The sequence below is a fragment of the Schistocerca cancellata genome, chromosome 3 (assembly GCF_023864275.1).
Source record: "Schistocerca cancellata isolate TAMUIC-IGC-003103 chromosome 3, iqSchCanc2.1, whole genome shotgun sequence".
Lineage (NCBI taxonomy): Eukaryota > Metazoa > Arthropoda > Insecta > Orthoptera > Acrididae > Schistocerca > Schistocerca cancellata.
The window spans coordinates 385,415,865-385,704,222 of record NC_064628.1 but is presented as its reverse complement, the minus strand read 5'-3'; the positions used below and the strand labels follow the sequence as shown (position 1 = coordinate 385,704,222).

At 43.1% G+C, this 288,358-nt stretch overlaps 2 protein-coding genes and 1 pseudogene across 2 annotated transcripts in view; 1 reads left to right on the top strand and 2 right to left on the bottom strand.

The window, feature by feature from the left end:
- Window positions 1-122,108, bottom strand: part of LOC126175093 (proton-coupled amino acid transporter-like protein CG1139) — a 153,966-nt gene extending 31,858 nt beyond the window's left edge. Inside the window, exons 1-6 of the mRNA XM_049921634.1 lie at window positions 121,995-122,108; window positions 94,559-94,698; window positions 64,700-64,786; window positions 19,103-19,253; window positions 15,558-15,679; window positions 7,897-7,981 (exon numbers count right to left, since the gene is read on the bottom strand). Coding sequence (XP_049777591.1) covers window positions 7,897-7,981; window positions 15,558-15,679; window positions 19,103-19,253; window positions 64,700-64,786; window positions 94,559-94,692 — 579 coding nt within the window. The 5' untranslated portion in view covers window positions 94,693-94,698; window positions 121,995-122,108. The remainder of the gene's footprint in view (window positions 1-7,896; window positions 7,982-15,557; window positions 15,680-19,102; window positions 19,254-64,699; window positions 64,787-94,558; window positions 94,699-121,994) is intronic.
- A 9,585-nt stretch (window positions 122,109-131,693) lies between these two features.
- On the top strand, window positions 131,694-131,810 carry LOC126177738 (5S ribosomal RNA; annotated as a pseudogene).
- Window positions 131,811-160,565: 28,755 nt separating this feature from the next.
- Window positions 160,566-281,471, bottom strand: LOC126175092 (proton-coupled amino acid transporter-like protein CG1139). The gene is made up of 10 exons (XM_049921633.1): window positions 281,379-281,471; window positions 229,472-229,614; window positions 223,845-223,937; window positions 215,649-215,799; window positions 209,712-209,833; window positions 193,876-193,960; window positions 186,545-186,832; window positions 174,721-174,899; window positions 171,367-171,536; window positions 160,566-161,910 (listed from the first exon to the last, which is right to left on the bottom strand). Exons 2-10 carry the CDS (start codon window positions 229,606-229,608, stop codon window positions 161,657-161,659), a joined length of 1,479 nt encoding a protein of 492 aa, XP_049777590.1. The 5' UTR covers window positions 229,609-229,614; window positions 281,379-281,471; the 3' UTR covers window positions 160,566-161,656.
- Between the last annotated feature and the right edge of the window lie 6,887 nt (window positions 281,472-288,358).

Sequence of the window (288,358 nt, the reverse complement as noted above, 5' to 3'; positions counted from 1 at the left end):
CGGAGGGGTGAAGTGGGCAGCAGTAGTCATCGTGGGGTTCCGGACCACTGCGGTGGGGACAGAGCCTATCCATCGTTTCTAGGTACCCGGTTAACATACAATACAATACAATGGGGTTAGAAACATGAAATTTAGTCAATTTGTACTGCAAAGGGTAATAAGTTATTACAAGTAAATTGAGAAACACCAAACAATCAGAAACTGTTTTGTAATAATTAATGTACAAAAAAGTTAAATTTTACTAGTGAAAGAATAAAAAATTTTTTCTTCTAAACCATGAGAGGTATTATGTTAATTTTACTTGTAAACTGAGGCATATATGTTATATACATACAGTAAAAATTTCATTATCACTTATAGTTTCTTAAAAAGTGTACCTATTCAAACGGTAAAATAGCATTCGCAGAATAGTGATAAAAATTGCCTTCCATCTCCCCTTAAAGACGCTTTCCAAACAAGCCACATATAAACTAAATAGTTAGACGAACGCTAAACCTAAGAAACAGCATACAACGGCAGTAGCCACTCAAACAGGCAGAGGGCAGACCCATTGGGCAGCATGACAAAATTAACAATTAATCAAAATTAAAAATGAATGGGAAGTAGTATGGATTTAACAAACTCAGCTGGCCAGTTGTCTTATCGAAATAGATCTCTTTTTACCGACATATTACGAAATAAACTGATCCACCAGAACACCATGACCATCCCCCTAATAGCGGGTATGGCCACCTGTGGCGCAGATAACAATGGTTATGCATCATGGCATGGAACCAATGAGGTCTTGCTAGGTCATCGGAGGCAGTTGGCACCACATCTGCAAACACACACAAGTCACCTAATTCCTGTAAATTCTGGGAGGGAGGCGACGAGCTCCGACATCATGATCAATCATATCATCCCAGATGTGTCCGATCGGATCCAGATCTGGTGAGTTGGGGAACCAGCACATCAATTGGAACTCGCCACTAAGATCCTCGAACCCCTCCATCACACTCCTGGCCTTGTAAAATGGCACATTATCTTACTGAAAAATGCCGCTGCCCTCGGGAAACACAATAGTCATGAAGGGGTGTACGTGCTCTGCAACCAGAGTATGATACTCCTTGGTCGTCATGATGCCTCGCACGAGTTCCACTGGACCCATGGATTCCCATGTGAATGTTCCCCAGAGCATAGTGGAGCAGCCACCAACTTGTGCCCATCCCGCAGTGAAGGTGTCAAGGAGCTGTTCCCTTAAAGACGACGGATTCGCGCCCTCCCATTGACGTGATGAAGAAGGAATCGGGATTCATTGGATCATGCAGCGCTATGACACTGCACTAATGTCCGGTGCCGATGGTCACATGCCGCTTTCAGTCGTAATTGACCATGTCATGGTGTTAACATTGCGCCATGAACTGCTCGTCGGCTGTGGAGGCCCATCATTAAGAGCGTTCGCTGCACTGTGTGTTCTGACACACTTGTACTGTGCCAAGCATTAGAGTATGGTGTTAGTTCCGCCACAGTTCGTCTCCTGCCCTGTTTTACCAGCCTGCCCAGCCTAAGACAACCAACATCTGTAGCAGGGAGGGGGCGGGGGGGACCAACCTCACGACGTCTGGGCGTGGTTTAATCTTAGTTCCGCCAAGTGTTGAAGACACAGCTAGTGCAGTTTCCGAAATGCTCATGCCGAGTGTCTGATCCATCACAATCTGCCCTCGATGAAACACAGACAAAAAGCGCGCCTTCCCCATTCTTCGCATGGACACTGCGCTTGCTGATACTACATGCACCGTGTATGTGTCTGACTAACAGTCATTCCTGGCCAATAGACGCACCTATCGCCTTGACGGGTTTATATCGATAACAGGTAGACGGTCATAATGTCCTGGCTGATCAGTGTATCATTGGTGAGTGTAGATCCCTGACAACAAAGCATTAAGCACGTATAGCACTGAAGCGCCAAAGAAACTGGTGTAGGCATGCGTATTCAAATTCAGAGATATGTAAGCAGGCAGAATAAAGCTCTGCGGTCTGCAACACCTATGTAAGACAACTAGTGTCTGGCGCAGTTGATAAATAGGTTACTGCTGCCACAATGGCAGGTTATTAAGACTGAAGTGAGTTTGAACGTGGTGTTATAGTCGGTACACGAGCCATGGGACTGAGAATCTCGGAGATAGCCATGAAGTGGGAATTTTCCAGTACGATCGTTTCACGACTGTACCGTGAATATCAGGAATCCGCTAAAACATCAAATCTCCGACATCGCTGCGGCCGGAAAAAGATCCTTCAAGAACGGGACCAACGACCAGTGAAGATAATCGTGCAACGTGATAGAAGTGCTACCCTTCTGCAAATTTCAGCTGATATCAACGGTCGGCCATCAAAAAGTGTCAGCGTGCCTACCATTCAACGAAACATCATCGGTACGGCTTTCGGGGCCAAAGACCCACTCGTGTACCCTTGATGACTGCACGACACAAAGCTTCACGCCTCGCTTGGCCCATCAACACCGACATTGAACTGTTGATGACTGGACACATGTTGCCTGGTCAGTCGAGTCTCGTTTCAAATTGTATTGAGCGGATGGACGTGTACGGGTATGTAGACAATCTTATGAGTCCATGTACCCTGCATTCCAGCAGAGGACTGTTCAAACCGGCGGAGGCTCTGTAATGGTGTGCGGCGTGTGCAGCTGGAATGATATGGCACCCCTGATACGACTAGATACGACTCTGACAGGTGACACGTACTTATGCACCCTGTCTGAATACTTGCATCGATTCATGTCCATTGTGAATTCCAGAATTACTACAGAGTGGCTCCAGGAACACTCTTCTGAGATTAAACACTTCCGCTGGCCACCAGACTGCCCATATATCAACATTATAGAGCACATGTGGAATGCCTTGCAACGTGGTGTTCAGAAGAGATCTCCGCCCCCTCGTACTCACACGGAATTATGGGCAGCCCTGCAGGATTCAGGGTGCCAGTTCGCTGGAGCACTAATTCAGACATTCGAGTCCATGCCACGTCGTGTTGCGACACTTGGCGTTTTCGCGATGGCTCTACACGATGTTTGGAAGGTGTACCAATTTCTTCGGCTCTTTAGTGTAGAATCCACCACTACTCAGTTTTAGAAGCAATACGTAAAATAAATTTAACAATCACTGAACGTTCTACCAATACATATTCAATAAACACTATTTTCACAAAACCTGGTAGTCAAGGAAGGCAGAATTTGGTTACGATTGTTGACGGGGCCGTAATCTGTTATAATTGGTTCGTTTTTGCAATTACACACATTTATTTTAAAACGATAATTCCAGACTCAGCAATAAATAAAGATATCACACGTTATTAATGAAAGAATAAACAACTGTGTAATCAATAGTGCTTTCAGTGAGTTATAATTTACCAAATGAACATAAAATACGGACACAGCAAATAATGTTTAAAAAACAAGCCAATGTGATTCCAATTAGAATCTTGAGGGAAGTAACCACAGTCACAGCTGAAGGCCTTTAACGCCAAGAACGGCAATTACAAAAAAAAATTTAACAAACATACTGCATAACAGCAATGCAATAGCTAAGGTTAATTTAAAAAGACGGGCAACTGATCACCAAACAGGTGAGATAAAACGATGGTAAACTTGGTAGCATAATCATTTAAACCTGCTGTAACGCCAAGAATGGCAATTATACAAAAAAATCTAGAAACATACATAAAACAGCAAACACAATAATAAAACACAAGGGCCAGTCACAGACGGTGGACCAGGAATCGACCTCTGACTAGGTCCCGCAAAAAAACACTTTCGCGTGCGATAAGATAGGCAGCCAAGAGTTGCATTCACTTCGCAAGATGGCAGTCTAACGAGTGACTAATGATAATCTTGCTGAGGCTAGCTGACGTCCCATAAACCAAATGCAAAGATGTAAAAATACTCCAAAGTCGGAACAAGCAGCCTGGACTCTGTCCACAGAATACTGTGCTTAGGGCGCTCAGAACCAGAAAGGAATCACTACCAACAGAGTAGAAGAATCGCCAACCAACCTACAATCAAGAAAGCTGTCAAAGCTAAACGCCTGACTGGACAGCAGCAGCAAGGCGAGGAAACGTACACTGCCGTTACATACACTAACCCCCAGGACAGGTAACTGGGGCGTTAGAGACCACGAGGCAGGAAAAATACCGCTGGTTGAACTTAACAAATAGTAACAAACTGAATGCAATAAATAGTAATTAGAAGTCCAGGAAAGCTAATCATATCCGCCTTCGCCAAGCACTCCACTCTCTGCTCTTCACCTTGGCAACACTACGAGCAGCAACACGAACCCAAGTCACTGGAGAATTGCAAGATCTCACAATGATGGAAGTTTCTTTACTTGAATCCAAATGCATTCAAAGTCTGCAGGATCCGGTTTGCGACGAGGTCGTGCACCCTAGTGAACACAGCACTTCCATCCGGCAGTCCATGCATGCCGCCAGCGGTCCCGGCGTGCTCTGGCACTGCGCGTACCTGTCTCCTCCTGAGTCACCAAAAGAATTGCACGCAGACACGACCCGGAAGAACAACGGCCTCGCCCCAAAGATAGGGCTACAGTTACTACATATCGATAACCGCCGCTGCTGCCACTAGCGGACAGGCAACGCTTGCGAAACCAACTGGCGCCAGTCAACACGAGAAGAAGGCAAACAACCGCAGCCATGTCAGCTTAACGATAAGGTCTGGCCTCCAACAGAGGACGGAAACCTACAACAGCACCAATGCGAGCCGAAGCATGGCTGACGCAATACACTAGATAACATGTGAAGCAAGCAACGTATAGGTAATCTAAATGGTAGGTGCCTAACAAAATACAAAATATCCCCAAAAACACTGGCAAACATGAGACAAAAGAACAGCGCAAGTAATCTGCAAACAATATGACAGGAAGCGCGTTGTATGCACATCGCAAGCCAGCCACTCTTTTCAGTAACGTAGTGAATGAATCAGAAATAGCCACAGTCGATACCAAAACACCAAAGAAGACCTTTGTGTCACAACACCCGACCAGAGTAATGACGTAAATATCAAATAGACGTGGGAAACAGGATGCTGCAACAGACCACAAATGTTAGGCGACAGCCATGTTCAAAGTAGGCGTTGTGACGCCGATAACACAGCCATGGTGAGGCTGCCGCTTTCCAGCAATGTTCGACCAACGTGGAGCGCCCACACTTCCCCAGTCAACACGCACCTCCAACTGCCACTGCTGTGGGCTGGTCCGCCCTACAGCCAGCTGAGAACGGGCTTGTCTCCCGTCCACTGCTATTGACTCGTGCACTCTTGCTGCGAAGAGTCCATTGGTCTCCCAGCAACGGGCCAGACGCATGACTACAGTAGAGACTATCAGTACTAGTCCTAAAGCCATTATTTCTTCTCCTGAGAGACGCTTGCCCACAGTTGTTGTAATTGTTCGTTGATATCCTGGACTGGGACGGAGCTGACGTCTGACTTTCTACTGGCGGTAGATCTTGGAATCCTGCTAGCCCACGATTACCACAACATTACGGAAATAGTTCATAGAGACACGTGCTACGTGTAGAGGAGCATTGTCCAGTTGAAAAATGGCACCACGAAACTGTTGCATGAGAGGTGACACATCACGACACGGGATTTTTGGTACTGCTGTGCCGTCAGCCTTCTGCCAGTTACTACCAGCTGAGACCTGAAGCCATATCGCTGGCTATCCACACTATGACGACAAGAGTAACGCTGCTGTGTCTCTCCAAGACGTTGGAATAATGCGCCGTACTCCCGAGGATGGTCATTCGGGGTATATCTACATGGATACTCTGCAAATCATATTTAAGTGCCTGGCAGAGGGTTCATCGAACCACCTTCACAATTCTCTATTATTCCAATCTCGTATAGCGCGCGGAGAGAACGAACACCTATGTCTTTCCGTACGAACTCTGATTTCCCTTATTTTATCATGGTGATCGTTTCTCCATATGTAGATCGGCGTCAACAAAATATTTCGCATTTGGAGGAGAATGTTGGTAATTGTAATTTCGTGAGAAGATTGTTCCGCGACGAAAAACTCCTTTGTTTTAATAACGTCCTTCCCAAATCCTGTATTGCTTCAGTGACACTCTCTCCCCTATTTCCCGATAATACAAAACGAGCTGCCCTTCTTTTAACTTTTTCGATGGGCTCCGTAAATCCCATATGGTAACGATCCCACACCGCGCAGCAGTATTCTAAAAGAGGACGGACAAGCGTAGTGTAGGAAGCCTCCATAGTAGATCTGTTACATTTTCTAAGTGTCCTATCAATAAAACGCAGTCTTTGGTTAGCCTTCCCCACAACATTTTCTACGTGTTCCTTACAATTTAAGTGTTCGTAATTGTAATACCTAGGTATTTAGTTGAAATTACGGCTTTAGATTAGACTGATTTATGGTGTAACCGAAGTTTAACAGATTCCTTTTAGCACTCACGTGGTTGACCTCACACTTTTCTTTATTTAGGGTCAATTGCCAATTTTAGCACCATACAGATATCTTTTCTAAATCGTTTTGCAATTTATTTTGACCTTCTCATGACTTTAGTAGTCGACAAACGGCGTTATCTGCAAACAATCTAAGACGGCTGCTCCGATTGTCTCCCAAATCGTTTTTGTAGATAAGGAACAGCGAAGGGCCTATAACGCCACCTTGGGGAACGCCAGAAAGTGAAGCGCCGAAACTATCAGCTACAAAATAAATAAAATCATAAGGACGGCTGTAGGCGTTTCATTTTCCACAATACTCCCTTTTGGTTGCAGATGTGGTCGACCAGAACCTTGACTATGTGTATGGCCACCATCACGTTCCCGTGTAGTCAAACACTGAGCCACTGTCGCATCCAAACGCCCCACAAACCCAGATATTTCACGATTTGACCAGCCGACGGAACAGAGTCCCAAAATGAGATCTGTGAGTTGACTTAAAACTTCCTTGAACTTGGGGCGTTTGCCTTTCTCGAGCCAGTGCTGTACTGGCGAAAGAAAAGTTGTGAGGCTGTGTCGTGAGTCGTGCTTGGGCAGTTCAGTGCATAGATCACTTTCCCGCGTAAGACAGGAGTCCCCAGTGCGAATCTCCTTCCGGCACACAGCTTTAAATCTGCCAGAAAGTTTAAAATCTGAACACAATCCGCTGCAGAGTGAAAATTGATTCTGGAAACAATGTCTAAGGTTGTGCCTACATCATGTCTCCACCTTATCACTTTTCAAGTAGTGCAGGAGAACCGCCGTGAAGTTTGGAAACCAGAACTACAAGTACTGTCAAAGGAAAGGCTGTGATGGCAGGTCGCGATTTGTGCTCGGATATCTCAGCTGGTGAAGCATTTTGTCGTAAGAGGAAAAGGTGCCGGATTCGAGACCTTTACTGGCACACGCAGTTTCATTCTGACACAAAGTTTCAAATCTGTGCACAAACCACAGCATAGCGAAAATTAGTTTTGGAAATACCTATACACAATACATATACACTTTTCCCTAAAATCTACGGTGGCTGTCGACTATGATACCTAAATCACCGTAGAGCATTTGAATTGTAGCAGTTGCTTCGTTAAATAGATCAGTTCAAAATATTAGGAAAGGTATTTGGCAAGGTCCGTTAGGTGTCTTTACAGTGTGAAAAGCAGTGCAAATCTCTTACTCGCACTAGAAACTATTGCCGAGGAAGTGGCTCAGTTCGCCTGATAGCCGTGTCCCATCCACGAACGACCCAGGAACATACGGGAAAAATGTACTGGTAGAGTAAATACTCTCCGCCCCTCACCTCTACGGCGGCTCAGAGAGTACAGCCGGCAAACACATCCCATTCCCAAGGCTGGATTTTCTCGCAGGCGATCGAGTGTTGGCAAGCAGATACTCACCTGCTTGAGTGTGGCAGCGATGAAGATGGTGAAGATGGTGATGCCGCTGTAGTACGTGGCCACCAGCCCAGCGTTCACGAACCACCTGCAAAAGCAACGCAGCCGCTCTCACTAACCAACTGCCACTGTGGACTGGCACCCACCGCAAAGCAAATCACAGCGTACTGAATCAGATACTGCACTTACATACGTACTATAGGGTGGGACAAATAATAGTGGCCCGGAGCACAGATTTCCAGGATAGTAAGAAACACAGCAAAGGAAAGAAAATATAATGCTAACATAACTATAGCAGATGTTTGAAGCTACCACCATTCATCTCTTGCCACTTTTACACCCTGGTCAACGAGTCGCTGAAGGCGGATAGATGCTGTACTGCTGGAATTGCTGCAACTTCAGCCTAAACGTTCTGCTGCAGTTCTTGAAGACTACTAGTGTTGTTGCGATACACCTTGGACTTGAGGGCTGCCCACACAAAGTGGCATATCAGGTGACAACTGTGACCACCCAGGGCAGCGACCAGACTGACCTAACAACTCTGTCAGGCTTGAAGATTATGTAAATGTACTCCAAGGTTCGGCCGGCTCTATGGGCAGTTGCTCCATCCTGCTGTAAGTAACTGTAGGTCTTTTCCTCCTCCGTTAATGCTGCCACAAGTGGTTTCAAAATGATGGATATGAAACGCTCCGAACCCCCGGGTCACTTTCATTTCCTCCAATCAGTATATCACGCCTCTTCTTTTTAAGTAGGGGATATACGATGTGTGGCTAAAACATAACCGAACTTCTGTTTTAGCAGACAAAGAGCGTGGGCCTCAAGGTCAATGGGAGTCACTGACATCTCCACTCTCCATTTCCTATTCACCTACCATCGCTGAGTTCAAAATGGTTCAAATGGCTATGAGGACTGAGGTCATCAGTCCGCTAGAACTTAGAACTACTTAAACCTAACTAACCTAAGGACATCACACACATTCATGCCCGAGGCAGGATTCGAACCTGCGACCGCAGGAGCAGCGCGGTTCCGGACTGAAGCGCCTAGAACAGATCGGCTACAGCGCTCAGTCTGGGTATGGCCTTCATTTCTGTCATACCGTGTATCTGCAGCCCGTAGAAATAAAGTTGTTGTGTTGAAGGGGCAACGGATGAATGTGAAATTTTAGTGAAACTCGGAATATCCAGCACACTGGCCCATTCTCTGTTGAAACAAGTCTACTGTGATGAGTTTCTTTCACACTCTCAAACTTTAGAGTGGTTCAAGCGATTCAAAGTGGGACGAGAAGAGATTAAAGTTGATTCACGGGTAGGGAGACCATCAACATCAATAACGGACGAAAACATTGAAAAATGATGGTTTGCTGAATTGGAGGAGGGGACCAAACACCGATGTCATCGGTCCCATTGGATTAGGGAAGGATGGGGAAGGAAGTCGGCCGTGCCCTTTCAAAGAAACCATTCCGGCATTTACCTGAAGCGATTTAGGGAAATCACGGAAAACCTACATCAGGCTAGGCGAAAGCGGGATTGGACTGTCGTCCTCCCAAATGCGAGTCCAGTGTGCTAATCACTGCGCCACCTCGCTCGGTAAACATTGAAAAAGCGGAGTTTCAACTAGAAAAGACTGTAGGCTATATATCCGGGTGGTTGTCGATATTGTGAGAATCGAAGGAGAACCATTTTCACATGAGGAAAGTTTATTCAAAGTTGGTCTGAGCGAACCTGATGCCTGAACAAAACGACTCCAAATGAACAGTTGTGCTGGCACTGTGAAATCCGTCAAACAGTATCTTAAATTTTTTGAGAAAGTAATAAGATGTGATGAATCCTGGTTTACCAATATGATCGGGGAAATAAGTGTCGATCAGTTCACAGGAAAAGCCCCAGTTCAACGAAACGGAAGAAGATTCCAATGTCAAAATCAAAATTCAAATCAATTCGATTGTGTTTTTTGACATATGTGGTAACGGAAACGGCAGGAAATCGAACTATAAATGAGGAGTATCATCTTAATGTCGTATCTAAGTTTCGTGAACGAGTAAGAGGAGAGGGACCAGTGTTATGGAAAAACAAAGGTCTGAGACCGTTCAAGCCGTGAAAAATAAGGCTACAGAGATCGTGAAGATGCTTTCAAAAGACAGCTTCCAACTCTGCTTTTAAAAGGGGAAAATTCGATTGAGCGGTGTTAGGACCATAGAGGGGAGTATTTTGAAAGGGATAGTGCAAATGGAGAAGTGAAAATAAAGACTGATATATTCCTAAATCGTTTACTTTTCAGCCAAACCTCGTGTTATAATTAACAGCGAAAACTGACGTAAGTGAAGGTATTCGACAATACATTGGTGTGCAAAACGTATGATGTGTCACTGTCGAGTTACATAGCTCGACGAAACTTGGACCACACACAAAAAGAACTGCTAGAGAATAACACAGAAGGTAACTACCAGAAACACGCATTAAGACGAACAGGAATGACACTTTTATTCAAAGACAGTAATCGCACTAAAGTCACCACGATTTATGACGATCCTCTGAATATTATATCATCTCAACATCTGCAACTAGCTGTTTGCCTTTAGAAATTTTCAGAGGCACACGCAGTGACACAGAGAGAACATTTAAATAATAATAGTAAAATGTTAAAACTCTAGCTCCCTGTTCTCATATTTCATCTTTGTTGTTACCTTTACTAGGGTTCTGTTCCTTTCCTACTACAAATAAAACCGAGTGCCGTTGATATGTTAAAGAACAGGAACATTAAGAAAGAATAATACCGCCAGTATTGTTTGTTTTGCTTGTTAGAAGTGTGGTTGAAAGTAAACAGTAATGACGCCTCTGTGAGTTAGCTCGTTTATTCCACAGTAGTCAGAGACCACGTTCATTACTACAGTTTCACTGGAGTAACAGTAAACTAAATTTCGTTAATGTAACACTGGAAAACAAAGATTCTAGCTAAAACTATATAAATTTTGCACATTTATATTTCATGCTGTTAATCAGAGTGTTTTGCGTTGCCTTAATTTGTTGGTTATTTATTCATTCAAATAAGTTCCTAATTACTTATGATAGGAAAATTAAGTGAAATTTGTTGTGAAATTGTGGGGCAACGCACTTCTTGCTATAATAAAAAGCTCTCATCCGTAATTTACTTTTCATTCAAAACTAATAATTTTGATTTTCATAACGAAACAGTTAACAACGTTCTCTCACTGTTATTGGTGCCGCATTGTACTTATTACCTGAGAGTAAACCTTCTTTTGGCACATCTTTGCTAAATAAACACGTAATTTTTACTGATCTGCTTACTGACTTTTTAACGACAGGTACTGTTTAGTAGGACTGACTAATGTTTAATTTTACAAATTAGTTCATTTGATGTTGCTGGTTGTTATTCGCATATTGTGGTACCTCTTTCTCCATTTCGTCTTTACCGTGTATGACTGGATTGTTTGTATACTTTATTAAAAAGTTAAGTAAGCAGAGAGGACAGAAAGTTATTAGTAAGAATAACTTATCGCATACTTTTCCCCACTAATGAGTTATTCGCATCGGAAATCATTGCATTAAAATTTTCTGATACAATTAGCTCACGCTGTCACGGTCAATGTAGTCGCATAGCCGTCTCCACAAGGAGAAAGCATACACCATCTCTCATTATACAACACATATGACACTGCATGAAAAGCACACATTACACATATCCACACTCAGTAGATACATTTATAGCGTCGCTCTCATGCACCGTGTGGGTAAAAGCCGTTCTGTGCACAGAGAGAAAACCCTTTCAGATTAGGTGGCTAAGCAGCGCCACGTTATCTCCCTGACAGTAATAACAAACGACTCTTTCTTTTTTTACTGTCAATCTAGATTGTATTGTGTAAGTTTCACCCTCCTACCAGACGCTCTGCTGTCCTTTCTCACGGACGAGGCAAGGAAAGAGAGAAGTCGAAGGAAGGTTTCCGTTACAATAGATACAAATACCAGCAGTATACCAGCGACAGGTTCCAATTTACCGGGAAAAAATTGGTACAGTTTAAGCAGAAACCGAAAAGGTCACGAGGGCGCTAGGGCTACCTACAAGGATAGGGTATTACCGTCGGTAGCTCTAAATGTGACAATCGGTCTAAGGCGCTGCAGTCATGGACTGTGTGGCTTGTTCCGGCGGAGGTTCGAGTCCTCCCTCGGGCATGGATGTGTGTGTTTGTCCTTAGCATAATTTAGGTTAAGTAGCGTGTAAGCTTAGGGACTGATGACCTTAGCAGTTAAGTCCCATAAGATTTCCCACGCATTTTTCTAAATGTGACTACAAAGCCATAGAGCAGACTAAGCATCACATCATACAACAGTGTTCCAAGAGAACATGGAGTGCGACTCTAGATGCTAGAATAAAGCTGTTAACTGGATATCTACTAGCGATATTCACTGAAGCGCTAAAGAAACTGGTATAGGCAAGCGTATTCAAATACAGAGATATGTAAACAGGCAGAATACCGCGCTGCAGTGGGGAACGCATATATAAGACAACATGTGTCCGGCGCAGTTGTTAGCTCTGTTGCTGCTTCTACAGTGGCAGGTTATCAAGATTTAAGTGAGTTTGAACGTGGTGTTATAGTCGGCGCACGAACGATGGGACGCAGCATCTCCGAGGTAACGATGAAGTGGGGACTTTACGGTACGACCATTTCACGGGTGTACCGTGAATATCAGGAATCCGGTAAAACATCAAATTTCCGACATCGCTGCGCCCGGGAAAAGATCCTGCAAGAACGGCAACAACGACGACTGTAGACAATAGTTAAACGTGACAGATGTGCTACCCATCCGCAAATTGGAGCAGATTTCAATGCTTGGCCATCAACAACGTCAGTGAGCGAACCGTTCAACGAAACATCATCGATATGTGCTTTCGGAGCCCTTGATGACTGCACGACACAAAGCTTTACGCCTCGCCTGGGCTCGTCAACAACGACATTGGACTGTTGATTGGAAACATTCTGCCTGGTCGGAGAGCCTCTTTTAAAATTGTATCGAGCAGATGGACGTGTACGGTTATGGAGACAACTTCATCAATCCATGGACGCTGCAAGTCAGCAGGGGACTGTACAAGTTGGTGGAGGCTCTGTAATGGTGTGAGACGTGTGAAGGTGGAGTGATATGGGACCCATACTACGTCTGGATACGACTCCGATGGGGGACAAGTACGCAAACATTCTGTCTGATCAAGTGCATCCATTCATGTTCATTGTGCATTCCGACGGACTTGGGCATTGCAGCAGGACAATGCGACACCCCACACGTCCAGAATTGCTACAGAGTGGCTCAAGGAACACTTTGCTTATTTAAACAATTCCGCTGGCCTCCAAAATCCCCAGACATGAACATTACTCAGCATGTAAATTCCCTCCAGCACTACTTCAGATATTAGTGGAGTCCATGCCACGTCGTGTTGCAGCACCTCTACGTGGTCGCGGCGGTCCTACATGATATAAAGCAGGTGTACCAGTTTCTTTCGCTCTTCAGGGTATATTTGTGCGTGTTGGATGCTGATGTATTTGTAGAATTTGTGACTTGTAACTTTTTTGTGAAATACTGTAAACAGAGGCGCAGAAGTCGCTCGTGGGTTGTCTCACAAACGTTTTTTGTTTGTAATTTGTTAATATATTTTTTTTTATTTTTCAGGACTGTGAGGAACACCATGGAGAAATTGAGTCCTAAACATCGACCGATAGTGATTGAACGTTATTTGGAAAATCAGAGATCCATCATCCTGTCTTAGAGAGCGTAACGCCGGCACTTTAATCTGCGCAACTATCCCCATCAGGCTTCCATTCTCCAACTGGTAGGACGTTTTCGGCGTCATTATTTAGTCTGTGACTGCCTACGAACGAGTAGCCGACGTTCGGTTCGATCTCTTCAAAAATTTCAATGAGTGAGGGTAACGTTAATGACAGCGCTGAAAAGCTCAGCCGAAGATGTGCCGTTCAGCTGGACCCGAACCAAAGGTCACCGCAAATAATTTCTACGACGGAGTAGAAACTGTTCGCGAACAAAGATCAACTGGTGCAGAGAGGTAAACTCGCAGATGCCGAAGGTCGTCTCAGGTATACAGTTATTATCCATGACTTGACGACTGAGCAAAGAAGAGGTCAACAAACCAGCAACCATCGACCAGCCCGAAAACAATATGCGGGCCAGGATTAGTGAGTAACAGATAACAATTCTTCGCAGGTGTATGTACTATGAAGAGCCGCCCTTTATCATTCACAGCCTCACAAAAGACATAATTTTTCAAACGTAGTGTTTTCACATTTTCCAACAGTGTGCTTCGCATCTTTTTTTTTTCTTTTTTTCTTGTTTGGTGCGGCCCACTACGAATTCCTCTCCTGTGCCAACCTTTTCATCTCAGGATAGCACTTGCAACGTACGTCCTCAGGTATTTGGTGGATGTATTCCACTCTGTGTCTTCCTCTACAGTTTTTGCCCTCTACATCTCCCTCTAGTACAATGGAAGCGATTCCCTGATGTCTAAACAGATGCCCTATCACCTTGTCACTTCTTCTTGGCAGTGTCTTCATATATTTCTTTTCTCTCCGATTCTGAGCAGAACCTCCTAATTCTTTACCTCATCAGTCCACTTAATTTTCAACATTTCGCTGTAGCGCCACTTCTCAAATGCTTAGATTATCTTCTGTTCCAGTTTTCCCACAGTCCACGTTTCGTTACCGTACAATGCTGTGCTCCGAAAGTACATTGTCAGAAATTTCTTCCTTAAGTTAAGGTCTATGTTTGATTACTAATAGAATTCTATCACCCAGCAATGCCTTCTTTGCCAGTGCTAGTCTGCTTTTGATGTCCTCTTTGCTTCGTCCGTCATTGGATATTTTGCTGCCTAGGTAGCAGAATTCCTTAACTTCGTCTACTTCGTGACCACCATCAACCATCATGTTAAGTCTCTCACTGTTCTCATTTCTGCTATTTCTCATTACTTTCGTCTTTCTTCAATTTACTCTCAATCCATATTCTATACTCATCAGACTGTACATACCATTTAGTAGATCATGTAATACTTCTACACTTTCACTCAGGATAGCAATGTCATCAGCGAATCGTATCACTGATATCCTTTCACCTTGAATTTTATTTCCACTCCTGAACCTTTCTTTTATTTCCATCATTGCTTCTTGAATGTACAGACTACATCCTCGTCTTACACCCTTCTTAATCCGAGCACTTTGTTCTTGGATGTTCAGCCTTATTATTCCCTCTTTACCCTTGTACACGTTGTATATAACCCGTCTCTCCCTATAGCTTACCCCAATTTTTCTCAGAATTTCGTACATCTTGCACCATTTAACATTGTCGAACGCTTTTTCCAGGTCGACAAATCCTATGAAAGTGTCTTTATTTTTCTTTAATCTTGCTTCCATTATCAACTGCAAAGTGAGAAGTGCCTCTCTGGTGCATTTACCTTTCCTAAAGCCATACCGTGGACAGGAATAATTAAATGCATTTGCGAACAAAAATTTTATACATTGTTCAAATCTATGCACGACTTCTGCACTTGCAGAGCTTAGTTTACTGTGAATAATAATAGGAGTATTTATTCCGTGTCTGAGATCACACTGTGAAAGACAGACCTGGCACAAATCTTCTGGCTAGACTCACCTGGCTACTGGAGCGAGCGGCCGGAGGCGCTCCGGTCCTGAGGTGAAGGCGGCGGCAGCCGTGGAAGGGTAGTCCAGAGAAGGGAGCTTCAGCCGCCGGCACAGCCGCTGTGAGCTCTCCACCTGCACAGCACCAGCCACAGTAGTCAAGCCGAGGCACTCGAAGTAGCGTGGCTGAGGCGCATACACAGTGTGGGTGAAACTAAAACTGGCACGGAAAAAGAAAATATCCGATGCACCTTAAGGTAGGCTACCCACTCGCTTTAGGGTTCTATGATGTAAGCTGGGTTGTCTATCTTAAGGTGCATCGGATATTTTCTTCTTCCGGGGGCAGTTTTATCTTCCCACATTATACATAAGGCATACATTAATAACCGAAAAACTGCAGGGACGGATTCCTGACTGGAAAAAATGGTCCTATGAACGTTAGGCAGACGGTGGATGCTGTGCATGTAATGACAACAAATCATCCTGGAACACAGTTCAAGGCTGCATCGCATCCACGTCACAAGAGATTTTCAAAGTCGTTCCCATGCAATGCAACACACATGGATGATACCAGTTCTGGAAAAGGTTGCTTCGCCGGTAAAGAGGACTGATCACAAAACTCGCATAATTGTGATGGTCTGGAGCAAAAACCAACGACAAAATCTTTCCCATAGAGGGAAATCTGCTGCTGATAACCCTTGCACTCGTTGTAGGTGGTAGGGTTGATAGCCGCTGTCATGCAGGATACACATAACCGTACTTTGGCTTACACCACGTTGGCTGGCCACTTGTCTGGGGCTTCTACAAGTGTTCATCTCAATATCCTGTAGAATCTGGTCCTCCAAATCTGGTACACGCACAGTCTGCCACCTTCCTGCACGTCATTTGTCGGAAAGGATCCATGATCACACAAAACTCCCAAAAATGGCTTGAAGTGTTGCATGATGTGGTTGGTGTCTGTGAGGATACCTTTTTTGGTATAGCTGTGTTGCCTGTCGACCGTTTCCATCTGCTTGGCAGTATACAAACACCATGTCGGCTTGTTTCCGATGTGAATACCGAACCATTCGAGTACTTACAAGCCGGCGCCTGTGACCGAGCGGTTCTAGGCGCTTCAATCCGTAACCGCGCTGCTGCTACAGTCGCAGGTTCGAATCCTGCCTCGGGCATGGATGTGTGTGATGTCCTTAGGTTAGTTGGCTTTAAGTAGTTCTAAGTCTATGGGACTGATGAGCTCAGATGTTCCTTAGTGCTTACAGCCATTTTAACCATTTTTTTACTACTTACAGTACGCTGCGTCCGTCACACAGCCTGCAACACGCCAGGAACTCACGGCACGTATCAGAGGAACTGTCATTCGCCAGTGCCATCTACCGTGGTAACGATGCATTTCCGCACACATATTCGTAGGACCTATTTTCCTCCATTTTCAACCAGGATTTATCTGTTTTATAACGTTCACCCTGTATAGTGATTGGTCAGAAAGCCTCAACCAATTTCTACAAAATAAAGGATTCATCTACAAAATATGCCTGTATGTTTACTTGTCAGTATATACATACATTTTCAGCACACTTCAGCGTAGCCTCCGAGTGTTTTGAAACATTGGACTCATTGAGAACAGCAGATCTGAATACATTATGAAGCATATCTCTCGAAATAGCCGACGCTGCATCTCGGAGTTGAGCTCTTAGATTCTGTACATCTCTTACTCTTGTTTTCTACACGATTATGTTTATGTACGCCACAGAGAAAAAATCCGAGAGTATCAAATAAGATGAACGCGAAGGGTAAAGTCTTGCTCAAACTCCACCTGACCATCTCTCCTGGCGAGTCTTCGATTTAGGAGCCGTTCTTGAGCAGAATTATGGCCTGTTCTAATATCTGTCATCAATGACTTCTTGTTGAAGTGTGGTTGCAAGAACTGCTCCAGCATATCATGGTAAACGTTTCCTGTAACTGTCTCTTCTGAAAAACTGAAAAGTCCATAAACTGTAGTCTTTATGGAACCAAGTCAACAATTACTGTTGGTCTGTGTCTTTCTCATTCAGTGCTATCGTAATTTGTCTTATTACCCAGTATGCGGCAGTTACATTTGTAAACTTTTCCTCGTGTGTGGAACGTGGTCTCGTCAGTAAACAAAATGTTGTTCGCTGTGTACAGTTCCTGTCAAATCGTGACACACAGCTTGGCGAGTTGAGTAATCTTCAGGGTCAAATTTGCAAATCACTTGAATGTGATAGGCTTCTTGCTTTAGCGTAAAGTGGGACACTTCCACAATCGTTGATTTTGTTACGTCAATCTCCTTGTATAAATGACGAATTGATGCATTCGGACTTTTCTCGGTTGCTTCTCTGATCCACTGAACAGTCTCTTGTGGGATAGGAGCACTGTTATTCATAGGACACGTTTACATTTCTTTGCAACTTATTGACAATTAACTGAATTTTGCTCTTGTTCGTGCTTGCTTGTGAAATTTCCGACTGAGTGTCTGCCTCAGTCTGGAAATGCGTGACCGCTACGGTCGCAGGTTCGAATCCTGCGTCGGGTATGGATGTGTGTGATGTCCTTAGGTTAGTTAGGTTTAAGTAGTTCTAAGTTCTAGGTGACTTATGACCACAGATGTTGAGTCCCATAGTGCTCAGAGCCATTTGAACCATTATTTGTCTGCCGCATCTCCGGATAAGATAAACTGGACAATCGAGCACTAACAACACCCACGCGTTCTTGTCCCGAAAGCATTCCTCTTGAAATCCTGAAAAAATAGGCCCACGTTATCACAGAAAGGAATTATAATTATTTGTTCCTGAGCACTATGGGAATTGACATCTGACGTCATCAGTCCCCTAGAACGTAGAACTACTTAAACCTAACTGACTTAAGGACATCACACACGTCCATGCCCGATGCAGGATTCGAACCTGCGACCGTAGCGGTCGCGCGGTTCCAGACTGAAGTGCCTAGAACGGATCGGCCACACCGGGCGGCTATAATTATTTATTATGGAAATAAACAAGGAGGTTAAACAAAAAAGTTATTAATAGAAGAATGAGATGTGGGTGAAAGAGATCTGACAAGTTAGGTAGATGTAAGGAGAGGGACAAGGAAAACAATGGAGATGTGGTGAAAGAGATCTGACAAGTTAGGTAGATGTAGGGAGAGGGACAAAGGAAAACAATGAAGAGCTTAAGAAGAGATGTCAAAATCTCAAATGAGGGACAAATATAATAGCTCCCGGCATTAGAGAACGAGGAAATCATTTTAATACAGCGCTAAAAGAAGAGAGAACTGAGGGTAAGGACATAGAACTGGATTTCCGTGGCAAATATAGACCCTAAACTACAGCAGAAGTTGGAAGATCTGTGCAAGAAACGGAAAATAAAACTGACCCAGAAAAGAAATCCCATGCATCTTAAGATAGGCAAGCCCACTCACAGCATCTGCAAGAGGAGTCGGCCCGTACTTCAGTAATTCTGCTGTTACGTTTACTGCTCGGGGAGATTTTCACTGAGAACCTGTTGCACCACCTCCTCGCGTAGCCTCCTCGCTGCTACTCACCAGAATGTGGACGCAGTGTGTGCAGATGTATCCCACCAGGGCGGTGCCCACGAGCCCCACAGCAAGCCCCGCGCTCCGGAAGGCCATCGGCATCGCCAGGATGCCTGAACCGAGACTGCACTTCAGTAGGTGCATCAGCGCGCCCATGTCCCTAGCAACAAAGGGAATCATTAACATACGTACATCCGAACATTGTGGACACTACTGGCCATTAAAATTGCTACGCCACGAAGATGGCGTGCTACAGACGCGAAATAGAACCGACAGGAAGAAGATGCTATGATATGCAAATGATTAGCTTTTCAGAGCATTCACACAAGTTTGGTGCCGGTGGCGAGACGTACAACGAGCTGACATGAGGAAAGTTTCCAACCGATATCTCTCATACACAAACAGCAGTTGACCGGCGTTGCCTGGTGAAACATTGTTGTGATGCCTCGTGTAAGGACGAGAAATGCGTACCATCACGTTTCCGGCTTTGATAAAGGTCGGATTGTAGCCTATCGCAATTGCGGTTTATCGTATCGCAACATTGCTGCTTGCGTTGGTCGAGGTCCAATGACTGTTAGCAGAATATGGAATCGGTGGGCTCAGGAGGGTAATACGGAACGCCGTGCTGGATCCCAACGACCTCGGATCACTAGCAGTCGAGATGACAGGCATCTTATCCGCATGGCTGTAACCGATCGTGCAGCAACGTCTCGATCCCTGAGTCAACACATGAGGACGTTTGCAAGACAACAACCATCTACACGAACAGTTCGACGACGTTTGCAGCAGCATGGACTATCAGCTCGGAGACCATGGCTGCGGTTACCCTTGACGCTGCATCACACACAGGAGCGCCTGCGATGGTGTACTCAGCGACGAACCTGGGTGCACGAATGGCAAAACGTCATTTTTTCGGATGAATCCAGGTTCTGTTTACAGCATCGTGATGGTCGCATCCGTGTCTGGTGACATCGCTGTGAACGCACATTAGAAGCGTGTATTCATCATCGCCATACTGGCGTATCACCCTGCGTGATGGTATGGGGTACCATTGGTTACACGTCTCGGTCACCTCTTGTTCGCATTGACGGCGCTTTGAACAGTGGACATTACATTTCAGATGTGTTACGACACGTGGCTCTACCCCTCATTTGATCCCTGCGAAACCCTACATTTCAGCAGGATAATGCACGACCGCATGTTCTAGGTCCTGTACAGGCCTTTCTGGATACAGAAAATGTTCGACTGGTGCCCTGGCCAGCACATTCTCCAGATCTCTCACCAATTGCAAACGTCTGGTCAATGGTGGCCGAGCAACTGGCTCGTCACAATACGCCAGTCACTACTCTTGATGAACTGTGGTATAGTGCTGAAGCTGCATGGGCAGCTGTCCCTGTGCACGCCATCCAAGCTCTGTTTGACTCAAAGCCCAGGCGTATCAAGGCCTTCATTACGGCCAGATGTGATTGTTCTGGAGACTGATTTCTCAGGATCTATGCACCAAAATTGCGTAAAAATGTAATTACACGTCGGTTCTAGTATAATATATTTGTCCAATGAATACCCGTTTATCATCTGCATTTTTTCTTGGTGTAGCAATTTTAATGACCAGTAGTGTTGTTTCACAAATACCTCATGAAATATAAAATACACAATTAATCTATAACTTGCCTCTAGCTGTTCAAAGCGCATAAATGTGGCAAATAACTTCCAAAACCTTTACTCTGGATATTTCCCTTTGAAATACGTAGCCGTGGAGACTAACACTTACACAAGTGTGCCACAAACCTACATCCAGTTGACTCATCGTTCCACAATCCAACTTACTGGGTGATTCTTACTAACGTTTTAAACCTCCAAAGCAACGTAAATGACCCTGAGATAGGTAATTTAATATAAGAGACACGATGTGGTAAACGAACGGAAGGACTCCAAATGTTGATGAGAAACACTGAACATGTGACGTCACCAGATGTCGTACTTCGCCGCATGCCCAGTGGTTGATCCTACCGGTCAGACGCACCTGATCGGCCTAACCAAACCCGGTGGTGCTCCGGGCCTACGTGAGCGACCTCAGCGCGTGGGGCTCGGGAATCGATCCTTGCTTCTGGTAGGCTGAATTTTTTTCACTCCGTTGGGCAGTTACGTGATCACGTTGAGATATGATTTATTATTTTATTTACCTGTCTCGCGCTCTCCACAACATTATTGCGAACTACAATACAAGGAACACCCTTTATATAGCGCAAAAGTAAATGGGTATAAGTTTCCGAATAGGTTTGCTATCAGTAAAGACTCTGCGTTTACTGTACTAATTAATGTCTGTAAACAAAAAAAGCAGGTGCTGACAGATGTGAAAATTACCGAACTATCAGTTTAATAAGCCACGGCTGCAAAATACTAAGACGACTTCTTTACAGACGAATGAAAACACTGGTAGAAGCCAACCTCGGGGAAGATCAGTTTGGATTCCGTAGAAATGTTGGAACACGTGAGGCAATACTGACCCTACGACTTATCTTAGAGAATAGATTAAGGAAAGGCAAGCCTACGTTTCTAGCATTTGTAGACTTAGAGAAAGCCTTTGACAATGTTGATTGGAATTCTCTCTTTTATATTCTGAAGGTGGCAGGGGTAAAATACAGGGAGCGAAAGGCTATTTACAATTTGTACAGAAACCAGATGGCAGTTATAACAGTCGAGGGGCATGAAAGGGAAGCAGTGGTCGGGAATGGAGTGAGACAGGTTGTAGCCTATCCCCGATGTTATTCAATCTGTATATTGAGCAAGCAGTAAAAGAAACAAAAGAAAAATTCGGAGTAGGTATTAAAATCCATGGAGAAGAAAATAAAAACTTTGAGGTTCACCGATGACATTGTAATTCTGTAAGAGACAGCAAAGCACCTGGAAGAGCTGTTGAACGGAATGGACAGTGTCTTGAAAGAAGGATATAATATGAACATCAACAAGAGCAAAACGAGGATAATGGAATGTAGTCTAATTAAATCAGGTAGGAAATGAGACGCTTCAAGTAGCAAATGAGTTTTGCTATTTGGGGAGCAAAATAAGTCACGATGGTCGAAGTAGAGAGGATATAAAATGTAGACTGGCAATGGCAAGGAAAGTGTTTCTGAAGAAGAGAAATTTGTTAACATCGAGTATAGACTTAAGTGTCAGGAAGTCTTTTCTGAAACTATTTGTAAGGAGTGTAGCCATATATGGAAGTGAAACGTGGACGATAAATAGTTTAGACAAGAAGAGAATAGAAGCTTTCGAAATGTGGTGCTACAGAAGAATGCTGAAGAGTAGATGGGTAGATCACATAACTAATGAGGAGGTATCGAACAGAATTGTGGAGAAGAGAAATTTGTGGCACAACTTGACTAGAAGAATGGATCGGTTGGTAGGACATATTCTGAAGCATCAAGGGATCACCAACTTAGTATTGGAGGGCAGCGTGTGGGGTAAAAATCGTAGAGGGAGACCAAGAGATGAATACACTAAACAGATTCAGAAGGATGTAGGCTGCAGTAAGTACTGGGAGATGAAGAGGCTTGCACAGGATAGAGTAGCATGGAGAGCTGCATCAAACCAGTCTCAGGACTGAAGACCACACTAACAAACAAAAACCGAAGGGACACTAGAGAAAACATGAAATGGGTACAGCCATTACCTATTTACAGCAAGGACAATAATTTTGTAATTTCTATTTTTAGAACAGATCACATTAACAAAAGGTGTTTGAAACTTGCACCGTTAGCTCGAATGCAAGTAACTTATCTTTCAGTCACCCCTTCACGCCCTACCCCATCCGCTGCCCTTGCTTCGAGGTACGTTAACTGGTGACGTCATACATTCACCAGTTCCCATTCATTTATGGGGTATTTCCCGACATTTGCGACCCGTGCGTCTTCCAATAAATTACCAGTATCAGCGTCATCTACGTCTCGTTGGGGGCTTTTAAACGTTAGTAAGAATGTCCGTGTGTGTGCTTTTAATCGAGATCTACAAGAATACTTGGCAATTCACAGCTAAGTGCACAGAACTACTTTCACACTATTTCTCGATTGTTTCACTACCGAATAGCAAGTGGGAGAAATGGACACCTAAAACTTATTGTTTGACAGCTGATTTCTCTTATTCTAGCACGATGGTCATTTCTCTCTATGTAGGTGGGAGTCAATAAAGTATTTTCGCATCCAAAGAAGAAATTTCGTAAAAAGATCTCGCCGCTTTGAAATACATCTATGTTGTAATAATTGCACCCAAAACTGACCTACCAGATCCGAGACCCTCTCTGCATTATTTTGTGATACTACGAAAGGAGCTGCCCTCTTTAAACTTTTTCAGTGTCGATACCCAGTTTTATCTGGGAAACATGGCACACTTCGCAGCAATCCTCCAGAAAATGAGGCAGTCTTATTAGAAGACCTGTTACTTCTTCTAAGTGCTCTGCCAATAGAACACAGTCTTCTGAGATTCTTCCACACAACGTTATCTTTGTGATGACTCCAATTTATGTTGTTTGTAACTAGAATATCTGTATAATTTAGCATGCAACCTAAATTTAACGGATTTTTTTAGTACTCTTGTGGAAGACATACTTTTTATTGTGCACGAGCAATTACCACTTATCGCTCCATTCAGATATCAAGACTAAATGACTTTGTTACTCGTATCGATGTTCCGACTACTATGTTATGTGGTACACGACAGCATTATCTGCAAACAATCTAAAACAGCTGCTCATATTGTCTCCTAAATCGTTTATCTAGATCATGAACAGCAGATAGTCTGACACACTTCGTTGAGGAACGCCAGAAATCACTTCTGTGGAACGCAATGTTCAAAAATCAAAAGTGTGTGAATTCCTAAGGAACCACACTGCTTAGGTCATCGACCCCTAGACTTACACACTACTTGAACTATCTTATGCTGACAACAACACACACAACCATGCCCGAGGGAGGACTCGAACCTCTAGCGGAAGGGGCCGCGCAGTCCGTGACATGGCGCCTTAAACCGCGCGGCCACTCCGCGCGGCTCGGATGCAATGATTTCCTGTAAATTGTTACGAACTGTTAACATTTTTAAATAAAAATAGATATTGAGCTTACACTTTTATGTCCAGTTGCACCTTTCAGTAACTTTCCTCGGCAAGAGAACCATTTTAACGGGGAAAATCGGGATTGTTCATACATATATTAAGTGACCATCTTTCAGTGTCCAGTTTTGCAGAGCAACCGACAGAATAAAGGACGAGATTAGCTTGACTATAGAAAAAGTATTTACCTTTTTAATGCCGCATGATCGTCTGGGAAAGCTCATTATTGTTTCAGCTGGAAATCTCTCCTCCAGTAGATGACAGCGATGCGAATCCAAGATTAGCGCTTGAGTCTTTTCTGGAACCCCAAGGTCGGAGGGTACAAGCTGGAGAGAAAGATACTAGACATTTAAGAGACGAGGCTATCATTTACCCAGGAACAAGTGCTATCTATTTCTCTTTATTTTTGCATGAGCGTTTTAGAGAGTTTGGGCTGTAAAATATTTTAGGCAAGAGGGGATATCATTAAGTATTGATTATCACGTCAAAAAATAAATTTCCGTTGTTACGTTTTTGCTTTTTTCAGGTACAAATCGCTATTCCTTTTTTTTTCAGAGGAACCCTCTGCCAGGCACTTTATTGTGAATCGCAGAGTAATCACGTTGATGTAGATGTAGACTTCATACGCGCTAGATTAACTGTGTTGAACAACAGGGTGAATACGTCGAAAAATGATACACTTGTGTTCCACTTTTGTTCAATAAACTCTTTTAAGAAAACATCCCTGTCGTACATGATATTTCTTTCGGTTGACATATTTTGTTTCATCTTTACATACTGAATCGCTGGAGTGAGGACGACACTCTTTTCGCGAAACACTATTGAGATAATTTAGATAAACTGTATTTGGCACTGACTATAGTACGATGATTCTACCGCCAGAGTACATTTCATGTTATGGCCACGGAGACGACAAAGAGAAATTACGGCCCATACGGAAACAGTTATTTGCGTGTGAAACGGGAAGGACAATGACTGGTAGTGGTGCAGGTAGCACTCCGCCCCGCACCGTGTGGCGACTTGCGGATTATTTACGTAATTGTACAGCGGATAGGCAAAATAATGTGAACAGTGGTAATAATGGGATGGCTGTGTCTGATGGTAAGGCATCTGTCGCGCTGGACTGTGCGTGTTCAGTACGGACAAGGTATCAGTGCAGGTTGTTTACGAGTAGTGCATCCTTCGTATTTGCATTCAGAGGCCGATGTCGACGTGCAATGATGGACCTAACAGAGTTCCAAAGAGGGCAGATTGTGGGGGCCCGATTAGCTGGAGCATCAGTAACCAAAAGAGCCAACTTATTGAATGTTTCAAGAGCAACTGTTTCAGCAGTAATGGCAACATCGTGTAAACGTAATAGTGGGCGCAAATGAAAACTAAATGGCAGAGATCGTCGTATGCTAACACAACTTTTGTCAAAACTACGGCGGCTTAAGTGACTGCAGAGCTCAATACCCATTTTCATGACCCCGTATCTATCGACACTGTCCGCCGAGAACTTCATAAAGAGAATATTCATGGACGAGCTGCTATACCGAAACCATTAGTGATGACAAACAACGTAAAGAAGCGTAATACGTGCTGATCAATGGAAACACGTCATGTGGTCCGACGAGTCTACGGTTTCGTTATTTCCAACATCGGGCTGGGTTTACGACTGGAAGAAGCCAAAAGAAGCTTACAATACCTTATCGCTTGATTCCAACGGTTAAGGGTGGAGATGAAAGTGTGATGGCGTGGGCAGCCATATCATTGTATTGTGCTGGCCCCAAACATTACTCTCGAAGTCCGTGTTACAGCAAACAATTATGTCAACATCTGAGGTGATTCAAATATTGTTCCCCAACAACGATGCGATATTTCAGGACGATAATGCACCCATCCACACAGCCAGGACAGTACTATCATGGTATGAGGAGCATCCAACTGAACTGGCCAGCACAGTCCCCGGACTTGAACATTATGGAACCCTTGTGGGAGGTATTGGAGCGCAGACTCCGGAGTAGATTTCCGCCTCCATCGTCACTTCAGGAGTTAGAAGAGGTTCTCATTGAAAAGTGGCATAACATTCAATTTGAAACTGTACAATCGTTATATGCCATAATCCCGAGAGGAATCGCATCTGAGTTACGAGCAAACAGGGGTCCAACACCTTATTAATAAACCATTCCCAAGTAAGTACAGGTTTTCACATTATTTTGCCTACCTTCTGTAGATGTATTCTACTGTAAGCGTACCTATCCAGCTTGCGTTATCCGGAGTAATTCATTGATAATTTAATTTTTTGTTCACACGTGAAACGGAGACTCAGCTACAGACTTGAACCTAGCGAGTTCTTGATGCGCCTACCTGACCAACTGGGCTGTCGCTTCGGGACGGAAGCGGTTCTTTCTGGTAAAGTTCGCTGACAGGGTACGCTTTCGGTTCTCTGCTGAAAGTCCTAAAACTTCCCACGTCACTAAGTAATCGAAAGGTAGGCATGAGAAAGGGGTCACTTGGTCGCTTAGTGGCGGTGTCCTGGGTTACCAGGGGACAGTGAACTCGCTCTCTCGAGGTCCTGACCTCTGTACAGGGCACACGCTTTTGGTTTCCAGCTTTCGGGCGAACCAGACGGCGGAAAGGTAACCACCTAGTTCAAACGTGAACCATCTTTCTCTCTCCTTCTTAATTCCGTACTTCGCTACAGCCGTCCTCTGAAGGTATGTAAAAATGTGCGTCAGCGAGAAGCTGCTGACGTCACAGCAGAGAATTTTACGTTTCTCTACAACTCGATCCGTGAATTGAAGAATCTGGCATGATGGATTTTTGCCTTGTAGAGAGGAACGTGGCTAATGAGATACGGTATCGTTTTTACGTTACAGTCAGAGCTCACGAGATGCCATACGTTACGCAATTAAGCTTCGTATTTGGCATTTTTTATTTTTTATTATTTTTCTTATTTTTTTTACAGTATATGGTAAGAATATAACCTGTTACAAAGCATGAGGATCTCATGAAAAAGTGTCGTTTTAGGCACGATTTGTTGTAATAAAATGACAAGAAACTACGTATAAGTTGTTAAAGGCTTCTCGTGTTTCATGCTGTTAGTGCTACAAATTTCATACTGTGAAAGCATACCGTGTCAGTACTATAGTACAATAGCGATCTATCAAAAGCGCATCCTTCTGCGTATAAGTTGGTATAGTTAAGTATTATAGAACGCCTTTTGTAAATGCAGCCGTAACACACCATTTACTATGTAACAGGGATACAGCAGCCTTGCCGAAGCCGCAGCGTGGTTGATAGCGTTGTATCTACAGTACATCTATAGCTACATGGATACTTTCCAAATCACATCTAAGTACCTGTCAGTGGGTGCATCGAACCACCTTCACAATAATTCTCAATTATTCCAATCCCGCACAGCGCGCGGAAATAACGAACACCTATATCATTCGGCGTGAGCTCTGTTTCCCTTATTTTATCATGGTGATAGTTTCTCCTTATGTAGATCGGCGTCAACAAAATATTTTCGCATTCGGAGGAGAAAGTTGGTGTTTTAAATTTCGTGCGAAGATTCTGCCGCAACGAAAAACGCCTTGTTTAATGATGTCCACCTCAAATCTTGTATCATTTCAGTGACGCTCTCTCCCGTATTTCGCGATAATACAAAACGTTCTGCCCTTCTTTGAATTTTCTCGATGTACTCCGTCAATCGCATCTGGTAACGATCTCACACCGCACAACAGTATTCTAAAAGCGGTAGGACAAGTGTTGTCTCTTTAGTAGATCTGTTACATTTTCTAAGTGCCCTGCCAATAAAACGCAATCTTTGGTTAGCCTTCCCCACAACAATTTCTACGTGTTACTTCCAATTGAAGTTGTTCTAAATTGTAATTTCTAGGTATTTAGTTGAATTTCTGGTCCTTATATGTAACTGATTAATCGTGTAACCGAAGTTTAACGGACTTATCACTCATGTGGATGACATCACACGTTTTGTCATTCAGGGTCAGTTGCCAATTTTCGCACCATACAGTTACCTTTTCTAAATCGTTTTCCAGTTCATTTTGATCTTCTGACGACTTTACTAGTCGATAAACGTCAGCGTCATCGCTGCTCAGATTGTCTCGTAAATCGTTTATATAGATGAGGAACAGCAAAGGGCCTATATCATTACCTTGGGGAACGCCAGAAATTCTTCAATTATTACGAACTGTGACTTTCTGTCAGGAAATCACGAATCCAGTCACATATCTGAGACGATATTGGATAAGCACGCAATTTCACTTGTGTGGCACTGTGTTGAAAACTTGCAAGAGAAAGGTAGTACCTTCCCGTCTGGATACTTCCCAACTTCATACACGTATTAAGGGCCATCAAGTCAGCCCATCTTGCCTTTCTAAAACCTGAATTTGCATACACGTAAACTAACATTATTTCACTACCACATTACACCGTCATACGAAGTAGGCAGTTGGATGCCATGCGTTAGTATCTACATGATCGGGAGTAGGACGCATGCATATGATAATCCTGTTACTTTCACACTGCAGACGATCAGGAACTTTCGGACTGTGAGGATGTCCAGCGCTCACAATAGCAGCGAACGATGAGAAGGTAATGGGAACAAACGGTCACAGGGAATTAAGTGTCCCGACCCGCCCGTGGCTGGTGGCTTTCTCTTTTGATGTGAGTCTCAGGGGGGCAGAGCGACGGGAACTTGCTATTTTTATAACGGCTGGGGCATTTTTCTCGCGAATGCGTCATATTTTGGGCGGGAACGCGCCAGCTCGGCGCCACAGCTGTGCTATTATTTGGAACGTTTTGGAGAATCGGTCACTGAGCTGACGAAAGAACGGCGCCACACGCAGCACCCCAGTAGCGGGGGCTGTCATAGGCCGCTCAACTGTTACATCAGCACACATTCGAAGTCACCGTGGGGAATTGGCGGGAAGGAATGGTATTGGCGCCTAGGTTGACGGAACACGGTATTAGGAGTCTAGACGAATTTGTTGTGAGGCATATCTGGCGAAAGCTTAGTTTATCGGCGACGACTGGCCGAGTTTTGCCACAGCGGAAGGGTCGCTCACTCGGTGCGGGGCGGAAGAAAATTTGAGGCAGTTGGTTCCTGGCCGCCGCGGGAATCGATCGCGTTATTTACCGCTCTTACTGCTGAGTTACGACGGTCGCTCAATAGGTAATGCACATTCTTTTTCTCGGAACATGTTAATTTTTAAGAGTCAGAATTTGGTGGCAATATACATCAACACGTCTTGAACTTCCTGGCAGATTAAAACTGTATGCCTGACCGAGACGAACTCGGGACCTTTGCCTTTCGCGGGCAAGTGCTCTACCAACTGAGCTACCCAAGCACGACTCACACCACCACCTCACAGCTTTACTTCTGCCAGTCTGCTTGGGTAGCTCAGTTGGTAAGCAGTTCGGTGCTAGCGGCCGTGCGAAGCGGAGGTCCGATACTTCCGCCTGTGCGGCGCGTACGAGTATTTGTTTACATGTGGACTTAGTCTGCGCGAGGGCTAGGAACAACGATAATGGCGAACAAGTACAGGAAAACTACATTACGATTCAATTTCTGCAAAGACTACGAACGACCAAAGGCTTTAGCAGTGGAACGATTCATTCGAGAGGAAGTCAAGGTACCGCCAAACGATATTGTCGGAATTCACCTGTCCATCATTAGTCCCACGGTGTATGTTAAGATGGTAAATGGCGCGGCGTGTGAGAGAATTCTACACGCGACAAAAGCAGGTCTCCGATTCTGCCGTAGTGACGGGAATGTAGGCACAGTAACTGTAGAACATGCTGGCCTAGGTGTACGGACAATACGTGTTTTTGAGCTGCCATTTGAGCTCCCGGCTGAAGAAGTTATCGAGGCTTTTAAGCCATACGGCACGGTACATGGTCACACGGCAGAACGCTGGACACAATTCGCCACGTACCCCGTTCTTAACGGAGTGCGACAGATTACAATTGATCTTCAGAAGCATGTACCGTCCTATCTGACACTTGGTGGTTGTCGGGCGGTGGTGATTTACGATGGTCAACCACGTACATGTTCTGGCTGTGGCCGGGAGGTACGCCTCAGGTCGAACTGTATGCAACGGCGGATTACGCAACTGCCTTCAGATGTGCGGGAACCGTCGCCGGCGATGACAGTACTACCGATCACCTATGCCAAAGCCCTCACTGCGTCCGCTGATGGCCGAAATGACACAGCCCCGGTGGAAGATCAAGATGGCACTCTCCGAAACCTTGTCGCAGGCGTCGGGATGACAGAGGATGCTGCTCCATTGAGCATACTATCTACGGCGACAACATCAGATGAGACCGAACTCCCACCAAGCATACCGATAGTACACGAAGCAGTTCCAGCCACTACGGATGCTGTTCCGTCTGGAGCGCACTCTGTGACGACAACATCAGTTTCGACCGAACTCCCGCCAAGTACAACGATGGGACTCGAAATACTTCCAGTTCCTACGGATGCTTTTCTATCGGGCAGACGTGATTCCCTACAATCTGCGGACACGGAAGGAAGATCACGCAAACAACGTTCCCCGAAAAGGAGGAAACGGCGGCGTCGCACGACATCTCCTCGGGATGACTCCCGTTGCCCCGATGACGATGTGCCTGTGGACCAAGACGAAACAACAGCCTCTACGAAACAGGATGAGGCAATGGGAACTGTTCGATCAGACCGGCAGCGGTCTGTCACATTGACGGTACCGGGACGTAGTGATGCTGAAGAGGAATCACAACCAATTGGCTCTCCCGAAGCAGATGCTGTGGCAATGGACACGAATATATTACCGCCTGCAAAGATGTCGTATGACGATATTGAGGAGGCGCCGGACGTCATACAGAGGCAGCCGGCACTCACGAAGACGGCCTAATAACTGCTGAAGGTGAAGGGAGAGGGGCGAGAGAACGTCATCTAACTCAGCCCCCAGCGCCGATGCAGGGAGATGTTGTTGCGCCTCGACAGAGTGGGATTCAACGCCATGCGAACCGTATTGCACATTAAATATAAATTACGTGCGCTCACCGGCCAAAATACACCTACTGAAGGAAACAATTTGGGCATCTGATGTGGATATTGCTTTGCTGCAGGAAGTCCACATATCTGCACTCCCATACATCGCAGGCTACCAATCCTATTCGTCACATGGAGATCACAATTGGAGTGGGGTGGCAGTTTACGTGCGAGATGGCTTCCCAGTGGAAAACGCGTGTTATCTTCCGTCGGCCAGGGGAATGGCTTTCACGACGTTTGGTACACGCATCATCAATCTTTATGCACCGTCGGGAAATAATCGGCGGCGGGAAAGGGCGCGATTTTATGCAGAAGACATTTCCCCACTATTCCATAGACGTTATGAATGTGTAATAATTGGTGGAGATTTCAACTGTGTTCTCAGCCAGAAAGACCAACGGCCGCATGCAAACATCAGCCAGGAGTTGCGTATCGTTGTCAACAACCTTGTACTTAATGAAACGTGGGAATTACGACATGGAGATGCACCGGGATACACCTATGTGACAAGTAATTCGGCGAGCAGATAGATCGCATTTATACACTCCTGGAAATTGAAATAAGAACACCGTGAATTCATTGTCCCAGGAAGGGGAAACTTTATTGACACATTCCTGGGGCCAGATACATCACATGATCACACTGACAGAACCACTGGCACATAGACACGGGCAACAGAGCATGCACAATGTCGGCACTAGTACAGTGTATATCCAGCTTTCGCAGCAATGCAGGCTGCTATTCTCCCATGGAGACGATCGTAGAGATGCTGGATGTAGTCCTGTGGAACGGCTTGCCATGCTATTTCCACCTGGCGACTCAGTTGAACCAGCGTTCGTGCTGGACGTGCAGACCGCGTGAGACGACGCTTCATCCAGTCCCAAACATGCTCAATGGGGGACAGATCCGTAGATCTTGCTGGCCAGGGTAGTTGACTTATACCTTCTAGAGCACGTTGGGTGGCACGGGATACATGCGGACGTGCATTGTCCTGTTGGAACAGCAAGTTCCCTTGCCGGTCTAGGAATGGTAGAACGATGGGTTCGATGACGGTTTGGATGTACCGTGCACTATTCAGTGTCCCCTCGACGATCACCAGTGGTGTACGGCCAGTGTAGGAGATCGCTCCCCACACCATGATGCCGGGTGTTGGCCCTGTGTGCCTCGGTCGTATGCAGTCCTGATTGTGGCGCTCACCTGCACGGCGCCAAACACGCATACGACCATCATTGGCACCAAGGCAGAAGCGACTCTCATCGCTGAAGACGACACGTCTCCATTCGTCCCTCCATTCACGCCTGTCGCGACACCACTGGAGGCGGGCTGCACGATGTTGGGGCGTGAGCGGAAGACGGCCTAACGGTGTGCGGGACCGTAGCCCAGCTTCATGGAGACGGTTGCGAATGGTCCTCGCCGATACCCCAGGAGCAACAGTGTCCCTAATTTGCTGGGAAGTGGCGGTGCGGTCCCCTACGGCACTGCGTAGGATCCTACGGTCTTGGCGTGCATTCGTGCGTCGCTGCGGTCCGGTCCCAGGTCGACGGGCACGTGCACCTTCCGCCGACCACTGGCGACAACATCGATGTACTGTGGAGACCTCACGCCCCACGTGTTGAGCAATTCGGCGGTACGTCCACCCGGCCTCCCGCATGCCCACTATACGCCCTCGCTCAAAGTCCGTCAACTGCACATACGGTTCACGTCCACGCTGTCGCGGTATGCTACCAGTGTTAAAGACTGCGATGGAGCTCCGTATGCCACGGCAAACTGGCTCACACTGACGGCGGCGGTGCACAAATGCTGCGCAGCTAGCGCCATTCGACGGCCAACACCGCGGTTCCTGGTGTGTCCGCTGTGCCGTGCGTGTGATCATTGCTTGTACAGCCCTCTCGCAGTGTCCGGAGCAAGTATGGTGCGTCTGACACACCGGTTTCAATGTATTCTTTTTTCCATTTCCAGGAGTGTATCTCACGGGCTCATGCAAATTATGTTCAGGACGCGGAACGCTGGCCATTGGCATTTTCCGATCACAGCGCTTACATCTGTACGGTGCTTCTTCCCCGTAGAGAGGTGTTGAACAGTAACGCCCCGTGGAAATTAAACATTCAACAACTACATGATCCTGAATGCCGTCAACGGCTCCTTGAGATAAGGGCGATGTACGAGCGAAGGATTGGAAGGTATACGACGATGCTTGATTGGTGGCTGACTTGAGCTAAATCGGCGCTTCGCCGTACGTTCATCTCATATAGCAGGGAAATGGCAGAATGGCGCCGCCGTACGACCGACTTTTATTTTGCAGCGCTGCGCGACCTAGATGATGGTCCGCCGGGACAGGACATCTGGATCGAACGAAAAAGGATAATAGCTAAACTAGTGGCTTTAGCTCGGAAACGTCTTCAGGAAACCATGGTGCGCGCCAGATGTCACGATACGATAAGGCACGACATTCCTTCCATGCACCACGTCGTGAATGAACGAAAGCACCGACGACGCGTTTTGATACGGGAAATAATTACCCGCGAAGACCGAAGAGTGACGCGTCAAGCGGACATTGTCTCTGCATTCGTCGACCATTACCAACACATCTATCGGGAAGAAGCAGCCCCTGTCGATGACCTCGACCGTATAGCCACGTACGTCTCCCGTACACCGACGATGGAAGCCGCGGGAACCTTACTGGAAGCCATTAGCTGTGAGGAAGTACACGATGCGATCGCACAAGGTGCGTTGAATCGGTCCCCAGGCATTGATGGGCTTCCTGCTGAATTTTATCGAGAATTTCGCAACGAAATGGCACTGCGATGGACGGAAATGTACAACGAGATGTTAAATTCCGATGCGCCTATTCCACCGGCTTTTATGGAAGGCCTGTTGATGCCAGTAAATAAACCGAAGCCAGGAATTACGGTCACACATTATTGCCCCATCACCCTGCTTAATTCAGACTATAAGATCTTTGCACGGTTGCTAGCGTCCCGATGTCGCCTGTCAATTCGTAGCGTTCTCTCTCCTGAACAGACGACACCGGGTGGATCGGTGAATGTGCAAACAGCTACTGGCGAATGCCGTGATGTGATAGCGCTGGCGGAGGAGTGCCGGTTTAAAGCGGCGATGGTGGCGGTTGATTTTGACACTGCTTTTGGTAAGGTGCGCCACAACTATCTGTACGTTGTAGTGGTGTACTGGAACAAATGTGATTTCCGATCCATTCGCCAGGGGTGCCCTCTTTCGATGCTGCTGTTCGCGATAGCGTTGGAACCTTTAATTGAGAGGCTAACCAATTCTCTTTCTGGGATGGAACTACGGGGCTACACCTTCAAATGTCGTGCCTATGCGGACGACCTCCTGCTGCTCGTTCGTTCTGAGGAAGAGGTGAAGACGGTCCTTGAACTGTTGTTGGACCAGTGTGACGGCGGGTAGTACAGTGAACATGAACAAATCGGCGGCAATGCCGGTCGGAAGGGGCCTTACGCCGGAAGAAATCAGTCCGTCTCCTTGTGTGCAACGATTCCGCTATCTCGGCATAGACTTTACCTCATCTGTAAAACATACTGCGGCAGTTAACTACCGACGTATTTTACAGACAACACGTACCATGGTCCGACAATATCTCCTACGGCGCCTTGATCCTTTGCAACGAGTCGAGTATCTGAACACTTACGTGGTTTCTCAAATGGTGCATATTTCGCAGATCCTGCCCCTACCACTCACGCTCGGACGTCGACTTCAATCAGCACTAGGCTATTTTGTGATGATTGGATCGCCCCTCAAGGTGCGATACGAAACTCTCACGCTCCCTACGGACAAGGGGGGACTCGGACTTACGAATGTTCACTGCCGAGCGACGGCGCTCCTTCTAGCCACGATGTACAAGCAGTGGCGTAGCGGGCGTGATTCCCTTACATTCCGCCAACTGAATCTCCTGGTTCCAGCGTCCCTCACACCTCCGGTGGCGGTGGCAACATTACGCCCCATTTTGCGCATGTATCAAAATTTTTCGTGGAACTTAGTTATATCAAAGACGAGCTTCCGCGCACGAGACCGCCATGCGCGAAGGATTTTTATGTTTGGCTGCTACGACGGATAAGTCGTAATGTCATTAAACTCATACATCCCAGGTTGCATTGGCCGAAGATTTGTTGGAGACATGTGCACCAAAAATTCCTTCCTACCTTCGGTCGGGCACTGTGGTTCTCTGTCGCCTGTGGCAAGTTCAACACCAACCAACGGCTCCATGCAATTGGACTAGTGGACACTCCACTACGCGCGAAATGTCGCCAAGTGGATGACGACCATCACCGCTTAATTTGCATCGCGGTGGAGGACGTCTGGCTCCTAGGAAGACAGATGATGGCTTGCTACCTCCGTGTGACCCCGCAACATATTACACCTGCTTCCTTCTTACATCCGGAGAGTGACTACTTTCCGGCGACTAAAGCACAGTCGATCTGGGTCAAAGGTTGGACGATCGCATACCTCTATGGGGATTCTGCCAAGTCGCGTCTTAACTTTTGGTATTTCTTGCAGCAAGCCCACAGTGAGGTTCATAGGTGGTCACACTATCTGAAAACCTTTGCCAACTATCTTCAGGCAGTCTTCCTCGACCCCCCACGCAGTTGGGATGTGCCGGGTGCAGTCACATTTGACAGCTGACAATGAACCTCACGCTTCTCTCACCACTCAATATGTAATGCACATACTATACCATGAAATGATCTACATATTCCTTTTAACAGAGTTATCTTTATTGAAAATAAATAAATAAATAAATACAAACAACATCCCTGTTCCTTTAAATTTGAGATTTGTTTCCAAATAGAATACCAATAAATAAATGTTAAAAAAAAAGGTTGGTAGAAAAAAGGCAAGTGAGCTAGACGCCCGTCCAGACGACCCTGGTTCGAGACCCGTCTATGCTACTTTTGTTCCCTTAAAAAAATATAAAAAAACTTTGGCAGAGCACTTGCCCGCGAAAGGAAAAGGTCCCGAGTTCGAGTCTCGGTCCGGCACACACTTTTAATCTGCCAGGAAGTTTCCTATCAGCGCGCACTCCGCTTCAGAGTGAAAATCTCATTGTATCAACACGTCTTGTCCCCGTATTATTTTTCTACGTAGTCTCCATCACGTTCTATGGCCGTACGCCAGCGTTGTGGACGAGCATGTATTCCCTGACGGTAAAAGCTCTTGTCCTGTAGGCGTAGCCATATTTTCATTGCATGACTGACACTCTAGACATCTTGAAAGTGTGTTCCTCGTAGAGGGCCTTTAAGTGCCGCAAAGAGATAGAAGTCCGAGGGTGCCAAGTGTGGACTATAGGGTGGATGAGGCAATGATGTCTAACCCAGTTTGGCGGTGTGTTCCCGGTTTCTCAGGCTTGTGTGTGGGCGCGCATTATCGTGTTGGAGCAAGATTTCTGCTGGATTCTTGTCCGATCCAACATGTCGGAATCGTTTCTTGAGTTTATTCATAGTCTTCACGAATGCTTCTAAATTGATAGTTGACCCTCTTGGCATCACATCCACGAGAATGACGTCTTCACAATCCCAGAAGACTGTCACCATGACATTTCCGGCAGAGGGGTTGTCTTGAGTTTCCTTTTTGTGGTGAATGAGGATGATGCCATCCGATGGACTGCCTATTTGTTTCCGGCGCAAAGTGATGCACCCAGCTTTCGTCCCCCGTAAAGATCCGTGACAGAAAGGACTCTCCGTCGGTCTGGAGACGCTCCAACAATTCAGATGAAATGGCTTTTCTTCGAGTCTTGTGGTCCGTTGTGAGCATTCAGGGAGCCCATCGTGAGCACCTCTTTGAATATCCGAGAGTCTCGATTATTGCAGGAGCACTTTCAATGCTGACCGACTACTGTAGAGCCAATTGTCGAGTTGTGATGCGCCGGTCGGCACGAATAATGGCATTCGCACGATTCATCATGTCTGGAGCAGTCGCTCTGACAGTACGTCCCGAGCGTGGTTGATCATGGAGCTCTGTTTGTGCATTTCCTGTGGATCAGTACAGGGTCCGCAATAGCAAACACATGGCTAGTTTCTAACCTTCTGTTTTCTAAAAGATGTTGTATGTTTCTTATTGGTTCAATAGAAGTATTGCCGGCCGTGGTGGCCGAGCGGTTCTAGGCGCTACAGTCTGGAACCGCGCAACCGCTACGGTCGCAGGTTCGAATCCTGCCTGGGGCATGGATGTGTGTGATGTCCTTAGTTTAGTTGGGTTTAAGTAGTTCTAAGTTCTAGGGGACTGATGACCTCAGAAATTAAGTCGCATAGTGCTCAGAACCATTTGAATAGAAGAACTACTTGCAGCAGTCGATGTTATTTACTATAAATAACATACTGCCTGCAATTCTACTTCCATAGGTCAACAACTGTAATATTTCTTCAATAGCACGAAATCTGAACGTGACTGCTGGTCTGGCTCAGAAAATAAACCCATGTGACTCATTGGAAGACATTGCAATAATGTAACTTTGTGTGAAATACGTACACTTCTCTTTCGGTTTTATGGACTGTCTCATGTTTGTATCTTCCTGGTAAATATCTTTTTCATTGAATGGAGAAGCTTCGAAAATGTCTCTTCTTCCATTCTAACGGAATTACGAAACGAATCTCGATCTTGAACCGTATGTGAAGTACCTTAATTCAATACAACATCGAGAATATGAATAGTATGCATTCGCAAAATGACATTAGTCACTGTACTTTAACTACGTCCGGCGTTCAATAAGTAATGCAAAACTTTTTTTTATTTTAGAGCAGGTTCGCTACAAAATCGTATTTTTCAATATGGTTTCCGTACAATGCGAAGGTCTTACGCCACCTTACAGGAAAGGCCTGTATGAACGTACGATACCACTCTGATGTAAGAGTCATTGTCTTGCTGCATCTTCCTATCATCCAGCTGTGCAGCGAGGGGTTTGCTTGTGATCCGTCGATCACATCAAATGAGAGTGTCCACACGTTCCGACACTGCAGGAGTCACAGCTGTGTGTGGCCGGCCGGCACGAGTGTATCAGACAGGTTTGCACGATATTCTCGTTACGATGACAGACGCCTCAGCCAACTACTCACGGTGCTTTTGTTCACTGCCAGGTCTCCGCAGACATTCTGCAAGCGCCTGTGAATATCTACGACGCTCTGCTTTTCCACCAAAAGGAACTCAATGATAGCTCTCTGCTTGGAACGCAGCTCCGTTTCAGACGCCATTTTAAAGGGTATGCGTAGCGCCACCACCGTTCGGAATTTGATGAACTTGTAGCGGCCGAACCGGGAATATATGATAATTTCCCAAACGAAATTCTACATTTTTTCAACCGAAACTCGCCTAGAATATTTTGTGTTGCAATACTTATTGAGTGCTCCTCGCATGTTCAATTTCAAATTCAAATGGGTTAACAAAAAACTTCTACTAGCATTTTCCTCAGATTATTGTACATAGTTGTGTAATGTGTTTCTGCCAGCAATTCGCTGTTCAAGCTGTTGCCGAGTCCACAGTCTTCTTCACGATTTTCTCTGCTCTTCGCCGACTATGGCTAACAACGTTAACACAGCTACATTGACGCGCCAAAGGATCGGGTTCCGGCCTACGTATTCAAACAGAGATATGTAAACAGGTAGAATACCGCGCAGCGGTCGGCAACGCCTATATAAGACAACAAGTGTCTGGCGCAGTAGGTAGATCGGTTACTGCTGCTAGAGTGGCAGGTTGTCACCATTGAAGTGAGTTTGAACGTGGTGTTATAGTCGTGCTACCTTTCCGTGAATTGCTGCAGATTTCAATGCTGGGCCATCAATAAATATCAGCGTGTGAGCCATTACACGAAACGTCATCGATATGAGCTTTCGGAGCCGGCCGCGGTGGCCGTGCGGTTCTAGGCGCTGCAGTCCGGAACCGCGGGACTGCTACGCTCGCAGGTTCGAATCCTGCCTCGGGCATGGATATGTGTGATGTCCTTAGGATAGTTAGGTTTAAGTAGTTCTAAGTTCTATGGGACTGATGACCTCAGAAGTTAAGTCCCATAGTGCTCACAGCCATTTGAACCATTTGAGCTTTCGGAGCCGAAGGCCCACTCGTCTACCCTTTATCACTGCACGACACAATGCTTTACGTGTCGTCTTTTCCCGTCAACACTGACATTGGACTGTTGGTGACTGGAAACATGTTGCCTGGCCGGATGAGTCTCGCTTCTAATCGTATCGATTGGACGGGCGTGTAAGGGTACGGAGACAATCTCATGAAGCCATGCACCTGCATGTCAGCAGGGAACTGTTCAAGCTGGTGGAGGCTCTGTAATGGCGTGGGACGTGTGCTGTTGGAGTGATATGTCTAGATTCGACTCTGACAGGTGACACTTACGTAAGCATCCTGACGGATCACCTGTATCCATTGACGTCCATTGTGCATTCCGACAGACTTGGGAAACTCCGCCAGTCAATGCGACACCCCACATGCCCAGAATTGCTACAGGATGGCTCAGAACACTCTCCTGAGAGTAAACGCTTCCGCTGGCCACCAAACTCCCCAGATATGAACAGTATTGAGCATATCTGAGATGCCTTTCAACGTGCTGTTTATAAAAGATCTCCACCCCCTCGTACTCTTACGGATTTATGAATAGCCCTGCACGATTCATGGTGTCAGTTCCCTCCAGCTCTACTTCAGACATTAGTCGAGCCCATGCCACATCGTGTTGGGGCACTTCTGCGTGCTCGCGGTGGCCGTACGCGATATTAGGCAGGTGTACAAGTCTCTTTGGCTCTTCAGTGTATGTTATGCCCGTCCATTTTTGTGAGGAAATTGTGTCACTTACAACCCAGATGCAACCAAGAACTGCCATTAGAGAGCTCTCAGGTCACAAATCACGATGTGGAGCATGTTGTCTTCCGTGAGATGTAGGCAGGTCGTTTCAGACGCTGCAGCAATAACGACGCACAATACGTCTGTCACGCTTTACGATGAGAAACACGTCCCGTGTGGGGTAGATACGAAATGACGACAAAGTGATTTCGAGGCTGAATGTTTCCTGAACACAAACTTCTACAACCAAGATCGCTGCCAAATGTTTGGAGAAATTGTCAAAATAAACTGTGACAAGATAGAGGACTAATACCATCATGAAATTTTTATCGTCACGGCTGTTTTCGAGGTGATAATTAAAAATTAATGACCCCTTCCTTATACATGTAGAAAAAGTGCGGTATAGATAGCATTGTAAACTGAAAAAAGCGGATGGGAGGGTATATGACCCGCAGACATAGAGGAGGAAACGATGCTGACTGTTGATGAAATGGTTGAGAGACCGTAAAAAAGAGTGGAGAAAAATTAGGGTTAAATACCTCGTCGACAGCTGGGTTATTAACGGTGGAGCACAAGCTCGGAATGTTTCGAGGATGCGAATGGTAATCGGCCATCTCGGCATTGGTGTGACTGATTTGGGGAAATCACGGGAAAGCTACAGCTGGATGCCGGACGCGGCTTTGAACCGTGATCCTCCCGAATACGAGTCCAGTATGGTGGCCACTGCGCCACCTCGCTCGCTCTGTGTGAGACCCTGTCGCCACCCGAGCTCCACCTCCTCTGTGAATCCACACTAGGACACTGGTGGGGTCGAGTCCGCCGCACTTCTGACTTCACTGATAACGGGCGAGATGCAGCTTTAGGTCTCGTCTTCTGCGCAGGTCACGCTTTCCATAGTAGCTGGGTTCTGAGTGGCCAGTACAAAGGGTTTCGAGTTGGGTATAACTGTGGAAGCACTCTGGACAAAACACACATTTCTTTCTTTTTTCCTGTTGCAACTTTCATCTAAATACAAGTGTCACCAATTCTTTGATAGACTACGTCGCCAAAGGGAAAAGTCCTTCCTTCTAAAACGACAGCAGTGTGAGATTCGTTTTCAACAAGCTTTGCACCGGTAACTGACAGCCTACTTCCAACTCTGATGTTCTTTATTCATGTTCTTCTTCTTCGTTTTCGTCATTATCATCATCATCATCATCATCTTTATCTTCCTTCCAAATATTAGGCCTTTTGAAGTGTTACAGGCTCGTCGGGAAGTGCTACTCCCCTCTTTTCGTTGGTCGACCCAGTGATCTTACACCGTTGGGGCGGTACTGTAGCGTCTATTCTGAGATCCTCGCTCAGCTCACTCGTTGAAGATATTTTCTCCAGTTGTTTTGGTGGTTCTGAACATAACGTGTGATGGATTCCGTTCAAAGTTCCTTCAAAACGTCTTCGTTCGTTTTGTGATCCCATCTGGTGTAACCAGATGTTGGTCTAAATAACTTAATTTCGCAAGCTGTTCATCCGCATCTTTTGTTTTTGTTGTGCAAGATTCGCTGCTATAGAACAGCTTAGGTCTTGCTGAGGTCTTATAAAGGCGTAGTTTGGTGTCCTTCTGGACTACGGGAGATATCATCAAATTATTAATGATTCCCGCTGTTTCTTAATACTTGTTGGCTTTTGCAGCTATGTTTCTGCCAGAAAGGATAGTTTATAGTCAAAATACCCGAATGTGTTCACTCTTTCTAGAATTTTATTTTTCAAACAGAACTTATTTTGTACAGGGTATTTTCCACAACAGGGAATGGTTTTGGTTTTTTAGATGTTAATGTTCATGCTGTATTTCTCGCATATAATTGTCAACAGAACGCTGCTAGTCATCCCCGGAAGGTGCTGCAAGAGCTAAATCATCTACGGAAAGTAAAGTATCTAGCTGTGTGCCTCTGTTGGTTTGAATAAAGCCGTCTGGCATTTGTCTCAAGTCTTGGCTGATTTTATTCATATAAATAATAAACAAGAATGGTAAAAGGCTACACGCCTTTCGTACTCCTGCGTGTATTCTGCCCGATTCTGAAAATTTGTCCTCTTTCTTGACAGAGATTAATTTTTGTTTAGTAAATACAGTATTGTACCATATATAAAATAATTATACAGGGAGACAGTAAGGACTTATGGTTTAGGGAACGATAGTCGTGTGAAATATATAATAGTTCAAATGTTAAATCCATTCCTATTGCGCTTTATCACTCTTTGTTCCAATCTCTTCGGTGAAGGTAACTACGCGGATATGCAACCACCTGGTAAGGCAAGGAGAGTGAGATGAGGGCAGCATTGTTAAGAATAGTATTGCACCCGTTCCAGCTTTTCAGTGACGCAGAATCATCCTCATATGTGTCTACGGTCTACTGGAAATCAGTAAGTCACTTTGTGTATCATCCTGAGTCGTCGAAAAGCGTCACCGACGTATACAGGGTGTTACAAAAAGGTACGGCTAAACTTTCAGGAAACATTCCTCACACACAAAGAAAGAAAATATGTTATGTGGACATGTGTCCGGAAACGCTTACTTTCCATGTTAGAGATCATTTTATTACTTCTCTTCAAATCACATTAATCATGGAATGGAAACACACAGCAACAGAACGTACCAGCGTGACTTCAAACACTTTGTTACAGGAGATATTCAAAATGTCCTCCGTTAGCGAGGATACATGCATCCACCCTCCGCCGCATGGAATCCCTGATGCGCTGATGCAGCCCTGGAGAATAGCGTATTGTATCACAGCCGTCCACAATACGAGCACGAAGAATCTTTACATTTGGTACCGGGGTTGCGTAGACAAGAGCTTTCAAATGCCCCCACAAATGAGAGACAAGAGGGTTGAGGTCAGGAGAGCGTGGAGGCCATGGAATTGGTCCGCCTCTACCAATCAATCGGTCACCGAATCTGTTGTTGAGAGGCGTACGAACACTTCGACTGAAATGTGCAGGAGCTCCATCGTGCATGAACCACATGTTGTGTCGTAAAGGCACATGTTCTAGCAGCACAGGAAGAGTATCCCGTATGAAATCTTGATAACGTGCTCCATTGAGCGTAGGTGGAAGAAAATGGGGCCCAATCAAGACATCACCAACAATGCCTGCCCAAACGCTCACAGAAAATCTGTGTTGATGACGTGATTGCACAATTGTGTGCGGATTCTCGTCAGCCCACACATGTTGATTGTGAAAATTTACAATTTGATCACGTTGGAATGAAGCCTCATCCGTAAAGAGAACATTTGCACTGAAATGAGGATTGACACATTGTTGGATGAACCATCCGCAGAAGTGTACCCATGGAGGCCAATCAGCTGCTGATAGTGCCTGCACACGCTGTACATGGTACGGAAACAACTGGTTCTCGCGTAGCACTCTCCATACAGTGACGTCGTCAACGTTACCTTGTACAGCAGCAACTTCTCTGACGCTGACATTAGGGTTATCGTCAACTGCACGAAGAATTGCCTCGTCCATTGCAGGTGTCCTCGTCGTTTTAGGTCTTCTCCAGTCGCGAGTCGTAGGCTGGAATGTTCCGTGCTTCCTAAGACGCCGATCAATTGCTTCCAACGTTTTCCTGTCCGGGACACCTTTGTTCTGGAAATCTGTCTCGATAAAAACGTACCGCGCCATGGCTATTGCCCGGTGCTAATCCATACATCAAATGGGCATCTGCCAACTCCGCATTTGAAAACATTGCACTGACTGCAAACCACGTTCTTGATGAACCCTAACCTGTTGATGCTACGTACTGATGTGTAGAGCAATGAGTCGCATGTCAACACAAGCACCGAAGTCAACATTACCTTCCTTCAATTGGGCCAACTGGCGGTGAATCGAGGAAGTACAGTACATACTGACGAAAATAAAATGAGCTCTAACATGGAAATTAAGCGTTTCCGGACACATGTCCACATAACATCTTTTCTTTATTTGTGTGCGAGGAATGTTTCCTGAAAGTTTATCCGTACCTTTTTGTAACACCCTGTAGATCAAGGTAACACCATGAGAAGATAATTAAAGTTTATGACTAGAATTTAGATTTATTCACCATCAGTGGAGATACGAGATCGTACGACGATAAGTTGTCATCTGATATTAAGTGAATTTATAGCTGCTACTGTCGCCACGTGGAATTACTTCCTGGTGGTGATGTATCGCCATTAGTGAGCTCCTAAAGCAAAAGCATTTTTCCACGTATTGATTTACATCGAGGAACAATTGGCAATCTCTATGCCTAAGTAACTGACGTAGAAAGCTAAACTCGGGCCGAAGAGGCCATGAAGGCCTAGAGGAACCGATCGGCCGCCGTGTCATTCTCAGCCTACAGGCGTCACTGGATGCGAAAAGGGGGGGGGGGGGCATGTGGTCATCACACCGCTCTCCTGGCCATATGTTAGTTTACGAGACCGGACCCGCTGCTTCGCAATGAAGTAGCTCCTTAGTTTTACCTCACAAGGGTGGAATATAGCCCACTTGCCAACAGCGCTCGGCAGACCGAATGGTCACCCATCCTAGTGCTAGCCCAGCCCAACAGCGCTTAACTTCCGTGATCTGGCGGGAACCGGTGTTACCACTGATGTAAGGCCATCATACAATTCCTATTCAACCAATATTGTGGATATTCACCCTAGTTGCCAGATTTAGTCACAACATGTTTCGGGACATCATTATCCCATTTTCAAGTGCTAAAAACAAGGAAACCAGATAAATCAGTCCTTCTTATACCGGCAAACATGTAAGGATTGCAGACGTACTGAGTTAAAACCTACCTTAAAAAGCCTTTTTTGCCGTTAAAAACGAGCTACACTTGTACATTGTCAATTCAAATGGCAGCAGCTTCCAGTTTGAAACTCTACCTCGGGAACGATGCACCGGCTTGTGATGTTTTATGTTGTATAGTTTGTGTTGGCAATGCACGAGTATATCTTGTTTTTAAGTTGTGATGTACCCCTGGTCTAGGGCTAGCGTCTTTGATTCATAATCAAAACGTCCTCGGTCCCGGGTTCGATCCCCGCCACTGCCTAAATTCTGATAAATAATCAGCATTGGCGGCCGAAGACTTCCGGCATAAGAAGTCAGCCTCATTCTGCCAACAGCCTTGTCAAAGAGGGTGGAGGAGCGGGTAGAGGTTCAGAGCACTCTCTTGTCCTAGGGGTGGGAAATTGCCCCTAAAGGCGGAAGAATCAGCAATGATCAACGACATGAAGATGCAGAAGGCAATGGAAACCACTGCATTAAAGACACGTAACGTGTATCCACAGGACATGTGGCCTGTAATTGAAGAAGTGTCATGATGATCTCTCCATTGGCAAAAGATTCCGGAATAGTCCCCCATTCGGATCTCCGGGAGGGGACTGCCAAGGGGGAGGTTACCATGAGAAAAAGATTGAATAATCAACGAAAGGATAACGTTCTACGAGTTGGGGCGTGGAATGTCAGAAGCTTGAACGTGGTAGGGAAACTATAAAATCTGAAAAGGGAAATGCAAAGGCTCAATCTAGATATAGTAGCGGTCAGTGAAGTGAAGTGGAAGGAAGACAAGGATTTCTGGTCAGATGAGTATCGGGTAATATCAACAGCAGCAGAAAATGGTATAACAGGTGTAGGAAGGTAGGGCAGAGGGTGTGTTACTGTGAACAGTTCAGTGACTGGGTTGTTCTAATCAGAATCGACAGCAGGCCAACACCGACAACGATAGTTCAGGTATACATGCCGAGGTCGCAAGCTGAAGATGAACACATAGAGAAAGTGTATGAGGATATTGAAAGGGTAATGCAGTATGTAAAGGGGGACGAAAATCTAATAGTCATGGGCGACTGGAATGCAGTTGTGGGGGAAGGAGTAGAAGAAAAGGTTACAGGAGAATATGGGGTTGGGACAAGGAATGAAAGAGTAGAAAGACTAATTGAGTTCTGTAACAAGTTTCAGCTAGTAATAGCGAATACCCTGTTCAAGAATCACAAGAGGAGGAGGTATACTTGGAAAAGGCCGGGAGATACGGGAAGATATCAATTAGATTACATCATGGTCAGACAGAGATTCCGAAATCAGATACTGGACTGTAAGGCGTACCCAGGAGCAGATATAGGCTCAGATCACAATATAGTAGTGATGAAGAGTAGGCTGAAGTTCAAGACATTAGTCAGGAAGAATCAATACGCAAAGAAGTGGGAGACAGAAGTACTAAGGAATGACGAGATACGTTTGAAGTTCTCTAACGATATAGATACAGCAATAAGGAATAGCGCAGTAGGCAGTACAGTTGAAGAGGAATGGACATCTCTAAAAAGGGCCATCACAGAAGTTGGGAAGGAAAGCATAGGTACAAAGAAGGTAGCTGCGAAGAAACCATGGGTAACAGAAGAAATACTTCAGTTGATTGATGAAAGGAGGAAGTACAAACATGTTTCGGGAAAATCAGGAATACAGAAGTACAAGTCGCTGAGGAATGAAATAAATAGGAAGTGCAGGGAAGCTAAGACGAAATGGCTGCAGGAAAAATGTGAAGACATCGAAAAAGATATGATTGTCGGAAGGACAGACTCAGCATACAGGAAAGTCAAAACAACCTTTGGTGACATTAAAAGCAACGGTGGTAACATTAAGAGTGCAACGGGAATTCCACTGTTAAATGCAGAGGAAAGAGCAGATAGGTGGAAAGAATACATTGAAAGCCTCTATGAGGGTGAGGATTTGTCTGATATGATAGAAGAAGAAACAGGAGTCGATTTAGAAGAGATAGGGGATCCAGTATTAGAATCTGAATTTAAAAGAGCTTTGGAGGACTTACGGTCAAATAAGGCAGAAGGGAAAGATAACATTCCATCAGAATTTCTAAAACCATTGAGGGAAGTGGCAACAAAACGACTATTCACGTTGGTGTGTAGAATATATGAGTCTGGCGATATACCATCTGACTTTCGGAAAAGCATCATCCACACAATTCCGAAGACGGCAAGAGCTGACAAGTGCGAGAATTATCGCACAATCAGCTTAACAGCTCATGCATCGAAGCTGCTTACAAGAATAATATACTGAAGAATGGAAATGAAAATTGAGAATGCGCTAGGTGACGATCAGTTTCGCTTTAGGAAAAGTAAAGGGACGAGAGAGGCAATTCTGACGTTACGGCTAATAATGGAAGCAAGGCTAAAGAAAAATCAAGACACTTTCATAGGACTTGTCGACCTGGAAAAAGCGTTCGACAATATAAAATGGTGCAAGCTGTTCGAGATTCTGAAAAAAGTAGGGGTAAGCTATAGGGAGAGACGAGTCATATACAATATGTACAACAACCAAGAGGGAATAATAAGAGTGGACGATCAAGAACGAAGTGCTCGTATTAAGAAGGGTGTAAGACAAGGCTGTAGCCTTTCGCCCCTACTCTTCAATCTGTACTTCGAGGAAGCAATGATGGAAATAAAAAAAAGGTTCAGGAGTGGAATTAAAATACAAGGTGAAAGGATATCAATGATACGATTCGCTGATGACATTGCTATCCTGAGTGAAAGTGAAGAAGAATTAAATGATCTGCTGAACGGAAAGGACAGTCTAATGAGTACACAGTATGGTTTGAGAGTAAATCGGAGAAAGACGAAGGTAATGAGAAGTAGTAGAAATGAGAACAGCGAGAAACTTAACATCAGGACTGATGGTCACGAAGTCAATGAAGTTAAGGAATTCTGATACCTAGGCAGTAAAATAACCAATGACGGACGGAGCAAAGAGGACATCAAAAGCAGAGTCGCTATGGCAAAAAAGACATTTCTGGCCAAGAGAAGTCTACTAACATCAAATACCGGCCTTAATTTGAGGAAGAAATTTCCGAGGATGTACGTCTGGAGTACAGCATTGTATGGTAGTGAAACATGGACTGTGGGAAAACCGGAACAGAAGAGAATCGAAGCATTTGAGATGTGGTGCTATAGACGAATGTTGAAAATTAGGTGGACTGATAAGGTAAGGAATGAGGAGGTTCTACGCAGAATCGGAGAGGAAAGGAATATGTGGAAAACACTGATAAGGAAAAGGGACAGGATGATAGGACATCTGCGAAGGCATGAGGGAATGACGTCCATGGTACTAGAGGGAGCTGTAGACTTTTTATCGTCAATGTAATTGTTACAGCTTTGACACATTACTGACGAAGCCAGTGAGCAAATTATAGCATCTCATACAAGAGTTGACGGCTTGTTCCATCACTTCGAGAACTGTGTAGAGGATGACAGAGATTGGAATACGTCAAGAAATAATTGAGGACGTAGGTTGCAAGTACTTGAGATGAAGAGGTTAGCACAGGAAAGGAATTCGTGGCGGGCCGCATCAAACCAGTCAGTAGACTGATGACCAAAAAAAAAAAAAAAAAAAAAAAAAAAATTGTGACGAGATCTGACGGCAAAAAAAATTTTTTAACGGATGTTATAACTCAGGAAGTCTGTGATTCTCCTATGTCTGTCGGTATAAGGATGCTTGTGTTATCTGGTTTCCTTGTTTTTAGCACTTGAAAATGGAGTAATACTGTCCGGAAACACGTTGTGACAAAAATCACGCGATGGAAACTGGTCTGTATAACCTCAATATTGGCTACGCCAAGAGCGGTTTCTCAGCAGATCTTCCTATATCTCGCAACAGGTATCTGTCGTTGCAACCATCCTACGTAGAGCAGTAGCATCCACCTACAGATTAATTGAACTACCGACGTTAACAACCTCGTCAGTTGTAACTAATTTAAATATAAAAGGTGTCTATTCCCAAAACTATTTTTACACCTGATGGTTGAGGTGTATCCGCTAGGTATCGAACATCTGCTCAGACAATCCACAAGCTCGTTCGTTATTCACTAACCTACAGTGCAAAAGTGTATCGAAAAAGTTCTCGAAGTGATGGAACAAGCCGTCAACTCTTGTATGAGATGCTATAATTTGCTCACTGGCTTCGTCAGTAATGTGTCAAAGCTGTAACAATTACATTGACGATAAAAAGTCACAACATCAAAAAATATTTAATGTAAAGTAATGAAATTTCTGGAAGACATTTGTATAGCTAACGTATTTAAGTGATTAACATTGCAAGATCACAGGTTAATATAAGCGACAGGTAAGTCATTGTAAATGTGAAATGCAAGTACATTAATAACCGGTGTCGTCCGATGATGTCCCATCTGTGCTCCATTGGAGACAGATCTGGTGATCAAGTAGGTCAAGACAAAATGTCGATGCACTGTAGAGCGTGTTGAGTTACAACAGCGGTATGTGGACGACCGTTATTCTGTTGGAAAATACCCCTTGCCATGATGTTGATAAATGGCAGCACAACAGATCGAATCACACGGGGGGCATACAATTTTGCAGTCAGGGTGCGTGGGATAACCAAGAGAGTGCTCCTGCTGTCATACGAAATCGCACCTTACACCATGACTCCGAGTGAAGCTCCAGTGTGTCTAGCACAGAGATACGTTGGCTGCAGCCCCTTGACTGGTCTCCTTCTAACCAACACAGGCCGTCACTGGGACTGAGGCAAAACCAGCTTTCATCAGAAATCACATCAGACCTCTACCCTGTGCTTCAATGAGCTGTAGCTTGACACTACTGAAGCTGCAAATGGTGGTGGTTTGGGTTCAGTGTAATGCAAACTACAGGGCATCTGGCTCGGAACTGTTCTTGAAGAAACGGATTTGCAACAGTTCGTTGTGTGACGGTGGGCCAAATGCTGCTCACAATGCTCCGGAGCTATGCGTCGAACTCGATGGTCTTCCCTCTCGGTAGAGCCCCCTCGCCGTCCGGAGTCCAGTCTTCTTATGACCACCGCTGCCAGCCATCATGTACTGTGGCTACATTCCTACCAAGGCCAGAATGAGATTTTCAATCTGCAGCGGAGTGTGCGCTGATATAAAACTTCCTGGCAGGTGCCAGACCGAGACTCGAACTCGGGACCTTTGCCTTTCGCCGGCAGGTGATCTACCATCTACGAGTTCGAGTCTCGGTCCGACACACAGTTTTAATCTGCAGGAAGCATCCCCCAGGCTGTGGCTAAGTCATGTCTCCACAATATCCTTTCTTTCAGAAGTGCTAGTTCTGCAAGGTTCACAGGAGAGCTTCTATAAAGTTTGGAAGGTAGGAGACGAGGTACTGGCAGAAGTAATGCTGTGGGGACGGAGCGTGAGTCGTGCTGGGTAGCTCAGATGGTAGAGCACTTGCCCACGAAAGGCAAAGGTCCCGATTTCGAGTCTCGGTCCGGCACATAGTTTTTATCTGCCAGGAAGTTTCATATCAGCGCACACTTCGCTGCAGAGTAGCTCTATTACAGAACCTCACAAACTCTGTGAGGTGTTGACAACGGCGGATTTGTCACCTTAAAAGCATTCTTGACTAACACCAACTCACCATGTCCAATCTCAAAGCTAACAAACACTCACGACCATTACAGCATGTACATAAAGCAAACCTGGTTTCGATCATCATAGTGGTACTGCTAGCACTACTCTTATGCGACTGACGTGAAATTCGGATAATCATCTTTCAGATATAGAAACACACCTACCACCTTTCGTTTATGTGGCACAACTCCTTGGTGCTGCGATGTTTTTCCGTTACTGTATATTAGGATATTTTACCGTTATAATTGAACCAACAGCAAAAACATACAAGTTCCACCCAAAGTCTGTGTACCGACAACGGAAAAATTTAGATTAATGTCTGAAGCTGAGAAACAAACGTCTATTAATACGTTCGCTGAAACTCTAAGAATGATAGTGAAACTGGTTATCTCGTGATCCACGTGTGGCTCTGTACCTAAGAGGAGATCACACCTATGATAGCACGGAGATCTCTTGCACTGACAATGAATTTCCCTTGGTAGGAGGAATGGCTTACCTCGCCGTCCCTTTCAGACGACAACAGTTACTTGGATTAGAAATAGTGGCTTTTATTTTGGAAACCTTACATTAATGGCTGCTAGAGTGGGATACTAAGCACATGACCATGGATACTGACGTATAATTACGTCACAGCAAGACAATGAAAAAACGAAGAGTGTGGATTACGGACCATAATGTCGGTGTTATTATTATTCTAGCATTTGTAGACTTAGAGAAAGCTTTTGACAATGTTGACTGGAATACTCTCTTTCAAATTCTAAAGGTGGCCGGGATAAAATACGGGGAGCGAAAGGCTATTTACAATTTGTACTGAAACCAGATGGCAGTTATGGCAGATATAAGAGTCGAGGGACATGAAAGGGAAGCAGTGGTTGGGAAGGGAGTGAGACAGGGTTGTAGCCTCTCTCCGAAGTTATTCAATCTGTATATTGAGCAAGCAGTAAAGGAAACAAAAGAAAAATTCGGATTAGGTATTAAAATCCATGGAGAAGAAATAAAAACTTTGAGGTTCGCCGATGATATTGTAATTCTGTCAGAGACAGCAAAGGACCTGGAAGAGCAGTTGAACGGAATGGACAGTGTCTTGAAAGGAGGATATAAGATGAACATCAACAAAAGCAGAACGAGGATAAGGGAATGTAGTCGAATCACATCGGCTGATGCAGAGGGAACTAGATTAGGAAATGATACACTTAAAGTAGTAAAGGAGTTTTGCTATTTGGAGAGCAAAATAACTCAGGATGGTCGAAGTAGAGAGGATATAAAATGTAGACTGGCAATGGCAAGGAAAGTGTTTCTGAAGAGAGGAAATTTGTTAACATCGAGTATAGATTTAAGTGTCAGGAAGTCGTTTCTGAAAGTATTTGTATGGAGTGTAGCCATATATGGAAGGGAAACATAGACGATAAATAGTTTGGATAGGAAGAGAATAGAAGCTTTCAAAATGTGCTGCTACAGAAGAATACTGAAGATTAGATGGGTATATCACATAACTAATGAGGAGTTAGTAAATAGTATTGGGGAGAAGAGGAGTTTGTGGCACAACTTGACTAGAAGAAGGGATCGGCTGGTAGGACATGTTCTGAGGCATCAAGGGATTACCAATTTAGTATTTGAGGGCAGCGTGGAGGGTAAAAATTGTAGAGTGAGACCAAGAGATGAATACACTAAGCAGATTCAGAAGGATGTAGGTTCCAGAAGGTACTGGGAGATGAAGCAGCCTGCACAGGATAGAGTGCCGGCTGGAGTGGCCGTGCGGTTCTAGGCGCTATAGTCTGGATTCGAGCGACCGCTACTGTCGCGGGTTCGAATTCTGCCTCGGGCATGGATATGTGTGATGTCCTTAGGTTAGTTAGGTTTAATTAGTTCTAAGTTCTAGGCGACTGATGACCTCAGAAGTCGCATAGTGCTCAGAGCCATTTGAACCACAGGATAGAGTAGCGTCGAGAGCTACATCAAACCAGTGTCAGGACTGAAGACCACAACAACAACCACATTATTATTATTATTATTATTATAAACCAAACAACGTACTGCCAGTTGTTTTGTGAATGTGATTTACGTCATATCTGGTCAGTGGACGCTGCTGGTATATTCGCATAAGAGACGCTAAGAAGCTCCTTGGCTCAAATCGTTTCATGGCTAAGTGGTATGTAACCAGCGCTAATCATCTAGTCACGTCCGCAACGACGAGGCGAATGCTTACCGTCATCTGCTAAGGGCTCTCAGAATTTGAGTTCATCTTACTCATTAACATAATACGTACCAATAGCTGCGAAATGAGCGCGACTGCGGGATAGGAAAACACGGGGCATAGAAGCTAACAGCATTCTACTTAAAACCGAGTCTGGGCCTCCCGGTTGTGATTTATCTCGTTTTAAGTAACCTTAGACCATTCGTAAATCGAGTCTCATATGTTAATATATGTCTTTTTATTTTATACTTCTATATACTTGTATGTTCAAAGATCCTCATACGTTAGAACATAATTATGAGATGACAGGCACAAAAAAGAGAACCGCGAAGTTCATTTTTTTAAAGATAAAGCAATAGTATGCTAAAATATTGCACTATTTAGGTTATTTATGTTTTAGGACAGCTTGTCCTTAGCATTGGAGTTAGCTACATGCAGGGTCAGGGTATTGACTTCAACATTCCTGCCGCCTTTCCCCTCCCCCTTTGCATTCCCTCCCCCTCCTCACTCCTCATTAGCCACAGCAAATCAAAAAATTCAAGATGGTGGGACGTGGGTCTAATTCAATTGTGTCTGTGAGAAATTTAAAACTGTGTCCACCTCCCCCACACTCCTTCATTATACACACTTTCAAATTATCCAAGATGGAGAACTAGTTCAGTTATGCTCCATGCCCCACTCCTTCCTCTTTTGAACCAATCACACCGAAGTATTAAATATGAAGCGGCCAATCATAAATCTCTGTTGGTCCGTCACGGTCAGGGGACATCAGCTGGTAAGTACTTTTCAGTGTTAATAAACTTCACCAACAGCCGTTTATTTTAAGGTATTTTATTTTATTTTATTCTGAAAGCAGCCAGTTTAGGGAATTAATTTTGCCATCTTCAGACCCATACGCTTTTATCCAAATAATCGAACTCACCGTATAGCGCCATAAAACCAGTGGATACCGTGAATTCCAGTCGTTATACAAACGCTTCATACGAAGACGTGACAAGAAAACTAGCGAACTAACTCCGTTGTGCTTTATATTGCAACACACCCCTCCCACTCCATTTTCCAGCCAGTCAGAGTGTAGTATTACAATGATGCATAAAACTGATGCCAAGTTGCATTATTTCCGTGATATTTACGTATAACTGGGTAAAGACACAGAGCATGATACACTGGCTCACCAGTGACATTGGAAAACTTCATTGGAAACCACATATCATTCACTATGGAAGATTGAAATTAGTATACAACATACTATCTCCAAGCAATTAAAAAACCAACATTTGCATATCCAATGTAACTAACGAATTAGTAATACGTAATTCTTGAACATCATTTTTAACTTGAATACTGTTCCACAAACCCTGAAAAATGCGAAATAAAATCAACTACTGATTTATGCCCCAGTTGATTACTGTCACCAACAGGTGTCTGCACCGATGAAAACGTTAAAAGTTCGATCTATGTACATTCTTAGTGTATGACACAGCAGAGACTTGAATTAATTATTTTGTACATCTATGATGCTTGTCAACTTCCACAATATTCTTTCCAAGCCTGCAAAAATGCATTAACAATACAAAAAAGTGCAATTTTTACATCAAATTTGTGCCAAAGATATGGTAGCGAACTCTAAAGTAAGTACTCCAATGTTATTTTCATGCCTAAATGCATGTGACCGGTAAACGAGAAGGTAATCTTCTTTATGGAATATGAGAATGAATATAAAAATATTCTCCACAAATAGTTAAAAGCAACGTTTTCTTATGCAATTTTAAACGAGAACAACTATAAAACATACCGGGTGATCAAAAAGTCAGTACAAATTTGAAAACTGAATAAATCACGCAATAATGTAGATAGAGAGGTACAAATTGACACACATGCTTGGAATGACATGGGGTTTTATTAGAACCAAAAAATACAAAAGTTCAAAAAATGTCCTACAGATGGCGCTTCATCTGATCAGAATAGCAATAATTAGCATAACAAAGTAAGACAAAGCAAAGATGTTTTTCTTTACAGGAAATGCTCAATATGTCCACCATCATTACTCAACAATAGCTGTAGTTGAGGAATAATGTTGTGAACAGTACTGTAAAGCATGTCCGGAATTATGGTGAGGCATTGGCTCGGATGTTGTCTTTCAGCATCCCTAGAGATGTCGGTCGATTACGATACACATGCGACTTCAGGTAACCCCAAAGCCAATAATCGCACGGACTGAGGTCTGGGGACCTGGGAGGCCAAGCATGACGAAAGTGGCGGCTGAGCACACGACCATCAACAAACGACGCGCATCTGTCGGACATTTTGTGAACTTTGTTTTTTTTTTGTTCTAATAAACCCCATGTTATTCCAAGCATTGGTGTCAATTTTTACCTCTCTATCTACATTATTCCGTGGTTTATTAAATTTTCAAATTTATACTGACTTTTTGATCAACCGGTATTTTAAATGAATCAAATGTGGATTCTTGGTGAAACATAGTAAATTAACTGAACAAACACCGTTTTAGCCTTGTTTCACAATTATTATTAATGTTATTGCACAACACGAAACATAGGTTGTGCCATAACATTAATAATAAATTGTGAAACAAGGCTAGAAACCGTGTTTGTTTAGTTAATAAAACATATTCCCCAAAATAGTTCGAAACGAAGATTTGATTACGCAATTTACTTATGGAATTAGTAATATGTATTAGTCAAAGAAGAGTTTCACTTAAAATATTCTTCAGAAATGAGAAATAAAATCATTTACTGCTTTAAGCTCCTGTTTCTTGTCTTGGCCAACGGATGGCCCCATTTAAAATTCTATCTGGATTCCACACTTGGTTTAACACGTAACACATATTCATATTAACTATATTTCACATCTTTGTCGCTTGTCACATGTCACAGTATTCTAAAATGCCCACAAAAATACCTCAGCACTGCAAGAAAATATACACTCCTGGAAATGGAAATAAGAACACCGTGAATTCATTGTCCCAGGAAGGGGAAACTTTATTGACATATTTCTGGGGTCAGATACATCACATGATCACACTGACAGAACCACAGGCACATAGACACAGGCAACAGAGCATGCACAATGTCGGCACTAGTACAGTGTATATCCACCCTTCGCAGCAATGCAGGCTGCTATTCTCCCATGGAGACGATCGTAGAGATGCTGGATGTAGTCCTGTGGAACGGCTTGCCATGCCATTTCCACCTGGCGCCTCAGTTGGACCAGCGTTCGTGCTGGACGTGCAGACCGCGTGAGACGACGCTTCATCCAGTCCCACACATGCTCAATGGGGGACAGATCCGGAGATCTTGCTGGCCAGGGTAGTTGACTCACACCTTCTAGAGCACGTTGGGTGGCACGGGATACATGCGGACGTGCATTGTCCTGTTGGACAGCAAGTTCCCTTGCCGGTCTAGGAATGGTAGAACGATGGGTTCGATTACGGTTTGGATGTACCGTGCACTATTCAGTGTCCCCTCGACGATCACCAGTGGTGTACGGCCAGTGTAGGAGATCGCTCCCCACACCATGATGCCGGGTGTTGGCCCTGTGTGCCTCGGTCGTATGCAGTTCTGATTGTGGCGCTCACCTGCACGGCGCCAAACACGCATACGACCATCATTGGCACCAAGGCAGAAGCGACTCTCATCGCTGAAGACGACACATCTCCATTCGTCCCTCCATTCACGCCTGTCACGACACCACTGGAGGCGGGCTGCACGATGTTGGGGCGTGAGCGGAAGACGGCCTAACGGTGTGCGGGACCGTAGCCCAGCTTCATGGAGACGGTTGCGAATGGTCCTCGCCGATACCCCAGGAGCAACAGTGTCCCTAATTTGCTGGGAAGTGGCGGTGCGGTCCCCTACGGCACTGCGTAGGATCCTACGGTCTTGGCGTGCATCCGTGCGTCGCTGCAGTCCGGTCCCAGGTCGACGGACACGTGCACCTTCCGCCGACCACTGGCGACAACATCGATGTACTGTGGAGACCTCACGCCCCACGTGTTGAGCAATTCGGCGGTACGTCCACCCGGCCTCCCGCATGCCCACTATACGCCCTCGCTCAAAGTCCGTCAACTGCACATACGGTTCACGTCCACGCTGTCGCGGCATGCTACCATGTTAAAGACTGCGATGGAGCTCCGTATGCTAGGGCAAACTGGCTGACACTGACGGCGGCGGTGCACAAATGCTGCGCAGCTAGCGCCATTCGACGGCCAACACCACGGTTCCTGGTGTGTCCGCTGTGCCGTGCGTGTGATCATTGCTTGTACAGCCCTCTCGCAGTGTCCGGAGCAAGTATGGTGGGTCTGACACACCGGTGTCAATGTGTTCTTTTTTCCATTTCCAGGAGTGTAGTTTTTATGTTAGAACACTATCTAAATATGTAAACTGTATCAATCTGTCGATGTGTACTGCCATCGTCTCACTTTTTCATCACCAATTTAGGGCAAAGGCACAGATTATGAATCACTATAAAAATACAATCATTGTCAGTTATTAAGAGTGACTGAACAAACAGCTGCAGTCGGAACTACAGCTCTCTAAAACCTGCAATCCTCTACACGAACATTTAATAAAAGTACCACCACACGAAGCGATTTTAGGACGGAAGAAGGTGTTTCATTACTATATATCAATTAAAATGCAGAACGATATGCTTTATTTATACATACTCATGATAAGACCAATGTCTGTGACATATATGTAAAATCTCCAAAGACGATGACAGTCTCCATATTTCGAAACTAAATTAAAAAAATATATATATATATTTCTCGTTCATTGTATTAGTGCATGTAGCACTACACAAACTTTGGAAGCACAATTAAGCTTCAAATTAAATACTCCATCATCTAAATTTTCTGTTTTAATTATTATAATACACATAGCTTTGCATATTGCCATTACTGATACAATCCCTTAGGTTAAGCAGCACTCGTTTACGACAGAAGCTCGGTAGGCATACCACACTTGTAAGCTCTACGGATCTTTACATTAAATAGTTCCAGTTGTAAATAGTCTGTAGAGCTTATTAAAATACACGCAGCATGCGTGGTTTTTTAGTGTGCAAGACTGCTACGAACGTTCGAGCAAAATAATATTGCATTTCATGTAAGATTTCGAACACTTTTCAAGCATAATGGCCCTTCAAGTTAAATATTTTGGCATATAGCTTGTATGTAGTCCCTATTAAAAACTGCAGATTACTTATTGTCACTACTTAAACATTTTAGAGGTTAGTAGACGATGGTAGTTCGATGTGAGCACCACCCATTAAATTCGTCTACATACATAACAGTTGGTCACATACGAGACTATAGCAGATCTAACTTACAGCTTAAACTGCATCAGTATTACTCTCACAGCTAAAACTCGCTAAAAGTTCGACATCCTCTGCAAGCCAATTAAATATTTCTGCATTTAAATTGTCTGTGTAATTTATATGTCAACCCTACATTGCTTTGGAATTCCTAAACATGTATGGCGGTTGGATATACATCCCAAACTCCGCCCCTCCTCTCTCTATCTGTCTCCTCCTCCTCCTCTTCCCCCCCCTCTCTCTCTCTCTCTGTCCACCTTCTTCTCCCTCCCTTCTCTCTGTACATCACTACCTCTCTTTGTCTATCTGCTACTCCCCCTAACTACACTCATTTCCCACCTCTCTTTCCTCTTATCCCTCTCCCTGACCTTGAGCCTTCTTTATTGTTATTGAAAATAATAGCTTCATTGATAAATGAAGTGCTTAAAATAAAGGACAAGCTGGTTGACATCATTGACATACAGGGTATGAGATAGACGTCAACATCTGCGGGATCAGTAAGGATAGTACCTACAATAACACTATCTCGCATAATTTTAATTTGAAAATGAGTAGGATCACAAAGTTGCGAATGACTTACATTCTGTAGTAGTAGTAGTAGTGGTGGTAGTGGTAGTACTAGAAGTAGTCTGCCTACTCTTATGTCAATAAGCTACAAAAACACCCGTTTTCTGTTAAACCAATGGTAAGGAAGACAATAAAACAGCCTAGTGTTGTGGGCACAATTCTTGTTTGAAATCGTTTGCAAGGATTACATATCGCTTGTGTCCATCCAAATGACCATTGCAGTGTCATGTAGAAATCTGAAGTAAATGTCAGGAACTTTTCGTGATTTATGGTCACAATGTTTTTCTTTTACACATTGCTGTCCAAAAATTAAAGCAACAAACTGTTATTTCCGAGTCTTGTGTCTCATTCGTGATACAGTCGTTCAAACTGTCAACAGATGTCGGTACGATCATGTTGTGCGCGGAAAACAGCATTCCGGTCAACAGACAACTACGCCAACGACGACATTAGGTCATCTATCAAACGGAGTAGTGTTTGCCGGCTAGTCACACATCCACAATCGCTGTGTACAGTCATGGGCGATGCAGTATGGTTCAGAAGTGGTTCAAATGGCTCTGAGCACTATGGGACTTAACATCTGTAGTCATCAGTCGCCTAGAACTTAGAACTACTTAAACCTAACTAACCGCCGGCCGCGGTGGTCTCGCGGTTAAGGCGCTCAGTCCGGAACCGCGGGACTGCTACGGTCGCAGGTTCGAATCCTGCCTCGGGCATGGATGTGTGTGATGTCCTTAGGTTAGTTAGGTTTAAGTAGTTCTAAGTTCTAGGGGACTGATGACCACAGTAGTTAAGTCCCATAGTGCTCAGAGCCATTTTTGAACCTAACTAACCTAAGGACATCACACGCATCCATGCCCGAGGCAGGATTCGAACCTGCGACCGTAGCGGTCACGCGGTTCCAGACTGAAGCACCTAGAACCGCATGGCCACACCGGCCGGCGATGCAGTATGGCACAGAGAAGACGCCTACCAGATTTTTGCGGTGGAGGATCGTAGGGAGTGTGAAACCAGGGCAGTCACAACCTAATGTGGCCCCCTGGCTTCATGTTCATCATTTTGTGGTGATTTCTCGGATGTGGCGACAGTTAATAGAGACAGATATTGTATCCCGAAGACCAGGGCAGGGCCAGTCACGTGTGACATAAGAAAGATGGCTGTAAAGGCAAGACGGTACCACCTTAGTGTTGCACGCGGCAAACGGTGTGCAGAAGGCTTCGGCAGAGTGGCCTTTATTGTCGGAGATCTGCTGCATGTGTGCCTCCGACGCGTCTTCACAGAAGGGAACGTCTGCATTGGAGTTGTCAACATGCCACCTGGACGGTTGGACAGTGGGCCACTGTTGTTTTCACACATGAGTCACGATTTTGGCCGCAATGTGATTCTCGACGAACTCGCATCTGGAGGGAACTTGGAACACGATTTCTGGATCTAAGCATCCATCAATTGCTCTCCAACACTTTCGAGCATCTCTGCAGGAAGAATGGGCATTACTGCCTCAACATGAGATTGATGACATAATTCACAGCATGGCCCATCGTTGTCAGACCTGTATTGCTGCCATAGGTGATCACACCCCATACTGAACACATTAACCAGTTGTCGGAATATGTGTGCAAATCCTATAAGTTGGAGAAAGCTAGGAACATTTATGTCTACGGTCATGCATGTTGCAGTTCGTTTACGTTATGTATTTTCTGCATTGTTTTTACTTTACTATCGCGTGTCCACACAGTCCTGTTGCAAAATAATTGAAACTTGAAAAAATTCTGTTAAATGCTTTAATTTTGGACACTACTGAATGTCACATATATACTTATATATACTAAATAGTTTGTAGCCTATGTCTGTCTGAATGTTCATGAACTCTTTAGTGCCTGAATAAATTTCTAGATCAAAGATAAAAATAAAAAATCGTTGTGCCTTAGAGGTACCCAAAGCACGCAAGAGAATGCAGTGCTTGTCGGAAGCGTTGGTAGCTTAATGAAGAATCAGCATCTACCGGCATTGGAATTTAAAAACAGTTATCATTCTGGTTATGAGCACAGCACTGGTGTGATGTAAATTCGCGATCCTCGGCATTAAGTGGTTAGAATATCGTGTACAAATTTGAAGTAAATCGGTCATGAACTTTCCCCATTAATTTAATCAACGCCCACTCATAGCCAATGTTCGTAATTCCTTTGTGTCTTAACTCATAGTGGATGTTGGCTTTAAAATGGTGTCTGCTCTTTCTGGACATTTCCCGTGAAAGCAGACACCACATATAAAAATTTTATTTCATTATTTCCCGTAATTATTGACCAAACTTAAGAATTTAAAATGGTATCACACTGTAATCTACTGGTTAAGACGTACAGTGTTATGTCAAACGCAAACAACCAGACTTTATTCACTCAGTAGCACATACTGACGTTCAACGAGCTTCACACATACTTTCAAACCTTTACGAAACTCCTCCTCTGACTCAGACGCCCGCCCCCCCTTCCCCTCCAACAAAGTGATGGAAAAAAAAGTTTGTCACTAACTACATTTCCACCATTGATGCAGTGAAGCTTCAGCATCAGGTATGACGTTTTAATTCATTGCTTCTTTAGCACCGACTCGATTCACAACAAAGCTCGCAGACAGTAGCCACAGCTGCCAATGAATGTACTTCCATATTATTGTACGACACACAGCGCAGGAAATATAACGTCATAAACATTTACGTAAGAAGTGTAAAAAACTTTTGTTTAAAGTGGCGCGCAGTTAAACTTCAATATCACGCACGACGTTTTAATTAATTACTTATTTACCACAATCACTATTCGCAACACACTTTGCAGACAGTATGTAAATGTATCACTGAATGTACTTGCAGAATTAACTGGTGAGCCATAACATTGTAACAACCTGCTTAATAGCTTGATTTTCCGCCTTTGGAACGAAATACATCACTGATTCTGCGTTTTAGGGATCTGACATTTTGTTGGTAGGTTCGTGGAGGTAAGTGGCACTAGATGTCTTCGCATGGATCATGTAATTCGAACAAATAACGAGCCGTTGATTTGCGTATGCGATGACGGCGCCCGATAGTGACCCAGATGGGTTTCGTAGATTTAAGTCAAGCGAATTTGATCCCCGAGACATCAACGTGCGTTCACTATATTGCTCCTCTAACCACTGTAGTATGATCTGGCTCCAAGACACTTAGAAATATACTGCTGAAACATGACATTGCCCGCGGGGAAGATCTCAAGAACAAAGGGATACAGATGATTCGCAGCTGTCAGCCTGTTCTCGATTACTACTACAGGTCCCGTGTCAGGGCAGTAGAATGTCTCCCATAGCATAATACTTGTCCCACCAGCCTGCGTCAGTGGCGCGCTGAGCGTTCCGAGGCGCCGTTCACCTCGATGACGGCATTTCTGGAGACGACCATCGACCTAGCGCAGCAAAAATGTGGTTCACCCGAAGAGCCGACACGTTTCCACTGATCGACGGTCGAAACCCCCATGGTCCCGTGCCCACTGCAGTCATGACTGACGATGATGGGTCAACGTGTGAACACGTAGGCATGGTCTGCTGCGGAGCTCCGTGTTCAACAATGTACGATGAACGATGTGCTTCGAAACACATGTATGTGCACCAGCATTGTTCTCTTTCAACAGAGATGATACAGATCATCATCTATCCTACTCTACAGAGCAGACAAACTTCCGACTGCTACGTTGTGTGAAGAGTCGTGGACGCCTAACCATTTAGCGTCTAGTGGTAGTTTCACTGTCCTACCACCTTTTTCCATAGATCCTCATGACATTAGCTCGTGAACATTCGACCAGCTTCGCCGTTTCGAGATACTCGTTTACAGGCTCTGCGTAATAATATTATGCCTATTGTCAGAGTCCCTTACCTCAATGGACTTCCCATTCGCAGCCCATATCTTCGCTAGAGTGACCCCCCCCCCCCCCCCCCCGTCCATGTCTGCTCCACTTACATACCGGGTGATCAAAAAGTCAGCATAAATTTGAAAACATAATAAACCACGGAATAATGTAGATAGAGAGGATAATGTAGATAGAGAGGTAAAAATTGACATATATGCTTGGAATAACATGGGGTTTTATTAGAACCGAAAATAAAACAAAGTTCACAAAATGTCCGACAGATGGCGCTGGACAGCAAGACGTCAGTGACTGCGCATGACAATCGTGTATAAAAGGAGCTGTAATGAGAGAGAGAATCAGATGCGCCAGCAGTCGCAGCATCTTGACGTTACCTGATAAGGCGCTTTTAGTGAATCTGTATTATCAGAATGGGGAATGTGCTAGTTCAGCGTTACGATCCTATCGCCATAGGAAGGGGATTCGAACGGGTAAAGGTCCGTTGACATATGCAGCTGTGGCGAGAATGATTTCGAAGTTCGGAGCCACGGGTTGTTTAGACGATAGACCCCGTAGCGGCCGACCGAGCACAAGGTGTAATGCTGCTGAGACAGTTCAGGAAGAAATGGAGACTGTAGTGGGTACGTCTATGCACGGGGAAGTCAGCGCTCGTGCAGTCGCACGTCGCACCGACGTTCCATACGCATCATGAACTGTTACCTGGCGATTTAGTGAAATGGAGGGCATTTGCAGTGTGGGCGTTTCTAAAGATGGCGGAAGACGACGATTGGTTGAGTAACGTGTTGTGGATCGACGAAGCTCATTTCACGCCCACAACTGCAGAATTTGGGCTACCGAAAATCCTAGAACTGTCGTGGAAACTCCATTGCACGACGAGAAAGTCACGGTATGGGTTGGATTTACCACATCTACCGTTATCGGGCCTTTTTTCTTCGAGGAAATGCGTGATTCTGGTTTTGTAACTGCTACCGTGACGGGTGACAGGTACGCCGATATGTTACAGAATCGCATCATCTCCAGCCTGGCTGATAAACATCTGCTGGAACGTAAGATGTTTGTGCAGGATGGCGCTCCACCCCATACGCGTGAAAGATCTCTTGCGAGCGTCGTTTCGTGATGATCGTGTGCTCAGCCGCCACATTCGTCATGCTTGGCCTCCCAGGTCCCCAGACCTCAGTCCTTGCGATTATTGGCTTTGGGGTTACCTGAAGTCGCAAGAGTATCGTGATCGACCGACATCTCTAGGGATGCTGAAAGACAACATCCGACGCCAATGCCTCACCATAACTCCGGACATGCTTTACAGTGCTATTCACAACATTATTGCTCGACTACAGCTATTGTTGAGGAATGATGGTGGACATATTGAGCATTTCCTGTAAAGAAAAACATCTTTGCTTTGTCTTACTTTGTTATGCTAATTATTGCTATTCTGATCAGATGAAGCGCCATCTGTAGGACATTTTTTGAACTCTTGTATTTTTTTGGTCCTAATAAAACACCATGTCATTCCAAGCACGTGTGTCAATTTTTACCTCTCTATCTAAATTATTCAGTGATTTATTCAGTTTTCAAATTTATACTGACTTTTTGATCACCCGGTACTTCTGTTACCGCGTCACGTGCTCATAATCCCACCAGGCGGCTTCCAACGTCGTGGTGCGCAGTGGTCATAATAGTTTTCGTTGACCGGTCTATATCATTTGAAGACACATAGTTCAGGAGATATAGCGTCATAAAGATTGAGAAAGGCGAATAATTATCTTTTGCTTAAAATGGGGCGCAAATTACCCAGACAACATTCGTCCGGGAAGACGTAACGACTTCCAACAAACTTTAAATATAATGTCAAATCTTTCCTCAACTTTTTCTCGTTGACATGACTAAAGTCATTAACACATTAACTCACTTATAAGTCAATCAGACGTTAGAAGCTGTTTTATGCATTGGGGCTCAATTCTTTAAAAAATCGGGCGTTCACTATTTCATGTCTGGATCTAGTCGTCTTGGATTCTCACTATTAGTAAAGATCCAGCAATCAAATAATTACATCCAGATACAAGAGAAAATATAAATTATCCTTCACCTCTTGACTGTTATGTACAAAATTTATATACGTTATAGCAGAATACTCTCCAAAGTTCTATCCTACTGCCTGTGTCAGAATGATGTTAAAAAGCTAATATTTATATAACACAACACATTAACAAGTGTCGTTGTACTGTAACTGTAGATCCTACTGGTTAACCAAAAACCACTCAGCTCTGGCTGAGTACTTACGACACGGGCCTCTCAACTTGGCGGTGAGCGAATGGATCGTATTCTTCATCTCTCTTCTCCTTTTCCAATTTCTCCGTCACTGCAAGCCTGAAACACAAGGTAACAATTACATCAGCTTAGCGACGTCAATGCCCCACAGAAGAAAACACGCGTTCCGAGATCATAATTGGTCCTTACACGCAGCATTGTTCCCTACACTCTCCGCGAATCATGGATTTCTCATATTACAACGTAATGCTTGACACATCAATAATTGTATGACCCTCTTCTGTAATCAGTCGTATGACAGACTCAATGTTTCCCACTACCGTTTCCTCTACCAATTAACTCTTCCCCTCGGAGCTGCATTTACACCCTACATCATCAGTTGTTTGTAGGAGATATCAGAAAGGGTTCAAATGGCTCTAAGCACTATGGGACTTAACATATGAGGTCATCAGTCCCCTAGACTTATAACTACTTAAATCTAACTAACCTAAGGACATCACACACATCCGTGCCCGAGACAGGATTCGAACCTGCGACCGTAGCAGCAGCGCGGTTCCGGACTGAAACGCCTAGAACCGCTCGGAGGAGATACCCCATCAAAGTTATCCCCTGCTGTTGTTTCCTTCATGGGTTCCTCTACTACCATCATAAAAAAGGTCCTTTTTGTTACTGCTTTCCAAACACTTCTTTCCTCGCAGAGTCTGAGAAGAATGCCTTAATTCATTTTATTTGTAATCTTAAGTTTCATCCTCATTCTATAAAACCGTATCTCAAACTCCTTGATTATTTTCTTTTCGTGTTTTTCGACGTTGTATAAAATATCATGCTCCAGATGCACTTTCTCAGAAATACTGTTTCATTAACTGAGTGTTTACTTTAATCCTCTAATGTATTTACTGAAACATATCAATGGTTCAGGATTTTAGGTGATTTTGAATATCTCCGAAACTATTTCAGAACAGAAACTCGTACAGCGGTTAAGTATTGTTATTTCTAAAGGTTATATAAAATTTTGTAGCGATTAGTATTAGGCAAATGACTGCAAATACAGAGGCTGCTGTGTGATTTAAAGGAACCGGCAAAGCATACACGCTCGTGACTGGACATACAATGTGCGAGTACAAAGACGGCAATTTTACAACGTGGGAACACATCTATAACTCCGTGAGACACTAAGACGAATCTTACAGCTTCCCAATCGTCAATATATAGCACTATGCTACACAAAGAATTGTCGACGGTAGACGTGTGATCTACTTTATCGTGAACAGTTAATGTCGTGAGTGGAAGAATGCAGTTCCTCCAAACGTGTGTATCGCATTTTCACGGACGTTTAAATTCAGTTTTTCTATGTGAGTAACGTGCTTAATGCTACAAGTTACCAAGTTTAGCATTTTGATGTGGATAAAAATAAAGCGGATAGGAGAGAAACAATATCCCAATTGCATTTCTTACAAAAAAGAACTTTCTGTGTGCTAGTACATTCTAAATTAGTTCAGACTCACGTGAGGCGATAGGGGACAGTGGATAGTGGATAGTAACTTGTAGCAGCAAGTGGGATACCGGACGAAGTTCATATAGACGTCTTATATAAAGAATAGTTGTTGAAATTTCAGAGAGTGTCACGTGAAGACCATGTATTCCCGGAACTTTCCTCATATACTCCTGGTTAGCGTATTCTGAACGCATGCAAGGAGCATTTTGTACATGATGCGTTCTTTTCAAGTCGGACACTGTCGGAAAAGGTGTACATCAACATTTGAGTCCTTTAGTGACACAGCCATACACTAACTGGAAGAAAGCTCTAGAAGCAAAGACAACGTAACTGCCTAAGTGTGTCGAAACCGCTGATACTTATTTGAAGATAGCTTAAGGAAAGGAAAAATTTGTTGTGCATCGGTTGAACAGTGGAGAGGCACATCAAGATTCCAACTACAAGAAAGTGTTTCTGACGACTGTGAAAACTGTGATGCTGTTTGGTCGGAAGAACTGGCTCTTCGCTGCAAACATGTCTATAGAAACTTCACTTCACGGAGAGTTGAATAATGGCAAATGTCGGTCTCTCCTCAGACTACAATCTTTACCTGGTGATTTAGTTTTGCAAAGGCGTCTTCAGAATAGTCCTGAAAAGGTGTAGTTCATCAGCGCTGGTACTAAAAACCAGATAATGCATGGTGATCTAAGGGACCAAACTGTCCGCAGAGTGAACAGTTGTTCGCCGTCCTTGCTGACGAAATTTCGGACACTGCAAGAACCGAGCAAGAATTTTTGTGTGCTTATTATGGAGATTTAGGATTAATATGATTCGTGAAAACTGCTACAGACTTAATAGCATTTTATATATTACCTAATTTGAGAGTAGATGGTTTTAACTGTGAATATGTGGTTGATCAGTGGTACAACGGAGCTCTAGCAATGAGCGGTTATTTAGGCAGTGCACAGGCTTACATTAGGAAAGAATAGCCAGTGATTGTTTATACACTCCTGGAAATTGAAATAAGAACACCGTGAATTCATTGTCTCAGGAAGGGGAAACTTTATTGACACATTCCTGGGGTCAGATACATCACATGATCACACTGACAGAACCACAGGCACATAGACACAGGCAACAGAGCATGCACAATGTCGGCACTAGTACAGTGTATATCCACCTTTCGCAGCAATGCAGGCTGCTATTCTCCCATGGAGACGATCGTAGAGATGCTGGATGTAGTCCTGTGGAACGGCTTGCCATGCCATTTCCACCTGGCGCCTCAGTTGGACCAGCGTTCGTGCTGGACGTGCAGACCGCGTGAGACGACGCTTCATCCAGTCCCAAATATGCTCAATGGGGGACAGATCCGGAGATCTTGCTGGCCAGGGTAGTTGACTTCTAGAGCACGTTGGGTGGCACGGGATACATGCGGACGTGCATTGTCCTGTTGGAACAGCAAGTTCCCTTGCCGGTCTTGGAATAGTAGAACGATGGGTTCGATGACGGTTTGGATGTACCGTGCACTATTCAGTGTCCCCTCGACGATCACCAGTGGTGTACGGCCAGTGTAGGAGATCGCTCCCCACACCATGATGCCGGGTGTTGGCCCTGTGTGCCTCGGTCGTATGCAGTCCTGATTGTGGCGCTCACCTGCACGGCGCCAAACACGCATACGACCATCATTGGCACCAAGGCAGAAGCGACTCTCATCGCTGAAGACGACACGTCTCCATTCGTCCCTCCATTCACGCCTGTCGCGACACCACTGGAGGCGGGCTGCACGATGTTGGGGCGTGAGCGGAAGACGGCCTAACGGTGTGCGGGACCGTAGCCCAGCTTCATGGAGACGGTTGCGAATGGTCCTCGCCGATACCCCAGGAGCAACAGTGTCCCTAATTTGCTGGGAAGTGGCGGTGCGGTCCCCTACGGCACTGCGTATGATCCTACGGTCTTGGCGTGCATCCGTGCGTCGCTGCGGTCCGGTCCCAGGTCGACGGGCACGTGCACCTTCCGCCGACCACTGGCGACAACATCGATGTACTGTGGAGACCTCACGACCCACGTGTTGAGCAATTCGGCGGTACGTCCACCCGGCCTCCCGCATGCCCACTATACGCCCTCGCTCAAAGTCCGTCAACTGCACATACGGTTCACGTCCACGCTGTCGCGGCATGCTACCAGTGTTAAAGACTGCGATGGAGCTCCGTATGCCACGGTAAAGTGGCTGACACTGACGGCGGCGGTGCACAAATGCTGCGCAGCTAGCGCCATTACACGGCCAACACCGCGGTTCCTGGTGTGTCCGCTGTGCCGTGCGTGTGATCATTGCTTGTACAGCCCTCTCGCAGTGTCCGGAGCAAGTATGGTGGGTCTGACACACCGGTGTCAATGTGTTCTTTTTTCCATTTCCAGGAGTGTATATGTTATAGTGGAACTGAAAGTATCAGGCAAGGTGTACTATCACTGTTGATGGTGCACCCTCACTGACCCCTCTAGCGAAAGTGGATTATTGATTGTAGTTTAGCCAAACTGTATACAATAACTAGGGACTGTGCACTATGGACAGTGAAGGTATATTCGAGCTGCCAAGAGGTAAGGAATGTGAACCGTGTTTCGAACAACAAAACATATTTCGAAAGTTGTATTTTACGAGTTGCTGTTTGAAAATATAGTCATTCTATATAAAATTCATGTATTGTAACAAGAACGTGCATGATGGCATTTGGAGTTGCACAATACATTTTTCTTTTAGAAAAAGCATCCTACAGTCTGACATTTGTGCTGAACAATCCCTGGCCGATTCCTGTCGGTGGAGACAAGCAAGTGCCCTCATAGGAACAGTTTGCTCTGCTGGAACTCCTTCCTCTGAGATTATTCTGAGAGGGCGAGTACTGAATTGGTACCTGAAACAAAATGTTGTCGCAGTCGAAGTCCCATATCGTATCATCTCTTCCCAAATATTTGAAAACAATTAATTTATTACCTTGCGTAAAGCCGACTCAGTCCACCATCTCTTGTCCTGATTTGGTAGAAACCATCAGCCGTTGTCTCGAGAACGGCACCCAAGATCTCTTCCTCGATCGAAGTCGGGAACTGCGACGCTCAGTGAACATACCCTTTACACAGGTGGAAAACGAGATTGTCGTTTTCAATACCAGGCGTTGACTCGTCTAAATCACGCAGCAAGTATTCATTATTGTCTGTCGTCAAAGTATGTTCCTGTTGGTATGTTACCTTCTTCCACTGGAGATTTACAATGATCATTATCCTGCAACGTTTCAGTCCCTTTCTCACTGCTAACGCTCACTTGCTTAATTGTACATTGAAGAGATAAAGAAACTGGTAGACCTGCCTAATATCGTATAGGGCCCCCGCGAACTCGCAGAAGTGTCGCAACACGACGTGACATGTACTCGACTAATGTCTGAAGTAGTTCAGGAGGGAAATGACACCATGAATCCTGCAGGGCTTCCCATAAAGCCGAGGGTGGAGATCGCTTCTAAACAGCACGTTACAAAACATCCCAGATAACCTCAATAATATTGATGTCTGGGCAGTTTGGTAACCAGCGGAAATCTTTAAACGCAGAAGAGTGTTCCTGGAGCCACTCTGTGGGATGTTGCATTGTCCTGCTGAAATTGCCCAAGTCCGTCGGAATGCGCAATGCACACGAATGGACGCAGGTGATCATACAGGATTCGTACGTACGTGTCACCTGTCAGAGTTGTGTCTAGACGTATCAGGAGTCCCATATCACGCCCCACACCATTACAGAGCCTCCACCAGCTTGAACATTCCGCTGCTGACATGCAGGGTCCATGGCTTCATGAGATTGTCTCCATACTCGTACACGTCCATCAGCTAGATACAATTTGAAACGAGACTCGACTGACCAGGGAACATGTTTCTAGTCATCAACAGTCCAGTGTCGGTGATGATGGACCGAGGCGAGGCGTAAAGCCTTGAATAGTGCAGTTATCAAGGGTACACGAGTGGGCCTTCGGCTCCGAAAGCCCATATCGATGATGTTTCATTTAATGGTTCGCACGCTGACACTTGTTGATGGCCCAGCATTGAAATCTGCAGCAATTTGCGGAAGGGTTGCACTTCTGTCACGTTGAACGATTCGCTTCGGTCGTCGCTGGTCCCGTTCTTACACGATTTTTTCCCGGCCGCAGCGATGTCGGAGATTTGATGTTTTACCGGATTCCTGATGTTCACGGTACACTCGTGAAATAGTCGTACGGGAAAATCCCCACTTCATTGCTACCTCGGAGATGCTGTGTCCCATCGCCCGTGCGCCTACTACAACACTACGTTCAAACTGCCTTAAATATTGATAAAATGCCATTGTAGGAACAGTAACCGATATAAGAATTGCGCCAGACACTCGTTTTCGGCGTTGCCGACCGCAGCGCCGTATTCTGCCTGTTTATATATCTCTGTATTTGAATAAGGAAGCCTCTACCAGTTTCTCTGGCACTTCGGTGTATTTTCGAGGTCGTCCTCAGAGTGAAACGTTCGCCAATGTTTCAGGAGGTATTCTTGATGAAGAAAAACCTTGTTTAGAAGGGCACGCTGAAATCGCTTCGTATTGGAATTTATTAATCCCACAATGTACAGCGCTGTTCTTCATTAAGTGCCAAACCTAGGTGCACGGCTCCATTCTGCGGCGTTGTGTTCCTTCACCATTGTACTCAGCGTATTTTGTACGTCTTGATTTACTTGCTCTACGCCGCCTTGACTCTGGCTGTGTCTAGGTTTACCGCGCGCAAACTTAAAATTGGGCCGTAGTTCAGCTAAGTTGCTCATTCGTTTGCTAATGAATTTTCGACCATTTTCTGATTCAACCATTTCCCTAAATCACTTCAGGTAAATACCAGGATTGTTCCTTTGAAAGGGTATGGCCGACTTCCTTCCCCATCTTTCCCTAATCCGAAAAGACCGATGACCTCGCTGTTTGGTCTCCTCCCCCAACCTACCAACCAACCAAAATCTCATTAAATCGTTTCAGAGGAATAATTCCGAGAAAATGCTTTATGGAAGATTTAAGTACAAGGGCAGAGAACGCTTTGTTAGCATCATACACATGCATTTAAAAAATTTTATCCAATATTAGAACTCCATTTCAAATTTTAGTCTTCCTACCAGTTCCAGCATCAAAGCCTGAAAAAACGTTTAAAAAGCTTCCTAAGAAACAGTGCAAACCAAAAATGACTGAGTGGTCTCGCTTCCCTCTCTGTGCATCGCAACGTTCCAGTTGACACAGAGGAGGCAGTGAATCACTTTTCTATTTCGTGACATCAGATAAACGCTTGCTATAGATAACTTCTAGCAGGTATCCTACGTCTGATTGTTCGTTTCATATCGACAAATGGTATTTCTGCAACGAAATACTGAAAATTCAGTTCTTATGCAATTTAAACAGAAACTCCGCCAACCTCCCCCACCACCTGCAAAATCCTATGCTCACCCATGTCTCTGTCTCCACTGACAAAGAAAGAAACATGGGTATCACGCTAATTCTAGAAACTCAGTGCAGAAGTAAGAAAATTCGGTTCTCATGCACAAATACATACAGGTATAGAAAGCACCACATGTGAAAGCGCATGTATGGTATACTAAGCAGATTTAATTTAGGAATTACATCAGATAACAGTTGAATATTTTCGAAATAGTAACTGTTACGAACTTTTAACTACATTTTTAGCAGTTTTAATGTCTTCAATATAAAACTCTGTCCACCTCTGGATCAGGTACATTATGTCATAATTTGTAAGTAGGCTGTTTAGGTTTTTATGTTGGTAACGCCACATAGCGCTCTGTATGAAAATCACTGGCTGTGCTGTGTGAAGTCTGTGGCTGGTTTGCATTGTTGGAATTTGCTATTATAGTGTTGGGCAGTTGGCTGTTAACAGCACGTAGCGTTGCGCAGTTGGAGGTGAGCCGCCAGCAGTGGTGGATGTATGGAGAGAGATGGCGGAGTTTTGAGAGTGGATGATCTGGACGTGTGTCCATCAGAGACAGTAAGTTTGTAAGACTGGATATCATGAACTGATATATATATATATTATGACTTTTGAACGGTATTAAGGTAAATACATTGTTTGTTCTCTATCAAAATCTTTCATTTGCTAAGTATGCCTATCAATAGTTAGTGCCTTCAGTAGTTAGAATCTTTTATTTAGCTGGCAGTATTGGCGCTCGCTGTATTGCAGTAGTTCGAGTAACGAAGATTTTTGTGGACCTTACAGAATCCGACGTATACCACATGATCATTGCGTTGAAGTTGAAACTCTGCGTACTAGACAGAGTAAAGGTTTACACCATATTTCACATGTAAAACCGTTTATTGAAAGATAATCTGCTTTTTAACTTAGTTTTTGCCATAAAATTTTTCACTTCACATTACTAGTACGCTTTGTCACACTTAGAAACTGGTAACATGCAACAATGTTTTGAAGTTAACTATCCAGTCTAGAACCTAGGGAACATATTTAAAGAGAAATTACGAATGCATTGTTATAGTGAACAGACGACACAGTGTTGTTATTTGTACATTCTTGCTTGTTAGTTGCACGATTACGTAACGAATATAAGGCTCACATACTTCGAACATTTACCGCTACTGCTAATGAGATTTTAATGCAACATTTTGGTTTACTTGAAAATACATTCTGGATTTAAAGTGCTTTCTGAGAGATATCAGATGACTCAGTGGTTAGTTTATTTGACAGCTACACGATTATATCACAACGCTACTAATGTGTGACGATATTTACATTGTTGCTTTTGCGGTGTATCTGTTTTATATCTGCACAGTTTTTCTGAATTCTTCTGGAAAGGAAAACATGTTTTAGTAGTAACTTTTGAGATTTAGCTACAATAAGACAGCCTTTTTTGTAGCACAACAGTACATTACAGTATAGTACTTTCTTGATCACGGTACTGTACGTGATAACTACGATATCTATACGCATAGCATTTCACTTTTGTTTATTACGAGGTAAGTACATTGACTTCTACAGAACTTTGCTTATGGACGAAGATAATTTCGACACTTGGAGTATTTTTACCGTTAAGTAATGACAGAGATTATCTTACAACAAGATGCACAGTGTAGCGCTGCTGTACACGTATTTGAATGATTAATTTTTGTACTTAAAACGATTACTTTTAAAGATTTTTGAATCACAAAGATACAAAGAAAGTTTTCTGTGAAACATTTCATTCGATTGCTGTAATCTGTAACACCTGAGGGTATAATTACATTAATCCTCTGGGGGTACACGCTTACTTTGTGTACCATGTGTGTGGCAAACACAAGGAGCCCTAGCTTATATGGTATTTGCTTATACAACTTTACACATCGGTACCATATTTCTCTAACACAGAATTACACAGCTATCTGTTTGTGACAGAGAAACAAACATTCTTTTTACTACGTCAGTGACACATGTTTACGCAATTACACAGTTGGATAACTTCATACTTATGAAATTGTATTTTGTCTGTACTGTGTGAACAGTTCATATTTTTTCGGAACCATTGTGATACTATGAGAGCTTTGAATGATGTGTTTGGTATGGGATCATGATTTTTGAAGTACGTTTGAGGTAGATGACTTTATTGAATTTTTTGAAATTATTGCGGAAAGTTACGATGTTTTTGAGATTTGACTGAGGTGTTATGATGTTATTATTACGACGACGATGTGTATTACGCTGTTGAGGTATATTTATGATCAATAAGCTGATGCTATATGAGTAATTTGATTATGCTACATATTTATTATGATGAAATATTGAAGAAATTTCGACGAATATGTATATGTGTAATAAGGTAAGGAACAATGAGCTGTGGCTAGGAAGTCTGATTTGTGAAAACCGATGTTGGAAATCAAGAATGTATGTACATGTGTGAATGTATCACAATGCCAATGAAAATTTTTTGGACACTGTTATATTTATAGGATTTTGTTTCTACACATTTGTATCGCAAATTCTCGACTTGTGAAATTTTTTATATGAGACTGTCGCTGTAGTGCAAACTGCTGTCATAAATATTTCGGTAGGAAAGCCAGTTGACCTTGACGTAATGCGTTGTGAGTGGCCAGCTGTGCCAGCAGCCTGGAGAAAAAGCCATTAGGTGGAGAAAAAAACGGGCCATTAAGCTCGCTATTGACATTCCTTTGTAGAAAGTATCGCAAATATGATACACTATTACTTGGAAACATATGATTATACTGTGGAGCACGTACTTTGTGCTACTTGCTGAAATGGTTATGAATTGATGGGAAATATTCTTACATCTGCACACCTGATTTTGACAAGTGTCTTTCTACGAGACTTGAGAGAATTTCTACTGCCTTAAGAAATGCCACATGGCTATTGAATGAGGTTTTTTAAGCTTTGCTTTACATAGTTGCTTATTTCATTTGATATCTGGTTTCCAGCTGTGTTGCAGCATTGGTTATATAAAATAAAATTAAATGCATTTGGTAATGTGAACACTTTCTATCAACAGATCTATTAAATAATAATTTTATGGTCCACATTCTTCGAAAAAGGAGCACTTGGAAAGGAAAGAACAATAAGAAGGGACTAATAACAGTAACTGCATACATAATTTTCTTTTCAAGTACTTGGTAATTTTTTGTAGAAAAAGTTTTTGTGGTGCACCACTTTAGTTACATAGACAGTAAGATGTGAATAGACATTTCCCTTATATGCATTGTTGTCTTTAGTGTACTATTTTTTCTGCTTGAGCTTTGTCATATTTAGGTATAAGTCATAGCATTTGCTGCTGCTGTTTGCCAGGCATAGTGCTACTCAGTTTCACTTTGTATTACTCTGTTAAGCCAGTTTTACTACTGATTTATTTTTCTTGTTGCTGCACATTGGCTCATGTTACTTGTAATGTTGCATTTGCTTTGCTAATTTAAATATACTGCTGCTTGCTTTGCCAATTTGCATTTTTTTGTCCTTGCTGTCTGTGTTAATTTGCTGTGTGTTGCTGCATTGCCTCATCCCTTAGTATATATATCTGAGCTCAGTAGATTTAAGTTAGCTTAAGAGGGGGGATACTATATAAGAAACTAACTGTGAAGAATAGGGAAAAAATGCATTGAGAAGTTATATGAAAAAGATTTGGGCAAAAATGAGTATTGTACAATGAGAAATATTTATTTTAAAAGAGCATACATACAAAACAGTAGGGTTTAGAGACAACAGGGCTAGATAGGATTTTTTTTTTTTGCAGGATCAAATGTTGAAATAAGAGGAAAGATCTATGGAATGAAATTTTGGTTTGGACTGCAGTACCAAATGTTACACTGAAAACGAACCCTGTCCTTTCCTTTTGTGTTATTCCATTATGTGTTTGTGTACCCTTGTGTATTTGTGTTTTTCCTGTCTTTATGTGTTTAGCTGATAAGAGTTATGTTGTAGAATTTTTCTAATAATATGTTATTTTCTTTGTATTGATGTTTAGACTTTATTAATTCTGTTCTGTTTCAATACTCATGTGTGAAATTAATGTTTCGAAGACTATTCTCATTATTTTGTATATTTACTTATGTCATAATTCCTGTAACACTGATGTATATGTCTATTTCTATTCTTTTGTAAGGCCTGTATTACTAGAAATGTTATCTGTATTATTATGTTTTAATGATGTTTTCTGTATCTTTGTAATTGTATTCTCATGTTATGAAATTGTAAAGGAGACCAGTTCATCAAATTAAGTAACTTGTAACCATACATTTCACTGCACACGTTTCTGTTGGTCATAGTATATGCATAATATGTGAGAAGTTGGGACTGTTATTGTTTGCCCATGTGTTAATAATTCAGCAAGAGACTGGTTAACAGCATTGCTGGTTCTAAGGACAATTCCAAAAACTTTGTGAGTGCCCAAGTGGTGGTTTATGGACTTGCTATATTGTCCGCAAGACTCTTCGATGGTGGCTGGGCACCTGTGCAGTCGCAACAGATGGTTGTTGGCCGTCTCTACAAGGACTACAATGGGTCTGCACCTTTGATGACCCACCAATACCATTATTTCTACAAGGACAGCGGTGGGTCTGCACCTCTGGTGGCCCACCAATACCATAATCTCTACTAGGACTACAGTGGGTCTGCTCTGTGATGACCTTCCTACCAATATTCTTCAAAACTTCGACTGAATCTGCGGTGGGTTTGGTCTGTTGTGGCCCATTACCTGTCTGCATGTCAAGAGTCAGCACTGTTTATCCTTTAGAAGGACAACACTACTTCTTCAACACTGCTTGGAAATCCACTACTTCCGTGTGCATTTTCTTTTACTGCTCAGACATGGAGAAAAAAAAAACAACACTGCAATTTCACTGTGGTGAATGATCAGGACTGTCTTTATGGACTGTGATAAAATTTTAGCGTTTGACCGACACACATAAGTGTGCGCATTTAATTTCTTTGTTATTGTAATTATGAAAAAATGTTTTCAAATCTGTATTGGCCACTGCCCAAAACAATTTGTAAAATTTTTTGTGGGGAGCATGGGGGCTATGTATGTAGGCTGTTTAGGTTTTTATGTTGGTAACGCCACATAGCGGTCTGTATGAAAATCACTGGCTGTGCTGTGTGAAGTCTGTGGCTGGTTTGTATTGTTGGAATTTGCTATTATAGTGTTGGGCAGTTGGCTGTTAACAGCGCGTAGCGTTGCGCAGTTGGAGGTGAGCCGCCAGGAGTGGTGAATGTGGGGAGAGAGATGGTGGAGTTTTGAAGCAGATGATCTGGACATGTGTCCATCAGAGACAGTAAATTTGTAAAATTTGATATCTTGAACTGATGTATATATATTATGACTTTTGAACGATATTAAGGTAAATACATTGTTTGTTCTCTATCAAAATCTTTCATTTGCAAAGGATGCCTATCAGTAGTTAGTGCCTTCAGTAGTTAGAATCTTTTATTTAGCTGGCAGTATTGGCGCTCACTGTATTGCAGTAGTTCGAGTAACGAAGATTTTTGTGAGGTAAGTGATTCATGAAAGGTATAGGTTATTGTTAGTCAGGGCCATTCTTTTGTAGGGATTATTGAAAGTCAGATTGCGTTGCGATAAAAATATTGTGTGTCAGTTTAGTGATGACCAGAATAAGTATAGAGAGAAATGTCTGAGTGCGTTCAGTTTATCTCAGCTGTTTGAAAATCAAATAACGTAAGAGGTTTATCAGCACAGTAGTTCATAAATTTTTCCAAGGGAACGTTTCAAATTTCACGGACTCTTCTCAGAGTACACTAAAATAAAAGTTATACATTGTTTTGGGGTGGCCATGAGCTGCAGCAAAGTGCTAACAAGCGCAAACCTATTCACTGTACTATATTCACGTACCCCCCCCCCCCCCATGAACCATGGACCTTGCTGTTGGTGGGGAGGCTTGCGTGCCTCAGCGATACAGATAACCGTACCGTAGGTACAACCACAACGGAGGGGTATCTGTTGAGAGGCCAGACAAACGTGTGGTTCCTGAAGAGGGGCAGCAGCCTTTTCAGTAGTTGCAAGGGCAACAGTCTGGATGATTGACTGATCTGGCCTTGTAACAATAACCAAAACGGCCTTGCTGTGTTGGTACTACGAACGGCTGAAAGCAAGGGGAAACTACGGCCGTAATTTTTCCCGAGGGCATGCAGCTTTACTGTATGATTAAATGATGATGGCGTCCTCTTGGGTAAAATATTCCGGAGGTAAAATATTCCCCAATTCGGATCTCCGGGCGGGGACTACTTAAGAGGATGTCGTTATCAGGAGAAAGAAAACTGGCGTTCTACGGATCGGAGCGTGGAATGTCAGATCCCTTAATCGGGCAGGTAGGTTAGAAAATTTGAAAAGGGAAATGGATAGGTTAAAGTTAGATATAGTGGGAATTAGTGAAGTTCGGTGGCAGGAGGAACAAGACTTCTGGTCAGGTGACTACAGGGTTATAAACACAAAGTCAAATAGTGGTAATGCAGGAGTAGGTTTAATAATGAATAGGAAAATAGGAACGCGGGTAAGCTACTACAAACAGCATAGTGAACGCATTATTGTGGCCAAGATAGATACGAAGCCCACACCTACTACAGTAGTACAAGTTTATATGCCAACTAGCTCTGCAGATGACGAAGAAATTAGAGATATGTATGATGAAATAAAAGAAATTATTCAGATAGTGAAGGGAGACGAAAATTTGATAGTCATGGGTGACTGGAATTCGAGTGTAGGAAAAGGGAGAGAAGGAAACGTAGTAGGTGAATATGGATTGGGACTAAGAAATGAAAGAGGAAGCCGCCTGGTAGAATTTTGCACAGAGCACAACTTAATCATAGCTAACACTTGGTTTAAGAATCATGATAGAAGGTTGTATACATGGAAGAACCCTGGAGATACTAAAAGGTATCAGATCGATTATATAATGGTAAGACAGAGATTTAGGAACCAGGTTTTAAATTGTAAGACATTTTCAGGGACAGATGTGGACTCTGACCACAATCTATTGGTTATGACCTGTAGATTAAAACTGAAGAAACTGCAAAAAGGTGGGAATTTAAGGAGATGGGACCTGGATAAACTGAAAGAACCAGAGGTTGTACAGAGTTTCAGGGAGAGCATAAAGGAACAATTGACAGGAATGGGGGAAAGAAATACAGTAGAAGAAGAATGGGTAGCTTTGCGGGATGAAGTAGTGAAGGCAGCAGAGGATCAAGTAGGTAAAAAGACGAGGGCTAGTAGAAATCCTTGGGTAACAGAAGAAATATTGAATTTAATTGATGAAAGGAGAAAATATAAAAATGCAGTAAATGAAGCAGGCAAAAAGGAATACAAACGTCTCAAAAATGAGATCGACAGGAAGTGCAAAATGGCTAAGCAGGGATGGCTAGAGGACAAATGTAAGGATGTAGACGCTTATCTCACTAGGGGTAAGATAGATACTGCCTACAGGAAAATTAAAGAGACCTTTGGAGATAAGAGAACCACTTGTATGAACATCAAGAGCTCAGATGGAAACCCAGTTCTAAGCAAAGAAGGGGAAGCAGAAAGGTGGAAGGAGTATATAGAGGGTCTATACAAGGGCGATGTACTTGAGGACAATATTATGGAAATGGAAGAGGATGTAGATGAAGATGAAATGGGAGATACGATACTGCGTGAAGAGTTTGACAGAGCACTGAAAGACCTGAGTCGAAACAAGGCCCCCGGAGTAGACAACATTCCATTGGCACTACTGACGGCCTTGGGAGAGCCAGTCCTGACAAAACTCTACCATCTGGTGAGCAAGATGTATGAAACAGGCGAAATACCCTCAGACTTCAAGAAGAATATAATAATTCCAATCCCAAAGAAAGCAGGTGTTGACAGATGTGAGAATTACCGAACAATCAGTTTAATAAGCCACAGCTGCAAAATACTAACACGAATTCTTTACAGACGAATGGAAAAACTAGTAGAAGCCGACCTCGGGGAAGATCAGTTTGGATTCCGTAGAAATACTGGAACACGTGAGGCAATACTTACCTTACGACTTATCTTAGAAGAAAGATTAAGGAAAGGCAAACCTACGTTTCTAGCATTTGTAGACTTAGAGAAAGCTTTTGACAATGTTGACTGGAATACTCTCTTTAAAAAATTCTAAAGGAGGCAGGGGTGAAATACAGGGAGCGAAAGGCTATTTACAATTTGTACAGAAACCAGATGGCAGTTATAAGAGTCGAGGGACATGAAAGGGAAGCAGTGGTTGGGAAGGGAGTAAGACAGGGTTGTAGCCTCTCCCCGATGTTATTCAATCTGTATATTGAGCAAGCAGTAAAGGAAACAAAAGAAAAATTCGGAGTAGGTATTAAAATCCATGGAGAAGAAATAAAAACTTTGAGGTTCGCCGATGACATTGTAATTCTGTCAGAGACAGCAAAGGACTTGGAAGAGCAGTTGAACGGAATGGATGGTGTCTTGAAAGGAGGATATAAGATGAACATCAACAAAAGCAAAACGAGGATAATGGAATGTAGTCGAATTAAGTCGGGTGATGTTGAGGGTATTAGATTAGGAAATGAGACACTTAAAGTAGTAAAGGAGTTTTGCTATTTGGGGAGCAAAATAACTGATGATGGTCGAAGTAGAGAGGATATAAAATGTAGACTGGCAATGGCAAGGAAAGCGTTTCTGAAGAAGAGAAATTTGTTCACATCGAGTATAGATTTAAGTGTCAGGAAGTCATTTCTGAAAGTATTTGTATGGAGTGTAGCCATGTATGGAAGTGAAACATGGACGATAAATAGTTTGGACAGGAAGAGAATAGAAGGTTTCGAAATGTGGTGCTACAGAAGAATGCTGAAGATTAGATGGGTAGATCACATAACTAATGAGGAGGTACTGAATAGGATTGGGGAGAAGAGGAGTTTGTGGCACAACTTGACCAGAAGAAGGGATCGTTTGGTAGGACATGTTCTGAGGCATCAAGGGATCACCAATTTAGTATTGGAGGGCAGCGTGGAGGGTAAAAATCGTAGGGGGAGACCAAGAGATGAATACACTAAGCAGATTCAGAAGGATGTAGGTTGCAGTAGGTACTGGGAGTTGAAGAAGCTTGCACAGGATAGAGTAGCATGGAGAGCTGCATCAAACCAGTCTCAGGACTGAAGACCACAACAACAACAACATATTCACGTACAATGGAATGCCATTAAAATACTGTAGTTGTACTGTATTGTTTCCACATTTCGGTAGATAAACATTGTTCGAGCATTAATTGTTCAAGAACACACTTGCGTCTCAGTTTACCAAACTACACACACCAAAAAACACTTTGCATCAACTCGGTTCCCAGAACTCCTGAAGATAGACACTGACTGTGGAAATTGTATCACAGACACATTCTCTTTGACTGTTCATAGATGTCACTAAACCCGCCCAAAGATGTGAACAACCTTACACGAGCAGCGCCTATTACACAGAGGGGGGTCCGACAGCCGATCATTTCCAGTCATTCCACCGGGAATAAGGTACACGGCTCGTGTTGTCTGTAGTTCCACCATGCCCAGACGGTCAACACCGCGGTTCGATTGCGTCCGCATTGTTACTTTGTGCCAGGAAGGGCTCTCAACAAGGGAATTGTCCAAGCCTCTCGGAGTGAACCAAAGCGATGTTGTTCGGACACGGAGGAACTGTCGATGACACGCCTCCCTCAGTGCGCCCAAGGGCTACTACTGCAGTGGATGACCGCTACCTATGGATTATGGCTCGGAGGAACCCTGACAACAACGCCACCATGTTGCATAATGCTTTTCGTGCTGCCACAGTACATCGTGTTAAGACTCAAACTGTGCGAAATAGACTGCACGATGCGAACCTTAACTCTCGAAGTCCATGGCGACGTCCATCTTCGCAACCACGACATCATGCAGGGCGGTACAGATGAGTCTAACAACATGCCAAATGGACCGCTCAGGATTGGCATCACGTTCTCTTCACCGATGAGTGTCGCATATGCCTTCGACCAGACAAACGTCGGAGACGTGTTTGGAGGCCACACGGTCGGGCTGAACGCCTTAGACACACTGTCCACCGAGTGCAGCAAGGTGGTTCAAATGGCTCTGAGCACTATGGGACTTAACATCTCAGGTCATCAGTCCCCTAGAACTTAGAACCACTTAAACCTAACTAACCTAAGGACATCACACACATCCATGCCCGAGGCAGGATTCTAACATTCGACCGTAGCGGTCGCGCGGTTCCAGACTGTAGCGCCTAGAACCGCTCGGCTACCAGCGGCCCGCGCAGCAAGGTGGAGGTTCCCTGCTGTTTTGGAGTGGCATTATGTGGGACCGACGTACGCCGCTGGTGGTCATGGAAGGGACCGTAGCGGCAGTACGATAAGTGAATACCATCCTCCGACCGATAGTGCATCTAGGCCGAACCGCCGTTGAGCATTGGGACAATCTGGACCAACAGTGCCTTGATGAGCTTGTGAATAGTTGCCACGACAAATACAGGCATGCATATTGGCGAGGCATTCGTCTTGATGGACGATAATATGCGCCCCTATCGTGCACATCTTGTGAATAACTTCCTTCAGGATAGCGGCGTCACTCGTCTAGAGTGGCCAGCACGTTCTTCAGACAGGAACCGTATCGAATGTGTCTGGGATAAATGGAAAAGGGCTGTTTATGGACGACGTGACCCACCAACCACTCTAAGGGATCTAGGCCGAACCGCCGTTGAGCATTGGGACAATCTGGACCAACAGTGCCTTGATGAGCTTGTGAATAGTTGCCACGACAAATACAGGCATGCATCAATGCAAGAGGTCTCCCCGTATGTTGGTACAACATGCAGAGCGTGGTTTCCACGAGCAATAAAAAGGGCAGAAATGATGTTTATGTTGATTTCTATGTCAATTTTCTGTACAGGTTCCGGAACTCTCGGAACCGAGGTGATGCTAAACTTTTTTTGATGTGTGTATTACTGAGGTAAGGCCAAGTGTACATGAATGATTTTCTCGGTATGAGCTTGTCATCCCTCCATACTGCATATTTTTACACGGTGGTCAGAAATAGTCTGACAAGTTTGTAAGGGTGTTGCAGGGTACAATGTTTTCAAAACACATTTTTAAGAAAAAATTCGAGATGTTGCGCCATTTCAGAGTTAATTAGACTGGCGTTGGCCAATCAGACAAATACGCGGTCAAAGTTAAGCAGCTCTCCAGATTCGATACTACTGTCAGTTGTTCTCATAGCGTACATGGTAGCGCTCGAGACTGCTCAGCGGGTTCGATCCTTACTGCTGCCTCTGTCCAGTTTTTGTACCGTTCTCTTGTTCGGATTTAGGAAACCAACGAATTACACGTCTGGCGACACTGTGTGTGGCGGGATGCTTGGATTTGAGAGCGCAACGGCCTCATTGGCTAACTTCGATGCTAATTATTACGGTAACTGCCCAAAGTGTCGAATTTTTTTCTCAAGAATTATTTCTTAGCACAACCTACTCTGTAACACCCTTAGAAGTTTTTCAGACATTTTTTGATTACCCCGTATACGACGATGCAAGTCCCTCATTGTGTGATTCTTTTGTCTTTCCTGTGTGCACTCACCACTGTTGATAGCACGACCGAATGGCATGCTGTGTGCTATTTGGTAACATTACCCCACCACAGATATATGACAATCATGAAATTGTTTTGTTTCAGCTATCCTGGACGCTCAGTTGTTTGTGGTTGATAAGTGCAAATTAATTTATGCCCATGTAGAGTGTATGTGTGTTTTGAGAAAAAATCTGAAAGTCTCTGCAGAAATAACTATTAAAAAGATTTAAACGTCATGCACTTTGAAAATCCTCTGCATTAACTACCCGTGGTAGACAACTACTCACTGTTTAAGAATTTTACATACTATCTGTATTTCAGAGGGTGGTAGTTCACCAAGAAAGAAGGTGTCAGAATCGCCTTCGATGATTCATGAGTGCACAATACCGAACTATCCCTAGCGCTGAGGAAGAACACATTACATTGCTGCCAACGTCAGTTACGGAACATACTGTTCCACCAAATTACTGCTGCTAGCCACGCACCAGCACAACTAACGTTGCGAACGCTGTGCAACTGGCCCTTGAGTCGGAGACAGCCAGTTCACACCACGGCGATGGAAGGAATTTTCACCAGCAGTGGGAGGAGATGTCGTGGCGTAAAGTTCTTCATCACCAGACTTTGCACACGCGTCACAGATTAACTGCCAAATCTCTCCACAGTGTCTCGACAAGGAAGGCCATTTGAGAGGACACTACCAGCACCGGGTTTAATCCTCTCCCTTCTCTTCATCCAAACAACACAAACATTACCCCACAGTATACAGGTTGTTTCACTATTTGCATTACATGCTTAAAGTGGCCGTAGAGACGACTTAGTACATAAAATATTGATAAGGAGTCCACGTCTGGAAATGTACCATTTGGACGTAAAGTAAGTTTGAAGATCGTATCACTTTCAAATCACTCTCAAGGTCTGCATGCAGCGAGGACGCTGACATAGATACCTTCAGAGGTCAGACACTCAGATAGGTACTAAACGTTGCGTATAGATAGAACATCAACCAGAACGCTAAATTAGTTCGTGCTACGTGCTGTCATCCAATAGAGCATGCGTAAATGATATCTAAAAGTAACACCAGACCTACGGAGCACAGGAAAGACGTATCTGTGAATGCTATATTTGTAGATTTCATGTGGCGAGTTGATAGAGCGTGAGATCGCCGTGCCAAGCGTCCTCCGTTCAAACACTACGGACGACAATTTGTTTCAAATGTTTACGCTTGAAATTCTTATATGGGAGAACATTTTCCTGACACGTAAAAGGACATTTCACTGTTTGGAGCAGTGTTATTTTTGCAGTCACCGTTCCTTTCGTTAGTTGAAAGCAGCAAACCAATAGAGTACATCTATATAGATAGGTGTGGTGTTCTGTCTGACATGTGCGACAGAACATACGCAACTCGTGATGTAGTAGCTAGCGCATTTGTAGTTTCACAGAATTAACATAAACAATCGTAACAGAGAATAAAGGAACATTTGCGTCACACACGCAGAACTATTAATAGTCCCATAAAACATTCTCACTCCTAATATCTTAAAATGTTGTCGTCATTGGACTGTGAACCCAGGACCCTTGGTACGACGATAAAACGCTCTACCAACTTCTCCACGAATGCTACACGTGTTAGTTATTCACAGTTATGTTTTTCCTTTGCTCCGTAATTTTAGTGTTACTTTTAATTAACGTTTACGCCCTTTCTGTTGGACGACAGCACATAGTAAGAAGTGAATCGGAGTTTTGGTTGATACTCCATCGACGTACAATGTTTGGTACCGATCTGTGTGTCTGACATCTGGAGCTTTGGGTGTGAGATCTGACCTGTATGCTCTACAGGTGCCAACCATGTTGTTCGTTGTGCTAGGTTTATCTCTGACACATGCGATACATTCATATCAATAATGTTGATGGTAGTAATCGTAAGGTGTACTTATTACTGGAGTTTATGCGCTGGGTGTTGTATGAAATAAAGACTGTTGACTAGTTCTTTGCTTCTGTGGGCTTCCACTCACGGATCTCCAAGTTCCGCTGTCGCATTTCAATGGTAGAAGAGAGTGCCTCATATTAGGGAAAAGCAGAACCACGTGTCCGATGCATTGAGGGAATGTCTGAGGAGCCTTTGGTAGGACCCAGTCAAGATGAGAGAGCCGATCCTCTGATGGTCTCAGTGGTCCTATCCAAGATACCATCACCGTTTACAGAGCTCAAGTAGAGGCAACAGGAAGATATCAAGACGGCATTGGGCGGAAGCCGGAGCAAGTCGATGAACTAGGGGGTTACTCTCTGGAAAACGGGAATCTAGTGTTTTCACTCACGTCACGGTGGCAAAGTTAAATTCTGTCTACCAGAGAGTTGGTGACTTCTGTCTAAGTATTTCCACCTTTCCACCATTCGAAGTGTGAGGAATCTTGTCTTCCAGAAGACGAGGTTTAAGACTGAGGAACAAGTAACATGGAAAGGATTGGACTATGATATCGAGAGGCTCATGGCACAGTGTGAGCAATGGAAGGTGGCTAATTTCAATAGCAGAACCAAACAGAGATTATTGCAACCGAGAAGGGAGTATCAACCAAGGAACAAGCCATTTATTGATTATTTAGGTCCCCTGCTACGAAATAAGAGTGGTAATCGTTTTACTTTTGTGGTTGTTTACGCATTATTTAGATTCATTTGGTTGACATCTAAAAAGGAGGTCACCATGGCTAGCAGCGTTCAGCATCTCGAGGAGACATTTGCTAGTTTCGAACCCCCAAAGATTTTGGTGAGCGATAATGTTCCCGCTTTAACCTCAAGAGAATATAAAAGATTCTGTTTCAGTCATGGTATGTCTCACATAACCACTACGCTATACTATCTGCAGCCCATCTTTGCTGGAAACATTAAAGGAAACCTTCAGTTGGCCTTCATGATCTCAAAAATGTTGGAATAAATCGATGAGCTTTCGTCTGCTTTCAGTACTGTCAGCCATGAAGGACGTATCACCATGCCCGCAAAATTCATGCTTGCCTTCCCGCTCAGATCTCCTCAATCCAAAATAAAGCTGTTAAATGATGTACTTCTGCAACTCACTGATGCAGTCGACGTTAAGAGGAAGTGGTAAATTGTGAGGAAGAACATCATCTTGCACACCAGAAAGAGAGACGAATGTAAGATTTGAGGGATGTGGGCCGTTACATTGGCGGTTGTTGATCATGTATATCTTAAGATCTTTTGGGAGGAAAGTAAGTGGGCGCAGGTAATGACAGGCAACATGTTGCTACAAAAATGGTTCAAATGTCTCTGAGTACTATGGGATTTAACTTTTGAGGTCATCAGTCCCCTAGAACTTAGAAATACTTAAACGTAACTAACCTAAGGACATCACACGCATCCGTTCCGGAGGCAGGATTCGAACCTGCGACCGTAGCGGTCGCGCGGTTCCAGACTGTAGCGCCTAGAACCGCTCGGCCACCACGGCCAGCCGTTGCTCCTGTTTCGCGGACTATGTGTAGTTGTAATGAGGTTGTTGACTGTCAGCCTCTTGCTCCAAAATTTGAATGCTACAAGAAAGATCAGGGGACAATTGAGTCAAATGAAATGTAGCAACGTTGAAAGCAGAATCGAGGTTATTATGAAGCAAGCAACTCGGGTTGCTTTCCGGGTTTCGGTTACTAAGAGGGGCGGGGGTGGGGGTGAGGGGAATCCATATCGGTATTCACGGGCAGAGTATGTCTTTCACGGGGCGTTGAGTTCCATGTTCCGGAATGGGAGGCTGTCTTGAGAAGTGCCAGCACGTACCACATGAGAGAGTGCTCACACGGCGGAGGTCATGAGTGGACGGTTGGTCACGGGAGACACTGTGGACGTTAGAGAGGGTCGTGTGGAAGAGCTGGTCGCTGTTCTACATACTGGCAGTGTGACAGAGAATCAACCGTAGGTGGTCGCATATTGTCGCATATTGTGGTCGCATATTGTGGTTCCTCTTGCTGTGTGAGTAAGCCGGTGTTACAGAGACAGCCTGTCTGCTTCCAGTTGCTTATCGAATGGCTGGCTACATCCATACTGACGTCACTTTGAAAATGGCGAGCCTCCTTACGGCATGTTGTGTTTGGGGTTAGTTTGACATGGTAATATCGGGTTACTGATCAGGTGTGATAGTGATCCGTACTAAAGGGTACTTACATCGTTCAATCCTGGGCTAAAATTTTGTTCGGTAAGAGTTAGTAGGCACCACTGCTGAGCAGTTATTCCGCCTTTTAAAAGTGGTGCTGTAATGATGTCCAGTGATTAGTGCTTCATATCCTTAGTAAATTTAATTGTTCTGTACCGCTCACCCATGCACTGAATAAATGTGTCTTCGTTTAGTAAATGGTTTTGTTTTATTAAAAGGCCAAATGTTTCTCGTTGGTAAATTTAACTGTACACCATCTATCACTGGTGTATTGAGTGACTGTTTTAGCTTCAAGTACTGGTCACGTTTTACTAAAAGGGGAAGTGTTTGCCATTAGCACATTTAAATGTGCAGCACCTCTGACCCAGCAATTCATGAGTATGGATCACGTTTATTTTAAGGCAATGAGTATTTAGTTGTGTCACTTACTTTCTCAGAGTGTCACAAGCTTAAAACTGATTGATCTGTCTCTGTTTGCCGGCCGGAGTGGCCGAGCGGTTCTAGGCGCTACAGTCTGGAGCTGCGCGACCGTTACGGTCGCAGGTTCGAATCCTGCCTCGGGCATGGATGTGTGTGATGTCCTTAGGTTAGTTAGGTTTAAGTAGTTCTAAGTTATAGGGGACTGATGACCTCAGAAGTTATGTCCTATAGTGCTCAGAGTCATTTGAATCATTTGTTTCTGAAACCCCGTATTTTGCTATTGTTACGCGCCCTGTTCTGTGGCGCGGCTGGCTTTGCATGCCCATTAGTGGGAGGGTGCATACCTGGTATTATGAATGTAGTTTCTAAATTTATTTAAATAGATTCACTTTGTAAAAAGGTTCTTTGCTTATGAAATATTAATTGAATTGGTGATGATCCGTTTGATTTATGATTTCATAATGGTTGGTAATTTTTCTTGTGTTTTTAAAAGGTTTCTTAAGACCTCTCTACATTTTTATATTTCCTAAAAATTGTGTTTGCTAAAAATTTCTTTAAATAATTTTCTTAATTGGCCCTTTTAAATAAATTCTGATCACAGGCTTCGTTTAAAATACTAGACTATTTAAAACATGATTAAACCACAATACTGAGGTGTGAAATAGATTGTTTCTTCGTCATTCATTTAAGATATATGAGTACATGTTGATGGTTTTATTTGTTAAGTGTATTTATTACTGGCGTTTACAGGCTTAATGTTCGTTGAAATACAGGTTAACTGTGTTTTGCTTCTATGGACCCAGTAGCCACCACTCCCTTATCCCCATGTCTTGTTATCACATTTCAGCATGCATATATACGCACAGTCCAGAAAGCCTGGTGTGTCCTGAACAACTGTTGCTGCCGTCAGAACTCGTGCAAGGAGACGGCGGTACAGAATCACTTACACAGCACTCTTCATATAGCCCCACATAAAAGATTGAGAGGAATTAAATATGGCGACCCTGTTAGCCAAGCAGCAGGTGTACCTTGACCTACCCCCCTTTCATTGTGTATAATTCAAATGTTCAAGGATGACATGTGCAAGATGTGGGTGCATTATGATGTTAGAATCACATGTTCTCATGGAGTGATAGTGGTAGATCTTCCATTAAAGGGAACACCCTATCCTGACAATGTTAAATTTAGTGACTTGGTTTCCCTGTATTTCAGGAAACACTGTAGCCATTGACATGAAACGTTTACAGGACATTAAACTGTATGTTCTGAGTCTACTAAACTACAATAATTGCATTTCAGCCACTGCTTTCGGAAACAAAATTTTTTAATTACATAGTTAAAATTTTGTGTACTTTTTTGTACGTTATCCTGAATAATTTTAATTATACGTAACATTACGTTCTTCTTTTAGTTTAATAGACTCAGGATATGTATGTTATTACTCCCTGAAAATTTGAATACTCTACTCGAAGTGGTTTGTGCGATTTAGGGAAAAATGCAACAGAAAATGTAAATTTTCAGGAACGGCTTCTAAAGTTTCAAAAGCCTGTAACTCACATAATATATGCTTAATTTTTTTTTTTGTTTTTAGTCACTCAGAAGCAACCTGCACCATACTGTATATCATCCTCTTAATCTTTTCCCTAGTTTTTTCTTATTTTGTTCTTTATGAACTCCTTAGTGGCCAACTGTGTTGCATCTGCTTTATCAATGCGAACCTTGTCCATCCATTCAAGTTTTCTGATGCAGTTTGCTCCATGATTAATTCCCATTTGCTGTAGCACTTTCACCCTACCAATTTCGCCATCATTAAAATCAATAACAGCATCACTGACCCCCACGTTAGTGCCTACATTCCAACAAAAACATTTATTGAACGACTCATTGGGATTTTAGTCTGACTTCTTCAGTAATTCAGGATTTGCCAGTTCTCTGTAAATAGGTTTTATGATATCCATGACTGCTCCTGGGATGGAATGTTTATGGCTGTATGAACTATTTGCATACTGGGCAATGCAGTAATTGCTTCATGAATCAGGTCCGGAAGGGCTAAGGTGGTGTACTGGTTTTTCATCAGTTGAAAGTCTGCGGAAGAAGGCAGCCAATACTGCCTGCTTCATTTTCAACAAATCCTCAGTATTATTTCTAACGGCCATCCCATAATACTGCAGTAGTTCATCAATCACTTTGTCTGTCAGCCTATCTCTTATGGTTTTACCATTAGAAAGTTTCTTGTCTCTCAGGCTTTGTTTCAACTTCCTCAACCTGGTGCCCACCCTCTCCTGAACATGACCTTGATAACACAGCAATCCACAGCCGTCTATCCGTTCTAACTCCCCTTAACTCCACCAGTCCCTCTTGCAAGAATGTCAAATATGTGGGACCCATTAGGAGGCATGGAAGAACGTACGGCCCAATAATATCGACGGTATCAGTTCATACATTGACTTGGAAGCTTTCCGGAAATCGATGTGAATGTATGGAATAAGAATTTTTGTCATCTCAAGTGAGTCTGTTTTACAAATGCAAAACAGTCTTTCTTGTGAAATGAGCCTCATTCGTAAAAAACACGCAGCACTGTAATTTGGACATGTCAACACAGCGATGTAGAAACCGTGTACAGTAATTTACACATAGCGGAAATCTGCCGAAGCCAACGCACGCACATTCACTTGGTGCTAATGGCGGAGTTGCTTCTCAGCAGCAAACACCAAATGGTATCACGGACCGAGGCCATAGCATGCGTCATGTCTCGAGCACACATCGTCTGGTTCTCTTCATTGTGACAAAGGACGTCCTATGTAAAGTCGATATGCGGCGCGTCTTCAAAGCGTTTCTACACTACACTGCAAAACGTATGGCCGAAATAGGCAAAGCAACATAACGTACACTATGCAATCAAAAGTATCCGGACACCACAAAAACCATAAGTTTTTCTTGTTATGTGCATTGTGCTGCCACCTACTGCTAGGTACTCCACATCAGCAACCTCAGTAATCATTAAACATCATGAGAGAGCAGAATGGGGCACTCCGCAGAAGTCACGCACTTCGAACGTGGTCAGATGATTGGGTGTCACTTGTGTCGTACGTCTGTACACGAGATTTCTACACTCCTAAACATCCCTAGGTCCACTGTTCTCCATGTGATAGTGAAGTGGAAACGTGAAGGGACACGTACAGCACAAAAACGCACAGGCCGATCTCGTCTGTTGTGACAGAGACCGCTGAAGAGGATCGTAATGTGTAAAAGGCAGACATCACACAGGAATTCCAAACTACATCAGGAGCCACTGCAAGTACGGACAGTTAGGCGGGAGGTGAGAAAACTTGGATTTCATGGTCGAATGGCTGCTCATAAGCCACACATCACGCCGGTAAGTGCCAAATGACGCCTCTCTTGGTGTAAGGAGCGTAAACATTGGACGATTGAATAGTGGGTAAACGATGTGTGGAGTGACGAATCACGGTACACAATGTGGTGATCCGATGGCAGGGTGTGGGTTTGGCGAATGTCCGGTGAACGTCATCTGCAAGTGTGTGTAGTGCCAACAGTAAAATTCGGAGGCGGTGGTGTTATGGTGTGGTCGCGTTTTTCATGGAGGGGGCTTGCACCCCTCGTTGTTTTTCGTGGCACTATCACAGCACAGGCCTACACTGATGTTTTAAGCACCTGCTATCTTCTCACTGTTGAAGAGCAATTCGGGGATGGCGATTGCATCTTTCAACACGATCTAGCACCTGTTCATAATACACGGCCTGTGGCGGAATGATTGCACGATAATAACATCCCTGTAATGGACTGTTCTGCACAGAGTCCTATAGAACTGCTCTGGGATGTTTTGGAACGCCGACTTCATGCCAGGCCTCACCAACCGACATCGGTACCTCTCCACAGTGCAGCAATCCGTGACGAATGGGCTGCCATTCCCCAAGAAACGTTCCAGCACCCTGATTGAACGTATGCTTGCGAGAGTGGAAGCTGTCGTCAATGCTAAGGGTGGGCCAACACCATACTGAATTCCAGCATTACCGATGGAGCGCGCCACGAACTTGTCAGTTATTTTCAGCCAGGTGTCCGGATACTTCTGATCACATAATGTATTAACTACTAGAAGGAAATGAATGAATGTGTGGGAAGGTGTTGCCAGATGTTTCCTACAGAAAGATGGTAGCCACATGGATTGCAGTTAGCGTGACTATGGCGCCCAGTGGGGCTGACCCCGCAACAGGAGACTGTTGAACGAATGAGAAAACTGTGTATGTCAATCAGTGAGCTGTTACAGTGCACAGTGGCGGTGTTGTTCACTACCGTTAGGTCCAGAGACAACATATGGATGACTTTACACGGGAAAGAAACATAAGGAAACTGGAAGAACGATGAAGTCTGACGAGTGCAGCCCAGAAGTTTTGTATTGCTCGCAGTAGTGTTTAACGTGCAAGGGGAGTGTTCTGAACCACAGGCAATGCTGCCCAGAGGAGAGGTGGTGGTCAACAACAGTCAACTACAACAGCATATGACCGCTATATTGTACAACAGGCAAGAAGGGCTGCACATCAGACAGTGGGTGGAATTTGCAGCCACATTTAAAAGGACTGTAAGGCACGCAGTCTCACGCTCCACAGTGGCATGGTGACAGCATGGGGGTGGTCTCTTTCCTCCGTTTAGACCCAGATGTCAGCAACACGTTTTGAGATGATGCCAAGAGCATAGGGGTTGGATCAGCGAATACTGCAGTCACGGGCTCTTGTCTGATGAGAGTAAACTCAGTCTGGGTAATGATTCTGAACGGACCGTATATGGCGAGAGGTGGGAACAAGTAACGCAACTAAGAACATTGGTGAATATGATCGTTTTGGTGGTGCAGGTGCTATGGTATGCGTAGGCACGATGTTGCATGAGCATACTGATCACCAGATCGTTGAGCAAAGTACACTCTCCAGTCAATATCATTCTGGAACCTTCGCCAGTGCGTCTTTTCAGGGATGCATTCAGCGCTGGACAAAGAGGGTAGAGGAGCTCTTCGAGTGAGAGGATATCTGGCAAATGGTCTGGCTTGAACGTTCCCCCAACTTAAATCCCACTGACCTCATGGGGTATGAGTTGAGGAGATGTATCGCAGCATGCCCGCATTCACCAACAACCATTCAGCAGCTGCGAACGGCCTTGGTGGAGGGAAGAAGGGTCCTGCCACAAGAACTATGATACCAGCCTTGTGGCCGGCGTGGGAGCACGTTGCAGAGCATGCATTGCCTTCTGTGGTGATCACACAGCCTACTAAGATCCATGTCATGCCTTTTGCAATACCCAGGAGACCATGATAAATCACGGTGACTTATGTGTAATTATTGTCTTTCGTTTGGTCGCACTGTATGTTTGTTTCATTTTCCTTCTGAGCTATACTGTAGCAGTTGTTTCTAGGTGTGGTCCAAATATCATCGAGCTGTATTGCTTAGCAGAGACACATTATGCGAAAGTTACTTTCCTTCTTAAGTTTGGTACGCAAGCGTAGTTGCGAATGGACCAGTTTACGACATTCGTCCCAGTCTGGCGAAAATGGTATGTGACGGACTGATACGGAAATGAAAACGCTATCGATATATGCGTGGTGAAGTTCTGTCGTTATGGCCAGACTCACCGCAAATCATTAGCCACTCTGTGTGCCCTTCTAACGTGTGTTCAGCCATCCTGTACTGTCTAAGTTGTGTCAGCTATTGTGGTAGTCAGCAATGACACAAACAAGGAAGGAGAAAAGTTGCGATGGCCGGTGGCAGGAATCCAAAATGATCTGTGCATAACTGTTTTTCAACCTAGAAAGGAGAGAGATATAACTCAATTCCTTGTTATGATGTGACTGGATGTCCTTCCTGTGGCTCCTTCATGCAATTATTTTTACACACTATTACTACTCGCAGAACGCAGGCTAAGTGTCATCCTCCTATTACTCAGTACTGACGCTCTAAAAGTCTGCGACCGAAATGGGCCTACCAGCGATGGGTGGCTGGTTATGTCAGTGTTGATGGGGGCCGTTGAACTGGAGGTGTGGCGCTGCCACCTTCTCCCATCGGCGTGTGGTTCACCGCCTTCCTGATGCCGTTTTATGCCACTGCGCTGGTTGGTGTGCAATCGATACTTTAGGACTGTACAGTCTCGGTAGTCCTTACTGCTCAGTGGTGAACTGACAAGTGAGCAGGAGGCTGAAGCAGTGACTGTAAACAGAACCACCTTATGACAGGGTACAAATGGCGGCGCCGTCTCCTCAGTGTATGAAGATACTGGGAAGTGGGAGAGCTGAAACTGATCTGGTCTGCAAACTTATTTAAATGCAAACAAAATACTTTCGGAAATGGGTTCCTTAACAGAACTTCATCTGTTACATCTACAGCCCTCGACACCTGTATAGATATTGTGAACACCCTGCATATACAACCATTAGAGTCACCTACACCCAGAAATATACATTCAAGGCACGACATTCACACACCGTGAGCGAAAGAGCCATTGTGCATGGAGATGGCAAATTTTCTGCGATTAGATGATTGGATGTATCCCTCGAGGCCTCTCTTACAAGAATACCACGTAACTCTTCCTTTCTTTTCAAGCAGCTTATTCGTCAGAGCTCAGTGAGGTGCTTCACATAGAACAACCCTACATGATCAAGTGTACAACACTGAAAGAATTCAGGGTTATGGTGATTTTAGTCTGGGCTAGACACAAGTCGAGACTCACGTGGAGGCAGTGCTGACGGAGTCGGCGGACCAACCGGACTGGAGAGAAGTTGTCCTGGGCAGCTCCAGCAAGGGGAACGGGCCCTGCTTCCGCGCTATGGCATACTCCAGCGCTGGATTCCTCTCTCCCAACATGGCGCTCTGGAACAGGACACCAGGACTCAGGTAACGTAAAAATGTTTTCCGTACAGACTATGCGTCCGTCTCTGGCGTTTAAAATATGGTTTTGTGAATATTTGTACCCTGGAATGTAAATTGAGCATAGTTATAATTTTAATAATCAGACATATCCTGATTTTTTCAGTACACAGAGTTATTCGGCTGTCCCTACCTATGTGTTTTATGCAACCCGCAATGCCGTCACGTAACACGCACAAGAAATGTGAAAATGTTCAGATGTGTGTGAAACGTTATGGGACGTAACTACTAAGGTCATCAGTCCCTAAGCTTACACACTACTTAACCTAAACTATCCTAAGGACAAACACACACACCCATGCCCGAGGGAGGACTCGAACCTCCGCCAGGACCAGCCGCACAGTCCATGACTGCAGCGCCCACACGCACAAGATTTTCATATACTGTCGCTCATTATGCACACGCTATTAGTCCTATACAAAACATTAGCTGGACCTTTTTGTAGGAAATCTGATGTTGTTAAATTTTGTGGTGGGGATCGTTTTCGCTAGAGATATTAGTTCTCCATTATTCAAGAAAAACGTACAAAATTAAGCTTCAAAGATGTTTTGTTGAATAACTACAAAACCATGAAATCCAGCGAAAACGTATTGCAGCACAGAACTTAACTATATAAAACATCGTACAAAAAGATCCTGTTCATTTTTCTGTAGGACTAATAGTTTGTGTGTAGCGAGAGAGAATATGAATATCTTGTGGGTAGGTTTCGAAGACATTGACGGTTGCATAAAACACATGGGTAGCGCCGTCTGAATCACGCTGCATAGACAGCTAACAGTGATCTGTGCAAAGTTAAAATTCTTTGTTTGAACTATTAGATAACTTCAGAAGCTGAGTGGTATAGGAGGAGCAGCAAGGAATATTTTTCAAAGTCGGTAGCTCTTTTTCTCCTAATATACCTACATAAAGTAACCTAGAAATAATTATCATAATTATCGATTTATGTAGAATAATGCCAGTGATAATCTGTGGTTAGTAATCTCTGCAGAGGTCATCGTCAACGGATCCTTCACCCTGCTTGTGTACAACGTGATTCGCTCTAAATTGGAAATTTGTGGTAAGTTCTATGGGACCAAACTGCTCAGGTCATCGGTCCGTAGGCTTACACACTACATAATCTAAAACTAACTTACGCTAAGGACAACACACACACACACACACCCATGCCAAAGGGAGGGCTCGAACCTCCGACGGGGGTGATTCGTTCTACATCCATGAAAAACCTCCTTCATGTTACTATTGACGGAATCCAATGTCTGACTGAATGAATTAATTAATAATACCACATCCAACATAAACCATTAAATCACCTGTAGTCTGTATAATACTTTTTTACTATAGAGTGTACTTCACTCTTGTTGCCATCTGTATTAAGTATGATGACACTGATCTTGTCTTATTCTAAAACAGTTTTGTAAAAATTTTAATACATTTATGACACTGTATCAGCGATATAAAGAGTGTTACAAAGATACGAGAGGTAGTTATAATGTATAAATTATCACCTCGAAAAAGTGAAGTTGCATAGTTAATGTTTTTCTTTATTTGGAGGCCTAGCATACACCATTCTTAGAACAAACGAACCGACATAATTGTCAGTATCATCCTTGTGAAAATTCAATACAATTTTAACGGAATTACAATACAAATATCGAAGAAGACTTTCGTAAATAACGAATAACATAGCCTAATAGCGGTGTCTCTTTCTCTCTCTCACGCACACACCTTTTCTCTCTCTCTATCCGTCTCTTTCTCTCTCTGTTCCTATCGCCCTCTTTCTCTCTATCTCACTCGTTACGGGAACACAGAGGAAACCGTTACCGGAATGCCAATTGTTTTACTTATTAATGAATAATTTATTTGCTAAATAAACCATCACTTTACTGCCTATTAAAGTATCATTCAATATAAATCATACATTTACACAGAATTTTCTCCCATTACTTTATCACGGTGCAGACCTCTCCTGAGCAAGAATTCTTTCCGATAACGACTGTGGCTCTTCCCACATTGTTACACCTGAGTTAGACAGTAACTTTCGGTCAGTTTTCCATCACTACTTTCTATACTGATTTCGATACGGAAAGGGTTTCCGCAGTTTACTACAGCTGAAATTTAATAGTCACTGTCGTACATCTGTGATCAAAAATATCTTCCCGCAAAAACTAATCAGATATCTGAACCGTAGACAACAGTTCTTCGTGCTCAGATTTTTTTTAGGAGCTGTATTTGTCCTGATTTCTCCTCGAACAACACTTTTTTATAGTAGCTGACTAGGCGCTACATAACCGGTATGCGGAAATGCGGCCGGCCAGTAGCTTTTAGTCTCAAATAACTGGTAATTATGAAAACGTGAACAGAAGTAGGAAGAAATCAAGAATGATTTCGTACTCCCCAAAAAGACGAAGCAACTTAGAGGGACCAATAGAGAGCCTTCCGATATGCCAGTGTCGAGAATTCATTCATGCTAGATACAGAAATGGACAGAAAGCTGTATATGCCAACCAATGTATGCGGTTACTCTCTGCTGACGCCTTAACGCTGTTGGTTTTCATCCCTACAAGGGTCCAAGGACAGAACAGTCAGCAGTACCACTTCTGCTGGCGAAAACTTCTAGTACTTAGTGGTAAGGGCCGACGGAAAGTTTTCGTCAGAACGGCAGATGGTCTGTATGGCGACCCGGTAACACTCCCTTTTCTCCAAATCACTTCGCCACTACGGCACAATGTGACAGCATGAGCCCGGATATTTGTAGCTGGACGACTATCGGGTGGAGAGAGGGAACTGATAGAAATTTCACCTAGGAAGCTCTCGGAGCATTGCAACGGCCTGCAAAGCCTCCTGAATTAAACCAAACCGTGCAGGTTTGGGCACCGATGTTTTAAGACTGGGACTAGCATCTGAAACATCTCGATGGATTCTCCAGCATTGTGTTTTTGGGATGTGGGAGAGCGCTAGGTGACGACAGCATTTTTCTTGGGCCCTCTTCTCACCCATCCCTGGAACACTAAAGAAGTTTTGGACAATAAGGCGAGTAAAATGACTACAGAGACTCCAGGTGACTTTGACTGCGCTTGAACGTTGGTGCACTCATGTAGATTCAATAACGTTGAACGCATGACATCTCGCAAGCAGGCTGCCTAGTTGCAAAGACGAGATACTATGTCAGTAATAACCTGTAGTTTCGTCAGAAAAACTTCTGCCTCGGTAGCTAAAATTATGCACTGCCAGTGAATTTCACCTCACTTGTGCACACACACAGCAACGCACACATACACTCACACTCACACACACACACACACACACACACACACACACACACACACACACACTCACACAAAATCGCAGTCCAGTATTTCACCAGCCATTAAAACGGGATAACTGCAGCCCAGTATTTTGCTGGCCATTAAAATTTATCAGCTAGTCACTATTTAGCCACTGTCTTGGCCGTGTTTAAAAGGATTGCAATGATTTGTACATTAAAAGTTCAAAAGTATCCTAACAGTCTGAATTTTGTGCAAATGAACATCCTGTTCAAAAGTATTCAACCTATCTGAATTTTATGCCATGTTCAAAAGTATCTGAATAATGTAAATTGATAGTAGTTTGTTGACATTGATAAGTAGTTGAAAGTGGATAGTTTAAAGCATATCAACCCCTACTTCTTCCCAGTATGAATGACTGTTACTACTTACTGTTCAGTATGCTACTTCATCTAGTTGTCATGTAGTTTCCATTATAGGACAGCATATGTTAGCATTATCGGCAGAACATGACAAACGTTTTGTACCGGAAGATAAAGTTAATATCCTAGCATGGCGGTCACTAAAATGTTTGTCTAATTTTGATTTCGATTTTAGTCGAACTAAGACGAGTTTTTCACAAATAATACAGACAGTTTAGACTGGGGAATGAAGTTGTTTACTTTGACAAATGGTTCAAATGGTTCTGAGCACTATGAGACTTAACATCTGAGGTCATCAGTCCCCTAGAACTTAGAACTACTTAAACCTAACTAACCTAAGGACATCACACACACCCATGCCCGAGGCAGGATCGAACCTGCGACCGTAGCAATCGCGCGGCTCCGGAGTGAAGCACCTAGAACCGCTCTGCCACCGCGGCCGGCTTTACTTTGACAAAAGAAATCAAAGTAGTCTCATTGACAAGTGCACTCTAAGTTGTAACTTGGATCAGCGGTAGCGCCGTGCATGTTTTGTAATGTTGCAGAACAAATCCTTACATATTATGATCAGTAATACAGAAAATTTTAGTTTCCTTGCGGTACATTGATCAAATTAAGCTTTTCGGCAAACGCTGCTTAGTAATGTCTCCGTAAGGTGAGGTTCAAGAGCCATGAAGTATTTTATAAAATGCATTTTAACTATCAGCTGTTTATTTTTCCCATTAGTCAGCCATCGGTTTCTTCTATCAACCATCATCCAGGACGTAGGGTACAGCAGATTAGTTAAAAACAACCCATATTCCTTTGAAGCTGAATAGTATCGAAATTATCGACTGGAATTCTACAAACAATTTGTCTTAGAGTACTGACAGTCATATCTTATGTCAAAGAGACAGACGTCATAGGAGTTGTCGATTTGTTTGGCATAAGATATGACTGTCAGTACTCTAAGACAAATTGTTTGTACAATTCCACTCGATAATTTCGATGCTCTTCAGCTTCAAAGAAAAATGGGGTGTTTTTAACTAAACTCTTGCACCCTACAGCTTGGATGATGGTTTGTAACCGAAACCGGTAGCTGACTAATGGGGCAAATAAACAGCTCATGGTTAAAATGCATTTTATGACATGTTGCTTAAACTGTAAGTTATATCAATATAGGCAATTTGTATCATGGGTCTTTTTTTTAATGTTACAGAAAAATTCGTTTATGAAATGTTTTTACTCAGATTTTTAGCTATTTTGATGAATAATTTTATTTTGGTGCAAAGATCGAATTTTTGTTCACAGTCAGAGATATGCAAATATACTTGTATTTTATGATAAGCGATACGCGTGTTGTAGCACGGCCACTAGTTCGAGGTGCTACCGAGCAGATGAGCTAGGAGCTGACCACCATTGTCACGTCAGATGCAGCAAGACCACCAGAAGACTGGTTCATTGTGGGCCAGGCAATGGGCCAGCAATGAAATAACGACCACACAGCACAAAGGCAAAATGACTACAGCAGGATAGTTACTATACCTCCAAGCTACAGGTTTGTTATGGTCTTTGTGGTCGAAAGCAGCGCTTCAGCGACAATCATGTGCAGATGATCGTGAGAGCCTCTGAACATGGTGCCAATTTATACAAAATTCAAATAGTTCAGATACTTTTGAACGTGGTACCAATTAATGGAAAATTCAAGCCACTCGGATGCTTTTGCTGCAAAATTAAGATCATTTGAATTCTTTTAAAGATTTCCAAGATGCTGACTTCATATTGAAAATTTGTTTTAACTGCCAGTAGAATGCTGGACTGCGATTGGCTGACTCATTTAATTGGCTGTCTCATTTTAATGACTGGTAAAATTCTGAGGTATTATTGGGAGTTCTAAATGTGCGTGTTGTGTGTGTGTGTACTTTTTCAGGTTCATAAATGTTTTATTTTTATCTGTTATTACTTTTATGTTGTAATTTCATGTCACAATGAATCGATATTGCACTCCGTACTCATCGTTGGAGCTTGCGAAGCTGAGCGCGTCTTCTTCATGGAGGGAGCACTGTACTGCTGTATAATAGCAACAGTGCAACACCGCCTCTGGTGATGCGCCGTCTCGATGCGTGCAGTGAGTCTTTGTTGGGCGCCAGCAAACCAAATTGACACAATCTGCCTCACTGAACATCAAGTGACCACTGGTATAGATATGTTAGACATTTCAGGACTTAAGTTAGCTTACTACTTCTGCAGAGTAGATATGGATGGAGGAGGAGTTGCCACATTTATTAAAAACTGCCATAAATTCAAGAACATTGACATTAGTAAATTCTGTTTAGAGCAGCATCTAGAAGCATGTGCAACAGAAGTAGAGTTCTATAACAGATCCTATATAATAGTAACTATCTACCGAGCACCTGCAGGAAATTATAATCTATTCATAAATCATCTAGAAGCTCTTTTGGGTTATTAAACAGGAAGAAAGTAAGAAATTTTGATTGCTGGTGACTTTAATACAGATTTTGTAATGAAATCTTCCAGTAAACATTTACTGCAGTTAGTAATGTTGTCTTTCAATCTAACTCACACTGTAAACTTTCCAACTAGGATCACTAAATCCTCAAGGACAGCCATTGATAACATTTTTATAGACAAATCAAAGGAACAAAATCATATCATAAAACCTGTAACAAATGGACTATCAGATCATGAAATGCAGCTCCTTGTTTTAGATGTAAATTCTAAGCAGATTATCAAGATTGCTAAATCTGAGTACAGGAGAGTAGTTAATCAACCAAAAATTGAGGGTTTCAGAAAACTGCTCAAAGATATGAACTGGAAGCGTGTTTATAGTGCTCCTGACATGAATGAAAAATATAACACATTCATGAACAACGTCAGTACCATGTACCATGTTTGAAAACCGTTTTCCTCTAAAAGTTACTCAAATTAAACAGAAATCTATAATCAAACCATGGATTACACAAGGAATAAAGATTTCCTGTAAGACAAAATGGAAAATGTATTTGTCGACCAAGAATAGCTCCAATGCTGACGATTTAGCTAAATACAAGGAATACTGTAAAATATTAAAAAACGTAATTCAGACATCTAAACAAATGTCCTACGAGAAGAAGATAGCAATGTCAGGGAACAAAATAAAAACAATATGGGATATAGTGAAAGAGGAGACTAGTAGAACCAGAACGGAACAGAAGCAAATAGCATTAAGGATAGATGACACATTACTAACCGATGGGCATAGTGTGGCAAATCTATTCAACAAGTACTTTATATCCGTTACTGATTGAATGGGATTGTCAGGATCAGTAAATAATGCCCTTGAATATCTGAAACTAGCCTTTACAAATAGCTTCAGGTACATGAATATGTCACTCACTTCACCAAAAGAAATAACTTCCATAGTAAAATCTTTAAAAACAAAGCATTCTAGTGGTTACAATGTAATATCAACAAAGTTAATTAAGGCATGTTCTTGTGAGTTTAGTGTAATTCTAAGTTACTTGTATAGCCAATCAATTATAACTGGGACATTTCCTGACTGGCTAAAATATGCAGATGTTAAGCCTCTATTCAAGAAAGGGGATAAAGAGATACCATCAAACTACAGACCGATTTCACTTTTGCCAGCATTCTCAAAAAGTTTAGAAAAGTAATGTACAAGCAGCTTCTCAACCATCTGACCACAAATAACATATTATCAAGAAAACAGTTTGGGTTTCTGAAGGGTTCTGATATCGAGAAGGCTATTTACACCTCAAATTACAAGCAGCAGGTATTTTCTGTGATTTGTCACAGGCATTCGATTGTGTGAACCACAACATACTTTTAAATAAATTAGAACTCTATGGTGTTATGGGCAGCGCTGCAAAACGATTCACATCATACCTCGCTAACAAGAAACAAGGGGGGTCAGTGCAAGGGACTAGTAAATTAAGTCATCAGTCTTCATCAGAATGGGAAGAAATTACATGTGGTGTCCCACAAGAATCCATTTGAGGGCATTTGCTTTTTCTTGTGTACATTAATGATCTCTCATCAACTACACTGCCAGAAGCAGAGTTAGTTTTGGTTGCAGATGACACAAGTATTGCAATAAATAGTATGTCGAGTGTAGCTCTAGAAAGATCCGCTAATGATATTTCCATGGATAGTAATAAATGGTTTAAAGCCAACTCACCGACATTAAACTTCGAAAAGACTCACTACATGCAATTCAGAACCTGTAAGAGGTTTCCACCCAGCATATGCATAAAGTATGAAGAAGAGCAGATAGAAGAGCTTGACAGTCTTAAATTCCTGGGATTACAACTTGATAATAAATTCAGTTGGGAGGAGCACACCACAGAACTGCAGAAACGCCTTAACAAATTTGTATTTGCAATTCTAGTGTTAGCAGACATAGGTGACATAAAAATGAAAAAGCTTGCATACTTTGCCTACCTTCATTCCATAATGTCGTATGGTATAATATTTTGGGGTAACTCTTCAAGTCAAACGAAAGTTTTCAGAGTCCAAAAGCGTATAATACGTATTATTTGTGGAGTAAATTCACGGACGTCCTGTAGAAACCTCTTCAAAGAACTGGGTATACTAACTACTGCCTCTCAGTACATTTACTCCTTAATGAAATTTGTCCTAAATAATATATCTCATTTTCCAACAAACAGCTCAGTTCATACATACAATACTAGGAACAAAAACGATCTGCACAACGACTTAAAAGCACTTACTTTAGTTCAAAAAGGGGTCCACCACTCAGGAACACTCATCTTCAAAAATTTGCCAGCAAACATAAAAATTAAGTTACAAATAAAGATCAGTTTAAAAGAAGCCTGAAAGACTTACTAGTGGCCAACTCCATCTACCCAATTAACGAATTTTCTAATAGAAACAAATGATGTATTGGTTATACTCATATTATTAGTATTGTTATTTCAGCTTTAGGAAAATGATGTATTGTATATACTCATACTATTAGTATTGTTATTTCAGCTTAAAAAATTCTGTATTTTATATACTCATACTATTAGTATTGTTGTTTCAGCTAAAAAAAAAGTGACGTGTTCCACATCAACGAAGATCTCCTCAGTACGGATCTATGGGACGAAAAACTAATCTAATGTAATCTAATCTAATCTATTGCGCGAAGCCGAGCCGGGGATAAACAATGTGAAAAATTTGCTGCAAAGTATACTTAATATCTGAAAGTGTTACGTCAGTTCGTAGGAGAAAAGTGTTTGAGTAATTAGCTTATTTCGCGGAAAAACGTGTGCGATTAGTTATGAGATTTATGGCTGAAACAGTGTCGTCTTCGTCAATCACTAATTTTCTTGGAGGAGACAACCGAGTCCCGCAACCATTTCTGAAAAGATGGACGTGCAGGGAATTTTCATGGAGAAACGTTTTCATAGCAGAACGTAAATGAAAAGGCTCACGTGGTCAGTGCTTGCTTTGTTAATTAATGAAAATGTCAAACTATCATAACTGTTAACACGAAACTGGATTAGTCATTGTTAGAGAAGCGTATTACGTGCTAAAGGACAATCAAAACAAAGTCACTTGATTTGTACTTTTATTATTTCAAGGAGACATTTTCCATATTTTACACGAGAGGGTAGACACACGGTCTGAAACACCTTGCCACGGTTCGCGCGGTTCCCCCCGTCGGAGGTTCGAGTCCTCCCTCGGGCATGGGTGTATGTGTTGCCCTCAGCGTAAGGTAGTTTAAGTTATATTAAGTAGCGTGTAAGCCGATTAGGCTCTGGCTCTGAGCACTATGGGACTTAACATCTGAGGTCATCCGTACCCTAGAACTTAGAACTACTTAAACCTAACTAACCTAAGGACATCACACACATCCATGCCCGAGGCAGGATTCGAACCTGCGACCGTAGCGATCGCGCGGTTCCAGACTGAAGCGCCCAGAACCGCTCGGCCACACTGTCCAGCGTAAGCCGATTACCTCATCAGTTTAGTCCCACAGGAACCAATCACAATTTCCAAATTTTTTTCGAAGAGGACTGCGACGAAACTCTGCAGAACTTCTGTATTTACCTACACAGGTATATTATTGTACGACAGATAGTTTAAGAGATATGACGTCATAAACACTGAAATTGTGAAAAGGTACTGAATGAGGTTTTATTCTTTACTACGAAGACACTTATGGTCGACTCAACTTAAGGAGATCCTTGAGCCGCGCTGGATTAGCCGAGCGGTCTGAGGCGCTGCAGTCACGGATTGTGCGGCTGGTCCCGGCGGAATTTCGAGTCCTCCCTCGGGCATGGGTGTGTGTGTGTTTGTCCTTAGGATAATTTAGTGTGTAAGCTTAGGGACTGATGACCTTAGTAAAAAAAATGGTTCAAATGGCTCTGAGCACTATGGGACTTAACATCTGAGGTCATTAGTCCCCTAGAACTTAGAACTACTTAAACCTAACTAACCTAAAGACATTACACACATCCATGCCCGAGGCAGGATTCGAACCTGCGACCGTTGCGGTCACGCGGTTCCAGACTGAAGCGCCTAGAACCACACGGCCACACCGGCCGGCTGACCTTAGCAGTTAAGTCCCATAGGATTTCACACACATTTGAACATTGTTTTTTGAGATCCCTGACACCTAGCAGCGCTTTTGACAGCTTTAAACTGCGAACCGCAAACAGCTGTTAGGGGAAAACAACAGCCGTCTACATAGAGAGGCGGACAAAAGTATTCAGACACAGGTCACATGCTTATCTCACGCTCAATTTTGACTGATGCATGCACGGAATGTGTATCTGCGCATGTGCCATAATGCAGGGAATATTTCGAACGACGTCGGCTATGCGAATGTCACTATACCCTTTACGTGGAACGACTAGTTCCGTGTTATCATTACAGGTACGTGTTTCGCGCGGCGCAACAGTAATCAGACACTGCCCTGCTTGACAAGGTAACCGCGGTCTGAGGCACAACTCGGCGGCAGCAAGCAGTGAGTGTACGCAAGGCAGCTGTTTCGTACTACAGGAAAGCACAGGACGAGTCCAAAAAGACCATCGTAGTGCCATGTCCCGTAAAGGTAGGAAAACGACAGTACAAGAGCGAAGGCTAATTATGCAGCTGCACGGTGAGGGAAAATCATGTGCAGAAATAGGCAATGTCGTCAACCGAAGCCGAAAAACTAGATTTAGTATCGTCCAGAAATGGAAAGAAGAAAAAAGTTTCGTCAATCGTCCACGACTTGGATGTCCTCAGAAATTCAGGAACTGAGACAATAGGAACATAGTTCGAACGGTGAAAAACGACCCGCGGACAACGGCCCTGCTATAGCGGCAGAACTGGCCGAAGGCGTTGGTACCGATTTTAGTGTTAGAACAGTGCGGAGATGCCTGAACAGTGTCGGGTACAATTCCAGAGTGCCCAGGGGCAAACCGTTCGTCTGTAAGTGTAAAGCAAAAAAGCGGATCGCTTTTGCAGAACAATTTGTCGGCAAGGATGTGACCTTTTGGGGCAAGATTCTGTGGAGTAATGAATGCAAATTTACTTTGAACCACATGGATGGCCGCAGTTTAGTGCGGCGTCAAGCAAACACAGAGTTGGAGCTCAAAAACATGCAAGCAACCATCAAACATGGAGGTGGCAGTGTGATGGTGTGGCGATGCAAGTCTTCCAGAGGTGGTGGTGAGCTTGTCTTTATTGAAGGCATCGTGGACAAATTTCTCTAACTCGATATACTCAAACAAAATCCGACGAAAAGTGCTGCGAAGTTGGGTCTTCGAGGTGACTTTTATTTCCAACAAGACAATGATCGTAAGCATACGGAAGAAATTGTCAAATTGTGGATCCTATTCAACAAGCGTCATCACCTCATTACTCCACCGCAGTGTTCGGACCTCAATCCCATCGTAAACATCTGTAATGACCTGAGAACGAGACGACACAAACGACAAGTGAGCATTATAACACATTTGCGTGCATTGATAGAAGAAGAATGGGTGAATATCGGTTCGGATGTAACGAAATAGGTTGTTTACTCCATGCCACAAAGACTGAGGGCTGTAACACAGAGAAAGGGATGCATTGCCAAATACTGACTGCTGAGTGTCTGAATACTTTCGCCCAATGTATATTTAGATGTTCTTTCTTTTTTTCACATAAGGCGTGTTTAGTTACTTTTTGTTCTGCATATGGCCGTATTGACACATGACGTCTACATTTGTAAAGAATAAAATATATCTTTTGAGTTAAAAACACATTTAAGGTTTACTTCTCTGATTACTCCCAGTGTCTGAATACTTTTGTCCGACTCTGTAGTATGACGATGCGTTGCCACCCAGAAGTTTGCAAAATCGCGTTGTAGAGACGCGAAGCAGCTGCTCCAAGTGAACAGCAACTGTACAGGATCTTTGTACTATTGTTTCACAGCTTCAAAAGTGTCTTCACGAATATATTTTCGATGTTACAATACACACACACAGTTCATATCTTTGTTTCAATTTCTAATAGAAAATTTAAAAAAACAATACACATGCATTTCAATAAACAATACACATGCAGTATCGAGTTTGTCAGCTGGTATAAAAATTAACTAAAAGCACATTAACAGAGGTTTACATGTTCACCTACATCACCCGTCTGTGTTTTAGCTTAAGGCGGCAAACAGCTGACGTCATAAGTTCCCAGTGCCTGCATCCGTAACGTGAGAAATGATTTTTTTATTCACGTCTGTAAGTAGGATCGGGTTCAAAGGCTTTCATGGCTATGTAGAATGAAATTACTTTCCTCAGACGAGCCACTGGGCACACAAGGCCTTCTACTACACTTTCATTCTGCCATCTACATTTTCGTTTTAGTTGCTTTATTAATGACGTGGCCGGCCGCTGTGGCCGAGCGGTTCTAGGCGCTTCAGTCCGGAACCACGCGGCTGCTACGGTCGCAGTTTCGAATCCTATCTCGGGCAAGGATGTATGTGATGTCCTTAGGTTAGTTAGGTTTAAGTAGTTTAAGTCTAGGGGACTTATGACCTCAGATGTTAAGTCCCATAGTGCTTAGAGCCATTTGAACCATTTTATTAATGACATTGAGGATAGATTCTGGCCAACCAGGTTACAGCTATTCACTGCCGTCTGACTAGTATCTGCCCTTTGCCTTTATTTACTTCGACGTCGACACCAGATGATTAATTCTACCCTCCTTCACCTGTATTTCTTCCCCTCGAAACTGTCATATCAATGCAAGAAAGTGGATGCTTTCTCTAAAGTATATCGATATTTCCTATATATCGATATGATGTTGCCATTTATAGCCGGCAGACGGTATAACGTACGTATTTTCTGGTTACCTTCTGATGGACTTACTCACTTCTGTCTACAGCTACATCTACATCTACATTTACACTCCGAAAGCCACCCAACGGTGTGTAGCGGAGGGCACTTTACGTGCCACTGTCATTACCTCTCTTTCCTGTTCCAGTCCCGTATGGTTCGCGGGAAGAACGACTGCCGGAAATCCTCCGTGCGCGCTCGAGTCTCTCTAATTTTACATTCGTGATCTCCTCGGGAGATATAAGTAGGTGGAAGCAATATATTCAATACCTCATCCAGAAATGCACCCTCTCGAAACCTGGCGAACAAGCTACACCGCGATGCAGAGCGCCTCTCTTGCAGAGTCTGCCACTTGAGTTTGTTAAACATCTCCGTAACGCTATCACGCTTGCCAAATAACCCTGTGACGAAACGCGCCGCTCTTCTTTGGATCTTCTCTATCTCCTCTGTCAACCCGACCTGGTACGGATCCCACACTGATGAGCAATACTCAAGTATAGGTCGAACAAGTGTTTTGTAAGCCACCTTCTTTGTTGTTGGACTACATTTTCTAACGACTCTCCCAATGAATCTGAACTTGGCACCCGCCTTACCAACAATTAATTTTATATGATCATTCCACTTCAAATCGTTCCGTACACATACTCCCAGATATTTTACAGAAGTGACTGCTACCAGTGTTTGTTCCGCTATCATATAATCATATAATAAAGGATCCTTCTTTCTACGTATTCGCAATACATTACATTTGTCCTCGTTAAGGGTCAGTTGCCACTCCCTGCACCAAGTGCCTATCCGCTGCAGATCTTCCTGCACTTCGCTGCAATTTTCTAATGCTGCAACTTCTCTCTATACTACAGCATCATCCGCGAAAAGCGGAATGGAGCTTCCGACACTATCTACTAGGTCATTTATATTTATTGTGAAAAGCAATGGACCCATAACACTCCCCTGTGGAAAGCCAGAGGTTACTTTAACGTCTGTCGAGTAAGACACACCCGTGTGCCACTTCCGCGTGGACCTATTGATCTCTCTCTTCTCCGCACAGTGAAGAGAAAAAACACGGAGATAACGAACATATTTTACTGTAAGTCGTGTGTTCCTTTCAACAACAGTGACGTAATCGAGAAAAATACTGTAGATAGGTACTGTATGTTATTCGCACGGACACGAAACAAAAAGGAATTTCGCTGTTCGTCCGAAGGCTTTTACACAGCGCCGCCTGCCTGCAGAATCATATGAGCGATAAGATACAACGTGAGCTCAGAATAGCGAGTCAAAACCAGTTTTGAAATTACTTGTCCTTCCATCCGAGGTACTGTGTGTCACGAATTGCACTAAGATACCTAACATACAACTTTCATCTAGGTATTTCAGTTACTGGTAACATAAAAAAATGGGAAGCACACACATGTTCACTTTTTAGAGTCTACAGTTATTGTAACGGTCATAAATCTCTTGGAACATGTTAGCAAATACTTCTTTTGGAATACACTGATCAGACAGAGCATTATGACCCTCTGTCGAATAGGCGGTATCGCTACCGGCGGCGACGTGTGGTGGCATGGAAGCAATGAGGCCTTGCTAGGTGGCTGGATGGAGTCGGCACCACATCTGCACATACAAGTCACCTAATTCCCTTAGATTCCGGGGAAGGTAGCGATGAGCTCCGACCTCAATTTCAATCACATCCCAGACGTGTTCGATCGGGATCAGATCTGGCGGATTGGCGAGCCCGACTAAATCACGCCACCGTGTTCCTCGAACCTCTCCGTCACACTCCTGTATTTACAACATGGCGCATTATCTTGTTGAAAAATTATCGTCATGAAAAGCTGTATGTGCTCTGTAACCAGTGTACGATATTCTTTGGCCGTCATGGTGTCTTGCACGAGCTCCACTGGACCCATTGATTCCCACGTGTATGTTTCCCAGAGGACAATGCAGCCGCCGCCACTTTAGCTCTGTCCCGCAGTACAGGTGTCAAGGAGCTGTTCCCCTGGAAGACGACGGATTCGCGCCCTCCCATCGGCATGGAGAAGAAGTTATCGGGATTCGTCAGACCCTGCAACGCTCTGCCACTGCGTCAACTTGCGCTGTCGATGGTCACGTACCCATTTCAGTCGTAATTGCCGTTGTCGTGGTGTTAATATTGCCACATGCATGGGTCATCGACTGTGGGGGCCCATAGTTGGGAGTGTTTGGCACACTGTGTGTATAGACATACTTGTACGCTGCCCGGCATTAAAGTCTGATGTTAGTTCCGACTTAGTTCGCCACCTGTCCCGTTTTAACAGTCTGCCCAGCCTACGACGTCTGACCGTGGTTTCACATTGGTTTCGCCACGTGTTGGAGACACCTAACACAGCACTCCTCGAACACCCGGCAAGTCGTGTAGTTCCCGAAATGGTTGTGCCGAGTCTCCGAGCCATCACGATCTGCCCTCGGTCGAACTCAGATACTTCGCACGCCTTCCCCATTCTACAAACGAACAGCTTGCCCACTAATACTACACGCACCGTACGTGTTCCTAGCAGTCATTAGATTGGATTAGATTAGATTAGTACTTGTTTCATAGATCATGAATACGACACTTCGTAATGATGTGGAACGTGTCAGGTTAATAAAAGGTGTCTATACAAGCTATTACATTAGGCAAAATAGTACATGAAACTCAATATTTTTAATTTTTTTTTTTTTTGAGGTTGGGAAATTACCCACTTACTATACCCAAAAATTCATCTAATGAGTAGAAGGAGTTGCCATTAAGAAATTCTTTTAATTTCCTTTTAAATGCTATACGGTTATCTGTCAGACTTTTGATGCTATTAGGTAAGTGACCAAAGACTTTTGTGGCAGCATAATTTACCCCCTTCTGAGCCAAAGTTCGATTTAACCTTGAGTAGTGAAGATCATCCTTTCTCCTAGTGTTGTAGCCATTTACATTGCTATTACTTTTCAATTCGTTCGGATTGTTAATAACAAATTTGATAAGTAAATATATATATATTGTGAGGCTACAGTGAAGATTTCTAGCTCTTTAAATGTCTGCAGGATGATCTTGGATGAGCTCCAGCAATTATTCTGATTACACGCTTTTGTGCAATGAACACTCTTTTACTCAATGATGAGTTATCCCAGAATATGATTCCATACGAAAGCAGAGAATGAAAATAGGCGTGGTAAGCTAATTTACTCAGATGTATATCGCCAAAATTAGCAATGACCCTAATAGCATAAATAGCTGAACTCAAACGTTTCAGCATATCCTCAGTGTGTTTTTTCCACTTCAACCCCTCATCAATGCATACACCTAGAAATTTTGAATATTTTACCTTAGCTACCGATTTCTGATCGAAGTCTATATTTATTAATGGGGTCATTCCATTTACTGTGTGGGACTGTATATACTGTGTTTTGTCAAAGTTTAATGAGAGCCCATTTGTAGAGGACCACTTAATGGTTTAAATGGCTCTGAGCACTATGGGACTTAACATCTGTGGTCATCAGTCCCCTAGAACTAAGAACTTAAACCTAACTAACCTAAGGACATCACACACATCCATGCCCGAGGCAGGATTCGAACCTGCGACCGTAGCAGTCGCGCGGTTCTGGACTGAGCGCCTAGAACCGCTAGACCACCACGGCCGGCCGAACCACTTAATGATTTTCTGAAAAACATCATTTACAATTTCACCAGTTAATTCTTGTCTGTTGGGTGTGAAAGCTATACTTGTATTATCGGAAAAAAGTACCAGCTTTGCATCTTCGTGAATATAGAATGGCAAGTCAATAATATATATTAAGAACAGCAGAGGACCCAAGACCGAACCTTGCGGCACCCCATTCTTGATTGTTCCCCAGTTTGAGAAATCATCAGTTTTTTGAATATTATGTGAACTGTTTATTTCAGCTTTCTTCACTCTTCCAATTAGGTATGATTTAAACCATTTGAGCACTGTCCCAATCATACTACATTACTTGAGCTTATCTAGAAGTATTCCATGATTTACACAATCAAAAGCCTTTGATAGATCACAAAAAATCCCGACGGGTGACTTTCGGTTACTCAGAGCATTTAATATTTCATTAGTGAAAGTATATATAGCATTTTCCGTTTAAAAACTCTTTTGGAAATCAAACTGACCCCCGCCAGGTCACGTTGCTATCGCCTGGACGGTTTTATATCGTTAGTAGGTTGGTGGTCATAATGTTCTGGCTGTTCAGTATATATAGAAGTACTATTCTTACACATATTTCTGCATACGACATATATGTGTTTTCCGTATGATTCCGTTGAAGTCGAGGTGAAGCCGAGGAACAAAAATAAGTTTGCAGATGCCGTACGCAGGGATTATGTCCGATGTTAGAGAACAGTTACGTACTGTTTATTCTGAATGTTGGGTTGGTACCGTAATCTTGTCTTACCGATGACTAGACTTTCCAGTGGACAGGCAGGCGGAATCACACACAAAAGTGTTTGTTTAACTTTCGCATTCACACTTATTACCTGACCACAATATTATTGCACTTCTTCTCCCGTGGCCGTTGTCGGATTCACGCGGTGGTGATAGAGTAAACAAGTACAGCGGTGACTAAGAGAAACGCATCTGATTGCGGTTGCCTTCAGGACGGCTGTGAATATGGTAGCAAGTGGTTCAACGTGTCCTAGTGAAATATTACGATAAAAACTTACGATAAGCCAGTCGAAGTATCCTCGCTTCCAGGTGCAATAATATTGTGATCGACTAATAGGTGGGTCCCAAACAACAGAACCGAGTAAACACATCAGATGCTCACCAGAAAACCACAGTTATCGCAGGTGGTATTTGGTAAGTATTATTGCCCTGGTCTGAAGTACTTCATCTCATCGGTTTTAAATGAGGTTCATTTATTCAGCTTGCGAGGTTCCACTTGCCACCCAGTATTAAATGGTTGGCACTTAGTTAACTCATGGTGAGTTTGGAAGTCTCTGAAGTAAATTAGTTTAATGGGATGTCACAGTCCCATACTGACGTCACTCGTGAAATATCTTCTGTCACGTCCCTGGTCACGCGATCTAAATAAAAACAATCACTCTTTGGCAACACTCAACAGAGTCCCTGACAGCAGTCGTAGCGATAAGTGCAAGTCCAAAAGCGCCAAGGACTTACCAGTCCAAATGGACCAAGACGTTACCAATTCATCAGCCAACTGGGACTCCGTCATCAAGGAGGCTGTAGATTTCAGAAGGTGGAATAATAACCAAGCCAGACACTGCAACCTCAGAGCTGCATGGAAATGTAGTCTCGACGTTGCGAGACTGCAGACAGATTCACAGTTTATGTCCCAACAAGCTCCACTAGCATCGCAGACATCGACACAAAATGGTGGCAGCATGACGACAGTCAGTCGTTCGTAGCGACATTGGTACTAAAGGGCTATTTGGGAAGTAAATCTGATGAAGCTTTGCACAGATGTCTTGGGCAGCATCTTCAGTATGCACGTCGAACGCGTCGCGTCGCTCTTTTCCATTTGGAGCGCACAGCGAGCACGTGACGATGCTTAGGAAACAGCGTCTGCCGCCAAGTATTAAGACCTGGTGAGAGATTTCGCCTGATGCCATGCAGCTCACATAACACAAATGCCATGCGGTTCCTTCTTCATGACACTTCTTGGCACACTCTGCAGGGGTAACAAAGATGCTCCTGCAGCGTTTTCTATGGTAAGTGGGCGATGACCCACAATACAGCCCATAATTGGCTCCCTCTGAGTTTCATCTCTGATTACATAAACCGCTGGATTTGAAAACAACATTCTGGCAGTCAGTGAGATGTAGACCAGAGCAGAGCATTGGTGGAAATCACAGATGGCTGTCTTCTATGACGACAGTATTGGAATGTTGCCACAACGTTACAACAAATGTCTAACTCGGAGCGGTAACATTGTAGAAAAGTAGCTGGAAGGTGTGGCTAACTGTTGGAGAAAAGCCATTTTTTATTTTCTCAGTGGTTTTCATTTTGCGACCAATCTGGTCTTACTTTTTGAATAAACCTCATATACGAACAGACTACAGCTTTGCAAGGAAAACCGTGACGATCTCTGTGTTGACGAGGGGCATTTCGCCACTGTTAGTAGTGTTAGTGCTTGCGATTCTCAAGTGATTCATTTTCTTACATTCTGAGCCAAAATGGTCAAGAGTGTTGTCGCTTACAGATACAGTACTCAATGAATGACAGGGAGTGGCGCTCAGTCCCATAGTTTAGTTACGTATCGCGCATTACAAAAAGAAAATGGTCTTCGAGAAAAAGAAATAATGCTACTACAAAATATAAAATCCTTTCAGAATTTCGCTGTGGTGCCCAGAATTCCTACAGAAACGCGTGCACACTGAACACAGAGAATAGCTGACATCCTCGAAATATAACTTCATTTGTAGCAGTCATTTTCCGAAAAATGGAACTTCTATATCCTCCTTTGATATAAAAAGTAAGCGATTCCATCAAATGTACAGGGGATAGGCAAAATAATGTGAACATCTGTACTTGGGAATGATTTATTAATAAGGGGTAGGACTCCCCATTTGTCCGTAATACAGCTGCGATTCTTCTTGCAATACTGGCATGCGATGATTGTGTAGTCTCCAGTGGAATGTTATGCCACTCTCCTAGCAGAACCTCTTCTAACTCCTGTCGTGACGAGGGAGGCAGAAATCTGCTCCGCAGTCTGTGCTCCAATACCACCCACAAAGGTTCCATAGTGTTCAAGTCCACGGACTGTCCTGGCTGGGGAAGACGCTGCAGTTCAGTTGCACGCTCCTCATACCACGATTTGCTGGCCTGGCTGTGTGGATGGGTGCATTATCGTCCTGAAATATGGCATCATTTTTGGGGAACAACATTTGAATCATTGGGTGCACCTGACCACCTAAAATGTTCACATAATCGTTGGCTTTAATACGGCCATTGAGAGTAATGATGGATCAGCACAATACCATGATATGGCTGTCCACACTATCACAATTCCATCTCCGTGCTCAACCGTTGGAATCAAGCAATCAGGATTGTAGGCTTCTTTTGGCATCCTCCAGACGTAGACCCGGCCCGATATCGGAAATAACGAAAACGTAGACTCGTCGGACCATATGACGTTTTCCCATTGATCAGCTGTCCGGGATTTGTGCTCCTGACAGCATGTTTTACGCTTCTTTGCGTTGGTTGTCATCACTAATGGTTTCGGTATAGCAGCTTGTCCATGAATATTCGCTTTATGAAGTTCTCGGCGGACAGTGTCGATAGATACGGGGTCTCAAGGATGGCTATTGAGCTCTGCAGTCACCGCCGTAGTTTTTTGTAGCTTCGTCACAATTCGTATTAGGGTACGAGGAGCTCTGGCATTTAGTTTTGATTTTCGCCCACTATCACGTTTACATGATGATGTTCAAATGGTTCAAATGGCTCTGAGCACTATGGGACATAACTGAAGGGGTCATCAGTCCCCTAGAACTTAGAACTACTTAAACCTAACTAACCTAAGTACTTCACACATCCATGCCCGAGGCAGGATTCGAACCTGCGACCGTAGCGGTAGCGCGGTTCCAGACTGTAGCGCCTAGAACCGCTTGGCCACTCCGGCAGCCCATGATGATGTCTTTTCACGCTTTGTGTAGGCTGTCATGACTGTTGAAACAGTTGCTCGTGAAACATTCAGTAAGGTGGCTGTCTTCGTTACTGATGCTCGAGCTAATCGGGCCCCCACAATTTTCCCTCTTTGGAACCCTGTTAGATCCTTCATTGCACGTCGACCTCGGCCTCTGAATGCAAATATTAAGTGTGCACTACTCGTAAACAACGTGCTCCGATGCCTCTCCCACAGTACAGCGCAACATGTGCCTTACCTGCGTTGTTGACCATCAAACACAACAGTCCCATTACTACCATTGTTCACATTATTTTGCCTATTCCCTGTAATTACCAGGATGCATACGAGTGTACGTTAAAACGATTTATAGCCTGAATGCACACTACGCATTCGCAGAGGTAACTGCTGTGTCGTCCGAACAAGACACAGCCAGGGCAAAAGCACCACAGCCGCAAGGACGCGAGGTGGCGCGAGTGCCTTAGAGACTCACCCACTGCGCGACTTCCACCAGCGTCATGGGCTGCGCTGAGGGTGAAGATATCGACTTCACCTCGGCCAATTGTCTGCCTAGTACAATCCGCCAATGACCGGACGACAACGGCCAGCAGCCTACTCGAAAGACAGAAGAGCAGCACTCGTCCACTTGGTTACAGATCATCGTCCAGCACTGACTTAGGCAGGCAACGTTTAATGAACTCTTAGAGGTGGACAGGTAGTTGTTGTAAATTGCGTCTGCTATGCATTGTGAAGTTTACCTAAGATTATTTTCGCTTAGCCATTGAGGAAGTTTTTTTTTATATGTTACAAGCAATGTTGCAAACTTCATTATACAACACGTCACAAAGATAAGTAAACCTTTAAACTCATTTGTTTGACTTTGTTACTAATTTGTTGGAGTGTTGTAAAACCTTCGTTGTTCTATCCTGTTATCTCACCCCTGGGCTTAGTTGTGTATTAGTGGCGGGGAGAAATTGTCTTAGCGGTGTACTGCACCAGAAGCCGTTTCACGAGCTCACAAACTCGGCCTACCGTAACAACAGTTGGTTCAAAATGGTTCAAATGGCTCTGAGCACTATGGGACTCAACATCTTAGGTCATAAGTCCCCTAGAACTTAGAACTACTTAAACCTAACTAACCTAAGGACATCACACACACCCATGCCAGAGGCAGGATTCGAACCTGCGACCGTAGCAGTCCCGCGGTTCAACAACAGTTGGCAACTCGGCCCCACAGCAGTAGCGTCGACGTCTTTACAAAATTGGCGGCGACGATTTAGAAAAGTAGCCATACAAAAATAACTTACCTCATTGATTTGCTAATTTTTGGAATTCCGCAATTCAGTCGGTAAAAACGTAACCTTTATAGGATCAGATTGTTGCCTGTTTGTCTGCCCACCTGTTAAGATACCTTTTTCTCAGGAAACCTTCCCTCCAGACTGAGCTAGTACAGAAATACCTAATTAAAAATTATGGAGACGCAGCTGCCTCAGTGGAAAGCATTGGGAGTAGCTGAGCGTTTACAATACAATTGCCAGCTCACCCACATTCTGTCATTTTCGGCGTTTAATCGTGTCGTATCGACTCGTAAAAGATATGTAATGATTTCATGGGATGGTGCCTGCCAGAGTGGCCGTGCGGTTCTAGGCGCTACAGTCTGGAGCCGAGCGACCGCTACGGTCGCAGGTTCGAATCCTGCCTCGGGCATGGATGTGTGTGATGTCCTTAGGTTAGTTAGGTTTAATTAGTTCTATGTTCTAGGGGACTGATGACCTCAGAAGTTAAGTCGCATTGTGCTCAGAGCCGTTTGAACCATTAGCCATTTCTTGGGAGTGGAGCTTCTGGCTATGGCATCAAAGTAAACCGTATTATCGGTATTCTTGTCGCGATAAGTTAGGATAAAATTACCATCCTTCAGCTTTCAACGGTGACCTCCAACGTTTTCGTCACGAACAATCAGTGTCCTCAATGCTAAACGACGAAGATTACTCCACAGGGCAAGCCGTGGGCCATGACGTCACAGCTGCCGTGGCAGGTCGGTGTGAACTGTCAAATTCTCCTGCTTAACGCTAAGACAGCAGTACTGTTTACACTCAAAATACTCGACGCTATCTGGGCTCCGACTACATTTTACTGTTAATATTGATTCGTATCTTCTACTCCCCTGCAATATCAGTTTCACAGTTGTTTAGCTCTGTTTACGTCACTATAATGCCTAAAGATCAAAGCTAACCAGAGCCGCGTCCGGGTTCCCGGATTCGATTCCCGGCGGGGTCAGGGATTTTCTCTGCCTCGTGATGACTGGGTGTTGTGTGCTGTCCTTGTTAGGTTTTAGTAGTTCTAAGCTCTAGGGGACTGATGACCATAGATGTTAAGTCCCATAGTACTCAGAGTCATTTTGAACCAGACTTCTCGAAAATCTTACGTTTTTGTAAGAGAGGCTGAGCTTTCACTTTAAACATCTAACTGAATGACGGGGCAACATACAGAAATAAGACGGACAAGTGCAAGTACTTTTTGACGAGTATTTTCTTGTATGATGTATAACATAAATAGCCGCATCTTTTGATTGCATTAAGTCCGAAGCTTAAGTCCTTTACACTGCCAAGGGAACGTATTCCTTAGTATATGACATACACCATAAACCTCTACCTACAGTGGAGTGTGCGCTGAGATGAAACTTCGTGGCAGATTAAAACTGTGTGCCGGACAGAGACTCGAACTCGGGACCTTTGCCTTTCGCGAGCAAGTGCTCTACCAGGAGAGCTTGTGTGAATTTTGGAAGGTAGGAGACGACGTACTGGCGGAATTAAAGCTGTGAGGACGGGACGTCAGTCGTGCTTGGGTAGCTCAGTTGGTAGAGCACTTGCCCGCGAAAGGTAAAGGTCCCGAGTTCGAGTCTAGCCGGCACGGTAGCTCAGCGTGTTCAGTCAGAGGTTTAGCTACCCTCTGTAATAATTTTAAAAAAAAACTGAGTGAACGGATCAACGAACAACCTGGACGGGTGTCATGAGACGTCCGCCCCGAACATATACAACGAACAAAATAGAACAAAATGAGATAAAAAAAAGTCTCAGTCCGGCACACCGTTTTAATCTGCTAGGAAGTTTAATATGAAGCCTATGTCTGTTCCCACGTTTATTGAGCAAAAATTTGAAGTCCATCGTTCAAGAACTTTTTGAGATTTTTGGTAATAACGTAAACAACGTCTGGTCTGCCTGCCCAGTTAGTCGTGCATTCTAACGCTCTGCTTCCCGACCGGGAAGGCGTGCCGGTCCCCGGCACAAATCCGCCCAGCGGATTAGTGTCGAGAACCAGTGTGCCGGCCAGCCTGTAGATAGTTTTCAAGGAGTTTTTCCACCTGCCTCGGCGACTGCTGTACGCGTACACCATAACTACTCACCACGCAAACATTTGGGGTTACACACGTCTGATATGAGACGTTCCCGGGTGTGAGGGCGGGGGGGAGGCGGGGGTGTCCACTTTGGGCCAAACCGCACGATAACCCTGGGTTCACTGTGGGGCGACGGTGGGGTGGGTGGACTGCTGTGGCCTGCTGTGGGGTTGTGAACCACTGAGGGCTACGTCGGGACAAAGCCTCTCCGTCGTTTCTAGGTCCCCAGTTCATTACACAATACGCAATACATAAACACGTCTGGTCCTTACACGAAGATGATGAAAGTCATGGGATAGCGATAAACAAGTACACAAATGGCGACAATATATAAAAGGCGAGTATGTTGGTGTAGCTGTCACTAGTACTCAGGAGATTCATGTGAAAAGGTTTCTGACGTGATTGTAGCCGCACGACTGGAATCAAAAGACTTTGAACGCGTAATGGTAGTTGAAGCTAAAAGCATAAGATATTTTGTTTCGGAAATCGTTAAAGAATTCAATATTCCGAGATCCACAGTGCAACGAGCGTGCCGAGAATATCAAATTTCAGGCATTACCTCTCACCACGGACAAGGCAGTAGCTGACGCCTCCTACACTTAACGACCGAAAGCAGCGGCGTTTGCGTAGAACTGTCAGTGCTAACAGACAAGCAGCATTCCCTGAAATTAACGCAGAAATTTCGTACTACAACCGTATCCGTTACTACAGCACCGCGAAATTTGACATTAGTGGACTATGGCAGCACACGACCGATACGAGTTTCTTTTCTAAATGCACGACATCGCCTGCAGCGCCTGTCCTGGGTTCGTGACCAGATTGGTTGGACCCTAGACGACTGGAAAACCATAGTCTGTTCGGACGAGCCCCTATTACAGTTAGTAAAAGCTAATGGTAGGGTTCGAATATGGTGCAGACTCCACGAAGCCATAGACCCGGCTTGTCACCAAGGCAATGCGCAAGCTGGTGGTGTAACGATGCGAACTGTGCGTATATGGAATGGACTGGGTCCTCTGACTGTAAATGGTTATATTCGGCTACTTGGTGACACCACAAAAAAGAGTGAGAAACATGGTGAAAGGAGCTGCGACACGAAATTAGGAAGTATCACACGACTTTCTTCACCTAATTGTATACAGCAGTTTATAATGCCGCTACAACAGAAATGTTGTCCAGCTGTAGGTAGTGCTGCCCGTGCAAAGCCAGACTGGTATCTACTTGAATTATAAATATGAAAACAGCTCCTTATTACACAGGAATTATCTGTCCATTGGCTTATATTTCCATTCTCTCTTCTGTGTAAAGCGTGTAATATAGCTTTTTTTTGATGAATTGTCTACTGTACCCATTAGTCTGATGTGTTGATGAAGGCACGCAACCTATTTTTCACTGACATCACCTACATGTTCACGTAAAAATCAAGGTCATCGTTCGAAAAGTATAGCTTAACCAGCATTGCAATAGTTTTCGAGAAAGAGAGGTGAGCAAGAACTGGATGGAAATCACACTGCTGATTAGCGACAGGTGGTCCGCTACACCCCCCAGTCTGTTTGCGACTTTAGGCGGTCTTCCGCGCTCGTTTAGCTTGTCGACTCAGAAAAGGCGATGCACAAACAACTACAACGTGATAATGTACAGAACAAATTTTACACGGTTAATGGACAGACCTCCCTCTTACTGGTTAACTGACGACTGTTACAAAAGGAAGGGCAATCGTACACAGCAGTAATATAAAATTAATTTACCAGTGGATGTAAACAGCAGACCACGTATAACGCGATAAAAACAGAAAGAGAGAGAGGGGTTGGTTGGTTGGTTTGGGGAAGGAGACCAGACAGCGTGGTCATCGGTCTCATCGGATTAGGGAAGGATGGGGAAGGAAGTCGACCGTGCCCTTTCAGAGGAACCATCCCGGCATTGGCCTGGAGTGATTTAGGGAAATCACGGAAAACCTAAATCAGGATGGCCGGACGCGGGATTGAACCGTCGACCTCCCGAATGCGAGTCCAGTGGAGAGAGAGGGGGGGAGGGGGGGCAGGGGGGTGGTATAAAACGAAAACTCTACATCTACATGTATACTCCTCAAGCCACAGAACGGTGTGTGGCGGAGGGAACTTCACGTGCCTCTGTCATTACCTCCCTTTCCTGCTCCAGTCGCGTATGGTTCGCGGGAAGAACGACTGCCGGAAATCCTCCGTGCGCGCTCGAATCTCTCTAATTTTACATTCGTGATCTCCTCGGGAGATATAAGTAGGTGGAAGCAATATATTCAATACCTCATCCAGAAATGCACCCTCTCGAAACCTGGACAGCAAGCTACACCGCGATGCAAAGAGCGCCTCTCTTGCAGAGTCTGCCACTTGAGTTTGCTAAACATCTCCGTAACGCTATCACGCTTACCAAATAACCCTGTGACGAAACGCGCCGCTCTCTTTTGGATCTTCTCTATCTCCTCTGTCAACCCGACCTGGTACGGCTCCCACACTGATGAGCAATACTCAAGTGTAGGTCGAACAAGTGTTTTGTAAGCCACCTTCTTTGGACTACATTTTCTAAGGACTCTCCCAATGAATCTGAACTTGGCACCCGCCTTACCAACAATTAATTTTATATGATCATTCCACTTCAAATCGTTCCGTACACATACTCCCAGATATTTTACAGAAGTAACTGCTACCAGTGTTTGTTCCGCTATCATATAATCATATAATAAAGGATCCTTCTTTCTACGTATTCGCAATACATTACATTTGTCTGGGTTAAGGGTCAGTTGCCACTCCCTGCACCAAGTGCCTATCCGCTGCAGATCTTCCTGCACTTCGCTGCAACTTTCTAATGCTGCAACTTCTCTGTATACTACAGCATCATCCGCGAAAAGCCGGATGGAACTTCCGACACTATCTACTAGGTCATTTGTATATATTGTGAAAAGCAATGGTCCCATAACACTCCCCTGTGGCACGCCAGACGTTACTTTAACGTCTGTAGACGTCTCTCCATCGAGAACAACATGCTGTGTTCTGTCTGCTAAAAACTCTTCAATCTAGTTCGGGGCCCAACTTCTTGTATTTCTCCAGCATCTCTTTTGATGCCTAAAAAAATACAAACCACAAGCCTACATCTCATTCACAGTCTTTTTTTTTTATTCCTATCTCGATTCGAAAATAGTTTGCCGAATGTCAGGTCAAGAAACACGGACTTTTTCTGACAGTCGTATGAGAGGCCGGTGCTGAGGTACCTGTAAAGACGACGTAGCCTGCTGGTTGTTTGGTCCCCACAGGAGCAGACAGTAGCGGCGGCAGTGGAGTGTTGACGCCCGCGGTAGTCGCCTCCCTCGCGGACTGTCCTGCTCTGCTGTGTTACTCGGATCGTCCACCAGGCGAGGCGCAGTAATCGCCTCACAGCCAAGGTCCTTGTCACCCCGCCCCCCTCCCACGCTTCTACCCCGCCTCCCCTCCCACGCTTCTACCCCGCCTCCCCTCTCCGCAACCCACTCATTCGCATGACAGCGACAATCAGTCGCCAATCGTCACCCCACTGCTGGTTACCTTCTGCTACAGGGCAGTAAATGCCACGCACGTGCAGCGAATTACACGTTTCGATAACTGATTCCCTCTACGTGACTGAAACTCTGTGACGGATGGAAGTCAACTAGAACGAAGGAACATATGATGAGTAGAAATGTCAAAACCTCACATTTGTTAGGAGAATCAAAAATGCGTGTACCTCATTTTTTTACATAACTTATTAAAACCAAAATATTGAACATATAATCTGATGCCACAGAATTATGCAGCTCAGCACATCACTACAAAAAACTATCAGACAAATGATAAGATACATGGGTTATTAAGAATGTTCTAAGCGCCACACAAGGAAACTGACTGATTCTCACCGGCAATAAGAAAGTTTTTCTTTCAAGTGTCATTAAGACAGAGGCGGTAACGTTTTATTAGTGATAATACTAGTACAGAAATACTGTGGTAATATTTTAACTACAAAATTGTTAAGGCTTTCGTGGCCACTTATTGACAAACTGCCTATTGGCTTCTGTCTCGGGTTCTTCGGCCGACGTTCATATGATGATTTTACTGACGTTTCGCCAGCACGAGTGGCTGGCATTGTCAAAGTTTCACCCTCCACTGCCGGTGGTGAACTGCAGCCGAGCTTTTTTTTTTAGATAGAGAGGGGGCCGCTCCACGCCCGCACCAACGTGGTGACCAGACCAAAAGTTCTACTGTCACCTCCGTCAACATGTTAGTTATTTAGTAAGTGGATCAGAGGATGCGGGGCTGTGATGTTGTCCGTGCGTGTGGGTAAGATTACGCATTACGCATTAACACGGTCCATCAGGTGATAGATAGTGGACGAAACGCGAGTGAGGGTAGCGATTTCAAGAGCAGAGGGAAAAAAGTGCCAAGGCTCGTGCCGTGGGAAAAAAACCTCTGCGACAGTGGGATGGGTATTAAGAGCAGTAGTGGCTTACTAGCTGCGATAGTTCATACAAGGTTGGATTTGTCAGTATGGGTATCATGCAACATTACCGTGGCAAGCGATGGCGATGTATCCCAGTTGCTGCAGCCGCTACATTCCTGGAACAATCAAGATCGTTATATAGTAGTGGGAGATCGGCCATAGATCATCTCACTGTGTGGGGGATGTGTGGAGCTTGTCTGCATGCAGTGTACTGTACGGCTTCCCTGCGTGGTGCCAGTTATTCGGCAGTGTATTCCAGCTGGATATCCAGTAATGGCGTCTGATTAACAGGGGCTCACCTGTACCGTTGTGTTTGCGTGTGCTTGGCCATAGATGTTAGGTCCTTACAAATATGTCTTTTGGTCTTTTATGTTTCCTTGTAGGGTTGTGGTCGTAGTTCTCCAGATTCAGAATAAACGGGTTCTGCGAATGTCTGGAGTTTCTGTATAGTCTTGTGGTGAGTTTGTGGATTTCCTCCTTGAGAGTCTCAAGTCGGTATTCCCGGTGAAGGTTCGCGATGGGTGTGTATCGTGGAGCATTGCTTATGACTTTGAGTCCTTTGTTTTGTATGAGTTGCAGACGGCGCAGGCGTGTAGGCGAAGCGTATCCCCAGACAAGAGCTGCGTATGTCATCAGGGGTCGAATAAGTGTCAGCAGCCGAGTTCGCGGCCGCACACCATATGTACCTGGCGCGCCAACGTCCGAGGGCTTCTCTGCGGTCATTTCCGGTGCGGTTCTCCTCTTGCTACCTACGACGGTCGTTCGCTGCAGTACGCTGTAGAAGCTGTTCGCGTGTTTTTGTATTTCTACAGCTTCTCTGAACAATCGGGTGTGATAGTGCTTCTCTACAGCCAGAACTTCTGTTGAGGGCTTGTTTTGGGGAAGGATACCAAACATAGAAGTCATCGGTCTCATCGTATTAGGGAAGTACGAGGAAGGAAATCGGCCGTGCCCTGTCAAAAGAACCATCCCGGCATTTGGCTGCAGCTATTTAGGGAAATCACGGAAAACCTAAATCAGGATGCCTGTACGTGGGATTGAACCGTCGTCCTCCTGAATGCGAGTCCAGTGTCCTATCCACTGCGCCACCTCGTTCGGTAGAACCTTCGTGTCGGCGAATTTTATTACGTGATAGGTCTCAATTGCAATGTCGCTTATGTTCTTTGATCCTGGTGTTGATTAATCGTCCAGTCATTCCGACATAAATTTTTCCGCATGTGCATGGTATACGGTACATTCCCGACATTGCAAGTGGGTCCCTTTAATCCTTTGCCGATCTTAAACACTCTTTGATCTTCCTTGTCGGTTTGAAAATCGTCTTTACGCCGTGTTTGCGCAATATAGGCCGATTCTGTCCGTCACTCTGGAAATGTATGGCAGAAAGGTCGTACCCGACATTTCTTTTTCTGTTTCCTTACTTCGCCGAATGTTTGGCTCTGTTACAATCCTAATATAATCTGTGGAGTACCCACTGCTCCTCAGAACAGTTTCCAGATGTTGCAATTCGCGTCTGAGGTAGTGCGGCTCACATATTCGTCCTGCTCGCGTTACGGGCGTATTAATCATGCCTCTTTTCTGGCTCTGGTGATGGTTTGGTAGTTTGTGCAGGTCTCAGTCCGTGTGTGTCGGTTTTCGATACAAGCTGTGTCCCAGGTTTTCGCCATCCCTTGTGACCAGCACATCTAGAAATGGTAGTTTTTTGTCCTTTCCTACTTCCATAGTAAATTTTATGTTGGAATGGAGGCTGTTCAAGTGTCTTATGAAGTCACCGAGTTGTTCTTCACCAAGGCTCCACACAACGGAAGTATCATCGACGTATCTGTACCACACATTAGGTTTACAAGTTGCCAAGTCTAGTGCCTGTGCTTCGAAATGTTCCATGAAGAAGTTGGCCACCACTGGACTAAGAGGACTACCCATGGCGGCGCCTTCCAGCTGTTCGTAGAAATTGCCATTCCACGTGAAATAGCTCGTGGTGAGACGTGCATGGAAGAGCTTTGTGATGTGTTGCGGGAAACTGGAACCGATGTGCTCCAGAGAGTCACTGAGTGGCAATTTCGTAAACAAAGAAACAACAACAAAGCTGACCAGGATGTCGTTTGGTCCATGCTTCAGTTTCTTCAGCTTCTCAATGAAATGTACTGAGTCCCTAAGAGAACAACAAGTTGACCACTTTCTTTTTCCTGTATCTTTATGTGTTCATTCCATGTTAACTGGCGATCAATATTGATTCCTAAGAACTTTGTGTTTGTTACACAATCTATAGATTTGTCATCTTCGCTCTACAAGACAGAGTTGGTTTTCCTCGCTATGCTCTACAAAGGCACGACCCTTCGCATACGAGGTGGCACACCTACCTAGAGAGACAACTCAAAGACTCCTGGCCCAGTCATTCAAACAATTTGCCACCTCCGACATGAGACGGAAGACTCTGACCATCAACGTCAGAAACGGCAACTCAGCGATAATCAGGCATTGCTCAGACGAAGCGGCCCCCCCTACTATAAAAATTCTTCCGGCAGCACCTCTTCCCCGCAATCAAAGTACACCTCCTCCACCCCCCCCCCCCAGAGAGCCCCCACAACATAGACCACCAAACCAGCCCTCACTCAGTGCCGTCATCAAAGGCATGGAAAAAGAGGGGACCGACGAAGAGGTGAAAGAACAACTGATCGAACAAGGGCTCGAGGTCCACAATACATGGCGCATCATATCACGCGTCAGTGGGGATCCCACCATGAAAGTCAAGAGTGCTCTCCTATGACCCGCACACCATAGACAAGATGCTGAACAGAGGGGTGAACATTGACTACAAGCTCCGCACAGTAGAACCCTCCAACCTCCTTCCCCCCCAACCAGCCCAATGTGGCAAGTGCTTAGCATACAACCACAAGGCACACAACTGCACTGCCAAGCAGAAATGCTCACAGTGCAGTGGTGAACACACACTGTCAAGGTGCACTGCCCCCCCCCCCCCACAACACCCTAAATGCGCAAACTGCTCAGAAAACCACTCCGCTCTCTCACTCAAATGCAAGAAGCGACCAAAAGAAGCCCTAAACTCCTACGCACAGGCAGTGATTAAAACACTAGATGAACCTGCCCCCATCCCAGAAACAACAAACCAATTTGTCACAGAAGCGGTAATGAAGGAGGACTTCATCCGAACTATAACAACCGTCCTGCTGAACGTATTCCAGGACAGGAAGCATGAAATAAAAACGGTAATGAAGCAAACCACCAGACAACTGCTGGGAAAACCCCGTCAAGCTTCGCGATGGCAAGTCAAGAGACAAGAAACGACAAAACGAACGTGACGTTCGTTAATGTCCAGGGACTCAAAAACAAAAAACACATACTCACGCACACCCTATACACAGAAAACATACACATTCTTGAAGTAACAGAAACATGGTTGAAACCCAATGAAAGCTGCAGGCTAAGCAGATAAAACTGCTACTCCAAGAACAGACACGATGCCAGAGGAGAGGTGGCAATCTACACAGACACCAACATACCCACAGTACAGATACCCCTCCCACAACACCTCCAAGACACAGAAGCCGTTGTGGTGCAAATCCGGATGCAACGACAATGCCGACTAACAGTCACCTGCCTCTATAACCCACCAGGACACCCAATCCCATACGACTTCCTACAATACCTAATGACGACACACAACAAATTCCTCCTACTAACAAACAAAAACGCAAGACACACTCAACTTGGAGACATTGCGACAAACGCCAACGGTCGCGTCCTTTTTGACATCCTAACCACCGATCCCATTTCGAGACTAGCACTAAACCAACCAACCTTCATAGGACACCAGGGCACCTCTACACCAGACCACATCCTCCATAGTCCCATCCTATCCGCCACACTCACAGAACCCCGGCGAGGAGACCCCATAACCAGTGACCACCTCCCCATCCTTTTCAGTACCTCAGCAATTAGCCCTCCCAACCCTCACCCCACACAACACACTATCCGGCTATACTCCAAGGCAGACTGGGCCAAGTACGAAACAACCATACAAGACGAACTGACAGCACCCATAACTCTAACAGACAATGACGATCTAGACTACATAAACACCCAACTAGAAAACGCCATCAACAAGGCCATAGACGAAGCAGTCGGGAAAAAAACAATCAACAACTGGCGCCCCACCATATCGGCGGAGGGGCTAGCAATCATCCAACAAAAAAAAACGACTACAGCGCGAAATGACGACAACTCGAAACCCAGATCTCAAAAGGCAATGGAACCGCCTCAACGCTCAGGCAAAACGACTCGTCTCCCGCCACAAACAAAGGAATTGGATGACACATGTCGACAGCTAAATTACAAAGAAGGCCGCAAATTTTGGAATAAGTTTAAAACGTTAACAGGCCAAAAGAAACCCTCCAACCACATGCTCCTTATAGACAATGAACCAACCACAGACCCCAAAAAACAAGCAGACGCCTTCCAAAACATTCTCCATACATTCCTCCCCAATCGATGACACATTCGACAACGAATTCTGCCAACTCGTCGAAGATCAACTCCCCGACCTTCTCAACAGCCCAACAGTAGAAACAGAAGACACCGCCGAACTGACAAAACCAATCACGGACACAGAAATTATAAACGCAATAATGACAGGACGAAACTCTGCCCCTGGACTGAACAACATCAAACGCATACATATCCAAACCCCCCCCCCTTCCCCACCATAATCCCAATCCTATCACTAATATTCAACTACTGCCTGACAAACGAAGCAATCCCCAAGACATGGAAGACAAGTAAAATCATAATGATACATAAAACCGACAAACCAACAACTAACCCCCTCTCCTACAGACCAATATCACTACTAGACGTCATAGGGAAGACATATGAACGCATCCTCAACGACAGACTACAAAAATACGCAGACAGAAAGCAACTACTCCCTCTCCTACAATCCGGATTTCGAAAGCACCACTCCACCTCCGACTCTCTCCTCAAACTTACCAGGGACGTCACCAAAGGGTTCAACAGATCCCATTGCACACTAGCCATATTTTTAGACATAGAACGCGCCTTCGACCGATTATGGCAAAACGGACTGCTTTACAAGCTAATTAAACTAGGCATCCCACCCAAACTAGTGCGCCTCATACGCATCCAGATCACCGGAAGGATCTCCAGAGTCCATGTAAACGACGAGGCATCAGAACCATTCACCCCAGAGGCAGGCGTCCCACAAGGAGCTATACTATTTCCGCTACTGTAAGCGCTGTACACGCATGACGTACCGACCCCAAGAGACGCAAACGAAAAGTTGGCGCTATATGCGGACGACACCACCTGCTGGTGCACAGGCCTCCGGACAGACACCATACAACGAGAAGCCACAAGATACTTGACCAAACTCGAAGACTGGATGACAAAATGGAGGATAAGACCAAACCCCACAAAAACACAAACAGTGCTATTCCAGCACCGAAACCTGACTCGAAAACGACAACAAAAACACAAAAACGCACCGACATCACCCTCAGACTCTGGAACCAACCCCTACAACTCACAGACTCCGCAAGATATCTCGGGGTATTCCTTGACAAACACCTAAACTATATGACTCATCTTCAGCACCTACTAAACAAAACATGACGAAGACAAAACCTCATCAGACAAGTCGAAGGCCGATTGTATGGATGTTCCACCAGGACAGCCATACACACGTACAAAACATACATCAGACCTATTTACGAATACGCCTCAGCGCCACTAGGTGGTATACCGAAGACTATAGCAAAAAAACTATACGCAACAGAGCGACGACTATTGCGCAGCATCGCAAAACTACCACCTCGCACCCCAAGCAACGAAGTATACCAGGTCACAAACATGACACCACTCCAAAGGCTCGCCAAACTCAGAGCAAGATATGGATCCCATATCCTCCACAAAAGACCAGACATGGAAGGCATACTGACAAACGAACCACCAACGACACGACGACCAAAATTTAAATACATCTATCCAGGGCGTACAGTAGCTCAAAACACCTCCAAAATATTCCCCGACCTAGCACCAACAATGACACAACTGACTCATCCTGAAACAACCCCAACTCACCTAGACGAAAGACCATAACAAAAGCCCATGACATAAAGTATAACGCACCAAAACCCATATCCAAAACACTGCAACGGCTCCACACTGCACAAAACAGACAAGTATCACACAGAAAAACACAACATCAACACACACGAAACATGACAAAAGAGAACAAAAACAATCATAGACTAAGGAAAATATTGTAATACCCAACTCCGAGTACTGTAGTAACAGGAAAGGAGAACCTATAACGCAGAAGTGAGTGAAAACACAAAAGTACGAACACCACAACACATAACACTCCTTCACAAGATAGCAGGAAAAAAAAAAACAAAAAAAAACAACGTAAACCATTACTCAATCATGCATCACTTATCTATTATTACTTATGTTTCAATTATTTTAATTTATAATGTTATCAATTACTTATTTATATGTTAATGTTAATGAAGCAATAAAACAATATTATGTATAGCATGTATTCAAAAATATAAGTTATGTACAATAAATAAAATAAAGATGTAAACCTCTGGCTGATGAAGGGCACTGAGATAAACCTTAAAACAGCCCGCCTTCTCCCCTCAGGAGAAGGAATGAAACGTGCTTAAAAAAAGAAAAGAAAAACAATGCTGAAGTTCATGCGTTTTCTTAATGTTCAGTGTTAATTTCTTACGTGCTGCTCAATCGTAAGCATTCCTGAGAGTATCATTTGCTCGAATGTTTTATCAGTGATTGTGATGTTGCTGTCTTTTCTTCTTGTCTTATACTATCGGGAAAATCATTCATGTATATTAAGAACGGAATTTGATCCAATAGACTATGCTGGGCAACACCTTTGTTTATATGTTTGTCATCTGACAGTAGTTCAGCTAAAAACCTATAGTCAGCAGATGTGTGAACTATCTTTACCGTTTGTACCCTGTTTCCCAGGCAATCGTAGGACAACGTGGTCGCGACTGTTCCTATTGCTCATTCACGTAGCGCTTTTAGTTTGTTTAGCAGATTTGATGGTCAACAGTGTCAAAACCATGGACAAGTCTAAGCATATGCCTGTATCACAGCCATCCTTCTCAAGAGCTTCAAATACCACTTTTGTTAAACTCTGCAAAAGCCGATACTGTATAATACTTCTCCCATTTCGGAACTCAAACTGTGCGCACTTAAAATGGTTGTATTTATTCATGTAACTCATTAATCTGCCTTTCCTGATAGATACCATTATTTTTGGGATTGAAGACAGTAGTGAAACTAACCTGTAGTTTTGAATTCTTTCTGCATTAGCTTTCTTTTAGGGACACAACTCCTGTATGCTCTAGGAACTCCAGAAAAACACCTAACTGAAGGACGTATTTACTATGTTTGTTAATCAGGCTTGTTTGCTGTTTATCCATCCCTTCAGAATAGAAACTGCAACTTAATCGATACCTGCTGTCTTCTTATCCTTTTGTTATTTTCCTGACTTCAATCTCTGTTGTGGAAAACAAACAGCATTGTGCTTATTACTTGTCGCCGTAATGGGACCGTGACTGTGTCGATCAAATTACTTATTTCTGTTTTCTGCTGCCTGGTAGTTTCATTTGGCTTTATGTTTAATTAAACATACTGCAAACGTGTTTCGATCACGTTCTGCTCGTCTTCAGGCTTTTAGACGTATAGAAAATTCATACTGAAAGGTAAAATTTGTAAAACTAAATTAATGGTGTATTTTTCGTTTATTGTTCGCTACTAGTGTTGTTGGAGGGTCAGTGGTTGACCAGACGTTGACGTCCAGTGGTGTCTTCTGGTCAACCACTGCCCCCACCTCCCTCCAAATACGCCACCAGCTACACCAGCAGCGAAAAATAAACAAAAGATTTTATTTTCATGTAACAGTTTTCCGTATACATACAAGCCTGAAGATGAGCAAAACGTGCTCTAAAAGCGTTACAATACATTAAACTAACCATAAAAACAAATAAAAGTGACTGGTAGCAGAAAGAAGTAAGTAACCATTATGTTTGTTGTGTTATTCATTGTGGGTGTTAAGTGTGTTTTAGGAACATTTTTCTGCAACTTCTTCACAAACAGCTAAATAATTGTTTACAAAATTTCTTAATTCCTGAGGATTCCCTATTATTCTACCCCATCTTTGATTTGTATGTTGTTATCTCTGTGAATAGCTTACTCGTGTTGTTGTTTTATGGCATGACACACTACTATTTTGCGGCGAGCAATACCGTCCCTATGCTTTTTATGACTGTGACAGTAATCTGTGGACTGTGGATTAGTGTACTGCTTCTGCAAAGAACTCAGAAATTTAAGTGCCTGGGAGGTCCTACTAATACCTGCAGATATCCATTTATTTTCCTTACTTGCTACTGTAGAAGGCAACGGCCTTGTCGCAGTGGATACACCGGTTCCCGTGAGATCACCGAAGTTAAGCGCTGTTGGGCGTGGCCGGCACTTGGATGGGTGACCATCCAGCCACCATGCGCTGTTGCCTTTTTTCGGGGTGCACTCAGCCTCGTGATGCCAATTGAGGAGATACTCGACCGAATAGTAGCGGCTTCGGTCAAGAATACCATCACAACGACCGGGAGAGCGGTGTGCTGACCCCACGCCCCTCCTATCTGCATCCTCCTCGGAGGATGACACGGCGGTCGGATGGTGCCGGTAGGCTACTCGTGGTCTGAAGACGGAGTGCTTTTTCTTACTACAGTAGAGATGGCAACTGTTGGAAATGTTTCGTCAAAAATTAATTTAAACTAACCACAGAATCCAGATAACATAGCACCCTTATTGTTTTTCATGTAGACTTCATCTCAAGTTTGAAATGGGAATAGCGTAGAAAAAGTAAGTATTTTACGTTCCAAGAAGATCAGAAGATCCTTTAAAAGATCTACAGTTTTGCTGACTTTACGAATCCAGTAATTATCAGCAAGGCAAAGAATTGTTATAAATACTTTACAATTTTATCTGTGAGCATGTCTAACTACATGGTCTAAAACTGATTCTGGACTTTTACACCCTAATTGTTACTAATTCCACTTCAGCACCTGTGGCAATATTCGTATCTTCACACGTTTGTTTTGGGTACTAAGACTCTGTCCAGGACTTCAGTTAATTTGCTAAAGAAAGTGTCCACATTGCCACTGGGTGAGCGTAACACACACTCTATTTGACATCTTAGAAGTTTCTAGCTTTTGTTAGTTCAACAGCTGGAAATTCAAAATGTTTATTCACACTGATTGTGATCAGATCATCTCTAGCTTTAAAATATGTGCCAGCTCTGATAGACATACACGAACTCTCAACCTTTAAAACAACTCTACAGCAACAATTTGCACATTCGTATGACGGTAGCATTTTATGCTGCAGTTCATTATTTCTATAATATTGCTCTGTAATTTATACCATCACATTCTTCAGAAATTTTAATTTAACTTCAATGAGATGCACTTTTATTTTAATGGACTACACATTTATGTTGACTAACCGATAACTCAGAGCATATTCCTGTGGTTTTGTGTGCTCTGAAATAGAACATTGTGTCTGCTGTGCACGCCACGAAGAAATCTCTAAATTGACTGCAGTACTTATTCGAACAACACTACCTAAACGTGACATCAGCAGCAGCATCGTAAAGGTCACACGTGGGCTCCCTTCGGAGGCTGCTGAATAAATCAGAACAAAGACATGCAGGTTCCTCGAGAAGGAAAGAACCCCGAAGAACAACATTTCGACAGCAAAACGAAGGACGCTACCTTCGTGATGACAAAGATATAGTGTACATAGCAGCAGGTCCAAGCAGTGCGGCAGTACTGCAGGAGTCAGAAGATTCCTGGCAGAAGATCGAAACTTTCCCGTAAGATCCGGCTTGCAGACAAATGTGGAAAGATGCGACAAAATTTTTCGCGTATGACCATCGATCTACTCAACAATTCATGACAACAGAAACGCCATCAGAAGCCTCACCGCAGGGCACCGGTAACACTACGACTATGGGGCCTCCCGAAAACCCATAAGGAGGATGGTCCACTGCAGACTGTTATGAACACCACAAGATATCCGACATATCTGATGGCCACACATCTAGCACAGCTGCTAAAACCTCTCGTGGGTTACTATCCATACCATGTTAGAAATCGACAGGATTTGTGAAGATACTCCACGATTTGGACGAGAAGGACCTAATAGTCAGCTTTGAGCTCACGCCACCCTTCGCCTGGGTGCCACTTGAAGATTCCTTAGCTTTACTCAAGGGGTACTTCGATGAGAACACAGTGGAACTCCGGCGTATACTAGCCACCACCTATTCGAAACGTGGTGGGAAATTCTGTGAGAAAAATGGATGGGGTTGGCAACCATCACGCATTACGTCTTAGATTCGGGTACTGCCAATCCATACAAGGAGCACTTCCAGAATGTAGCGCTGAATTAATACCTCCTAATATCAAAGGCGTTCTAAAGATACTTAGATGACACGCTTGAGTTGTGGCCACGCGGCATAGGGAACCCACAGGAGCTCCTACCCGATGTGAGTGGCATACGCGACAGCATGGAGATCACCATGAAGATAGAACGAAACTTTGCCCTTCAGTAGCAATCCGGACAACACATCGGAACACTTGGTCTAAAGGAAGAAGACGCATACTAAACTATACCTTAGGACTGAGCTCCCATTGGAACCGCATTCGTCCGAGTGGTTATGCGGCACTATACGACCACACGCGACTGACTAATCCCAAGATACACTGAAGAGCCAAAGAAACTGCCTAATATCGCGTAGGGTCGCGCGAGCACGGAGGAGTGCCGCAACACGACCTGGCATGTACTCGACTAATGTCTGAAGTAGTGCTGGAGGGAACTGACACCATGAATCCTGCAGGACTCTTCATAAATCCATAAGAGTACGACGGGGCGGACATCTCTTCTGAACAGTACGTTGCACGGCATCGCAGATATGCTCAACAATGTTCATCGCTGGGGAGTTTGGTGGCCAGCGGAAGTGTTTAAACTCAAAAGACTGTTCCTGGAGCCACTCTGTAGCAATTCTGGACGTGTGGGGTGTCGCGTTGTCCTGCTGGAATTACCCAAGACCATCAGAAAGTACAATGCAGATAAAGGGAAGCAGGTGATCACACAGGACGCTTACGTACGTTTTACCAGTCAGTGCCGAATCTAGACGCATCAGCGGTACCATATTACTCCAACTGTACACGCCCCACACTATTACAGAGCCTCCACCGGCTTGAACATTCCCCTGCTGATATGTATGTATGTATCCGCTCGATACAATTTGATAGGAGACTTGTCTGTCCAGGCAACATGTGTCCAGCCACCAAGAGTCCAATGTCGATGTTGACATGCCCAGGCGATTCGTAAAGCTTTGCGTCGTGCAATCATCAAGGATACTCAAGTGGCTCTTCGGCTCCGAACATCGATGATGTTTCGTTGAATGGTTCGCACGCTGACACTTTTTGGTGGCCCAGCATCGAAATTTACAGCAATTTTCGGAAGGGTTTCACTTCTGTCGCGTTTAACGATTTTCTTCAGTCGTCGTTGGTCCTGTTCTTGCAAGATCTTTTTCTTGCCGCAGCGATGTTTTACTTGGTCCCTGATATTCACGGTACACTCGTCAAATGGTCGTACGGGAAAATCCCCACTTCATCGCTGCCTCGGAGATGCTGTGTCATATAGCTTGTGCGCCGACTGTAACACACGTTCTAACTCTCTTAAATCTCGACACCCTGCCATTATAGCAGCAGTAACCAATCTAATAACTGCGCCAGACATTGTTGTCTAACACAGGCGTTCCTGACCGCAGTGCCGTATTCTGGCTGTTTACATATCTCTGTATTTGAATACACGTATCTATACCAGTTTCTTTAGCGCTTAAGTGTATACTGCGGCATTGGCACACATCCACTGCACACGACGAAGTCGGCCACTTGAGGCCGTATACTGTTTGGTGACGGACTAACCCAGTTAAATGGGTAAAATGAAATTTATCGAACATAGTCGGACGTATTTGCTGCAAGCGAGCGCCTGTTACTGGTTGTGTTTGTGTGCGTTTCTCACTTAATTGCCGACGACGGACGTAGAAAAGCTTATGAATGAGAACAGGTCACTGTGGAATATGCAAGACAAGAGATATGACCACCGCGACTTATATCAGAAACTACGATTGAGAACTCCAGAGGATATGAATGTGGAAGACAAGTGTAAACACTAATGATAATGTAGCAAAACACATAATACTGTGCGATCACATTTATTGCATATGTGATACGTGACGTACAGTGTACGTTCAGTAGGACTGTTTAAAAGTTCTACTAACTGTATTTAAAAACAGAACTGGAAGAAGCTACAGACACTTCACAATCCAGTCTCACCTACGTTTGTCATATCGTCTTAGAGGGGCGTGATCACAGAGACAGTACAGACCATGGAAAAAGCACTTTTTTTTCTATTAAATTTTCTGCGCTTTTGGTACATCAAAGGCCGATTGAAAACACTGCATTCAATAAAACATTTCAGAAAATTTTAAAAACTACATTTAAGATCAATACTGAGAAGAACACCTTCAACCGAACGTTCACCCTATTTAACTAGCACCCTCTGAAGTACTCAAACCGCTTTCATTCGAAGTCTTCCCATGAGCAAAATAACGTCATGAATTTGTCTCCGATGGAATGCACTTCACTAACACCAAAGTTTCCACCGACAAAAGCATATCTTTCTGTCGATTATGTTAGCCGAATGCAGGTGCTAGTTCTTCTCCCTCCATTCTAGATACGAAGTTGTGCAATAAGCATATACATACGAGTATAATGTCAACATTATCGGGCTTATCGTTTTCAGTACATTTTTGCAGCAATCTCCATTATTCCAAACGCACATTCTATCACTTGTCGAATCTTAGAAAGACATCTGCTGGAAACAGTTTGCTTTGGCTCAAAGTTTGACCCTAGGAACGATCTCACCTCGTAAGTCTTCAGTTCAGTGACCTCGAAATTGAGTGGCGTCCGGCCATGTGTCGGATGTTTCTCGGTGAAGCAACTCTTATACGGCCATAATCCATGATCTTAATTAATATCGTTAATATTTTTGCATAATTGTCAATTATTTACGAAATAACCATTTCAAAAACACAAGTAGTGTACTAAGAACTTCTAGGCGTAAGAAGTTATAGTTACGTCAACTTTAGTTTTGTGTAAGTCTGTCAATAGTCGAGACAACAGTATACCTCTCTCATTTCATCATTTGGTCTCAACTCATCTTGTTTCACGTAGTCTGTATTATGTTAGCTCTTCTGAGCGCTTATTTTGAAAATATATAATGTGAAAGTATTCAAAACTTTAATTTCTGAAGTACCTTCCACTTTATCTGAAAGTAGTTATCTTTGTGAGAGGAAAAAGTGTTATTATTAAAAAGAACTGATAATTAATTTTTAAAGTGAATTTAGGGAAACGAGATTGATAGTTTCAGCGTACAGATGTTAATTGAAAAGCTTACACTGTGAGAACTTTTACTTTCTTTCGCTACAATACGCAACCCTGAGACGCGATCGTCAATTTTTCATCAGATCGAACGAAAGCTAATTTAGGCATAGTACCTCTGACTGGCAGCAATAATAATAACTCACAAATATCACTTTTCACGTGAATGAAACGTGCCTGTAAGAGTATGAAATTAACTTCGACAGTATTTCCTCGAAGATAATCGTCTTCATTCATTGATTAATCAATCAAAGTTAGATACTACGAAATACTCAGTTTTCCTAGGAAAGCTGTTTTACGATGAGTTTAAAGACAATAAACTGCGGCGTCTTCTCGCAAAAAAAATTAACAACTACCACGACTTGAGATCATACATAAAGCAACCACAGAAAACATAAAACTGTATCAATCTTTTTACCGACTCTAAGACCGATGTCTTCTTTATTCATCACCTCACTCCGTATGATAACCAGTAACCTAACGTAAATTGATTGTCGTAGCACTCTGTCAATTAAAAGGATTTGTCAAATATAAACAGTAACCTGTAGATTAGCTATAGTTCCAAATTTTTGCATAGAATAGGTTAGCTATAGTGGCAGATTTTGACATAGCGTAGATTAGCTATTGTTCCCTATTTTTGCATGGTGTAGATTAGCTGTAGTTCCAGAATTTTGCCTGGTGTAGATTGACTATAACTTCAGATTTTTGCATGGTGGGAGCGTCTATCATCAAGCAGCAAAGGCCGCTACTGCTAGTCATGTACTATGTTTAGTGACGAGGGAAACTGACACTACTGCGACACACTGATCGGAAATGTCCGGACACCTGTTAGTGGACATTAATATCGAGTGTATGTCCATCCTTCGCCTTTATGGCGGCTTGAACTCTGCTGGAAAACTTTCAGTGAGGTGTCAATACCTGTGGAGGAGTGACAGCCCATTCTTCCTCAAATACCGAAATGGTAGTGTTGTTGGACACTGAGGTCTATAGCTATGTCGACAATCTAATTTATAGCAAATATGTTCCATTACGCTCAGGTCGGGAGACTCTGGGTGAGCCAGTCTACTTCAGAAGTGCTATTATCCACAAACTATAGCCTCATCATGCTTGTTTACAATAGGGTCCATTGTCCTGCTTATACAAATAATCATCGTCTCCAAACTGCCTCTACTATACATAGTATACTACACTGTAAAATATCTTCATATCTTTCCGCATTTAGCTTTTCCTTAAGCGTAATAACGGGACCACAACCTAACCACGAAAAACAACCTTATACCCTAACACCATCTCCTCTGTGCTTCACTGATTGCACCATACGTGATGGCAGGTAACGTTCTAAAGGCATTCAATAAATCCGAACACTCCCATCCGATTGACACAGGATATTTTGTGATTCATCATTTCTAATTATCATGTGTGTGGAGCACGGATTCAGGTAATAGATGTTTTCTGAAATCAAAGTGGCTACCACTCGAGTACGGTTTCATACACTGAAGCGCCAAAGAAACTGGTATAGGTATGCATATTCAAATCAAAGATATGTAAACAGGTGGAATACGACACTGCTGTCAGCAACTCCTACATAAGACGACACGAGTCTGACGCACTTGTTAGATCGGTTACCGCTGCTATAGTTGAAGGTTATCAAGATTTAAGTGAGTTTGAAGGTGGTGTTATAGTCTGCCCACGAGAGATGGGACACAGCATCTCCGAGGCAGCGATGAAGTGAGGAGTTTCCCGTATGACCATTTCACAAGAGAACCGTGAATATCAGGAATCCGTTAAACATCACATCTCCGACATCGATGAGGCCGGAAAAAGATTCTGCCAGCACGGGACCAACGACGACTGAAGAGAATCGTTCAGCTTGACAGAAGTGCAACCATCCCTTCGGAAAATTGTTGCAGATTTAAATGATAGGCCATCAACAAGTGTCAGCATGCAACCATTCAGCTAAACATTATCGATATGGGCTTTCGGAGCCGAAGGCCAATTCGTGTACCATTGATGACGGCACGACACAAAGCTTTATGCCTCGCTTGGGCCCGTCAACACCGACATTGGGCCCGTCAACACCGACATGTTCCTAGGTCGGACGAGGCTCGTTTCATATTGTATCGAGTAGATGGACGTGTACGAGTATGGAGACAGCCTAATGAATCCATGGACCATGCATGTCAGCAGAGGATTGTTTACGCTGGTGGAGGCTCTGTGATGGTATGGAGCGTGTGAGGACAATGCGACACCCGACACGACAGAATTGCTAGAGAGTGGCTCCAGGAACACTCTTCTGATTCTAAACACTTCCGATGTCCACCGAAGTCCCCCATTATTGAGCACATCTGGGATGCCTTTCAACGTGCTGTTCAGAAGAGATGTCCATCCCCTCGTACTCTTGCGGACGTACGGACAGCCCTGCACGATACATTGTGTCAGTTCAGTCCAGCACTACTTCAGACATTAATAGAGTCCGTGCCTCGTCCTGTTGCAGCTCTTCTGGTGCTCCTTGGGCCCTACATGGAGTTATGCAGGGGTACCAGTTTCTTTGGCCTTTCAGTGTATAAATGGTGTTTTCTGAAATTAAAGTGGCAACCACAGAAAAGTTAATTGCATTGTGGATAGAACATTATAGATAGCTTAAAATACAATATTGAGGTCATTCAGCCCAGTCGTCAATCGTGTACTTATTGGTTCAAATGGTTCAAATGGCTCTAAGCACTATGGGACTTAACATCTGAGGTCATCAGTCCCCTAGACTTAGAACTACTTAAACCTAACTAACCTAAGGACATCACACACATCCATGCCCGAGGCAGGATTCGAACCTGCGACCGTAGCGGTCGCGCGGTTGCGGACTGAAGCGCCTAGAACAGCTCGACCACAGCGGCCGGCTGTATTTATTGCCAAACATGTTTTGGAACAGCATTATCCCATTTTAAAGAGCTAAAAACGAGGAAACCAGATAGAAACAGTCCTCCTTATACTGAAAGACATAAGGATAATAGATGTCCTGAGCAATAACTTGCCTCAAAAAAAAATTATGCCATTAGGCCCCGTCACAACTTGAAAACAAGCTGCACTCGAGCACTGTTAACTCAAACCACAAAAAATAAAACATCATAAGCCGCTGTATCCACCGTTGTCGAGGTACAGTTGAGGTACAGTCGCAAACTGAAAACATCTGCCACCAGCTACCAACGAAGATGTTTACTTACAAACTAATGCTCAGCACTAACGATATTGCCGGCCGAAGTGGCCGTGCGGTTAAAGGCGCTGCAGCCTGGAACCGCAAGACCGCTACGGTCGCAGGTTCGAATCCTGCCTCGGGCATGGATGTTTGTGATGTCCTTAGGTTAGTTAGGTTTAACTAGTTCTAAGTTCTAGGGGACTAATGACCTCAGCAGTTGAGTCCCATAGTGCTCAGAGCCATTTGAACCATTTTGAACTAACGATATTACTGCCTGTCATGACTCTTTAAGAAATGCCTGTCTGGTTCTAGCCCATTCTAACATTAAACTACGTCTACGCTACGATCTACACGGAAATAGCATGCGTTAATCCTATGTCACTAGCTGATGTACACTGAAGAGCCAAAAATACTGGTACACCTACCTAATATCGTGCAGGTCCCCCGCGAGCACGCAGAAGTGCCGCAACACGACGTGGCATGGACTGGACTAATGTCTGAAGTAGTGCTGGAGGGAACTTACACCATGAATCCTGAAGGGCTGTCGATAAATACGTAAAAGTACAACGGGATGGAGATCTTTTCTGAACAGCACGTTGCAGGCATCCCAGATTTGCTCAATAATGTTCATATCTGGGGAGTTTGGTGGCCAGCGGAAGCGTTTAAACCCAGAAGAGTGCTCCTGGAGCCAGGCAGTAGCAATTCTGGACGTGTGGAGTGTCGCAAATCCTGCTAGAATTGCCCAAGTCCGTCGGAATGCACAATGGACATGAATGGACGCAGGTGATCAGACAGGATGCTTACGTACATGTCAACTGTAAGAGTCGTAACTCCACGTATCAGGGGCCCACATCTCTCCTACTGCACATGCTCCACACCATTACAGAGACTCAGCCAGATTGAACAGTCCTCCACTGATACGCTAGGTCCATGGGTTCGTGAAGTTGTCTCCATACCCGAACACGTCCATACACTCGATACAATTTAAAACCAGACGCGTCCGACCAGGCACCATGTTCGCAGTCATCAACAGTCCAATGTCGGTGTTGACAGGCCCAGGCGATGCGTGAAGCTTTGTGTCGTGCAGTCATCAAGGGTACATGAGTGGGCTTTCAGCTCCGAAAGCCCAAATCGATGATGTTTCGTTGAATTGTCCGTACGCTGACACTTTTCGATGGCCCAGCAGCGAAATTGCTGCAATTTACCAAATGGTTGCACTTCTCTCACGTTTGCCTTCATTCGTCGATGTTCCCGTTTTTGCAGGATCTTTTTCCGCCTGCAGCGATGTCGGAGATCTGATGTTTTAGCGGATTCCTGATATTTACTTCACACTCGTGAAATGGTCGTACGGTAAAATCCCCACTTCATCGCTACATCGAAGATGCTGCGTCCCATCGCTCTTGCGTCAACTATAACACCGTGTTCGAAATTACGTAAATCTTGATAACTTGTCATTGTAGCAGCAGTAACCGATCTAACAACTCCACCAAACACTTGTTCTCTTATACAGGCGTTGCCGACCGCAGCGTCATATTCTGCCTGTTTACATATATCTGTATTTTAATACGCATGCCTATACCAGTTTCTTTGGCGCTTCAGTGTATATAATCTCATTCTTAAGGAAGATATCATTAAATTTTGCCCAGAGATGCCCTTTAGATACTTCCGTCCTCTATAATCCGATAGAAGGGTTTAGATTTAGCGAATGCCTTTAGAGATAGTTCTATGTTAGAATGGGCTAGGACCAGACATACTTTTCTGAAATATTTTATGACAGACAGTAGAATCTTTGGTTATGAGCATTAGGCTGCAAGTAAAGGTCATCGTTGGTAGATGATGGCAGTGTCTTTCAGTTTGCAGCTGTACCTCGGGAACGATGGATGTACCGGATTGTGCCGTTCCAAGTTTTATGGTTTGAATTGACAATGAACGTATGCAGCTTGGTTTTAAGTTTTCAGGAGGCCTAATGCCATAAAAAAATTTTAAGGCAGGTTATAGCTCCGGACGTCTGTAATCCTTGTATGTCTGCCAGTATAAGGAGGATAGTTTGTATCTGGTTTCCTTGTTTTCAGCATTTGAAAGTTGGATAATGTTGTCCCGAAACATGTAGTGACAATCATTGCACGATTGACAACTGGAATGAATATCCTTAATATTGCTTGGAGAATGGTTGTATGAGGACTTCATAACAGTTATCCAGCTTAAAATGCGTTTAGAATTCAGTATCAGACACATCTGAATCACACAGAGCAGGCAGGACTTTTCCGTATCAATTCTGCTGTATGCATTTTTTGATTACTATTACATTTTTAGATTAATGTAGCTTCTTCCGAATTTATGGTTTCTCATATTAAAGACATCAGTATTACACTATGGATAATAAAGGAACAACAATACCTATGCATTTAGTGTAGAACATGACGGAGATTAGGTCATGCCCTAGGACTCTTCTGACTTCTGGATGATTATTATTTTCTTCATCACAAGTAATGACATCCCTATCATTAAGTTCTGTATTTAAGCAGCAGTTTAATAGTGTTAGCGTTCCTTGATTTTTACCTTATAAACACACATTAGGTAACACATTACGGTTATTGTAGTTTATTTTCTTGTCCATCTCATCATTAACTGTCTTACACTACGTCTTCACCAGGAGTTTTTCCGGTTACTTAAAATTTTAGAGACGTCATACAATAATATTTCCCTGCAATGACTGTGAAAGCTTCATCGTTTTACCTTGTGTGCTTCGGTTAACATTTGCCTATCAGGTATTTGGTATTTTGCTGTCTGTGCAGTCATATTTGTTTTAATAAATTATGCATCGCTATATTGTATCCAGTTATAAGTGTATAACGTCATTTGTTTTTGGAGGTAGTTGTGAAGGAGGGACAAGAATAATTTTCATCAAATAGTCTTGTTACTTCTTACAGATTTTCATTACTAGAATACTGGCCATTAAAATTGCTACACCTCTAAGATGACGTGCTACAGACACGGAATTTAACCGACAAGAAGAAGATGCTGTGATATGCAAATAATTAGCTTTTCAGAGCATTCACACAATGTTGGCGCCGGTGGCGAGAACTACAACGTGCTCACATGAGGAAAGTTTCCAACTGATTTCTCATACACAAACAGCAGTTGACCGGCGTTGCCTGGTGAAACGTTGTCGTGATGTCTCGTGTAAGGAGGAGAAATGCGCACCATCACGTTTCCGACTTTGATATAGATCGGATTGTAGCCTATCGCGATTGCGATTTACCGTATCGCGACATTACAGCTCGCGTTGGTCGAGATCAAATGACTGTTAGCAGAATATGGGATCGATGGGTTCAGGAGGGTAATACGGAACGCCGTGCTGGATCCCAATGGCCTCGTATCACTAGCAGGCGAGATGACAGGCATCATATCCGCATAGCTGTAACGGATCGTGCAACCACGTCTCGATCCCTGAGTCAACAGATGGGGACGTTTGCAAGACAACAACCATCTGCACGAACAGTTCGACGACGTTTGCAGCAGCATGGCCTATCAGCTAGGAGACCATGGCTGCGGTTACCCTTGACGCTGCATCACAGACAGGAGCGCCTGTGATGATGTACTCAACAACGAACATGGGTGCACGAATGGCAAAACGTCATTTTTTGGAATGAATCCAGGTTCTGTTTACAGCATCATGATGGTCGCATCCGTGTTTGGCGACATCGCGGTGAACGCACATTGGAAGCGTGTATTCGTCATAGCCTTACTGGCGTATCACCCGACGTGAGCAGTCTGGTCCCTTTAATCCCCACAACCAACCAACCAACCAAGCTGGCGTGATGGTATGGGGTGCCATTGGTTACACGTCTCGGTCAACTATTGTTCACATTGACGGCACTTTGAACAGTGGACGTTACATTTCAGATGTGTTACGACCCGTGGCTCTATCCTTCATTCGATCCCTGTGAAACCCTACATTTCAGCAGGATAATGCACAACCGCATGTTGCAGGTTCTGTACGGGCCTTCCTGGATACTGAAAATTTTCGACTGCTGCCCTGGCCAACGCATTCTCTAGATCTCTCACCTACTGAAAACGTCTGGTCAATGGTGGCCGAACAACTGGCTCGTCACAATACGCCAGTCACTACTCTTGATGAACTGTGTTATTGTGTTTAAGATGTATGGGCAGCTGTACCTATACACGCCATCCAAGCTCTGCTTGACTCAATACACAGGTGTATGAAGGCCATTATTACGGCCAGAGGTGGTTGTTCTGGGTACGGATTTCTCAGGGTCTGTGCACCCAAATTGCGTGGAAATGTAATCACATGTCAGTTCTAGTATAATATATTTGTCCAATGAATACCCGTATATCATCTGCGTTTCTTCTTGGAGTAGTAATCTTAATGGCCAGTAGTGTATTAAAACTGTAGTTTCCGCTGTTTTGTGAGAGGTGTGTATTTAGCAAGGCAGCTACATATTCTACATAGGATGCCCATAAAATCGTCATACAACAACTTTCTAGAGACTTCTGGTGCCAAGGACGATGACAAACATCTCCTGCATTCCTCGTGCCCTTTACAGATGCTTCTAGTACATACACGTATCAGGACATGAGATACTGTGGGACAGTTAAGCACAGCCCACTTCTACGTCTGCTCCTTAGACTCGGAGAGCTATGTTCTCTGAAGTGATACAGGATACAGGACACGTTCACCGCGCAAGAAGCTGTACGATCTCTGGTAAATGTTGAAAATCGCCAATAGTGGTCTTATAGGTGCACAAGTGAAATCCAGAGAACTTTTGGGACGGAAGACGACCGACGATAAAATGGGAAGAAGCAAGTGGTTGAACTAGCAGTAACAGCTACCACAGTTGGTGGAATGAGACGTTATTTCTGACCAGTGGCATAAAAATGAACGGAAAATGCTCCCCCTTGAGATGTAAGAAAGGGTAGACAACACGGTTTAAAGGGATTTCACACAGAGCGAGGAAGTTATTAGCTTTCTCATGTTACTATGGCTGATCTGAGATGCCTACATGCTTCATCACATACTCATAGTCCTTCGCCAATTAGCTTGCTTTCTTCCTCTGGAGTCATTCACCTCGGGCCGAGCAGTTGAAGATACGCAGCCTGATAGCTTCTCGGCGTTCCGGGTGATTGTGTTAATGCAATAAAAAGAGTCTAACGGGCTGCAAGACAATGAAAAAACTGTCGGTTTTCCCCGGGTCCGAACATCTCACCAAACTATTGAACGAATAATAGTGATGTACCACACAACTGCATTCAGAGAGCAACGCGAAGTAGTTAATGTATAATTTACCTCTCACCCAAGCCAAACTCTCTGAGGTGCAGTGTTAAAGCGATATCATGGTTTGCAATAAATGTAGATGAGCTAGTGGACAGCTTCGAAAGCCCTGTGAGACTGTTCGCACACGAAGCTGCAATGCCAGAACACTGTAGTGCTATGCAGGGTGATCTTTAGAGGAACGAGAACTGGGACAGAGACCGGAAACTGACCCTCAACCGAATAACTGTAGCGTAAAGCGTATAAATAAGCTCAGAGATCTGTTACCGTTCGTTTATGCTATTGGTGAAAATTCACTAGAAACAGTGACAACTGTAGAACACCTACAACAGGGCTTAACAACTGGCCGGTTTTGAGCGCGAGTACTCGCGTCTGCTCAGGCACGTGCTCGCGAGCAGGTGCAAGGTCGCGGAGTAGGGAGGGAGGGGAGGGAGGGGAAATGCGCGCACACGTTTGAATGTGATCTCGTGTTCTTAGCAGATTTAACTAGCCATCTGAATGCTTTGAACATTTTACTACAAGGTAAAGATCTGCTAATTACTCATTTCATAGATCGAATACGAGCTTTTAAAATGAAATTGACACTTTGGGTGAGTCAGCTGGAAACAGGAGACCTAGCTCATTTTCCTAAATTATCATCCATGCAAGATGTTCACAAAGACTGTGAACGTTATTCACATAGTTTAGTTGATCAGCGCTTTCAAGATCTGACAGCACTAGACAGCGATTTTGATCTGTTCTCTCCATATTCAGCGAATATTTAAGAGATTCGTCCTGAGCTGCAGCAAGAAATTATTGACCTGCAGTGTGACAGAGAATACAGAGACAAATTTCAGAACAAGAAAAACATTTTGGAATTCTACAGACACTTCCCTCAGGATAGATTTCCTCGTTTGCACAAACTGGCGGCTACAATAATATCAATGTTCGGTTCCACGTATGTTTGTGAACAACTGTTCTCTGCAATGAAATGTAGCAAGACGCGCCTGAGAAACGCATTGTCTGATCGAAATTTAAACTGCACGCAGCGCCTAAAATGCACAAGAACAATTACTCCGAACACAGACGCAATTGTAAAGGGCAAAAAGTACAAGATAACCGAGAATCCCACACTTCAGTGACACCTTTTATGTGTAACAGTTCACAAATTAATGCGAATGTAGAGGCATACACTAAGCTAATAAAATTATGTGGCATGTGTACATTCTCCTTTATTTGTTTCATTTGTCGCAATAATAATTCGTGAGTGATATCCCTGCAGGTGGCCGCGGATTTACATTGACTGGCGGCAGCTGTTGTGTGCCCCACGTGACTTTCCCCACTCTCCGCTCTAGTCCGGTAGTGGGGGTAGCGTGCTCGCGCTGCTCCGTGTTGCGCCTTGCTGCTCACAGCGTGCTCCACGAACACGTATGTTGTTAAGCCCTGACCTACAAATAACTCCCAGAGCTAGCCGCTTAAAACAAACTGTAGGTAAAGCAGATGCCACTGTGAGATTCATCGCAAGAAATCTTAAATGTGCTTTACTCGGGAGAAACATGGCTTACAAAGTACAGGTTCCAAAGATTCTTGAACACTGCTCGTTATCAGGATCTACTGGGTTGCTGATAAGTTCGAAGGGTTTTTCCGTAAGTTTAACAAACTCAACAGATACACATCACAGAGACTTTACTAATCAATAATTTCACTATACACGACAGCCCGCCAGCGCCGAGATAATTTTCAGATTCCACGAGTGTAGAAATCACATGGTTCTGACGCGAATAACTCGTCGAGTCATGTTCGGAGCTCATTTTCATGCGGAAAGGAAGTTCCTTGAAGGGTGTTCAGTAGAGATTGGAAAAGGTGAAAATGTGAGGGCGCAAGATCAGGTGAATAAGATTGGTGCAAAATGACTTCCCAACGCAACTCCTGTATAGTGTTTCTTGTCAGTCTAGTAGGATGTGGGCGGGCCTGATCGTGGAGTAGCACCACTTCACGCAGTCTTCCTGGTCGTAGTTCTTGGATTGCGTCTGCAAGACGTCTCAGCTGTTGACAGTAAATATCAGCAGTGATGCTTACATCTCGGGGAAGCAATTCGTAATACATCATACCGTCGCAGTTCCACCAGGTGCATAACATTATCTTTTGTCTTTTGTTGCTGCTTTATTTGGGCTCACCATTCTTTTCGTTCTGTTAGGGCCGGCCGGTGTGGCCGAGTGGTTCTAGACGCTACAGTCTGGAACCGCACGACAGCTACGGTCGCAGGTTCGAATGCTGCCTCGGGCATGGATGTGTGTGATGTCCTTAGGTTAGTTAGGTTTAGGTAGTTCTAAGTTCTAAGGGACTGATGACCTCAGAAATTAAGTTCCATAGTGCTCAGAGCCATTTGAACCATGTGAACGTTCTGTTAGCATAAACACATCTCTCATCACCAGTAAAGATGCAATAAAGGGATGGTTGGTGTCGTTCAAAGGCATGTTGATGAAGAGAAAGCAGAGATGAACCTGGTGGTTATAATTAAACTTTTCCTAATTAACACATTATAACACGGGAACCAATGACCGTACGAGTACCGAACTTGGCAGCATTAATATCCAGAACATGGGGTGCATGATTTCCATGCGTCACAGCGCCACCGGCCAGTTCCAACTATGGCCACCAGGTGCCGTGATCAGTCGTCGTGATTCATAGACTAACACACCTGACTAATCACAGCGCACTTGTTGATGTGTGAACATGAGCTTGGGCAAAAGGGGTACGGCATTATTGGTAAAGCTCCATTATCAAAACAACAGTAATGCTGCAGCTGCACTTCGACAATATCGCCTGCTGAAAGAATTACGGGAGGGTCATCTTTCTCCACCTGCTGTGCGGAGCATGATGAAGACATTCGAATCAACTAGAGAACTGGGCGTCGCTCCGGAAAGAAGCCGACGGCCGGTTGCACCACACCTGGTTGATTAAATCGCTGTTGCTATGGCAGACAACGCTGCGCGCAATTCCCGATCGCCAGACTGTGCGCGTGCTGTGACACCACAGTAGAACATCCCGCGGTCCACTGTACGGAAGGTGCTTCGAACCATTATCAAATGGTATCCGCAGAAGATCCATATCATACAACAGCTTCCGCCATAGGACACACAACGACGGGTTAACTTGGCTCTCCAATTTCTCGCAAGGATTGAAGTTGACGACGGTTGTCCTTGAACCAGCCTATGGACAGACGAAGCTCATTTTTCTCTGACGAGTGAGGTGAACACACAGAATGACCGAATGTGGGGATCTTCATCTCCAATCACTGTGCATGAAGTTCCCCTGCATGGTGAACGCGTCACCGTATGGTGTGGCGTCACGGCTACGTTCATCATTGGCCCATTCTTTTTTGAACAGGTTGGCGTTCAAGCACCGAAGACGTGTAGTGTAACTGGCCAGCATTACTGTGATGTGGATCACCAGCATGTCATACCCTCCCTACGGATGCCCTGAAGTCAACAGGTTTCATTAGAGATGTGGTTCTACCGCACATAGATCGGGGAGTTCACCTGCTTCTCCGAAACACATTTGGAAATGATCGAATTATCAGCCGGACGTTTCCAAATGCTTGGCCCGCGCGATCACCTGTTCTTTTTTTATTACTATTACACTCCTGGAAATGGAAAAAAGAACACATTGACACCGGTGTGTCAGACCCACCATACTTGCTCCGGACACTGCGAGAGGGCTGTACAAGCAATGATCACACGCACGGCACAGCGGACACACCAGGAACCGCGGTGTTGGCCGTCGAATGGCGCTAGCTGCGCAGCATTTGTGCACCGCCGCCGTCAGTGTCAGCCAGTTTGCCGTGGCATACGGAGCTCCATCGCAGTCTTTAACACTGGTAGCATGCCGCGACAGCGTGGACGTGAACCGTATGTGCAGTTGACGGACTTTGAGCGAGGGCGTGTAGTGGGCATGCGGGAGGCCGTATGGACGTACCGCCGAATTGCTCAACACGTGGGGCGTGAGGTCTCCACAGTACATCGATGTTGTCGCCAGTGGTCGGCGGAAGGTGCACGTGCCCGTCGACCTGGGACCGGACCGCAGCGACGCACGGATGCACGCCAAGACCGTAGGATCCTACGCAGTGCCGTAGGGGACCGCACCGCCACTTCCCAGCAAATTAGGGACACTGTTGCTCTTGGGGTATCGGCGAGGACCATTCGCAACCGTCTCCATGAAGCTGGGCTACGGTCCCGCACACCGTTAGGCCGTCTTCCGCTCACGCCCCAACATCGTGCAGCCCGCCTCCAGTGGTGTCGCGACAGGCGTGAATGGAGGGACGAATGGAGACGTGTCGTCTTCAGCGATGAGAGTCGCTTCTGCCTTGGTGCCAATGATGGTCGTATGCGTGTTTGGCGCCGTGCAGGTGAGCGCCACAATCAGGACTGCATACGACCGAGGCACACAGGGCCAACACCCGGCATCATGGTGTGGGGAGCGATCTCCTACACTGGCCGTACACCACTGGTGATCGTCGAGGGGACACTGAATAGTGCACGGTACATCCAAACCGTCATCGAACCCATCGTTCTACCATTCCTAGACCGGCAAGGGAACTTGCTGTTCCAACAGGACAATGCACGTCCGCATGTATCCCGTGCCACCCAACGTGCTCTAGAAGGTGTAAGTCAACTACCCTGGCCAGCAAGATCTCCGGATCTGTCCCCCATTGAGCATGTTTGGGACTGGATGAAGCGTCGTCTCACGCGGTCTGCACGTCCAGCACGAACGCTGGTCCAACTGAGGCGCCAGGTGGAAATGGCATGGCAAGCCGTTCCACAGGACTACATCCAGCATCTCTACGATCGTCGCCATGGGAGAATAGCAGCCTGCATTGCTGCGAAAGGTGGATATACACTGTACTAGTGCCGACATTGTGCATGCTCTGTTGCCTGTGTCTATGTGCCTGTGGTTCTGCTTCGTTCGTGGATAAGTTCGTAGCGTTTTTGTTTCTCATGTTCGTATTCCGGTTGCAACGGGTTTATTTATCGATTTTCATTTCTTATGTAGTTCACTGTTGTTATTTGAATTTACATATTGTCATTTTGTTGTTTGGCGATAGTGATTGGACATATGGACGCTAGAAAATGGACTGCCATGTGGAGAAACTGGAACATTTCCCGACATATTCTTCTATTTAAGTTAAACTGCGAGGGGGGAGGGGAGGGGGCTGACAGCAGCAGCGGAGGCAGCCAGAAACATTTGCATGCCACTGGACAGAGGACGACAAGGAAATGGTTTTCTCGTTTTAACGAGGTTCGTTTTCAGATTAGTGCTCTTCATGTTCAGGAAGACCTTAGACCTATTTATCTTCCCCATGTCCCTGACAATGCTACCAAGTTTGGTACTCGTATGGTAATTATTTTCCGTGTTGTAATGTGTTAAATAGGGGGAGATTAATTAATAATCGGCACGTTGGCCACTAGCTGGTTTCTGTTATTTTGTCTTAGAGCCTACGAAACCCACATATGCAGTATTTCAGTCATCTTTATTCAAATGGCTCTGAGCACTATGAGACTTAACTTCTGAGGTCATCAGTCCCCTTGAACTTAGAACTACTTAAACCTAACTAACCTACGGCCATCACACAAATCCATGCCCGAGGCAGGATTCGAACCTGCGACCGTAGCGGTCGCGCGGTTCCAGACTGTAGCGCCTAGAACCGCTCGACCACCCCGTCCGGCTAGACATCTTTATTGTATGCAAACTTCGCACGATGGTGTAATGATCACCGTTCATGACATTTGCCCAGTTCTCGAAGTTTAAACGATGTTCATCAAACCCCGAAGGTCTTCCTGAACATGAAGAGCACTAATCTGAAAACGAACCTCGTTAAAACGAGAAAACCATTTCCTTGTCGTCCTCTGTCCAGTGGCATGCAAATGTTTCTGGCTGCCTCCGCTGCTGCTGTCAGCCCCCTCCCCTCCCCCCTCGCAGTTTAACTTAAATAGAAGAATATGTCGGGAAATGTTCCAGTTTCTCCACATGGCAGTCCATTTTCTAGCGTCCATATGTCCAATCACTATCGCCAAACAACAAAATGACAATATGTAAATTCAAATAACAACAGTGAACTACATAAGAAATGAAAATCGATAAATAAACCCGTTGCAACCGGAATACGAACATGAGAAACAAAAACGCTACGAACTTATCCACGAACCTAATGTGTTACTTACCGACTAACCCGGTCCATGGTTTATGGCTTAGTTTTAATTGCAGGTTGCCTTTCACGGGCAAAGAAAATTTGGTTTTTGATATTTCATACATTTATTGATCGAATTTAAACATGTAAAATGCTGTGATAACATACTCATTAAGATACATAATCTTAAACCACACGTTTAACACGGTAAGCTAGGTATTATAACTGAAAACTCTGTGTGTGTCAGTGAGCACGGATTACGGCGCGCAAATACTCACAGTACACCGATCAGGCAAAGCATTATGACCACTGCACACCACGACGTTGGATGCCGCTTAGTGGCGTTACGGGGACGCGACACGGTAACAAAACTGTGTAAGTAGATAAGACGCAGATGGGAAATCACTCTAGCGAAGATATGGGCTGTAAATGGGGAAATCCACTGACATAAGTGACTTTCACAAAGGGCAGACTATTATCACGCAGAGTCTGTGAACGAGTGTCCCGAAAACGGCGAAGCTGGTCGAATGCTCACGTGCTACTGTCGTTAGCATTTACGTAAGAGGTACAATGATGATGATGATGATGATGATGATGATGATGATGATGATATTTGGTGTGTGTGGCGCTCAAATGCGCGGTTATCAGCGCCCGTACAAATTCTCCACCTTTGCTTAGTCCAATCTCGCCACGTTCATGAATGATGATGAAATGATGAGGAGAACACAAACATCCAGTCATCTCGAGGCAGGTGAAAATCCCCGACCCCGCCGGGAAGCGAATCCGGGACCCCGTGCTCGGGAACCGAGAAGTGACCGCTAGGCCACGAGCTGCGCTCAAAGAGGTACAAGGACAGTAAAACTACCACTTGGCGCTAAATGGTTGGACGTTTACGATTCTTCACAGAACGTGGGGCTCGGAAGCTTGGCTGATCTGTAAAGTAGGATAGATGACGATCTGTGGCATCTCTGCCGAAAGAGCACAATGCTGGTGCACGCACAAGTGTTTCGGAGCACCATGTTCATTGTATATTGTTAAACATGGAGGTCCGCAGCAGTCCTCGCGTACGTATTCACATGTTGACCCAACGACATCGTCAATTACGACTGCAGTGGGCACGGGACCATCGCGATTCGGCCGTCGACCAATGGAAACGTGTCGACTCTTCGGGTGAATCACATTTTTGCTGCGCTAGGTCGATGGTCGTCTCCACAAAAGCCGTCATCGAGGTGAATGGCGGCTCGAAACGCGCAGCGCGCCACGGACTCAGGCTGGTGGGAGCAGTATTATGCTAAGGGACACATTCTGCTGCATGGGACCTGTGTTAGTTATCAAAAACACTTGCATCACTTCATGCTTGATGTCTTCCCCGACTGCGACGTCATCTCCCAGCAAAATACCTTTCCGTGAGTCGGAGCCAGAACCGTGTTACAGTGGTTTGCGGAGCTTTATAGTGAAGTCACGTTGACGTGTCGGTAACGAAATTCGACTGTTGTGTATACTATCGAACCCATCTGTGTCGCTTATCGGGCGCCATCACGACGTACGCTTACAGTCGGCTCGTTATTTACGCGATTTACATGATCTTTGGGTAGACATCTAACGCCACATACCTCCACAAACCTACTAATAAACTGTCAGATCTCTGATAAGTTGGCTCTGAGCACTATGGGACTTAACATCTATGGTCATCAGTCCCCTAGAACTTAGAACTACTTAAACCTAACTAACCTAAGGACATCACACAACACCCAGTCATCACGAGGCAGAGAAAATCCCTGACCCCGCCGGGAATCGAACCCGGGAACCCGGGCGTGGGAAGCGAGAACGCTACCGCACGACCACGGGCTGCGGACTACCTCTGATAAGTGCACCGAGCGAAGTGGCGCAGTGGTTAGCACACTGGACTCGCATTCGTGAGAACGACGGTTCAATCCCGCGACCGGCCATCCTGATTTAGGTTTTCCGTGATTTCTCTAAATCGCTCCAGGCAAATGCCGGGATGGTTCCTTTGAGAGGGCATGGCCGACATCCTTCCCTAATCCGATGAGACCGATGACCTCGCTGTCTGGCCTCCTCCCCCAAACAACCCCAACCCTGATACGCGGAATCAGTGATGAATTTCGTTCCAAAGGCTGACAAACAGGCTATTAAGTAGGTGGTCATAATACTTGGCTCGTCAGTGTATATTCATTTGTTGTTGTTGTTGTGGTGGTCTTCAGTCCGGAGACTGGTTTGATGCAGCTCTCCATGCTACTCTATCCTGTGCAAGCTTCTTCATCACCCAGTAGTTCTGCATCCTACATCCTTCCGAATCTGCTTAGTGTTTTCATCTCTTGGTCTCCCTCTACGATTTTCACCCTCCGCGCTGCCCTCAAATGCTAAATTTGTGATCCCTTGATGCCTCAGAACATGTCCTACCAACCGGTCACTTCTTCTTGTCAAGTTGTGCCACAAACACCTCTTCTCCCCAATTCAATCCAAAACCTCCTCATTAGTTATGTAATCTACCCATCTAATCTTCAGCATCCTTCTGTAGCACCACATTTCCAAAGCTTCTATTCTCTTCTTGTCCAAACTATTTATCGTCCATGTTTCACTTCCATACATGGCTACACTCCATACAAATACTTTCAGAAACGACTTCCTGACACTTAAATCTATACTCGAGGTTAACAAATTTCTCTTCTTCAAAAACGCTGTCCTTACCATTGCCAGTCTACATTTTATATCCTCTCTACTTCAACAGGCATCAGTTATTTTGCTCCCCAAATAGCAAAACTCCTTTACTACTTTAAGTGTCTCATGTTCTAATCTAAATCCCTCTAGTGTTTTAGAATTAGAGCACTTAGCAACTTCCCAAACACGTAAAACAGAATTTCAAACCTTTGTGCACCTGTTCTTGCTGGCGCCCCGGACAAAATGATGAAAGAAATAAAGTTTATAGCTTACTTCGTTGTTGCTTTTCATGCACTAAATCTTTAACATCAGGCGTGACATTTTAATTTACTATTTCTTTACTGCTACCTCTATTCGCAACACAGTTTACAGACGGAATTCGAATATATTACTGAATGCATCTGCAAAGTTATATTAGTGTACAACAGGTAGTTTAGGATATATGACGTCATAAATTTTGAGTTGCGTGAAAACCTAGTTTTCGCTCGAACGGAGAGCAAATTACCCAAACGGTATTCATCCAATCTTTGATAATCAGAGCACTTCGTGAATTCCAACAAACTTAAAAAATAATTTCAAACCTTTTCTAATGTTCTGCTCGCTTATATACTTAATGTCCTGTATTTAATACATTAAGTCATTTATAAAGTAATCAGCCGTTTGAAGCTGATTTATAGACAGGAGTCTGATTCTTTAAAGAATCAGGAGTTCGCTGATGGATTAAGAAGAGAGATGCAGAGGATCTAAGGAAGAGCCGCCCGTTTCATCACGTGATAGTTTAGTCCGACAACATGTCACTTGAAACTTCCTCGTAGATTAAAACTGTGTGCCGGACCGAGACTCGAACTCCGGACCTTTCCCTTCGCAGAAGAGCTTCTGTGAAGCTTGCAAGGTAGGAGATGAGGTACTAATAGAACTGAAGCTGTGAGAACGGGTAGTAATTCGTGCTTGGGTAGCTCAGTCGGTAGAGCACTTACCTGCGGAAGGCAAAGGTCCCGACTTCGAGTCTGGGTCCGTCACGTAGTTTTAATCTGCCAGGAAGTAACATATAAGCTTACTGTAGAGTGAAAATCTTATTCTGGTAAAATTTTATTTCTTCTCCCTACAGGAGTTTGACTTCCAGTAATCACTTAAATGACTGTTTGTACAAGAGAGTATTGCTAAAGAACTCAAGCTATGCACCCTTTCTAATTTGTGCTGAAGTTAGATTCTCCAGGGCGTAACGTACATGTAATCATTCTCCCTTTTAGCATTGCATAAATGAATATCATCCTCATTTACTGAATACAACTGATTATCTTAATACAATAAAACCCATCGTAGAATTCATTTACTGTCGAGATTTTGTAACTGGTCGCATCGCATTTTTACATCTTTTCGAGTTACAACTCTGCACCAGACTGTAATGACGTAAGTGAATCTAGTCCTAAAATGTTTTGTAGATTTAAGTCTTTAACAATTAGCAATATACGTTGAGAATCAGATGTCCCTGTTCCAAAATTTGACAGAAATCATTTTGAAAACAGTAGGTATCCTAGAGTCACAGCATAATAGCGGCAGAGGATGTCTCTAATAGAAATCAGATGTGAAACTCAAACTGTAAAACGAGATTATGAAGCGTTTTAAAGAAACATACACAGTAATTGTGACTAAGACATATAATCATAGGAACACATTTTTGGTGGATAACAAGACAATGTTTTACAAAGTCACCGAGCGAGGTGGCGCAGTGGGTAGACGGAATATTTCTCAATATTACATACGACACCTATGTGGTACTTAAATTAAATGAGATATTTTTATACAGTAAATTTTATGTGAAATTTAGGTATCTTGTCTACATTTCATTCTCAACATTGTGGCAATTAAAATCGACCATACTGAAAGTATACGCTATGGACTTTTACCTCTGCAAACTCTTCAAAATTTCGTGCAATGGTTTACTACATTTAATGCTGCACAATAACTGCGTTGAACATCGAAATAAAATTAAGTCATTTATGGGGGGAAGATATCAGTTAACAAGATGTGTAAAAATCAAATTTTCTGGCCAAATAGTTTTTGTGAAATCGAATGATAAGAGTGTCAAAGCAGTGGGATCACCATGTGTCTGCACAGGCGAGCAGTGCTGTGATGACAAAATCGCGCACAGCGCGGAAAGCGGGGAGGACGTGTCTGCAGCAGCGAAAGGGTTAATGAAGAGACAAAGCACTAGAAATTTCAAAAAATTGCATTCAAACGAATAAAATTCGTGAAGTAAGTCACTTCGATATTGTTTTTAAATAAAGAAAATATCAAGCATTGAACACAGTTTGAACTCATAACCCTTCACTTCATAGCCCAATACCTTAACCATTACGCTAACGCAGCTCTTTTGCCAACATAACTCCATGAGGACTGTAACACGTCACGCAAAATACTGACAAACACTGTTGGCATGACTATGAATTACTCATGCTTCGTCGAAGTACAATAGGAAATAAACAATTACCACTGTTCTTTATTGCGAAAAACGGTTCGTGAGATTGATACAAACACCTTTCCTTGCTATCGCCTGAATTAGGAGGCTTATTGTTTCTTTGGTTTAATTAATTAATTGAATATGAAGCAATTGGTATAAAGAATGCTTTTTCCAAACTTTCTATAAAAGAAAGTCTGCTATCAAGACATTGCGTTTGTTCTATTACTTTATTTATGACTGAACGTTTCTAAAACTGAAGACTCGTCCATGCTCTGCACTGCAGTCGAGATCTGGCAACGTCGTTCTCTGTTCATTGGCTGACTGTGTTTTGTGACGTAAGATGCGCAGAACGCACCTAAACTCGGCCGCCAACATAAATGACGTGCACTCTAGTAACGAGTCAGGTCATTATTCTATTAAACGTCTTTACAGAAATGCATTAATGTTTTACTTCGTTTATCAGTAAGAGCAGTCGTCGATAATTTGATCTAGATGAGAACATAACGGCTTCATGGACACTTTCGTTAACATTTTGTGTCTCTAAACTTAAACCTTGTTTACACAGAGAAATTACATGAGACCCAGTCCATCTCGTAATATGTTTCAAGGAAACTAGTTACTTTCATTTCTTTTAATACATTTTATCCAAATTATTTCAAAATATGATGTACTCACTCCAATGTTTGTAACGGGAATCATTGGACACTCTGTATAGTCGAACATGAGATTATCCGACAGCAGGAATGATTTTGCGAATACCGTCGTTAATTTATTTTTAAGGGTTCTGTTTTTTGTAGAGCGCAAGTAGTATACTTCAAACTGTCTGTCGCAATCACTGGAGCAGCACGAATATAAGATATATCTGCCACCCTAGGGAGCCCACCGATATATATCTTCATTTGTCTTACATCAGCTTCGAGCTAGAACTGGTCACGACATTACAAGACATCCGCAAAATTCACTACCCACAGCACTGTAAACTGTGAAACAAAAATGTTGAGGCTCTTCCATCCATTATCAAGCTCCTTGGTAGAAAGAGCTATATTTCATATTGACTGTATTTCATGTAAATGAAAGACCTCACAGTTAATGCTTTAACAGTGTCTAGAATTATTATGTGTTTGTTGCTGTCATGTGCGCCGAGCATGCTGATAGCAATTCATTTTCCATGTTTCCATTCAGTTGCTGACAGATTTTCTCATATCATCTAATGATTGATTTTGGACAATTTAGTAAGGCTGGACAGAACGCATGAAACTTCGTAGCAAATATATTGCAAATATATTTATAAAATATGAAATCCACACTTGCTATAAATAAATTCCAGAAATTTGACATGACGGTGTATATTATTTCTTAACTCTCTGTCTGTCGTTTCTCTCTCTCTCTCGCTCTCTTTCCTCAGTTTGGTAAGTATAGAAATGTTTTTAATTCTGTTACAGGTCAGAAGCTTTTGTTAAGTCTGAATTATAAATTTTATGTTGAGATCAATGTTTTCTCTAGAGTACCAGTTTGCGTGTTATTTTGTGGTGTATTCGCTTCATTGTCACGTACAAAATATTTCCATGACTTTCCCCTCTTCATGGCACCATGTACAAATTGCAGGACACTATGACACAAAATCGAAATTGTCATTGCGGCTCAAAGTTATCACTCACTAGTGAAAGGCAATCAGTTCGGTTTCTGTCAATGCAACTTGTAATCAAGTACATTTCAAGCCATTTAAATGTTTTAAGCTGATAGTATTACAAAATTAATAGTGAATATCTCGAGCACATCCCAACATATTAGTACTTAGGACAATGTTAAATAGCAATACAGGGGCGCAGCTCGGAAAGTAATGTCCGATAGGTCGCGAAATTGAAACGACAGTGAGGGTTCGATAAAGGTTTGCACAGATGTGCTGGGCAGTGTCTCTAGTACGACTGTCGATAGCATCACGTTGCACTTTCCAGTAAGCACGTATAGACGCCTAGGACAATAGCGTCTCCCTCCAAGTATGAGTACCCGCTACGAGGTTCCGCCTGATCTCATGCAAACCCACATAACGTACCTGTCATGCGTTCTCTTCTCCATGACAATACTCGACCGCAAACTGCAGTGGCAAAGTGAACCCCACTGCAGCGCTTTCGACGGGAAGTGTTCGTTTGTCCGCCTTACAGCCCGGACTTGGCTCCCTCTGATGTTTGTCTCCGCTCACAGGAGCCCCTGAATATGAAGACAACATTTTGGCACAGGCAACGAACTGAAGAGGAGTAGAGCACAGGCGGCTGCCTTCCATAACGAGGGTACTGTAAAGTTGGTACAACACTACGACAAATATCTGAGTCGGAGCGGTGACAGTGTAGAAAAGTAGGTGGAAGGTGTAGCTAACTATTGTAAACAAAACATACTTTTTATTTTCACTGTGGTTTTCGTTTCCCCACCGATAGAACTTACTTTCAAATAATGGGATGCTCACGTAAAATAGTATTAGTGACGTCGATTGCAGCATAGATATCTATAAAGAAATCGTATACAAGTCGTTAGTGTGATCAGTTGCAGAGTATTATGCAGCAGACGTAACAACATACATTAAATTGAGAGATGGGCTAATAAGATCGTAACCTGCCGGTACAGCCCAAACGGAAGAGTAAATGTTCGGGCAGTTTAAATGGAAATTCTTGCTAGAAAGACGATTCATGACTCCATGTGGAAGCCTGTAGGGTAGTTTTAAACAACTGGCACTCAAAAAAGACTGCGTGACATTTTATTGCCGTCATCGAATACCTCACGTAGTGGTCATGAGAATAAGTGGAAAAAAATAGGACGCGTACAGAGGTGTATAAGCAGTCAAATTTCCCTTTCGTTGTACGTGAATGGAATGGGACATAGAACATTGGTATTATACTGATATGAAGTACGCTTCGTCATCCACTGTACAGTTGCTTGAGGAGTATACGTATAGATGTAGACATAAGAAAGTTTTCGAGATATTCTAAACTCCTGTCGGAAACTTTCATTTGTTTTAGAGAAAACAGACCTTTGCAGACAAGGGTCGGTTGCTTCGCAAAGTCAACAGGGCAACGAAACAACATTAATGGATGTTTTGAGCACTTGTCGCTGCAGACTTCATATTTACGATGCTACGAGTGTGGAATGCACCAGAAGTATTGTATTCTATTGAACAAAAAGTCGTAGACTCCTTTTACAACAAATACGTTACTTAATATTTTACAGTACGAAAACGAGAATTTATATTTTCTCTAGAATGGAGAAAGCAAAAGCTTCGTTGTGCTGCATTTTATCTTTATAAGTTTTCTATTCGCTACGTAGCTTTTCAACCAGCACAGATGATTTTTCAAGACGTGTTTATTTGATAAATATTTTGTCATGCACTCATGTAGCATTATTAATGCAATTTTTCAAAAACTAGTGCAGCTATATATATAATAATGGAACCTTAAAGGTGACGAACTGAGGGCAGATATGTGCACTTGAACCAAATGGCAAAAAATTACATAGATCAAATTACATATATCACAAGTTCAAAAAGGACACAAGTCAGGTCGAAAGGTAGCATGAATAATCGTTTTTACCATTCATCAAGTCCACGGAATAATGATACACTACTGTTTGTAAAAAGTCAAACTCTTACAATAAATGGTCTGCCATACAACGATAAGAGGACGTATGGAACAGCGGAACCATAATAAGTCATTTAAGTGGCAGAGAGGTGGCATGCATGTAGACCCAACAGGGCCCTCTTTTATGTGACCGGGCAGTCAGTGCGGAGCCGTCATACGAAGTGGAAACGTGTCATACTTCGCTTACGTCACACGCTTGAATATCAGTACGTGTGTTCGAACGGAACAGAATGTTTTGTGTCCAGGAAGCGGCTCTCTCCTTTTGTGACATTGTGGAACCAGTGGATAGATGACGGTCATACAAAGCTTCGACAGGATACTGGTAGACAACAATGTGACCGCCAACTGTACTGCTTGCCCGTAACGGACAGAACAGCACCGTCCATTACACTGGCGAGACGTTGGAGCACTGTCACTGGTGTGGACATGTCTGTGTCGATGGTTCGAAGCCAGCTTCTGCGGTCTGGACTGGTGACATGTACGCCATTGCGTCAGCTTCCGCTGACCACAGCCCATCAACACAAAGGGCTGAAATGGACACGATTACAACGACATGGCATGTTAACTGCAAAAATGTAGTGTTTTCGCATGAGTCCCGCTTCAGCTTGTCATACAGTGATGGCTGAAAACGCGACCGACTCCATCGTGGTGAACGCAATCAGGCACAAACGCCAAGTGTGATGGTTTGGGGCGCCATTGGCTGTAACACGCGATCTCGCTTCCTACGTCTTGAGGGAAATCTGAACAGCTACTGCTGCATCATGGAGGTTTTACAGTCCAAGGCGCTGCCTCTCCTGCAGGCCATTCCACAAGCCATATTTCGGCAGGACAACACCCGGCCGCATGTGGCAATGACTGTGGAAGTCTTCTTCTGATAACGGCGGGTATCATTGCTTCCCTGACCTGCCCGTTCACCTTGCGTGTTGCCCATTGAACCTGTCTGGGATGTGGTCAGTCCGCAGCTTGTTCGTTCAGGTCCACCTGCAGCCACAGGTCATAATCTGTGGATGCACCATCAAACCACGTGACAGAGTATTCCTCAGCAGCATAGTGAGGTGCTCTGTGATTCCACGGCACTACATCTAACATCTCTGATTGCAACACGGGGTGTTAGTACTTTGCACTGTATTTCCACATCCACAGTACCTGTACCTGTCTGTAATACTAATCATTTGTTTAGTGTCATGTACCTAATCAATGAAATAAATTTCACTGCGATCATATCTCTCGGCCACGGTGTTTCAGTCTTTCCAAACAGTAGTGCACACTGATTCAGCTGACTGTTTCAGGGTGATATGGATATGATGGGAAACTATGACGACACAAATTCACAAAGATCACATGGTGGTGTATGGCTGGTGATTTGATAGTGTGTCCATTTTGGCCCTGGCAGCCTTTTCCAGATACCAAGGTCCTTGAGAGAGCTTCCCCACTACTCGAGGCCATAGTTCTCGATGATTTCCGTGATGCTGGAGATGGTGCCGGTGACCAGTGCCAGAAAGGACAGGGCGACCAAAAGGGCGTTCTTGAGCAGCTTCCAGCGCATCCAGCCGAGCGCCCCCGGCTCCTGCCACAGCACCACCGACTCGATGACCGCCGGGTACAGCAGGCCCAGTGTCGAGAAGCACACCGCCCCCACCAGGGAGATGGCCGGACCCAGATTCGGCACTGCCACGGCCAGTGCCACTGCAAACACAGAAAAACACATCTCCCCTGTATTATCGCCGCTACTACATCAGAGTACTTTTACTTCAAGATGAAAGGCTCATTCCCGATCGTAGTCTAGACTGTAGGATAATTTCTTTATGTATATGTTTCCAGGAACACCGTACACGAATGATTCAGTAGCGTATTGTCTTCGACGTTATAAGGTACCTGTAACGAAATCAAATTTCTCTGGGTGGACTTGTATCTGGAGGCTTCAGGTGTAAAGGTATAGCTTTAAAGATCCTATATAAATACAGTCCCCTTCTTATTCATAATGTTTAGTAGCAAATGTCAATATACTGATATACCCTACTGGCCATTAAAATTGATGCACCAAGAAGAAATGCAGGTATTCTTTGGACAAATATATTATACTAGAACCGACATGTGATAACATTTTCACGCAATTTGGGTGCATAGATCCTGAGAAATCAGTACCCAGAACAACCACCACTGGCCGTAATAACGGCCTTGATACGCCTGGGCATTGAGTCAAAGACAGCTTGGATGGCGTGTAGAGGTACAGCTGCCAAAGCAGCTTCAACACGATACCACGGTTCATCAAGAGTAGTGACTGGCGTATTGTGACAAGCCAGTTGCTCGGCCACCATTGACCAGACGTTTTCAGTTGGTGAGAGATCTGGAGAATGTGCTGGCCAGGGCAGCAGTAGAACATTTTCTGTATCCAGAAAGGCCCGTATAGGACCTGGAACATGCGGTCGAACAGTCGTCGAATTGTTCGTGCAGATGGTTGATGTCTTGCAAACGTACCCACCTGTTGACACAGAGATCGGGACGTGGCTGTACGATACGTTACAGCCATGCGGATAAGATACCTGTCATCTCGACTGCTAGTGAAACGAGGCCGTTGGGATCCAGCACGGCGTTCCGTATTACCCTCTTGAACCCACCGATTCCATATTCTGCTAACAGTCATTGGATCTCGACCAACGCGAGCAGCAATGTAGCGATACGATAAACCGCAATCGCGATAGGCTACAATCCGACCTTTATCAAAATCGGGAACGTAATGGTACGCATTTCTCCTTCTTACACGAGGCATCACAACAACGTTTCACCAGCCACCGCAGGTCAACTGCTGTTTGTGTATGAGAAATCGGTTGCAAACTTTCCTCATGTCAGCACGTTGTAGGTGCGCCAACCTTGTGTGAATGCTCTGAAAAGGTAATCATTTGCATATTATAGCATCTTCTCCTGTGGGTTAAATTTCGCGTCTGTAGCACGTCATCTTTGTGGTGCATCAATTTTAATGGCCAGTAGTGTAGTATTATCTGTGCTGTAAGAGAGCTGATTTCTGGCTGCTAAGGCTAAACAAGCGAGTGACGAATAAGAGATGCAGACTGTTGGCATCACATTATTGACTGGTGTGTCGGTTTTTGTGCATAAACACACGAATAGAACATTTAAGTCAATGTGTGAAACGAATTCTGAACTGCAGAAAGACAGCGATTAATGACGAGTAAACTGTGAACTGTGCACTCGGCTTTTATGTGTGAATGAACTAAGATAATTCTTGGGTGTGCAATGGACGCGCACCAGTGTGACACTAGAGAAATAATGCATGGGTATGATATTAGTTTTGGACATTTCTAGGAGTGTGTTTTGATGTGAATAAACTTGGTCTCTATCATATTAATCACTAACTCAAACTGTTTCATGCTTGCCATTGTATCGTTATAGTTCGCAGAATAGCGGTTTCGGGGTGGGGGTCTTGGTGTTCGTTTCCTGTTTGAGCTAGGATCATGGGGTGGAAAGTTTTGGTTTAGGCAGACCAACGACCATTTGCATAGCTAGTCTACTGTAGCTACCTTACAATGTAGTAAACAATGTTTGAGCTACGAACCAGAGCTAGGGGCCAAGAAAATTGTGCAAATCTATTAATTCCTTTTTCAAAAGATTTTAATGGGCTGAAATTAATGCTCGGCAAATGGCACCATTTGTATGTGCACCGTTCGGATTTTACGTGCAAAAGCAATCACACTCATTAGGATTTTACGTACAAAAACAGTCAATCCTAGGTAACTCTGGACTGGAATCAGACTGATGGTTTCGTCCGCAGGTGCACTATACCTTTATCTAAGATACGTTTTAACTGTTTGAAACAGTCTCCCTTTGTTTGGATTTTACTTGCAAAAAACACATTTTTCTGGGAGATTTCAGAAGCGCACTACTTCATTACTTAAAATTGTATGAATACGTTCAAACTGTGGACGAAGGTGGATACATGAATAAAACGGAAACGAAATTTTTTAATCCAATAACCTTTACCCGCTGTCGCGATGGTTTAAAGTCGAGCTAAATGTGGTATGTAAAATTCGTTCTTAAGCGAATTGAATGCCCGGGAACGGTTTAAAATGAATCAAATAAATAAAAAATGCGTTCTAACGATAACATTGAAAGCTCGCTCCCAAAAATCTAGCTTCATTCGCATGTTACGTGCAAAAACACTTTTGGATGTTTATATTCGCAGGCACCTTCTGTGCTTCAGACTCGTGCGAATCGGCTCGAATTTTGTACTGTAGATAAATACAAGTAATTAATGTTCGCTTTGTTGTTTTGTGAAAGCTTTATCCATTGCCACTATATAAGCAAGTTAATCGAAATACAATAAAAAAACTATACCCGATAATTCGTCGTTCAAGTCAACAAAAATCTACATCGGTTAACAGGCTATGGCGGTCTAACGTAAAAATTATGAAGAGTAAAAGTTGGTAACTAGAATGAAAAATGCTCTTAACGCAGTGCAAAAAATGCGAATATGTCCTGGGCTGAGTTAGGGATGTAAAGGGAGGGAACTAGCTTTCCGACTCATCTGGCCGCTACAGAGACGTTTGAAGCAAAACATGTTGACATATTCACGCTTTTTTAGAAGTTAAACTGCTTTCCCAACGCAGTGAGTCCTCTTACATACATCCTCTGTTACATACATCCTCTGTTACATGTATGGTGAGGGATGTAATAACGAATAGATGCAAGTTTATGTGCTTCTAGAGGGTGTAATGCATCTGCAGTTGGAAGTATCCGGGAATGGGGGCAAAATAATAGGAAGTATGCCGGAGTGGAGATGCATGCATCCTAAACCTTCACGACACATCGTGTCATATTGCACGACATGACAAATTCCATGTTGGATGAGATGATGGCATGTGTCATGTTATACAACATGAAGTCATATATCATGTTAGTTTACTTTATACTACGCATTATGACACGGGTACTAATGCTAACACGGAAGAAAGCTCATTTGCCGCGCGGGGTAGCCAAGCGGTCGGGGTCGCTTTGTCGCGGTTCGCGCGGCTTACCCCCGTCAGGAGTTCGAGTCCTCCCTCGGGCATTGGTGTGAGTGTTGTTCCTAGCTTAAGTTAGTTTAAGTTCGATTAAGTAGTGTGTAAGCCTAGGGACCGATGACCTCAGCAGTTTGGTCGCATAGTCCTTACCACAAATTTTCCATTTTGCAAAAGCACAACTACGTCAAGATGTTTTGATTTAAATGTCTTTGAGGCTGACAGGAAAGAAGAAAAGCTGGTTCCCTTCTTTTACACCCCTGAATCTGCCAAGGACATTGCCCCCTTTTTTTGTGCTATGAGAGGAACGTTTTTCATTCTGGTAAACGAATATACTCCATAAACGTGGGAATGTCGTGTACTTCAAATTGTTGAGCATACTCTGCAACAGCAATCCCATGACATCAAATTTATGATGAGACCTGTGCCAGTACAGAACTCATACCATACGTGCAACAAATGTGTAAGTATGAGCCGGCCGTGGTGGCCGAGCGGTTCTAGGCGTTACAGCCGGAACCGCGCGACCGCTACGGTCGCAGGTTCGAATCCTGCCTCGGGCATGGATGTGTGTGATGTCCTTAGGTTAGTTAGGTTTAAGTAGTCCTAGGGGACTGATGACCTTAGAAGTTAAGTCCCATAGTGCTCAGAGCCATTTTTTTTTGTAAGTATGAAGTGGGTGTTTGGGTATGCGGTACTGATGTCTCTGTGTAAATGTCGTATCCAATGTTGTGTTTCATCTACCAACAAAATTATGTCATAAACATAAAGGACCAATATATTATTTTGTAGTTGTTTTTTTTATTATTATTTCTTTGGTGATATCGGAGAAATCGACGCTGCCAACCCAAAAATCCACATCACACTTGAAACCAAAACAGGCATGCACTCGAATAATGCCTGAAGTAGTGCTGGAGGAAACTGAAACCAAGAGTCCTGAAGAGCTGTCCATAAATACGTAAGAATACAACGGGATGGAGAACTCTTCTGAGCAGCACGTTACAAGGCATTCCAGATATGCTCAATGATGTTCATATCTGGGGAGTCTGGTAACCAGTGGAAGTGTTTAAACTCAGAAGAGTGTTTCTGGAGCCACTCTGTCGCAATTCTGGACGTGTTTGGTGTCGTATTATCCTGCTGCAAATTGCACAAGTCCTTCGGAATGTACAATGGGGATGAATGGAAACAGGTGGTCAGACAGGATAATAACGTACTTTCCACTTGTCAGAGTCGGATCTAGAAGTATCAGGGGTCCCATGCCACTACAGCTGCACACAACCCACGCTATTACAGAATCTTCACCAGCTTCAACAGTCCCCTGCTGACATGCAGGGTCCATGGATTTCTGAGATTGTCTCCGTACCCGTACGCGTCCATCCACTCGATACAATTTGAAACGAGATTCGTCCGACCAAGCAACATTTTTCCAGTCATCAACAGTCCAATGTCGTTGTTGACGGGCCCAGGCGAGGAATAAAGCTTTTCGTCGTGCGGTCATCAAGGGTACACGAATGGGCCTTCAGCTCGGAAAGCCCATATCGATGATGTTTCGTTGAACGGTTCGCATGCTGACCCTTGTTAATGGCCCAGCATTGAAATCGGCAGCAATTTGTGGAAAGGTTGCACTTCTGTCACGTTGAACGATTGTCTTCAGTCGTCGTTGGTTACGTTCTTACAGGATCTTTTCAGGTCGAGGCGATGTCGGAGATATGATGTTTTGTAAAAATTAGTAAATTTGTGGTAAGATCTTATTGAACCAAACAGCTTAGGTCATCGGTCGCTAAGCTTACACACTTCTTAATATAACTTAAACCAACTTACGCTGTGGACAACATACACACTCATACCCGATGGAGGACTCGAAACTCCGACGGGGAAAACCGCGTGGAGCGTGACAAGACGCCTCAGACCGCGGGCTACCCCGCGCAGATTTGGTGTTTTACCAGATATCTGATAGTCACGGTACACTCGAGATACGGTGGTAAGGGAAAATCCCCACTTCATCGCTACCTCGGAGATGCTATGTCCCATCGCTCGGGGCCAGCTGTAACACCACTTTCAAACTCGCTTAAATCTTGATAATTTGCCACTGTAGCGGCGGAAAGCGATCTAATAAATGCGACAGACAGTTGTATTATATAGGCGTTGCCGACCGCATCGCCGTATTCTGCCCGTTTACATATCTCTGTATTTGAATACGCATCCTTATGGCAGTTTCTTTGACGCTTCAGTGGATTATCCCAGATATGAAACAAAACTGAGAGTTAGTTTGGAGATAAACACACTTGCGAGGTGTGTTACTAAAGATAACAAGTACATTATTTTAGCATCTTCATCTTCATAGGAGGGGGGAGGAGTCTTCTGCACCATGACAAGAACATCGCATCTAACTCAAAGTACTTATGAAATATTGTCGCGCGAGGAATTACAGTGAAACAAAGCTATTGTGGCTATGCCTGAAACTCTACCTTTACAAAATAATTCTGTTATGGTAGATGACACACTTACCAACTAATGAAGGCCCTTCAAAGACAAACCAACTAATAATTAATGTAAAAGCTCACAATAGGTAAAGTACTTTAGTTCTGACGTTCACTTGCAAACGATACCATAAAACATTTTGTATTTTCGGGTCTGGATATATGATTTGAAAAGAGAGCATACATGAAGAATGAAAGTAACTCGCCAAGAATTTTAAAAACCAAGTACGGCAACATCAAAAAACAAACAACTTTAAATATCTCGGTCAAAATATCAACACAAAAAATGAAAAATCTGCAGTTAAATCATAACCCAAAGAAATTGAAAAAGCATGCGTGAAAGTTAGAAACGTGTATAATAAAAAACGTTTTCGTATGGTGTTAAACTGAGGCATTATAATACAGCTGTAAAATCAGAAATCCTCTGCGGATGGGTAACATTACTTCTACCTGCGCGCAACATGACATTAGAAGGTTTAAAAAGAAAGAAAGGAAAAACTTGCGGAAAAAATTACACCCAGTCAAGAAGAAAGATTGGCACGGTGTTTTGAGATCTAACACAAAAATACATTCATTCTGTCCTAAAATAAGAGATCAGGTCAGGAAAAGACATTTAGAGAGAATGAAGGAAGACAGATTAACTAAGATGACCCACACATTCTTGCCAAACAGAGAATCAGATAAATAAAGGCTGGAAAGGCAAGAGAAAAAAGACTCAGAAGAAATGAAGACTGCACAGGAGAGCTTACTCGACAGTGGCAAATTCAGACTAGATTTCAATAAATTCAAAAATTTTCAGAAAGAGAAACAGGACAAAAACTGGAATCCAACAGTCAAATCAGAGGAAAAGAACTCATCTTGAGAAAATGCAAGTTCTGGACAAGGATGTAGGAAAAGGGAAATAAGTAGGTATGTTAACGTGGTCCTACGCTGCCCTGAAACGAAATAGAAAAAAATAATAATAAAATACTGATGATGTTACAAATGTGCCGAAAATGTATGGCCAAGAAAATTAACAGGCAAACTCAATCCTATAATCTGATAAGGGAGAAGAAGACTAATGAACACGTAAGGATAAAGGGAGCATTTGATGATTATGACCTTAAACTGAATAGAAATGGTCTTATCATAAAAACAAAAGGAACGTCTGAAGAAGAACTAAACGAAAAGATGGTTTGATAAGTCTGGTAGATTTCTGTGAGAAACTGGCCATCCAATTGTAATCACTGCAAAGGAAGTTATTGACCAAGCCCTTGAGGTGGTAGTACAAGACCGCTGATAAAAGTTCTTGAGGTTGCTGAGATTGTAGGCATCTGAAGTGAGCGAGTGCCCTAAGAACAGGAGGTGGGAGTCGCGATTGCACACAGTCGACCAGTAGCGCATCGGGCACTGCATTAAGCGCAGTCCGCAAGACGTTTTGAGCTGATTTGTGACTGTTGATGAAATCTGGATCCATCATTACACACGAGTGTCAAATCGGCACTCAAAACAATGGATAAAGGCTATTGAATCTGAACCGAAGGAGGCACAGACTATTCTGTCAGCTGGTAACGCGATGGCGACTGTTTCTTGGATTCCAAGCTGATAATCCTCATACGATACTTGGGAAAAGACCAGTACCATACCTGGAGCCTATTACGCTTCATTGTTGGATTGTCTGAAACTTGCGATGGCTGAAAAAAGACAAAGGACGGCACGCAAAAAGTACTCTTTCGTCAGGATAATGCAGCATCCCACACATCAGCGATAACAATGGCAAGAGTGCATGAAGTGCTCTTTGAATTGGTTCCTCGTCAACCACATTAACCAGACTTAGCCCCAAGTGACTTTCTCCTGTTCCTTAACTTGAGACTTCGGTTTTTTGGGAAGAAATTCTCATGAAATGAGGAAGTGATAGCTGCAGTCAACAGGTATTTTGCAGAATTTTACAGAACCTATTTTTCCCATGAGATGAAAAAGGTGGAGGATCGCTGCACCATGAGTATATCCCTCAAAGGAGGCTGGTCGAGAAGTAAGGTGAGTTGTTTACGAAACAACTGCATTGTTAATGATAAGGAGGGACACAGCGGACGGACTAGTAGCAACGGGTAGACATCAGCACGTACTTCCAGACGTCGAGCTCGAGTCTGTAATATAGCTCAGAGAAGACCAGGAGAAGTAAGAGGGTCGTTCAATAAGTAACGCCCAACATTTTTTTCTAGGAACATATCTGTTGTTAAGATAAGAATTTGAGCCGGCCGGTGTGGCCGTGCGGTTCTAGGCGCTTCAGTCTGGAACCGCGTGACCGCTACGGTCGCAGGTTCGAATCCTGCCTCGGGCATGGATGTGTGTGATGTCCTTAGGTTAGTTAGGTTTAAGTAGTTCTAAGTTCTAGGGGACTGATGACCACAGATGTTAAGTCCCATAGTGCTCAGAGCCATTTGAACCATTTGATAAGAATTTGGTGACAATATGCTATTACATCAACATGTCTTGTACGTGTCCTATTTTTCTACGTAGTCTCCATCACATTCTATTGCCGAACGCCAACATTGTGGAAGAGCTTGTATTGCCAGTTGGTAAAAACTCTAGTTCTGTAGGCGTAGCCATCTTTTCACTGCACGACTGACACTCTCGTCATCTTCAATGTGTGTTCCCCATAGAGAATCTTTAAGCAGCCCAAAGAGATGGAAATGCCAGGCGGCCAGGTCTGAACTGCAGGGTGGATGATGCAATGATGTCCAACCTAATTTGGCGATGTGTTCTCGGCTCGTCAGACGTGTGTGTGGGCGTGCATTATTGTGCTGCAGCAAGATTGATGCTGGATTCTTGTCCGATCTAACACGTCGGAAACGGATCTTCAGTTTATTTATAATCTTCACGTATGCCTCTGAATTGATGGTTGGCTCAGCATGACATCCAGGAGAATAACGCCATCACAGTCCCAGAAGACTGTCAATATGACTTTTCCGGGAGAGGGATTGTCTTGAATTTCTTGTTTTGTGGCGAATGAGGATGGTGGCACTCTGTGGACTGCCTTTTTGTTTCCGTTGGACATAACTTTCGTCTCCCGTAACGATCCGTGACAGAAAGGCTTCACCGTCGGTCTCAGGACGCCCCAACAATCCAGACGAAATGGCCTTTCTTGTGCTCCGTTGTGAGCATTCGTGGATCCCATCGTGAACACCTCTTTGAATACCCGAGGGTATAGATCATAGCAGACGAACTTCCAATGCTGACTGACAACTGTAGAGCGAATTATCGAGTTGTGATGCGCCGATCGGCACGAATAATGTCATCCGCATGATTGTGTATGTCTGGAGCAGGGGTTGTGAATGCCGTCCCGAGCGCGACTGATCCTGAGGCTCTGTTTCTACACTTCCTGAAATTGTAACTTTCTTTACCCATCGCCCAACTGTACTCCTATCAACTGCAGCATCTGACGCTGTACTACGGCTCTGCCATCTGCCAGAACGGTTGGCAACTATTCCTGCGCACAGAGCAAATATCAAATGTTAAGCGCCAACAAAGACGTTTGTCTACGTATATTAACAGCTTTTTTATAAAAATTTGGAGCATTACTTATTGAACGACACTCGTATCTGTCCAGGAGGGAGCGTAACATGGCTGGCGTGCACTACGCATGGTTCAGAGTGGCGGCGCGTGCGACTGACCTGTGCCGAGCACCAGCGCCACCCTGAGGATCCTCTCCCCCACGTTGTGGTAGACGGGGTCTATGCGGGCCGCCAGCGGCTTCCAGGCGATGTCCACCACGATGTAGAGCTGCAGGCCGTACGACAAAAAGCTACTGGCCGCCACCGCCAGTTTCACCACCTGCGCCAGGCTGCAACAACACAAGGCTCTCTGCAGTATTCCAAACAGTTTCTTAATGTTACTTTAACCTTAATCCCTCAAGTGAGTGTCAATACGGGCTGGTCAGAAAAGTTGGTTGGTTGACTGGTATATTTGAGGGAGGGGACCAAACAGCGAGATCATCGGTCTCATCGGATTAGGGAAGGATGGGGAAGGAAGTCGGCCGTGCCCTTTCAAAGGAACCATCCCAGCATTTGTGTAGAGCGATTTAGGGAAACCACAGAAAACCTAAATCAGAAAAACTCTGAAAACCTTTGAAATGTGTTGCAAGGTAGGTGGTACTGAGAAATAATTGTCAAGAAAAAATTCGATACCTTGCGTCGTTTCCGAGTTAATTAGGAACGAAGTTGCACGCGCAAATTCGAGCGGTCAGCCACATACAATTATCGTCAGGTTGTTCTCGTAGCGTAGATGATAGCGCACGAGACTGTCTCGCCTCTGGCTCGAGTTAGGTCCTTCATGTCTAATTTTTGTATTGTTCTCTTGCTCGGTTTTAGGAAACCAAACGAAGAAGCGACTTGGTGACACCGGCTCTGGCGCGTAACTTGAATTTGCGCGAGCAACGACACAACTGGCTAACTTCAATGCTAATTCACTCGGGAACAGCGCAACGAGTCGATTTTTTTTTTCTTAACAGTTGTCTCCCAGCACAGCCTACCCTGCAACGGCCTTACTAGCTTTTCAAGCTGTTTGTGTCCACCCAGTATAATTCACCCAGTATAATTCACAGGAATCTAAAAACGTTGAATTTTTATTTGCTCGAGTCAGACGCTGTAAGCTGTACAAAACTTTGAATTACATAAAATTCCTGGCAGATGAAAACTGTGTGCCGGATCGGCATTCGATCTTCGTCTTTTGTCGACAAGTGCTCTACCAACTGAGCTACACAAGTACTTCTCATACGTTGCCTTCATAGCTGTAATTCTGGCAGAATCTCATCTTCTGCCTTCCTAACTTTACAAAAGTTCTCCTGCGTGCTTTGTGTGGCTAGCACTCTTGGAAGAACAGAGTGTTACTTTTGCAAAGTGCTTGGATAGTTCAGTTGGTAGAACAACTGTCTGTCAAAGGTCAAGTTCGTGGGTTCGAGTCCCGGTCTGGCACACAGTCAAAATCTGCCAGGAAGTTTCAAATCAGCGCAGACTCCGCTGCAGATGGAAAAGTGCCAAAGAAACTGGCACACCTGCCTAATATCGTATAGGGCCCTCACGAACACGCAAAAGTGCCAAACACGACGTGGCACGGACTCGACCTACGTCTGAAGTAGTGCTGGAGGGAACTGACACCATGAATCCTGCAGAGCTGTCCATAAATCGGTAAGACTACGAGGCATCTCAGATATGCTCAATAATGTTCATGTCTGGGGAGACTTTTGGCCAGCGGAAGTGTTTAAACTCAGAAGTGTCTTCCTGGAGCCACTCTGTAGCAATTCTGGACGCCTGGAGTATCGCATTGTTCTGCTGGATTTGCCCAAGTCCGTCGGAATGCGCAATGGACACGTAAGGACGCAGGTCATCAGACAGGATGCTTACGTACGTGACACCTGTAAGAGTTGTATCTAGACGTGTCAGGGGTCCCATATCACTAACTCTACACACCTGACACCATTACAGAGCTTCCACCAGCTTGAACAGTCGCCTGCTGACATGCAGCGACCATGGGATGATGAGGTTTTCTCCACACCCGTACACGTCCATCCGCTCGACACAATTTGGAACGAGACTCGTTTCCAGCCATCAACAGTCCAATGTCGGTGTTGATGGGCCCAGGCGATGCGTGAGGCTTTGTGTCGTGCAGTTATCAAGGGTACACGAGTGGGCGTTCGGCTCCGAAAGCCTATATCGATGATGTTTCGTTGAATGGTTCGCACGCTGTCACTTGCTGATGTCCCAGCATTAAAATCTGCAACAATCTGCGGAAGGGTTGCACTTCTGTCACGTTGAACGAGTCTCTCCAGTCGTCGTTGGTTCCGTTCTTGCAGGATATTTTTCCGGCCGCAGGGATGTCAGAGATTTGATGTTTTACCGGATATCTTATATTTACCGTACATTCGTGAAATGGTCGTACGGGAAAATGCCCACTTCATTGCTACGTCGGAGATACTATGTCCCATCGCTCGTGCGCCGATTATAAAACCACGTTCAAAGTCACTTAAATCTTGATAACCAACCATTGTGGCAGTAGTAACCGATCTAACAACTGTGCCAGACACTTGTTGTCTTGTATAGACGTTGCCAACAGCAGTGCTGTATTCTGTCTGTTTACGTATCTCTATATTCCACGATGTCCCAAAACGAACTCTGTATTTTTTCAACCGAAATTGCCAGAGAAAAAAAGGTATTGCATTGCTTATTGAACTCCATTGCTTACTGAACTCCATTGCTTATTGAACTCCATTGCTTATTGAACTCCATTGCTTATTGAACTCCATTGCTTATTGAACTCCATTGCTTATTGAACTCTCCTCGAACTTACAGTTCCACCAGTTCCGTAAACTACGTTATTTTGTTGTGTAGTTCTGTCTAGTTACGGGCTTACGCAACTACATAGATGAACTTTGTAGTTACCTGCAATAGTTTTCTGCTGTTTTAAAAGTAATAGAATGTAGATGGTTAGAGTTTTAATTTGTTGAATTTTTAGATCATCGGACATGATCAAATTTTGATGAAAACTGATCATCTTAGAAATTAATGTGTAAGGACATATTTCAAATGTCACCACAGCTGCTGATGCTCTCGTGACGAATATATCAGCCACAGAGAAAGTTATAAAATGGCAATGACACGAGACAGTTGCAATATCGAATACGGCTTATTGCCTCTCTTTCTTCGTTGTTCAAAGCTGATTCGGCCACTCTTAAATTCTATGTCGATATTAGACAGGATGTATGAAACATTCCGTTATTGTGTCGTGATTAAGTTATATACAGATACATTAATGTTGTGATTACTGTACAAGACCAACAAAATTGTAATATATTTATTATGTGGTAAGGCTTGGGATGTGCCTGGTTTATACTGCAGGTTCCAGTTAGTACGGTTTGAAAACATGGGGACTAGCGAAGAGCCCGCCAGTTATTTCTGAACGATAAAACAAACACGATAGAAATTGAATTCTGGCTGAAAGCCGCTCCAGACTGCACAGCAGGTGAGACTCACATGTCATGGACGGGCAGGTTGAGGGTGATGCTGCCCATGGTGTCCTCACCGTACTTGTAGTAGCCGAAGAAGCCCACCACGCAGTATAGTGTGCACACGAGCACCATGGCCGTGTTCACTACTCCGGGACACCCGGAGAAGTGTGTTGGATTTCGCATGTTGTTCTCCACGGGCATCACCTGCAGAGGGAACAGAAAATCCTTCACTATCTCTAGAGACAGATAGTACTTACCGTTTGCATCTCATGGTGCCTAATATACATTGTTTATTTCTCAATAAAACATTTCCTAAATCATAACAACATTTTGAAGTACTATACGTCACTCGTGTTTCCCAGTTACAAATTTGTCAATTCCGAGGGTTACGAATATGTCACTAACATATTCACTTTTTATTATTTTTCCATGTCACCACCTTCGTACTCAATTCCGAGCACAAGTGTTGCACATTTCCTACCCCCAGTGTATCCCCAAACAGTTTGGTTCAAATTCCTCCCTACAGTCCACAATTACGCTTTACATGTTACCTCTTACGTCCGCACACTAGCCACACATCGGTCACTCTACATCACACGTCATAAGAATTCTAACCAGACTATCAACCCTTAATACTGCCGAATCGTCAAAAAATATTTATCGTTTTGGATTATTTGACGTCACCCCCTATCCTACCCCCCGCCCTTTTCGACAAACCTAAGCACTTGGGGTAAAAAGTCATCGAACTTGTCACCGTTCAGTCTAGGAACACCGAAAACCGTGTATCCGACGCAAAAATAGTTCGTTTAGGATTATATTACTTGTCATATCCTACTCATCGCTACCGCATTCGTAGCAGAACTAGGCATCTCTTATCCCGGTTGTATATTTTCTTAGGAATGAAGTCGTATGGTCGTATATGTTCCAAATTAGGCTGAAATTTCTCCAGGCCTTCCGAAGATAAGCTTAGAGGTCATCTTCATTTCTCCTCAACCCTATTCTATTCTCATCTATAGGATTGCAATTTCTTTTCTTCTTTCCAGTTAGCAAGAGATATGAGGAAGTTTGCAAAAATTGCTACAAAGCTATGACACACTACAATTATGAGCTACATAGAATATAGTGGTTTCCAAAATTGCCGCCATATTGGTAACGTAGCCTCACGAGTCCCCCCCCCCCCCCCCACCTGTCTCAACACATACTACTTTACTGTAAATTGATGTCTATCCATATGTTTTGGTTTTAGAAGTATAGTTCCACTGTAGATGTGGACGATCATTGTCGTATCGCAAAGCAAAACCGACAGACTTTCTGCACAACCTCAGTAAAAGGAAAGACTTGTGTGTGTGTGTGTGTGTGTGTGTGTGTGTGTGTCTATGTGTGTGTGTGTGTGTGTGTGTGTGTGTGTCTGTGTCTGTCTGTCTGTGTGTGTGTACTCAAACGGCGTCAGCTACTACCAGTAACTAGCTTGCAGCTTCAGTGTTAATTAATGTGTGAGACTTGATGGGCGACACTTTACTCCAAAACAAAATAGTAACTCCGCTCGATGCCAACCGAGTGAACAGAAGTTCAAATTTCTCACGGCTAGCCACTCAGTACAATGTCGGATAATACATTACGCAAAAAGTTGCTTCGTAATCCAAGTAGTCATCCTTTTTGTCAGACAGTGTATTAGAAAAACATCTACGAAAACAGATGTACATGGGGCCACATCCTTCCTGAGAATCTAATGCTTCAGAAAAGTCAAAAGAAGCGTAAACACAGCCATGTGGAATCTGTACACAGATGCATCGTTTGCGAGAGTCCTCGAGAGCTAAAATTACTGTCAGTGAACTGTTTACATATTTCGCTAACAGTGTCATATTATCTACCACTGAGACGCAATTTCGTCATATTTAGATTAAGAACTACCTACTGAGCAGCAGTTTAAATCCGATCATATACCTGCTGTCACATTACATTGCTTGGCAGACTGTATCTCCGAAACTCAAAATACACTGTATCAGTCTCCCTCCGCTATCTGCAGTCTCTTGGAGCAGTAAAATGAACAGTGCGAACTTGGATTCTCATGACTAGTGATTGTGAAATCCGTGTTAACTTCTACTGAAGAAGTGTTCCGTCTCCAAATGTGACATCATGAACGAAAGTATCAGTTTCATAATTCCGCAACAAATTAAAGTTGGCGAGATAGACCTGTAGATGTGTGTGTCTGTTCTGTCACAGTATTAAGGGCTTTGAGTAACTTACATATTTTCCCAAGTCGTTGCCCACCGACCTGCAACAGGTTATTGTTAGAAGAGGCCACCTAGAACACTAAAGGGGGAAAATGTACATCGTTACTAAACCATAATAAATTTTACCACTCCATATTTTATTCAAGTGAAGATATAAATTCTAGTTCATGCACTAGTCAAGTGTAGTTAATGGTTTGTCATACAAAATTAGTACAAAAGGTTCTGTTTAACACTCTATGTTGACAGTACTAGATTTGCTGGAACTGCAAACTGGCACGAACTGCAGTCGTAAATTTTACTACGGTTTAGGTATCTAGGGTTAAGAGAATATCTAATAATTAGCTATTAGGTACAGAGACGGATCCCAAATATAAGTCAATGAAATTTAATAGGCGTAAATACACTGATCAGCCAGAACATTACGGTCATCTACCTAATAGCCGGTACATCCGCATTTGACACAGATAATAGCGCCGACGCGTCGTGGGATGGAAGCAATTGGACCTTGGTACGTCGCTGGAGGAAGTTGGCACAACATCTGTACACAAGTCAACTAATTCCCGTAAATTCCAGCGAGGGGGGCTATGAGCTCTGCCGCCACGTTCAATTACATCCCAGATGTGTTCGATCGAGTTCAGATCTGGTGAGCTGGGGATGGGGGTGGGAGGGGGGGGGCGGCAGCACGTTAACTGTAACTCGCCACTGTGTTCCTCGAACCATTCCCTCACACTTCTGGCCTTCTAACGTGACTCCCTGTCTTGTTGAAAAATGACACTGCCTTCGGGAAACATGATGGTCATGTAGGGATGTATGTGATGTGCAACCAGTCTGCCGGCATTGGTGGCCGAGCGGTTCTAGGCGTTTCAGTCGGGAACCGTGTGACTGCTACGGTCGCAGGTTCGAATCCTGCCTCGGGCAATGCATGTGTGTGATGTCCTTAGGTTAGTTAAGTTTACGTAGTTCTAAGTTCTAGGGGACTGATGACTTCAGATGTTAAGTCCCTTAACGCTCAGATCCATTTGAACCATTTTTTTGCAAACAGTCTACGATACTCCATGGCCGTCATGGTGCCTTGCACGAGCTCCACGGGACCCATGGATGCCCATGTGAATGTCACCAGAGCGTAATGGGACCACCGCCAGATTGTCTCCGTCCTCCGGCTTGTCTCAAGTCTATGACGTCCGACCTCTGTAAAGAAGAGTGGACGCCCAACCCCACATCTGGACGTGGTTGCACCTTGGTTTCACCACATGATGAAGAAACCACAGCACTCCTTGAACACCCGACAAGTCGTACAGTTTTCCGAAATTCTCTTGCCGAGCCTCCGGCCCATTGCAGTCTGTCCTCGGTCAAACTCTGATAATCGCGCCTTTCCCATTCTGCACACGGACAGCTCGCTCACTGATACTACATGCACCTTACGTGTGTCTATCAGTCATTCATCCCCAGGTGACGCTGCTATCACTTGGACGGGTTTATATGGATAGTAGGTCGGTTGTCACAACCTTCTGGTTGACCAGTGTATACGAAAATTATTTTTACGCGCCTGACTACACAGTCAACTATAGTCGTTAAAACCCTTCGCAGTTTTCAAGTGTGCATGAGTAGAGATCACACAGAGTAAGGTGTCCCGGCGCAGAAACACATTATTTCCTGAACGCTGAGACTTACTTGACTGTCGCCTGCCGACCTGCGCATTTCGGGCGTTCTCGAACAGTGAAATGGCAAAGGTCATGGGGTAATGATATGCCTATGCCCAGATGGCGGTAGTATCGCATACAGAAGGTATAAAGGGCACTGCATTGGCGGAACTGACATGTGTGTTCATGATTCACGTGAAAAGGTGTCCGGCGTGATTAACGCAGCACGACGGGAATTAACAGACATTTCACGCGGAATGGTAGTTGGAGTTAGACGCTTGGAGAATTCCATTTCGTAAATAGCTAGGGCATTCAATATTGCGACATCTGCAGTGTCAAGAGTGTGCCGAGAATATAAAATTACAGGCGTCATCTCTCGGCAAGGACAACGCAGTGGCCGACAGCCTTCACTTAGCCACCGACAGCAGTGGCTTTTATGTAGAGTTGTGGGTGCTAACAGACAAGCAACATTGCGTGAAATAACCACAGAAATCAATGTGGGACGTGCGACGAACGTATTCGTTCGGACAGTACGGAGAAATGTGGCGTTAATGGACTATAGCAGCAGATAACCGACGTGAGACTATTTGCTAACAGCACAGCATCGCCTGCGACGCCTCTCCTGGGCTCGTGACCCTGTCGTTTGGACCCTAGACGACTGGAAAACTGTGGCCTGGTCAGATGAGTCCCAATTTCGATTGGTAAGAGCTGATGTTAGAGTTCAAGTACGGAGCAGACCCCACGAAGCCTTGGACCTAAGTTGCCAGCAAGGCATTGTGCAAGCTGCTGGTTCCTCCATAATAGTGTGAGCTGTGTTAACCCTTCCGTGGGCAAAAGTATTGAGCAGTTTTTTTAATGAATGGAGAGCAGATAATAGTTAACAGATAGGTATATTTATCATACAGAATATTAAATTTGCTCTAACTGTGAAAGTGAGGTCACACAACAAGGTGGGAAGTATTCTTCCCACCTCCCTTCCTTGGAGTAAATGACATAAACAACTTTTTCAATCTATATCATATTTATTTGATAAATTTACTTCTCTTGTTACAATGATTGTTCACAATTACTTACCATGAAATTTTCTGAAACATGGGTCTATGCAAAGTGGTATTTGACAATATGTACAAACACAGCGAATGCTCTTTCCCGCAGCTTTGGTACTACAATGACGGCATGTCTAGTTGGTTTCTCCTAAAATGGGTTGATGCTCCCATACAGCCACATGACGAAAATCTTCAGGTACTTTACCCCTTTTTGCCAGAAAGACAGGCTTTGTCCACGCCGTTTTTGGGATGAGAAGCCAGCGATCAATTGTCTGGCTAGATGGATCCTGTTTGTGAGCTGATCATGCTGCCCACTTTCTCTTTTACTTATATTCCACAGGATAAAACTGTTCACTGCAGAAACGTCCACCAGAAAATAAAATATTCTGTGCCACCATTTTACAGAACGTCTGCCAATAGCATACCTTTCTCGTAATTGATCAAACTTATCGGCACCACCCATTATTTTGTTGTATTCTGCCACAACTCCAGGACAAGAAATCTCTGTACTAGTACCATCCGTGTTTTTCCTTTTCACTGTGGCTGTTTCTCATGGGTCATGAATTGAGGACAGGAAAGTGACTGGACGGTTATCCATCCATTTCACTGCATAAATGGCTCTTTTTGTCTCAAACTGTAATTCTCCTCGTTCCAATTCTTACGTTTTCCTTCAGAAATTTGGGTAAATCAAAAGTATTTACCTTATACTATAGCTTTGAGGAAAAAATCACAAAAGTCAAGCAAACAGCACTGAAAGGCTCCTCTACAGAGCAACACTCAGCTATACAATGCCTCTGCGCGAAGGTACAGTAAAAACGGCGGGAACTTCCGATTGGAATTAGTACCCTATACTGTTCACTAGGTGGTAGCACCGTACAGAGACGGGAACTGTGAATCCCACAGGACTAGGAGCGAGTTCATTGTAGTGGGAAGCATGTTTTCAACGGCTCACGAAAGGGTTAACATGGAATGGACTGCGCCCCTCGTTTATGTTCGCCTACTTAGACGCCATTTGCACCCATTCATGCACTGGGATATTCCCAAGCAACGATGAAATATTTAGGGATGACAATGCGCCATGTCACCTGGCGTGACTGTACACGTTGGTTTGAAGAACATTCTGGACAATTCGAGCCAATAATTTGGGTCAGTAGATATTCGGAACTGCATCCATTTTTTCGCGACATGGCCATATACCGGGCCGTAGTGGCGAAGGGTCGACTAGACGTCTTCTGCTCGAAGTTCAAATGGAAGTTCAAAGATCTTGATCGTGCGGAGTCCCATACCAGCATGATCGACGTCCACAGTATCCACACTGCAATCAGCGTGGCAGAAGCGGAGGCACTGTTTTTTTTCCGAAGGATCCGTTCACATGTTGCATCGTTGATGATCTTGACATAGACTATAGTGCTCACAGTGGATAAATGCATACCGACAATGTAGGCCGCCTGGATTTTCACCTCTTCCCGTAAAAATCTTTCGACTTAGAGTGCTTCTAGTCGTGTGAAATCGTTTTGGAACGTAACTTTGAGCGTATATTTGCTCTTGTTGATTCGCCAGTCTGATCTGTATGCTTAAGCAAGAGCACGTGAAACGGCCGAGAACTGAGTAAACAGCAGGAGAGCTCCCTCCGCGACGGGGACACAAACATAACGTCGCACTACTGCCCTGCTAAAAACTCAACTGCCCATTAGGCTATTCGGCTATTCGAGCATGACTGACAAGACCCAAACTTCCATTTGTCGTGAACCGTGTGTCTGCATTCTGCAATCGTACATTCATTATGTATAGGGTGACAATTATTGAACAATAAGAAAAAACGTAAATTATTTACAAACGACGGCGTGCACACAGTTCATTCAACATGTAAACGTCACTACAGATATTAGGATTTAGGTTACGATACTTTCGATATGCCTGGCATCATTGGCGATGATGTGGAGCAGACAAATAGCGAAATTCTGCAAGACCCGCTGAAGTGTCGGAACATCGATACTGTCGGTGACCTCCTGAATGCCTGTTTTCAGCTCAGAAATGGTTTGTGGGTTCTTGCTGTAAACCTTGTCTTTAATATAGCCCCATAATAAGCAATCGCGTGTGTTCATATCCAGATAATCATGCGGCCAATCGAGGCCCATGCCAGTGACCTCTGGGTACCCTAGAGCCAGAATGCGGTCCCCAAAGCGCTCCTCCAAGACATCAAACACTCTCCTGCTTCGGTGGGGTCCAGCTCCGTCTTACATGGACCACGTCATGTCGAGATCAGGGTCACTTTGGATAATGGGGTGAAATCATATTCCGAAACCTTCACGTAACGTTCGGTAGGCACTGTACCATCAAGGGATATCGCACCGATTATTCCCTGACTGGAAATTCCACACCACACAGTCACCCGTTGAGGGTGAAGAGACTCTTCGATAGCAAAATGCGGATTCTCAGTCCACGAAATGTGCCAGTTTTGCTTATTGACGATGCCATCCAAATGAAAGTGGTCTTAGTTGCTAAACCAAACCATTCATGCACATACTAATTACCATCACGGCCCGCGGCCAACCGTGCAGCTTCAACGTCCTAACGCAAACCGTTCATTAGTTATGACAATTTTATTACATGTAGTTCAATAATTGTCACCGTATATATTCCTGTGCAAGGGAGTCATTTTAATTGAAAGTCACTTGCCGGGTATCGGTGGATAAATATGATTTTGCAGCGCCTGTGTTGGTCAGCAAACAAAGTTTTTTCAGACAAATATGCATGCATGTCCGATAGAGCTTCATACTGTTCTTCTGAAGAACTCAGACACTGCAGTATCATTTTTATCAGCCGATAGCAGCCATTCTTGTCCAAAGAAACTTTGCATGTCTCCCGTGTACGGGATTATACATAAATAATGTACGAATGCGGATTGTAGACACATTGTTGACGACAAACGGAAGAAGTTTCAGTCTGTCCGTGAGTTGTGCTCGGATATCCTAAAGGGTAAGGCGAAATCCTGGTTCGATCCCGGTCTGGCACCAATTTTCCCTGTCATAATTCCGTTTACAGCTGATGCTTTCCATATTCGCAAGTGCGAATACATTTCACGTCTTTCATAGTAGCTGTAGCCACCGCAGTGCCTGTTCCTTCGGATATGTATACATGTCTGGAGGAACGTTTCATCGTACTTTTGAACAACACAGGCACTGCAATATCGCAAAAAACGTAAACGACGCGGGCGAGAAAAGTGAATTTTATGAAGAACTAGAAAGAACAGTTGGAAGCAGTGGTATCAGTAACATTAACATCATTTTGGGAAATGTATATGCCAAATTGAGACAGAAAGACATGTGATGACGATCGTGATGTTTGTTTTGTGGGGCGCTCATCTGCGCGGTCATCAGCGACCGTACAAGGAACCAATTTTTACACTGTCCAATTTAGCTACTGTAACGAATTATGATGATGATGAAATGATGAGGACAATACAGACGCCCAGTCCTCGGGCAGAGAAAATCCCCCAACACTGCCGGGAATCGAACCCGGGACCCCGTGATACAGACCAGAGATAGCAACGCAAGCCACTTCTTTTTTTTTCCATTTTCTTCAGTATTGTTCGTTGTGTTTTGGTCTGGGCGGACGTCACAAGACATCCGTTCAAGTTGATCGTTAACTCCTTTACTCAGTTTTTTTATTACAGAGGGCGAGCAGCCCTCTGACCGAACACGCTGAGCTACCGTGCCGGCTACTACTAGACCACGAGCTGCGGACGGGAAGACATGTGCAGGCAAACTATTGGTAAAGACGGTATACTGCATCTGATGAGTATGGCGCTAAGCCATAAACTTCTGTTGAGCTCAGTGACCTTCCCCTACAAAAGGATATACACAAGGACTTCCCTCAGGTGGTCATACGATATATCAGACCGATCGATTGTTTATAAATGAGAGGTAGAAGAAATATATGATACGTCTAACAGAGGAGCTGATGCGGACACCCATCAACCAAAAAAATGGCTCTAAGCACTATGAGACTTAACATCTGAGGTCATCAGTCCCCTAGACGTAGAACTTCTTAAACCTAACTAACCTAAGGACATCACACATATCCATGCCTGAAGCAGGATTCGAACCTGTGACCGCAGCAGCAGCGCGGTTCGGGACTGAAGCGCCTAGAACAGCTCGGCCACAGCTGCCGGCGACCCAGAAATCAACCAATTAAAAATATAGGTGTGCTATTTCAGGAAGAAGAAGAACATGATCAACAGATAGTTTGACAAGAGGCTTAAGAATGCAGAGTTGTATTATTAGTATAGTGTCAGAGTGCATAACACATTTGAAGTCCTGTCGCCAAACCCAGTGACGAAAGATCAGTGGGAAGATATAAAAACTACTATAACTGAAGCAGTAAACGAGATTCTAAAACAACAACCAAGAAGAAATAGTTCAATGATACATGCGAAGCATCTGAGTATACCAAGAAGACACTAACACAAATACACGCGTTGGACAGAAATTGTGGGAAAAATCCGGACACACTAACATAAAAAGAGAAACGAATGATTCTGAGTTTAGAGAAAAGAAAACTCATGGTTGGTTGGTTGATTTGTGGGAGGGGACCAAACAGCGAGATCATCGGTCCCATCAGATTAGGGAAGGATGAGGAAGGAATTTGGCCATGCCCTTCCTAAGGAACCATCCCGGCATTTGCCTAAACTGGTTTAGGCAAATCACGGAAAACCTAAATCAGGATGGCCGGACGCGGGTTCGAACAGTCGTCCTCCCAAATGCGAATCCACTGTGCTGACCTCGTTCTGTGGAAATTCATGACCAAGGTTATTGATGAAATTGGGAGGATAAACACAATATTTGACAGTAGGAAAATATTTCACGTGATGAAGCATGTGAGAAATGGTCAAATAATTAAGCCGCTACTTCTAAAAATATGCTGCAAAAAAAGGAAGAATTTGGAGCAGCTACTGAACGTTGAAGATCCTAAGAATTTTTTACTAAAAGGAAGAATTTCAGACGTGGTACAGAAAGTAAAAATTGAAATGACTCAACATGACGTACAAAGAGAATAATAACGCGCCAGGAAAAGATATAATAACGGCAGAAATATTGAAAGCAGGAGAGGAAACATTTCACAAAGATATGCACACTTTCGTAAGTCAGTTATGGATAAAGGAGGAATTATCCAAAGAGTGGAAGTAATCTACCATTATCCCATTGCTCAAAACGAACAGTAACAGGAATTGTGGCGTCTACAGAAGTATATCTCTGCTAAGTGTACCACACAAAGTTCTATCGTTAACAATTTTTGAAAATCTGCGGCCATTTGCTGAAGATATTGTTGCAGAGTAAGAGGCTCATTTTCGGGCAGCAAGGTCAACTGGGGATCAAATTTCAACCATGAGACAAATTTGGGAGAATCGATTTCTGGTAACATTTGTAGATTTCTCAAAGGCTTATGATAGTATACACAGATTAAGTACGTACAACATCCTGAGGGAGACCTGCAGTCCAAGGAAGTTAATTAATTTGGTGAAGGAGTGTACAGCTGAGATGAAAGCCGAGATGAAATACCAGAGGAGCTGTCCAAGTAATTCAGCATCTCCTGTTGATGATATTTCAGCTGATGATATTTCACCACAGGTTTTTAATTTGTCCCAGGAGAGAGCAATTCGCGAAATGAAAAGAGAAGGCAGTGAGGTGAAGCAAAATATGTAGAAGAACACAGTTATTGTGATATACACACGACAGCGCAGCCATAGCGGAAACTGTAGGGGACTTAGTAAACAACGACAGTAAAATTGGACTTTGAATTAATGAGGAGATGACTGGAATGATAGAAGTATCCGGAGAAACCCTTAATAACGATCCATTACAGGTAGTAGTATAGTACATAGAAAGAAGGGGAAGTTTTAAATACTTTAGCATCTGGTTCAACTGGTCTAATAACTTAAAACAAGTAATTACGCAACGTATAGTAAATGTATCTAAAACTTAAATCAGTCTGAAGCAGATAATTGCAACACAAAGTATGTCAATTAAGAACAGACTTAAACCTTATAATGCAGTGATAGTACCAGTACTGTTATTTGGGACAGAAAGCGTAAGCACTCCAGAAATATGAAGAGAACGTGTTGATCTTTGAACAGAAAATCATCAGAAAGGTCTTTGAACCAATTAGTGAAGAGAATACTTGGATACGTATAAAAGCCCAAGGACTATACAAATTGACGGGACATCGAGCAGAGAATGAAAGCTAGCGCAATAATCCTGGTTGGGCGGTTTGTTAGGATATACTTTCTAGGTCAAAGTTGTACTTACGTGAAAGCGTGATGGTTTCCTTCCAACTGGAAGATCATGGAAGGGATAGGAGGTTGAACTGCGGAAGAATCTACAGTAGCTGGCTGTTCATGAGAACTGGATCCAGAGTGCACTACATCGCTATCCATGGGAAGAACATTGTGAAGTTGGCGCATGATCTTCAGAGTCCGTGGACTGATGTGTGAGTATGTGTATTTGCTCTACACAAATGGCACAGTGTGCTAGCGATGCCATAGCACGAAAACTTGCCAAAACATATTTGTACACATGATGCTATCAGAATTTCAACAAGTTACTCTTGTGTAGAAATTGCGTCCATGGCGAATTCATGCAAAGTTGAATAATTCTGCAAAGTAAGTGGTGCATGATGTATGTTGACCCATTTGGAAGGTCAATTCCCTATAGGATGTCTAGGGATTGTTGGGCACAACGAAAGCTGCTCAGTGATGATGTTATATACATCATCTCTTACGCAAATCGATTCAAATTGACGGTATTCTACATGCCCAAATCCCTGAATGGAAAATGTCTAGTCTGGGAGGAGGTTAGAAGGAAGAGTTTCTGATGCTGTCTCTGGCCACATATGTCCAGAGACTAAGATACCTGTATGAGAGTACTCACCGCGCCGACGCCTTCCATAGCGTAGATGGTGGTGGTGAGGAAGACTGGTAGGGCAGTGATGGATGAGGGCAGCAGGCGGCGGTCTTCTAACGGCGGTAGGTCGACGAACATGTAGTACAGGGTGACCGCGAAGCCCGTCACGATGCACAGGTTGGCCAGCATCGAGAAGGGCACCAGCGTCTTGAGGTGCCGCAGTTGGCCCTTGGCCAGCACCAGTGGAGCCAGCATGGCCGTGTAGATCCGCACGTCGAAGCGTGTCGCGTCAGACGTCGAGTGGTAGTCTCCAACCTGCGGAGGAAAACTAGTCTCAGTTTCTACATCAGTCACCTCACTACACACACAGGCTGAACAACCACTCGTGCACCCTGACTTAACAGGACTGTCATCTGTACAATAGCAACGCGGAAATGCCTGTAACGAAATTTGGTCTGGTGTTTATAACGGCGAAAATGGACGTGAAGGATTGACATTGTATCTGATCAAACGTGTCCGGATACTCCAACGTAATGTGGAACTGACCACTAGATGTCACGAGAGGCGGGCCTGTCAGTTCACAGGGTGGTCCATTGATCGTGACCGGGCCAAATATCTCACGAAATATGCGTCAAACGAAAAAACTACAAAGAACGAAACTTGTCTAGCTTGAAGGGTAAACCAGATGGCGCTATAGTTGGCCCACTAGATGGCGCTGACATAGGTCAAACGGATATCAACTGTGTTTTTTAAAATAGGAACTCTCATATCTCATTTTTATTACATATACGTGTAGTTCGTAAAGAAATATGAATGTTTCAGTTGGACCACTTTTTTCGCTTTGTGATGGATGGCGCTGTAATAGTCACAAACGTATAAGTACGTGGTATCACATAACATTCCTCCAGTGCGGACGGTATTTGCTTCGTGATACATTACCCGTGTTAAAATGGACCGTTTACCAATTGCGGAAAAGGTCGATATCGTGTTGATGTATGGCTGTTGTGATGAAAATGCCACCACGAGCATGTGCTACGTATGCTGCTCGGTATCCTGGACGACATCATCCAAATGTCCGGACCGTTCGCCGAATAGTTATGTTATTTAAGGAAACGCGAAGTATTCAGCTACATGTGAAACGTCAACCACGACCTGCAACAAATGATGATTCTCAAGTAGGTGTTTTAGCTGCTGTCGGGGCTAATCCGCACATCAGTAGCAGACAAATTGCGCGAGGTTCGGGAATCTCAAAAACGTCGGTGTTAAATAGAATGCTACATCAATATCGATTGCACCCGTATCGTATATCTATGCACCAGGAATTGCATGGCGACGACTTTGAACGTCGTGTACAGTTCTGCCTCTGGGCACAAGAGAAATTACGGAACGATGACAAATTTTTTGCTCGCGTTCTATTTAGCGACGAAGCGTCATTCACCAACAGCGGTAACATAAAGCGGCATAATATGCACTATTGGGCAACGGAAAATCCACGATGGCTGCGACAAGTGGAACCTTGGCGGGTTAACGTATTGTGCGGCATTGTGGGAGGAAGGATAATTGGCCCCCATTTTATCGATGGCAATCTAAATCGTGCAATTTATGCTGATTTCCTACGTAATGTTCTACCGATGTTACTACAAGATGTTTCACTGCATGACAGAATGGCGATGTACTTCCAACATGATGGATGTCCGGCACATAGCTCGCGTGCGGTTGAAGCGGTATTGAATAGCATATTTCATGACAGGTGGATTGGTCGTCGAAACACGTTCACCGGATCTGACGTCCCCGGATTCCTTTCTGTGGGAAAAGTTGAAGGATATTTGCTATCGTGATCCACCGACAACGCCTGACAATATGCGCAGCGCGTTGTCAATGCATGTGCGAACATTACTGAAGGCGAACTACTCGCTATTGAGAGGAATGTCGTTACACGTATTGCCAAATGCATTGAGGTTGACGGACATCATTTTGAGCATTTATTGCATTAATGTGGTATTTGCAGGTAATCACGCTGTAACAGCATGCGTTCTCGGAAATGATAAGTTCACAAAGGTACATGTATCACATTGGAACAACCGAAATAAAATGTTCAAACGTACTTACGTTCTGTATTTTCATTCATAAAACCTACCGGTTATCAACTGTTCGTCTAAAATTGTGAGCCATATGTTTGTGACTATTACAGCGCCATCTACCACAAAACGAAAAAGTGGTCCAACTAAAACGTTCATATTTCTTTACGTACTACACGAATATGTAATAAAAAATAGGGGTTCCTATTTTAAAAAACGCAGTTGATATCCGTTTGACCTACGGCAGCGCCATCTAGCGGGACAACCATAGCGCCATCTGTTTTCCCCCTTCAAGCTAGACATGTTACGTTCTTTGTAGTTTTTTTCGTTTGACGCTTATTTTGTGAGATATTTGGCCCGGTCACGATCAATGAACCACCCTGTACAAGGAGGCGGGGAGTGTTGTGTTGACAGTAGGGAAGCAGTAATAGCAGAATAGATCGTTCAGGACCAGTCAGTGACTTCGAACGTGTACTAGTCTTGAGCAAGAAATCCATCAGGGCGATTTCGGGTCGTCCACAGCTGCACAAGTAGACTGTCGGTGATGTGACTGCTAAGTAGAAAGTCAAAGTAATAACAACAGCTGAACCAAGACCAAGGAGACCTCAGGTGCTGACGGAGAGGGCCCGTCGATCAGTGCCGAAGCCGGGAGTAAAATAGCATGAAATCAGCGGAAGAAATCACTCTTGAGATCCAAAGTGCTACCAACAGTCAATCTAGTACGATGACTGTGCGTTTGGGTTTAAAAAATTGTGTACAACAGTCGAGCAGTTGTACAACCCATAGATTTCTGAAGTCACTGCTAAGTAACGCAAAAAAGGTGGTGTAAAGAGTGACGTCACTGGACAGTGAAAGACTGGGAACGACTGATTTGGAGTGATGAATCTTGCTGTACCCTGTGGCAATCCGATGAAACGATTTGTGTTTGGTAAATGCTTTGAGAACGTCACCTGTCATCATGTTTGGTACCAAGAGTGAGGTACAAAGGACATGGTTGTAGGCTATGTGGGTGTTTCTACGGTGAAGGTATGATTCCCTTGTCACGCTTAAGAAAGCACCAAATGTGGAAGGAAATCCACACATTTTATAGTATCATGCACTGTGTTGTAGAGGAATAGTTCGAGGACGATGACAGTTTGTATCAGTATGACATAAAGCAGCACCTTTGAGGCAATGGTTAGTGGGAAACAACATTTCTGAAATGGACTGACCTGCCCAGAGTTCCGACCTGAACCCAGTGGGACAATTTTGAGAAGAGGTATAACGTCGACTTCGCACCAGATTCAACTGTGGTATCACTAACTTCTCTGATTTCTGCTGTTGAGGAAGAATGGGCTGCGATTGCTCCACAAATATTCAGACACCTCTTTGAAAGTGTTTCAGCAGGATTCAAGCTGTCATAAGGGCGAAGGATCCATGTAAATGTCCACTAATGGGTATTTGGATAATTTTGACTAGCAGTCTACCTTTACTGAAGAGGGCTACAGTAGCGATGGTCAGGTAGTGCAGCAGGTGGAATGTAGGGTTAGGACACTCGACATGGATAGTGTGATTCCTGATGCGAAATATTTGTTGTCATTTGTCACTTTTAGTCTGAATGGTACGACCCCTGGCTCTTTAACGTGAAAGAGAAATTACAACTGGTCTTGTACAAAACCCTTCCAACTACTTGATACTTATAAAGAGGTGAATCCTCTTTTGAAACCATATTTTTTGAGTATCGACACAGGTGTCGGACGATGAGCTATGCTACTCCATGCTTTTGAGTTCATCGTCATTTGTTACTTCCCACTCCCTAGTTCCAGTTCTTCTCCACAGTAGAGAAACACCAAAACCAACTCTCTCCTAAAATCAGCAAATAAAAGAAAGACATGCCTGCATCTAGAACAGCACACCTCAAGCATTGTAATACAACACTAAACTCAGTGAATACTCCGGACCATGTTGTTAGACCGAACTGAATGTAGGTGCTTCTTGTCCACATGTTTACAGTGTTCCCAAAGCACCGTATTTTCTAATTTTTTCCGCAAGGAATCTCATTCTGATGTCGGAGGAGGCCAAAGTTTCTTCGCCATGAATCAACAGGATTTCGATTCTGTTTTACTGTGAGGAGTTCTTATGCTTGGAGCACAGTGTGAGAATACACTTGTCTCCCCCTGTCTGTTTTAGTGCTCCCTCTTACTCCGTCTACCTCTTTCACTCCACCCCCACCCCCACCTCCCTACACACACACTTGTCTGCTTTCCCCCACCACCAATATCAGTACACTTCTAGGGCTTTTTTGGGTCTATTTGAATTCTCATTAGTTGCCTTTGTGTGTCTCTTCCTATCTTTGTGTTTTTGTGAGTTCATACTTTTTCTCCCTCAATCCCTCTCACCTTTTCTTTCCCCTCAACTTCTCACTAATTTTCTTTCTGTTTATACCCTCACTGTACCTTTATCTCCCAGTCTGAGCAGGTGTGTGTGTGTGTGTGTGTGTGTGTGTGTGTGTGTGTGTGTGTGTGTGTGTGTGTTCGTGTGTCTGTGTGAGAGAGAGAAAGAGAGAGAGGGAGAGATTCCATTCACATACGTGATTTTTGAAGAAAACACAATAACGTCGGTTCATAACCACAGATCGTAAGTATTCTTTTATCAAATACAGACAGTTCGAAACTCTTTGTCTCACTGAAATGTGAAGGGGTGAGAGAAAAAGTGGATCAAGTACAAACAATTGATAATCGCTGTAACAAGCTATTTGGCATCAAATATCAATAATTCCTCAGAGCATTGTGAACGCCATGCTTAGGGCAATATTAAATCTACAAGTCTTAGTAGTTCCTTGATGTTCTGAGACAATAGCGCGTCCGACTGTGGTATTGCTAAGCACGTCATGTTAAAAAGCACATTAAAAAATGGTTCAAATGTCTCTGAGCACTATGGGACTCAACTTCTGAGGTCATCAATCCCCTACAACTTAGAACTACTTAAACCTAACTAACCTACGGACACCACACACATCCATGCCCGAGGCAGGATTCGAACCTGCGGCCGTAGCGGTCGAGTGCTTCCGGACTGTAGCGCCTACAATCGCTCGGCCAAACCGGCCGACAGCACATTACAGAAACTCTGTAGGGGAACCACACATGCCATTAAATGCGTATCGCTACATTTGATTTTCGGAACTTTTTGCTTTTCCCTAAACTATCTGCATCTACAGCATACTACGAAAGAAATATTTATGTATACAATGTTGGCATTTATTGCGTCAGTCAATCCACCGCTTTATGTATATGTATGATGAAACAGAATGACGTAGAGATTCTTAAGAAATAGCCATCTGTGTCAGAACACATTAAATATGTACGAATTCAGCCACAAACGTATCACACTTTACTCAGATGTGTGTTCTGTACAGAACCAAAACAGTAATATCGCTCTGACCGTGCTAAAAGCCGGCCGATGTGGCCTATCGGTTCTAGGCGCTACAGTCTGGAGCCGCGCGACCGCTACGGTCGCAGGTTCGAATCCTGCCTCGGGCATGGATGTGTGTGATGTCCTTAGGTTAGTTAGGTTTAAGTAGTTCTAAGTTCTAGGGGACTGATGACCTCAGATGTTAAGGCCCATAGTGCTCAGAGCCATATGAACCATTTTTGAACCGTGCTAAAACCAGTCAATGATGCAGAAATTCAGATGAATAACTGACCACAAATTTATGATATCGAGCCATTCATTTTTACCGGACAATACTGATGAAACTCCAAGTAATATCCATTCTAGCTAAGGCCCAGAGGACTGCTTCATTACTGTAAAATCCGCAAAACGCACACCCCCAAAATCTGAAGTAAGTGTAAAGGAAAGAGAAAATTTTATAAGTGCAAAATCATTAGAACAGCAAATTACAAACAGGAAACAAACTGTTGATGGTCATGGAGTACACTTGTTAAACATTCGATGGATAAGGTACAAACAGGCATGTCTTTTAAAATGAGATTTAAACTCACTCTAAGTGATTTGGTGCAATTCAGTGTGATACATTTATGAAGATGAAAAAAGGAAATAAATTAAACTCACTAGTCAGTGTTGATCAGGAACAGCTTTCCAAGTTACAAATCAAAAGACGAAGAACATGCTCGATTCAGTGTTCATTTTATCACTACAACAATCTTTTAATTGCCGAGACTGCTACAAGATCGTAAAACGTCTATCAAGATTTTCATGAAGACAATGATTCAGTAAGTGGGTATGAAATCGTGTTTACTTGAAGAATAAGGAGATGAAGAACAAGAACAAGAAGCAAATATTAATTGAACTTGCTTGTAGGTTTGCAGTTTGGATAATTAATTAGCAGCAAATGTAATTTAAGAGGATATATAAAAATGGGAAGAAACAGAGATACAGGTTTAATTATACTTGAAGTCAGAAGTCAATTTTTTTCAGTGCACTGGTGAACCATGTCCAGTAAATTGTGATATAAACTGTAAAATAAACTTTTATACTAACGAAACGTTGTGTCCTGGGTCAACATGTGTATGTTCTTTTTCACTGTAAAAAATTAATGCAATGTTACTTATAATCCGTCTTGATTGCAAAATATTTATTCATATGACCGGTTTCGGTTCTTCTTCTAGAACCGAAACCGGTTGCAAAATGTTTATCCATATGACCGGTTTCGGTTCTTCTTCTAGAACCGAAACCGGTCATATGAATAAACATTTTGCAATCGGTTCTTCTTCTAGAACCGAAGCCGGTCATGTGAATAAACATTTTGCAATCAACACGGATTATAAGTAACATTGTAAAATTACTGATTGCGGCTATCCTATCAGACATTATGTCTGTTTTGGCAAAAATTAATGCATAATTCTTCATTTGCAATTAAATATATTACTTTAACTTCGTACCAGTTTTTATCGAAAGAATAAAATACTGACGTGGTTCACTTTTGCTCTTAACCCCTCATATGCTGCGCGATGCAGACGACAGGAACCTGTGACTTTCATCAAAGTTCTTCATACTAACAGCACAGAGAATACAGTGCAGAATTAGTCATTCTTGCCACCTTGGAGATCAAGGTCGTCGATGGTTTCTACTGATCTTCAAATGTAGGCTCTCTGGACCAGGTGACCTACTGTTTGACTGAAGGAGAAGTGTTGAAAGGTGTGACGTGATCCAACCACTATCGTAGTACCGCACAGTGGGATGGAGAGCTGCACTAAATATTACGTCCGCTACACCTGTAATACGTCTGTGGGTGAAATGGCAGCAAGACACACTTGTTCTTCAGTGCAAGCGGCAGCTGACCTGCTTGAGTGTGGCGGCGATGAAGATGATGTAGATGGTGATGCTGCTGTAGTAGGTGGCGAACAGCCCGGCGCTCACGAACCAGCTGCGGAAGAGGAGAGCACCAGTCAGTCTCTGCACAATTCCTCCACTTTGCTGTCCGTCTACAGGTAATCCGTGTATATGAAAACAAACATTTTAGAACAAATGCGATATAAACGTTCCCTGACCGTCGTTTATTACAGACCTGGTCAGCGAATGCTGTTAACTAACGACAAGTTAACTTCATTACATTTTCGTGGATTATATTCTCGTCAACTATATTATGAGGTCTAACGTGCCAGTAAGATCACAAAAAAAGATTCATTTTCTCAGAAAATTTGATAAATGAAACCCAATCACATACATACTATCCACTCAGAAATTCATCTATGCAAAAGAAACTGTCGAGAAGAAATTATTTCAGTTTATGTTTAAGACGTTAATTGTCTGACAGCATCTCTAATTCAAAAGAGGAGTAGTAGTTATGAGAGACGTCCGCCGTGCAACGGCGCTGAACTGCAAATAGCTTTTATAAGCTCTCAGCACGAGTGATGGAAGCCACCTCCTATGAGTGTTAAACATGGTCCAAAGGGTCCCATTAATTAACACCCATATGGCGTCCCAGATACCACATCTGGCATATATCCCAATGATGACATCAGTTACGACACAGCTGATGTAGGTGGCCTTTGGATACTTCGTTAGTAACATTCTCTTAAAGATACGATACGATGCTCTCAATCTCTACACCACTTATCAACGTTCGTGCACGCACGGCATCCCTTTATATCAACACCAAGCTCAAGATGAGGCCCATCGTCGACATAGTGTCACTGGTTTCCTCATTGACGAATTGGTGCCTCTGCTCCGCCTGTCCCCTACTGCATAGGCCCACATCGCGCCTGCGTTCTCACACATCAAAACATTCTGCCTCGGTTACAGCTCTGTGCACGCGAATTTCCCCCGCACCAGGGCGCTTAAGGCCTGTGATGTGTACGCCCTGCTGATAAGGAATCAGCCTGAGAATGTGCTTGAGAAACGCCACTCAGGAGTCCCGTGGGCTCAGACGTGGCAAGTGATTCACCAAATATATTTCGGGATGGAGACAAGAGCAATCTGGTATCTCATGGTTAAAAAGAAGTTTCGGATAATACGTAGACTGCACGATATTGCTCTAGCTGAATCCTCAGTGTCATGCGACCAACACGGATGAACATCACCTGCTGTGCGGACCTTCAGCGGTTGTGTGGCTTGTAATTTGGAAGATACTTGTCTTCTGAGAATGACGTCCCACACGATCGAGCCCAGAACATTCCTTTGCCCGCCTGAGACCCACGTTCCCCAATCAGACGTATGTGATAAATTGAATCAAATGACGTTCTATGTACTACTCTTTTCGATACGCTCTCAAAGATGTGCCTGACTTTTGGACATTCCTACAGAAAAGACATGTTGAACTGCAGTTCAGTATCTCTTCCGGATATCGTTGTCAGACTTTTTTGCTAATTACTTAATCAGTGTTTTTAAGGTCCCTCCCTCCCCCCCCCCCCAACCCACCACTAGCTGAGCTGCTTCTAGTGGACACTGACCCACATCTTGCAATTGACCATTCCACAAGAATGTACTCTGAGAAATCGCACCTAAGTCCCTGCTGTGCAGTGTTGGGATTGGATGGTGTTTATTTTGTGATGTTCCGAGTGGTCGTCAGTCTCATGTTGTGCTACCAGAAGGGAACCCACAGTTTGCTTGTGTTCTGTTTTATACAGAAAAGAAAAAAAAAGATTGGTTCAGAAAGCAAGAGGAAGTGAAATTTTTCTTGCCCAAATTGGACAGTACATTTTCTATCTTGTCATTATTGCGAATTTTTTTTATTTGTGATATTAAAAAAAAGTCGTCAGTACGCTTGACTGCCAGACAGAGGCCCCTGTTCGGTTACTGACTGTGTCAGAGATTTTATCTCCTCAGGGATTCGATTTTTGATTGCCCTCGGCATCATTTCACCAACATCCAATCACAAGTCACCAAAGTGCTCTCAAGTAAAAAGACTTGCACTAGGCGGTTGAATAACCCCAGACAGAACACTATTTGCAATAACTGAGTTGTTGAGAGGTACGACGCATTGCTCCTTCAGATGTGCATGCAAGTCTGAAGGAACAGACACTGCGACGACTAAAGGTGCTATGAAAAACATGAAATGTATTCGCAGCTGCGAATATGATCACCCTCCAGCTGTATAATGACATGACAACAATGAAAATTTGTGCCGCTTGGGTATCGAACTCTGGTCTTCCACTTTACGGGAGCGGTCACTTTAACCACTTCGGTAATCTGAGAACGACTCACGATCAGAGTAAACTTCCATATGTCGTCGTCTATGTGTCATATCTGAAATCATCCCATTCATATTATTTCCGTACTGGGGAGACTTTGTATATGTAACTCAAAGGCCCGCTTTCGGCCGTTAAATACAATATACACTACTGGCCATTAAAATTGCTACACCAAGAAGAAATGCATATGATAAACGGGTATTCATTGGACAAATATATTATACTAGAACTGACATGTCATTGCATTTTCACGCAATTTGGGTGCATAGATCCTGAGAAATCAGTACCCAGAACAACCACCTCTGCCCGTAATAACGGCCTTGATACGCCTGGGCATTGAGTCAAACAGAGCTTGGATGGAGTGTATAGGTACAGCTGTCCATGCAGCTTCAACACGATACCACAGTTCATCAAGAGTAGTGAGCCAGTTGTTCGGCCACCATTGACCAGACTTTTCAATTGGTGAGATATCTGGAGAATGTGGTGCCCAGGGCAGCAGTCGAACATTTTCTGTATCCAGAAAGGCCCATACAGGACCTGCAACACGCGGTCGTGCATTATCCTGCTGAAATGTAGGGTTTCGCAGGGATCGAATGAAGGGTAGAGCCACGGGTCGTAACACATCTGAAATGTATCGTCCACTGTTCACAGTCCCGTCAATGCGAACAATTGGTGACCAAGACGTGTAACCAATGGCACCCCATACCACCACGCCGGGTGATACGCCAGTATGGCGATGACGAATACACGCTTCCAATGTGCGTTCACCGCGATGTTGCCAAACATGGATGCGACCATCATGATGCTCTAAACAGAACCTGGATTCATCCGAAAAAATGACGATTTACCATTCGTGCACCCAGGTTCGTCGTTGAGTACACCATAGCAGGCGCTCCTGTCTGTGATGCAGCATCAAGGGTAACCGCAGCCATGGTCTCCGAGCTGATAGTCTATTCTGCTGCAAAAGTCGTCGAACTCTTCGTGCAGACGGTTGTTGTCTTGCAAACGTCCCCATCTGTTGACTGAGGGATCGAGACGTGGCTGCACGATCGGTTACAGCCATGCGGATAAGATGCCTGTCTTCTCGAGTGCTAGTGATACGAGGCCGTTGGGATCTAGCACAGCGTTCCGTATTACCTTCCTGAACCCATCGATTCCATACTCTGCTAACAGTCATTGGATCTCGACCAACACAAGCAGCAATGTCGCGATACGATAAACCGCAATCGCGATAGGCTACAATCCGACCTTTATCAAAGTCGGAAACGTGATGGTACGCATTTCTCCTCCTTGCACGAGGCATCACAACAACGTTTCACCAGGCAACGCCGGTCAAGTGCTGTTTGTGTATGAGAAATCGGTTGGAAACGTTCCTCATGTCAGCACGTTGTAGGTGTCGCCACCGACTCCAATCTTGTGTGAACGCTCTGAAAAACTAATCATTTGCATATCGCAGCATCTTCTTCCTGTGGGTTAAATTTCGCGTCGGTAGCACGTCATCTTCGTGGTGTAGCAATTTAAATGGCCAGTAGTATAGCAGCGGTTGTTTTGTGAAGGAGTACGATGCAATGTTCCTTCGGACATGCATGCATGTGCGATGAGCGGGAGTCCGGCGTTCTTGACAACGATCAACACTGTTGACAGTCCCCGGACGATTCAACTCTTCTCCAAGAACATTGTGAGGCTGTAATCCCACTGAACGCGATCTGATTCTCTAAGAGCGTAGTGCGAGCGCAAGTTTTGCTCTGGTATACAGATTGGAACAACTGAGGACCGTTCAGAACCATTCTATGACATATAAAAGAATTCCCTGAAGCAGGAAAGAATGTCTATGCTTTTTCATTCCTCTTTCATGCCTCCCGCAGCTTGATAGCGGAGAAGTACAACATTAACATGTGCCAGAATAACACAGCAAAGGGTCCTCTAAGACAACCCAGTAAAGCAAGACCGTTGCCGCTACCCACGTGATTTTATTGAGCAAGTTAGAAATGCGCGTGTGAGACACTTCGAAATCCATTCAGCTGAGTAGTGCCGCAATCCCAGGAAAGGGCTGGCGAAGGGGTTGTCTGGCCTCAGGCGCTAGAGCACCCGCAAGGCTGCCACCTTCCACGAGAAAAAGAAGTTATTTATAGTTACTTCCAGAAGATAGGTCATGTCTGTGGGAGGAACGTGTAATATCAGCTGGTGTTCCTAAGCCGCAAGTGGAGGGATAACATTTTAAATCATCCTGCTGTGCTGTTATTACGACATAAGCACAACACGGATATCTTAAATTGGATGAAGGGAATAAACGAAAAAGAATGAAAGTAAATACTGCTTGAAAAACTTCATTTCGAGCACTCTCCATCACTAAGATTTACCAGACGTCTACACAGTAGCAGGACAGTTTTAAAATATGGTTTTCACAAAGCAAGACATCGGCGAGAAATTATAACAACTTAAAAAGTGCTACAGAAGAACAGATTACTAGTGCTAAAACATGTCTCCGTACAGTAAAATAATTGGTTATCAATGGTATCAGGTTTGCTTCAGGTAAAAGATAAGCTTCCCGGTATAATCCATTTTATCAGATGCTCCACAGCTTTCCATCGATTTCTAAGCGTACAAGTTCGTAATGTATAACATTTTATAACAAACTCTCAGACATAACGATTTCAATTTACTGCATTTCATCAAACTTATGTATCAGAAATGCCTTTAACACGTAATTCCTTACATAAAACAATTGTTCTAGTCCCAGACGGATGTATGTGAATTCCTCAGGAATGATGCCACCATATAATGGATCCAGTTCGAAAGTTACCACTGTAATAAACAGACTGACTATTGAAACTGCTGAATAAAATTCACAGTTTAGTAAGAATCCAGTAGAGAAGAATGTTTTACCTTCTGAAACATGAGCTGTGTCAAAATTGACCAATATCCTTGAACCATACTGCACGAAAATAGCATTTTCGGTATCCTGATAGTGTTAATAAGGCATGATTTCTAGGTCAACGTGAAACAAAGTACTCCTTAAAGACGCGGGAAAAGTTGTTCAACAAACGATACAGCCAACTGCTGTTTATTGGAAATGGGGCACACGTCTGCAATTTTTTCGGATAGAGTAACCAATCGACAGTGATATGAGTCTAAGAGCATGAAACAGACGAAGTGGTTGAAAAGGAAGTGAACAGGTTGTAGCCTGTCCCCGAAGTTATTCAGTCTGTACACTGAACAAGCTGTAAAAGAAATAAAAGAAAAAATTAGGGTAGGAACTAAAGTTCAGGGAGGAGAAATAAAAACTGAAGTTCGCCGATGACATTGCAATTCTGTCAGACGGCAGTTGAACGGAATGGACAGCGTCTTGAAAGAAGGATATAAGATGAAAGTTAACAAAAGCAAAACGACGATAATGAGATGTAATCGAATAAAATAAAGTGATGCTAAGGGAATCAGCTTAGGAAATGAGACACTTAACGTACTAGACGAGTTTTGTTATTTGGGGCTGGCCGGTGTGGCTGAGCGGTTCTAGGCGCTACAGTCTGGAACCACGCGACCGCTACGGTCGCAGGTTCGAATCCTGCCTCGGGCATGGATGTGTGTGATGTCCTTAGGTTAGTTAGGATTAAGTAGTTCTAAGTTCTAGGGGACTGATGACCTCAGATGTTGAGTCCCATAGTGCTCATTGCCATTTGATTTGTTATTTGGGCAGCAAAATAACTGATAATGATCGATGTAGAGAGGTTATAAAATGTAGAATGGCAATGGCAAGAAAAGCGTTTCTGTAGAAGAGACATTTGTTAACATCGAATACAGGTTTCAGTGTTAGGAAGTCTTTCTGAAAGTATTTGCCTGGAGTGGAGCCACGTATGGACGATAGACAAGAAGAGACAAGAAGTAGAGAAGAAGAGAATAGAAGCTTTTGAAATGGGTGCTACAGAAGAATGTTGAAGATTATATGGGGGAATCACGTAACTAACGAGGAGATACTGAACAGAATTGGGGAGACAAGAAATTTGTGGTACAAATTTACCAAAAGATGGGATCTGTTGATAGGACACATTCTGAGGCACCACGGGATCAGTAACTTAGCATTGGAGGAAACTGTGGGGGGTAAAAATTATGGAGGGAGACCAAGAGATGAATACAGTAAGGAGATTCAGAAAGATGTAGGTTGCAGTAGTTACTCGGAGATCAAGAGGCTTGCACAGGACAGAGTAGCATGGAGAGCAGCATCAAACTAGACTTCGGGCTGAAGACCACAACAAAACGTGGTGAACACATCCACAAAGGTTGAATACTGTCAGACCTGTGTTTCGTAGTGTCACACTTTTGAGTTCTGTCACTAATATAGAGAAATTAAGGAATTGGGTGTTATATTAATCACTCGTGATGGTGTCCCTATTAAAGGTATCTTAAGTAACAAGGAAGTCTTATTTGGTTTGGAGTAATTAAGAATATAAATACTTAGTGAATAGAATTTAGCTACGTTTCAAGTTTTAAAATGAATTTTCTAGTTATTTCTTGTAATTTCCCAGCTAAGCTGACGACTTTACCTTTTTCAAATTATACACTGTCTGATAAAAAATATGAAATTCCCAGAAGACATGGCTGAATGTCAAAGTAACTACGTACAGCTACACATTATCGATAGATACGTAAATGATTAGAATTAGACTTATCTGTGACAGATAGAACAGCCACCAGTGTGAATTAGTGTTGTTCGTGTTTAGTGCTGTTACCAGGCCTTGTAAGGAGTAAAATTTGCGTGATCAGTGTCAGATGTTAAGTGGTCATTGTGAAATCACGGAAATGCCACGTACACGTACGAGTCAGCGTTATAAGCACCTGACAGGGTTTGGAAAGGTTCACATTACTGGGTTCCGTTTGGTCGGCTGGTGCATTCGATCAGTTTCCACATTAATGGGGCATTGGGACGTGATGGAGGTCCGGTGTTGGACTGCATGGGGACGTAAGGGCAGGCACACTCTTTGTCAACTCTTCGTCAAGGTCTCTGTCGACCACGCCTGACCACCACAAGGAAGGATCGCCATGTTGTGGATCAAGTACTTCGCAACCCCTTCACATTTACCCAGCAATAGCTTCGTGGGTGGCGCCCGAGAAAACGTACACAGCGACTTCCGAGACTTACAGACTCGTGGTGGAGTTTTGCCAGGCGGTCAAGAAGGAAGGGTGCAGCTAATAACAAGAGCGCGGACTCCACTCTGAGTGGACGAAGCTGGGTGGGCGCCTCCAGAGCAGATCGTGGCCGGTTGCACGATGACATCTGCGCCTATACGAGAATGCCGACAGGAGGCGAAGGGAACAGCTATAGACGGAGCGAAGGGATCGTCAGGTCGCGGCCCACTGCCAAATAAAGATTGGTATACCTGTTGTCACTCGGGACAGCCCCTGTTCAGTCTAAATGAACTAAACTTGGTGAGCACGTTTCAGAACATTGACTGTTGCTGACCTCTTGTGCCGGGAACCGACTTTAACACACAATTCCCTGTATTTAGTATTTTTTGCTGGACTTCTCTCCCCACCAAATTACATTCCTTTATTTCCTTCTTGCTTGTTACTGGTTACGACAAATTTCGAAAGACTTCATTATTTATTGTTTCACGTTAAATTCCTTGTTGTGGTCTTCAGTCCAAAGACTGGTTTCATGCAGCTCTAAATGCTAGTCTATCCTTTACACGCCTCTTCGTCTCCGAGTAACTACTGCAATCTATATCCTTCTGAATCTGCATACTGCATTCATCTCTTGGTCTGCATCTACGATTTTTATCCCCCCCCCCCTGCTTCCCTCCATCACTAAATTGGTGATTTCTTGATGCAACAGGACGTGTCCTACCAATAGATCCCTTCTTCTAGTCAAATTGTGCCACAAATACCTCTTCTCCCCAATTCTATTCAGTACTTCTTTAGTTACGTGACCTACACATCTAATCATCAGCATTCTTCTGTGCCATCACGTCTCAAAATCTTCTGTTCATTTCTTTTCTAAACTGTTTATCGTCCATGTTTCACTTACATACAGGGCTTCACTCAATACAAATACTTTCAGAAAGGACTTCCTCACACTTAAATCGATACTCGATGTCAACTAATTACTTTTCTCCAGAAATGCTTTTCTTGCCTTTGCCATTCTACATTTTATATCCTTCCTGTTAAACTGTTTACGCCCATTAATTTCTTTTTGGCATTGTTTTTTGTCATGTTTTTTGCCTTAGGTTTAATCTTGTCATTTATTGCTTTGAGTACCAGGCTTGATGAAGAAAAAATATTTGAGTGGCACTGCTGGTCTAATCTTGCTCAGTGAGTGTGTCCTGTTTTAAGATTTTTATTATATGAGTATTGTAAGACGTCCTAATCGATTCTGTACCTTTCCTTGATTTTTTTATTGGGCTCTCGTTAACAGTACTGCTTCTTGCACGTTTCAACTCAGCTTTATTACACTTGCGCTAGATTTACCAGGACTTGGTTTATTTTTATTTTTAATTTAATTTTTATTGGGGTGGGAGGGGTCATCAGGGGCTTGATGTAGTCCGCCACAGATTCCTCTCCTGTGACAAACTTTTAATCTCAGAGTAGCACTATCAACCTAAGTCCTCAATGTTTTGCTAGATGTTTCGCAATTTCTGTCTTCCTCTGTTGCTTGTACCCTCCACAACTCCCTCTAGTACCATGTAAGTTATTCCCTAACGTCTTAAAACCTGTCCCATCATCTTGTCCCTTCTTTTTGTCAGTGTTTTCCACATACTCCTTACCTCGCCGATTCTGCGGAGAGCCTCCTCATCCCTTATCTTAAGAGTCAACCTAATTTTCAACATTCTTCTGTATCTCCACATCTCAAATGCTTAGATTTTCTTCTGCTCCCGTTTTCTCACAGTCCATGCCTGATACCTCAATGCTGTGCTATAATTGTACTTTCTCAGAAATTTCGTCCTCAAGTTAAGGCCTATGTTTGATTGCTAACAGACTTCTCTTGGTCAGGAATGGCTTTTTTGCCAGTTATAGTCTGCTTTTTATGTCCTCTTTGGTCCGTCCTTTATGTGTTATTTCGCTCCCTAGGTAGCACGATTCCTTAATTTCGTCTTCTTCGTCATCACTAACCCTGATGTTAAATTCCTCACTGTCCTCGTGTCTGCTGCTTCTCATCACTTTCGTCTTTCTTCAGTAAATTCTTACTCCAAATTCTGTACACATTATACTACTCATTCCGTCCAAAAGACCTTGTAATCCTTCTTCGCTTTCACTGACGATGCCAATGTCATTACCGAATCTTATCATTGATATTCTTTCATTTTGAATTTTAATTCCACTTTTCAACGTTCATATTATTTCCGCCATTGTTTCTTTGATGTGTATACTGAACAGTAGGGGCGAACGACTACAAACCTATCTTACACTCTTTTTAATCTTGCAATTTGTTCTTCATCTTCCACTCTTATTGTTCCCTCTTGCTTCTTGTTCAAAATGTGTGTGAATTGCTAAGGGACCAAACTGCTTAGGTCTTCGGTCCCTAGACTTACATACTACTTAAACTAAGAACAACACACACACCCATGCCCAAGAGAGGACTCGAAGTTCCGGCGGGAGGGGCCGCGCAGTCCGTGACAGGACGCCTCAATCTGCGCGGCCATTCCGTGCGGCTCTTGCTTCTTGTACATCTTGTTTATTACCCGTGTCTCCCTATAACTTACCCCGATTTTTCTCAGGATTTCGAACACCTTGCGCCATTTTTTTATAGTAGAACTATTTTTCCAGGTCGACAAATCCTGTGAACATGTCTTGACCTTTCTTTAGTCTTGTTTCCATTACCCACCGTAACGTCAGAATTGCGTCTCTGGTACCTTTACCTTTCCTAACCCAAAGCTGACCGTCATCGAACAGATCCTCAGTTTCCATTTCCATTCTCCTGTAGATTGTTCTTGTCAGCAACTTGGACGCATGAGCTGTTATTGTGATGGTTCGATAAACCTCGCATTTGTCAGCTCTTGCAGCCTTCGGAATTTCGTGGATGATATTTTTCAGAAAGTGTGATGCTGCAATACCAGTCTCATATATTCCAAACATCAACGAGAATAATCGTTTTCATACTATTTCCCCCAATGATCTTAGAAATTCCGATGGAACGTTATCCATCCCTTCTGCCTTTTTTGATCTTAAGTCTCTCAGAGCTCTACTACATTCTGATTCTAATATTGGATGACTTTTCTCTTCCCTATTCTTCTTCGATCATGTCATCAGATGAGGTCTCCTCCGCTTGAAAATTCACAATGTGCACTATTCACCTATCTATCCGATGTCTCCTCTACATTTAACACTGGATTTCACATTGCACTGTTGATGTCACCGCTCTCGTTTTAAATTTCATTGAAAATTATTTTGACTTTTGTGTATGCTGAGTCAGTCCTTCCTATAATCACCTTTTTTTTCGATTCCTTTACATTTTTCATGTAGTCATGTCGCCTTAGCTTCCCTGCAGTTCCTGTTTATTTCATTCCTAAGTGACTTGTATTTCTGTATTCCTGAATTTCCCTGAACATTTTTATACTTTCTTCCTTCGATGATCAACTGAAGTATTTCTTCTGTTACCCACGGTTCCTTCGTAGTTACCTTCTTTGTACCTACGTTTTTCTCTCCAACTTGTGTGATTGCCCTTTTTAGAGAAGTCCATTTCTCTTCAATTGAACTGACTACTGAATTATTCATTATTGCAGTAGCTATAGCCTTAGAGAAGTTCAAGCGTATCTCTTCATTCTTTAGTACTTTCGTATCTCACTTCTTTACGTATTGGTTCTTCCTGACTAACTTCTTAAACTTCAGCCTACTCTTCATCACTACTACATTGTGATCTGAGTCTACATCTGCCCCTGGGTTCGCCTTACAATCCAGTATCTGATTTCAGAATCTCTGCCAAACCCAGATGTAGTCTAACTGAAATCTTTCTGTCTCTGCCGGCCTTTTGTAAGTATACGTCCTCCTGTTGTGATTGTTGAGCAGAGTATTAGCTATTACTATTTGAAATCACTCAGTCAGCCTTTTGCCTTATTCCTCTCTCACTCATTGTCCCAAGCCATATTATCCTGTAACATTTTCTTCTACTCCTTCCACTACAATTGCATTCCAGTCCCCCATGACTATTAGATTTTCGTACTCCTTTACGTACTGAATTACCCGTTCAGTATCCTCGTAAACTTATTCTATGTTTACGATGTCGGCATATATACCTGAACCATTGTTTTCAGTGTTCGTTTGCTATCGATTCTGATGAGAACAACCCTGTCACTGAACTGTTCCCAGTAACGCACACTCGTATATACGTACATACATACATAAATCTTTGCTCTTTAGATCATGGATACAACATTTCTTAATGATGTGGAACCTGTCACTTTAACATAATTTTTCTTTACACAATATAATTAATTAATTTTTCTTTTTTCTTTTTTTTTACAGTTACTACTTCATATCTAAGAAATCATCTACTGAGTAGAATGAGTTGTCATTCACAAATACTTTTAATTGCTTTTAAATGTTGGTTGGCTATCTGTCAGACTTTTAATGCTATTTGGCAAATGACCAAAGATTCTTGTGGCAGCATAAATCACCCCTTTCTGTGCCAAAGTGAGATTTATTTTAGAATAGTGAAGATCATCCCTTCTTCTAGTGTTCTAGCTATGCACCTCGCTGTTATTTTTGAACTGGGATGGGTTATTAGTGACAAATTTCACAAGTGAATATATGTATTGCGAAGTTACTGTGAATATCTCGAGTTCCTTAAATAAACGTCTGAAAGGTGATATTGGGCGGGCTTCAACTATTATTCTGATTACACGCTTTTGTGCAATGTCCTATTCATAACGAATCCTACCTCTGTTAAACCATTTTCTGCTGATGCTGATATTACTCTACTCGCCTGCCCAGCTTTCCTTGTCTTCTTTCCATTTCACGTCACTGACGCTTACATCTAGATTGAGACTTTGCGTTACGCTTTTCAGATTTTCTAGCTTCCAAACCACATTCAAACTTCTGACATTCCGCACCCCGACTCGTAGAATCTTACCCTGTCGCTAGTAATTCAATCTTTTTCTCACGGTCATCTCCTCCTTGGCAGTCCATTCCCAGATATCCGTATGGGGGACTAGTCAGGAATCTTTTGCCAATGGAGCGATCACCAGAACACTTTTTCACTTACAGACCACATGTCCTATGGATACACGTCATGTGTCGTTAATGCATTGTGTTCTGCATCCTCATGTCGTTGATCAAGCTGATTCTTCCACATTTTGTGGACGCTTTCCCACCCCATTGGCTTCTTGGCCCTCTTTGAGAAGGCTCTTGGCAGAATGAGGCTGACCTCTTTCGCCGGAAGTCTTCGGCCGCCACTGCTGATGAATTTTATTCAAAATTTAAGCAGCTGAGGCATTCGAACACGGAACCGAGATCGTTTTGATTAGCAAACACAAGCGCTATTCCTAGACAAAGGAGTTGATTTGTCATTACGGAGTAAATAACTGTTGTCGTAAGATGCAACCACTGTTATTTTAACTTATTCTTATGCGTGGCGTTTATACACTACTGCCCATTAAAAATGCTACACCACGAAGATGATGTGCTACAGACGCGGAATTTAACCGACAGGAAGTGCTGGGATATGCAAATGATTAGCTTTTCAGAACATTCACACAAGGTTGGCGCCGGTGGCGACACCTACAACGTGCTGACATGAGGAAAGTTTCCAACCGATTTCTCATACACAGACAGCAGTTGACCGGCGTTGCCCGGTGAAACGTTGTTGTGATGCATCGTGTAAGGAGGGGAAATGCGTACCATCACGTTTCCGACTTTGATAAAGGTCGGATTGTAGCCTATCTCGATTGCGATTTATCGTATCGCGACATTGCTGCTTGCGTTAGTCGAGATCCAATGACTGTTAGCAGAAAATGGAATCAGTGGGTTCAGGAGGGTAATACGGAACGCCGTGCTGGATACCAACGGCCTCGTATCGCTAGCAGTCGAGATGATAGGCATTTTATCCGCATGGCTGTAACGAATCGTGCAGCCACGTCACGATCCCTGAATCAACAGATGGGGACATTTCCAAGACAACAACCATCTGCACGAACAGTTCGACGACGTATGCAGCAGCATGGAATAATCAGCTCGGAGACCATGGCTGCAGTTACCCTTGACGCTGCATCACAGACAGGAGCGCCTGGTGTACTCAACGACGAACCTGGGTGCACGAATGCAAAACGTAATTTTTTCGGTTCAGTCCAGGTTCTGTTTACAGCATCATGATGGTCGCATCCGTGTTTGGCGACATCGCGGTGAACGCACATTGGAAGCATGTATTCGTCATCGCCATACTGGCGTATCACCCGGCTTGATGGTATGGGGTGCCATTGGTTACAGGTCTCGGTCACCTCTCGTTCGCACTGACGGCACTTTGAACAGTGGACGATACATTTCAGATGTGTTACGACCCGTGGCTCTACTCTTCATTCGATCCCTGTGAAACCCTACATTTCAGCAGGATAAAGCACGACTGCATGTTGCATGTCCTGTACGGGCCTTTCTGGATATAGAAAATGTTCGACTGCTGCCCTGGCCAGCACATTCTCCAGATCTCACCAATTGAAAACGTCTGTTCAATGGTGGCCGAGCAACTGGCTCGTCACAGTATGCCAGTCACTACTCTTGATGAACTGTGGTATCGCGTTGAAGCTGCATGGGCTGCTGTATCTGTACGCGCCATCCAAGCTCTGTTTGACTCAATGCCCAGGCGTATCAAGGCCGTTATTACGGCCAGTGGCGGTTGTGCTGGGTACTGATTTCTCAGGATCTATGCACCGAAAATGCGTAAAATGTAATGACATGTCAGTTCTAGTATAATATATTTGTCCAATGAATACACGTTTATCATCTGCATTTCTTCTTGGTATAGCAATTTTAATGGCCAGCAGTGTAACTTCGGTGGGCTCTGGCGATACTCTCGTACGGAGTGAACTGCCACATGCGGCTCGAATGTGACGTATTTTTGGTGACAGCTGAGGTGTGGCTCGTGCCTAGTTTGACACTGCCTGTGTAGTTAAAGCCCTGGGGCACCGCAGTAGTAGGCGTGACTGACTGTGCGGTGCCCGAGCGCCGAGGACACGCATTCGGGAGGACGACGGTTCGAACCCGCGTCCAGCCATCCAGATCTAGGTTTTACGTAATTTCCATAAATCGCTCCAGATAAATGCCAGAATGTTTACTCTGGAAGGTGAGGACCGATTCCTCTCCCATTCTTGGTACAATCCGGACACGTTGTTAGTCTCTAATGACCTCGATATCGACGGGACGTTAAACCAAATATTCCTTCCTTGGTTCCGAACAGCCGACCAGGGAACACTGTGTAAGTGTAAATATTAAATAACTGTGTAAGCAGCAACTGTGAAGGCTCTGGTCTGCACACTAGGCAGTAGAGCTGCTGATAAAATATCTACACTTCGTTACGTTTACCAGTAAATATCGATAATACCGACGATCTCTTTCACTCGATGTCGAGATGTCGATATCGAAATGGCAACATATAGTGCCGATACTTTTATCTTATATTTCTTTCGCAATTTCCGGTAAATATTTGAAATGGTTCTTTTGAAATTGTAGTAGACCATAATTTTACCTTCAGTGTGTGTAGGACTCTTACTACTTTTTGAGCTCCCATAACACCCAGTCTTTCTCCTTGACTGTGTGAAGCAAGTATAGGTGGCACAAAGAAGAAGTCCGATTGCACTGGAGGGTGGCGATGTAAATGGAATAACAAGATTTCCGACGTGAAGAAATAGAAATCAGTTGCGTTAAGGAACAAATTTTTAACGCAACTAGTGCGCTATTTCTTCACATCGGCGTTCTTCAAAAACAGTTGCTGAAACTGACGAACGAAAATATAAACTACAAGACTGGTCTTGGCGGTGGTCGCGTACGTGGGACGTAATCGGCGCGTTTACAGCAATGAAAAATCAGGGGAGTCGACATGGAGTGTTCCGGGCAAATCCGGTATGTGACGAAACTGAACGAGGGACCCATCGGACACCTTTTACTGTGCGACTCACACGCAGTTATCATAGCAAAGTGGTTATATCCAAGCATGAATGTACATCGTTTCCCTCTCAGTTCTTGCTCTAAGGATGTTGAGTTACAGACTATCTAATAATGAATCAATACTTAAATACACAGCTCTAAAACCGGTACTGTATTTACAATTTGCAGCCGATATTTTTATAGGCCTGTGCTTCGATACCTTTCTTTTATATATACCGACATATCGATATAGCGGTACTTTCCCTCGATATGTCGATGGCGGCTGATAATAACATTTTCTTGAATATCGATATATGGAATTACCGATATTTATAAAAATATCGTCAGTCCTTCCAGTCAGATAGCAGCTGAGATGAGGTGATGCTAACTACTGGATTATGGAACCAGTCGGTGCTGACGGCATACCTGGCTACCGGGGCGAGGGACCGCAGCCGCTCCGGCCCCGAGGTGAAGGCGGCGGACGCCGTGGCCGGGTAGTCCATCGAGGGCACCTTCAGCCGCCGGCACAGCCGCTGCGAGCAGTCCACCTGCACAGAAACACGCTCAGTTACAACAGTATTTCCTCCTTTTAGTGTAGTTTCTGACAATGGCAATTGTAGGAAAAGCGTTTCTGAAGAACATTAATTTCTTAACACCGAATACATATTTAACTATTGGGAAGTCTTTTTCAGAAGGAATTTGTCTGGATTGTAGCTTTGGATGGAAACGAAATGTGGGCTATACGTAGTTTAGACAAGAAGGGAACAGAAACTTTGAAATCTGATGTTACTCAAGAACCCTGAGCATTATATGGGTAGATTGTGCAACTAATGAGACAGTTGGGGAGTAAATAAATTTGTGGCATAACTTGACTAAAAGAACGGATCAGTTCACAGGACACAAACAGTCAATTTCGTATTGGAAGGAAGTGTGTGTCTGGGGGAGGGGGGGAAGGAGGTAAAAATGGTAAAAATTTTAGAGGCAGACCGAAAGATGTACACAGTAAGCAGATTCAAACGGATGTGGGTTGCAGTAGTTTCTCGCAGATGAAGAGGCTCGCATAGAGTAGCGTGGAGGGCTGCATCAAACCAGTCTTTCGGCTGTGGACCACAACAACAATGACGGGAATGCATCGGTTTACAACAACAATGTAGTTTCATCCCATCGCACTTGGTGTCGACGGTAGGCTGGCGTCAGTAGAAATGTAGCTCTTGAGTTGACTTTTAAAATATTAAAGTAATAAAATACTTACAACTATGGCCGATGAAACAACTTTTCGGGTATGGTTACAGTGGTCGCAGAAGAATTCCATAGGAACGGTGCCTGACACTCTGGTTTTACAATATGGCGCAATACCATACCCAGAAAACCGTCATGTTAACAGACTATGGCGGCGAGAGCCTTCTAAGATGTTGTTTCCACACTGAATATTGAAAGAAAGCCTTTTTGACAAGGTTTGGCTGGAAAACACTTTGGTTATTAGTGATAACAGCGTGTCAAATTGGAAAGGTATCTTAAGTTCAGGGAGAAGAACTTGTTTGTAATGGTATCGGTAGCGTCAGGTAGCGTCGACACCATCGGAAGGTACGGGAGCAGGTGTAGGCTTTGTAATAGCACAGTAAATGCTATACTACAATTCACGTTTAAAATACACACACACACACACATACACAGTAATATATAATATATTTTTCTTCCTTTCATCTATCAAACTCTAATTAACTAATCACGAGCATTTCTCGTGCAGACATTGAGGGACCAAGGGACGTCGTCCAGTCGGCGTGGCATCTCCTGCATTGCGGAATGGGTATGGAGGGCTACGAAAGTGCTTGTGTAAATGTTTTCCTTTTCTTTGTGAGTAAAGCTGTAGTTTCAAAGGCCGGCCGGGGTGGCCGAGCGGTTCTAGACGCTACAGTCTTGAACCACGCGACCGCTAAGGTCGCAGGTTCGAATCCTGCCGCGGGCATGGATGTGTGTGATGTCCTTATGTTAGTTAGGTTTAAGTAGTTCTAAGTTCTAGGGAACTGATGACCTCAGAAGTTAAGTCCCATAGTGCCCAGAGCCATTTGAACCATTTGTAGTTGCAAAGTTTATTATTTTGGGGATGCATGTTATGTAAAGTTGAACAGTAACGAAATAGACTTCGTAGTGAGAGAAACAAATGTATGAAAACATTTTTATAATGTCTGTGAGAGAACTACACCTGGTAGGCAATGACTTTGCTTATTGTAAAAGTATTGAGGAATAGTACTGGCTGGCAATTCAGTGATGTGAAAACGTGACATCTGCAAGAATAGCACGGACTGTCGTAACCGCAGTGGCAATATATCAACAAAGGAAGAAGAAATTCATTGCCCTGTGTGACGAGATGCAAAAGTGCCACAGAGTTTCCACTAAAAACTCTATGGCCACGGGAAACAGTCGAGCTACCTTCATCTTGTAAAGTGCAGCGTCCCAATCACTTTTTTGAAACTTCTTTCGACATAGAATCATTCACGAAAATCTTACAGCCACTACAGTAATACAGCAGATTTTATCAGGTCCACAGTAGATTTCATTATAGTAGCGGTATTGCCTATGAGTGTTTAGTAGTGTGGACTAAATGCATGTGTGCATGAATGCATCGTTATCATTATTTGCCATGTTATTATATTTTACCATATTGTTATCCTTTGTGGTAGGCAAATATATAGGGACTGTAGCTTCCGTCAATTTCCAGTTTACTATGTCAACAAGAACAGACATTACTCTTTCGTTTTTTAAATTCTGATTTCAAATATGCCTCAAACACGGAAAAGTAAGATTCCATAACTCTATGTTTGCAGTATTTTCTTGGTATCATGACGTTGACTTGCCCAATACGTTCAAGATCTCAATATCTGATTAAGCAGGATAATTAAACAGTAAAATTCCGACGGCCGCGTTACACCTAGTCGGGTTGGCCGTTCCGACCCCGGCACCCAAACGTGCGAGTTGGAGCAGGGACATATTCAAAAATGTTCCCAACTACACTCATGCTCATAAATTCAGGATAACTGCAGAATGTGGCGCCACACAACGTAGCACTACACAAAACTGGCGCTAATAGCATAGGCGTATAGGGAACACACACGACACAGATCTGTAAGTCCACGGCATTGGTGATAAGTTGAGAAAACCGTCCCGAAACAAATGTACTACAAAACGCCACTGTGTCCTGCGCATGTACCCCGACATCAATGCGGGATATGATCACCATGCACACGTACACAGGCCGCACAACGGGTTGGCATACTCTGGATCACGTGGTCGAGCAGCGGCTCGGGTATAGCCTCCAATTCCTGCACCAATGCTAGTCGGAGCTCCTGAAGTATCCTAGGGATTTGAAGACGTGCAGCGATGCGTCGACCGAGAGCATCCCAGACGTGCTCGATGGGGTTTAGGTCTGGAGAACAGGCAGGCCACTCCATTCGCCATTCCATCTTCTGTTTCAAGGTACTCCTCCACGATGGCAGCTCGGTGGGGCCGTGCGTTATCATCCGTGAGGAGGAAAGTGGGATCCGCTGCACGCCTGAAAAGGCGGACATACTGGTGCAAAATGACGTCTCAGTACACCTGACCTGTTACAGTTCCTCTGTGAAAGACATGCAAGAGTGTACGTGCACCAATCATAATACCACCCCACAGCATCAAACCACGGCCTCCATACAGGTCCCTTTGAAGGATATTAATGGGTTGTTATTTGGTTCCTGGTTCACGCCAGATGAAAATCCGGCGAAAATCACTGTTCAGACTATACCTGGACTCGACCATGAACATAACCTGAGACCACTGTCCCAATGACCATGTACTGTGTTCTTGTCACCAGGCTGTACGGGCTCCCCTGTGACCAGGGGTCAATGGAATGCACCTTGCAGGTCTCCAGGCGAATAAACCATGTCTGTTCAGTCCATTCTGTGTGTCTGGGGACAACTGTCCCAGTGGCTGCGGTAAGGTCCCGAGCAAGGCTACCTGCAGTACTCCGTGGCCGTCTGCGGGCGCTGATTGTGAGATATCGGTCTTCTTGTGGTGTTGTACACAGTGGAAGTTCCGTACTATAGCGCCTAGACACGTTTCCTGCCTGCTGGAATTGTTGTGGCACACGGAGGGCCCGTGCTACGACCTGCTGTGTTTGACCAGACACCAGTCGCCCTAGTATTCTACCCCTCATAACGTCATCAATATGTGTTCTTTGAGCCATTTTTAACACACAGTCGCCATTAGCACATCTGAAAACGTCTACACACTTACTCGCTGCACCGCACTCTGACACGCACCAACACACTTGGCTGGGTGTTGTGTGCTGTCCTTAGGTTAGTTAGGTTTAAGTAGTTCTAAGTTTTCTAAGTTCTAGGGGACTGATGACCGTAGCAGAGCCATTTGAACCATTTGAACCAACACACCTCTGCGTATGTGGACTGCTGCCAGCGCCACCGTGCGACGACCGCAGGTCAAATGCACCGCATATTCATACCCCGAGGTGATTTAAGCCCGCAAACTGCTCACCAGAGCGTTGTTTCACCATGTATCGGCATTATCCTTAATTTATGAGACTGAGTGTAGATTCATATACTACAATGCAACAGGGTAGAACGATGCTCCAGGCCCACGTCCAAGAAGCAGGATAGGTATCGAGCCCTCGGTCCTCGGCGGCGGTGCCGTATCGAGATCCCGTCCACGAACGTAAACCACGCAACAAAACGGTCTCACTGGCCAGGCTACTGAATGGCGACACAGCCGTACCTTGTTGCCACACGATCCCCTCCGAACAGCTAGACTTCCTCCAGCATCTGTCTGTACTCCTATGATTTGTATTACAGTTACTGTGCAGTAGTTGCTGTCTCATTACAACTTCCTTCACAGCAGTTGTGTACCATAGACCTACATCATCCACATCCTTACTTCTCAAGCCGCCTTGAGGTGTGTGGCGTACTTTATGCACCCCTGTTGCTTTCCCATTTCTTCTTCCACCCGTGAATGGCTCGTGGGAACATACATTGTGTTAGAACATTATGAATTACCTCGAAGAAAACGGTCTATTGACACATAGTCAACACACATGGTTCTCGTGAAACACAACTAGCTCTTTACTTGCACCAAGTTTTGAGAGCTATTGACAAGGGATTTCAAATGGATTCCGTATTTCTGGATTTCCGGAAGTCTTTTGACACTGTACCATACAAGCGGCCTCTAGTGAAATTTGCGTGCTTATTGAATATCGTCTCAGTACGTGATTTCCTGTCAGAGAGGTCACAGTTAATAGAAATTGACGGAAAGTCGTCGAGGAAAACAGAAGCGATTTCTTGTGTTCCCCCAGGTAGTGTTATAGGCCCTTTGCTGTTCCTTATCTATGTAAACGATTTGGGAGACAATCGGAGCAGCCGTATTAGATTGTTTGCAGATGATGCTGTCGTTTATCGACTAGTAAAGTCATCAAAAGATCAAAACAAATTTGTAAAACGATTTAGAAAAGATATCAGCATGGTCCAAAAATTGGCAGTTACCCTAAATAATCAAACGTGTGAGGTCATCTACATGAGAGCTACAAATAATCCGTTAAGTTTAGCTTACACGATGAATCAGTCAAATCTAAAGGCCGTAAATTCAACTAAATAGCCAAGAATTACAATTACGAACCACTTAAATTGGAAGAAACGCACAGAAAATGTTGTGCGGAAGGCTAACCGGAGACTGCATTTTATTAGCAGGACACTTAGAAATTGTAACAGATCTACTAAGGAGACTGCCTACACTACGCTTGTCTGTCCTCTTTGGAGTTCTGCTACGCGGTGTGGCATACTCACCAGATAGGACTCGCGAAGTACATCGAAAAAGTTAAAAGAACGGCAGCAAGTTTTGTATTATTGCGAAATAGGGGAGAGAGTGTAACTGACGTGATACAGGATTTAGGATGGACATCATTAAAAGTAAGGTGTTTTTTTGTTGCGGAGGAATCTTCTCGCGAAATTCAAATCACCAACTTTCTCCTCTGCCATTGGAGACAACACGGTGTGAAGTGTAGACTCCTGATGAAAGCTAGCCCCATGTGTTAGTAACAAGCATCGCACACTAACTACGCCAAGGAAATCAAATACTCTGTTGGCAGTGGTGGCGCCTGAGGATGGCGGTAATGTGCCACCGAAACAAGTCGTGTGACAGAATAAAGACATTCTCAAGATACAGCTACGTTGTACTTTTTCTCATATATTTCATCAGCTGAAGTCCCTCGTTCACGCAGTAACGTGGACATTCTTTCCTTATTTGACCGAGTGAGATATCATACAATAAAGGGCACATGAACATCCAAAGTTGTCTCTCAGGTACGATTTTCACGCGGCTACTCACCAGAATGTGGACGCAGTGTGTGCAGATGTAGCCCACAAGGGCGGTGCCCACGAGGCCCACAGCAAGCCCCGCGCTCCGGAAGGCCATCGGCATCGCCAGGATGCCCGTGCCCAGGCTGCACTTGAGCAGGTGCATCAGCGCACCCACGTCCCTGTCACCAAAGATAATCACTAACTGGGGCGTAATAATAATATAACAATAGTTATTTGGCTAAAATTTACAGACGCGCGAAATTTGGCACGGACTTCAGTGCGAGATGCCTTTAATAGGTTCCACAACGAAACATTGTCTCGAAATATGGTAGAAAATCTGAAGAAATTCTGGTCGTATGTAAAGTACACAAGCGGCAAGACGCAGTCAATACCTTCGCTGCGCAGTGCCGATGGTACTGTTACCGACGACTGTGCCGCTAAAGCGGAGTTATTGAACGCAGTTTTCCGAAATTCCTTCACCAGGGAAGACGAATGGAATATTCCACAATTTGAAACACGAACAGCTGCTAGCATGAGTTTCTTAGGGGTTGCGAAGCAACCCAGATCGCTTGATACGGGCAAGTCTTCAGGTCCAGATTGTATAACGATTAGGTTCCTTTCACATTACGCTGATACAATAGCTCCCTACTTAGCAATCATATACAACCGCTCGCTCACCGATAGATCTGTACCTACAGATTGGAAAATTGCGCAGGTCGCACCAGTGTTTAAGAAGGGTAGTAGGAGTAATCCATCGAACTACAGACCTATATCATTGACGTCGGTTTGCAGTAGGGTTTTGGAGCATATACTGTATTCAAACGTCATGAATCACCTCGAAGGGAACGATCTGTTGATACGTAATCAGCATGGTTTCAGAAAACATCGTTCTTGTGCAACGCAGCTAGCTCGTTATTCGCACGAAGTAATGGCCGCTATCGACAGGGGATCTCAAGTTGATTCCGTATTTCTAGATTACCGGAAAGCTTTTGACACCGTTCCTCACAAGTGACTTCTAATCAAGCTGCGGGCCTATGGGGTATCGTCTCAGTTGTGCGACTGGATTCGTGATTTCTTAGGTCGCAGTTCGTAGTAATAGACGGCAAATCATCGAGTAAAACTGAAGTGATATCAGGTGTTCCCCAGGGAACCGTCCTGGGACCTCTGCTGTTCCTGATCTATATAAATGACCTGGGTGACAATCTGGGCAGTTCTCTTATGTTGTTCGCAGATGATGCTGTAATTAACCGTCTAGTAAGGTCATCCGAAGACCAGTATCAGTTGCAAAGCGATTTAGAAAAGATTGTTGTACGGTGTGCAGGTGGCAGTTGATGCTAAATAACGAAAAGTGTGAGGTGATCCACATGAGTTCCAAAAGAAATCCGTTGGAATTCGATTACTCGATAAATAGTACAATTCTCAAGGCTGTCAATTCACCTAAGTACCTGGGTGTTAAAATTACGAACAACTTCAGTTGGAAAGACCACATAGATAATATTGTGGGGAAGGCGAGCCAAAGGTTGCGTTTCATTGGCAGGACACTTAGAAGATGCAACAAGTCTACTAAAGAGACAGCTTACACTACACTCGTTCGTCCTCTGTTAGAATATTGCTGCGCGGTGTGGGATCCTTACCAGGTGGGATTGACGGAGGACATCGAAAGGGTACAAAAAAGGGCAGCTCGTTTTGTATTATCACGTAATAGGGGAGAGAGTGTGGCAGATATGATACGCGAGTTGGGATGGAAGTCATTAAAGCAAAGACGTTTTTCGTCGCGGCGAGATCTATTTACGGAATTTCAGTCACCAACTTTCTCTTTCGAATGCGAAAATATTTTGTTGAGCCCAACCTACATAGGTAGGAATGATCATCAAAATAAAATATGAGAAATCAGAGCTCGAACAGAAAGGTTTAGGTGTTCGTTTTACCCGCGCGCTGTCCGGGAGTGGAATGGTAGAGAGATAGTATGATTGTGGTTCGATGAACCCTCTGCCAAGCACTTAAATATGAATTGCAGAGTAATCACGTAGATGTAGATACATTAGGAACTCTATTTGTGTAGCGGATACGCAGTTACTGTAATTTTGAATGGAAACAAGCCTCCAAAGACACTAGATTCGAAATAGAGCAGCATTAGGCTAATAGAAAAATGGGATCGTGATGAGTGTGGCTGTGTCTCACCGTGAGCACTTGTCCATAACGTGACATCTCGACTGAAGTACACACTCCAGCGTCACTGCCAGCACAGGTGGTCCAGCGTGATCAGCTTAGTGACCATAGGAAGATTTTACAAGTGCAACGCAAGCCCTCTCCAAAACTCAACAAATACAATATAAACTTCGAGAGAGATAGAGGTTGATTCAGCTGCCCCTACTGATGTCGTTTTGTGCAACCTGCAATGACATACCTGGCCTTCGAAGCAACGCGCGAGCCTTTGAAATTCTCTCGCTCGCTACGCGCAAACAATTAGTCATACAGAAAAAAAGAAAAGGACCTTTTTGTAGGAAATTTAATGCAGCTTGATTTTGTACTGAGATACGTTTTCGCTAGAGGCCGTAGTTCTGTAGTTATTTAAGAAAACTTATAAAAATGACGGTCAAACGCACACACATTCCCAGTCTCAGCACCCATCGGACAGGATTTCTATTGAAACTTCCTGTCAGATTAAAACTGTGGGCCGGACCGAGACTCGAACTCGGACCTTTGCCTTCCGCTGGCAAGTGCTCAACCGACTGAGCTAGCCAAGCACGACTCACGCCCCGTCCTCACAGCTCTAAATCCGCCAGTACTTCGTCTCCTACCTTCCAGACGTCACAGAAACTCTCCTGCGAACCTTGCAGAACTAGCACTCCTGAAAGAAAGGATATTACGGAGACATGGCTTAGCCACAACCTGGTGCATGTTTCTAGAACGAAATTTTCATTCTACAGCGGAGTGTGCGCTGATATGAAACTTCCTGGCAGATTAAAACTGTGTGCCGGACCAAGACTCGAACTCGGGACATTTGCCTGTGAAGTTTATATGGTAGAAGACGAGGTACTGGCGGAATTAAAGATGTGAGGAAGAGTCGTGAGTCGTGCTTGGGTAGCTCAGTTGGTAGAGCACTTGCCCGCGAAAGGCAAAGTTCCCGAGTTCGAGTCTCGGTCCGGAACACAGTTTTAATATGCCAGGAAGTTTCATATCTGCGCACACTCCGCTATAAAATGAAAATTTCGTTCTAGGATTTCTATTACTTTGTTTATGGCACTCCCTGCAAACAGTGTACAAAAATTTGCGACCGTACGTATTATTTCCCACGTTCGAACTTTTGTGGTCTTTATTGACTGTTCCTATTAGACCAGTGGCTTACTTAAGCGCTTATAAATGTAATATTGGCGTTTGTGTGGATTTTATTTAACAATTTTGTGAATTTCAACACCATACAATAAACAGTTACATCGATTTATTCATCAGATCCTCTCATTACGAAACCACTTTCTTTGTAAGAGTTAAGTTTGAATCGAATTGTCAACGTAATTACTTTTAGCATAACGTTTACAAAAGTCATTTTTCTTTTATTATCCTCAGGCGCACGTTTCAATTAATAACGTTAACGAAATGCTGGTGGCGTAATAGCCAAATCAACAGAGATAAAAAAAAAAGCTCGAATATAAGTAATACTTCAAGTAGTCATGTTTTTCTTGAATAACTCGAAATCCTGTCCTCCAACGAAAACGTATCCCAGTACAGAATTTAACTACATTTCATTTCCTACAAAAAGTCCTTTCAGTTTCTTCTGTGGGACAAATAGTATGCGCGTAGTGAGCGAGAGAATATCAAATCTCACGCGTCGTTTTCGAAGACAAGAATACCATTGCTGGTTACATAAAGCATCAGCAGGGACAGCTTAATGACCCTGTATACTCGCCTCTGCATTCAACTACACAACTGGCCATTAAAAATGCTACACCACGAAGATGACGTGCTACAGATGCGAAATTTAACCGACAGGAAGAAGATGCTGTGATATGCAAACGATTAGCTTTTCTGAGCATTCGTACAAGGTTGGCGCCGGTGGCGACACCTACAATGTGCTGACATAAGAAAAGTTTCCAACCGATTTCTCATACACAAATACCAGTTGACCGGCGTTGCCTGGTGAAACGTTGTTGTGATGCCTCGTGTAAGGTGGAGAAATGCGTACCATCACGTTTTCGCCTTTGATAAAGGTCGGATTGTAGCATATCGCGATTGCGGTTTATCGTATCGCGACATTGCTGCTCGCGTTGGTCGAGTTCCATTGACTGTTAGAACAATATGGCATCGGTGGGTTCAGGAGGGTAATACGGATCGCCGTGCTGGATACCAACGGCCTCGTGTCACTAGCAGTCGAGATGACAGGCATCTTATCCGCATAGTTGTAACGGATCGTGCAGCCACGTCTTGATCCCTGAGTCACCAGATGGGGACGTTTGCATGACAACAACCAGTTGCACGAACAGTTCGACGACTTTTGCAGCAGCATGGACTATCAGCTCGGAAACCATAGCTGCGGTTACCCTTAACGCTGCAGCACAGACAGGACCGCCTGCGATGGTGTACTCAACGACGAACCTGGGTGCACGAATGGCAAAACGTCATTTTTTCGGATGAACCCAGGTTCTATTTCCAGCATCATGATGGTCGCATCCGTGTTTGGCGACATCGCGGTGAACGCACATTGGAAGCGTGTATTCGTCTTCGCCATTCTGACGTAACACCCGGCGTGATGGTATATGATGCCATTGGTTACACGTCTCGCTCACCTCTTGTTCGCACTGACGGCACTTTGAACAATGGACGTTATATTTCAGATGTGTTAAGACACGTGGCTCTACCCTCTATTCGATCCCTGCGAAACCCTAGTTTTCAGCAGGATAATCCACGACCGCATGTTGCAGGTCCTGTACGGGCCTTTCTGGATACAGAAAATGTTCGAATGCTGCCCTGGCTAGCACATTTCCAGATCTCTCACCAATTGAAAACGTCTGGTCAATGGAGGCCGAGCAACTGGCTCGTCACAATTCACCAGTCACTACTCTTGATGAACTGTGGTATCGTGTTGAAGCTGCATGAGCAGCTGTACCTGTACACGCCATCCAAGCTCTGCCTCAATGCCCATGCGTATCAAGGCCGTTATTACGGCCAGAGGTGGTTGTTCTGGGTACGGATTTCTCAGGGTCTATGCACCCAAATTGCGTGGAAATGTAATCACATGTCAGTTCTAGTATAATATATTTGTCCATTGAATACCCGTTTATCATCTTCATTTCTTCTTGGTGTAGCAATTTTAATGGCCAGTAGTGTATGTTCCCGGCTCGCATCTTATACCATTTATTTCAGTTTCCACCTCTTCTTCTATTCCTAGAGCACCTTTGAACGCAATACGTGAACCAGCAAACCGTATTCTACCATCTTATCGCCAGCCCAGGTACCCTGCTGTGCCATCTCGCCTGTATCCCAAATTCCAAACATTTGTATTCCTATCCGATACTTTCCCCATAGAACGTCAGTTTACACACCCCAATTTAGAACTCTGTCCCCGCACATACCCGTCTTACCATCAATAGTCGATAACGCCTCCTGCTAACATTATCACAGGGCATCATTTCGTTTTTACCTCTCCTCGCCTTCACTCTCCCCAGATCATACTCTGATAATCTGGTGATTCTTAGATTTCAAGCAAGTCACAGTTTTCATACACCATAACTACCGTCATATCAGTGAAACACCGACATTATCATCTCTGTGTTTTAATTTCTAGTTGAGAGATTCTTAAGAGATCCTCAGATTCTCTTAACAGGAACGCGTGATCTATACAGATGTTCTTTGAAGAAAAAATTATCATCTTTTTATTAGCAGTTGGTTTTGTACATGGGTGAGGCCTCTTTCAACCTCTCCTCGCGGCTGGATTCCAATGTTCTGTGGAAACAAAGAATCGTAAAGCCGTTATTTAGCGGCCTTGGCTTTGAAAATGGTGATGACAGGCTCTTTATTCACCCACTTCATGTAGCGTTCCGACTGTTTTGCATCGAGTTTCAAGACACACACACTTTGAATACTTGCCACATTACGGAGCATAATTGCGGGTACCCTCTTCCACTTCTTAGCAGTCACGAAACCGTATTTATTTCATTCCTTAACTCTTCCACGACTTTTTCGACATCCTGTAACCATCGACATCGACGACCTCATTTAGGATCTGAGCATGGAACACTGGAATGTAAGTTTCCTGATACATAATCATCAAGTGTAGCTTACTCACAGTTAATCGAAGTCCTCGTGCTGTTCTTAGTGCCATTCACGCATTGTTTCAACTGCAAATTTACGATATCTGAACATAGTATTCACGAAACTGCCTGCATATTCAGCTCAATGTCGCAGTTCACGTTTTATTGACTGTTAATCACTGCCTTCCTGCAGTCCGTTTTAATCCAATTCAAATGTTATTTTCAGTATTCTACAGGTATGGCTTCCTGACGGCTATTGTTCTTGGTGATGCTTGGCAGCCATAGCTTTGGAGTTACGTTATGCGCCTTTCTATGTATACATTTAATTAATGAGTAAGTGAAAAATGGATGAAATTATTTACTTTTTCCGTATCTGTAAGGACTAAGTCACTGTAGTGTGCAAATTACATGAGGTAAGTTCATATTTTACAAAGAATTGAAACCAATTCTATCCATCCAATTGTTGGACTCTGTTGTTACCTTGACTACGAACAATATTTGTAGATCCCTTCGAGTTCAGTTGAGCACTTGAGTACTTGCACCAACAGCGTGCGTTATTTCTGCGTTCGCAACAGGAAAGCATTCCGTTTGTGTTAAAATGGACGTTTCACCTACGAAGCGGGTAAAAATAATTGTTCTTCATGAACACATTTTATGACTGTAAACGATTTTGCCTCTGATGTTGGTGTTGGAAAATCTAGTGCTGCAAGCCTTATTAAGGCATGTAGTGATACTTCCTCATTGTCTCCAAAGACAAAAGGCACACGTGGACGGAAAAGAAAAGCCACCTGTAGAATTGAAAAAATTCTAATTAGAAACATTAAGATTTGATCCTCACAAGACAAGTCAGGACCTTCAGAAAGATTTATTGGTTACTGGTGTTGAAATTTGGTCTTCAGCAACACGCTGCAGGCTTCTTGATTGTGGGCGGATGGCATGAGGGCCAATAAAGAAGTGGTCGTTAACAGCTGACATGAAGAAAGAACGGTTGGCGTGGGCCAAAAAATATAAGTCTTGGATATTCTATGACTGCAAACGTGTAATTTTCAGTGACGAGTAATATTGTACTGTTCAAGCCTACAGAGCAAGGGTTGTTAGGCGAAGCCCCCGTGAGGCAGTGAGAGTTGAGCATCAAGAACAGACTGTAAAATACTCTCCAAAAAATTTATTTTTGGCTTTCTCCACTGCACCTGGCCCTGGAGCACTAGTTCCAGGTGATTGCATGATGGATTCAACCAAATACACGGAAATCCTGAGGCATGGGACTGTGCAACTCCTACACCCTTTTGCATATCGTGGAGGGAGATTTCACCATGAGCTGGCCCCGGGCCACAACTCCAATGCAGTCAAGACGTTCATGGAAGAAAACAACGGTCATTTGATTCAATGACCTGGTAATTCACCAGACTTAAACACCATCGAGAATTTGTGGAGTACTGTGAAAAGGTGAGTTGGTAAAATGGACTATTCAACAAAAGAACGCATGTTACTATATGCGGTAAAAGTGTAGATTCCGGAAGACGAAGCAGAAACATTTGCTCTAATCTTGACGACTTTATGCCGCAACATCTTCAGGATCTCATCAGAGCAGAAGGACGACACATTATTTATCAATATTCATGAAGCTAGTACATGATAGTAATAAAATTGCACAGTTATAGTGTAATCCTCTTGCCCCAACTAATTTGCACATTGCTGTAGTATTTGTGGGCGGAAAATAAGAACATCAGTTCTTGTCAAATAATTATTATGTACTTTTGCTTTGCTGAGATGTCGCACATCCTCTAGTATGACCTCCCTATAGGTCTACATGACGGACATAGTGTCTAATCTAATGTAATTTGGTCTACTCCCTACTCAGCTTTTCCGTTGGCGCATAGCAGACGTCTCCCGGCAGCACTGTGACGCCGGAGAGAAGTTCAGTGATCGGACCCTGCAGACCACGGTAGCACCGCTGCCTGACTTAGTGTACTTACGATACGGGCCTCTCCACCTGGCGGTGGGCGAACGGGTCGTATTCTTCATCCTGCTTCTCCTTCTCCTTCTCGAACTTCTCCGAGATGGGCAACCTGAAATGAAACACGCCATAAACAAAGCTTATGGTACCACAATTAAAAAGGTGTAATCGTTAGGACAACATACATGTCTACCTCAATAACTCAACCTCATGGCGTATCCAGTGGTACCTATTCACTTATTCTACAAAGACTTAGGAAATAATTATGGGAGTAATTAGGGGAGTATTCCACTTCAAACACCTCTGACACAACAGTTCAGTATCATTAAGTGTGATACTACATACGAGTATCTTGGACTAACATTCGATTAAAAGCTAATCGGAATCACTACATGCTACCCACTCAAGGTAAAACCCTCTAGAGAGTGAAGCTACTGACGCTGTTAACAATTTGGATCTAGGCGTCTAATGAGGTGTAAGGTGACGCTTCCGCGAAGGAGGTCAGAACTACGACGCCCAGCCTTGAAATCACGCGGTTTTCTTATGGGTGGTCAAGGAAAACATTTCAGACATACACCCACTGAGAATCAACCCTAAAAAACTCAGTAACTGGCACAAAGGGCGTCAATAAAACTACCCCATTTCTTGGGGCGTTTATTTACATAAATTTCGCAGTTGAAAACGACAGTGCGATGTGCAACTGGATGACAACCGTTGTAATTGTTTTTCCTCCCCCCCACCTCCCCCGCAAATGATTCAGCCATTCTATAGTGATATTGTGGGGCAGCAAACACACTGAAGCTGATTACACCCCTTTTTCTTTGGTATTCAGGGTGGAACTAATAGAGATCGGCGATATTTGAACGTAATACGAGGCAGCAAAGGTTTATTCCTTTTCAGCCCTCTTATTTTGCGCCCTTGTGTGTTGTGATAATGGGGGGGAGGGAGGGGGGAGAGCGTTGTTATATTGACACATACGTGAATAAAATTGCAAAGGGTTTCACAGAGACCCCCAGTTCAACAGCATCCTCGGCGCCACCCACTCACCTTTGTGGGCACTTTAAAAATTTACCCCTGCAGACACAGCCCTTCACCGTTTGCTAGGCGCCTGTAGGCAGGCAACCCATTCAATGCGCCTTAGATTACACATGACTGCAATTAGGTGCTAGAGCAGCAGTGTAGTGCCACTCAGCTGTAACATATCGAAGAGGATGCCTCCCTACAGGCAACCTAGGAATCGTTCAAGGGTCTTCTCTATGTTGTTGTTGTTGTGGTCTTCAGTCCTGAAACTGGTTTGACGCAATGCCTGTTTGCTGCAACTCTCCATGCTACTCTATCCCGTGCAAGCCTCTTCATCTCCCAGTACCTACTGCAGCCTACATCCTTCTGAATCTGCTCAGTGTATTCATCTCTTGGTCTCCCTTTACGATTTTTACCCTCCATGCTGTCCCCCCAATACTAAATTGGGGATCCCTCGATGTCTCAGAACATGTCCTACCAATCGATCCCTTCTTCTAGTCAAGTTGTGCCACAAGTTCCTCTTCTCCCCAATTCTATTCAATACCTCCTCATTAGTTATGTGATCTACCCATCTAATCTTCAGCATTCTTCTGTAGCACCACATTTCGAATGCTTCTATTCTCTTCTTGTCTAAGCTATTTATCGTCCACGTTTCACCTCCATACATGACTACACTCCATACAAATACTTTCAGAAACGACATCCTGACGTTTAAATCTATACTCGATGTTAACAAATTTTTCTTCTTCAGAAACGATTTTCTTGCCATTGCCAGTCTACATTTTATATCCTCTCTACTTCGACCATCATCAGTTATTTTGCTCCCCAAATAGCAAAACTCCTTAACTACTTTAAGTGTATTATTTCCTAATCTAATTCCCTCAGCATCACCCGACATAATTCGACTACATTCCCTTATCCTCGTTTTGCTTTTGTTGATGTTCATCTTATATCCTCCTTCCAAGATACTGTCCATTCCGTTCAACTGCTCTTCCAAGTATTTTGCAGCTGTGACTTATTAAAGTGATAGTTCGGTAATTTTTCACATCTGTCAACACCTGCTTTCTTTGGGATTGGGATTATTACATTCTTCTTGAAGTCTGAGGGTATTTCGCCTGTCTCATACATCTTGCTCACCAGATGGTAGAGTTTTGTCAGGACTGGCTCTCCCAAGGCTGTCAGTAGTTCTAATGGAATGTTGTCTACTCCGGGGGCCTTGTTTCGACTCAGGTCTTACAGTGCTCTGTCAAACTCTTCACGCAATATCATATGTCCCATTTCATCTTCATCTTCATCCTCTTCCATTTCCATAATATTGCCCTCAAGTACATCGCTCTTGTATAGACCCTCTATATACTCCTTCCACCTTTCTGCTTTCCCTTCTTTGCTTAGAACTGGGTTTCCATCAAAGCTCTTGATGTTTATGCAAGTGGTTCTCCTTTCTCCAAAGGTCTCTTTAATTTTCCTGTAGGCAGTATCTATCTTACACCTAGTGAGATAAGCCTCTACATCCTTACATTTGTCCTCTAGCCATCCCTGCTTAGCCATTTTGCACTTCCTGTCGATCTCATTTTTGAGATGTTTGTATTCCTTTTTGCCTGCTTCATTTACTGTATTCGGACAAGTTGCAAACTCTCTACACCACTTACGAACATTTTTGACATCCATGCACGACTCACGAATTGGCGATGGATTTCAACCGGCGCAGTGCCCTTTGCGTTCAAAAACCGAATAACTGGGCGCTATTCGCACTTGGCGATAACATCCAACGGGAGCTTCATTCTCAACGGCTGCGAAACCAAGACTGAGCGCCTCAGCACGGCGTCCGCAAGTTTACACACAGCACGTGAAGCACTCTTCATAACAGCGTGATGACCAACTGCCACACAGAGTTCTATACTTATAAAAGGAGACCTTACTTTTGGGATTACCCTCGTAATAGATAAAAACGAATATTTGTTCGTTCATCTTCTACTCGTTCCTGTTCCATTCTTGTAATTATCATGAAAATTTGATAACTTGTGCTCACGCCCTAAAAAATCTCTATGTAAGTAAGAATCTTCTGCCATCCATAGGGTTGGGTGAACAGTGGGAGAGTAGAAGCGTAACTCAGAAACGCATGGAGTAATTTTAGTCAAATTTGTGTATGTAGTACTACATATTCCTGTAATACTATTGTCGAAGTAATACATACCAACCAAGACTAGCAGTGAGTGTGGAGATGAGAAGACCTGAAATGTAAAACTATACAATAACGAATGAAATTAGTATCGTACCCATAGTTTTGGGTTTTTTTTAGACTTATTGGTGACAGTCGCAGTGACGTTTCATCTTTCAGTTGGCGGCAGGAGTCTGGGGTGCAAACACAGTTACACATCAGCCTATCTCTGTGTAGCCTGACGGTGTTTCTAGCAAAAGTGACAGACGCTTCACTTGCTGTCGGGAAAAAATTACTGTGACGATAGGAAATCACCGACATCCTTATGGCTGAGGTTTTAGGATGAAAAGGCGTGACTTAAAAGTATAACTCAGGGATACCTGAAGCACTTTCGACCAAATTTCGTAGATACATGACTCATTATTTGCATAAGAATACTGTGCTAGTAAGAGACTCCTAGAACAGCTAAGGGTGGGGCTTGAAGATGAGAAACAGCAGGGAACCGCCACTTTGTTGCACTCGCTGTACAGTGTGTCTATGGCGCCTGACCGGGTTGTCTACAAACACGTCTCTGACGAATGTCTGGTTGAAGGTATATGTGACACTCATCGGTGAAGAGAACGTGGTGCCAATCCTGAGCGGTCCATTCGGCATGTCGTTGGGCCCGTCTGTACCGCGCTGCATGGTGTCGTGGTTCCCAAGGTGGACCTCGTCATGAACCTCGGGAGTGAAGTTGGGCATCATGCAGCCTATTGCGTGCAGTTTGAGTCTTAACACGACGTCCTGTGGCTGCACGAAAAGCATTATTCGCCATGATGGCGTTGCTGTCAGGGTTCCTCCGAGCCATAATTCGTAGGTAGCGGTCATCCACTGCAGTAGTAGCCCTTAGGCGGCCTGAGCGAGGCATGTCATCGATAGTTCCTGTCTCTTTGTATCTCCTCCATGTCCGAACAACGTCGCTTTGGTTCACTCCGAGACGCCTGGACACTTCCCTTGTTGAGAGTCCTTCCTGGCACAAAGTAACAATGCGGACGCGATCGAATCGCGATATTGACCGTCTAGGCATGGTTGAACTACAACAACACGAGCCGTGTACCTCCTTCCTGGTGGAATGACTGGAACTGATCGGCTGTCGGACCCCCTTCACCTAATAGGCGCTGCTCATGCATGGTTGTTTACATCTTTCGGTGGCTTTAGTGACATCTCTGAACAGTCAAAGGGACTGTGTCTGTTATACAATATCCACAGTCAACGTCTATCTTCAAGATTTCTGGGAACCGGGATGATGCAAAACTTTTTTTAATGTGTGTATGTTAAATGTGTGTGAGATACGTAAATGTGTGAAATATACGTGACATACGTGTACCTAGGCGAACCCGCGGGAAAGGAGGTGGTGCCTCACAGAAATAGAGCATTTCGGGGATCAGCTTCTCCATTGCACAGACTGCAATGGGCAATTGCAGCACTAACGTCGAGCAGCAGTATTTGAATTCACCAGGCGATACAGCACTATTACTTTGTAAGCTTTCAACCTGAGTTGGCCTACAGCCCTGTGAGACGATGTTGCTGACACACAATTCTGAAGTGCCGGATAGCGCCAACTCGACTAAAACCTATACGCCATATGACAGAGTCCAAGACAGTGGTCAAGTCATATGAGGTGATATGATTGCAGCCTGCCTCCGTGGGAGTGGATTCCCCACGACGTTGGACCCAGCACATGCAACGTAGATAAAACGAACTTTCTTCAATTTGTAATTTACGTTATATATTACACCATCTATGCCTCAAATCATTAGTTCATTTCGTTGTTGTACTTCGCAAGATCTCGGTCTATTTCAAATTACCAAATAACACCTTTTGTAATTCAGAAAGCTTTGGTCATAGTTCACTGGAGCATACAGGTTGCACCTTGGGATACAATCACTAGAAGATAAGATTTGATCAGAAAACTGGTAGGTGTAAAACAGAAAATAAATGTAATAAAAACAGCCACCTGTTGCGGAAGGTAGTAGTGAACAGCTCTTGGCCTAGGTTTCAGCTCATACGAAAGGGCCTTCTTCGGAAGTCTTATTACATTTTACATGCTGATCATGATGTTCCACCACTAGGCTTCGTCATAACTAAAATTGACGATCGTAAAAACAAGCGTCTGGTTTTTACGATCGTCAGTTTTAGTTATGACTGCACCTAGTGGTGACACATTACGATCAACATGTAAAACGTAATAAGGCTTCTAAACAAGGCCCATTTATATGAGTTGAAACCTAGGTCAAGCTTCTGACTACTACCTTTCGCAACTCGTGGCTCTTTTTATTACATTTACACAGTTGCTGCTGCAGCCATGCTTAAGAGTAAAACAGAAAAGCTGTGAAATACACGCAACAGTATCTTTTTGCATAAATAACTGTCCTCTTCATATTGGTTTCACAGGCACCGTTTTGCTGCAACGCCAGCGAGAGACTCACGTGGAGGCGGTGCTGGCCGAGTCTGGGGGCCAACCTGGACCTCTGGACCGATCCAGCGGGGGCAGCTCCAGCAGGGGCAGAGGGCCAGGCTTGCGTGCTTGAGCCTCGTCCAGCTCCAGGCTCTGCTGACGCAGCATCTCGTCCTGCAATACCAAAACGTGACGTTATTGTCCAACACGTCGACCAACACTGGAAACATGACGTAATAAGCACCTAATGTAAGGCAGGACAGATATGAGCTACGTGTGTCGTCACCCTTAGTAAAGGGGGGTTGGCGTGAGAGTAGGGGTGACCTGCAAAAATAGGTATAAATCTGTTTAACAAGCAGTGGCGTAGCGTGGTTGTAAAGGTTGGGGCGACTCTACATTTATTATACAGAGACGAAATAGTACAATAAGCAATAACTTAAAGAAGTGAAACAAAATGCATCAAATAAAACAACAACAACTACTACTACTACTAATACTACTACCACCACTACCGCCGCAACTAATAATAATAATAATAATAATAACTTGTTCAAGAAACGATGACAAATTTGTAGAACTCCAGCAGCCAGAGAAGAAGCACTTATATTTTCTTGCACACAAGTGCAATGCGCCTGTCTTTTCTTTCCATGAATGAGTCTATAACTCGGTCTACAAAGATCTGATCGCTGGATAGCTCACCAAGTAGTGTCTTTTCTATTGCCAACGTGCTCAAACACGAGAGCCGGGTGTTGGACATTGAATTCCTCAAATAATTCTTCACTCTTTTAAGAGTACTCATGCTTCGTTCACTGCTTCCTGTAGTTGCGGGTAGGGTCAAAACCAAACGTAGGAACTTCGTTGTTTCTTCAAAACAAGGTCTAAATCATTGTTGACAATGTACTTTAAGAGGATTCTTGGAGATAAGTGTTTTTTCACATCAGCGCATATGTTACACATTGCATTTTCAAGTTGTTCTTGTTTGAAGAAAGGGTACTGTTATAATAACTGAAGCAGTTTCAACTTTGGGAATTCTTTTTGATAGTTCGGGAAACACTTTTCGCTCAAAAGTTCACAAACTGAATTTGGGGAAACTCTTGAAATCTTCTTTCCATCTGAACAATTTGCAAATCCAGTATCTCGTAAGTTAGTGCCCTGAGAGATGTCTTTTGACTGTCAAGGAATGATAAGTTGCCATTCAAACACAAATGCAATTAATGCATTCATCAACGAATGTTTCCGTTCTTAATCGTCGTAAGTTTCTCAAACCAGTTCTTATTTCGTCGTGGCAAGCATTTATACTGACAGATTGTGACTGAAGAACATTGAAGAAATGAACAAAATAAACAAAAGCACCCTGCCGGCCGCGGTGGTCGAGCGGTTCTAGGCTCTCCAGTCCGGAGCCGCGCTGCTGCTACGGTCGCAGGTTCGAATCCTGCCTCGGGCATGGATGTGTGTGATGTCCTTAGGTTAGGTAGCTTTAATTAGTTCTAAGTTCTAGGGGACTTATGATCACAGCAGTTGAGTCCCATAGTGCTCAGAGCCATTTGAACCATTTTTTGAAACAAAGCACCCTCCGTAGAAACAAAGCAAGTAGTAAAACGTAGGATCATCCATTTGTCGTTTCATTCTCTCAGCACAGCTCAAAGATTCTGGGTCCCAATGAGAGTCTGTATCATCAATTGTATAATTAAAAACACTATATAGCTCTGAGAAATGACTAGATATTGTTAAAACTGCCCTGGAATGAATGTTCCAGCGAGTGTTGCTTGCATGTGCCAGTTTAAATCCTTTCTCAGTTAGCAATACAGTTCGTTTTGATGATTTGCTGAAAAACGAATGGAATGCAGTAAAATCACTTACAAACATGTGTACTTGTATGATTTTGGAGGCATGTAACAATACCAAATTCAGTTGGTGTGCGTAACAATGAATAAACAGCGCATAGGGACAGAACTGCTTCACCAATTGTTGTAGTCCTCTTTCCCTGCCCGCCATTACTGCAGCGCCATCATATGTTTGACTAACCACTTTTCTTTCCACATTCCTTTCTTTCAATACTGCATGAATAATGTTTGACAAACCTTCAGCGGTTTTATCTCCAGAAACATCGTAAAATCCAACGAATCTTTCCTCAATTTTGTCTGCAATGCAGTATCTGAATATTATACTCATTTGACTCTTGCATGACACGTCTAATATTTCATCAGCTTGAATCGAAATGAAATTGCAGTTCTGAATTACAGATCTTATTTTCTCATTAACTGCCAGAGTTATCATTTCTATTACATCATTCTGTATATCTGGAGAAGTTCCTTTAAAGGTTGAAGATCATGACAGATGGTCTTGGATTAACTGCTCTCCTTGAGCTAGTTAGTCCAACAATTCCAGATAGTTATCTTTGTAGCTGGAGGATTCATCTTCTCGATGGACGCGAAAGGCTAGTTCTTGTTTACAAAGAAATACAATTGCCTGAATAATACAGGCCTATACTCTCCTGTTGGATGCAACTTGTTCGTTGTATTTTATTGCTGTCAGACGAGCGGCTTCAGAAAGGGCGTGCTCAATTCTACTTTTACCCAATAACTGAAATGATTCTTTGCTCTGCAGGTGACGTTTTGATATCTGATGGTTTGGTGCTTTCCTGTCCAAGTTCTTTATTGTACAAATGCCTTCATTGCACCATTCCTTTCCACCACCAAACAGAAGACATATGCAACAATATAACTTGTTATTAACTGCATTCGATATCAGCCAAGTATACTTTTCGTACCAGGCTGTTTGAAAAGTGAGTTTTTGTTTGCCTTCAATTAAAACTACACTGAGTATAGTAGGTCGTTTGTCCTTCAATTCTCACTTTCTTTCGTACGGTACGTTAATGTAGAAAAAGGCGTTTTCAACAAAAATTCTATAAGGTGTTCAGTTGCTCGCTCACTCATGTTGGCGACACAACGAAAATGTGCACTAAAATCACACAAGAATGACTATGAACACAAAACCGCGCGGCTGTTCACTTCCGTGTTAAAAGCCGGCATAGAAGCGGCAGAGACTAGTCTCGATACCTGCTAGCAAGGGCAGCGCGCCGGCCTTCGTGGGAGAGGGGAAGTGGAGGGGGCGCAGGCGCACACAGCCAGGTAAGGGAAGGGAGGCAGAGACAGAGCAGTCGAGTCTCGAGCAGGCAGACACACCAATACTCAGGGTGCGGCGGCGCGGGCTACAAAGCTGGTGTCTTCGCGCATTTAGAGCTCTTAGCAGAAAGTTATTTATATTTTTGTTATGAGTTCCTCTTGCATCTTTTTTAAGCACGAATACAGGGGAGACTAAGTCTCAAAGTCTCCCCTCACGCTACGCCACTGTTAACAAGGAGTAATTTCATCAAATTTGGCCCACATATGATGTGCCATCTCGGTAGTAGCACCTTGGCGATAAGCACTACAAGCATTCGTAAGTGTGGTCCGAGGGAGAGAGGTGCATGAGGTTTTAATGTAATCATAAACGTTCGATATTCGTATTAAACCCATGGATTTCTATGTCACTGGACTGATTGGTTATGATGTTTCACTCCTTAGTGATACCCGATAGACACTAAGAAATTTTTCAAATTGCTGTATACCTATGCATACACACAGTTTTGTTTATACTGGCTGACATTTCAATGCATATAGAAAAATATACATCGTACAAAAAGTGCTGGAAGGAAGTGAAAAGTTATATACCATTTTTCACACAAACCAATGCTTATGGTGCAATCAATACTTTTCTGAAGCCCACAAACAACAAACTGGAAGAACAGAAAACTAAGTCATCCATACATCAAGTGAAAAATGTGATTGGACTGTGGCACATCATGGTATCTTGGATGGATAGTCATCGTCAGATTTGAAAGTAGTGTCGCGTCTGCTCCAGAGAAGTGCGCTGGGACCCTTAATGTTCATATTGTATATTAATGACCGTGCACACAATATTAATAGTAAAATCAGGCATTTAGCAGATGATGCAGTTATCTATAGTGAAGTACTGTCTGAAAGAAGCTGCATAACTATTCAATCAGAGTTTGCTAAGATTTCAACATGGTGCAGAGATCGGCAACTTACTCTAAATGTTAAGAAACGTAAAAATTTGCACTTTGCGAAACGAGAAAAAGTTGTATCCTATGACTATAATATCAATGATTCGATGTTGGAATCGGTCAACTAATAAAAACACCTGGGTGCAACACAGTGTAGGAATATGAAATGGAATGATCAGATACGTCCAGTCGTCAGCAAAGCAGCTGGCAGACTTCAAAAACGGCTCTGAGCACTATGGGACTTAACATCTGTGGTCATCAGTCCCCTAGAACTTAGAACCTACTTAAACCTAACTAATCTAAGGACAGCACATATATCCATGCCCGAGGCAGGATTCGAACCTGCGACCGTAGCGGTCACGCGGATCCAGAGTGAAGCGCCTAGAACCGCACGGCCACGACGGCCGACTGGCAAACTTCGGTTTATTGTTAGAATACTGGGGATGTTAAATCAGTCTACAAAGGAGAGTGCTTACAAATCACTCCTGCAACCAGTTCTAAAATATTGCTCAAGTGTGTTGTGTGGGACCCGTGGCAGAGTAGGGCAGCGCGACTTGTCACACGTTTGTTTAGTCCGTAGGAGAGTGTCACAGAGCCGGCCGGTGTGGCCAAGCGGTTCTAGGCGCTTCAGTCTGCAACCGCGAGACCGCTATGGTCGCAGGTTCGAATCCTGCCTTGGGCATGGATGAGTGTGATGTCCTTAGGTTAGTTAGTTTTAGGTAGTTCCAAGTTCTAGGGGACTGATGACCTCAGATGTTAAGTCCCATAGTGCTCAGGGCCATTTGAACCATTTTTTTAAGTGTCACAGAGATCTTGAAGGAACTGAAATAACTCTGGAAAATAGACGTAATCTATCCCGAGAAAGTCTATTAACGAAGTTTCAAGAACTGGCTTTCATTGATGACTCTAGCAATACACTACAAGCCCCTACGTATCGCTCTCATGGGGATCGTGAGGATAGGATTAGAATAATTTGCTGCATGCACAAAGGCATTCAAACAATCATTCTTCCCGCATCCCATACGTGAATAGAATAGGAAGGAAATCTAATAACTGGTACAATGTTACATGCTTTCTGCCATGCACCTCACGGGGCTTTGCAGAGTATACATGTAGATTTAAAATGACTGCATAATAAATGTTTAACAGAGTTGATTTATCTTAATGGATCATATAAAATGCATGGATAGTTTCTCTAACAAACCATGCGAAAAAATTTGACAGGGACTCTTCGCAAATGACATACAGTAAATCTGGCATATTTCTACTGCGATATTACTGTCACTTATCGCAAGCGATATCGCCTCATTTTTCTTCTACTGTTACATGGTTATTTTATTGACAGTATTTCACATTTGAGTTTGTGTAGAAAGCTTTTCGTGTAGATGCGTTCACAGGGGGGTCTCAGATTCCTCTTTGTCAGCAGAAAGCATTCATTGGACGTCATTAAGTGAGCCTATCCTCCTCAGGATGATGGCTAATTTTTGCATTAATAGGGATGTGGCCTGCTTTGTGCTTTTTTGTTTTACCAGAAACGTAACCTGTTCCTTTTAAGGACAGAGGGCTCTGTGCTACCACTGCCTTCCCCAGAGAATAATTGAGTAAGATATTTTTTTTTCTTCCCTGGGTGAATATGAAAGTACAAGATGCCATGGCACTGTCCAGTCAGTGTGAAGAAGATGGTTGCTTTCGCTTGAAACAAAAATTGTTTATACAATCAAATATGTCATCCTGCCCAAGTGCATGGAGCGAAGAAGCCAAACAATCAAGAAGACGCTGCACCATGCCAATACCAACGTCGTGTTAACTGAAATGCATTTTGTAGCCGGCCGAGGTGGCCGAGTGGTTCTAGGCGCTACAGTCTGGAACCGTGCGGCCGCTACGGTCGCAGATTCGAATCCTGCCTCGGTCATGGATGTGTGTGATGTTATAGGGGACTGATGACCTCAGAAGTTAAGTCCCATAGTGCTTAGAGCCATTTTGTAAAATAAGTGATATTTTCATCTGTAACATTGGCATCAGCACTGTCTCTTCCCCTCCATGTAGAGTGTTTTTGAAAAGTATGGAGCGGAATGTGGAGTATGAAGATTCGTGGCATTCGTCTCCAGGCCAACCTACTATCTGGTCCTGGTCCTGATAGCCACACACTTTACAGTTCTTGGGGAACTGTAAGTGTATCGTTCCCATGGTAGCGCGATCCATAGTCGGAGCACCTCGCTACTTAGTTAGTCTGGGACGCAACTTGTGTTACGTATTTCATCATAACAGGAAACAGTATTTTATAGCTATATCATTATCCAGGACACACTGCACACACAGCAAACAGACACACAACTTTCACTACAGATACGTCGTATACTGTTGACATGAATTGGGAAGCCTCACATTTGACTGTGTCTGTCAACATCCACGTGTGCATCCCCATTACACTGAGAGGTGGTTTGCATAGGTCGTTCCTATAAAGTAAAATCTTTAATGTTAATCATAACTAAACCTTTGGCCTGACAAATACATGGAAGAGTAATCTTTGTGTGAAAATTACCAGTAAATTTTCTGCAAACATTGAAAAGTCGCGACACTAAGGTTGTAGGTTTACAGAAGGTGGAAAGTCATTATCATATCATGTAACTGGTTTCTCCAGTCATTTCAGAACTTTACTCCTGTATTCATACACTTTTACCCGTTTTAATGTAGTCAACAATTTATTTATTCTTGGTCCTTATTGAGCGACTAACAACGATATTATAATCATGTATATTGTTAAAGTGGATTTGTAAAATACGAGGGTCATTCAGTACATAATGCTCCACATTAAAAAAAAAAAAAGCCATTAATGCACATAGACAAACGTCCTTGTTGGTACTTAACATCTGATGTTTGTTCTGTCCGCCGATGACGTTTTCAATCGTTCTGGTAGATGACAGAGCCGTAGTACAGCGTCAAAATGGCTTCTACAAACTACTCAGGTTACAAGCAGGGTGCTGTTATTGAATTCTTGTGTGCGGAAAAAGAAACCGTGGTGAACATCCATAAACGTTTGTGTGCAGTGTATGGCGATGCTGCAGTTGAAAGGAGTGCAGTCAGGAGATGGGTAAAGAAAATTACAGCCTCAGGAAATGTAGAAACTGAGCTCCATCATCAGCCACGATCGGGACGCCCTGTCACAGCCACTGCTCCTAAATCGTGAGGATGCCATTATTCGTGCCGAACGGCGCATCACAACTCGACAATTGGCTCTAAAGTTGTAGGCCAGCATCGGAAGTGCGTCTGCAGTGATCGAGACTCTCGGATATTCAAAGAGGTGCTCACGATGGGCTCCACGAATGCTCACAGCAGACCACAAGATTCAAAGGCAGGCCATTTCATCTGAATTGTTGATGCTTAAAGATTCTCTATGGGGAACACACTTTGAAGATCATTAGAGTGTCAGTCATGCAGTGAAAACATGACTACGCCTACAGTACAGGAGCTTTTACCACCAGGGAATGTATGCTGTTCCACAACGTTGGCGTACGGCCATAGAACGTGATGGAGACCACATAGAAAATTTGGATATGTACAAGACATGTTGATGTATAGTCTCACCAAATTCTGACTCTTAACACTAAATATGTTCTGAGAAAAAAATGTAGGCCATTACTTATTGAACTACCCTCGATTTTGCTTTATAATTTGGACACTGTACTTCCGTTTTCTGTCTAAAGAAGACTCGGTTAACAGGATAATGCTGTGTAATCACCTGTTTATTACAATAAACACCATATTGCTCCAAATTTGCTAGAAAACACTTCCTGTTGTGACTCTTTATCCACCAACGAAACATACTGAAAACATTTAGTCTTGTATAAAGTGAGTAAATGGGTGATCTTACGGAGCCCAGTGGAAAGTGACTCTGAGAAGTTCGAGATACTGAATTCTCACCCCTGAAACTGTTTCGTTGAAAATCGTCGTACTACGAATCCTTCTTTCAATAGTAGTAAAAACACTATAAACACATGTAGGAGTAGCGCATGTCATCAACTGCAGTCGGCGAACTCTTACCGGAAGTGCTTGCCTTCCAGAAGTCTCCGTAGCACGACTTTCTGTGCCTAATATTCAGCAGCGCTGAAACGCGTGGATCTGGGCTGTGGGGTGGCATACGAGCTAACAGGTTAGTTAGGTTTAAGTAGTTCTAAGTTCTAGGGGACTGGTGACCTGAGATGATAAGTCCCATAGTGCTCAGAACCATTCGAACCATTTTTTATTCCCCAAACTAGTTTCGGCGACAAATACCACGATCATCAGTGGGTTCTTTAAATTTTATTTATTCTTTGTTGTGACATGTTCTTAAGAATTATTGTCGCTGTTTGCGGCGTATTTTCTGTGCTATTTCTGTCATTGTTTTTTCTCAGCGTACATCATGTCATCTGCAAGTTGTCTGCAAATAGGCGGAAGCCATGCCTTATAATTTAAATGCAAATGCGGAAAGAAAGGACGAGAGCTGCAGATCCAAAAGATGAGTATGTATCATGGATGAAACTTCCTGGCAGAATAAAACTGTGTGCTGGACCGAGACTCGAACTCGGGACATCGGCACACAATTTTAATCTGCCAGGAAGTTTCATATCAGCGCACACTTCGCTGCAGAGTGAAAATCTCATTCTGAAAAATCCCCCAGGCAGTGGCTAAGCAATGTCTCTGCAGTATCCTTTCTTTCAGGATAGCTGGTTCTGCAAGGTTCGCAGGAGAGCTATTGTAAAGTTTGGAAGGTAAGAGACGAGATACTGGCTGAAGTAAAGCTGTGAGGACCAAGCGTGAGTCGTGCTTCGGTGGCTCAAATGGTAGAGCACTTGCCCACGAAAGGCAAAGGTCCCGAGTTCGAGTCTCGGTCGGGCACACAGTTTTAATCTGCCAGGAAGTTTCATATCAGCGCACACTCCGCTGCAGAGTGAAAATCTCATTCTGAAAACATCCCCCAGGCTGTGGCTAAGCCATGTCTCCGCAGTATCCTTTCTTTCAGGAGTGCTGGTTCTGCAAGGTTCGCTGGAGAGCTTCTGTAAAGTTTGGAAGGTAGGAGACGATTTACTGGCAGAAGCAAAGCTGTGAGGACCGGACGTGAGTCGTGCTTGGGTAGCTCAGATGATAGAGCACTTTCCCGCGGAAGGCAAAGGTCCCGAGGTCGAGTCTCAGTGCGGCACACAGTTTTAATCTTCCAGGAAGTTTCATATCAGCGCACACTCCGCTGCAGAGTGAAAATCTCATTATGTATCATGGATGTTGTCAAGCCCACTTACAGGTTTCTGGTCGATTCAGAACGTCTAAAAACGTGTGTTTGTGGCAAAATCCAGATGAGTTCCTAAATTCACTCATATGGCAACGATATTCTAAATCCACATTTTCATCTGCTACAGTTGTCAGAATTGTTACATGTGATGCTACTCTTGGTTTCAATAATGAGAACGTAGTGAGGATGAAGATATTAGAGAGAATGGGTTTTAAGACACGAAGTTTCACTCAAGACATCTTCAGAAAAATAGATTTACAGCCCCTCTTTGTTCTATGCAGTTGAAAAGTCAGATGAAGAACTGGTAAAGGAAAGAAGACACAAAACAAGAAACCTCAAAAGAAGCCTTGAAGGGAGAGAGGCTCCTAGTACGAAATTGGGGCCTTTTCACGAGGTGACATAGGTAAAACGTTAGCTTAAAGTTCAAATTGCATTTCCTGAAAATTAAGTCTTTCTTTAACTTATGTACCTTTTCCTCACAATCTATGAAGGCTAGACTAATGAAATTTTGTACAGTTATTTTTATGAACCCAATAAATGTTTTCTCGAGTAAATTTTGAAATTCTGAGTGTAAGCTGAGATATGGGGTATAGTGCATGGAATTTTCCATAATTTTAACATTATACATAAGAATTATAATTAAAAAATTATTATAATTCTCCTGTTAGGTGTATTCAAAAGCTCTCATGAGAGTAGATGACTATATACAAAGAGATAAACAGAGAAAAGTTTGTAGCAATCCCTTGAATACATTCTGGAGAAAGATAACATGCATTTTTTTTTAAATAAAAATTTTTAAGTCCATAAAAAGTGAAACATATGTAATCCGAGAAGCTTAACAGTTAATGTGTTACACTTCATTTAAGGCATGGTACAAAATTTCATTGTGGTATCTTAAAAACTGTAGATTTGGTCCACATTTTAAATGGTGTGTGTTTTTCATGAAAGTCCCCCCTTAAGGAACAAGTAAGAAATGGTATAGTCCGTACAGTTATGAGTAATGTGTTTGTCACAGCCCAGAGTCTCATGAAAATATGTATCTTGACAACATATATAGTAGGAATCGACCACCACAAAATCTCACAGCTACGAGTATGGCAGCAGAGCCCACTCTTTCTTCTATTTTGCAAGGGGAGAGTCTCTAAAAACACAGGAAATATTCAAATGTTATTTACTGTACAGAAAAGTGTGCACTTGGCCATTTTTATTAAATCTTCTAAGGTGCGTTACCCAAAACGTATCACGTCCACCAAAAATTATAGTTTATCACAGGAGTTTTACAAAGTGAGGTCACCCAATGGGTATCCAAAACCACGGAGTATTGTCAAACATATGAGCAGTTAGAGAATACTTTTTTAATGAAGTGTTGAGCTAAGTGCATAGAGGAGACGTCGCGATAGGAACTTTTTAATCCTGAACCTTGTAATGGCAAACAAGGCAGTCTAAGAAAATGCTTTGAGAGGTGTTTAAATAAAACTCCTTTCTGGGACGAAACAGCATCCTACAGAGATGTGTTATGCATACTTACAGGGAAACTATCAATCGATATCAGAGGAAAAGTGGAACAAGTCCCCGAAACGAATCTGGAATATTTTCCATCCATTCCAGATTCAACTGATTTTATAAACAACTATATAAGAGCCAACGGCAATAACAATAACAGTCATCTAAATGACAATAGCACGAGTCAGTACAATAAGAATCACTAGCATTCAGCTGATGCTCGCACTGGCTTCCTTGCTCCACCACTGCGTCCTCAAACGTTGGGTGGTCGCCCGTCAAATAGTAGTTCTCTGAAGAACAAAAGAATTGCAACTGGTGACAGATATCATCCCACCTATCAAAATAATGGAACAGGGCCATGGAATAATTATAATAATTAGAACAAGAGGTTTTCAGGTCCACAGATTGAGCCATAGTTTAACGTTAACCACAATAATTCCGGCAACCAGTGACACCCTAATCGAAGAAATCAACGACCTTTTAACGTGAACAATACTTATGAGCAACTATGTTCACAATTGAATTTCAATGGAGAAATCAAAATCCCGTGGTCATTGTTGTGGAGGTCAAGGAGAAGGCACGACCTGTGACGGTAAGTTCGACAAACTATCTTTGGCCTCATTAGGAAATCGAAGGACTATATTCTTACAGGATTCAAAAAAAAATACTAACGCTTGTGTATATAAGTAACAAATGAAGCTGGAAAGAGGGCACAAGGCTCATTAACCGTAATTATTTAAGTGACATCCTGATTACTACCTATGCAGATGGGCATCACTGAGTGTCTTAGGACAATAATTGAAGTAAAATAAAATGAAAGAATATAACCATCACTCTGATTTCATGGAATAAGTTATATTCTGTCATACATCTGAGGTGCTATAATGCAGTGCAGTCTTTCATCATAGTCACCCGTAAAATTCCGTCGTTGTTTGTGAAATGGTTCAAACGACTCTGAGCACTATGGGACTTAACTTCTGAGGTTATCAGTCCCCTAGAACTTAGAACTACTTAAACCTAACTAACCTAAGGACATCAAACACATCCATGCCTGAAGCAGGATTCGAACCTGCGAACGTAGCGGTCGCGCTGTTCCAGACTGCAGCGCCTAGAACCGTTCGGCCACTCCCGCCGGCTTGTTTGTGAACATGAAGTCCATTAAGAGGTGGAAACTGTCTCCAAGTAGGCAAAGCATAATCATCTCCAGACAACAATCGGTCCCATATAATGTAAACATAGCCCATAGCATTATGGAGCCACCGTCAGCTTGCACAGTGCCTTGTTACCAACTAAGCTCTATGGCTTCATGATGTCTGCGCCACACTCGAACCCTACTATCGGCTCTGACCAACAGAAATCGGGACATCTGATCATGCCACCCGTTAACAGTCATCTAGGGTCCAACCGATATGGTCATGAGCGCATGAGAGCGCAGGCGATGTCATGCTGTTAGCAAAGGCACTCGCGTTGGTCGCCTGCTGCCCACATTGATTTCTGTGGTTATTTCACATAAGGTTCTTTGTTTGTTGGATCTGACTACTCTAACAAAACGCCGCAGCACTCGGTCATTAAGTAGGCCACTGCGTTGTCCGTGGTGAGAGACAATGCCTGAAATTTGATATTCTCGGCACACTCTTGATACTGTGGAACCCTAATATTGAATTTCCTAACGATTTCCGAAATGGAAAGTCCCATACGTCTAGCTCCAACTACCATTCCGCGATCAAAGTCTGTTAATTCCCGTCGTGCGGCCATAATCACGTCGGACACGTTTCACATGAATCACCTGCGAACAAGTGACAGCTCAGCAAATTCACTGCCGTTTCATACCTTGTGTACGCGGAGCGTCCGCCATCTGTGTATACGCATATCGGTATCCCATGACTTTTATCACCCCAATGTAGCGTTACCTACTTATGTTGTGTAGATGAATACCCAAACAGCGAATGAGTCACAAATAATTATATTTTTCCCAGTAATTTCGTGATAAATTCTTCGATTGCCTCCTTTGGTTGAGATACTTATCGAAAGCCAATGAACGAGTGGCGTTGCGTTATGTAGTGTTTCGGGATATTTGTAAACATCCCAACACACCATTGGAAAGCGGTCGACAAGAGATGCTCCTGAGTAAGTTGAACAAGGATAAATGTAGTGGGAAAGCGAAACAGTGCGTTTTCCTTTCTTGCATGCAGTGAATGTGGAGCAGTGGTGGAGCCGGCGAAAAGGGGACGAGTAAAACAGTGTTAGAACCATTGGTTGTCTGGGAGACATTTGTGCAATGGTGCAGCACGTACCTGAATCCGAGAGACATGGAGTAAACGACGCATCAACAAGGGTGTAATGAACAATTGAAGAGCGGTAGTTGTTTTTCTGTTTTTTCCTCAGCTCCTACAATATACATAGACGGACGTTTTGAACGTACTCAAGAGAGTGGTATTACCATAGCAATTGTTAGTTACCGGTATGTTGTAAAAAATAATAGTAAAATTGTTGGTCGAAATATACCTTTTTTATGAGAAGTGTGGCTATTTATTTAGTAGCAGAGTAGAGAGAACTTGCGGAAGCATCCCAGGAATCTTCACCACGGTTGGATCGACAGGGAGATGGTACGGAGGGATCCGGACCAAAAAAAAAAAAAAAAAAAAAAAAAAGTCTGAGAAGAGAGGATGAAGCTAATACTACTTTCATCTGGCGGTGTATTAGGGTCGGCTAAAAGTTGCCCTGTTATGTCGGTCTGGGACGAAGCTTCCTGCTAGGCCTGGCATAAGACCCACCACAAATCTTACAAAATAAACAACGCCAGGAAAAGAAGGAAACACTTGGCAACGCAACAGGTGCATCAGAATATGGCATAGCGGCAGAATTATTTCAAGGGAAACGGACACAGGAGAGGAAGAACATAAAACCATTGCTTTCGCTAGTCTCAGCCTCGACAAACATGAGTTGAATTATACAGAAACGGAGAAAGAACTACTTGCTGTGGTATGGAGCTTAAAGAAATTTGAAACACTGATTTGGGGTTCAGAAATTGTTATATATATACTGATCACCAAACATTGATATTCTTAATGGCTCAAATGGCTCTAAGCACTATGCGACTTAACTTCTAAGGTCATCAGTCGCCTAGAACCTAACTAACATAAGGACGTCACACACATCCATGCCCGAGGCAGGATTCGAACCTGCGACCGTAGCGGTCGCTCGGCTCCAGACTGCAGCGCCTAGAACCGCACGGCCACTCCGGCAGGCGATATTCTTAATGGAGATCTTTTATTACATAGGAGGCTCATGAGATGGATATTGTTTGCACAACAGTTTCAGATACAAATAGTAAACATCAAGAGAACATTAAATTGCGTACCAGATGCTTTATCACGATTGCCATTAGGAATGAGTAATTCTCAGAGAACTACCGGACCAGTAATGATTTTTAATATAAATTTTATGAGAAAATAAGCTATACGAAAGAATAAGTACGTGTATTAGCTAGTAAAATCAGGCAAGGAATGAAAGACGAAGAAGAGTTAAATCTTAAAATGTTGAAGTATGAGAAAAATGACTTACCATCCACAGAAGACAAACTTTGGACAGTGATCAATCAACTGCTGTTTTGGAGAGAGAATACAAATACATCACATTGCAAATTATGTGTACGTGAGTGTGAACTAAATGATTTAATTTGGTTTATACATAAAGGTTATGGGCAGTTTGGAATAAGGAAGTGTATAAAACAGATGATAAAGATTTACGATTTTAAACACCTAGGTAAGAAAGTTGTAAGATTACTATGAACCTATCAAGTCTGTCCAAAAGTGAAGGAAAATAATAAAGGAACACATTACACAATAAATACTGTAATACCTAGGGCTTTACATGATTTAGGAGCTTCGGATTTTATGGACCATTAACAACAAGTCAGATATATTTACGTTCTATTAGAGTGTTGTTCTAAATATGTTACATATTATCAAATTAAAGAAGCTAACATAAAAACAGTTACAAACTGTATGCGCAAATATTTTGTACAGGTAGGAAAACCTAAGAGATTATTAATGGATAATGGTCATAGTTTGTGAGTCAATCATTTAAAGAGTTTCTAGCTTGGAAGAACATATGACACGTCTCGATATCAAAATATAATCCAAAATCGAATCCGTGTGAAAGAGTTATGACAGAGACAGGACCTTTATGCAGAAATTACTGTTCACTGAGACATACAACTTGGGCAAAATTAGTGCCAGAGTTTCAAATGGTTTTGAATGAACTACCCCATTTGTCTATAGGATTGTCTCCCATACAAATACTACGAAAAAAATTTATAGGGGAACCACTATTAAAATTCTTCAAATGACCAGAGATACAGCAGGAAGACAGTGCTAACTTAGACAATATAGTAGATAATCAATTGCATACATCAGATGATAAAAGATTACGAAAGTATAATATGTCAGCAATAAACCCAAATTTGAAATAAACGATCTTGTGTTGGTACAAGAAGAACATCATAGCTCTAATCTTAAAAAAGAAACGCAGAAACTTTTTCCGAAATACGCAGGACCATTTAAGATCATGGATAGTTCACAACCAAAAGCATACTATTTAATTGAGTCACATACTGGTCAGGAGAAAGGTTTACATAATGCCGACAAACTAAAGAAACATAATCAGACTGTGTAATAAATAAACTTAAAAATTATATATATATATATATATATATATATATATATATATATATATATATAGCCGCATCATAAATTTGGAGGGGAGAGAGGACAAGCAACCAAGAACTAAATAGTATTTGACATGACTACAACAATATGATGAAAAATAGAAAGATAGGGTAGAGGTACAGACAATGGATTAATAGAAGAAGGCAGTAGAAACAGTAATGTTGTGGATCGGTAATCTAGCTGGAGCTTGGGTTTTAAGAAAAGAGAGAACAAAAGAAAGAACCGATTGCAATTAAGAATACTCAGACGTGTAGTGTCGTGAATAGATGAGTTAAGATATAAAGAAGGTAGTAAGCAAAGGATTTAACACCTGAAATAGAGTACATACATGAAAATCATAAGGGAACCTCAAAGTAATATGGGAGAAGGTAGAGAGAAAAGTAATTGAAGATATAAATATATCTGAAATGTGGAGTGTACTCTCTAATTAGGAATTATGAATAACAGGCAGATAGGTGGACCTAAGAGATGCTGACCTATACTGTGTGGGCAGGGGCACCACGACAGGAATGACCTGTACCATAGTATAATATGAATTAATATGGGGCACTACCACACTGAAGGAAATAGAAATCTTTTACTGTACTAAGACGCAAAAGTGGTCCATGGTGGAAGTGAGGCTAAGTATTGTTAAAAGGATAATCCATAGTATTTAAGGACGAATAATATTGTGATATATAAGTATATCAGAATAAATGTCTCACAAGTATCCAGTATAGACAGTAAAATTGTTTTAAATCAGGAACGAAAATGGTTCATTGGCTATGAGGGTAAGAGGACCACAAACTATAAGGAACTTAAGAACAACATTAATGAAAAGTAATATGTTTGTACTACCATGCACGTTCCTCAGATACTTTGCGTGCTCTATAAAAGCTAGCGATAGTATTAAACAAGGTAACAAGATATGAGAAATAATATTACAAGTACGAAGAAAATGAATAAATCCTGCCAAACAGGAACAAAGTAGTTAAGTACTTAAGTGAACATAGTCACGAGAGACAATTAACGATTATAAAAAGTTATGTTGGAGAGATTATGTAAAGGCAGTTTTAAGATGTAAGAGTAGGATGATAATAATAGAATTGTTAGTAAAAATGTATATGTAACTAGAGACTTAAACACGAGATCTTTTGTCTGAGTGGCGGGATATGTAGTGCTTCGGGATATTTGTAAACATTCCAACACACCATTGGAAAGCCGTCGACAAGAGATGCTCGCAAGTGAGTTGAATAAGGATAAATGTAGTGGCAAATGAAATTGTGTGTTTTCCTTTCCTGTTTGCAGTGAATGTGGAGCGGTGGTGGAGCCGGCGAGAAGGGGACCAGTAAAACAGTAGTACAACCACTGGTGGTCTGGGAGTCATTTGTGCCATGGTGCAGCAAGGACCTGAGTCCGAGAGCCATGGACTAAACGCACCAACAAAGGCGTAATGAACAACTGAAGACGGTAGTTGTTTTTCTGTTTTTCTTTTAGGTCCTACAATATACCTGTACGGACGTTTTGAATGTACTGAAGAGAGTAGTATTACCATAGCACTTGTTAGTTGTGTTGTAAAAAGTAATAGTAAAAATGTTGGGCGAAATATACCACTGCTTGTGAGAAGTGTGGGCAAAAAAAGAAAAAAAAACTCTGAGAAGAGAGGATAAAGCTAATACTAATTGCATCCGGGGGTGTATTGGAGTCGGTAAAATATTGCCCTGTTGTATCGGGCAGGGTCGCAACTTACCGCTAGTACTGGTATAAGACCCATCATAAATACTAAAAAATGAACAACAGCAAGAAAAGAAGGAACCACTTGGCAACGCAACGGATGCATCAGAATATGGCATAGCGGCTGAAGTATTTCAAGAGAAACGGACCCAGGAGAGGGAGAACATAAAATCATTGCTTTCGCTAGTCGCAGCCTAGACAAACACACGTTGAATTATACAGAAACGGAGAAAGAATTACTTGCTGTCGTATGCACCCTAGTTGCTATATACGTCTATCGAGAGTACCAATTATGTTGAAAAGTGTTACCGTCTTTGCAAGGACGCGAAATTGCACTTCCCGATTAATCACACATTCTCCCCGCACAAGAAAAGGTAAGTGTAAAATGTAAATAACCGTAACCTGAATAAAAAATGCCATTTGAATTTCTGATTATCCAGTAATTAAAATACCCGTTAGTGAACCCACACCCTGTATTGAGTACTCTACAAATAAGGAAAGGAGAAAAATAAACTTTGCTGAAGCATCTGAATACTGAAGTATATTCTGTGCATTTAACACTTCGAGAAATGGAATATTGTGTGAAATGCTAATAGGTAGTGATACGAAATAACTATATCGCCTACTGAAAAAGCTTACTGACAGTAAAAATACGTTTACTTACAGGTGCTGGAATATTGCGGAGGCGGACAGTGTGTGAATTCACGTAAAGTCTTCGCCTTTTGCTTTTAATGGCACCAAAAGTTGCGTAATCTGGACACACACACTCGGAATGTTACGACGTTTAACACTGACTACGTAACGGCCGGCGTGAGAGCGTGACGCGGCCAAGACTTGCAATCTCACTGTGGTGCGGTTTAAATTCGATTGTTGTCGAAATCGTGGTGCAAACGCCAGCATTCTTAAAGAACATGTAAAAGGCGTTCTATGAGGTTTCGCGATTGCATCCAGATCATGTTGACTTCTTCCCACAATATTTCGGCTAGCCACCATCCAGCCATCTTCAGGTGAGTGTCAGCAACTGGAGGGAGCTAGTTCACGGTGTCGACTTTATAGCAAAAGTCCGCGCAGAACGCGCATGCGCATTGGCGACCGTCGCAGGAGTGTCCTCTATCTCGGCGAATATTATTACATATCCGGCGCGCAGGCGAATGCGTAAACATGAAACTACATCTACATCAATATCTACATGGATACTCTACAAATCACATTTAAGTGCCTGGCAGAGGGTTCATCGAACCACCTTCACAATACTCTATTATTCCAATCTCGTATAGCGTGCGGAAAGAACGAACATTTACGAGCTCTGATTTCCATTATTTTAATACGGTGGTCGTTCCTTCCTGTGTAGGTCGGCATCAACAAAATATTTTCGCATTCAGAGGAGAAAGTTTGTGATTGCAATTTCGTGAAAAGATGCTGCCGCAACGAGAACCGCCATTGTTTTAATTATGTCCAGCCCAAATCCTGTATCATTTTAGTGACACACTCTGCTATTTCGCAATAATACAGAACGTGCTGCCCTTCTTTGAACTTTCTCGATGTACTCCGTCAATTCTATCTGATAAGCATCCCACACCGCACTGCAGTATTCTAAAAGGGGACGAACAAGCGAAGTGTAGGCAGTCTCCTTAGGAGATCTATTACATTTTCCAAGTGTCCTACCAATAAAACGCAGTTTCTCGTTAGTCTTCCCCACATCATTTTCTATGTGTTCCTTCCAATTTAGGGGTTCTTAATTGTAATACCTAGGTATTTAGTTGAATGTACTGCCTTTAGATTTGACTGATTTACAGTGTAACCGAAGTTTAGCGGATTCCTTTTAGCACTCCTGTGGATGACCTCACACTTTTCGTTATTTAGTGTCAATTGCCAATTTTCGCACCATACAGACATCTTTTCTAAATCGTTTTGCAATTTATTTTGATCTTCTTATGACTTTACTAATCGATAAACGACAGTCTCATCTGCAAACAACCTAATATGGCTGCTCAGATTGTCTCCCAAATCGTTTATATACATAAGGGACAGCAAAGAGCTTATAATACTACCTTGGGGAACGCCAGAAATCACTTTTGTTTTACTCAATGACTTTCCATCAATTACTATGACCTGCGATCTCTTTGACAGGAAATCATGAATCCAGTCACACAAATGAGACGATATTTCATAAATACGCAATTTCACTACAAGCTGAAAGTGTGGTACAGTGTCGAAAGCCTTCCGGAAATCCATAAATACGGGATCAATTTGAAATCACTGGTCAATAGCACTCAACACTTCGTGTGAGTAAAGAGCTAGTTGCTGGCTGCTGTGGCCGAGCGGTTCTAGGTGTTTCAGTCCGGCACCGCGCTGCTGCTACGGTCGCAGGTTCGAGTCCTTCCTCGGGCATGAATGTGTGTGATGTCCTCAGGTTAGTCAGGTTTAAGTAGTTCTAAGTCTAGGGGACTGATGACCTCAGACGCTAAGTCCCATAGTGCTTAGAGCCATTTGAAATTTGAAAGAGCTTCTTATATTTCACAAGAACAATCTTTTCTAAATCCGTGTTGACTGTCTTTCAATAGACCGTTTTCCTCGAGGTTGATTCATTATGTCCGAACACAGTACTCTCGAATAATGGTTTGACGTGTGCAATATTCCAGTCTTTAAGTACGGATCTTTCGTCGAGCGAATGGTTGAATATGATTGTTGAGTATGGAGCTATTGCATCAGCATACCCTGAAAGGAACCTGATTGGTATACAATCTGGACCAGAAGACTTGCTTTTATTGATTACTACTCCGAGGATATCTACTTCTACATGTCCGCCATCTGTTGGAGAGCACTAAAAACAAACGTCAGATGTCACCAGACGTGTCATTGTGAATGAAATGTTTTCTCTCAGAAGAAATTAGGGAGATAATTGGGTCCCATGCCTTGTCCAGCCCTTGTGACGGCCGCCAATGCGCATGCGTCTCCACGCCAATTTTTGCGATAAAGCCGACACCGTGAACTAGCAGTCTCTCCCCCCCCCCCCCCCCCATTTGCTTTTTCCTCTTCTCACCCCCTTTTTTCCCCTCAGCTGTCCCGGGTCCTCCCCCCCACTCCCCCCCATCTGCCTTAGGCTGTGATGTGTCATCTTCCTGTCTACTCTATAGTGCAGTGTTTACGTGAGCGTTCAGTGTGTGCATCACCTTTTTAAAGTATTGCGATCAGAAACCAGACTGCCGCTTTTTTTTTAATTGAGCCTGTCTACTTACTGTGTGTCCACACCGATAGCTGAGTGGTCAGCGCGGCGGGCTCTCACGCCAAGAGGCCCAGGCTCGATTCCCGGCTGGCTCGGAGATTTTCTCCGCTCAGGGATTGGGTGTTGTGTTGTCTTGATTATCATTTCATCATCACCAGTGGAAGGCAACGGGAAACCACAACTGGAATCACTTCCTTAAACGCTCATGCGGTGGACCTCTCTGACGAGGCTTATCGATGACAAGACCTGCCATAAGGCAGACCACAGAGATTTTACTTACTGTGTGTCTTAATTAGCGTTGTCAACCACGTGTTTTTAGAATTTAACTTCAACAACTTTCCGCCATTTTATATTTTATAAAAAGTCACCGTTTTATCGCCTGTTTTTACTGTTCGTTATCTTCTCATTACGATTTAACTCTTCTGTAGGCTGAAGAGCGGCATATTAAGCTGCTGCCAGCCCCCCCCCCACCCCCCCAGCCACCCCAAACACCCGTCTGCGGGGGGAACCGAAATTCAATGAAGGAAATAAAAACTATCGGTCTCCAGTGGCGGACACTCACCTGAAAATGGCTGAACGGTTACCAACTGAAATACTGTGGCAAGAAGTCAACATGATCCGGCTGCAATCCCAAAACCTCGAAGATATTCAGTACGCCGGGAAAATTTCAAAAATCACATGTAAAAGGTGCTTTAGAAGAATCTGCCAAAACGACACGCATAGACACTATATATTGTTCGTGTGACTGGCTATTTTCAGACTGATCATAAATTTATAAAGACAATTTAAAAACTACCCACGAATCTCCTATAAGTAACTTGTGTTAAGATTAAAGTTGTAATTCTTATGAATTATAATTATAGCCTCTAATTAAGCTCATGAGAATTCTTAATTATTTTCAAAGTAAAATATTACTAACTAGCATCAATTAGAAAACAAGTCAATTGCATACTAAAATTAGTTTTACTTTCTGGATGCACTTATATTTCGTGTGTGCGACTGTTCTCATTCGCGGAGAACCACCATCCTGTCCTGTGCCGCCTCAATGAGTTCTGTCCAACGACTCGGAAAACCTTTCCCCGATGGCCCTCCTTTCCATTGATGGTTCCCACATCGTGATGCAACAATGTCTGCAGTCCTCCGCAGCCTGTCCAATGTCGGCAATGCAACAATCGCCAGTCGATCCCACTCCAAGTTGTAGGGAAGCAGCCTACTCACGCCGTAATAAATTCACATCAGTCTTTCCATTGTGTGCCAGCGGAGTCCGCTGTAACTAGCTCTGACATCATGAATGTTAGCAATACTTTAAAAATCAAGTCAATAACCTGAAACGGTTCTAGCATGTCAGGAGTAATACTAAATTAATATGTGTTGAATATCAGTTCGATAACTTTAACCATTTTCGAAATTTGGACGTTTTTCTGTAAAAAATCATTGGCGCAACAGAAAAGAGCTAGAGACTTAAAAATTTCTATTTAAATTCCTTTTTCATGATAATTTAATAGAAACAGTCTTGTGGATCTCACAAATTGAGATTTTAGTTGAAATTCAATATTTTCTGGTTTTTGTCTTAAAAATTAAGGAAGCAAGATAGATTAAGTAGGCTAATAAATAAGGCTAGGATGTTTATATTTAAGTAGAATGGAGATCCGCTATAATCATAAAGATGTGACAAATTTCAAGTGAATAACTATAAAACTATAGCGATAGCGAATCTCCAAAGGGCAAGTTCAGAGCTCGTCTACTGCGTGCAGTGTAATTAAATTAATTTTCTCGCCCAAAATATTTTACTTAGCCACATCAGACTTCTATTATGATTACTTACCTGTGTGCTGAATGCATATTTAAATTAAGAGCTTCATCGGCCATCAGCAAAGGAAGCGATGATTTATTCAATAACTTAATGTGGTGCATTACTAGCCCAGCAGCTAGTTGGGAGAGCCGATTTGATCAGGCGTTCCCTTAGCCGTCCGCACCGCGGTTTTATATATAAGAACGCTGCGCGAGGAAGCAAGGCCCCAGTTCTCTCCAGACGCAGATTAGCACACCATCTGTGCCGGGAGTCGCGTCGCGTCGGTATCATTGCTATAAACAGCCTCGGATGCCATACTAAGTTACTCGGGATATGCGTAACCATGAAATCATTTTCGAGTGACGTGTTAATTCTGGGATGACTTTAATTATCTATCTTCAGTTTGCGTATGTCGTATTTTCACATGCCGCCGGGGGTCAGACATTCTACCATTATTTAGCGTGGCGTTTGATGAACATTATCATCAAATTATGGCGAGCATTCATTTGAACATTTAATTTGGACAGTTATAGTTGCATCAGCGCATTAGACTCTGAACTGCTCTGTTAGTAATGTTGTGTGGATTCTTAATTTTTTCATCTGTGACTTTCAGAATACAGAACTTTTTTTACGATCGTTTTGGTTATGAATTCCAGACAATCTCCTAATTCCTCAGAGATATAAGCTGTAGCTATAAGTGTATTTCTCAGATGAAGTGGGCACTAGGAATTCTAATTACAGGCTTCACGTTTTGCTAATCACTTTCTGGTTGCCAATATTGTAGTTAGAGACCCAGTGTTGAGAACGGCACAAGACAGCATAAATAATAGGAACATTTATATAAACAAATTAATTCCACCCACCGCCCCACAATTGTTGAGAACGGCAGGGAAATGCATCTTTTCTGCATTTCATAACAACTAAACATTATATAACAAAATAAATTCCACCCGCCGCCCCACATATGGTGCATGAGCCGGGAAAGAAACTCAGTAAAAGTGAAAGTGATTTTTAAATATTCGGATTCGCGAGTGAAATGCGACGTGCAACTGAGTAATAGAACAGTGAATGTGTTACGTGTGCATGTGGACGACGCAATTGGATTAACAACACATCTGGATTAACGGAGCTGGCACTGAGTCTAGCAGCGCTGCCGGCATCGCGAGAAGCCAGTTTCGCCTCACCGCAGTCGTCCGCCGGAGCAACCGGAGTCGCGCCTGGCGTTGCGGGCCACACAGCAGCCGTCGGCGTGCCGTCTGCAGTTCAGCGCGCCGCGTCGCATCAGTAATCCTGGTACGCCGCGCCGGCAACGGCATACGTCGTGCAGAAGGAACTAAGTTAAGTGAAAAGCTGTTAAAATTTTTACTAACCTGCACTAAAAGGCTGTCGGCGATGGAACCGCCAAAAGAAACTGAGGTTAAACTTGAATCAGAACCTATGTCTGTTGAGGGAACTGTAAATCCAGACAACGATTCAAGTGTAAATGTGCACGAAAACAGTAATATTTAAGTGAAATATGAAGTATTGTCTCCTGACAGTAGTGTGAAAAGGGGCAATGATTCAATAATAGAGACCCCTGTAGTAAAGCAGAAATCAGAAATTGTTAATTTATAGGATGATAGTTTATCTGATGACTTAAAAACGAAACAGTCATCAGAGGTGGTAGAGTTTAAACAGGAGAAGTTAGATATGACTGATCAAACAGAAGTTTCATTTAGTTTTGATGATTCTGGTGTTGGAGCTAGTTTTTCGTCACCTGAGTGTGATAAAAAGCCAGCTAGTGAGCAACCCAAAGACACTGGGGCTATTTATATAAATGTTATATTACAAGCAATAGCTACCAGTAATGCTGAATTAAAATCTGATATAATTGAGGTAAATAACAGGATTGTGGCCAGCCAAACCACTTTTAATAAACGGTTTGAGGCAATGGATAATAAATTAGAATCCAATAATGCTGAATTAAAGTATGAGATTGTGGCCAGCCAAACTAATTTTAATAAACGATTGGAGGTAATGGACAATACCTTCAAGGCTGGTTGCAATAAGTTGAAAGAGGATCTAGACAGATTGAATTGTAAAATTGATTACAATCATGAGGATATTAAGAATAAGGTTGCTCAACAGTTTTCTGAAATGTATAAAACAGCTAAATCCGAAGTTGCTGAGGTTCGCAAAGACTTCCAAATGGAAGATGCGAAACTGGAGCACAAGTTAACAGAAAATATCGAGGCGGAATCTGAACTGTGCTCAGATAGGTTCAAAGATGTTAATATGAAAGTAAACATATGGCAAGCAGAAGTAGATGCAATCAAAACTGATACTACTCATATTCTGCAAAGAGTAGATAATGTTGAAATGAGAGTAGAAAATATTAGTACTAACATTGCCTACATTGAGAGTAAAGTAGCTTCAGTAACTTCTGGTAATGGTAGTATGCAACAAGTTGTAGCTGCAAACGCCGCTTTTATCGGGTGTCGGCAGTTCTTGCGGTTCGATCCAGTAAAAATATCCACCCGCTAGATTTCTGGAACGATTTTGAAGATGTGATTCCACCAACTTGGTCTGAACGAGAGAAAATCTCATTTATTAGAAGCCATTTAGCAGGTGACGCCATGCGTTGGTCAGCTGATGTTATGTTGAAGTGTAAAACATTAGCAGAATTTAAAACAGCTTTCATTAATGAATATTGGCCTAGTAATAAGCAAAATGAGGTGTTGAGAGAATTTTGGAGTGGGAAACGCTTCAATGTAGGCAAGGAATCTATTAAAGAGTTTGCCAGGTCATGGATCTTACGTTTGTCACATTTGGCAGAAAAGCTAAAAAATGAAATGATAATACTAGGTCTTGAAGCCAAACTGCCATGGTGTTGGCAAACTAGAATTATATCTGCCCCTAGAGACAATCTGGATCGTTCCATTGAGTATTTGGAACGTGTAGAACGTGTTGCTGCCAATGAGGAGCAAGCACGTAATAACAGAAATGCTAATAACAATAGTAGTAATTTTAAGAACAAGCAGAATGACAACGTAAACATCAGAACAGTAGGTGTTCGCCATCCTAAGAGAGGTAGGAATTGGAGAAATAATTATCAGAACCAACAATGGCATCCAAATGAAAATAATTTTGTTCCAAACACAACTATGCAGGTAAACAACAGTACGGAAAGCAATGCTGTGCCAGTTAACTATAATGAAAATAAAGGAAACAGTAGTAGGCCGAGGCAGGAAAACTAGTTCCCGTCTATGAGGACACTGGCGCTCACCAGGCGGTTACTTTTCCTAAGCCAGTAGTTACGGTAATTGGTAAGACAGATCAGAATACTCAAACTGAACATGTGGATAATGAGTCGGTAGCATCTAAAGATACAGCAGAAATATTAGATCACTCACAGTATTTGATAGATACCGTGTTGGAGACGCTTTCTAAGTGGGAAGAGGAAGAGAAGGCGAAGCAGTATAACGATAGGGAAGAGCTACAAAATAATTAATTATCAGATGAAGAAGCAGAAGAAATTCATGCTTATATTTACGATGAGGATGATGTGCTCTTATCTAAAGTGCCTGTGCAGGATGTTGATACTGTACTAATAGATATAGGACAGGAGGAAAGTGAGAATGTATAGGGTAGCTTGTTAGGGGTCGATGAACCCAGTAGCTGTGACCAGTTGTCACTTGAGAAGGAACCCGACGATAATAGTGAAAGTGGTTTAGCTGTAACTAGTGTTATGCCCGGTCTGGAGGCGCAGAATCGCTCAGACTACAGTAATTTGGGTCATGTTCAGCAAACTAAGTGTAATGAAGTCGTGCGGTGTATCGATTTGAAATTAATAGACCGACTGGAAAAGGCAGCTGAAAATGTAATTCAGGAAACCCCTGCACACTTTGACCTAAATGTAACCGAGCGAGGTGGCTCAGTGGTTAGACACTGGACTCGCATTCGGAAGGACGACGGTTCAATCCCGCGTCCGGCCATCCTGATTTAGGTTTTCCGTGATTTCCCTAAATCACTCCAGGCAAATGCCGGGATGGTTCCTCTGAATGGGCAGGGCCGACTTCCTTCCCCATCCTTCCCTAATCCGATGAGACCGATGACCACGCTGTCTGGTCTCCTTCCCCAAACCAACCAACCAACCAACCTAAATGTAATGAAGACAGATGTCGATCACTTTAGTTGGAGACAAATCCAAAAGGAACTATTGGATGAATTTGAGGAACCACCTGTACAACCTAGAATAAGCCACCATATAATAATAGTGAATATGTTGGGTATCAGTGTACGTTGTCTCTTAGACAGTGGAAGTGAGGTGAGTGCGATACCTCAGTCATTCTTTGATGCATTACCTGGTAAAGACAAGCTTACAGTAATTAGGGTATCAGGACTGAGAATAATTGGTGCTACCGGCAAGGTGTAGAAGACGGTAAAACAAGAAGCTTTGCTGCCCATTGACATTAATGGTAATTTAATTGATCATCCCTGCTTAACTGTAAACAATCTCAGTATTGAGGTTTTAATTGGCATAGATTTCTTGTCGAAATATCAGAGTGTTGTTGACTTTGAAAGAAGCCAGTTAAAAATGGTCTTGCCAATAACCGGAGTAACTACAGTGCCTTTTATTGATAAACATGTAGTAACTAATGATGAGACTTGGGAGCTGCCTATACGAGTTCTGAAAAATAGGAGATATTGGGACGAAGGTGTTAATCTTAGTACAAGTAAGCTAAACACAGAAGAAGAAGAAGCAATTATTTTGGACAAAATAGAAGCTAAATTGCAGGAAATCGATAAAATTTCAGCTAATCAGAAGGAGGAACTGAGACAGGATTTAAAAAGGCACCATAAGGTATTTTCAAATCGACCTGGCGTGGTCAAAGGTTATGAATGAATTATGTAGGGAAGAGGTTGTTCTGTAACCTCTACACAGTGTGGCAGCTGTGCAGTCCCAGCTGTGTGAGATCATCTTTCCCATTTCAGATCTCACTCACTCTCTTCATCTTTCCTAACCACAAAAGTTTCGACCCCTTCTTTCCAATATGAAAATTTTCTGAAACCAATGAATGCTGTAGGGAAGAGGTTGTTCTGTAACCTCTACACAGTGTGGCAGCTGTGCAGTCCCAGCTGTGTGAGATCTTCTTTCCATTTCATGTCTCGCTCATTCTTCATCTTTTCTGTCCACCTAAAATTTCGACCTCTTCTTTCCAATACATTAAATAGTTATCAAGCCAATAATAAACTAACGACTTCTGTAGGGAGGATGTTGTTCTGTAACCTCTACACAGTGTGGCAGCTGTGCAGTCCCAGCTGTGTGAGATCTTCTTTCCTTTTCAGGTCTCACTCATTCTTCATCTTTTCTATCCACAAAAATTTCGATCCCTTCTTTCCAATACAAAAATTTTCCGTCATGGCTATCAAGCCATGAGTTCTGTAACCATTCTATCCACCGATTAGTGATGAAAATACCTACTGTGACAGACCTAAATGTGACATAAACAACAGAGAAGTATGATGTAATTAAGATACAAATGTAATTGAGTAACAAGTATGTATAGAACCCTGGTAATATTATAAGTACGAAGTGTTGTTTTATTGGAAATGGTCCACCAACAATATTTAAATTTAAAAAGATATACGAAGTCGTGTACAAGCAGGATCTGAAGTGGCAGTGAAACCTATTGTATGCATTAGAGCTAACTAATTAATAGTAAAAGAGATTGCTTAGTGTTATGAAAAATATGCAGATAAGTTGTAAGAATAAACTCACCTTGCGTAGCAAGGAATGGCAGTGTAGTAGAATTGAATTGTGTTTGTGGTTGAGAGGTGAAGGACACGTCTTTGAAATATTTATAAGGTTGGAGCTGGCCATTATTTTGGTGTAGGTTGTGACAGGACACACCTACACGTATTGAGGTTATGAGTTGGAGGCGTGAATGCGGCCATAGGTACCCTTATGTTAGATGAGACAGAGCAGCTCATGGTGTCCTATAGGTTTAGCATTACGCTCGTCCATAATTACTTAATGCACTTTAGTGGTAGGTCGAGAGAGACTACCTGTGGTTTCAGCGTCCGATCGAGTGGAAATGGATTGCTACGTGAGCAAACTGATCAGCTACAATACACTATAGATATGAAATAAATGTGCTATCCTGTGCTTTAAATTTTAATGGAGTGAGTATTACTTAAGTTAATACACTAGCAAAGTAAGAAAGTACATAATGGCAGACGTGAAACATTATTTATAGATCAGCATAAATACACTTTGATGAAGTAAGTACATAATTGCAGATGTGGAACTGACAACAGCAGAGGACCAATAAGTGGAGTTAGTAGTCAACTAAACGTAGTGTGTTTTGAACACTCAGAACTGTACTATTACCACAAGTTACTCACATGTACAAAGAAGCTGAGAATACAGTTACTAATCAAATATACTCATACTATCTCTAAGAATAAGGTAATTGAAGATGAGTCAGCTAAGTAAATAATATACAAATGTATCAGGAATGTACCGTGCGTTGGTTCAGTGTTCCGGCCCAGAAATAATAAATTGAGATTAAACAGGATTTATGATTGTATGCCTCGAGAAAAAATTTTCTCTAGTACGTGACTAACGGCGTTTTGAGCCATTTGTTTACCGATTTTATGACAGTTAAGTAACCGTGAGAGTAAAATTGAAAAAGTTCTGTTAACTTTGTTCCAGCAAAATATTGAAAGATAAAATGTGTATATCCCCATTTCATTGTGACCCACCCTTAGGTAATAAGTGAACAGAGTCTGAGGCACTCTTTTTGTTTGTTCTACAGGACAAACCAGATAATGGCAGCCTGGTAGCTGCGTGAAGGTGTGGAGTTACTTGGACACTACTTACAGTGACCCCTCCCCTTTCCCCCATGTAATTTAGAGTGAACGTGAAGGACGCACACCATAGCAACTTCCCCTCCTCTACCCTTGTGAACGGAAGTGTAGAACGCCAGCCAAATGAAATTGTCATGATTGTAAAATTTTCTTTCAGGTTTAGAAAAGACTGCTAAGATACAATCATATGTTTATGTATCATGAATAACTGTGTTATTTTCTTTGAATTTATGTATATAAACATGTATTTAATGGATTTAAGATTTTCATAATTTTACATATCTTTATGTGTTTGTTTGTTTTAGGCAATATGTATGCCAAAGTGTTTAACTGATTTTGCTTAAATTTTGAGTTATAATGTTGCTTAAGAGGCATTGAACATGCCACCAATTTAAATAGTTCAAGTAGGTAATCAGTTTTCTTTTGATGTTGCTATATGTTTACAATTCAGTTTTAATTTTCATACGAAGTTAAGCTGTACTCTTGCTTCCCCTTTTGTAATTAAATTTTTTTTCATTCATTAACATTCAAAAACAAAAAAAATTAAGTAGAGGGTGATGTAGGGAAGCAGCCTACTCACGTCGTAATAAATTCACATCAGTCTTTCCATTGTGTGCCAGCGGAGTCCGCTGTAACTAGCTCTGATGTCATGAATGTTGCGCAATACTCTAAAAATCAAGTAAATAACCTGAAACGGTTCTAGCATGTCAGGAGTAATACTAAATTAATGTGTGTTGAATATCAGTTCGATAACTTTAACCATTTTCGAAATTTGGACGTTTTTCTGTAAAAATCATTGGCGCAACAGAAAAGAGCTAGAGACTTAAAAATTTCTATTTAAATTCCTTTTTCATAATAATTTAATAGAAACAGTCTTGTGGATCTCACAAATTGAGATTTTAGTTGAAATTCAATATTTTCTGGTTTTTGTCTTAAAAATTAAGGAAGCAAGATAGATTAAGTAGGCTAATAAATAAGGCTAAGATGTTTATATTTAAGTAGAATGGAGATCCGCTATAATCATAAAGATGTGAGAAATTTTAATTGAATAACTATAAAACTATAGCGATAGCGTATCTCCAAAGGGCAAGTTCAGAGCTCGTCTACTGCATGCAGTGTAATTAAGTTAATTCTCTCGCCCAAAATATTTTACTCAGCCATGTCAGACTTTTATTATGATTACTTACCTGTGTGCTGAATGCATATTTAAATTGAGAGCTTCATCGGCCATCAGCAAAGGAAGCGATGATTTATTCAATAACTTAATGTGGTGCATTACTAGCCCAGCAGCTAGTTGGGAGAGCCGATTTGATCAGGCGTTCCCTTAGCCGTCCGCACCGCGGTTTTATATATAAGAACGCTGCGCGAGGAAGCAAGGCCCCAGTTCTCTCCAGACGCAGATTAGCACACCATCTGTGCCGGGAGTCGCGTCGCGTCGGTATCATTGCTATAAACAGCCTCGGATGCCGTACTAAGTTACTCGGGATATGCGTAACCATGAAATCATTTTCGAGTGACGTGTTAATTCTGGGATGACTTTAATTATCCATCTTCAGTTTGCGTATGTCGTATTTTCACGTGCCGCCGTGGGACAGACATTCTACCATTATTTAGCGTGGCGTTTGATGAACATTATCATTAAATTATGGCGAGCATTCATTTAAACATTTAATTTGGACAGTTATAGTTGCATCAGCGCATTAGACTCTGAACTGCTCTGTTAGTCAGGTTGTGTGGATTCTTTTTTTTTCATCTGTGACTTCCAGAATACAGAACTTTTTTTTACGATCGTTTTTGATTATGAATCCCAGACAATCTCCTAATTCCTCAGAGCTATAAGCTGTAGCTATAAGTGTATTTCTCAGATGAAGTGGGCACTAGGAATTCTAATTACAGGCTTCACGTTTTGCTAATCACTTTCTGGTTGCCAATATTGTAGTTAGAGAGCTAGTGTTGAGAATGGCAAAAGACAGCATAAATAATAGGAACATTTATATAAACCAATTAATTCCACCCACCGCCCCACAATTGTTGAGAACGGCAGGGAAATGCATCTTTTCTGCATTACATTAAACTAAACATTATATAACAAAATAAATTCCACCCGCCGCCCCACAAAGTCTCCATTGAAAGTAAAATAAATGAAAGAACCCATCTTTCATGTAAAACACTTTTAAAGAATAAACTTTCATAATAATTAAATAATTTGTGCCTTTGTGTTAAGCAATTAAATGTGAAAAGAAACTGAACAATTAACGAAACTTTCACTCACAACAGTTAAACAACCAATGCAGATCATATAAAAGATAAGAATTTGTAGTGTCAATTGGTAGCTTTATGTGATGAATAATTCATATCTGTATGTGAATGCATGAGCAATAAGTGTCATTAACAAAGAAAATGTCGAAAGACTGTAAGTCTGATATAAGATCGGAAGGTACTGCTGCAGTTTTTGTTCACAGTGTTTTACTATTCTAATCACACGAATAGCAGACATAAAAATCTGTTATGTTTCTGAGTGTATCATGCTGATCAAGACCCTTAGTGGCGAAAATTTGGCATTTTTATGATCCACTTATTACACTAAATATTCGTAATGTATGGAAACTGTAATTCGGTGAAAAATGTTTCAATTGATTTCAGCACTGTCATGCGGGGCAGTGAAGCATCACAATGACGTTTTTTCTTTCTTACCTGCGTATCAGATCTTCAAAAGACAGTGATGTTTTAAGAACAGGAAACAATACTTCAAGACGAGAAAAGAAGTCGGATATTGTTTGGTCTAGAATCGTGATAATGCTCATTTCACGTTTATCTCCGTGAGTAAAACGAAGAATCTGTAATTTTTTGTCCCTTGTTTCATTCTTCATTCTTATCTTGTTAGCTGATCTTATGTTCTTCTTCTCACTTGCATCGGAATGGGCATATTGTCCATGTAAATATTCTTGAGTAATAAATAGCGATAACTGAATTTCATTGTATTGTGCTTCTGCATTATAATGTCAACATTACGCTCATTTCGTACGTCAACCAGTGAGTTTTGTGATCAGAATTAGCCGTCTTTGTTGCAATCTCTTCAGTCACCATAGCAGCCATCTCATTGAGGTAATGAAACAATGGAAAATGGAAAATCCAGGGTGCAATAATGACAATATTATGAGAAGTATGGTTGCTACACACCATATAGCAGAGACGCCGAGTCGCAGATAGGCACAACAAAAAGACTATCGCACAAAGCTAAGACCTTCATCAGAATTAGACAACACACACACACATCCAGCAAACGCAAATCCGACACATATGACCACACATGGTCATGTGTGTATATATATATATGTGTGTGTGTGTGTGTGTGTGTGTGTGTGTGTGTGTGTGTTTACGCTGTCTAAATTTGATGAAGGCCTGTTTGGCCGAAAGTTTAGTTAGAGAATCTGTTTGTTGTACCTGTCTGTGACTCAGCATCTACGCTATATGGTGAGTAGCGACTATACTTTTCATAATATTGTTATTGAGATAATTACTATTTATACTTATTGTGTAGAGCCTGCTTGTTTTATCTTGATGTAGGCCGATTTACCGATGCGAACAGAAACTCGCACATTTGTAACTCTAAGCTCCACAGTCTTAGGATTTCTAATCATGCCAGATATTTCCTAAAGCAGTACTACGTATTCTCACTACGTAGAAAGAACCCCTTGAGTGCAAGGTCGTGAAAGGCCAATGATGTTCATGGCATTCGACGCCACACACATTGTCTGCTGTGCAACCACAGTATTGGCAGCTGATGGCAAGAAAGGGCAGGACTAGCAGTACCAAGTGGAGAACACAGCATGAGGCTACAGAGCTTAATCGAACTGTTCAGTCGACGAGTAACTCACAACAGTGCTACAGTGCTAGTGGTGTTGATACAAAGCAGAGGTGTTGGCCAACTACTGCAGGAAAATCTAGGTCCAGAGTACCAGGTCACAAACTTTTTCAAGCCTAGTGCAGATCCGGGTCAGGTAACAGAGGATTTAGGTTCTTTATGCAAGAATTTCACAAAGGAGGATGCCCTGGTTATAGTGGGTGGTCCGGGAAATAGCATTGACAGAGACTCTGAATATTCCATACAGAGTGACCTGGTGAAGATAGCATCAGCAACGAAGCATACGAGTGCGGGATTTGTGTCTTTGTTGAGACGCCATGATCTCTGTAGGGAGGGTGAACTTGGAGTTTGAGTGGCTACTTAGGACGCATATAGGGTCCCATATTGGTTTGATTACTGTGGATGCTATCGATCGGTGGGACTACACTAGGCATGGCTTTCACCTCAATAGGAAATGGAAGGGAAAACTGTCTGGGTTGATTGCAGAAAACTTAAGGGGGGGCACTGTCACAAGTGGTAAAGTACTAGTGGTCACAGGTGTCAGAGGGATACCTTTTATAGGATAGGGAAGGGGGAAAGCAAACGAGTTTTTAGAGAGACTGGCAGACACACTCAGTTTGAGAAAACAGATGAACAGGAGTCAGATTTTAGCATACAGCCTCGATTTAAACAATGTTTAACAGAAAGTAATCAGAAACTGCCAGTTCATCTTCGCCAAAGCAGTTATAATCCCATTAGTATGCAGTATCAGTTATCTTTATTACACCAGAACATTCTGGGACTCAGAAATAAAGTTGATGAACTACTCATTTGTACCGATGAAATGAATTCATCTAACCAAATTGACATAATCTGCCTCTCTGAACACCCAGTGACCACTGGTATAGATATGTTAGACATTTCAGGATTTAAGCTAGCTTACTACTTCTGCAGAGTAGATATGGATGGAGGAGGAGTTTGCCACATTTATTAAAAACTGCCATAAATTCAAGAACATTGACATTAAAAAATTCTGTTTAGAGCAGCATCTAGAAGCATGTGCAACAGAAGTAGAGTTGCATAACAGATGCTATATATTAGTAACTATTTGCCGACCACCTGCAAGAAATTATAATCTATTCATAAATCATCTAGAAGCTCTTTTGGGTTATTTAACAGGAAGAAACAAAGAAATTTTGATTGCTGGTGACTTTAATACAGATTTTCTAATGAAATCTTCCAGTAAACATTTACTGAAGTTAGTAATGTTGTCTTTCAATCTAACTCACACTGTAAACGTTCCAACTAGGATCACTAAATCCTCAAGGACAGTCATTGATAACTTTTTTATAGACAGATCAAATTAACAAAATCACATCATAAAACCTGTAACAAATGGACTATCAGATCATGACATGCAGCTCCTTGTTTCAGATGTAAATTCTAAGCATATTATCAAGACAGCTAAATCTGAGTACAGCAGAGTAGACAGTCAACAAAAATTGAGTTTTTTAGAAAACTGCTCAAAGATATGAACTGGAAAGATGTTTATAGTGCTCACGACATGAATGAAAAATATCACACATTCATGAACAATGTCAGTACCATGTTTGAAAACTGTTTTCCTCTAAAAGTTACTCAAATTAAACAGAAGTCTATAATAAAGCCATGGATTACACAAGGAATAAAGATTTCCTGTAAGACAAAAAGGAAAATGTAGCTGTCGACCAAGAATAGCTCCAATGCTGATGATTTAGCTAAATACAAGGATTACTGTAAAATATTAAAAAAAGTAATTCAGAAATCTAAACAAATGCCCTACGAGAAGAAGATAGCAATGTCAGGGAACAAAATAAAAACAATATGGGATATAGTGAAAGAGGAGACTGGTAGAACCAGAAAGGAACAGGAGCAAACAGCACTAAGGGTAGATGACACATTGGTAACCAATGGGCATAGTGTGGCAAATCTATTTAACAAGTACTATATATCCGTTACTGATAGAATGGGATTGTCAGGATCAGTAAATAATGCCCTTGAATATCTGAAACTAGCCTTTACAAATAGCTTCAGGTACATGAATGTGTCACTCACTTCACCAAAATAAATAACTTCCATAATAAAATCTTTAAAAACAAAGCAATGTAGTGGTTACTATGAAATATCAACAAAGTTAATTAAGGCATGTTCTTGTGAGTTTAGTACAATTCTATGTTACTTGTGTAGACAGTCAATTATAACTGGGACATTTCCTGACTGGCTAAAATATGTAGATGTTAAGCCTCTATTCAAGAAAGGGGATAAAGACATACCATCAAACTACAGACCAATTTCACTTTTGCCAGCATTCTCAAAAATTTTGGAAAAAGTAATGTACTGGCTGTTTCTCAGCCATCTGACCACAAATAACATATTATCAAGAACACAGTTTGGGTTTCTGAAGGGTGCTGTTATTGAGAAGGCTATTTACACCTACAGTGAAAATGTACTTAATTCATTAAATAACAAGTTACAAGCAGCAGGTATTTTCTGTGATTTGTCAAAGGCATTCGATTGTGTGAACCACAACATACTTTTAAATAAATTAGAACTCTATGGTGTTATGGGCAGCGCTACAAAACGATTCACATCATACCTCGCTAACAGGAAACAAGGGCGGTCAGTGCAAGGGACTAGTAAATTAAGTCATCAGTCTTCATCAGAATGGGAAGAAATTACATGTGGTGTCCCACAAGGATCCATTTGAGGGCCATTGCTTTTTCTTGTGTACATTAATGATCTCTCATCAACTACACTGCCAGAAGCAGAGTTCGTTTTGTTTGCAGATGACACAAGTATTGCAATAAATAGTACGTCGAGTGTAGTTCTAGAAAGATCTGTTAATGATATTTTCATGGATACTAATAAATGGTTTAAAGCCAACCTGCTGACATTAAACTTCGAAAAGACTCACTATATGCAATTCATAACCTGTAACAGGTTTCCACTCACCATAAAGTATGAAGAAGAGCAGATAGAAGATGTCGACAGTCTTAAATTCCTGGGATTAAACTTGATAATAACTTTAGTTGGGTGGAGCACACCACAGAACCGCAAAAACACCTTAACAAATCTGTATTTGCAATTCGAGTGTTAGTAGACATAGGTGACATAAAAATGAAAAAGCTTGCATACTTTGCCTACTTTCATTCCATAATGTCATATGGTATAATATTTTGGGGTAACTCTTCAAGTCAAACAAAAGTGTGTAATACGTATTATTTGTGGAGTAAATTCATGGACGTCCTGTAGAAACCTCTTCAAAGGACTGGGTATACTAACTACTGCCTCTCAGTATATTTACTCCTTAATGAAATTTGTCCTAAATAATATATCTCTTTTTCCAACAAACAGCTCAGTTCATACATACGATACCAGGAACAAAAACGATCTGCACAAGGACTTAAAAGCACTTTCTTTAGTTCAGAAAGGGGTCCACTACTCAGGAACACTCCAATAATTCGCCAGCAAACATAAAAATTTAGTTAGAAATAAAGATCAGTTTACAAGGAGCCTGAAAGACTTACTAGTGGCCAACTCATTCTACTCCATTGACGAATTTTTTAATAGAAACAAATTATATATATATATATATATATATATATATATATATATATATATATATATATATATTCATTCTATTAGTATTGTTATTTCAGCTTAAAAAAAAGTTGACATATTCCACATCCACGAGGATCTCCTCAGGACGGATCTATGGAAGGAAAAACTAATCTAATCTAATCTAGAGTTATGGCAACGATAAACAGAGCAAACATTGTATTGTATCTACATCAACAGCTGCAAAAGTTGACATTTCGTCAGAAAGAAAGCCAAAGAATTTCACAGAGTGAGAAAGAAGTGGCAGATGAAATATTAGCGTTTCTGCAAGATGAGTCTGTGGAATATGTGTTGTTGCATAAGCTCGACTGTGCGCACTATGTATATGAGGAGTACAACTGTGACGTACTTAATAAGTGAACTTGAAACTGAAACAGGTGTCGAGCAACCTAGTTCATCGTTCTTGTTCGACAGGGAGCCACAAATCCAATCTCCAGTGAAAAGCAGTAAAAGACAATCGTTGTTCAAGAAGCAAGTAATAAACATCTTTGCATACTTGGCAGATCGTCCACAACAAAGTAAAAAAGCAATTGTGGACAGTTTTCGAATAAGTGCGTGGTAGTGCTTAAGAAAAACAACGGATATTCAAGGGTGGACAAGGCGCAATAGCTGGTCAAAATAAATTGCTTTTATTTGATTTCTGGTCTCTATATCAAATTTGTACTCATTTAGGGCATACTATCCTCCTGAACAGTGTGTGACACTGCAGTTCATACCCCTGGAACCACTGGACAAATTCAGCCTCTGGATGTTTCCTCTTTCCGTGACAAAAAAAGACATTATCGCACTACCTGCAGGTACATCATAAACGATAGCCAGTTTCACGATAAGCTTCACGACAGACGGTTTCGCATTCTGCTGAATGCGGTCACATTCCATCAGTTCTCCTCAAACTGTCACACCAATACGATTTTATATGCATTCTTTAAGAATGGATACGAAGCTGAACGACCCATACGGTTTGTAACTCGCAAACATCTGGCCTTCGATTTTTATATTGCGATCATTTACGGTCACTGTTGTTCGCTATTTCGGGCGTCACTGTGCAAGTTAATGGTTTCATTTGAACATTTCTTGACTGTCAAAGATTTCCCTTTTGTGAATTGTAATATATGTATGTATGTATTGAACCGGGGCCCTAGAAACGATGGAAAGCCTTCATCCCACGGTAGCCCTCAGTGGTTCACAACTTCACAACAGGCCACAGCAGTCCTCCCACTCCACCACCGCCCCACACCTAACCCAGGGTTATTGTGCGGTTCGGCCCACGGTGTATAAGAATCTCTGACATCTGAGAAACATTTGGAGATAGAATCTTGATTACACCTCATAGCTAGGATTAACAAGCTCCAAGGCCCAGTCGATTTAGATAAAGATCTTTAAGATTGTATCTGTCCTCTTGTTGGCATAGTAAGCGGCACGACTTTGGAGAAAATCATCTCCCTCCGCAAAATCTTAAAAAAAACAGTAACTGGCGGTTTCTTTTTTTACAGAGATGCTGCTTTCTTAACTCTTGCCCTGGTTTGACATGAGCTCGTGCTGTCGTGTGGAAGGGGAGATTTAGCGCCTCTAGAGCCCTGTGACTTACTCAAAATGGCGTGAAGGCGGCGTCGTTCGTGAACTTTGCAGGAAAACGGATTATTTTTTTCTGGAGAGGTGCGAGGCACTCAGCTGCTGGACTTTGGTCTGGAAGAGGACTTCTTGTCGATTCTCTGGCATGTGTGGTTGGTGCTTGGGACCTGTCCTGAGACTGACTTCACTTGCGAGTAGATTAGACTGAGGAGCCTGTGGTAAAGTTCTTACTGTACCTTCAGCGTGACTTAAAACATCTCGGACTATTCGTTTGCCGAGGGCACACTTACTCGTTTATGGTGTTTTTGGTTTACCAGTCTTGATGTTTGGTGTCCTTGTGCGCTCTGTCGTATAAGTGGACCAAATTGGTCCTTGGTACGACCAGCGAACGGGTGGATCACAACTGAAATCTACTGTAATTTCAGGGTTCTGGTAGAGAATAAATTGCGATATGCCTGCCTGATCACTAGATCGTGAGATTTTTGCATTTCTTTCGTGGCCAAAATCTATTTACAGATGAGGCCTCATGTCTCGCCTCCGCTGCACAGATTTCACCAGCTGCAAGTTACATCGCCACACGAAGCAAACAGGGTAACGTACTGCCGCTCCGGCATTGTCACGGTGTACAGATCTCAATCGACACTTGCTCTCAGCTGCACCTATGTAGTGAATCTACAATAGATTAGATAACTGAAAATCAGCTCAGCGTCAGATCAATTCAGATTGCGTTGTCCACATCTTTAGGGCCAAAGTATCTGACTCACTTCTGCCACCCAGGATCCTTGTCCATTGTACTCTTAAGCCAACTGTTAGTTGTTTACGGTATTCAGTCAATAACTTTTTTAGCATAATTTATGTCTGTTTTGCTTTTGAAAAATAAGTGCTGTTAGAACACTGAAATTTGCATACAGTCTCAATCATTTATACAGGGTGGTTCATTGGCAGTGACCGGACCAAATATCTCACGAAATAAGCATCAAACTAAAAAGCTACAAAGAACGAAATTCGTCTAGCTTGAAGGGGGAAACCAGATGGCGCTATGGTTGGCCCGCTAGATGGCGCTGCCATAGGTCGAACGGATGTCAACTGCGTTTTTTTTTTATGCGAACCCCCATTTTTATTACATATTCGTGTAGTACGTAAAGAAATATGAATGTTTTAGTTGGACCATTTCTTTCGCTTTGTGATAGATGGCGCTGTAATAGTCGCAAAAGTATAAGTACGGGGTATCACGTAACATTCCGCCAGTGCGGACGGTTTTTGCTTCGTGATATATTACCTGTGTTAAAATGGGCCGTTTACCAATTACTGAAAAGATCGCTATCGTGTTGATGTTTGGCAATTGTCATCAAAATGCCCAACGGACGTGTGCTATGTATGCTGCTCGGTATCCTGGACGACATCATCCAAGTGTCCGGACCGTTCGCCGTACAGTTACGTTATTTAAGGAAACAGGAAGTGTACATCCACATGTGAAACGTCAACCCCGACCTGCAACAAATGATGATGTCCAAGTAGGTGTTTTAGCTGCTGTCGCGGCTAATCTGCACATCAGTAGCAGACAAATTGCGCGAGAATCGGGAATCTCAAAAACGTCGGTGCTGAGAATGCTACATCAACATCGATTGCACCCGTACCATATTTCTATGCACCAAGAATTGCATGGCGACGACTTTGAACGTCGTGTACAGTTCTGCCTCTGGCCACAAGAGAAGTTACGAGACGACGACAGACTTTTTGCACGCGTTCTATTTAGCGACGAAGCGTCATTCACCAACAGCGGTAACGTAAACCGGCATAATATGCACTATTGGGCAACGGAAAATCCACGATGGCTGCGACAAGTGGAACATCAGCGACCTCGGCGGGTTAATATATGGTACGGCATTATGGGAGAAAGAATAATTGGCCCCCATTTTATCGATGGCAACCTAAATGGTGCAATGTATGCTGATGTTCTACCGGTGTTACTACAAGATCACCATTAGACCCAGAAGAAGGCCGCTGCAACCGTGGCCGAAACGTTGGTTTTTCTCCAGCAGCAGTAGTTTTTTACATTATGACGCAGTACCACACCCAGAAAACTTTTATGCCGACTGACTCTGGCCGCGGAAGCCTATGCAATTATATTACTACAAGATGTTTCACTGCATCACAGAATGGCGATGTACTTCCAACATGATGGATGTCCGGCACATAGCTCGCGTGCGGTTGAAGCGGTATTGAATAGCATATTTCATGACAGGTGGATTGGTCGTCGAAGCACCATACCATAGCCCGCACGTTCACTGGATCTGACGTCCACGGATTTCTTTCTGTGGGGAAAGTTGAAGGATATTTTCTGTCGTGATCCACCGACAACGCCTGACGACATGCGTCACCGCATTGTCAATGAATGTGCGGACATTACGGAAGGCGAACTACGCGCTGTTGAGAAGAATGTCGTTACACGTATTGCCAAATGCATTGAGGTTGACGGACACCATTTTGAGTATTTATAGGTAATCACGCTGTAACAGCATGCGTTGTCAGAAATGATAAGTTCACAAAGGCACATGGATCGCATTGGAACAACCAAAATAAAATGTTCAAACGTACCTACGTTCTGTATTTTAAGTTAAAAAACCTACCTGTTACCAACTGTTCGTCTAAAACAGTGAGCCATATGTTTGTGACTATTAAAGCGCCATCTATCACAAAGCGAAGTGGTCCAATTAAAACATTCATATTTCTTTACGTAACTACACCAATATGTAATAAAAAATGGGGGGGGTTCCTATTTTTTTTAAAAAAAACGCAGTTGATATCCGTTTGACCTATGGCAGCGCCATCTAGCGGGCCAACCGTAGCGCCATCTGGTTTCCCCCTTCAAGCTAGACAAGTTTCGTTCTTTGTAGTTTTTTCGTTTGACGCTTATTTCGTCAGATATTTGGCCCGGTCACGATCAATGGACCACCCTGCATAGTCCCCACAGGGTTAACTTTCAATCAAATGAACACCAAAATTTTCAACCATTCTATGAGAGCTGTTACATTCATATTCAACATTCCACAACTCGCACTGAATAACCACTAAGACCTCTCCCCCCCCCCCCTCCCACACTTATACCCGCGCACACACACACACACACACACACACACACACACACACACACAGATAAAATGAACAGTCATTAGTTTTCAGCATATACTTTGTTAGGCTGGCAACATATATGTAAACAAACCAAACAGGATGAGCCACATAGTGAACTCCATGTGGCTACGTCTTGAAATCTCAGTTTTCGATCAAATATGTATAATTAGTGAATGAAGACTGATAGGGCATCATGAAGATAATGGCAAACAAGATGAAAAATGGGAAGAAAAATTTGGAACATAAAAATATGTGAACAGATGAGGAGAAATGCAAATGCCATCTAAAAACGCGAATAGATGTTCAATAATCACTTATGAACACAAAAACCAGACTGGACCGTTTTATTATCTACGTATAACACATATGAAAATAAAACTGTTGTGATTCTAGATCCACCGACGATGCCGTACAGTGATAAAAGGTGATACGCGTCTGGGAAAAATAAAACACAGTGCAGGAAGAGAAAGCGTTTTCTGATTCACAAAACAAATATTTCTCTGCCTGCTGCGGAGGATGGCCATGCAAACAGACTCAAACTTCAATACAGTATTCTCTCTCCCCGAAGCGACGGACTTTCATGTGATATGAAACCACAATTCCCTAATGAATCAGTCCGACTTTCGACATTATTTAATCTGAAAGATTTATCATATTTCCTTCCATGCTCAAATCGCATATAACGTGTTTTACAAGTGTTGAGTAGGCAATAAAGGGATCACTGATATCCGTGCTTGAAAATGTAACTGAATTGCAGTGGTCGCATCTTTAAGTGATTTTATGTGCTAATCTGTCCAGCACATAATACTAACGTTGCCATAAACAAAAAAACCTGTTGGGCATAGCAGTAAAATTGAAAACATTAACAAGTGGTGTCAGTTGTTTGAAGTGGTTTGTTTGATAATGTGTTTGAAAGTGTAGTGCCTCATTAATTTCTGTGGGCTGAACACGAACACAAAATACAATATTTCGGAAACTGTTCAGGAATATTTTCTGACTATTCTGCTATAAAGAACCGATGGTTTCGGATTACTTGTTACAGTATGATAATCTAATTACATTACATTGTATTAGTACTTGTTACATACATAATTAATACGACATTTCTTAATGATATGGAATGTATCAGTTTAACATAAATTTTCTTTATGTAATATAATCAGTTTTTTTACAGTTAGTACTTCATATCTAAAATATCATCTATTGAGCAGAAAGAGAAGTCATTCAGATTTTTTAAATTTATTTATTTTAATTTATTGGTTGTGTTAGCCTAATTACCTTTGTTTCCCTAAAAACGCCTTCACAACACTGAAAAAGCCGGTAATACACAATCACTGAAACGTACAACATAAAACACAGATACAAAAGTAGTGTAACTGGCTGGCCGACAATGGAGGAACAGCGTAGCGCTGCCGGAAAAACAAAATAGATCAGAGCAGAACTCAGTGCAAGTTTGAAGGCAGTGGTTGTTGTCAGCAACAGGTATCGTGAGCGAATGGGAACAAACCACGCAGCGCATACCGTCGACATTTATACTGTTGTGTAGGTATTTTCAGAGTATCGCTGATACAGAGAGAAGTGGGGGTAACACAACGAACGAAATGCTAAAACTCTGTTAGGAGCCCTTGAAGGCGACTGGTCCCTGTAAGAAAATACTAAGAAACTGTCGCAGAATAATCTCCGAAATTTTGAGTGGATTCAGGTTCACCCTGTAGTGAATCATCTCATCTGAAATGTTACTTGCCGAATGTCTACAGAGAACGAAAATTCCCAAAATAACTGGAACAACAGTGCGCTTTGCGAAATAGAAAATAGACAACTGTCAATCAATTAGCATTCTCTCTGTAATTTACGAACTTTCGCTAAAATTATCAGCAGCTGAACAGGAAAAATACAATACAGTGTTACATTCTGGTAAAGGAACAATCTAGATCTATATGTAGGTTTGGCCCAATAGACCTTCTTCAAATAATAAATGAAAATATATAGTGGAGCATTGAGTATTGGCATTCATAGATGTTGAGAAACCTTTTGGCTCAGTTTACGTCAAATCTATACTAACAGCCTTTGAGAAAGAAGACACTGATCCCATCTGCGTTAGAGTACTGAAAAATAGCATCCATTCTTCCTCATTGGGATAATGGCAAATTCACAGCTGAAAGAGACCATGACAAAGAGGTTTCATTTCACGGAAGCGGTCCTAGAAGAAGATTTAACATTCTAAATTTGCTAATACGAAAAGGCAATACCCGTTGAAGGAACATATCTAAGCTGCAGTCGCTTAGCTGATGAGTTTGTATGTTTGTCCCTAGTGCACTGGGAAAGTTTAGACATAGAACTAGAAATCATAACTAGGCTGTGTAGCTTACAGGTTTTCCGGATGACTGTTCCCATTATGGGCTGAGCCCACCAAACCTGACATAAAAGTACTACGCTACTTGGTTTTACACATTTCTTAGAATCAATCTCTTCAGACCATTTGGCATGTCAGTCGAAACAGGAGGTCAAAACAGAAGGTTTCTAACAAAAGGTAAAATTTTAATTAATACGAATTGTGGTAATTATAACACAAATAAATAAATATGCAATACAACGGCTTCTAGTGGTCTCATGTTGCCGTTCTGCAAATACGAGATAAGAAACACATGGATATTTTTCCAGACATGTTACTTATATATCTAATTTGAATTCATCATCATCATCAACACAATAAAGAATCGTCTTAGAGTAGGTTTGCCTTTCTGTCGTTTGTGACCCTTGGACTTCCTGCACAGTCCGACGAGAGGGGTTGTCACAGTGATGACACATGGTCCCAGTTCGAGCCACTTGTACCCTTTTTAGGTGAAATCATTTCATTGTGAGTTTCTATTATTTGTTTATTCACTACAGCGATTTCGGCTGTAGAACAATTTTCGGGTACAAGGAGAAAAAAAAGTAAATATCAGACATGTTTGAATGGCATGTCGTTATCGAGGCATTACAAAACATACATGGACATATACACCAGTCGTCTCAACATAAGATCTAAGTGCGAAGTAAAAACAAATATTATACATAACTTTACGCACAGCAGACACACTTTACGCACTGTTCTGTGGTAATGTCCACATTTGTCTTCTCATAGTTCGACGAGGCCGTGTCATTCAGACATATCTGGTTGTAACTGACTTTTTTCACCTTTACATTTGGCAATGGCTCTGCAGCCGCAATAGCGATAGTGAAATAAATAAATAATAAAATTTACAGTTATTTGATGGCAATGTTTTCATTTAGAAACTATATTATGACTGTGACAACTATGGTCCCGAACCAAGTGAAAAGTCTATCCTTCCGATTCGTCTCAACACTTGTTTTTCTTTTTTACATTGTGTTTCATACGTCGCTGCTTGGTGTCTGTTTTGTTCAAAGAGAAGTGTCCCACGATGGACTAGTGATGTCAAGGATGAAAAGCGATGACGTCTCGCAGTTGTTAACGTTAATGTGACACATTTGTTTTTATCTTAATTGTACCCTTAAACCGGTTACTTTGGCCTCTCGTTTATAGCTTGAGCACTGTTAATCCGGAATGGAACACTTTTTTTTTTTGGAGCGTGACTATAGAGCAAGTAGACTTCGTAATTGCCTTTCACAATTGGCTTCCTAACACAAACGCTTCAGTACTAGCTGTATATGCCTCTTCAAGGATACTGACATCTGTTTGTCTGCCTTGCCATGTTACATGCAGAATCTTTCTCACATATCAATGGTGATGTTCTTCCAGCTTTTGAAGATGCCATCCGTAACACATATAAGATTCATATCCATGAAGCAGGCTGAGAATTGCAACTTAATTGAAAACGAGGACCTTTGTTGCAACATTGACGTCATGATTGTCAAAAAGTCTAGATCTTATTCCGCCAAAAAATGCTTCATCACTTTTAGTTCTTTACAGAATTTCCGAATCTATATTTGCACTTAACGAGAGGGTGCTGCTAAGATAAGGAAATGTGTTAACTGCTTGAAGACTCACTTTGTCGATGGTGACACTGATACTTGTTTCTCCTTCTCGTGGTGCTGGTTAGTGTATGATCTCTGTTTTATTGGATTCTTTTTGATACCAATCTTTTTGAATGCTGTGGAGAAAGCGTTCTGGATTTATACTAACTCTTCTTTGAACTGAATTACAACTGAATTATCACACCAGTATGTTGTAACTCAACTAATGCTGAGTTCTCGCTATACGACGGCTCAAAATAAATAGTTCCCCATACGTTCTGGAAGAAGATCATCTCTGAATAACTGCGAGGTAGCGGCAACGTACGAGAAAAATAGAGTGCGTGCAATCACACATCACAGATTAGCTGGCTGTTTTTCAAGGCGTTCCTTGCGGGGCGGGGAAGTGGCCATGTGTGTGAAAAGAGCAAAAAACAGAATTCCATTTGAGTCCATGGATCTATCACGGCACTGCACTGAACAGATATTTGAATGTTGTGCAGGGGCAGTTGAGTTTAGTGAAATTAAACTTCTAATTGTTGTTGTTTATAGGTCCCCTAACTCTCACTTCAGAGAATTTCTGCTCAAGCTATAGAGGGTTCATGATTCACTTTATAGGAAGTACCAGAAATTAATTATATGTGGTGACTTCAATATAAATTTAGTATATGATGCTACAAGAAAAAGGATGTTGATAGATCTCCTAAATTCATACGATCTGATGCAGACTGTGTTTCCAGGAGAACAGTAGCACAGCCACAGACAATATTTTTATTCATTCTTCATTACTAGACGGGCATTCTGTTAGCAAAAGGGTGAGTGGCCTTTCAGACCATGAGGCACAAATTTTAACACTAAAAGGCTTTTGTGCTCAAACAAATGTCACGTATAATTACAAACTATGTAGGAAAGTTAATTCAACAGCAATAAAGAGTTTTTTTAAACCTCGTCAAGGAGCAAGAGTGGCAGGATGTTTATAGTGCCAATAACATAGACGCCAAATATAATGCTTTCCTTAACTCATTTCTCATGCCCTTTGAGAGTTGCTTTCCATTAGAACGTTCTAAATGGGGTACTAGAGGTGAAAGGCAGCCCGTGTGCCAGACTAGTGGGTTAAGGATATGATGGAGAACAAAGTGGGAATTATATCAAAATGTTAGAAGGTGTCACAATCAAGCTGCAATAGCCCATTACAGACAGTACTGTAAGGTGCTTAAAATGTTATTAGGAAGCCAGGGAGTATGTGGTATTCAAATATAATTATAATTCACAAGATAAAATTAAAACCATATGGTCAGTTGTGAAAGAAGTGTCTGGTCAGCAGCACAAGATCGACGATATAAAGTCAGCTAGTCGTTAAAGTATTTCTGTTACTGGTAAATCAGGTATATGTACGTTATTTAACAATCATTTTCTGAGCTTTGTTGGTGAATTAAGTAAAAATGTAGGTTCTACAGGGAATCATATAACTATATTGAAGAATGCCTTTCCGAGATTGATATCTGAAATGCTCCTATCTTATATCAATAATTGACCCACTGAAGACTGAGAACTCTCATTGATAGGATGGAGTGCCTAGCAGAATATTAAAGTACTGTGCTGCACATGTTAGCCCTGTATTTAGCCATATTTGTAATTTTTCCTTTATGAATGGCCGGTTTCCAGAACGATTTAAGTAATCAGTAGTAAAGCTGCATTATAAAAAGGGAGAAAGGAATAATGTAGACAATTTTAGACCTGTTTCTATGCCATCAGTGTTTGCTAAAGTTATTGAAAAGGCTGTGTATTAAGGATAATTGATCATTATATATCACACGATTTTCTATCAAATGTACAGTTCGGCTTTAGAAGTCGTTTAACAACTGAGTATGCCATATTCTCTTTTCTCTGTAAGGCAGTGGATGCGTTAAACAAAAGGTTTTAACGTATTTTTTGCTTTAACTAAGGCGTTTGTTTTTTTTATCATAAAATATTGCTCCAGAAGTTGGACCATTACGGAATATGGGTAGTAGCTCACAATTGGCTCTCCTCTTACTTTAGCAACAGACAGCATAAGGTCATTACTTACAGTGTTGAGTATGACTGTGATGTGGTGTCTGGGTGGGGAACGGTCAAATAGGGGGGGGAGGGGGGAGGGGGCTGCCCCAGCCATCAGTGTTCAGGAATCTCGTGTCCCTTATTCATATAAATGATATGCTCTTTAATATTACGGGTAACTATAAAATATTTCCGTTTGCTGATGACACTAGCTTGGTAGTGAAGAATGTTGTGTGCAACACTCGCTCGGTTTTAAATAGTACAGTTCATGACATAAGTTCATGGCTTGTAGAAAATAAACTAACGCTAAATCACAGTAAGACTCAGTTTTTACAGTTTCTAACACACAATTTAACAAAACCTGACATTTTATTTGCAAAGAATGGGCATATGATTAGTAAAACTGGACATTTCAAATTTCTAGGTGTTCAGATAGATAGCAAACTCTCATGGAACGCCCACGTTCAGGATATTGTTCAAAGACCTAATGCTGCCATTTTTACTATCCGAACAGTATCCACAGTGAGTGATCGTTCGACACGAAAATTAGTTTACTTTGCTAATTTTCATTCGCTTATGTCGTATGGTATTATATTTTTGCGTAACTCTTCCCATTCTAAAAGGATATTTTTGGCTCAGAAACGGGCGGTTCGGGCAATAAGTGGTGTAACTTCACGAGCCTCTTGTCGACCCCTGTTCACACGAATCTGGGTATTTTGACGTTGGCCTCTCAATAAATATACACCTTACTGTCATTTCTTGTTAACAATATTAGCTTATTCCCAAGAATAAGCAGCTTTCACTCAGTTAATACTCGGCAGAAATCGAACATGCATTTGGATCGGCCTTCCCTAACTCTTGTGCTGAATGGTATGCACTATACTGCTGCATCCATTTTCAATAAGCTACCACTAGAATTCTAAATGTTAGCAATAATTCAAGCGCATTCAAATCGAAACTGAAGAGTTACCTGATGGGTCACTCCTTCTCTTCTGTTGAGGAGTTCCTTGAAAAATTAAGCTGATTCTTGTTGTATTGTTGACTGCGTTTACTTAAACTTATGGCTTGACTTTTTTGTGTTGATAAACATTTTAATTTTATCTTTTACTACTTTTATGTTGTAATTTCGTGGACTGACATGTTCCATGACCTTGGAGATTTGCTCCTCAATTTGGTCCTAGGGAATTTGACGTATAAATAAAAAATAAAATAAAAAACGTCTTTGCTTAACACCGATACTGATGTGGAGTCGGTACAATGACAGCTGCTGTCGTATCTCTGTAAAGCAATTTCCCGATGGCAATAAATTTCTGTAGAGAACTATTCGGGGCTAAAATCATCGATAAAGATTCGTGGTTTACCAAGTCAAATGACTTAGTGAGGCTAATAAAGATAATGTTTAGATGCCTATCTTGTTCCCTGCATTTTTATGAAACTTTCTAGCAGTAAATATCATACCTGTGGTTCCTTTAGATGGCCTGAAGCTACATTCCCTCTCTGGTAGTAATTCCATTAAGGTTAAAGAATCATTTTCGAGAATTCGAGTCATTAGCTTCCCCAAGATAGGAAACGTCCAACTTAGTGTGGTCTCCGTTCTCATAAATGGGAACTGCCAAACTGTTACTGAAATCAGGAGATATTTCTTTTTTGCTCCAAACTTTGACACTCAAATCATGTATGTGTTATGATTTCATCTCCTTCTTTGAGAGCTATCGTTGGTATTCCATCAGATTCATATGAAATATGATTGTTTCACATGCATGAGGGTAATGTTCTATCTGGTTTTCATTTTCTAACACTATACTAAGTATTTATGGTTTTATTTCGTTTTCACCACTGGTATCAAACTAGTTGGATTAATATGCTGTAAATATTAATTACATGTGTACAGAAAAAACATTCTGTTACAGACTACCATTTTTTCTCTGACTCACTGAACCATACAGGAAATTGCCTTTCAGCCCAAATTAAAGATGTATTAAATATCAAATGATTGACAAGTATAGTCTTCCATATGATAATGACAGAATTTCAAGAAATGAATTTCAGTTCACATCTTGAGCTTTTTTCCCCCTCCTTAGATCGTCACTATTGCCAAGGCTCTCCGGCGTTAAAATAGCACCTCAGCCTTGGACGTAAGGCGGGAATCCTGTCTTTAACTCAGGCGTAGGTGATCTATACATTTGATATAAATAAATTTTCCTTGCAACGTTTGCGTCTCTTCTTTATCTATTATAATGATAGACACTCAAGAAACGAATTAAAATTTGGGTCTAGAAATCAGGGAGACCTGGGCTGAAGTCCTGGCCCTGCACAAATTTTTATTTATTTCTTGAGCTTCTATCATTATTGCAGATAAAGATGAGACTCAAATGTCTCAAAGAAAATTTAAATATATCTTCCATATTACGCAAATCGTGTTTCACATCACAAGCCACTTTTTCAAAAGCGACTGAAGAGTGAGTGTGTAGCACTCAGCGTCAAGGACAGATAGACATGCAATATGTGCTACTCGTGTTTTACATGATTTTAGTGTGGCGACATAGATTTCATCCATCTCGAATTTTGAGCATATTTCTCTACTGGTTTGTGATAGATACCCAACTAATAAATACACAAACATTGCATCAAGGTTCTCTTTTGAGTTATTTATTGATAACGTGTAAATGGAATATTATGATATGATCAAGGGAAACTACAGAACTGCACCTTTAAATTAAACAAAGAACTCACAAATCAAAAAGATAAGTACGACCACGAACGTGATAGATTTACCTATCTGCATAATTATTATATTCATGGAGGCTGGAATACTAATGTACTTCCGGTAGAACGCAGTATAAACACGGCCAAGCTATGGACAGCAGGATCTCCCCCAAATTTGAGTTGAGTTATATGCCCAATGGATAAAGAGATACAGCAAAGAGTAGAAATATTGTTTTGGAAGGCGAAAGAGACTTCAGAAGCACAATCCACGGAGTGTTGAAGAATGAACTTCGCGACTGAAATCAGACTTCCTGCAGATAGATATCAGCACTTTAATCTTAACGAAACGAAATCGTCAGGTGTAAGAGCAGAATTGGAAGTATATCAGCAGAGTGTTGTAGGGCCCTTGCTGTCTACAGTCCATATGAACGATTTAGTGCATAATATCAGAGTTTCCGTGGCACTGTTAATGAACGATGTTGTTGTATCAAAGAAAGCTGCAACGTCAGAAGACTGCAGCGAAAAGCAGGAAGATTTGAAAAGGATCCAAGATTGAAGTACAGATTGTAAGTCAACTCTAAACGCCAATAAATGTATCTGATTGTGCATTAATAAGCGAAGAGACGAATCAGTGATCGATTAAACTGTTGGCTATAAATCGCTGGAAACAGCAAAATATCTGGGAAACGCCAGTAAAAATTTTAAAAACGTCTTATTGTCACCTTGCGCTGCTGGTAAAAAACTTCATTTACAAAACCATTTTTAATCGTCTGACCGTCATGAGGTCTATAAAAGTATTCACAGCATCAGATTTAATATAAGATTGTTGTCGTCAGATGATAAAACCATAAATTATTGACTGTTATTTCGTAAATTACATGGTAAAGCTACAAAAATCTGTGCTAGGTTGTGTACTCATTCATGTAAAAACTGTGATCGGCACTGCCGGCCAGAGTGGTCGAGCGGTTCTAGGCGCTACAGTCTGGAACCGCGGGACCACTACGTTCGCAGGTTCGAATCCTGTCTCGGGAATGGATGAGTATGATATCCTTAGGTTAGTTAGGTTTAAGTAGTTCTAAGTTCTACAGGACTGATGACCTCATAAGTTAAGTCCCATAGTGCTCAGAGCCATTTGAACCATTTTTTGTGATCGGCACTAACGCTGGGAACAGATTCGTACCACACAGAGGCGAATGAACAACTGAACACTGTTTGCTGGTAGAACCAATGATTCTAATACAGGGTCTCTTGGAAATAAGAAGTCTGTTATAAGAAAAGCTAATACCAGACAGAGTAAGTCGAAGAAAATTTAATCCTTCTACAAAAGAATTTCCTTACAAAACTATCGTTCGACGATTCTTCAATATTATTGATCAGTGTGGGAATCTTGCCAAGTAGGATTAACATGCGTTACGGAGATGTTCACCAATCTCCTGTGGTAAACTGTACAAAAGAGACGTTTGTTGTTTGAATTCAGAGACATTACGTTCCAACGACTGCCAGACAATATATTACTTCCTCCCACATTTCCTTGTCGGGAAAATTAAAGAACGTGGAGCTCACGTGGAAACTTACAGACAGACGTTCTTCCGACGCACTATAGTAGTGGTGCTGGAAGTACTCCCCGCCACACACCTTGAAATTCTGCGGAATATAGACGTATGTGTGTGTGTAGAAAATTATCCGTGAATTTACAGATCAGAGTAGCTGAGTCTTCGCACTTCAGACTATACGCCTAGCTTCGATGCGGTGGTATACGATCGGTGGTGCTCTTGTCTGGTGGGATGCTTGCAGAGGCGAGGACGAGGTGTACTTCGGTAGCAGCGCACAGATTTTGGACGTGTACGCGCAGAAAGCGCTAGCGACTACTGACCTGTATCAGAAGGCGGCGGCTGCAGTCTGAGGCGTGTGGTGTTGTCCGGTAGCCATCAGGAGACCAGCCTATTAGAGACGCTCCGCTAAGCGCCAAGACACTGCTGCGGGGCCCCTATTTGCGGGACTCCGCAAACCACTGCTATTTGCTGACGACGTATTAGTTAACGCATGCTGCGTGTTTGCTCTGTCTGAGTACACGAGCGCTTCAAATCCACCATAATACTATAAGACCTCACACAATGATACACATCACTTTTTCCTCCTGACTTCTTTCCGTATGTCGTGATAACAATGCATAGCAAATTTGCACAAGCAGCTTCCCTCATTTTGAGGGTGAGGCGAGTGCATTGCGGGCTTTCAAATTTTTCCTGCCACTTTCATTTCCTGCCGAAGCTTTGTAAGTAGGCTGTTTAGGTTTTTATGTTGCTAACGCCAAGTAGCGCTCTGTATGAAAATCACAGAATGTGCTGTGTGCAATCTGTGGCTGGTTGGCATTGTTGGAATATTCGCTATTGTAGTGTTGGGTAGTTGGATGTGAACAGCGCGTAGCGTTGCGCAGTTGGAGGTGAGCCGCCAGCAGTGGTGAATGTGGGGAGAGAGATGGCAGAATTTTGAGAGCGCACGATCTGAACTTGTGTCCGTCAGATTAAGGTAAATACATTGTTTGTTCTCTATCAAAATCTTTCATTTGCTAACTATGCCTATCAGTAGTTAGTGCCTTCAGTAGTTAGAATCTTTTATTTAGCTGGCAGTAGTGGCGCTGGCTGTATTGCAGTACTTCGAGTAACGAAGATTTTTGTGAGGTAAGTGATTCATGAAAGGTGTAGGTTCTTGTTAGTCACTGCTATTCTTTTGTAGGGATTATTGAAAGATTGCGTTGCGCTAAAAATATTGTGTGTCGGTTTAGTGTTGATCAGAATAAGTAAAGAGATAAATGTCTGAGTACGTTCAGTTTTGCCCAGCTGTGAAAACCAAATAACGTAGAGGCTTTCCAGCACTGTAATTCATAAATTTTTCTAAGGGGATGTTGTAAAGCTGTTTACTGCGTCACTGACTCAGGTATTCCTAGTCTCCTTTCCAGCCCAGTATATGTATCTGGCAAATTATTTTACTCCTTTTTAAATATTTCCCATTTTTTGGCTTGCTATTTCTTCTTCCTTAGTTGGAGTCAATGTACGGAGCGTATTTAAGCCGGTAACTTAGCTACGTACCTACACTAATACTCCTCCATGTCCATATGTTCACTTTGTCCTTTCTCCTCTTCTTGAAATTGTTTTCCTTAGCAAACCTTCTCAGTTCTTATTTTATTCGTGTGTTTTATCCTGTCGCCAATACCTTCCTCGCTTATGCCAATCTGCTCTGGAGATCATGCACTTTTCTAGGCCTGAAAATTGAAAGCATTCTAAGATTCAAGCAGAAGAAGAAAAAGGCGATTGAAAAACTGGTGCAACAAGCGACCAAACTTTATTCATTGATAGTAATAAGGTATAACGAACTAAAATACTATTAGAACTATTTACTTGTTGATGTACCATCATCTGTTACTTTAATCGACAGGTTTCCTCTATGCCTGTTCTTAAATAATTAGTTTTTAAAAAAGATTTTCAGTCGTAGCGTTAAGAACCTCTCTCTGTATTTAGTGAGCAATAACTACTAAGCATCATTCTTAATTTTCCGATCTCATACTAATCTGTCCTAACATTCCATAATCCCGATGATGATTTCTGTATTTCGATGCATTCGGATATGAGTAATATTTCTTCTTATTTTCAACCCATTTTAGTCCTTACACACAACAGCAAACAACGAATACGAAGAATCCCAGAAACTACTCCAACTGAGCAAGTGATAACGTTAGTACTACCCACAGACGGCATAATATTTTCCCAGTAGCACAATATACACTCCTGGAAATTGAAATAAGAACACCGTGAATTCATTGTCCCAGGAAGGGGAAACTTTATTGACACATTCCTGGGGTCAGATACATCACATGATCACACTGACAGAACCACAGGCACATAGACACAGGCAACAGAGCATGCACAATGTCGGCACTAGTACAGTGTATATCCACCTTTCGCAGCAATGCAGGCTGCTATTCTCCCATGGAGCCGATCGTAGAGATGCTGGATGTAGTCCTGTGGAACGGCTTGCCATGCCATTTCCATCTGGCGCCTCAGTTGGACCAGCGTTCGTGCTGGACGTGCGGACCGCGTGAGACGACGCTTCATCCAGTCCCAAACATGCTCATTGGGGGACAGATCCGGAGATCTTGCTGGCCAGGGTAGTTGACTTACACCTTCTAGAGCACGTTGGGTGGCACGGGATACATGCGGACGTGCATTGTCCTGTTGGAACAGCAAGTTCCCTTGCCGGTCTAGGAATGGTAGAACGATGGGTTCGATGACAGTTTGGATGTACCGTGCACTATTCAGTGTCCCCTCGACGATCACCAGTGGTGTACGGCCAGTGTAGGAGATCGATCCCCACACCATGATGCCGGGTGTTGGCCCTGTGTGCCTCGGTCGTATGCAGTCCTGATTGTGGCGCTCACCTGCACGGCGCCAAACACGCATACGACCATCATTGGCACCAAGGCAGAAGCGACTCTCATCGCTGAAGACGACACGTCTCCATTCGTCCCTCCATTCACGCCTGTCGCGACACCACTGGAGGCGGGCTGCACGATGTTGGGGCGTGAGCGGAAGACGGCCTAACGGTGTGCGGGACCGTAGCCCAGCTTCATGGAGACGGTTGCGAATGGTCCTCGCCGATACCCCAGGAGCAACAGTGTCCCTAATTTGCTGGGAAGTGGCGGTGCGGTCCCCTACGGCACTGCGTAGGATCCTACGGTCTTGGCGTGCATCCGTGCGTCGCTGCGGTCCGGTCCCAGGTCGACGGGCACGTGCACCTTCCGCCGACCACTGGCGACAACATCGATGTACTGTGGAGACCTCACGCCCCACGTGTTGAGCAATTCGGCGGTACGTCCACCCGGCCTCCCGCATGCCCACTATACGCCCTCGCTCAAAGTCCGTCAACTGCACATACGGTTCACGTCCACGCTGTCGCGGCATGCTACCAGTGTTAAAGACTGCGATGGAGTTCCGTATGCCACGGCAAACTGGCTGACACTGACGGCGGCGGTGCACAAATGCTGCGCAGCTAGCGCCATTCGACGGCCAACACCGCGGTTCCTGGTGTGTCCGCTGTGCCGTGCGTGTGATCATTGCTTGTACAGCCCTCTCGCAGTGTCCGGAGCAAGTATGGTGGGTCTGACACACCGGTGTCAATGTGTTCTTTTTTCCATTTCCAGGAGTGTATTTGTAAAGTTTTTCATCTGCTTAGCTTTATTGCACAGCCTCTCGACCTAACTCACAGATGATTTTGACCAACATGATTAGGAGTGTCAGCGATCTTACTTGTGATAATTACTTGTGAAAAAAAAAGTCACGATCGCAAAAATCATTTATTTAAAATAGAAACAGTAACGATCGCAAAATGTCCTTTATCTAAAATAGCAACAGCCACGATCGCAAAATATCTAACGCACACAAGTTCATTGTTATCGCACATCCGAAAATAAGCAACAATGTTGGACATCTAGCTGCCGCTTAAGAAAATCTTTTGTGAAACAGCTGACTCTTTTGTTTTAACGAGTTTCATGTCTGGATTCGACGTTTAACGGCGCAGATTTTGTGTGTTGAAGACGGAGGAACGACTACAGCTTGAAGCACGTCTTACTTAGAGGATATTGTATGATGTAGACTGATGTAATATGAAAGCGACCATAACTGATCAATATACACAAGTTTGAATTGAATTTAACACATCAAGGTACACCAGAACAGGCAATGGACCGATATTATTTGACGTAAATGATGATAACTTTAACTTCAAATATGTATATTATAAGTGCAGAAACTGTGTATTTTAATACATATATTTCTTGTTGTAATGAACTCAGTGGAATCAGATTATTACACGTTACAAACGCGGATGTTCTTGAATTACGTCTTTGTGAGCGATTAAATCAAAGTTAATTACATTTTCTGTCTGGTATTAATCTCGATATTGTTCTGAGTTATTTTAATATTGCAGGTCATTTGTTATATGGAGTGGCTGTTAAGTCCGAAATAGATTTTGAAGTAACTTAAACAAATCGATGAAATCCGTGTACGTCATCTTGTGTTCCGAGCTGCAGACGACACAGATCATCAACGATATTATAGTGGCCACATTACAACTCAAGGTAGGATCAAAAAACATCTGTCTTCTATCATGCTTCACTACTAAATGTCAACGGCAGGCAACAATATTAATTATTATTGAGTTGCAGTCTACGTTCCAGCAAACAAAATGAATTGTTTCTATTAAACAAGTAATGTTTTGTATATACCAGGGAACGACAACGTCCATTTTAAATAGGACTGCAACCTTAGATTTTTATACAGTGTACTCAACAAGCTAAACAACATTTTCGCAGTCAGTTACATAAGCTGCTGTTATTTTTTATCCGTTTGTTATAGTAAACTAATAATGTTAGTGTCTCGATAGACGCAACTAACAACCAGGTAAGCAGCAATTATTTTATGATAACAGTTACTGCGATAAGAGTAATTTAACAGTTTGTTAAATACAGCATCAACGGTTATTTTGCGATTTATTCATTTTTTTATTTATTGGCTATTTAAAGACCTATTACCTATTATTTTAAAAAACGTCGTACGCTTTTCAGTACTCATTTGCTATACCAGTTATTGCAGTAACAGCTGTTTTTCCATACCAGTTGTTTATAAGGGTTACAAATACTGTTAGTTATCTCCACTTTGATTTAGCATGCGTCACATTAAAGATGCACCAGAAACTCTTTTTTTATACTTGTCCTAAGAATATAATTACGTAAAATGCAGTGTCAATATATAAAAGTTAACCTATCGGCTCAACAAATAACAAACAGCGCAGTTACTGCAGGCAAAATTCTAAGTTGAATTCCTGCTGCACCAAACCAGCTTCAATAAGTCTAACGCTGTGGTTCACCAAACAACACGAATGAGGCGACGTGGTAGGTTCGTTTACAGCTGGACGAGATTCTTAGTTTGAGGAAAGATATGTACACAGTAATAACGTTTCGAGCGGAGCTTTAAATACTGCACGATTTAATAAACTCAAAACTGTATATTACATTTAATACAGTGAGAAAAGGTTTTGGTATACTATCTATTTAAATGCCTCTTTTACACGTTCAAATCAAGTACCATTGTAGAGTCTGTTGCTAAATAGCTGTTCCAGTGAACGGATGTGTAAGTTCTTTGGTTCCGTCCCTAACGTACGTTTCATGTCAACTCGAAAATCAGTCGCACCAGAAATCTTAGAAGGGTATAGCTGTTACTCGCAAAAGAACCGGAGAGAATCTCTTAGCGCACTCCCAACAAAATTATTCCCTCAAATTTCTCGTCTGAGTATTCAGAGAAGAACATTTATTGTGCCCGTAATTTAATGTCGTACTTATCATTTGTAATGTAAACAAGAGATGCATACAGCAGTAGGTTACTTCATTGGCGAACCACGTTGTCGCTGCCAGAAAATTTTTTGATGTCGGTTGAACAAATATCCACACTTCCAAATATTTTTTCGTTCTGAGTAGTCAGACAGCTTTCTCGTGTATCTCACCACATCTTATGAAATTTTTATGTTACGAAAGCAGATACTAAAATTACGAAGCAGAACTCACATCCATATTTTGTACAGAAGCTTAAGAATCATAACAGTTTATTTTCCAGGTCATATGACTGACTAACGTTTCGGCATGAAAAATTGAAATCCTAAAGCACCACACATGATACTGAGAGTAATTCATATTGTGGCTCTGCTTACCACCACAAAAATCATTTCTAAACTACCAGTACTCGTAAAACAAATTGTGAATCCATAGAAAAAACTAAAAAAAAAATCGGAATAAATAGTATTCGAAGATCTTACATACGACAGTTAAATTAATCAATAGATAGTGATAATTTTTCGAATGAACTATAAATTAACCGTCAACCAACCGTTTCAGTGTTTGTATTTCTGAAGAACTAGTAGTTAATTCCAATTAGAATATAATTACTTGTGAGCTATACATTGTTCGCACAGATGTAAGAAAAAGAGAATCCAGTATTTGTAACTGTGGCAATAGTCGGTTATTTGTGTGAACGAGTACTTTGTTGAAAATATGGAACATTGTGTGAGAAGTAATCACACTAACTGCCCAAAAAGTTATTTGTAACCGGTTATTACAATAACTACAAATACTCACTAATTGGTTTATTTTTTCTTCTGCATCAATTCGATAGCGAATTACTGTCAGTAGTAGTACCATATGACGATGTATATGCAAAACAGTATAAAAAGAGTAGTTGCAGCAAGACACGTGGCAAATATTTTGGAAATACGGTGTAATAGTTTCTTAAGTATTGCAAGTGTTCTTACACAAATTCGCACAAACTCGATAATAGAAACGACAACATTTTATGACACGACCAGTACAGATTTTTGTCATTTCACTGAGAAACAAGTAGAAAAAATTTTATTTGTGCTTCTATTTTGTAACTGTTCAGTGAGTATGATGTTTTGTTTTTTTTCCCCTGTTCCATTTTACTTAACAGTTTTTGGACATTGATGATTGAAATGTCACGAGCGGTTCAAAACCTATGATAGCTCTTTCTGTACTTATACTGCGTCCCTGAAAGACCGCCAGCAGAGATATTCTAAGGATGAAGAGGAAAAGAAGAAAGCAATTTATAATCCGCAATTTGGATACTGCTGATGCAAGTGGTGGAAATATTCTCGTGTGAGGGGCGTTAAAATGGGATACATTGCGGCTCCTGATGCATTACAATCGCCTCTTGGCAGAGAACGACTCAGAGGCTTATTATTACCTACAGCAACGTACATACATCGAGCAACGAAAGCGTAGTTTTAAGCTTTCGT

Bases quoted from the DNA above. Each gene is read 5' to 3' on its own strand.
- LOC126175092 (XM_049921633.1), bottom strand. From the start codon at position 229,608: ATGCTGCGTCAGCAGAGCCTGGAGCTGGACGAGGCTCAAGCACGCAAG. The intron at 223,938-229,471 runs GTGAGTCTCTCG...GTTTCATTTCAG, and splicing joins TCGGCCAGCACCGCCTCCAC to GTTGCCCATCTCGGAGAAGT. The intron at 186,833-193,875 runs GTCAGCTGCCGC...TTTCCTCCGCAG, and splicing joins TCGCCGCCACACTCAAGCAG to GTTGGAGACTACCACTCGAC.